Source organism: Cupressus sempervirens, chromosome 1 (assembly GCF_028749045.1).
Source record: "Cupressus sempervirens isolate cs-2001-9-10 chromosome 1, ASM2874904v1, whole genome shotgun sequence".
NCBI lineage: Eukaryota > Viridiplantae > Streptophyta > Pinopsida > Cupressales > Cupressaceae > Cupressus > Cupressus sempervirens.
This window is the reverse complement of record NC_143118.1, coordinates 195959254-196247611: the sequence shown is the minus strand read 5'-3', so window position 1 is coordinate 196247611 and position 288358 is coordinate 195959254. Positions and strand designations below refer to the sequence as shown.

Sequence of the window (288358 nt, the reverse complement as noted above, 5' to 3'; positions counted from 1 at the left end):
TAAATGTTGAAACTTGATAGATGTTCTGTTAACTTTATTAAGCATTTAAAGTGATTAACATGCATGCATAAAGAAATAACATGAACACAAGAGACACCAAATTTAACGTGGAAACCCAATTTGGGAAAAACCACCAAGTAACTAGTTACCAATTTTCACTCTTCTGAAGTGAGCCCTGTTAGGATCCAACCTTGTTAAAGGTTACAAAACACACTATTAGGTGTGACCCTATTAGAGGATTTGATCACCTTGTTAGAAGTGGCCTTGTGAGAGGTCTTTAAAACAATTCAACTGAATTGTCACCTTGTTAGAGGATTTACAAAAATGGCTGTCAAACCAACTCTATTAAGAGATTTTGAATCACTATTACAATTATTAGAAAGCAACAATGAAGTGATCTGAGATATATGCAACTTATCTTTTCTGAATACAAATCTCTGTTCTGCTTATTAAATCCTCACTGATCAAATGCAACTTATCTTTGCTTAATACAGATCTATGTTCTGCTTCATTAAATCCTTACTGATCGAATGCAAATTTGCAGCTTCATAGGGATGAAAAAATTTTCCTCAACATTCACTCATGTATTTGCTCACACTTTTTGCATCCATTCACATCCTTACTTTTGAATTCACAACTTGACTTTTCATATATACCTTATAGATTATCAAGTCAACTTAATTACAAGTTTACAACAACTGGAAAAACATAAATTAGTCGGCTACACAAAACAATTAAACTTAATTCTTTAGAATCATAAAATTCTTTGTTGCCCGACCCAGCTCGGTGACCACTACTTCAAATGGTTTCCCCATGTTAACCAAGTGAAGCTCGATAAGCACTGCAAACCTTGCAACTTCCTTTGGAGACCGAGTTAACTCGATAAATACTAACGTTCCTTTGTTTACCGAGTGAGCTCGGTAAAAGCTAATTTGCCTTTGCTTACCGAGTGAGCTCGATAAAAGCTAACTTGCCTTTTCTTACCGAGTGAGCTCAGTAAAAGCTAACTTGCCTTTGCTTATCGAGTGAGCTCGATAAAAGATAACTTTACTTTGCTTACCGAGTGAGCTCGGTAAAAGCTAACTTGCTTTTGCTTACCAAGTGAGCTCGGTAAAAGCTAACTTACCTTTGTAATGTTCAAGAATGCTTGGTAGTCACTGTAAATTGATATGACATTTGTGTAAAATCAAAGACAATACACAATTAACAATTGTATCCAACAAAAGATGCCCAGTTTGGTCTTCAACCCTTGAATTCTTGGCTAACATTAGTTGACCATGCTTTGTTGAGTTAGTGACTCAGTCGAGTCTAAGACCTTATTTTTTCCAACTGCATCTAATATGTTGATCTATACTTTCTTTCTTGGAAGACTAGAACTGATGTAGAATGTGATTTTGATCATATCTCAAGTGGTCTCCTTTCCTGTTTAAGCAAAGATAATTGAATCACCTAATCCATTGCCTTCGGTGTCACTAATCTCATTTTTTTCACTTGAATTCTCTAGAGATTTCCTCACCCATTACTGCTTCATTTGATTTATGATCTTTTCATCCTTTGATTTATTTTCATCTTCAAATTTACCTCTATTCATGTAGTTCTTTGCTAGATGGTCAAGTTCTTTGCATACATAACATCTTTTGGTAGGATTTTTCTTTCTGAAGTGAGTCATCGTGCAATTAGCTCCTATATATCCAAACTCTCCACATAGATAAATATTTGTACCAAAGTGTTTTAGTCCCAAAAAATATTTCTTTACCAAGTTATTCAATAGGATTCCAATTCTTGGTTCTACACTTTGAAGATTTATGACCTTTTTTGTTGCATGTAAAACATTTTCCATCAAACTTAGTTTTCTTTCTACATTCACTTTCTCTGTGTCCAAGCTTGTTACAACTGTAATATTTTCCATTAAAATTTGACTTTCCATTGATCCAAAAAAAATTTGATGTATGCCCTATCTTTTTACAATGATTTCATGTATGTCTTTTTTTTTTTGAGCTCCTCCTTGTGATGATTATCCTTGTTCAGGGTAGCCCAATAATTTTCCTTTGTGTCTATTCTGAGATAGTTCAGCTAGCTGATCCATGCTTTCTTGTTATCTCATCATTCTTTCATTGGTTTTTCTTTCTACTCTAAGATCATTTATGAGTCTTTCATTTTCAGTCCTTAGATTGATGACTTCTTTATTTGCATTATTCAATTGATTTTCCATATCTATTTGATGTAGTGAAAGCTAGTGGATTTCATTATTCTTTTCTTATAACTTGGTGTTGATTAATCTTCTATCTTCTTCTATCATATTTTTTCATTTTCAACTTGGTTCTTCTATTCCATGACTTTACATATTTTGACTAAATGAATCTCTTGTTATCTTTTCAAATTTTTTACTTCTTCTTGTAGAATAAGGTATCTTCCAAGTAGATCTTCTATGGTTGCATCTGCTTCATCTAAACTTCTCTCTTTGCAAATATCTTCAATTCTTTCTTCCATGTATAGATTATCATTCATCTTTTCTATCTATTATTTTCTTCTTTTTAGGGATTGAGATAGTTGATCCTTCGGTTTCTTGATTTGTTCCATGGACACATGTAGATCCAACTTTTCATTTTCAATGGTTTTCTCTAGCTTGTATACTACCATTGTCTCTGATCTTTGGTCTCAAGTTGTTAAACTTCTGATAAGAGAAACTCCCTCTGATACCAATTGTTGGAAATATAATACAAGCCAGGTGGCTAGGGGGTGAATTAGGAACCACTTAAACTTCTCTTAATCCACTTTTTTATGCTATATAATCTACTTGCATGCATGAAACATAAATTATTAAAGTAATAACACCATAACACAATATTTGGTAACCTAGAAACCCTCCAAGTGGAAGGTAAAATTGGGGTGGGAATGACACCCACAATGCTTCACTACTATAGCAATAAAGTTGGCATGTTAAGGCTTACAATTTATCACTTTTTGTGATCTACTTGTTAAGAGTAATAAGGACTATCAGGTCCACCTCGTAAAAGGATTTATACAATACAATTAAGTATGTACTCTGTTAAGAGTTTCTATAAGGGGTTGTTAGGTCCACCTTGTTAAAGGATTTGGAGTTGATACACCTATTAGGATGAATTAGTGGATTGATCTCTAAAATGAAACTCTTATTTTTGATGAAGATTCTTTGAAGTAAACTGATCACCTGGTTATGATAGATGAGTCTCTTTCTTTCCTTATGTTGCTTGTAGCCTTCTAGATATTTTGCTCTTCCATATTTTCTTATATTTAATGTTCTTCAATTCATGATACAATGATATCTTCAGATAAAAAAACACCTCATACTTATATCCATCTAAATAATTTCACCATTGGTCAACTACAACAAAAATAGCTCCAAAAAAAATTACCAAGTTGGCTTAGTGTTGTAACTCGGCTCCAATGACTTACTCAAGTGATATTGAAGATACTCAACAACATTGTCACCTTGGCTAACTCTGGCACTCAATTAATATTGGATGCATAGTACATACTAATCACTTAGTAGATGCTTCTAGCTTGGTTCACACTACTCTACCAGATTGATCATTATCTTGGAACAAGAATACTCTGTTGACTCAGTTCTCACTGAAGCTTGGTAGAACTGTTAGCTCGGTTGACATTATAGCTCGGTAAGAACTCTCAACTCGGTTGACACTACAACTACATGGTAGGTTAACATTGATATCTTGGTTCCTTTATCAGCTTGGTTAACACTATAGACTAGTAACTCAATTACTACTATCTTTTCATTATGACTAAGTGTTTTGGCACTAATTAACAATATATCTTGCCATGAGATTAACAAAAAGGATTAAGGTGATGACCACTAGTCCATGACCCAACAAGAAACCTAAATTATTAATGACCTATGAAGGAGAGAATAATATAATAGAGAAGGAAAGTACACCAAGAAAATTAAGAGGCCAAATTACACAACCCCAATCACATCCATAGGAAATAGAAAGCACTAAGAGGAAGAGAAAGAGTTGGAAACCTAAAATTGGTCAATTGAATCAAATGATAATTAAGGATGGTAATATAACTCAATTAAAAAAGTATTATGATCTTTATAACCCTTTTTAGAAGATATAACTAGATTAATTTGTGATAAGACATATGGTAGATTTCAAGAAAAGAAGCATAGAATGAAGGAAGAGGATAAGAAAATAAGAGAATGAGTAGTTAGGAAACTTTGTGGCATTCAAATTAAAGAAGAAATGGAATCTATACTGGAAAAGATTAATCCACTAATAAGGAATAAGAAAATGTATATATTAATTATGGGAGGAGAATATGAATCAATGATCAAGGACACAAAGGATGGAGTAATAAAGGTGATGATAGAATTTACTCTAACGGTAGCAACAATAGTAGAGGAAGAACATAATAATACAATCATGAACATAGGAGATGCACCAAGTGAAGAAGATGACACCATGGAAGTAAGGGGAGATACTATCACCATTGATAATAGTGAAGATTCCTTTCCTAATGATCAAATTGACCCCTCTACTAAAAAAAACAAAGAAGAAGTTGGAAATTTGGAGATATTTTACATTCAAGACTATATCAGCTCAAAGGATCAAATTAAAAATAAAATAAAATATGATTCTATTATTGTGCCCATTAAAATAGTACCCATAGAATTATATTTTGTACCTATACCAATGAGTGTAGAGTAGTTTGGCATATACGAGACTGGTATTGCCAAGCTAGTCACTAAATTTCATACACCTAAGGCAGGAAAGAAAAGGAAAAGAAAGGTTGTCAAGGCTAGTAAGAAAGAAAAAGGAGAGGGGTTTAGACAACCCTTAAAGGCCAAGGAAGGAAAAGGAAAAGAGCTTTCAATTGTGAAGCCAAAGGACATGAAATAGAGGAAAGTTGTTATAATTGAACCTAAGGTGTAGGAAGACCTAAAGAAGAACATACAAGAAATGGTGACACCACAAAGGCCAAAGGGCAAGGTGATCATCACCAAAAAGAGGTCAGCACAACCTCCTATCAAGCTATTATGTGGAAGTCCCTCAAAGAAGAGAAAGTAGGTAGATGATCAAGTTAAGTCAAAGAGAAAGTTGATCATTGCACAAGAGGAGGAGGAAGATGAAGAAAAGACCAAGACTGATGAGACTAGAAAACTACAAGTAGTGAACAGAATCCCTATAATGACTATGGATCAAATATGTGTAAAACTCATAGAATTAGAAAGAATTCTAGTATTCATAGATATACAATATGATTCTTTGAACAATGATGATCAAGTTAAGCTTGAATGCACAATGATTGATATGATGATCAAGTTTAGGCACACACCCCTGGAATTGGGAACTAGATTTCTAGTGGGATTATACAAAAGAGTGGATGCCGAGTGGAAATGGGTATTGTCCACTGAAAAATAAATAAGAGAGAGAACATCAGCACAAGTTATGTTAGATTTAGGGAAGACACACATGTTTATAGCCCTTAAATATTTTGTCAAGAAGTTTATGTCAAGGAATAGGGCATTTAAAGTTTTGAAAAAAAAAAAGCTCATGAAGTTGAGAAAGATAGCATTAGAGTATGGAAAAAATCTTTTGGAGTTCTTACTCCGTCAATATAGGTCAGGGAAGGTCAAGATGCTATTGAATTTGAAGATGAATATAAGAAAGAAGTGGCCAAGCTGACAAAGGAGATTCAATAACTTGTTAATGGGTATGAACAAAAAGAACCTATCATAATTGAAGATGACACTGACACCCCTCCATCTAACCCTAATACATTGACTAAAGAAGATATTAAAGGTTTAATTAAGGACTTAAGAAAACTCTGTACTAACCCAATTTTGTTACAGATAGTTGACTATCCAAATCTTTAAGTCAAAAAGATTGATCGTGTTATAGTCACATTAGTAATAGAGGCTACAAGTGTCGAGCAACTTGGTAAGGAATTAATTGTATATACACCACCAATGAATTGTATACCAATTTTGCAAAAGGTTGTAAATTTTGATAAAGATTCATGCACTAACATGGTATAAGTTGAAGAGAAATAGAAAGAGCAAGAGGCAACTCAAGCTCTTATTCAATTATCAAGTGCAAAGGTTGTAGAACCTAAAAATGTGACATTTATGCAACAAGTGATTTCTAGACTAGTGTAGCAACCAAAGGTGAGATCAAGTGAAAAGGGGAAGCAATTGAAACTATCACTACCAAGTGATACACCCTATACATCTCAAGATGTGATTCATGCAGGCAAGGAAGATGATGAGTAAGTGAACCTTGATAAGGTAATTATATTACCTACATATGAATTGAATAATATTATGCTAGAGAAAATGTAAGAATTATAAATCTTGTTGAGTCATAAGGAAAAACAAGAATAGCTAAGAAGGGAGAAGAAGAGAAGATAGGTACTTCATACTATTAAGGATATTTTTACAGATATATTCAGAATCATAGATGATATCAATTCTTTATATATGAAATCGTTGATATAGATTTATTTATGGAAGATAATATACACTTATTAGAGTTATTACATGTGGAATATATAAGAGAAAGTGTTATCACATTGGGAAAGAATGCAAGTTCAAGCTCATCCTCTTACAATGAACTAACATTCAGTCAAAAGAGGTTAGCCAAGTTCATGGCTAGAGATACAGAGATAAGGAACAAGTTGGCATTGATTCAACTTCAATTATTTCTACATATAGAGATAAATTAGAAGGTAATCTCTATTGCTAGAGGTATTTTGAAGAAAGAGACAAATTTTTTAAATATTACAGGATTCATTAATCTAGCTGCTGAGCTAGAAATTCAATTTCAAATGTTGGAATAGGTACAGGAGAGATATAATAAAGGATATGCCCATATTGTGACAAGTCATCAACATTTTTTTGACAAGTATCAGTTAACCCCAAGTTCCATTAGTAACAAAAATAAGGAGGAATGAGAATTATTATGATGGGAATAAAGAAATATGAGGATATGAAAGAATAAGACAAGGAGAGTCAATATGCAGATCAAAGATCAAATATCAAATTTTACAGGATCATATTATGGTCTTAGGGGGAGTACTCATTTTTTGAATGAAATGATTTCATGACAAAGTGTTTTTGCCACTAATATCAAAGGGGGATTTTTTTTAATCTCTAAGCCTATTTTGTTGATTAGTGTCCAAAAACATAGTCATTTACAAGGCAAGATTACAAGGTCATCACTATGACCAAGTTATCGAGTAAAGGTCAAGCATACAATGTTTATACCAAGTGAGATAGTGATTGTCGAGTATTCAGTAGAGACCAAGAAGATATACAAGCTAATAAATATAGTATGAGCTAAGCAATACATAAAATACCAAGCATATTAACAAGTTATCAAGAGCTAAGAATATAGTTATATAGAAGTCAAGTAATAGCATGAAATTTTATGCATGACCGAGCATCAGAGCATTCAAGTGACAAGTAATTCAATTTTTATAGGAGAGTTTGTAATGGCACAAATTCATATATAAACCATTTTGGCCAAATTTTTTATGACATTTAATATTTGAAGAGCTAGCTAAGATGTTGATCACACGTCATTGCAGAAGATAATGATCCCTAGGAAAAAAATTCAACCAATCAAAAAAAGGGATGTAAATAGAAAAAGATGGTGAACTATAAACCATTGATCAAGATCTAGAACCTTCACAAAACATATATTAAGGAGGATTCTAACACTAGAATCAATATACAGAGGAGTTGAGATGTATAAGAGTGTATGCACATGTGAAGGAGTGAAGGAAAAGTTCAGAGGAAGATAAAGCAGAGAGCAATCAGAGTAGTGAAGGATTGAACATATTTATGAGATAAGGAGATTAAATCAAAGGTATAGCAAAGAGGAGACCCAAGATCATCTTGTAGAGAAAATTGAGGTTGGGTATTGAATCAATTATTGCTAAAGGAAATAGGGTAAATCTCTTAACAAAGTAGTCCTAACAGGCCTATGTAAACCTCATAATAGAGTCCTTACTTCATTGTGAGTGTAAAATCCTTTAACAAGGTGAGACCTAATAGTCTCTTAAGATTTTAATAGGGAAGACCCTCACATAGTAGATCTTTATGATCAAACATTGTAACCCTAATAGGTTAACTTTATTGTTTTTGATTTGGAAAATAGGTTTTACAGGGATCTTGAAACCCAAAGTTTTACAGCAATAAACAACTTAAAGCATAAAAAGTCAAAAAAAAAAAATAAACAGCCTCAAAAGGCCAAAATCAAAAAGGCCTGAAGCCAGGGAAACAAAGGCTAGGAAATGAGCCTGGCGGGCAAACTAGTGTCCCTTCTTCTCCATTTCCTGCAGGATTTTTGCAGCGTCGCTTTCCTTTTGGATGGCCTCCTCCTCCTGGGTCGCGGAGGGGAAATGCAACTGATCCCCCTAGCTTTCCTGGATTCCAGTCTCTTTCTGAGGATCCTTCCGGCTAGTTCCATTCTCTGTGCTCTGCTACATGTTCCCCACAAGATTAGTATTGGTTAGATAGTCCCCCAGATTAACAATGTTTTCATTCAATGCGTAGAGGGTGTCCACAATCTGTTTAGTCACAACCTGGTGGATGGAGTCCAGCCTTTGGACCTTCAGCTTGAGCCGGGTGATTCTATCCTCCTGATTGTTGCTGGGGTCCTTGCTTCTATCTTTTTCCTAGCTACCCACCTGGTCTTTACTGCCTCTGGCCTCATGATCCTTGACATCCCTCCTATTGTTGGTCTGGTTGGACCTGTTCTTCAGAGTCTCAATTTCTTGAAAAAGCCACTTGATGGAGTGAAAATTGTCAATCAGGTTGTTCTTTGCATTGTTGAGGAAGTTGAAACCTGTTTCATGGGCATTGTCTGAGAGAACCAAAAGAGTCGGGTCAAGGAGCTCGTCATAGTGGGTACTGCTGTCGAGATCCCCCAACACCTGGATTTTAGCAGGTTCTCTAACAATGCCCATACTAACACTATCCATATTGAAATTTTGCCAGGCTCTTATCTTATTTTTCCTGATGGCCTCCCCTCCCTTTTCAACCATAATTTCTATCATCACTTCTGGGGGAAAAATAGGGATCTCTAGGGGGGAGGTGGGCGTAGTGGGGTTGGGGGGCAAATCAGCGTTATCGCTAAGATGATCATGGGTAGAGGTTTGGTCCAATTTTCTTTTTTTGGGGTTATCCTGGGTTACCAAGGGGGTCACCTCCTTCTTGTCATTATCTTTTTCCTTATCATCTTCCAACTCACTTTCCTTCTCTGCCACTGAATCCACTTCCTCTGACTCCTCACTAGACTCCTTAGGAAGAGGGGTAGGAGGGTTAGGGGGAGGGCACCTGGGGCTCTTCCTGCTAGGGAAGCGAGGAGAGGGTTTGACTTTTGGGGTTTCAGACTTGATAGATTTCACAACACGCACTTCCCTAGATTTTGAGCTAGCAGTGTCCTCCGAGGAGCCACCTGAAGCCCCAATGGGCCTAACTCTTGTTCGGGTTTTCAAAAATTCAAAAATGAGGAGCAGAAGACCTTCATGAAGGGTGAGATTCTTGACAGGACATTTTTTATAACTCTCTATATTCTTAGTCATAAAAGTAAAAATATAGAAAGGAAAGGAGATTTTCACTTTATGTCTAAAATGATTAAGCAGAACAAAATGTTGGGTTCTGACTCTGTCAAACCTGGGCTCCAAAGTGACATACTCTATGATGATCCTTAGAACAAGCCCCCAAAACTTCTTGATGGATCTATGTTGTAGAAGGTGTCAATCTTCACCAGTTTTCTTTTCTCCTTGTCATTCTTGACGAAAGCGTTGACAGCATTGGCGGACATCTTCTTATCCCTGAAGAAGCTAATGCCTTCCTGGGAGAAGCTTGTCAGTTCCGCAATGAGACCCTCTGTGATTTGGTGGGAGACACCATCAATTATGACCTTTCTGTTGTGCCAGGTTTCAACCATTATCTTGGTAACCCCCGTGTTGAAACCATGGAGCCCCTCCATGAAGCTGGTTATGCTGCCCTTCTGGAGTTTTTTCCAAACCTTCCCTTTTTCTTTCCAGCTCTCTGTTTCTCCCCATGGCTCTCTTCTAATCCTTTCTCCCACCATTGCAAAATTATGCCACTCTAACCCTAAACCCTGAATAGAATTGCAGAGCTCAAAGATGGACAAATTTCTAAGGACGAGAGCATTAATGCGCATGTTTTTGGGTTTAACTCTAGCTTTTTTATGCTCGTGTAATCTGTACACGTTATTATGAAATGGTGGGGGTTCCGCATAACTCCTATTGATTCCCTTTTTAAAACAATATTTAGCATGTGTCATCATCATAAAAGGATTTTGAGTTGGTACCTTGAATTTGCTCCTTTCGAATGAGCTCAATAGCCACCATCAGAAAATGAGTATTGTTTCCCCACGTCATCACCGAGTTTAATGTGACCGCTGCGTTTGCGAACCAATCAGCAACCACATTAGCTTCACGATAGACATGGCTGACGTGGTAATTTTTAAATTTGCTCAAGTCCATTTTTAGGTCCTCAATTATGCTTTCAATGGTCCATGATGGTTTGGTAACTCCTAAAATACAATTAATTATATTTAGGGAGTCACCTTCAAGCCACAGTTGTTTGATCCCTGAGTCCAGGGCCAGCTTAACAGTGAGTCTGGTCGTACTAGCTTCAGCCAAATGGTTGGTTTGGTGACCAATAGGGGAGGAGATAGCAATAATGCCCCCTCCCAAGCTATTTCTTATGATTCCATCGCATCCGGCGGGACCTGGGTTGCCCTTAGCCGCTCCATCAAAATTGGCTTTATGCCAATTTTCAGGGGGGAAGGACCGAGAGGCCTGTTGTCTTCTTTTGATCCTGTCTTCTTTCCTGGTCTTAATTTTCCCTTCATCCTTTATGTTTCCATCTCTAGTTGTGGCATAGTTCTCTTTCATGAGGCTATCAATTTTCTCTGCTATTATACCCTCAGGAGCTTCTCTGTCTCTGAATATCCTGTTGTTGCGCTCCTTCTAGATTCCCCAGCAGAAGTGTGGGATAATCCATGAACTAAAAATTTGGGATTCCAGGCCTTTGTGGTTGCTTCTCCACTGAATGAAGAAATTCTAGATGCTGGCTGGCGGGCACCAATAGGAGTTCATATTGGAAGTCAGAAGACTCCACACTCTAGAGGAGAAGGGGCAGTGAATGAAAATGTGATTAACCATTTCTAGGTCAATTTTACAGAGGCAGCATCTGTTGGGAATAATTTGGCCTCTTTTGGCTAAATTATACAGGGTAAGGATCTTGTCTTGCAAGAGGAGCCAAAAGAAAATGTTGATTTTGGGTGTTAATCCAGGGGTCTAGGCCTTGGCCCAAATAGGTTTCTCCCCTGTTCCCACAAGGGAAAGATAGCCTAAGGCTATAGTATAATGGCCTCCAGAAGAGTCTCCCCAGACTAAGGCGTCGCCTATCTGGTTGATGTTAATAGCATTCAAAGAAGCCATCAAAGGCTCGAGATCCTGCAAAAATTCCACCAGATTGTGCCAATCATTCCCATTTCTCTAGTTCCTAACTAGCATGCCATATCTGCTATTGCCTGATCAGCCCATCTGCCAAATGAAGGATGGTTAATGAGAGGTTCCTGAAAAAGCCAGTTGTCCTGCCAGAAAAGGATTTTGTCTCCCATTCCAGCTTTCCATTTGGCCCTGGATTTGGCAAGGGGAAGGGCCTTTAGAATACCTTTCCAAATGTAAGAACCCAATGGTAGCTCGGCCCCCTGGAAAATGGAGGAGAGAGATAGGCCTCCCAGGTACTTCTCAGCCAAAATGTCCCTCCAGACCCCTATGCCTTGGAAGATGCACCAAGGGAGTTTAGCTAAAAGGGATTGATTGAGGTGAGAAATTTTCCTGATTCCAAGACCTCCCTGGCTTTTGGGCAAGCAAACCTAGTCCCAGGCTACCAGGTGGTATCTCTTGTGGTCATCAGTTCCAGTCCAGAGAAAGTCCCTCTGAATCCTCTCCATTATGTCCACGAACTTAGCTGGAATTCCAAAGAGACTGAGGGCATAGGTGGGGAGGTTCTGGAGAATCAAGTTAACCGGGGTGCATTTACCTGCCTGACTGAGGGTGGCCCCTTTCCAGCCAGCAAGTTTCTTGTTGAAGTTGTCAATAAAGCTAGTCCAAAAGTATTCTGAGGGTTTGGAGCCTAGAGGAAGCCCAAGATAAGTCACCGGTAGGGACCCAATGCCACAACCCAGAATTCAAGCAATTTTCCTCTGCCTCTCCAAAGGAGTGTTGAGGAAGAAGATAGATCTTTTTTCTAAGTTAATAGCTTGGCCAGAACCCCAGGTGTAGGAATTAAGGATGCTTTTGAAGGTTCTAGCCTCCCCGACTGAAGCTTCTCCCCCCAAAATAGTGTCATCCACAAATTATTGATGAGTGAAAGAGGATGGACCCGAAGAAGGCCTCAAACCCACTAAACACCTGTCCTTGATCTTCTTCTAAATGAGTCTGCCAAGGCATTCCTCCATGATAACGAACAGAACTAGAGAGATGGGGTCTCCTTGCCTTAGACCTCTAGAGGGGGAGAAAAAAGGAGAAGGGTGGCCATTGACCAAAACTGACAAAGAGGGAGAAGACACAAGCTGAGAGATGAGTTTGCAAACCTGATTGTCGAGGCCAAAGGCACAAAGAATAGCATAGAGAAGCTTCCAATCAACCCTATCATAAGCTTTTGACAGGTCCAGCTTAAGAAGGAATCCTTCCTTTTTACCCGCCTCAAGAGAGTGGATGACCTCATGAATTGAAACAATTGAATCAAGGATCTGCCTATCAGGGACAAAGCTGGTTTGCTAAGGAGAGATAATCAGAGGGAGAACTCTGAGGAGCCTAGAAGTGAGAACCTTGGCAATGATCTTATAGAAGGAATTGCAGAGGCTAATGGGCCTGAATTTATCCAGAGAATCAGCACCCGAGATTTAAGGGATGAGAACCAGAAAGGTAGCATTAAGTTCTTTAAGCAAATTCCTGGCTCCAAAGAAATCTTGAACTGCTTTAACCACATCCAATTTCACCACATTCCAAAAGATCTGAAAGAAGAAAGTAGGGAAGCCATCCAGGCCAGGAGCTTTATCCCCCAGGAGAGAGAAGAGGGTCTGATGGATTTCCTCCAAGGAGGGGATAGCCTTCAGCATGGAATTATGGTAATATTGAAGAATTGGGGGAATGGTTGCAAGGATTTCCTCTTGTTCAGACCCAGAGAGGGAAGGATCAACAGAGAGGAGAGATGAGAAGTAGCAGATAGCTTCCTTCTCAATTTCATCCTCTTTGGTAATCTGAGCCTGGCCCTTTACAATGTTGGTTATTCTATTATTAGCTCGATGCTTAAGGGTGGTCAGGTGAAAAAATTTGGTATTGGGGTCTCCTTCCTTCAACCAACTGACTCTTCATCTCTATTTCCAGAAAAGCTCTTCCTTAGATATGATGTTGTGCAGATCCGAAAGGATGGCCTTTTCTTGTTGGCTATTATGTGCATTATATCCTGAATGTTGGATTTCATCCTGAATAGAAGAGAGTTGATCAGAAACCTCATCTTTCTCCTGGAAAATGTGGCCAAAGTTAGTTTTATTCCAAGATTTGATGTTTCTTTTCACATTTTCCAGCTTCTGGGCAACTCTATACATAGCAGTGCCTTCAACCTCAATGCTCCACCAAAGGGAAATATTGTCTTCCAGCGCAGAGTGTGAGAGCCACATTTTCTCAAAGTGGAAAGGGAAGGCCTTGTTGCTGGAAAGGGGGGAAGCAGAAAGAGAAAGGTTAACTTTATTGTTGTAACAATGAAGATTTTTGGGTTTCATCCTCACCCTAGTTTTACCTTCATCTTGAAGTGTTTCTAAGTAACCAAATCATTGTTTCATGTGTTGAAGTTTTTATGGATGTGATCTATTTTATTTATAATGATATATCTATGAACATGAATTAGGTATGAATGAAGTAAATTGGTATTGAAGATAAAATTCTAAGATCCTGATTGACCCATCGCCGCCCCCTGCCCCCCAAGTATCTTGTTTCCCATATACTTATTCCAACAACATTTTATTTCTAGTAATTGATGTTGAATAGATTTATGCATGAAGTCAAGTGAAGCATAGCATATATTGTCATCAAAGCCAAAGGGGGAGATTATTGGCATAAATGATGATGTGATGACTATGTGAAAAGTTATTGTTTGATTGCATAATGATCAATTTTTTTTTTACATTTGTGTCAACTATTGACCTAGTGTTCCTAATATGTTGCCAAGAATGATTATGGAGAATTCAGTGTTGCGGTAAGGATAAGTGCATTTGATCATCAAGAGATAATTGGGGACATCTCTTGAAGAATATATGTTGATTATTTCTATTAAAGAGAAGAGTAAGATTATCAATGAATACACAATGAAACTACTAGAATAGTTAGTGATAAATTATAGGTGATTTTATCAATTTATCAAATCTATGATGAATGAGGTGAAGTGATTGTAAAATGAGGTTATGAGAGAAAATCATTAGCATTATAGGTAAGCATTTCTAAGATGGAAATGTGATAGCTGAAATAGTTTTATGTTGAATAGATGACCGATGAAGATGTAATAGACAAGTAAAGTTGTAACAGGTAGGTAAAGATGTAGGTACAAACACTAGTTTTAATGTTGATAATAATTAATAAAGCTCATGAGTTGGTTCATCTTGCATTTAATATCAACCTAGGGTCATAGATTGATGAAAGGTATAGTGGCTATCTGCTGAAAGGATGAAGATAGTACACCAAGTGGGGGTGATGTTAGCTCCAGCTGATATTGTAATTGATAGTGGGAGATTGATAGGTGATGATGCTATGAATGTATGTAAAAGAGTCATGTCAGTTGTTTTATTTTCATTGATGTCAAAGTCTTAATTGGCTAGACACTATGCTAACTCAAGAATGTACCATATCATTAGATTGATAAAGAGGATTTGATTGATGAAAAGGTTTTGAAGAGAGTATGATGAAGTTAGAGTTGATATGTAAGGTATTCAATGGGTACTTGAAGGAGATCGACAATGATTATGTAGTATTGGTTTGATTTATTTACAATCAAGTATTGTTGAGAAGTATTGAAGATCACAAGCTTACCTGAGTCACAAGGTTAATGAAGGGAGATTGTATTGATTGAGTGACTATAGTATTTCCCAAGCCATGACAAGGAAGAAAGAAGAATACAAATTTTCCCAAGAAAGTCAAAATTAAGTGATTCCTATGTTTACTGAGTAAATGTAATGTTTACCGAATGATAGCCAGATGAACAAGTTTGGAAATTGGAATCTGAGGCTGAATTTTTATGGAAATTTATAAATTTTGAGAAGATCTAATTCAAGAGTCAAAGTTTGTTGCAAGATCAATGATGGAGAATATTTAAGAAGGATTTGATGAAGGAAATTGAAGAAGGATAAGGATGGACATAAATTTTCATATAAATTTATATTTTCTATGTCTAAATTCATTTTATAAAGAAATTCAGTAGTAAACCTATGATTGATGATTCTGATTAAGTGGCAAAAGATGGAAGGATCTAGAATTTTAGGGTTGTAATTTTTTTCTGTTGCTGATCTAATATTGTTGATCTCATATTGTTGGTTAGAAGGCAATTATGTTGAAGTGTTAAAGTTGCAATAAGTGGGATTGAAGTTGTTGAAGGATAAAAGAGATTGTTGAGCTAGGTGAATTGAGAAGAGCAGTGAGGAGACAAGAAGAAGAATTAGTGAAAGATAGAATCAATAGAGTGAGAAAAAGACAAAGAAAGAGCAAGAATAGATATCTAAAAAAGAAAAGGTAGTTTCTATTCTTAATAGATCACTTTATATTTTTATTATTTGGCTATTATAGCTAGAAAATCTTGAAAGTATCGAGTGGGCCTAACAAGTCTGTGAAACCTATCTAGTAACATCAAATAGTGGTTTTTGTAAGTTCTTTAAATCAAGCCACTCTTTTTAGTCAAGGATAGGGAGTGATAAGGTCTAGATGATCTTTTGGTGAAATTCTCTAACAAGGTCACTTTAGAAAAGTGTATGTAGCCTTTAATAAGGTAATCTCCTAACAGAGATCACTTTAGAAGAGTAGAATTTTTGGGTTGTTGGTCCCAGTTGGTTTTTCCCTTAATAGGGTTTCCACGTTAAAAATCATTGTGTCAAATTATGTGAATGTTATTTTTATTACAAGTTGATTTACATGTTTTAATGGTTTACTAAAGCTCTATAATAACTAAAATATCTTTAGGTAATTACTGGAAATTTACTGGCAGTGATAATGCAAGGAACAATTTGATAATGGTTTGGGAAGAAGTGGATGTATGAGTTAAGTATTAAGTTGGGTGTGTTTGCCAAGTAATTAAAGTTATTTTTTTTATGTTTATGATGCTTTGACAGTGTTGAAATTTTTGAAGGAATTATGAGATAAATGGAAATAACTAATTCACCCCTCCCCCTCTTAGTTATCTAGCAATTTGGTATCAGAGATGAGTGCTTAAAGAAAGAAGTTTAAAGGTACTTGAGCTAAAGATCAAGATGTATAAGAGAGAGCCACCAAAGCTAAACAAGGAAAAAATTTCTCATGGAAAGACCAAATGAAGCTACATCTTTTTAGTATTGGAGATAATGTCACACACTAGTCAAAGAATGAATACATCATGTCTGCTAGTCCCCTGACTATGGAGAAAATGAATGAAAAGAGGAATTATAACATTATGATGACTGATATTGCATCTACTCTTAATGATGTTGAATTTGATGGTGTCAAGAACTATGTCAATGCTAAGAAAATATGGGATAAACTAAAGCTTGTATATGGAGGAGATGACAATGTAAGGAGAGCCAAAGTTTAAATCCTGAGAGCTAATTATGATGACATGAGAATGCAAGAAGGTGAAAATGCTTCACAATATGTGGATTGAATCAAGAATGTTGTGAGCGCAATCAAAGCTATTGGAGGTTCCATTTTGGATTTTGAAATTGAAAGTAAAGTCTTGAGAACTCTTTTTCTTGTTTATGCTATCAAAGTTTTTTCTATTTAAGAAGTAAGAGCTATGTCTGGAAATGATCTGACACTTGATGTCTAGTTGGTCGGTTGACTACATTTGAGTTGAGCAATTATGAAAATAGTATGGTTACAATGGGAAATGGTTTAAAGTATTCACTAACCATTATAAATCCAAAGCAATAGAGGAAAACCAAAGAATAAAGTGAGTCTGAGACTAAAGATGATATGGATGAGATTAAAGCATTGCTTGCAAGAAGGTTATCAAGAAGGTTATCAAGAGGTAAAGGAAAATACAAATGTAAACTGCCCTTGATTTGTTTCAAATGTAATGAGTTTGGTCACTTTGTTACTAAATGTCCTAACTGAGGAAAGTTTGATAGAAATGATAGAAATGGAAAAAAAGATTTCAAGTATGGGAAAAATAGATATTACAAAGACAAAGGAAAGAATTCATGTTAAATTGGTAATCTCCTAACATACACTTTAAAAAAGTGTATGTAACCTTTAATAAGGTAATCTCCTAACAGAGATCACTTCAGAAGAGTGAAATTTTTGGATTGTTGGTCCTAGGTGGTTTTTTCCCTTAATAGGGTTTCCACATTAAAAGTTGTGGTGTCAAATTATGTGAATGTTATTTGTGTTACAAGTTGATTTACATGTTTTAATAGTTTAGTTCAACTCTGTAATAACTAAAATATCACTAGGTAATTACTAGAAATTTATTGACAATTAGTAATGCAAGGAACAGTTTGATAATGGTTTGGGAAGAAGTAGATGTATGAGTTAAGTATTAAGTTGTATGTGTTTTTCGAGTAATCAAAGTTATTTTGTTGATGTTTATGATTCTTTGATGATGTTTAAATGTTTCAAGGGACTATGAGATAAATGGACATAACTAATTCACCCCTCCCCCTCTTAGTTATCTAACAATTTGGTATCGAAGATAAGTGCTTAAAGAAATAATTTTAAAGGTACTTGAGCTAAAGATCAAGATGTATAAGAGATAGCCACCAAAGCTGAACAAGGAAAATTACTCATGGAAAGACCAAATGAAGCTACATCATTTTAGTATTGGAGATGATGTTGCACAGTAGTCAGAGAATGAATATGTCATGTCTGCTAGTCCCCTAACTATGGAGAAAATGAATGAAAAGAAGAATTATAACACTATGATGATTGATAGTGCATCTTCTCTCAATGATGTTTAATTTGATGATGTCAAGAACTGTGCCAATGCTAAGAGAATATGGGATAAACTAAAGCTTGTATATGGAGGAGATGATAATGTAAGGAGAGTTAAAATTTAAATCCTGAGGGGTAATTATGATGACATGAGACTGCAAGAAGGTAAAAATGCTTCACAATATGTGGACTAAATCAAGGATGTTGTGAGAGAAATCAGAGCTATTGGAGGTTCCATTTTGGATTTTGAAATTATAAGTAAAGTCTTGAGAACTCTTTTTCTTATTTATGCTATCAAATTTTTTGCTATTTAAGAAGTAAGAGATATGTCTAGAAATGATCTGACACTTGATGCTCTAGTTGGTCAGTCAACTACATTTGAGTTGAGAAATTATGAAAATAGTATGGTTACAATGGGAAATGCTTTTAAGTCTTCACTAAGCATCAAAAATCCAAAGAAAGAGAAGAAAACCAAAGAAGAAAGTAAGTTTGAGAGTAAAGATGATCTGGATGAGATTGAAGCATTGCTTGCAAGAAGGTTATCAAGAGGTAAAGGTAAATAAAAATGTAAATTGCTCTTGATTTGTTTCAAATGTAATGAGGTTGGTCACTTTGCTACTAAATGTGCTAACCGAGGAAAGTCTAATAGAAATGGAAAGAAAGATTTCAAGTACAGGAAAGATAGATATTACAAGGACAAAGGCAAGAAGTCATGCTACATTGGTAATCTCCTAACATACACTTTAGCAAAGTGTATGTAACCTTTAATAAGGTAATCTCCTGATAGAGATCACTTCAAAAGAGTGAAACCTTTGGGTTGTTGGTCCTAGGAGGTTTTTTCCCTTAATAGGGTTTCTACATTTAAAATCGTGGTGTCAAATTATGTGAAAGTTATTTGTGCTACAAGTTAAATGACATGTTTTAACAGTTTAGCACAACTCTGTAATAACTAAAATATCACTAGGTAATTACTAAAAATTTACTGATAGTTAATAATGTAAGGAACAGTTTGATAATGGTTTGGGAAGAAGTGGATGTATGAGTTAAGTATTAAGTTGGATGTAGTTGTTGAGTAATTAAGGTTTTTTTTTTTTATGTTTATGATGCTTTGATGGTGTTGAAATGCTTGAAGGGACTATGAGATAACTAGAAATTACTAATTCACCCCTCCCCCTCTTAGTTATCTAATAATTTGGTATCAAAGATGAGTGCTTAAAGAAAGAAGTTTAAAGGTACTTGAGCTAAAGATCGGGATGTTTAAGAGAAAGCCACCAAATATGAACAAGGAAAAAAAATTCTCATGGAATGACCAAATAAAGCTACATCTTTTTAGTATTAGAGATAATGTCACACACTAATCAAAGAATGAATATGTCACACCTGCTAGTCCCTTGACTATGGAGAAAATTAATGAAAAGAGGAGTTATAACACTATGATGATTGATATTGCATCTGCTCTCAATTATGTTGCATTTGATGATGTCAAGAACTATGTCAATGCTAAGAAAATATGGGATAAACTAAAGCTTGTATATGGAGGATATGATAATGTAAGGAGAGCCAAAGTTTAAATCCTGAGAGGTAAGTATGATGACATGAGAATTCAAGAAGGTGAAAATGCTTCACAATATGTGGATTGAATTAAGGATGTTTTGAGTGTAATTAGAGCTATTGGAGGTGCCATTTTCGATTTTGAAATTGTAAGTAAAGTCTTGAGAACTCTTTTTCTTGTTTATACTATCAATTTTTTTGCTATTCAAGAATAAGAGCTATGTATGAAATGATCTGACACTTGATGGTCTAGTTGGTCGGTTGACTACATTTGAGCTGAAAAATTATGACAATAGCATGGTTACAATGGAAATGCTTTTAAGTCTTCACTAACCATCATAAATCCAATGAAAGAGAAGAAAACCAAAGAAGAAAGTGATTATGAGACTAAAGATGATCTGGATGAGATTGAAGCATTTCTTGCAAGAAGGTTATCAAGAGGTAAAGGTAAATACAAATGTAAACTACCCTTGATTTGTTCCAAATGTAATGAGGTTGGTCACTTTGCTACTAAATATTCTAATTAGGAAAGTCTAATAGAAATGATAGAAATGGAAATAAATATTTCAAATATAGGAAAAATAGATATTACAAAGACGAAGGAAAGAAGCCATGCTACATTGGTGAAGAAGAGCATACCAAGTCAAGTCTTGATGATGATAAGGAAACAATTGAAAGGGCCTATGTTGCAATCAAGGAAGAGCCAAATGGTGAAAGGTATGAGAATGAAACTTCCCTTATTTCACATGTTACTAAGAATGACTCATAAATTATTTATAGTGGTTTTTCATATCATATGATTGGTGATCTAAGTAATCTTGAAAATTTTGAAGAAATTGATTATGCTAGAACTGTTAAGTTTTGTAGTGATGTTCCATATTTAGTGTAAGATAAAGGATCACTATTGTTGAATGATAAGATTAGATGTAATGATGCATAAGGGGTTCAAGGAATAAAATATAATCCTTTGAGTGTTGCTCAATTGAATAACATAGGTCACAAGTTAGGATTTGAGAAAAGGAAGGTCATGGTCTTTGATGACAAAGGTGATCTAATTGGAATATGAATGCAAACTAAAGATAACTTATTCTACCTCGATCCTATAGTTGAAACTTGTTTATTTTCTAGAATTGAGGATGTTTGGTTATGGCATAAAAGGTTGTGTCATGTAAAATTTGAAAATAGGTGAAAATCAATAGAAAGAAAAGAGTAAGAGGCTTACCAAATCTACAAAAACCTAAAAATGTTGTGTAAAGAATGTCAACTCGGTAAGATGACAAAGTCTAGTTTTTCTAGCAAGGCACACACTTCAAATGATATTTTGGAATTATTGCATACTGATTTATGTGGTCTAATTAGAGTTGATAGTTACTATGGAGATAGATACTATATATTGTTTGTAGATTATTATTTGAGGAAGATGACTATAATGTTCATGAAATAAAATCCCATGCTTTTGATATGTTAAAATGGTACAAAGCAAGAGTTGAAAATGAAATGTTTAAGATCTGATAGTAGTGATGATATTATGTCTGCCAAATTCACTAACTTTTGTGTTGAGAATGGTATCAAAAGATAGTTATCTACATCAAGGACTCTACAATAAAATGACATTGTTGAAAGGAGAAATAGATCTATCATGGATTGTGCAAGGATATTGATGATTGAGAAAGAGGTTTCTCATATACTCTGCAAAGAAAAAAATGAGTACTATTATTTACACTCTCAACTAGTTGAAGAAAAGAACAAATAAGACACCTTATGAACTATGGTATTGTCATTCACCAAATGTAAGTTATTTCAAAATCTTTGGAAGTAGATGTTACATTCAAAAGGATGCTAGGAATGGTAAATTTGATGTTAAAGGAGATGAAGTTATAATCCTGGGATATTCATCTAAGAGCAAAGCTAAAAAATGTTTTAACAAGGCTGCTAGCAAGATGATTGAAAGTGAAAATGTTAGATTTAATGAGTTTGTAGAGAGAAATGATTAGGAAAGAAAGAAAGAGTGTAAAGATTACAAAAAGTATGTGTATGTTTATGAAGATTTACCAGATACCCTATGTAAGTTATAACACAAGCCTACCAAGCATCAAACATTGGCTATTGAATCTCAAATAGTTATACCTGAGCACCAAATAGTACAACCTAAGTAGGAAGTAGAACTTCTACTGAGTGAAAAAATATACTGAGGATCAGAGAACTGGGCCTGTATTAGCCAAACATGTAAGAAAGAACCATTCACCTAAATAAATAATTGGAGATAGAAGTTTTAGAGTACAAACAATGAGAAAAATAAGAGAAGGTACATGTTTAATAGCTAGTTTTGAACCTAGATCAGTTAAAACTACATAGGATGATGAATGTTGGGTTAATTTTATGAATGAGGAGATTAATCAAATTGAGAAGAATAATACCTAGATACTTGTGCCGAGACCTACCAATAAGAATATGATTGGAACAAAGTGGATTTTCATAAACAAGTTGAATAAGAATGAAGTGGTAAGAAATAAGGCTAGATTGGTTTGCAAAGGTTATGCACAAGAAGAAGGAATTGACTATGGTGAAACTTTTGTACCTATTTCAAGATTGGAAGGTGTAAGAACATTGTTGGCTTATGCTACCTACAAGAAATTCAAGGTATATCAAATGGATGTAAAATCTACATTTCTGAAAGGGATACAAGAAGAGGAAGTCTACATTGAACTTTCCAAAGGATTTGTTGAACCTAGAAAGAAGGACATGGTCTGCAAATTGAACAAAGCACTACATGGATATAAACAAACCTTGAGAGCATAGTATGAAAGGTTACACTCTTATTTGATTAAGATTGGATTTACTAGAACAAGTGAAAATAGTAATCTGTATTTGGAAAATGAAACACAAGATATGGTGTTGATTGCTGAAATATTTGTTGATGACATAATATTTGGAGGAAATGATATGTTGAGTAAGTCATTTGCTGATCAAATGAGCACTAAATTTGAAACATCAATGTTTGGAGAAACAAAAATTTCATTGGATTAAAATTTTATCAAACATTGAAAGGTATGTATGCCACTCAATCCAAGTATGTGAAGGAAATATTGAGAACATTTGGGATGGATGAGTCTAAACTAGTCAATACACCTATGGTGACTATAGTAAAATTGTCAAAAGAAGACATTACTAGAGAAGTTGATCAAACACTTTATAGATCTATGATAGGGAAGCTACAATATGTTGTACATAGTATACCAGATATTTCCCTAGCTATCAGAATTGTTGCAAGGTTTTCATCTAATCCAAGAGAAACACATACGACTATTATGAAAAGGATATTCAGATATCTCAAGGAAACTAAAGATTATGGCTTATGGTATAAACAAAAGGATGAATTTAATCTTAAAGTTTATAGCAATGATGATTGGATTGGTAATGTTGATGAAAGAAAAAGCATAAGTGGAGGAGCTTTCTTTTTGGAGAAAGATTGATTACATAGATAAAAGAAACAAAGTTGTATTTCACAATCTACTACTAAAGTTGAATATGTTATTGTTGCAATCAATTGTTTAAATATTGTATGGATCAAATAACTATGGGACAGAATGCAAGAAGAAGTAACCAAGCATTTCACTATTTACTATGATAATACAAGCGCTATAAATATTTCAAAAAACTTGGTAATTCATGCAAAGAAAAAGCACATATCAATCAAGTATCATTATTTGAGGGAGCAAGTACAAGAGAAGCAAGTAAGGCTTGAGTATGTAAAATATAAGGAGCGCATTTATGATATATTTACCAAAGTATTGCCTAAGAATATTTTGAGTATCTCATAAGTAACATGGAGGTTCTGCCCCTATCCAAAATTCACTAGGTGACATTGCATGTTACATCACTTCATGGATGAATTGAAATATCTTTTGGAGTTGATGTAGAAATATTCACACTTTAGGAGTAGTTCCAAAGTTGTGAAGTTGTTTGTGATGAAACTAATGTAATTTATACATGCAAGGTACAAGGGTAACTACAAGGTTTTATAATTTTTATTATGAAATTTATAATGACCTTTGGCATTGTTGTCAAAGGGGGAGAGAACCTGAAGAGAGAAAACTATTGGAATTAAAGATAGAGTAACTGAGAGGGGGGTGAATCAGTTACTCACAAAAATTAATCCAAAAATCCCTTAAATTTCTTAATGATCAAGTTACTACTTTTACTCAGTAAACAATTGTTGTAACGCGGTAAATTAAACTATTACTTTCTTTGCAAGCATTCATGCATGTAACTGAAAATAAAGTGAACACAAGAGACACCAGATTTAATGTGGAAACCCAATATGGGAAAAACCACCAAGTAACTAGTCACCAATTTTTTACTCTTCTGAAGTGAGCCCTATTAGGAGCCAACCCTGTTAAAGGTTACAATACACACTGTTAGGTGTGACCCTGTTAGAGGATTTAATCACCTTATTAGGAGTGGCCTTGCTAGAGGTCTTTAGAACAATTCAACTGAACTATCACCTTGTTAGAGGATTTACAAAATGGTTGTTAAACCAACTCTGTTAAGAGATTTGAAATCACTGCTACAATGGTTAGAAAGAAACAATGAATTGACCTAAACAAGATGCAACTGAATTTTCTGGATACAGGTCTTTATTCAGCATCATTAGATCCTCCTTGATCAAATATGACTCTGCTACTCCTCAATGATCTTTGATCATCCTTCAAATTCGCTTCCACAATAATCAATCTTCATATCACATTAACTTCTCATATCTCCACATCATACTTTTTTTTGAATTCGCAACTTGACTTCTTACTTATACCATTCAGATTGTCAAGTCAGCCCATTTAAATGTTACATTTATCAATAATCCATTTATCATTCGGCTACAGATATTACTCTTAATCAAATAAACGTTATTTCATAAGACAATGAAATCCTTTACTGGCCGACCCTGCTCGGTGAGTACTGCTTCTAGGAATTTCCAAAGTTAACCTTCTTGACTCGGTTAACATTACAATATCCTTAAAATCCTTTGGCTGTCGAGTTCACTTGGTAAGAACTGAATCTTCCAAATTTCCTTTGATGACCGAGTCAACTCAGTAAGAACTGCTTCTTCCAAATTACCTTTGATGACCAAGTGAACTTGGTAAGAACTGTTACTATCATATTTTCTTCGATTATTGAGTGATCTCGGTAAGAACTAAAATTCTTTTATTACCTTGAAAGCTCAGTAAAAACTATCCTTTTCCTTGCTGACCTTCTAAGCTCGCTAGACACTATCCTTTGCCTTGTTGACCTTCTAAGCTCGGTAGACACTATCCTTTGCCTTGCTAACCTTTTGAGCTTAGTAGACACTATCATTTTCCTTGCTGACCTTCTAAGCTTGTTAGACACTATCCTTTGTCTTGCTGACCTTCTAAGCTCAGTAGACACTATCCTTTGCCTTGCTGACCTTCTGAGCTTGGTAGACACTATCCTTTTCCTTGCTGACCTTTTGAACTCAGTAGACACTATCTGATGACTGATGTGACATTTGTGTGACATCAAAGACAACACATAATTGAACAATTGTATCCAACAAAAAACAATGTAGAACAATGAGAAAGGGAGAGAAATAGTAAGAATACATTGGAAAAGGGATAATACATTAGATGGAGAAAAGATAATCAAAATAGTAAAGGGGGAGTTGCTACAAGATGAAGAAGATTGAACCTGAAACAAGATATCATAAACAAAGGGGGAGTAACGTTGAAGAAGTTGAAGAGTTTTTTTGTTGTTGAAGATACAGACTAAGTACCAATTTGAAACACTAGAATTGAAAAGTTGTATTGTTTTCAGTGCATTTGATTATCCTATGTAATGTTTTGTAATGTAAAAGCATATGTTATATGTTGCCATCAATGCTAAAGGGGGAGAATCTTTTCCCCAGCTGATATTGTAATTAGTAGTGGGAGATTGATAGGTGATGATGTTATGAATGTATGTAAAAGGTTCATATTAGTTGTTATATTATCATTGATGTCAAATTCTTAGTTGGATAAACATTATGCTAACTCAGGAAAGTACCATATCATTAAATTGATGAAGAGGCTTTGAAGAAAGTATGATGAAGTCAGAGTTGATATGTATGGTATTCAATGGGTACCTAAATGAGCTAGACAAAGTTTGATTATTTTACATCATGTATTAATGAGAAGTATTGAACATCACAAGATTAACTAAGTCTCAAGGTTAATGAAGGGAGACTTTATTCATTGAGTGACTACAGTATTGTCCAAGCAACTAGAAGGAAGAATGAAGAACGCAATGTTTCCTAAGTGAGATAGTATTAACTAAGTTATATGTGTCCTGGGTAAATGTAATTTTACCAGGTGATAGCCAAATGAACAATTTTGGAAATTGGAATCTGAGGTCAACTTTTGATAGAAGTTTGGAAAGTTTCAGAAGGTCTAATGTGAGAGTCAAATTTTGCTGCAAGATCAATGATGGAGAAAATTCAAGAAGGATTTAAAGAAAGAAATTGAAGAAGGATAAGGATGGACATGAAGTTCTATGTGTCTAAGTTCATTGTATGAATGAATTCATTTGTAAACCTATGATCGACGATTCTAATTAAGTGTCAAAAGATAGAAGGATGTAGAAACATTGAGAAAACCATTTAAGGAAAAGAACAAGATAGTTTAGGTTGTTGATTTCATTATGTTGCTGATCTAATATTGTTGATCTCATGTTGCTAGTTAGAAGGAAATTATGTTGAAGTGTTAAAGTTGTAGTAAGTGTGAACTATTGAAGTTGTTGAAGGATAAAAGAGATTGTTGAACCAGGTGAGCTAGGTAGAGAAGTGTGGAGACAAGAAGAAGAATTTGTGAAAGAAAAAATTAGTCGAGTGAGAAAAAAATAGAGAAAAAGAAAGAATAGAGATATGAATAAGCAAAGGTAGTTGATATTCTTAATAGATCACTTTATATTGTTTGGCCATTATAGCTAGAAAATCTCATAAGTACCAAGTGGACCTAACAAGTCCATGAAACCTATTTGGTAACATCGAATAGTAGTGTTTGTAAGTCCTTTAAATCAAGCCACTCTTTTTAGTCAATGATAGGGAGTGATAAGGTCTAGATGGTCTTTTGAAAAATCCTCTAGCATGGCCACATTAGCAAAGTGTATGCAACCTTTAACAAGGTAGTATCCCAATAGAGATCACTTAAAAAGAGTGAAATTTTTGGGTTTTCGATTCTAGGTGGTTTTTCCCTTAACAAAGTTTCCACATTAAAAATCTTAATGTCAAGTTATGTGAATACTATTTGTGTTGCAAGTTGATTTACATTTTTTAATAGTTTGTTGCAACTCAATTTTAACTAAGACATAACTAGGTAATTACTGGAAATTTACTAACAGTGAATAATGCAAGGAGTAGTTTGATAATAGTTTGAGAAGAAGTTGATGTATGAGTTAATTATTAAGTTGGATGTGTCTACCGAGTAATTAAAGTTATTATTGTTGATGTTTATGATGCTTTGATGGTGCTGAAATGTTTGAATGAATTGTGAGATAATTGGACATAATAGATTCACCCCCCACCCCTAGTTATCTAACAGATGAGTGTAGTTAGAACACATAAAAGGAAACCTACAACACTAAAATAGAACTAGAGATGAGAATTGTCACTTCCTAGAAATGAGAATTGTCACTTCCTAGCAATGAGAATTATCACTTCCTAGCAACAGGAGTTAAACTCATAACTCTTTAAAAAACAAACTGCCCTAGAAAGCATGAAAATTCAATCTAGAATTTAACATTGTAGGAAACAAACCACACAAATCTGAAATCACACTTAAATCTAAACTAAATATCAATTAAAAATATTTTTTATAATTATATAAATTAAAATTAAAAAATTAATCTCATAATTATATGTGTGAAATTGAAATAAAAACACAAAAATAATGAAAACACACATTGAAAACAAATCACCAATATAATTACATAAATTAAAGTATATAAAATATAGACTAATTCATTTTATTTAATCATATGAAAATAGTTACCCACAAGAAAATATAAACTAAATAACCATTCATCCCAAGAAGTGGATCCTACCTCCTTAGCGTGCCTAGTGATGAAATACGAATAGCTTTCTACTCTTTTGCGATTAGAATAATGATATTTTATTTGTCCATAAATAATATAGAATTCAATAAGAATTATACTACATGAAGATCTATGTACAAAAGTCTATTTTTCTAAAATGTATAAATATGCTCTCAAAAGTTATAGTAGAACTGAGATATATAACTCAATATAATAAAAATAGCTAGCTAAAATAAGATGGTTTTGGTTGGCCATCTTAACAATATTATGATGTGCATTTTGATCCTCATATTAAAATATCTCAGTTACAACACGAAGCATGTGGATTTCTATTTCCATAAATGATGCAAGGAGAATCTGAACAACTAGGGCCAGAGGCACACCTAACTATCCAATTACTTGGTTGAGTAAACACAACAGAAGAAAATAACATAGAGAACAAGACCAAGGAGAGGGAGAATAGTAAACACTTTATTGACTTATCAAATTATCATCATACACGCCTAGCTGTAAGGCCTTCTGGGTTACGACCAACTACAAATACAACTTCAAAATACATGATCCACCTTCAAATTCACTCTTTCAGAAACATCTGCTCTAAACTCTCTAAGTGAATGTCTAACCTAAACCAAATACCCCTATTTATACTTGCCAAAATGGCTTAGAGAAGATTCTAGATCATTACACAATAGAAAGGCTGACCTCAAAATGGTATGCACACCTCCCAAGACAAGATATTTACATTAAATTCATTATCCAAATTAAATACATAAGTCAGCTCAAACTAAGAACCAATCATAGATAAACTTGATCAAAGAAAGAACTAAGCATCTTCAAATGCCAGGTTCACTCGATACATGAGGGAACACTCAGAAAATATTGGACAGCTCGGCCAACACTGGAACTCAGCAATAATGGGAACTCAACAGTAACTGGCACTCAGCAATAACAAGTAGAATGAACCAAAATGAGCAGGATAGCAAGGGAACCCACAATGCTCCTACATCAACAAATAAAATAGAAAATTGGCTATGAATTTTGGCATGTGGTCAATGAGTAAGAGAAACTGGTTTACGTGTACCATGCATATTAGAAACAAACTTTGTATGCTTGTAGATTTAAAAGGATGTTTGTTTGTCTTTATATATCTAACCATATCTTAAAATTTTATGTTATAATAGAAGTTTAAATAGGTAATAATTAGTTTTCACCCTGTTAGAATTCTTTAGAATAACTGAGGGGGGGGTGAATCAATTATTCAAGGTCCAAATGCCCTAATAATACTTTTTCTGCACTTTTAATAAATCCATACACTTTTCATCCATCCAAACTCAAATCAACCATATTAATAAGTTACAGTAAATCAATATGCAGAAATAAAGCATTCAGGATCAACACATGACACAATGATTTACGTAGAAACCCAATTTGGAAAAAACCACCAATAACATGCTACTTGATTCTCACTCTTCTAAAGTGATGCCCTGTTAAAAGCCTGCCCTGTTAAAGGCTTACAACACACTGTTAAATGTGACCTTGTTAGAGGATTTCACCAAACTGTTAGGAATGGGCCTGGTTAAAGGACTTTGGAACATTCACTTGGAATGTCACCCTGTTAAAGGATTTATCTCATGGCTATCAAACCAACCTAAGTCCATAGGATTTAAACTAACTATTACAATTGCTAGAAAGTAACAATAATGACCTTTTGATCTGATATAACTTACAACATACTTTGAAGATTTCAGATCACACTTTCAGTTCAATCCTTATGCTTGGCTTCAATCACTTCATCTCTGATTGCTTGTCTTCTTATCAAGCTTTTTCTCCTTGAGTCTTCTTACTAACATGCCAATGCATCCATATTTGGGGTCTTCTTATTGAAACAGAGTAACTATTCTCTCTCTCCTTCTTATCACCTTCTTTAGTATTTTATGCTTTCATGCTTGACCGCCTCACTCTCTCTTACTATCTTTTCCATGAACTTATGTCTCCTTAAATAGAAATCTAATTTTTTCCTTTGTCATACAATTCTCCTTCTCTAATTTTAGGGTTTCAAAATGTATTAGGTAGGATACAATGTATCTACCTCATATCTTATTCTCATCTAGAAACTTCGTCAGTTGTATCCTTAAAATGTTTTACATGGTGTTCTATGCCACCAACTCATCATTTTTATCTTCCATTTAATTTACAAACTTCTAGATAACAACCTTATCGGCTTAGATCTAGCGAATCTTCAATTTTCAAAATAATGCAGCAACTCGGCATTATTGTTTTTATTGGTGCTCAGCATCTCTGTGTTACTCGACACTATTGGTTTTACTGGTGCTCGGCATCTTTGTGTTACTCGGCACCTAATATCACTCGGCACTTGAAGTTTACTTGGCACTTGATATCACTCGGCACTTGAAGTTTACCCGGCACTTGATAACACTCGGCACTTGAAGTTTACTCGGCACTTGATATTGATCTTTCTCGACTTCAACTAGGAATCTGCTTGGCTCCTACTAGCTTGCTCAGCTCCTATTCTCTAATGAAATTTTAGTTAGGCTTTACAGATGTCTTAGCTAAAAACCTTACATCTTTTGATATGTTTTAGTGTGCCCATTCTCTGTGTCTTATAGTATGTCAACAACACACTTTTTCATCAATGGCTTAGCTAATCCTTGTACTTCATTACAACATCATAACTTCAACCTTTCTCTTGGTGTACTAGTTACATCTTATTGATTGCCACCTCCTTGTCAATCAACTAATTGATAGTATTTGGATCACTAAAGCAATTGTCATTCCTGCAAATAGCAAGTTTGACATCAATGACAAAATAATGATTGAGAACATTCTTTACCATTTCCATATATCATTCCAACAACTTTCCTCATGATCTTTTCAATCATTTCCAACAATCTCCCTCTTTGGCATTGATGGCAAACTAAACTGATCAATTGATCAACTTAGTTACCACCAAGATTGTATATGTTATCTGCTACTGAATCTGCTAGCTTCATCTTTACTAGTTGATCTCATATATCTCCCCCTTTCATATATATTTCCCTCTTGCTTTGTATTCATCGGGTTTCACATTTCTCCCTCTTTGACATAAATGCCAAAGATGTAGCATCTTTATTATGCAAAATATGAGCTTTGGCTTCTTGTTGTTTTCTCCCTTTGTCACCATGCTTGTGACTGATTTGGAGTTTTTGCTCCTGCTGTGATCCTCTGCATCATTCTTCTGATATTTCAATGATTCATTGTTTGTGATGCAGGGCAGCTTCCTTGTTGCTTTAAACTACTTGAGTTAGGGGTATTACCCCCAGCTTGCCTCTAAGATATTCATAAGCATCCTTTGGCAACGGTTTGGTGAAGATATCTGCAGTTTGTTCCTTTGTGTGAAATGTATTCCAACTTCACTTGTTTGTCTTCTACCAGTTTTCTAACATAATGATACTTGATTGCGATGTGCTTGGTTTTTACATGCATTACTGGATTTTTAGATATTTTTATAGCACTTGTGTTATCACAATACAATATCATAGGTTTTGTTACCTCTTCTTTCATTCCTTCTAATAGATGTGTGAGCCACACAATGTTTGTGCAATTGACTGTTGCTGCCACATATTCTAACTTTGTAGTGGACTGAGATGTACATGTTTGTTTCTTGCTAGTCCAGGTAACTAGCCTTTTGCCTAGAAATAATGCACCTCCACTTGTGCTTTTTCTATCATCAATGTTGCCTCCCCAATCTGCATCTGTATATGCATTGAGCTCAAATTTTCCAATCTTTTTGTAGTATAGACCAAAGTTATCAGTTCCTTTAAGATATCTCATTATCCTTTTTACTGCTATGAGATGATTTTCTTTAAGATTAGCAGAGAAGCTAGCCACTATTCCAACTGCTAATGCTATGTCTGGTCTACTATGTACAACATATTGTAGTTTTCCAATCATGGATCTATACATTGTTTGATTGACTTCAGCTGATTCATCATTTTTGGACAACTTATTTCTTGTTGCCATTGGTGTGTTGACTAGTTTAGACTCCTCTAATCTGAATGTTTTAAGAATCTCTTTGATGTATTTTGATTGTGTCACAAATATACCATGTTTGAGTTGATGTACTTGCAATCCAACAAAGAATTTGATTTCTCCAAACATAGACATCTCAAATTCATGTTTCATTTTGTCAGTAAAGCCTTTGCAAAGCACTTCCTTCCACCAAACACTATGTCATCCACAAAGATTTCAGATACAATAATGTCTTTACCTTCTTCTGCTTTAATGTACATGTTGTTGTTATCATCAGTTCTTTCAAATCCTATTTGTATTAGATACTTGTGAAGTCTCTCATATCATGCTCTAGGTGCTTGTTTCAAACCATAGAGTGCTTTATGTAGCTTACAAATCATATCCCTATTGTTTTCATCAACAAATCCTTCTGGTTGTTCAATGTAGACTTCTTCTTCTAGTATGCCATTTAAAAAAGTAGATTTTACATCAATCTGATAGACTTTAAAATCTTTATATGCAGCATATGCAAGTAAAGTTCTTACTCCTTCCATTCTAGCAATAGGGGAAAATGTTTCCCCATGGTCTATTCCTTCTTCTTGAGCATAACCCTTGCATACTAGTCTAGCTTTGTTTTTGGTAATCTCACCATTCTCATCTAGCTTGTTTTTGAATACCCACTTGGTGCCAATCACATTCTTGTCAACTAGTCTGGGAACCAGACTCCAAGTTTTGTTCTTCTTTATTTGATCAATCTCTTCTTCCATAGCTTTGTACTAGTCATCATCTTGTAATGCACCATATATTGTCTTAGGTTCGGATTTGCTGATTAGACATGATTCATGTCTTAGTCTATTCCGTGTCATTGGTCTTGCATCTTTGTCACCAATTATCTGTTCAGTAGGGTGATGTCTTTTTACATATTTGGATAATCTTGGTTCTGTCCTTGTTTCCATGTTTGATATTTCTGATTCAGGGTCACTATGTACTGAGTTTTTAGGTTGTTCTATGTCTCCTTTATTTGTACTGATTTCAAAATCAGATTGTGCATTTTCTTCATTCTGCAACTCGGCTTTTGAATGCAACTCGGCATTCACTGGTTGTGAGTCGGCTGAAACTGAAACTTGTTGTTGAGTTTCAATTTGATTGACATCATCCTCATTAGTCATTCCTTCATAAGAATACACAAAAGTTCTGTATTCATCCATTCTTTTTGGTTCGTTAGCTTGGACTTATGTATGTTCATCAAAGTTTACATTTGCACTTTCCACAATTTTATTAGTGTTAGTATTCAAACACTTGTATGCCTTACTTCTAGTGGAATAACCAAAGAATATGCCTTCATCACTTTTTGCATCAAATTTTCCATTTCTAGCATCTTTAAGGATAAAACATTTGCAACCAAATACTTTGAAATGTTTTACATTGGGTGAGTGACCATACCATAATTCAAAAGGTGTAGTATTTGTACCTTTCTTGACTTGTACTCAGTTCAGTGTATGAACAGCTACACTTATAGCTTCTCTCCAGTATTTTAGAGCAACAGTCTTTTCCATCATTAATGTTCTGGCACAGTCAATCATAGATCTATTTCTTCTTTCAGCAATTCCATTCTGTGGGGGAGTTCTTGGAGCTAACATTTGTCTTTTGATTCCTTTATCATTACAAAATATCTCGAATTCATTTGATGTAAATTCACCACCTCTGTCTGATCTTAAGCATTTCAAGCTTTTTCCTGTTTCCTTTTCAACTCTAGCCACATACCACTTAAACATTTGAAAAGCATCAAATTTTTGTTTTAAGAACATAACAGTCATCATCTTGGAATATTCATCAATAAACAACATTATGTATTTATCTCCTCTATAGCTTTGCACTTCCATTGGACCACATAAGTCAGTATGAACTAGTTCAAGTACTTCTTTGGATGTATAGTTTTTTCTTTTGAAACTTGACTTTATCATCTTTCCTAGCTGACATTGTTTGCACATAATATTATCAGGCTTCTTCAATTTTGGTAAACCTCTGAATTTCTTCATTTTACTGATCTTGACCAAATTGTCAAAGTTGACATGACATAATCTTCTATGCCACAACCATTCATCATCAAATTTTGCAATAAAACAAGAAACATCATCCATATCAAGGTAAAACAGATTACTCCTTGTTTGATCTCCTTTTCCTATTAGTTTACCATCAGTATCATAGATTTTTGTAGTTTTGTTTCCAAATTCTACTTTGCATCCTATATTGCCTAACTGTGAGACACTCAGCAAATTATAGTTTAATCCTTCAACATAGTATGCATTATCACATGAAATTTGTTCTATGAGCTTAATGGAACCTTTTCCTTTGATTTTACATGGAGCATCATTACCAAATCTAACACTATTTCTATCATACTGAGTAAAGTTAACAAACTTACTTTTGTCTCCTGTCATGTGATGTGAGCATCCACTGTCTATGATCCACCTGTCATTCTTGTTCATACATGTTACCAATGCTGTGGGCTCTTCTTCATTAGATTGATCCTTCATGGCTACATAAACAACTTCATCATCATTGTCATCAGAATTTTCTTCAACAATATAACACTTCTTACCTTTTTCTTTGTAATCTCTCTTGTCATCATCTCTTCTGAATTTGTTTTTGTTGCCTTCCTTGTAATCCTTTTTCTGTGGACACCTGGCAGCAATATGACCTACTTCATTGCAATTGAAACAAATGATAGGCATCTTACCTTTGAATTTTCCTTTTCCTCTATGAAATCTTCTAGCAAGCAATGCTTCCAATTCCACATCTTCTTCATCAGTGCTACTATCACTGGATACATACTTCATTTTTCTTCCTTTCTTTGATTTCAGTTGTTCAGCATCTTTTAGTGATAACTTAGCCTTAAAGGCAGATTCAGCATTCTCTAGTCTGTAGTTGTCAAAATTAGATAACTCAAAAGCAGTGAGTCTACATATTATACCTTCAAAACTTAGATTGTTTCCTAGTATACATCTTAGTTCTTGTATTGTCGATACTCTAATAGCATAGATAGGAAGCATGGTTCTTAAGAACTTACTATTAACAGTATCTTCATCCAGTTGACCACTTAAGCATCTTATTGCACTTACCACTTCTTTTATTCTTGCGCCATACTGAGCAGCATTCTCATTTTCCTCCATTTTCATATCATCAAACTTTCCTCTGAGACTTTCTCTTTTTGCTCTTTGTACATTCTGATCTCCTCCATAGATGTCTGATAGAGCTTTCCACATTTTGAATGTAGTGTCACATCCTTTGATATCATCAAATTCAACATAGTTGAGTGCAGAGGCAATCTCCAGCATTGTCTGATTGTGATCCTGCTTGTTTTTCATGTCTTCTGTAGTAAGAGTACCAGTTGGATCTACATGTTCAGTGACAATTGAATTTTGGGCATAATCTCCTATGGATCCAAGATGTAGCTTCATCAAACTTTTCCATGCAACAAAGTTGTCTTTGTTGAGCTTGGGAACTTCTCTCTTAGGCATTTTGATCTTTTCTGCTTATAGTTCCTCTAAACTGAATCAGCAGTAAAGCTCTGATACCAATTGTTAGAATTCTTTAGAATAACTGAGAGGGGGGGGTGAATCAGTTATTCAAGGTCCAAATGCCCTAATAATACTTTTTTTGCACTTTTAATAAATCCATACACTTTTCATCCATCCAAACTCAAATCAACCATATTAATAAGTTACAGTAAATCAATATGCAAAAATAAAGCATTCAGGATCAACACATGACACAATGATTTACGTGGAAACCCAATTTGTGAAAAACCACCAGTAACATGATACTTGATTCTCACTCTTCTAAAGTGATGCCCTGTTAAAAGCCTGCCCTATTAAAGGCTTACAACACACTGTTAAATGTGACCTTGTTAGAGGATTTCACCAAACTGTTAGGAATGGGCCTGGTTAAAGAACTTTGGAACATTCACTTGGAATGTCACCCTGTTAAAGGATTTATCTCATGGCTATCAAACCAACCTAAGTCCATAGGATTTAAACTAACTGTTACATTTGCTAGAAAGTAACAATAATGACCTTTTGATCTGATATAACTTACAACATACTTTGAAGATTTTAGATTACACTTTCAATTCAATCCTTATGCTTGGCTTCAATCACTTCAGTTCTGATTGCTTGTCTTCTTATAAAGCTTCGTCTCCTTTAGTCTTCTTACTCATCATGCCAATGCATCCATATCTGGGGTCTTCTTATTGAAACAAAGTAACTATGCTCTCTCTCCTTCTTAGCACCTCCTTTAGCATTTTATGCTTTCATGCTTGACCCCCTCACTCTCTCTTACTATCTTTTCCATGAACTTATGTCTCCTTAAATAGAAATCTGATTTTTGCCTTTGCCGTACAATTCTCCTTCTCTAATTTTAGGGTTTCAAAATGTATTAGGTAGGATACAATGTATCTACCTCATATCTTGTTCTCATCTAGAAACTTCATCAGTTGTATCCTTAAAACGTTTTACATGGTGTTCTATGCCACCAGCTCAACATTTTTATCTTCCATTTAATTTACAAACTTCTAGATAAAAACCTTGTCGGCTTAGATCTGGTGAATCTTCGATTTTCAAAATAATGCAGCAACTTGGCATTATTGTTTTTACTGGTGCTCGACATCTTTGTGTTACTTAGCACTATTGGTTTTACTGGTGCTCGGCATCTCTGTGTTACTCGGCACCTGATATCACTCGGCACTTGAAGTTTACTCGGCACTTGATATCACTCGGCACTTGAAGTTTACTCGGCACTTGAAGTTTACTTAGCACTTGATATTGATCTTGCTCGGCTTCAACTAGGAATCTGCTCAGCTCCTACTAGCTTGCTCGGCTCCTATTCTCTAATGAACTTTTAGTTAGGCTTTACAGATGTCTTAGCTAAAAACCTTACATCTTTTGATATGTTTTAGTGTGCCCATTCTCTGTATCTTATAGTATGTCAACAACACACTTTTTCATCAATGGCTTAGTTGATCCTTGTACTTCATTAAAACATATAACTTCAACCTTTCTCTTGGTGTACTACTTACATCTTATTGATTGCCACCTCCTTGTCAATCAACTAATTGATAGTATTTGGATCACTAAAGGAATTGTCATTCCTGCAAATAGCAAGTTTGACATCAATGACAAAACAATGATTGAGAACATTCTTTACCATTTCTATATATCATTCCAACAACTTTCCTCGTGATCTTTTCAATCATTTCCAACACACCCTTCTCCTTGGTGGATGGAAGTGTTTTCAATCACAATTTATTATGTGAATAGGATAATAATTTGTGTGGTTGATGTTCATAAATCTTGTAATCTTTTCTAATGTGGTAATGGAAAAATAGTTGATATAAATAATTTTCTAATCAACCATTCACATATAGCAATTTTTGTCCAGACTACAACACTAAGTTTTGGTAGGCATCATAAGATATGAGTCTTGTCTGATATGTGACAGGAAGTCTATATGACGACAGGAATATTTGCACCAATAAATCAACATGTTGCAAGCTATGTATACCTTGTCATAAAATAATAAATATTAGTAAAAAAAATCAATGATTACTTTCCACATTTTAATCCCAAAGCTATATTAAATTTTATTTATATATATTAACTCAGATGCAACATAATATGGTAAAATGGGATGGAATGGAATGGAAATAAAATATGGAAGTGAGTATGAAGTTACATGAAATAAATTAAAATATGGCATAAAAATGGGTTATAAATGGCTCTCATCATTCCCACCAATTTAACATTTTGCACATCCTCATGAAGTCTTTTATTTTTGAAAGGGAACCTTGGATTTATAGAGTTTACATTCTTCACTTTTAACTTTTATAGCTCATATTGAATTCATTTCATTTTGCATCTTTCATTTTAACATGTGTACCTCCACAATTTTAGCTTCAGTGTTCTCTCTCTTATTTTTTCATTTTGTGTAGCATTATGTTTCTACAATGGTAGATATATAGGAGGATTTATTAAAAAAATCTCAACACACTTGAGCTTGGTCAGCCTGATTAAAATGGTGGGCGATACAGATGATTAGCAAGAGGGAAAAAATAAGGTTCATGAAGGATGGAATACAAAATACGAAGTAGGAAATAATGAGTTTTAAGATGGAATGAACAAGGATAAAGGGTAATGGGTAAAAATCTATATAATAAGCATGGTGTACCTCCCCCTAACTTAAATGGTTGACCATCCTCAAGAAACGACAAGAGCCTAGGGTGTTGCATAATAATAAATATAATAATCAATATTAATAAAGTTAAGAGAGTAAAAAATAGAAAATAAAATTCATTATTTTACAAACATGCATATCCAAAGAAACCAAGGCTGGAAACCAAAAGATCTTAGCAACTATGGAGCATGAACAAAGAAGGAACCAAAAATGTTGAATGGAATTGTCACTGCATAGAACATCACCATCTAAAGGAAGTAATATATAACACACTAAAGGGAGTTGGATCCATTTTCCACAGCACCTTGATTGAATGTGTAGTACATATTGTGGGTGATCAAAGTCACAGTAATCACCAGAAACTAAAGCACAACCATAGAACAAAATAACATGAAATGTGAGAAACTCTAAGATAGAAAGAGCCATAGAAGGATATGAGTGTCCCTAAAAATGGTAGGCTCACCCAATTATTGCATTTTTTTCTTCTTCTTTTTTCATTTTTCATTTTTCATTTTTTCATTTTTTATAACAAGTGACCATTGGCAAGCCAAATTTCAATCACATAGTATTTAATGGTGTTGTAAAAATAGTTTTCACCACTAAGAACTTATTTTGCAGTTAATATGATCTACTAAAAACTAGTTTTAAATACTGACTAACCACTAATGCTCGAAGTTTTTCATTGTTGGATCTTTTATTCCTTTTTTCTTTCCTTTTTTCTTTTCTTTCTTTTTTTTCTTTTTTTCTTTTTTTTTCTTTTTCTTATTCATTTTTTTCATTTTTGAATAGCTTCATAGAATGACCAAAGGAAAAAAAAAAAAAAAAAACCCTTAGATGGATAATAAAGATTGATACAATCTGAAACCTGAGTCCTTTCTATGTCCCAAAAAAAGGAGTGATTGAAATTGAATTGAATAGTGAACTTGAAATGATGACCAAGAATAACCTAAGCATAATAACACTTTCACAAACAAAAAATTTTGATCCATGTATCTCATGCCACTAAATCTGAAAGTTTCTTGTAGAACTTTGGAATACATACTGACATACTTGGCTAAAAGAATTACTCATAATGATGGAAATCATCAAAAGGACATATTTCTCTATGATGAAAAGTATGGGGACATCACATGAAGCAATGTTATCTTATCCTTTGTAATTATAAGAGATATCTATTGTAAGAGAATATGTAGTTGCAAATAAAACACCTTAATTATCAAAGAATAGGTGGTGGAGTGAAAGACCAATTGTAGTCACCAACATGTTTGTAAAACTTTATGTAGGTGGAGACATAGTACTAGGAAGGAATTTGATGATCTACAATATGTTCAAGATAGTTTTGTTATAAACTAGGGTTGTCATTGTACCAAAAGATTGACTTGTTAATGCTCAATATAACCACTAGACTTATAGGACACAGGAGGTGGTTAAGCCATGTCATGAATCCCGAAGGGGAACATTGGTGGTTAGTCCAACAATCCCCCCCCCCAGTGTTACCCAAGGAGATTTGAACCGATGACCAAGATCTGATACCACTTGTTGCAAACTAGGGTTGTCATTGCACCAAAATATTGACCTATTAATGCTCGATACAACCACTAGACTTATAGAACATATGAGGTGGTTAAGCCATGTCACAAATCCCAAAAGGAAACATTGGCAGTTAGTCCAACAATTTTTGCATGTCCTCACATTATCTTTGGATGTGTAGCTCTAGAAAATAGCACTACAAGATTCATGAATCTCATAGACCAAGTTACAGACCACCCTCTAATACCAAAGAAGAGAAGTCTCATATGTTATTATAGAACATATCAAATATCCCAAAGGATAAATTTTCATGTGATCTTGAATAGTGAAGCGACATAAAAACTAACATGCTCTAGATAGAATGGAAAAGCCAAGGTAGAGTGTTATTCTATGCTTATGCAAAGAAACATCACCAACTAATATCATCTCACCATAATACAAGACTTGTCATCATATTCTCAACACCAAGCATATCAAATATAGTAAAGAAATAGCATCCATTCAATAACTCTTCCATTAAGTAAGCAATTTATAATAATAAAATGGATAAAGACAAATGAATTCTTGTGTACATATAATATCAATGTAAATCAACACATGAACACATACCTTCAGTTGGTTGAGATCTCACATTGGAGGTTATCTAGGACCAATTAAATAATTAATGAACCTTTATTGGAAATCAACCAAGAATTGCAAAATTGGAGGGATTCTCCCCCCAACTTAACTTCATGCTACAAGTTCACGAGAACATTAAGATAATCCAAAGAATTAAAGAAAGTAATTTACACATTTGAGAAAATCATGAGCCTTAATAAATGATTAGTCAACTAAATATTTCAATAATTTTATAGATTTCTCCCTGATGTCATATTAATATATTAGAAAAGAATGAGCATGCAAATCATCCAAGGAATCAACAAAGCAATTTAGCACCTATTATCTATGAATGATCATCTTAAGATACAAGAACTAAGAATGAGAAATATATAGATATTAATTAATACCTTGATTCTTGTTAAATGAATGAATTATCCATAGTTTATTTCATCATCTTAGGATAATGCAAAGAATTAAAAATGAGGAATCATCATCATCCAATTACAACACATTTTATTTTGTCATTAATACATTCAAATCCTTCAAGTTCCTTTTATTCAATTGGACCTAAATCAATAATTTTTTGAGGAATATACATTTTCTTCATAGGTCTTCCAAGATCTATATACTTGAATATAATTTTAAAAAATTAAAGAATAAACCCTGTAAGATATCACTTGGTATCACACACAATTCTTGAATAATAAAGGTACACAATAGATCACATCGTAATACATGATTGATTTCAACACTCATATATATCTTTTCAATGATGAAATAATAATGGTTTGTTTCCTTATATGTGTGAAATATCTAAAAATTTCACAATTCAAAAAGTAGATAAGAAGAACTAAATTGATGGTTGTTGATTTTATCAATATGTTCTCTAATTCTTTTAAATGGATATCATATTCTTTAGCTATGTCACTAATATCATGCATATTAAGAGAATGTAAAAGGATAATTGAACTATCATCATTATATGCAATTTGAACCATCATCATTATATGCAATTTGAACCACCTTATTATGTGAGGTTTCATGAGGAATTGTAATTTCGATTGGTGGATAATTTGGAGTGGATTGTGGGTGAAGTAAACGGAATAAAGATAATGGAAAATGTTGTATTGTATATAGAGTGGGTGGATTTGAGTAGGATGGAAATAACGGAGATGGTATAATATAAGATGGATATATGAATTTTTGTGAGCATGCATGATTACATTCATTGTACATATTAGGTGGAAATTTATGTTTTGAAGAAATGTTTTGTCTTTGCAATGCAAAAGAGTGATTATTCATACCTTAATCTTCTTAATTTGTTCTTTAAAATTGTTCTTTAGTTATACACAATACTTTTTCACTTGAATCCTTAGTGTGGTCAGGTTCATAAAGATCTTTTACTTCATTCATCATGTGTCATTCATTTTTTTGGGCATGTGCATTTATCACCTTGCCTATAACAAATAGAACAAAAAATGGTTAATTTATCATTCTTAAAATCACATTGTTCTAAAAATTCATCAATTATATGCTTTTGTTCAGATATAGAAATAACATTTGGACATACATGTGACAATGAAAGATCAAGATCATTTAAGTTGCATTCATTAGGTAGAAAGTGTATAAAAACATCACTTTTGCTCAGCACAGTTCCCCACCAATTTCTCCTATTGTTTTTAAATTTGAAAGCAAGGGACTAGAGATGGTAATCCTAGTAGGGTCAGGCACATTTTTCTTCTTGTTTTCCCTTCAAAATTTGTATTTTTGAAGTATTTTTCACCAAAAAATGATGTGTGAATTACCTTGAAAATACATTATTTTTAACATTATTTATTTAAATTTCCTCTTTCTTTTCCAAGTACTCACAACAAATAATGATACCATAAAAATGAATCTAACTCCTTAGACCTACTTGCAAACTCTAAAATAATGCATCTATATGATTTAATCAATGTAAATTAGGATTAATTACTTAGGCAAGGCTAGAAATTGTGAAAGATTTCATCTTAAATGCATTGTTCCTAACTTGGCTCACTAGGGCTTCACACTTTTAATACCTTTCCCCAGCAATGGTGCTAAATATATAGGGACAAAATGTAGCTTTACTATTGATAATAATTTATAAATCTTATGAGCCAACTCATCTTGAATTTAATTTCAATCTGGATTCATAGACTGATAAAAGGTATAAATGCTATATGCTTAAGGGATGAAGATAGTACACCAAGTGGGGATGAGCGCATCTAGAACACATAGAAGGAAACCTACAAAAAACCAAAATAGAATTGGCAACAAGAACTATCACTTCCTGGTGATAGGAGCTAAACTCAAAACTCTTTAAAAAATAAAGTAATGTAGAAAGCATGAAAATTTAATCTAGAATTTAACATTGCAACAAACAAACCACATAAATCTAAAATCACACTTAGATCTTAAGAAAATATGAATTAACAATAATTATTTATAGTTACCTAAATGAAAATATAAAAAATAATCTCATAATTCAATGTGTGAAATTGAATAACAACACATGAAAAATAAAAACACACATCTAAATTAAATCAACAATATAATTGCATAATATTAACCTACAATAATTCATTATGTAATCAAATGAAAATAATAACACAAAAAACAACCTAAACTAAATCACTAGCCATCCCAAGAAGTGGATCTTGCCTCCTTAGTATGCTTGGTGATGAAACATGAACAACTTTCTACTCTTTTGCTATCAGAATAATGATATTTTATTCATCCATAAATAATATATAATTCACGTAGAATTTTCCTACAAGAAGATCTATGTACAAAATTCTATTTTTCTAAAATAAAATCTAATATAAATATGCTCTCAAAAGCTCCAATAGAGATGAAAAATATAGCTCAATATTATAACAATAGCTAGCTAAAATAAGATGGTTTTGGTTTGGTCATCTTAATAATATTATGACATGCATTTTGATTCTCATATTAAAATGTCCCAAATACAGTAGCAAGCATGTGGATTTATATTTCCACAAATAAAATAGCAAATTGGCAATGGGATTTGACATGTGGCTAATAAATGAGAGAAACTGATTTACATGAAACATGCATATTAGAACCAAACTTTGTTATGCCTATAGATTGAAAAGGATGTTTGTTTTTCTTTATATAGTTGACCATATATTAAAAGTTTCTATTATAATAGTAGATGAAATTGATAATGGTTAGTTTTCATCCTTCTCAATGGATGGATGTGTTCTGAACCATAATTTATTATGTGAATAGGGTAACGATTTTTGAGTCTGATATCCATAAATCTTGTAATCTTTTCTGATATGGTAATGGAAAAATAATTGATATAAATTATTTACTAATCTGCCATTCACATACAAACAAAAAAATTCTAGACATCAATAGGAAGTTATAGTAGGTGTCAAGAGATCTCAATCTTATTTGACAGGCAATAGGAAGTCTGAGTCCTATCTGACAGGCTACAGGAAGTCTGTGTCCTATTTGATAAGGGACAAGAAGTTTGTATAGAGAGAGGAATATTTGCACTAATGAATCAACATGTTGCAAGCTATGTATGTCATGAAATTAAATAATAAAGATTAGTAAAAATAATCAATAATTAATTCCCACATTTTAATCCCAAAACTTTATTAAATACTACTTATATATATTAAATCACATGCAACATAAAATGGTAAAATGGGATGAAATGAATTGGAAATAAAATTTTGGAAGTGATTATGTAGGCACATGAAATAGATTAAAATATGGCATAAAATGGGTCATATATGGCTCTTGTCAGAAGCTATGACAGACAGGTTAAAGAAGAATGAGTTCTTGAGTGATGATCAATTTACTAGTCATCAATAATAGGTTTGGAGATTTTGATGAATCCATATGAATCATTTTTTATCTAGTGATGTGGATTTAGATGCAAAAGTGATGATATAGCATCATAATGATCAACAGTGGTAGGTGGACAAGATTCTAGAGGAAGCTCATGATAGGTCAAAATATAGTTGACCTCTTGCACATAATTATATGAATTAGTGAGTGTGATCATCTAAAATGGTTTGTAATATAATATATTACATCTTATGGAAGTTAGATATGAGTGTGATATTTGAATTTATAAATAGAAATATTTTTAAGGTTTGGTTAAGTCAGTTGAAGATGAAAATCAGTATAAATAGGTGGAAGAAGGACGGATTTGAAGATATTGATTATGGTCCAATTTGTGTAGGTGAAGAAGTGGAAGGTGTAGTCCAACCAGGAAGATGTAAAGTGAGTTTGATCTTATGTGGATCTAATTAGGAAGAGGTATTTTTTTTCATAGATCAATCTTTGTTTTGTTCCCTAAAAGTTGCAACAGGTGAAATCCCTTAACTGAGTGGATCCTAACATATCCTTATTGTAGATACTTTAACAGAGTGACACTTAAGCTATTTTAAAAAGTCCTTTAATAAGACTACTCCTAATAGGATAAAGCTTCTAATAGGGCTAGAGGTAAATCCCCTAACAAGGTAGCACCTAACAGTGTCTTTGTAACTCTTAACAAGATTAAGCTCCTAATAGAGTGTACTTCAAAAGAGTACAAATTATTTGTAAGTACTAATCCCATTGTAGTTTTTATCCAGGTTGGGATTCCATGTAACCAAAATATATGTGTCAAATGTGTGAATTGTTTCATGTGATGGATGCTTTTATTTGTTGCATTTGAGTTGATTATCAGTTAGAGGTTAAAGAGGTTGAAAAAAAAAATTGGATAATTAATGAGTCACGTCCCTCTCACTAATCTAATCACTTAGGACCAATATATTATGATGTTCTTACCCAAACTAAGACATGATATGTTTTTTTTTTAAGGCAAGAAAAAGAGTGCAAAGAAACCAAAAAATGAACGCAAACATACAATGTTGTCAACTTATAAAATCCAACACTTTGTTGATATAGAAAATGTCGATGTGCATACTGGTATAGCACATGATGATGTGTGGATTTTTATAGAGCCTATTGATTTGTAATATGACTAGCACATTTCAATGTGTAACCTAATGAAAGTTACAAAGAAATTATACTTGAATATGATATCTTGCCTCATAGCTTACATCTACATTTTTTTATGGAATTAGTGGATCAACCACAAATATTGGTAGTGGTTCAACAAAAAACAAAAAAATTATTGTTAAAGAACAAATATTGAGTCGAACTTTATATAGATCTATAGAGAAGAAAGAAAAAGAAAGAATATTAGAAGGGAAGAAGAAATTCTTGATTAAAGTATAAAGAGATGGTGAAACTATTTGGCATAATGTTGCAAGGTGGGTCACTAAGTTGGGTGTAAGATATAGGGCCTATTTTGATATTTGCAATTAAATTTATAGAGAAATAACCATAAAATGTGGGAAATGTTATACCAAAAATGAAAAATGTATTTGACGCTATTTGTTAAGTTTGTAGCTTCAGTCGGATCGATTTGATTATGAGATACATTATTGATGGTAAATCATCATTTAGACAAATATTCTTATATATATTATATATCAAATATATTATATATGTAATATATTATATATATATAAGATTATTTATATTATTTTTAAATTGTTATTATTGTCTAATGATGATTAACTGTAGAGACATGTCTCCTCTTCTCATATTTAGAAGTCTTCAAAATCTGCAATTGGAACACCCCAATATGATGGCAGTGTTATTACATTTGAATAAAACAATCTATAAAGCTCAACATGGTATAGAGAGAGGCTACAAGGCTACAAATGTAAGGTGGTCAGGATTAATTAACATTGGAAAAAAAATTGATCACAGGAAAAATGCGACTGGGCATACACATTTATCAGAGAAATTGGGAAAATATTAACACCGAGGCATTGAACACTGCTCAGGACGTAACTGACGATCCGTGTAAGAAAAGATGCATGGTGGAAGAAATGGAACGTCAGCAAAGGATATTTGATTATGAAGAACAAGACATGGAAGGAAGGCACCTGTAAGACAGAAAAATGCGTCAGAGAACTTCTAAATAGCCATCAACCTATCCTCAATACTGTTGACAATGTCAATGCCAAGGAATAATAGAATTCGACACTACTAGAAGTTCCTCTCCCAAGGAAGACATGTTGGAAACTACGGTGATCCTTGGTCAAAGAATAACAAGCCAGTCATAATTGGAGGGTCAATGTCTACAACACAGAACCGACCCTCTCACACCAGACAACGCTTCCATGGAGGTTTATATCTACTGCTGTTGTAAACATCATTATGAGGTTTATATCTGCTGCTGCTATCAACATCATTATGAGACGTGGGTTTTTATTCCAGCAAAAGGGCGATTCACTGCTACAGTGAAAATGATGGGAGATTTAGAATAGGGTATGGACATCATCCAATCATACTGGAGTTTTGTTTTGAAGATGTAGCTGCAACTACCACACAGCTTCAAAGAAATAAACCCAAAAATTAAAATGTAAAAGATAAATCAAATCACTCTTACCAGAATCTCGATCGAGACCGTAAACAATACTTTTCAATGTTTTAATTAAGTGTCAAAGATTACAACTTCAGAGAGAAGAATACACCAGTTTTCCAAACTTAATATAGATTTAAATTGAAAATATTTATGTTTTTTTTCTTTTCATCAAATCTTATTTCCATCCTTTTTTATTGGTATTTATTATATTATGTGATGTGATAATAAATCCGAGACTTTAAGATAAAAGACTCACAATTTATCATTGTGTTGTACGTTCTTACGTTTATTATTGGTATTATTATTTCTAACATAAAAAATTTGAATATTTTTCAAATAATATTATATATGTGTGTGTGTGTGTATATATGTATATATGTATATATATATATATATATGTATATATATGCATATATATGTATATATATGCATATATATGTATATATATGTGTGTGTGTGTGTGTGTGTGTATATATATATGTACAACTCATACTAGTCATGAAACTTATTGATAAAAATATAATTAATAAATCATTTGCATATTACTATCTAATGAATCAATATTATTATTTTTTAATAACTTCAAGTAATTAATTTGCATTGAAGAATTAGAAAATTATATTGAGAAACATTCAAAATTTTCACATAGTGGAAATATAAAATTATTTGTGTGTCACCTCATATAATTTAAGAATCCAATTGTATTGATAGTTAACTCTCTTTTTATAAAATATTTGAGGGTTCAATATTATTAGTACTTGCCTAACCTAAGCATTGTGATAGTTTTTTGGATTTTATGTCTTAATTATATTCTCAAATTAATACATTATGCATAGTATAGATGCAAGATTTTTAACTTTATTATTTCTAAAAAAATATTTTTCTATTATTTCATTCGATGAATCTAGGACATATTTAAAATTATTTGTTGTAATTAATTATTATTATATGTTAAGCAAAGGTAGATTCGAACCCAAGACCTCCCACATGAGAGGCTCGCAAGTTACCATTGCATTGTAGGCTTTTGTCTTCTTCTTCTTTTTTTATCGATAAGAGGCCGAAGCCAAGATTAATTATTATTATGTGTTGATTAATTATTAAGCTCGAGTAGATTTGAACCTAAGACCTCCCACATAAGAGACTCACAATTTACCATTGTGTTGTAGGCTCTTGCCTATCAAAAAAATTATTATTATTTTAATATTATAATTTATTTATAATATACCAGTATAATATTCTATATACTCAATAGAAAATATATATCAATATTTATATTTACCACTAAAATTAAAATTAAGATTAAATTAATCGTACTTCATAATTAAAAATTAAAAATTATTTATATAATTATAATAATAATAAAATATTACGACAACTATAATTATTGAAAACTATAACTATATGATATTTTTATTAATTAAAATATTTTATATACTATAATAAATTTATTAAAATAAAACTAAAAACTAAAGTCACTTGTTATATTATATTAATAGTAATGATTATAACTTAAACAAAGTCATCATTGAATAGTATTATATTACTACATTTATGCTATATATATATAGCATAAATATATATAGCATAAATGTAGTAATATAATACTATTCAATATATAGCATAAATGTAGTAATATAATGTAGTAATATAATACTATATATTGAATAGTATTATATTACTACATTTATGCTATATATATATAGCATAAATGTAGTAATATAATACTATTCAATGATGACTTTGTTTAAGTTATAATCATTACTATTAATATAATATAACTGAGATGAACCTCCTTATAGCAATATCGTGAGAATGCTTGAAATAACAGAATACAAAGTGATAGCAGAACTCAGAATGAATCTACTGATCGCAGGCCACTTCGAGGGGGTAACCTCCTTTGAGCAAGCTCAATACAATAAATTCGTCCGTGCCCATCAAGGGCCTCAACCTATTCTTATATACTGAGTACGATCTAGAAAAGTAATACTACCTATGCATGTGGGATAATAAAATATACTCACGGGACGACTTACAAAGCATATGCGTCCAACAACACTACTCTAACAAAATAAACAGAAGGAACACACAGGTTCCTAACATCCCCTCTCCCTTAGAAAAAAGCTTTGTCCTCAAAGCTTAAGGTGTGGAAATTGTTGTTGAATCTGAAGAAGGGGTTCCCAGGTAGCATCCTCTGGTTGCATGCCATGCCACTGAATCAAGACCTCAGAGATGGAGCGAGAGCGAAGCTAGCGAGTGCGCTGGTCAATGATTGCCACCGGCTCCAGGATAATGGATCCTTCCGTATCCATTTCAGGGAGAGTAGTTTGTGCTCTGACAGTGGTACCCAGAACTTTCTTTAGACAAGAAACATGAAAGACTGGATGAATGCGGGAAGAAGGAGGAAGTTCCAGTTTATAAGCAACTGAACCAATCTTCTGCAGAACCTTATAAGGCCCATAAAATTTTGGGGCCAGCTTATGACGCCCTTTCAACTTTAGGGAGGATTGTTTGTATGGCTGTAGACGAAGAAAAACCATATCCCCAACTTGAAATGAGCGCTCAGAACGGTGTTGATCTGCTTGCTGTTTCATCCGATTACGAGCCATGTGAAGATTATCCTGTAAGGTACGAAGAATCTGATCCCTGCTGCGGAGAACTATGTCAACTGCCTGGACTGGTGAGCTATTGGGAGTGTAGGGAAGGAGCACTAGAGGTGCCTGACCATAGACTGCTTCATATGGAGTCATTTTAGAGGCAGTGTGGTAAGAGGTATTGTACCACCATTCAGCTAAAGGGAGCCACTTGGCCCACTGATGTTGCTGTTCGGAAGTGAAGCAACGAAGATAAGTTTCCAAGCATTTATTGACAATTTCAGTTTGACCATCAGTTTGTGGGTGATAGCCCGAACTCATCTTCAGTTTGGTGCCAGTTTTCTGAAACAGTTCAGTCCAAAAATGACTGGTAAAAGTTGCATCACGATCAGAGACAATGGAAGAAGGGAGTCCATGAAGACGAAATATCTGGTCCATGAAGATTTGTGCAACAGAGGAGGCAGTATAGGGGTGGCTGAGGGCACAAAAATGACTATATTTCGAGAGACGATCAACCACAACCAAGATCACTGTCTTGCCACCGGATTTAGGAAGCCCTTCAATGAAATCCATAGAAATATCAGTCCAAATCCGTGTAGGGATGGGCAATGGTTCGAGCAAGCCAGGAAGGAGGGTCGTTTCACCCTTGTGGCGTTGGCAAGTATCACATTCAGCCACCATCTGTTGAATCGTCTGTTTCATCCCTTTCCAAAAGAAGTTTCTCCTTGCTCGCTCATAAGTTTTGAGGAAGCCTGAGTGCCCTGCTGAAGGAGAAGCATGGAGTTCATAAAAAATAGCCTGATGTAGAGCTGGGTTCTGAGGAAGCACTAGCCGACCCTTGTATAGAAGAGAAGCACCATCCCAAGAGTAATGTGGTAGAGCAGAAGGATTATTGGCTAGCTGGTGAATGATTTGAGATAAAGAAGAGTCACTGTCATAGCCCTGCTGAACAGACGCTAACCAATTGGGAATGGGCATAGAAATAGCGGAAAGGGAAGCTTGATTATCAAATGTGCGAGAAAGAGCATCTGCCACAATATTCTCCTTACCCTTCTTGTAGGTGATCTCATAATCATACCCCATGAGTTTGCTGACCCATTTCTGTTGTGTAGGAGAGGATACCCGTTGTTCCAGGAAGTATTTCAGACTTTGGTGATCGGTTCTGATGCAAAAATGACTCCCTAAGAGGTATGGCCGCCACTTCTGTACAGCATGCAAAATAGCCATCATTTCTTTTTCATAAGTAGAGAGGGCTAGATTCTTACCAGAGAGGGCTTTGCTAGTGAACGCAATAGGATGGTCATCTTGCAGGAGAACAGCACCCAATCCATTGCCGCAAGCATCACTCTCAATAGTGAAGGGTTTGGAAAAATCTGGCATTGCGAGAACAGGTGTACTGCACATAGCCTGTTTCAGTTGTTCAAATGCAGTCTCAGCAACAGGGGTCCAGGAGAAGGCATCCTTTTTTAACAGAGCTGTCAATGGTGCTGCAATTTTCCCGTAATCTTTGACAAACTTGCGGTAGTAGCCAGTCAACCCCAAAAAACCCCGAAGGCTCTTGAGAGTTTTAGGATGCGGCCAAGTTTTCATGGCATCTATTTTTGTAGGATCCACCCGCACTCCATGGTGTGCAACAATATGCCCGAGATACTCCACTTCCTCCTGGCCAAACACACATTTAGATAGTTTTGCACAGAGTTGATGATCAGAGAGAAGTTGCAAGACAAGCTCCAGATGATGGAGATGCTCAGCCCAAGTTTTGCTATATATGAGGATATCATCAAAGAAGACCAGAATGAATTTCTGGAGGTATGGTCGAAATATGTTATTCATCACTGCCTGAAATGTTGAAGGAGCATTCGTGAGGCCAAAGGGCATGACTAAAAATTCATAGTGACCATCATGTGTGCGGAAGGCAGTTTTAGGTATATCCTCCTCATTAACCCGAATTTGATGATACCCAGAACGAAGATCTAACTTGGAGAAAAAATGAGCCCCATGAAGTTCATCAAGAAGTTCATCAACAACTGGAATGGGAAACTTGTCCTTTATAGTGAGATGATTAAGTGCTCGGAAATCAATGCAGAGTCGCCATGACCCATCTTTTTTGCGAACAAGCAGAACTGGAGAAGAAAAGGAACTGGTACTAGGGCGAATAATACCTTGCTTCAGTAAGTCACGGACAAGTATCTCGATTTCGGTCTTCTGATGAAATGGGTAGCGGTAGGGCCTGATGTTGGGCGGAACACTGCCAGGAAGGAGCTGAATACGGTGGTCCTCTGGACGAGAAGGAGGTAATCCCACAGGTTCAGCAAATACACCAGAATACTTGTCCAAAATGTGTTGGAGATCGGCAGGAGTGCTAGAGACTGCTGATGGCTGCATCTGAATGGAATGGAGCTGAGCGATGACACCATGTGAATTCTTCTTAAGAAGTTTTTCCATACGGTGTGAACTGATGATGCTGAGAGACCCTGGTTGTAAGCCTTTCAAAGTGTGTTGGTGCCCCTCGGCTGAAAACTGCATCCAAAGTTCAGCAAAATCCCAGAGAATGGGGCCAAGAGTGCGTAACCATTGGGCACCCAAAACCACATCACAGCCACCTAAGGGTAAGGCAAACATGTCAGAGCGCATGTTATAATCGCTAATAGAGAGACGCACATTGCGACATTTCCCTTTACAAGGTAAAGTGCCCCCATTGGCAATCATGACTTCAAAGCTAGAGCAGGGATGGATAAAGCAATCAGCCTGTCTGGCTATTCGTGGATCAATGAAGTTATGAGTGCTACCAGAATCAATGAGTATAGTAAGAGGGATCTTCTTGAAGAAACCCTGGACCCGCATGGTTTGTGGAGTAGTGACTCCTGCCAAAGCATGGACAGATATCTCTGGTGGAGCTTCTGGTGAAGGAGGTTCAGGCTGGTGAGGCTCAACCTCATCATCCACTGTTTCCTGAGCATCTACATATTCTTCCAGTTCCGGTGGAGAATCCACATCCAAGAGATAGAGCTTTTGCTGAACACATCTATGGCCCCGAGACCATTTCTCATCACAATTATAACAAAGCCCTTTGTCTCGCCTGACTCGCATCTCTATTTCAGACAAGTGCTTGATCGGAGTAGTTCTGGGAGCTGGTATGACTGGAGGGTTGTGAGAACCTGTATTTCTGAATGGAACAAAATTGGATCTGGAGCGTTGTAGAGCACTAATCTTGTCTTCCGCTAACTTAGCCAACCCAAGGGCTTCCATCATTGTAGTAGGTCGAAACATTTTGACTTCTGAGCGAAGTGCATCCTTCATACCACTGACAAAACAACTACGGAAGAATTCATCAGACAAGCCCTCTGTGTAATTAGCTAATTTTTCAAACTCTGTCTGGTATTCTCTTACAGTGCCTGTTTGACGCAGTTTAGTGAGTGCTCCTGTGAAATCATCAAAGGAACTAGGGCCAAAGCGCGCCAAAATAAGGGTGCACAATTCTCTCCACGTTGGGCCTACATTAGCCTTGATGTACCAACGGAACCATTGAAGAGCTTCATGTTCCAAATGAAAAGATGCAAGGGGGACTTTGTGGTTATCCAAAGTATTATGCAAGCTGAAATACTGCTCTGCCCTATAGATCCATCCAGTCGGATCAGAACCATCGAAGCGTGGAAAATCAAGCTTTGGTCCACGGAAATTGCCAGAAGAGGACCCAGTATCTCCTGAATGGTTTCGGCTCATGGCTGACTGCTGAAAGTTAAGACCCAGAATTTTGTCATCCAGATCTTGAAGTTTGGTTTTGAGGGATGCCATTTCTTCTTCCATGATTTTTGCTCCTGTACGCGTAACAACCATAAAGCAAGGTTTTTTTTTTTTTTTTTTTTTTTTTTTTTTTTGGAATGGGTAGAAGATGAGAAACAAAAACTTTTTTAGTTACGGCAAACTTGGATTTGGGTAAAACTCAGATAGGAAATGGGTGTTCGACGGGTGGTGGGAGATTATCTGGGGACAAGGGAAACAGAAAAATGAGGGTTTCAAGGGTAGGGAGGCGAAATGAGGCGAACAGTCCAAGAGGGATAAGGGAGCAAAATGAGAAATTGAATCTTGTGGCTCAGTTTGGTGGCGATTGGATGAGAGGTGAAAAAGATAGGGCAAACCCTAAAATTAGATAAATGAGGGATTTAGGGCTTTGATATGTAAAATTTGGGGTTGGGTCGCCAAGGAAGGAAGTATGCGAAATGATATTGCAGGCGTTCTGCGGAAGTATGAGCAGAAACAGAAAGCAAACAAGGAAGCTACGACTAAAAAACAGAAAAAATTTTACTCTTTTTTTTTTTTTTTTTTTTGAACAGTCGACTTAGAAAAATTCACTCACAAACAGAACAACTGAAAAGAGTTATTGCAATAACAAGAGATATTAGAAGTGAGAGGAACCTGAAGGCCACGACAGAAAAAAAATTTGATGTAATTTCCACCCAGCGAGCCCAAGAGAGTGCTCTGATACCAGATGAGATGAACCTCCTTATAGCAATATCGTGAGAATGCTCGAAATAACAGAATACAAAGTGATAGCAGAACTCAGAATGAATCTACTGATCGCAGGCCACTTCGAGGGGGTAACCTCCTTTGAGCAAGCTCAATACAATAAATTCGTCCGTGCCCATCAAGGGCCTCAACCTATTCTTATATACTGAGTACGATCTAGAAAAGTAATACTACCTATGCATGTGGGATAATAAAATATACTCACGGGACGACTTACAAAGCATATGCGTCCAACAACACTACTCTAAGAAATTAAGGGATGATTTTATGATTTTATGATTTTATGATTTTCTCAATAAGAAATTAAATCATTTTTCGCATATACAAAATGAACAAATGTAAACCAAGTGAGACAAGTTCTTACAATGTTACGTAATGAAATGTTAACACAAACGTATAGAATTAATTCAATATAACAATATGTCATGTAATGATAGTCAAAGTATTGATCAATATATATTTATAAAAGAAATTCAAAATAATTTAGTGCAGCCTTCCTTCTGCTGGAATAAAAACCCACGTCTCATAATGATGTTGATAGCAGCAGCAGATATAAACCTCATAATGATGTTTACAACAGCAGTAGATATAAACCTCCATGGAAGCGTTGTCTGGTGTGAGAGGGTCGGTTCTGTGTTGTAGACATTGATGTGAAGTCCAATGAAAACATAGGGCCAAGACTTTAGTCCAAGATCCAGATGTGGAAGATCAACGAATAGAACACTTTGGCCCCTTACCATTTGTTTTTGAGATCGGGGACAGAAACAAGGACCTTATTAGAATTCTATTACATACTTGTAACATATAAATAAGGAACAAAATTATTCCATTCTTGCGTAACATCGAATGAATATCAACAAACTGGTTAAACAAGCAGAATCAGTCGAATAACTAATATAAAAGGAGAATACGAATCTATGATCCATAAATCATTTTAAAATGTCAAAACTAAAAGATACCAACGATTAAGATTGGTCAGCAATAGGCTTGTGTATTATCAAATCATCATCAGTTAAGGAAGGATACAGAACAAATAAGGCATACACAACAGTTGTTGCATTATGAATTAAACATGTACGTACAATCGGATTGACCACATTGAAGCACAATACGGGCCAAGCATTAAACAAGTGTGGCAGGCATCTATTCATATGTTCTATTCTATTCATATGTTCGTACATTATCCTCCTTCCCTTCCAATATAATATTTGATAGAATTAGTATAATAAGAAAGATCCAATTGGATTCAACATAAGGATGGAAAGGTGGAAGTTATATATCTCAAATCAGGCAAAGAGGTATATATGGGGCTGACTGCTTAAACATCACACATTAAGCTTCATTCTAATACTAAAAGTGTTAAATAGTCAAAGTTGACTTATTTTTTTCAAGCTTAATTTTCTCCTTAATGTGTGATATTTAAGAATGACCCATATGAAATATATCAAGGATAATATCTTCCCATACATCACAACCTATTCTAAGAAATTCATATACTATTTCATTCATTAATGAATGTTGAATATGACAGTGATCACATAAGGGTGTCGACTTGTTCTTCAATCATGTAAGCAACATCCTTTCTTTTTAGCACGGAAGGCAATATTCTCGGTACCATGAACATAGCAATGCCTATGGTTTCTTTTTGTAATCACATCCTCAACCTATTTTGGAGCTTGGGTAAGTAAACACTCACACAATTCCCGTGGATTACTTTCAAACTCTGTACTTCATTTATTGGTACCAAGTTACATTCAAGTGAGAACCCTATGGTTTGAACTTTGAGATAAATTTATTTTCCTTCAATGGCATGAAGTTATCATAAAATTATAAAGAAGCATGTCTCACACTATCTAAAAGGAAGAAGGGATCTAGATTGAAAAACCAACATCCACATAAGAAATTCTAAACAAAAGATAGAGTTTAGAACCGAAAAATGGAAGAATTGCAATCAATAGAAGTAAAAGATTGAAAGGTCCATATATTATAATGCTAGTAAGAATTGTCCAATAATAGTGAAGGGAACAAGGACAAATTATATATACATTAAAATGAACAGGGATTTATTAGTTCATTACTGTGTTAATCAATAAAGGTCTGTTTAGTTCGTGGGATTTTAAAATCTTGGATTTCTACAAACCTTGATTTAGCCAAATCAAGGTTTTGCATATCTTCATTCTAATTTTTGGGATTTTACTGAAATTTTTTGTTTCACTGGGAAGATGCGTGTGAAGTTCGTAAGCTTGGAGTTGAAGGCAAATTTCAAAAAGTAGTCCAATCTATTGTTTTTACACTCCTTAAAAAACAAAACTAGGTTTTGATTTTCAATTCCTACTTGCTAGTAGGAACTTGGAAAACCTGGTTTTGAGGCAAAATTGGAAGTCTCGTATGCTAATTCCATTTTGCAAATTTTGAAACAAACGCACAAATTTTCAAATCCGAGTTTTGAAAAAGCCAATTTCTGTCATCTTCCAAGAACCAAACAGATCCTAAGCGACAAAGAAAACTTAAATTAATCTCACAATGGATGTTACCAATCTAAGTTCTAACAGGTTGATTTAGAACAGATCAAGAAAGGTCATATTTGAGGACATTACAATGATTCAGGAAGTAATATCATTGAATTAGAATATGAAAATATTTAAAGGATCTCAATTTTGAGGTGGTTGTATGCCTATTCCATTTAGATCATGAAGAAACATATTGTTGTCTCACTGATATTTTGGCATAAGAAGAATTAAATGAGATAATGATAATGATATTCAAGAGTAGAAGCCAACACAAAAATCTTCAAGAGAGTTGGGTGATTCTTACTCTCCTAAGGATTGATGTTAATCCAGTATGCTTGTGGATCCTTAATTAAATATGGCTGCTATAATAGATTCATAAAATGCTATGAATTGATAAATCAAGAAGGTGCATTAAGGAGACTCATTTTATGTGGCGTTTTGTTGGTATCTCTAACCATTTTTGTCTATTAGTGTCAACCACTTAATTTTTTACAAGGCAGAGTCAGATGGTCATCACTGCGACAGAGCTAGTTTATATAGGTTGAGTCATGTACATAAGCAAGTATGTAATGAGCTTTATAGGAGTCGACTATGTTTTTTGGTCACAGAGTATTTTCTATATGATTTGAGCTCATCAGCGACCAAGCAAGTCATCAACGACTAAGAAAATTTCAAGTACACAAGTATTGAGTTAAATAGTGTGTATCAATCACAACACTTGTTGAGCATCAGAAGGGTAATTCAGACTAAGAAACAGCAATGTCAAGCATCAAGAAATAGTAAAGACTGAGCAATGCAAAGTTTACATAAAAGTTAGGAATGGAATAGAGTTTGAGGCAAAATAGATATCAGGCCAATTTGGAAGGAATATTTAAGTTTTGAACAAGTTGTTACAGAACATTTAATACTTACAAAGGTTATTACAGAACATTTACATGACGTGGATCACATATCCCTATGTTGTGTGTTCTACAACCAGGATGGAGAGGCAAAACATGGAACCATCTAGAAAATAGCTTATGAATCACTTTAAATAGTGATGATCTTTAACCTAGATCATAAGTATGTGAAGTAAGAGAAAAGGCAGAGAGGTTAATGTATGCAAACAAGAAGATTTGAGAATAGATCAGAAGTCAATGAAGGGTTTTGTTATCATCTAACAAAGCAAGTGACCTAGTCATGGAAGTGAAGTGAAAAGGAAAGGCAAGTGATATCAGACCAAAGGAGAGGATCGGTTAGCAAGGAGAACACTCAAAATCAGCTTGTAGAGAAAATCAAGAGCCAGGTACTAAATCAATTTTAATATACTTGAATCAGGGTAAATCTCTTAACTGAGTGGTCTTAAGAGATCTATGTAAATCTCCTAATAGAGTCCTTACTTAGTTGTAAGTATCAAATCCTCTAACAAGGTGAGACTTAAGAGTCTCTTAAGACTTTAATAGGGCAGATTTCTCACATTGTAGATCATATTTTATGGTCAAACAGTGTAACCTTAACTAGTTAACTTTATTACAGTAGTGGTGAAGATTTGTGGATGTCATCCCCACCCTAGTTTTACCTTCACCTAGGAGGGTTTCTGGGTAACAAATATTGTGTTATGTATTTTATTTTCATGCATGTGATTGATCATATTTATATGTTACAATAGATTTACATTATAAGTTCTACATGCACAAGTTATTGATAGGTGTGAATGAACTGGTGAAAAGTATAAATTGTTAAAGATTTTGATTCACACCCCCCCCCCCCCAGTATCTCGGTTATCCTATTTACTCCTCCATAAATCAACAATTGGTATCAGAGGACTGGTTCTTTGAGAGAAGCTTAATAACTTGGAGATTGGATCTTGGAGATGGAGGCTTATAAAATGGGTCAAGGTTACTGACAATTAGGTGATCGACATCCAACTCACACTGCAAAAACTTGAGAAGGCAAAACAAGATCTGAAAGATTCCCTAAAAAGGAGAAAGGAATTTGTCATCCAAATAAAACAATTTTCCTATGAAGAAGTTGAGACTGAAGGATTTTTTGAACCAATCAATCCAAATGACAAAGCATCTATTAATCTACTTGACAAGAACAAACTATTGAATGAAGAAGTGAGAGAACTAAAAAGAGAAAATGAAATCCAATCAGTAAGACTATGTGAAGGGACTAAACAAAGAAAGAAAGTTGAAGAAGACAGGACTATGGCTAAAGAAGACAAAATAGTAATGGCTACCAAAATTGAAGAAAGGATATTAGATGTGTAGAAGCTCACTAATACTCAAGTGGACATGATGAATCAACTCATGCTTGCAAATCAGGAATTGAATCACAAGGATGTGGAAATTGCAAATCTCAAATCACAAAAGGACATACTAAAGAATTAAATGAAAGTTGAGAAGGAATCCATGGAAAGATTCAACAAACCAGAGGAGGTAATGAAATACTTTGAAGAACTTATGAAGTCATCAAGTTGGTCCGATGGGTCAAGAAATTCATGTATTGAGAAAGTAGAATCATCCAAGAATGGAGAATTGAGGAATGCAAATTCAAATGAAAAACCAACATGCTATCACTGTGGAAAACTTGGTCATACTGCAAATATTTGTAGAAGCAAACATGGTATGTAAAATTCTAAACCTAAATTTAATATTTATTGTTTTTACTGCAAGAAACAAGGACATCAAATTTAGGAATGCAGGTCAAGACTGAGGAATACATCTAATACACCTAGATTTGAAGGATATTGCTATAACTGTCAAAAATATGGGCATAGAGAATATGAGTGCAAATCATAGACAAAACCCTACTAGAAAAATCAAAGAAATAATTATGTACCTAAGAATGCATGTTCCAAATGTCACAAGTTTGGACATCTAAGAAAAAATTGTAGGACTCAAGTACACTCGGCAAATTAGACAAAGGACAAAGGCAAAGGCAAAGTGGATATTGAGAAAACTAGGAATGAGATGAACCAAAAATGGAAAAGGAAAGTAGAAGATGGAAATAGTGGAGCAAATGGAGCTAAGGTCACCCAATCCAATGGAGAAGGTGATCATGTCATCTCAAACTAAGTAAGAGAGGTATGTATGGAACTGTATACTTAATTGGTATATCATACATTAGTTCCTTACATGTAAATGTAACAAAAGTTCATATCTGCATATATGAAGATGTACAAGACCAAATTTGTGTAAGTTTTTCTAGTATCATTAAAATTTTCTATGTTGACCAAGCATTGCAACATAGATCAAACACTTCAAAAGAGGAATGATAGAGACTGGGTAATATGGAAGATATCGAGCTATAATTCAAAGACCTAGTTGAAAGGCATCAACCTTGACTAAGACAGTTGGCTTCCACCAATCTAAGTACACAACATTAATGGAGACCCTTTAAATTGATCAAAAGGAGGTATATAATGAATTTTGAAGACATTATTTCATACCTTGCATTCAGATTTTTGAGAGCACAAAGTGATTCAACAATTCTACCATCTATCAAATATTTCAAGAGAAATTTGATCAAGAAGCTTGAATGAGTGGTGAATCTGAATTGTGTTGAATATCCAGAGAAGAAAGGAATTCAAACCCTAGTTATGAACATGGCAGCTTCATCAACTACTAGAATAAATGAAGAGGTTAGTAAAATCCAACTGGTAAAGAGTGACACGTATCCTCCACCTAAGTTTCATGTTATTCCAGAGATTATTATGAAAGGAGACTGAATGGGTGCATTATCTTCGATACTACCTAAAGTCATTATGATCCATGATGTCAGAAGATGTTATATGTGCAAAATTGGAGAAGGAGGAGATTATGAAATTAGGGAAGCTTATGAGAAGCTATGTAATGAAGGAATCTTGAAGGACAAATTTCAAATTATTGAGAGGAAAGGGTTAACTCATGCCCTAGAGTTCCCATGAAATTTCAAGATTGAGTGGATTAAGGTTATCTTGAGTAGAATTCATGACATAAAACATCAGCGATAGAATGGACCAGTGGAGATCACAAATAAAATGATACATAGGGTTACATGCTATCCAACCCTAGACAGAAAGAAAACCATGTAATGTTTGAGCTATGAAGAAATTAAGGCTAACACATGAGCCGAGTGGAAAGGACATGGTATGTCCATTGCAAACATCTCTGATCCCTTACTTGAATTTTTAGTGAGAGTCATTTCTGACAAATTCTACCAAGCAATCATATTGAATAGTGTGCCTTGTATGGTTGTGGATCAAGTGTGGAAGATTGTGATGAAAGATCATGAGTATGATCTTGCCGAGCTATAGAAGTTACAACCTGCAGAAATTTTGTCATCAATAAGAAAAGTGAAGAATTTAATGTGTAAGTTTGGATCCCTCACTGTTTGTATTTCCTTTTATATCTAGAAGTAGTTTCCAAGTATTGGTAATGTTGTATGGGAGAAAGATAAACCGGTGATAAAGCATATCAATGATTACATCACTCAATTGGGACAAAATTTTGAAAATGTAATGAATGCTTACATTGATAAATTTAAGCAAAGGATGAAAAGAAGAATGAGGATACCTAAAGAATTGGTCACAATATATTATAGTGACATATTTTTTCTTGTTGATATGGACAACACTTTTGTATAGGCAGTTAAGCCAAGGAAGGCTTGGTTACAAAGTTTTGATTATGAGGTAGATAGTGATATAGCAAGTGCAAATATTGAGGCACTACTGAAGGAAGAGTAAGATGTCGAGGTTGAACCTTTTGGCAGATATGAGGAAGAAAAAGCAAGAACAATTGTTAATATCAAGATAGCTTCCTAGGAGAAGAAAAAGAAGAACATGATTGAAGACCTAGAAGCTAAGTTGGGCACCCTAGGCAAGGGAAAGGAACCATTGTAAATTACACAAGGTCTTGGTGAAGATGAAGAACAAGATAGTGGTGATGAGGAAAAAGAAGAATAAGAAAGTGACAAGGGAAAAGCCCTAGTTGTTTTCATGCCACCGAGCAAGAAGGCTCAAGGAATACAAAAGAAGATGACAGTGATACCTCCACCACTAAACAAGCCAAGGATGAGGGTAGCTGCTAGTATTGAGTAGTCTGCAAAGTAGAAATTAGTAGAGACTATTAGGCCCAATGCCCCCAGAACTAGAAGAAGGAGATTGGTCAGAGGATCACCTATCAAGAAGATAAAAACTATTGATGAGGTATGTGAAAGCTTAAGAAGATATGTAGGTTTATCTAGTTGTACATATGTCAGATATAACACACTAGATAATAATGATAGAATTAAAGTTGAGGAGGCTATGGTAGAAATGATTTCAAATCAAATTCTAGCTCCTAGTGCAATAGAGAAGAAGATACCCAAAGATCTTTATGATATACTAGAGATAAGATGGCAACAGAATGAAGTAGTAGAAATATAGATAAGAACTGACACACTAGTCAGAGTTATACCTGATATGCCACATGATCAATGAGATGCATTTTTGGAATAGTATGGGAGAATATTTTTTCCTAAATATAGAATGTTTTTGGTATTACAAAATAAAGAGGAATTTGTATGATGAAAAAATGAGTTGCTATGGAAGAGAATTTTTGGGTCAATAACAAAGACTGAAGAGATAGACACTATAAACATCAAAGATGATTACAATAGTGGAGAAATTTTAGGTGTGCTAAGTCCACAAGACAACATGTTCCTTATACATCCTAACACCCCTGACACTCTAAAGGTCAAGCAGTCAAGGCTCAAAAACACAGAAGCAGAAGGTGAAGACAGAGAAACAAATGTTAATGATAATATTGTTTCGGCACCTTATATTGAGGAAGACAAAGAATCAAATAAAGTTGAACCGAGTATTATTGTCTTGAGCATAGATGCACAAATAAGACTAAGTGGTGACACCCCCTCACCAATTCCTAAGGCAGTGTCGAGTAATAACATTCATTCACTGAGAAGAAAGAGGAAAGCAATAAAAGATGTTTCACCAGATATTGAGGTTAGTCTAAATGAAATCATTGAGATGCCACAATTGGATCTTGAAAATCTCACCTTAGAGAAAACTATTTTGCTACAAAAAATTTTGATGAAGAAAAAGAGACAAGAAGAGCTTAGAAGAGAGCACAAGCATAAATAAGTACTACATGATGTAAAACATATTTTTGTTGACGCTTTTGATATTCAAAATTTTGAAGAAGATGCACCAATCATAAACCAACTTGTAAATATAGTTGAACAAGTAAATGCTAGAAATATGGAGTCAAATGAGAAGCTCGTGGATTGGTCTGTAAGAAGATTTGAAACCAAAGTTGTGGAAAAAATTTCCATGACTGTTGCCAAGCATAAAGTGCTACTACAAAAGAAAGCACAAGTTATGATTGAATTAATTCAAAGGGTACAACATTTGTACACAATTTTTTCAGATGCGCCAAGATTTACTCACAATATTTAGGCACAAATAAGTTCAATTTAGGCTAAGATGAAGAAATCCAACAACATTATATTAGAGTCAGCATGTTCAAGCATTGCTCACTACAATAATCTATTGAATGCTCAAGGCACATTGGTCAAGCTTCAAGTAGTTGACAACAATATGAGATCCAAAATGATCTCTATTTAGGTGATGATGATACCTCATTTGAAGGTCATATAGAAAAAACTAAAAAATAGCCCAAGATCTTATCATAAAAGATCATAATTTATCAGTGGTTGATAATTTAATTGATTTGGCTGCAAGACTTCACTTGCATAATCAAATTTTGGAGGCAGAAAGAACCACATGGGATTATGCATTATCCATGATTAACAGAGTTCATAAGTAATTCGTTGATACATATGGATTACTTCAATCTATTCAACCCCAGCAATAGTGACATATAGTGTTCAAAAACAAGGGGGAAATAGAGTCATAGAGTCAAAAGAGGGAAATAAAGTTGATGAGGGGAATGTGATGTGAATAAGATTGCTATTCATTTTATTTTTTGCATTGTTTATTCATTGGTATAAGTCATAAGACTTAGGGGGGGAGCTCACTTATCAGATTGTATTGTATAAATGTAAATATACCAAAGTGATGTAAACATGACAAAGTGTTTTTTTCACTAATGTCAAAGGGGGAAATTGTTGGTATCTCTAACCATTATTGTCTATTAGTGTCAACCACTTAGTCATTTACAAGGTAGATTTAGGCAGTCATCACTATGATCAAGCTACTCTATATAGGTTGAGTCATGTACATAAGCGAGTATATAAGGAGCTTTATTGGAGCCGAGTAATTTTTTGGTCACAGAGTATTTTCTATATGAGTCAAGCTCATTAGCAATCAAGAAAGTCATCAAGGATCAATCAAATTCCAAATACACAAGTACCAAGTTATATAGTGTGTTCCGAGCACAACACTTGTCGAGCATCATAAGGGTAATTCACACTGAGCAACAGCAATGTCAAGCATCATGAAATAGTAAAGACCAAGCAATGCAGAGTTTAAATAAAAGCCAGGAATGGAACAAAGTTTGAGGCAAAATGAATATCAAGCTGACTTGGAAGGAATATTTAAGTTTTGAAGAGTTTTTTACTACACATTTAATACTTATAGAGGTTGTTACAAAATATTTACATGATGTGGATCAAAGATCCCTATGTTGTGTGTTCTACAATCATGATGAAGAGGCAAAACATGGAACCATCTAGAAAATAGCTTACAAATCACTTTAAATAGTGATGATCTTAACCTAGATCATAAATATGCAAAGTAAATGCAAAGATAGAGAGGTTAATGCATGTGAACAAGAAGGTTTGAAAACATATTAGGAGTCAGTGAAGGGTTATGTTATCATCTAACAAAGCAAGTGGCATAGTCATGGAAGTGAAGTGAAAAGGAAAGACAAGTGATTGAACTTAGCTAGGTGGATGTTCATGCATGATTAAAAACTCTATAAAATAGAATGTGTGGGAATTTTACATTGTGGCGGGGGGAATAATAACCAATGTTACATTCCCATTGTTTGAAAAATGCTTAGATGGAGACATTATCTTATTTGATGCATATAGAACTTCATCAGAGAAACTTCTATCAAGAATGTTGAGATAAGTATTTATTATATCTAATTATTACATTTATCTACTCATTATAGTCCCTCTTTTATGTGTATTTATATATGTACTATATGAGTTATTTTCCTTGATCTTTTCCTTTGTATTTAAAGATGGTTTTACAAGAAAAGAAGAATGGTGCATTAGGCATATTGTGCAAAACTCAATCTTATGACAATAGTTCCAAAGAAGTTGTGATTAGTTATCTAATGATCACATAGGATAATATGAGGTTCTTAAAGTGAATATCTTTAATGATTGAGATTATGAGTATCCTTCTACATTGAGAGGGATGTAATGCCCTGCCTGGAGATCCTTGGAACAAGGATTCAATATAAACCAAGATATATTTTTTTTAAACATGTATTGGTGCACATGACACTCAACATACGAGGATCACAAAGATCACAATGGAAGACTTAACCACAATCTCGTCAACCAATGAATCTCCAAACACCACTACCAAACTGACATGCTCAAATACAAAATGAAATCCAAAGACAACAATAGAACATAAAATATTAGATCTATCAAAGCATGGAAAATCAAGAAATCTCAAAGGGTACTCAAATCACCAAAAAGCATTCTCTGAAAAATAGTGGAGATACCCCCTATTTTCTATGTGAGATAATCCCAACCTATAGTTTGAGCAAGCAAGTACCCTTCCATGCGAGAAAGTGCAACAAGCCACATGAGGATTTGCCATTTGCATGAAGGAATGCTTGGTCCATAAACTAAAATACACAACACTAGTGCCAAGGTTTGCATGAAGAAGTGTTAGGAAGCATGCAAAGAAGTGCAACATGCCACGTGAGAAAATGCCAATTCTCATGCCAGAGAGAGTATAATCTCATGCAGGAGAGAATACAATTTCGAACGAGAATTCACAACAACAACCAAGGTAAACATAAGACTAACAGATAGGAAAGATAATTTCCTCCACACTGAGGAGTACCAGATCCACAAATCGAGGCATAGACACGCAATTACAATAACTGCAAGATGGGAACTACAACTAACCATCTAAACATAACAGTAATAGCATCATGAGGCCTCAAAGGTCCTAGCCATGCCCTATGCATAACATCCCAAACTACTGACTAGATAGTCAGAGTTGTTTTATGAGGGTGTCACTACTAAAGCATAATAACATCATAAGAACAAAGAAATCTAACATGCTAACAAGTAAAGCAATAGATATTCCAACTAATCAAAGCACATCATCTAAACATATGCTAAACATCATAATATAGGAATGTGTCAATTAAACTAACATCATCTAATCATGATATCCAAGCATTCCAATGAAAGCATAAATCACAAGGAAACATACTTCGGATAAACCAAAATAACAAGTGAACATCAAGCATCAATCACATTGGAACAATAGACCATCTCTATACACTGGTCCCCAATAGTGGTATAGGTAGCTATGCCTCCTAACCACATGAAACTCGTAGGTCCACTCCCGTCGTGTTGATGGAGATAATGATCCAACCAAATACACATAAAGCAAATGTCCATGGCTGACACTCGCGCCTAACAATAAGATGATTATAACCAAGATCATGAGACAATCCAAGTACTATAGGTCCTAGTCAAACACTCAATGGGTAACTATGCAAGGGCTGACAACATGGCTAGATATCGTGCAACTCAACTTCCTAACGAAAAACTCTCACACTATGTCCTCAAATTTAATCAAGTTCTTGCACATTTTATTATCTTAAGTTTTATTGCCACCCAGTATTTTATTTAGTTATCACTTGATTAAAACTCCTTCATGCCAACCCACTAGGAAATGGTCACTAGGCTGCAAGATAGAAGCCCCTCCATGAAGCTACCCTACCCTACCCATACTATTAAAATACTTATCCAACTATTAAAATACTTATCAACCTTATTATCATTTAAGTATGTGAACAATATAATCAGCAACCATAACAAGATACTCATACACAATAACACTAGATATGTTGACTAGGGAAACCCTTGATCAAAGGGAAAACCCAGGTGGGGATGGTACCCACAAAAGATGCACTAATATAAATGTTCTTTGTTAGAGGATGGATCCTCTAAGGATTTAATAAATACATTCAATATATATCAGTCCCTTTTAGGAGACTTTGAATCTCTGTTAGGATATTCCAACCCTATTAAGAGTTGTACCAACCCTATTAGGAGTTGTAGAAGGCAGATGGACCCACTGTCCAAAAAACTTCAGGGATAAGATCATTGAACTCACTATCTAAATGATCTCCATATTATTCCTTGCAGAATAATAGAAATGAATTGTACTTATACTTCCTTTTTCCTTTCAACCAAACTTCTTTTTCTGATCTTGATACCGGATCACTAACTTTGCATCCAATAATCCCTTGGATCGCTACTCCCATTTACCAAATAGTCTGCTCTTCTCCACACACTTTTCACTTCATCCACATCTCATTCACACTTTACCAAAATGAAAATAACCTTCTTTTATACCATGTCCTCAAAATAATTCCTTGGCTCATCCTTGAGGCTTTCCCAATTTATTATAATAGGACCTCTTTAAGATAATTAATTATTTCAAAACTACACAACACTGTCGACTCACAGTATTTACAAATTCTCACATGTGTAACCTTAGACCTTGCCCACTCACTAACATCATCAATAGGTTTTCTATTGTCATTGTCTAACTTTGCATATTATGATTCCATCTTTGTTAGGAGATATAATCCAAACATAAAAAAAAAATCTTCTTAAGTACTTTGTCTACAAACTCATCAGAATACATCGTTGAACACATCCATAATGGCGCTTGACCTTATCATCAATTCTTTGTATGTACAACCTTGTTCTTTATCTACTACTCTATCAGTCTTCACAGAAAGAATACTATGTTGACATCAATGACAAACAGAGTCATGAATGCAACATGTCAATCATAAAAAATCTCACCAATGCTTAGGATACCCCCCCAAAGGAATACCATCAGCATATATGCTAACAATCTCCCCCTTTGTATTGATGGAAACATAGATGAAAAATATCTATGTTCCAAGAATACTAAATCAACACTTTGTTGTAGTTGATGTTCTCTTCTTTTCAAATCATCTTCATCAATAAAATATGAAACTAACAAGAATATTGCTTTGACTACATCTCTTCTTTAAGATCAACATCAGTTTTTCACACTCTAACTCATAGGAACAACTCTTGGTATTTTATGCAATCTCTCCCCCATAACATACATAACATAGGAGATGTATTTCATATATACTTTTATCCCATTAGAGGATCTTCTCCCCCATTCATGGTATTTCTCTCTCCATTCATAAGAGATATTTCCCATGCATACTCTCCCCCATTGACATTAGTGACAAAGGTTTCATTATGTCAATCATCTGCTCCAAGTCTTCAATCAGCTCAAGTGTCCAAAGACACTATTCTATACCAATTTCCAAGAGTCCTAGATGAATCTACTCATCTCATATACTCCCCCATGTAGCAAGCATCATCATTTAGTCCAGTCAAACAATAGTGCTATGTACCACTAGACTAATGTACTCTATGCATCATCTACTCAGAAGTAGGTAGGGGCATAACCCCAAGTATACCTCGTACATACTCAAATGTATCTTTAGGCAAAGGATTTGTAAATATATCTTCAATATTCTCTTTAGTACCTACATACTCCAATCTAGTTTCTTTCTCTCTTAAAACATGATACTTAATAGATATATGCTTAGTCTTAGAATGCAACATAGGATTCTTAGACATACTCATTGTACATGTGGTATCACAATGTATGATAATAGGTTCTTAAAATTCTATCACAATATCCTTTAGCATCTAATTCATCCACATAATCTTATTACAATTATTTGTTGTTGCCACATACTCTGCTTCAGTTGTACTCTGTGAAATATAATCATGTTTCTTGCTTAGCAAAGAAACCAATCTTCCTCCAAGAAAAAATGTTCCACCACTAATGCTTTTTCTATCATCCATACTGCTTACCCAATCTGCATTTGTATAAGCACGTAAACTAAAATCAGTTGATCTACTATACCGTAGTCCAAAATCAGGTGTACCCTTCAGATATCTAAATATCCTCTTTACTATTGTGTAATATGATTCCTTAGGATCAGCTTGAAATATTTACACTATCCCAACTACATTTATTATATCTAGTCTGGTGTGAGTCAGATATTGAAAACCTCCAATCATAGATCATACTTCTTAAGCTCACTGTAGGTGTCTCATCCTTGCTAGATAATGTGTGACCAGTTACCATAGGTGTGCCAACAAGCTTACAACTTTATCAGCTAAATCTTTTCAAAAAGTCTTTCAAATAATTAGCATGTGATATGAAAATACCATCACTATTTTGCACAATTTGTAACCCCAAAAAAAACTCCATCTCACCAATCATACTCATCTCAAATCCATTCTTCACTTCATCAGCAAACTTGTCACTTGCTTCATCATTACCTCCAAAAATTATGTCATCGATAAATATCACAATAATCAACAATCCATTCTCAATTTCTTTCAAATATAAGTTACTATATGTCATACCTTTAGTAATTCCAAGTTTTTTCAAATACTTATCCAACCTTGTATACCAAGTTCTAGGTGCTTGCTTTAGACCATACAATGCTTTCTTCAATCTACATACCATATCATTCTCTTTTGTCAAAGGAAATCCTTCAAGTTGCTCAATGTAGACTTATTCTTCAAGTTCTCCATTCAGAAATGATGACTTTACATCCATCTGATACACTTTAAACTTCTTACTTGCTGCATAATCCAAGAACATTCTCATTACTTACATTCTGGCTATAGGGGCATGTGTTCTTCATAATCTACACTTTCTTGTCATGAATATCCTTTTCATACCAATCTAGCTTTGTTCCTCACAACTTCACCTTGTTCATTCATCTTATTTCCGATACCCATTTTGTTCCTATAACATTCTTAACTTTAGGTCTAGGAACCAACTCCCATGTCTAATTCTTCACAATCTGATATAGTTCTTCATTCATTTCTTGAATCCAATGATCATCTTTGCATGCCTCATTTGCACTTTTAGGTTCAACTTGAGAAATCAAATGTAATTCCTCATGCACTTTATTTCTTGTCATTACTCCTTTGTCTTTGCTTCCAATAATCTATTCAGAAGAGTGATTCTTTGCCAAATTCCTATTTGGTGTAGGAGTTGCTACCTTAACTCTTATCTCTTCTCTTGGTTCAGATCTATGTTCTTCTCTTTGTACATCATTTTGAAAATCATTGTTAGTCTCAAAGAAAACTTCAACATTCTCTCTAACAGATCTAGGATTATCTTCTTCTTTATCTAAATTATAATCCAACATTCTCTCTTTAACTCCAAACTTTTCATCTATCTTTATATTTGCACTTTCAAAAAATTTCTTAGTTCTCTAATTAAAACATTTGTAAGCTTTGTTTTTCAATGAATAACCAAGGAACATACCTTCATTACTTCTTCGATCAAATCTACCAATATTTCCATCTCTCTTTATGTAACATGTGCTTCCAAATATTCTGAAATACTTCACTGATGGTGCATGTCCAAACCATAGTTCATAAGGAGTCTTGTTTGTACTTTTTCTAATCTGCACTATATTCATGGAGTATACTGCTGTATGGACTGCTTCACTCCAAAATGTCTTGGGTACATCATTCTCAAACATCATTGTTCTCGATGCCTCTAATACAGATATATTCCTTCTTTCTATAATTTCATTTTTCTCAAGGGCCTTGGGTGCTGCCAATTGTCTCTTAATTCCATTTTCTTCACAAAATATGTTAAACTCTCTAGAAGTAAACTCTCCACCTCTATCTAGTCTTAAACATATAATCTTTACACTAGATTCATTCTCAACTCTATTCTTAAATAACTTAAACTTTTCAAATGCCTTAGACTTTTCTTTAAGAAATGCTACCCACATCATTCTAGAGAAATCATCAGCAAAAATCATAAAATACCTTTCTCCAAAGAATCCTCTTATTCTAGTAGGACCACTCAAATATGTATGAACAATCTCCAACTTGTTTGCAGTAGTAAACTTCTTGCTGGGAAATGAAACCTTCTTCTTCTTAGCCATGATACATTCTATGCAAATGACATTAGTAGGCTTCATGATCTTAGGTAAATCCCTAACTACAAATGTACTGCTAGCCTTTACAGTATCATCCAACTGTTATCCACTTTCGCACCCAAACAAGTCATCTCAGTAGGATTCAATTAAAACATATTACCTCTAGATCTTTTACCTGTTCCAATCAACTTACCATCCTTATATTTGATGATGCAAGTCTTTTCTGTAAACTATAATTGGTAGCCTTTATCAACCAACTATCCAATACTCAACAAGTTATGCTTTAACCCATCAAAAAAATAAGCATCATCAATGTTAGTCTTTCCATAAAGAGTAATAGATCTTATCCCTATGATGTGACAAGTTGCATTGTTACCTACTTTAACAATTCCTCCATCATGATTTCTACACTTAACAAACTTTCTCATATCAACAATCATATGATGTTCATTTCCATTATCTATAATGCAATCAGATTTCTTTTCAACTTGAGAAACTAAGGCTTTTTCCTTTCTAATTTCTTTTTCAAGATTTTCCTCTTTCATAGCCACAAATCCTAATTTATCATCACTTTCATTTTGAAGTTTTTCCTTAGATTCATCATATTCATTTGCATACAAACAATCTCTAGATCTTCTAGGCTTAAAATTCTTGTTGTACTTTTTCTTTCTTTTAGGATATTATTTTCTGAAGCGACTCATCATTGATCTCCCAAAGTTGTTAATCTTTCTCGTCAAGGATCAATGCTTTAATACCAATTGTTAGAAAGTAACGTCCACCAATATAACTTCGAGGGGGGGGGGGGGTGTGGGGTGAATTGGTTATCCAACTATTTAAAACACTTATCAACCTTATTATCCTTTAAGCATATGAACAATATAACCAACAACCATAATAAGATACTCATGCACAATAACACCAGATATGTTAAATAGGGAAACCCTTGATCAAAGAGAAAACCCTGGTGGGGATGGTACCCACAAAAGATTTACTAATATAAATGTTCCTTATTAGAAGATGGAGCCTATTAGGAGTCAATAAATACATTTAGTACATATTAGTCCTTATTAGGAGACTTTGAATCCTTGTCAGGAGATTCCAAACCTGTTAGGAGTTGTAGAAGGCGGATGGACCCACTATCCAAATAGCTTTAGGGGTAAGATCATTGAACTTACTATCCAACTAATCTATGTATTATTCCTTGAAGAATAATAGAAATGAATTGTACTTGTACTTCCTCTATCTTGTCAATCAGACTTCCTCTTCTGATCTCAATACCAGATCACCAACTTCGCATCCAATAATCCCTTGGATCGCTTACTTTCATTTATCAAATACTATGCTCTTGTTCTCACACTTCACACTTCATCTAAATCCCATTCACACTTTACCAAAAGGAAAATAGCCTTCCTTTATACCATGTTCTCCAAATAATAATTATAATAGGACCTCTTTAAGATAATTATTTATTTTAAAACTACACAACACCGTCAGCTCATAGTCTTTACAACTTCTCACATGTGAGACCTCAGACCTTGTGCACTTGTTGACATCATCAAAAGGTTGTCTAAAGTCAGTGTCTAACTTTACATATCATGATTCTATCTCTGTTAGGAGATACAATCCAAACATCAAAAATTGCTTCTTAGGTACTCTATCTGCAAATTGATCTTTATAAATCTTGAATATTTTCTAGATGTATATCTTCAACTTTCATGATACGCACTTAACCACATCATCAGAACACATTTTCAAACATGTTTGTAACTACACTTGACCTAGTCATCAATTCTTCATTCGTATGACCTTGTTCTCTATATGTTACTCTGCTAGTCTTCACAGAAATAATACTATGTTGACATCAATGACAAACACAGTCATGAATGCAACATGTCAATCATAAATAATCTCTCCAATGCTTAGGATACTCCCCCCAAAGGAACACCATCAGCATTCATGCTAACAATTCTTTTGGTAGGTATCGAGGATTTGATTCCAGTACACATACCAAAAGAATATAAGTATGATGAACATCATATAATTAATATTTCTTGTTGAATCATACTTTAGATTATATTGAAACATAACATCAAAGTTGATGAATATTGATCTTAGAAGAATAACCAAGGAAAATGCCTTCATCACCTTGAGAATCAAAATTCCCATTCCTTTCTTCTTTATGAATGTAACATCTACTTCCAAATATCTTCAAATAAATCACATTAGGTGTATGACCATACTAGAGTTCATACGGTGTTTTGTTTCTTCCTTTCTTCATTTGAACTCAATTGAGAGTGTAGACTTCAATGTTGATGGCTTCTCTCCAAAACATTTTAACAATTCCCTTTTCAATTAGCAATGTCCTTGCACAATCCATGATTGACCTATTCCTTCTTTCAAGAATCACATTTTGTTCTGGTGTCCTCAGTGCTGATAATTTTCTCTTAATTACATGCTCAACACAAAAGTTAGTGAATTCAAGAGACATAAACTAACCACCTCTATCGGATCTTGAACATTTCAATTTTTTACCAGTTTATTTTTCAACTCTAGCTTTGTACCATTTGAACATATCAAAAGTATGAGACTTTAACTTCATAAACATGATCGTCATCGTCCTAGAATAATCATCAACAAATAGTGTGAAATATTTAACAACATAATAACTTTCTACTCTCACTAGTCCACATAAATCTGTATACACTAATTTCATATATAACTTCATTAGAAGTTTGTGTCTTTCTTGAAAAGCTTGACTTTTTCAACTTACTGAGCTGACATTTTTTGTACATATCATTTTTTAGGTTTATGTGAATTCGGTAAGCCTCTAGCTCCTCTCTTTCTACTGACCTTTACCATATTCTCAAAATTGACATTACATAGCCTCTTTTACTACAACCACACATCTTCAACTTTTACAAACATGCATGCATCAACTATTGCATCAAGATAGAATAGATTACCTTTTATTTTCTCTCCAATCCGAATCAAATTTTCATCATCATCATAGATCTTGACTTTCCTATTCTGAAACTCTAGCTTGTGGCTTGTATTATTCAATTGAGAAACACTCAACAGATTATATTTTAGTCCTTGGACTCAATATGCATCATCACATCTGATTTAATCATTTAACATCAATGAACCTCTACCTTTCACTAGATATGGAACATCATTCCCTAGTTTAATAGATCCACCATCATATTCCTCAAGTTTATCAAACTTACTAATGTCTCCAGTCATGTGATATGAACATTCATTATTAATGATCCATGTGTCATTCTTACTAACATGTGAAATAAGAGATTTATCATCCTTGTACCTTTCTTGATTAGGGTTTTCTTTTACAACAACATACACTGCTTCAACTTTTTTTTTTTCTCTTCTTCAGTGTCTAACTTGGTGTGATCTTCTTTAGCAATATAGCATGATTTCTGCCCTTTGTCCTTGTAGTCTTTGTTCTTTTTTTATTTGCTATCCTTCTTATCATTTATGTCAATCCTTCTCTTGTTAGGACAACTTGCAGCAATATGACCTACTTCATTGCATTTGAAACATATCAGAGGTAATATACCTTTGATTTTGCCTTTCTCAGTAGCCTCCTTCCAAGAAGTGCTTTAATTTAATCCATATCATCTTTTGATTCTCACTCACTTTCATCTTTACTACTCTTTTCTTTTTCTGAGCTACCAATGGTTAGTGAAGTCTTGAAAGCATTCCCAATTGTAGCCACACATTATCAAATTGCTTAATTCTAAGGAAGTCAAATGACCAACCAAGCCATCAAGAGTAAGATCATTACTAGGCATAGCTCTAACTTCCTGAATTGCAAATACTTTTAAAGCATATATAGGTAAGAAAATTTTGAGCACTTTACTTACAACTTTAGTATCACTGATGAATCCTTCATCAACTTTAATAACACTCACAAATTTCTTGATTTGGTTCACATACTGCACAAAATTTTCCCTTTCATTCATCCTCATGTCATCATATTTACCTCTCAGACTTTCTACTCTTTCTCTCAATACATTTCTATCATCTCAACCATTCACAAGTGCCAACTTGTCCCACATTTCTTTAGCAATATTAAAATTCTTGACATCATCAAACTTGGCATCATTCATGGTATATGTAATCTCAATCATCATGCTATTATGTTCTCTCTTTTGAGCCATCTCTTCCATAGTACAGGAAGGTAGGAGCAACATACTAATGTTCTAGCCAATGTGTAGCATTGTTTCTAATTTCTAATAAATGTAGCTTCATCCTATTTTTCCATGAGATATTCTCCTTTTTCAACTTTGATGCCTCTCTCTTATATATCTTTGGACCTTTATCTCAAGTTCCTTCAAACTTCTTCTTTTAAGTACTCAACGCTAATACCAATTGTTAGATAACTAAGAGGAGAGGGGAGGGTGGGAGGGGAGTTAGTTATATCCAGTTATCATATCGGCCTTTAAAAAAATTTAATACCAATTCAAACTTCATACACTTTCATATCAATAACTCGATAACCACATCTAAAATCTTACATCAAACTTATAACAACTTCACTTCAATCTATCATCTCCTTGTTTCTTACTTATATCAAGTATTAGAGAAATCACTTAGCTTTTACCGAGTTGTATCATTATGTAATTAACAAAAAATAAACTTGCAACATAATAGAAATCACACATTTGACACATATATTTAACATGGAAACCTTGTAAAGGGAAAAAAACCACCTAGGAAACGACAACCCAAATAATTTCACCTTCTGAAGTGAGCTCTATTAGGAGCCAACCTTGTTACAGGTTACATGAACATTTTTAGTGTGACCTAATTAGAGGATTTTAACCAAAGATCATCTATACCTTATAACTCCTTGACATTTATAAAGAGTGACCTTCTCTAAATGACTTGCAAACATCACTAATGGATGTTACCATATAGGATTTAAAAGACTTGTTAAGTCCACTCAATTAAGAGATTTTATCTACTACAATGGTAAGAAAGTAATAGTCAAGTGATCTATTAGGTTTTAGCACTACCTTGCTTGTTCATATCTCTACTTCACTCTATCTCTTCCTTCTTATCTCTTTTTGGCTAATTTACACACTTTTCCTTTTCACTTAACGCTTCCTTTTCTTGATCTTTTCACTTCAATTGTAATGCCCCACCAAGGAAACTTGAAAGGATAAGAAAAATTGATATGAAAATTAGTGAATAATTTTTTTTCACATATTTTTCTTGCTAAGTTCACTTAATCACAAAAGTATAGTCCTAACAGTTTCCCTAATGTTACCCTTAAACAACATTACTTAATTTCATTTCAAACATTGCATCCTCACTGCTTATGTCTATATATTAGTTTTGTACATCTAGTTATGATTTAATAGATTAGTCATCCTAATATCCCTTTCCAAATTAGGAACTAATGTCCTAGTCCTTACAATCAAATGGATCTACTTAACATGCAATAAAGATACATGAAATAGATTTAAACCATCAACTACACATGTAAACCAAATCATAGATTGTTCATTTGATAACATTATGAAAAGTACATCATTCTTTTATTCATCATATGTTCATTTAAATAAAAAGAAATATACAATGTGATGGCATCATCATAACTTCCTCCATCTTTTGAAATAAAACGGTATGTTCACATTTCCCTTTATTTCTCCTAGAGATGTTATTTACCCTTTTACATAGCTTTTCATTTCATGATATATACATATGAGATTTTACTTTCTTATATAGTTTACATTACAATATTACATAGAATTTTTTCAAGGAGATGCAACATATAGACTTTAAGAAATGATCTTCAACCACTACTCAACAAGGATCCATATAAAGCCATCCATGAACACTCGAATAGTAACTTGAAATATTTTGCCACCCAACCATGTGGAACCATAAATGGTCCACTCCTTCAAGCTAGGAGATAAGACCATGATCAATATAGGTTCTAAGGTAATCTAAGGCTTATACCCCAACATCAAAGTACAAAGCTAACATAAGGCCACATAAAGCATAATTCCCAAAATGAAATCACAAAGAAAATGGACAATCAAAGGCGAAAGCAGAGTAAGGGATTCAACCACATATATGTGAGTATCATCACATACCCCTCAAATGTAGGGATCAACCTCCTAAACCAATATCATCCTGTCGCATCCAAGCCTTATATAGAATGACATATGGTTCTAGTACTCCAACAAGGCATATGCAAACTTATCACACTTTCCTTAAGATTGAAACCTCCTGAACCATTGTTACCATACCGCATGAAGGCCTTATAGAAGATGACATGTAGTCCCAATAATCCAACAAGACAAGTGTGACCCAATATAACTTATATTAATTAATGTGTTAACCCTAACCCCCAATAACCTATTTATTTAATTAATATTTCCACTTGATTACAAACTCGCATGTAGAGCCAACCTACTCAAGACTTTGGTCTCTACTACATAGGATCCTCTAGTGACCACTTTTGGGTCCTAGCACCTATGGTGAGCCACTCACCTAGGGCCTCTACCCTACTCAAAAATCCAAAACCAAAATCATAGAAAATTTAAGGGCACAACATTCATAGGGTCTCAGACCCCTAGTTTAAACAAAACCTTAACACATTATTTATGCATCACATTGTATAAACAATAAAAAAGGAACAAAGACTATAAGAATATGTCTTTACAAGAATATTCAATGTTAAATATAAATGGTATACATGATATCATAATTTTTTATGACTCTAGTGTCTTAAACAACAATTGGGAGCATAAAAACCCAAGTAAGAGATCAAACTGGTTTAAAAGTCCCAAATCAAGCATATATAATTCCAAAGCATATAATAGGAACATGTAGCATGAAAAAGAAACCTTGGATAAGAAAATATGAAAAATATCACAATATAATATTCCATGACTCAAATTACCAACAACCCTCTCACAGAAAATAATATATCTCCAAAAACTAGTGGCTAAATACCATAGGAAAACACATAGCAATTTTCACAAATAGAAACTCAAAACATATAAATAACTCTAGGAATTAAATATAAAATTATATTAATCAAAAGAACATATAAATAGATATATATTTAGTCATATAAATAATGTAACTAATAAATTCAATCCATACCTCAAGTCTTGCGAAGATTCAACGTAAGTAGGAGAAAGGAGACAATAGAGTAAAATAAATCCACTTGAGATACACCACTCAAACCCCCTCCAATTTCACAAATATCCATGGAAGAAAAAGAAATCCCTCTCTCAATCCTTTAGATTCTCATATATAATTCTCTCTTCCAAAAAGGAAAGAAACTTATAAATCCTTAAAGAATTATACTCACAAACTCTCCCTCACATATCATTAATTTTCACCATATAAATATTTTTAAAAAGGACAATCAATCTCTCTTATATCTTTCATCCATCCTCCCCCTTTATATTTTCATTTTACACTACTTATAGATGTTCTTCAATAGTTTGCATACCTCTTTAGGTGAAAAGACACCACCCTTTTAAATAAAAGTAATTCCAAAATCTGAAATTGCCTTTGTTTATGTAATGAACTACCATTTTACAAGTTTTTTAGGTATATAAGGGGTAAATTAAGACTATTTTAAGGGTATATAATGAATAAATGGTCTAAAAATGATGTAAATACCATCTCTAGTGCTCTATAACCCATTTCGTATGCCTATATTTGAATTTATGTTTTGATCTCATATTATTCCACAAGTGTAACACATATTACCTTTTTCTCTTGAATGCGTGTTATTACTCCTCTTCTAAATACATATTATTTTTATTTTACCCCTTTTTAATTTCTTTATTTTTTATATTCTATTAATTTTCCCTTTATTCTAAGTGTATAAATAAATCACTCACATATAATTTATAACATATACAAATACTTAAATACATTAACTATGTAACAATTTATATTTATATAGAAATACATGTGTGCATCCATATATGCTTATATAAATATACCAAACAATGTCATAGAATATTTACATGAAAATACAAATTTCCAAATAATGAACACATAATTCTAAACACTAGAATCTACCAATCAAAGCATCAAAAGAAATCGTAAAAACATAAACCCAAACCTGGTGATTGGCTTCCTATTAAATTTCTAAGGACATAAGGATGCATATATGGATCATGGTTCCAACTCCTTTTTAACAACTAGTTCAAGGGTTTTGAGGCACACTCAAACCTGTGTAGCCAGGTAGAGTCAATGCCTAGCACCTACACACACCTGCATCACCAACCAAGAAGATACAATAATATGTATGTATGTATGTGTGTGTGTGTGTACACACACATACATATACATCTATATATATGTATATATACATATATATGTATGTATGTATGTATGTATGTATGTATGTATGTATGTATGTATGTATGTATGTATATGTGTGTGTGTATGCATATACATATATACATATATATGTGTGTGTGCATGTGCATGTGTGTGTGTGTACACACACATATGTATATACACATACAAACAATGACAATCAAGGAAGGAGGAGTGCCACATCATGTAGATCTCCCAATGAAGTGACTATGACTACCTCCCCTTATCCTAAAGACATGCCAAGTAGAGTAAACACACACACACACACACACACACACACACACACAAGGCACAATGAGCTAGTTGGGTTAGTATGAAACTAGATGATCAAAATATTATAAACAAGGTACTAAAAGAATAATAATTAATTAATAATAGTATACAAATTACTATAGAAATCAACCATTTACCTAATCTCTTAAAAACATTATATAGATCATGCAAACTGATATCTAACATCATGAGCAAGAAGGGATGTATATGATAAGTGTAGAAATATTTCTAAACATATAATAAATACCTAGTTCATTACCAATATCAGAGTAGATAGGTAACATTCTTTTAAGTTAATAATGTTGGATGTTATCTTATAGTTTCACCCATGCATTAATTTGTCAATTTGTTGAATCAAAGAGTACCATAAGTAACCTTATCTCCCAACCTAGTCCAAGTGTTCTTATACCACCTTCAAAACCCTACTAATGTTAGGATAAGAGGGGTATTACATCAATCCACATTTATATTCCTTCTTCTTTAACTAAATCAACAAGACCAGTATCATCAACAATCAGCAACCAAAATAATCTTGTTTGTCTACTTAAATAGGTAACTTTGCCTTTCCAAAATCTTCTAAATTTTGCCACTTAATTATGACTATAGATCTTAAATTCAATGAATTTAGACACTCAACATATACACCTTCTTCTTGAGATTTATTCTCATCTTCATTCTATTAAATCTCCTTCATCAAATCGTCATTTAATTTTTCTAGTCATAGATCTCATAATTAACTTTGACTTTTCCCTTTGAACTTCTTGAACATTCTTGATTTTCAAGAAATGTCAGCCTCAAATTAAATATTTTCTTAACTTGTTCTTTTTTTTGAGGTCTAGTGAACATTACAAATTTACTCAGGCAATGCATAACTTGATTAACAATTAAATTACTCAATTAACTCTAAAACTCAACTCTTCTTTGTCAGGCACTCTGTGACAACTGTAGTAGCTCAATTAATACAGTTTTCCTTCATTCACTGACCAAAATGTCTTGCATATACATGATCTTCATCACTTAATCACAATATTACATGATTGTATAATAATCAAATCAACATTATACTATCAGAGTCCAACTCATTCGAGTACCCATTATACACCATACACTTATCAACTCTTTCATCATCATACTTTCTTCAAATCCTCTTCATCAATCAAATGATATGGAACTCTACTGAATTAGCATAATCTCTTACCAATGAAGGCTTGATGTCACCGATAACATAATAACTGATATGATTCTTTCACATACAATAACATCATTATCAGTTGGGGATAACATATAACATCCCTATCTATAATATTTCTTATGTAGTGGTAGTGAATTTCTATGTGTTTGGATCTATTATGAAAAAACTAGATTTAATGATAGTTTGATGTAGTTTTGATTATCATGGTGTATAACTGTGGGACTAAAGGACTTCCCAAATAGTCCAACCAATAATTTCCTTAACCATACTGCTTCTTGAGCTCCCATAGAGGTGGCTATGTATTATGCCTCAGTGAAACTCTCAACAACTATTAACTATGCCCTATTGAACCAAGAAAATATAGTAGATCCAAGCCTACGGTACTTTTATGTTTGATGAAACTATCAGCCTAGTCTGAATCTGAATACCCTTGAAGTTGGATTTCAACATTATCATATTTTAAACCAAGTCCAATGGTTCCACATAAATATCTCATTATGTGTTTAGTTTCCATAAGATGGATTTTCTTAGGTTCACACATGAACTAACTCAATGCATTTGTTGCATAGCATATATTAGGGTGAGTATTCACCAACTACATTAGAAATTCAATTATTATTTTTTATTATGTGGGATATGCATGTTTAGATTCAGATGCTTTTCTTTTGAGCTTATGAAATTTTTCCTCCATAGCTGTAGACAATGGTTTATAGTCCATCATCCCAAATTTGGTCAAGATGTAAAAAGTATATTTTTTTAATTTAGGAAAATGTGGTTCTCCTTTTTCCATACTTCTAGACCCATGAAATAGTGCAGAAGACCCAGATCATTCATATCAAATTCAACCACAGGATCCTATTTGTATTTTATAATAAGATGATCTTCCCCTGTTATTAGTAAATTATCAACATAAAGAACCAATATTAACATGTCATCATTTGATACTTTGAAGTACATATTAGGATCTGCTTTATTTTTGTAGTATCCTAATTTGGTAAGGTAAATGTCTATCCTTTCATACCATGCCTTGGGGGCCTGTTTAAGGTCATCAAGAGATTTCTTAAGTTTACACACATAGGAGTTTTTTAATGAGTGAAAAATCCTTCTAGTTGTTCTAGATATTCTTGTTCATCAATAACACCATTCAAAAAGGTGTCTTTACATCCATTTAATGTATCTTCCATCCTTTGGATGTTGAAATAGCAATAATTGTTCTTACAGAGGTTATCGAGCATCGGGAGAAAATGTCTCTTCATAGTCAATTTAGGCCTTTTTAGAAAACCCCCTAGCAACAAATCTGGCTTTGTGTTTTTCAATACCACAATTTCATGCATGTTTGATTTTGAATAAATATTTTGAGGAGACAAATAATTTGTGTCCTTAAGTATAGGCACAATATCCCAAATATCATTTTTTAATATAGATTAATATTCCTTAATCATCGCATATTTCCAAGCTCGACATTTTAAGGCCTCTTCAACACTTAATGGTTCATATTTTATGAGTCCAGATATAAGAGAAACATAGCATAAATACTTTCTTTTTTTCTTACTTTCTATAAATATTTCATCCTATATTATTCTCTTCAATCATCTTCCTTGCCCATAGAGACCTTTTCCTGTTGTTAGGGATTTAAATGTTTTTGGTATTAGATCATAAGGATTCATGATCTTCTAAACAACCCTTTATTTAAGTCTTGACTGTAAGGTTTTTATCTAATTCTAAAGTTGGTTGCTCATTTGATTCTTTAATGCTTTTATAAAGTTTATATGCAATATCTTCCAAAAATTTAACATCTCTACTAATTTCAATAGTACTTTGTCTTGAAATATAATCTTCATAACCTTTAGAAGAATCATTATACCTAAAAAATATGCCTTTCTTCCTAGAGGGTTATAGTTTGGACCTATTTTCTTTAGGGGCATGAATGTAAACCGGAAAGCCAAAAATTCTCAAGTGACTTAAATCTAGTTTGCTTCCTATGAAGGTTTCTTTAGGAGTTATATTTTCTAAGATTGAATGGGGACATCTATTTTGGATGTATACTATCATATTTGAGGCTTCATCCCATAATGAGATGTGAATATTTTGATCATGCATCATGGCTTTAGTCGGTTCAATGATAGTTTGGTTTTTCCTTTAGTTGGTTCAATGATAGTTTGGTTTTTCCTTTCTGTCACTCCATTATGTTGTGGATTATAAGGAACTATATACTCCCTCTTAATCCTAACAGAAGAGTAGAATTCTTTAAATTTTTCATTAATATATTCACCCCCATTATCAGATCTTAGTGTCTTAATTTTCTACCCTATTTGATTTTCCACTAAATCCTTCAATTCTTTGAATTTAAGTAATAATTCATTTGATTCTTTTAGGAAGTAAATCCAAGTTTTTCTGGAGTAGGCATCAACAAAAATCACATAGTACAAAAATCCCCCTAATGAGGGTAATGGCATTGGACCACACAAATTAGTGTGAATAAGTTCTAATACAACTTTTTATTTGTGTTCACTATCGGGAAAAGATCCTTTGGAATTCTTTCCTAAGGCACATCCTTTGCAGATTCCAATATGTTTAGATTTTAGATATGGCAATCCTGTCACAATTTTTTCTATAGAGGGTAGGGCATGAAAATGGAGATGACCTAACCTTCTATGCAAAATTTCATTTATTTTGGAAACTTCATGATTGAGTTCTTGGTTTTGAGAATTACAAAGTTTATATAAACTTCCATCTCTAAACCCTATAGAAATTGCATTCTTGATGTTATATATTTTAGGCCAAGCTAAAACTTTATCTTCCTAAAAGGTGGCAAGATATCCTTGGTCTGCTAGGCCAAAAATTGAGACCAAATTTATTTTGATGCCAGGTACAAATAGAATGTCTTTTAATTGCAAGGAAACTTTGATTTTTAATTGAATTAAGAAGGTCTAATTCCTTTAACTAGATATTTTAAATTATCCCCTATAGTGACCTCTTTAGTTGATTTTCTTTCAAAAGTTTCAAACTAGTCTCTAAATTCAATTATGTGTCATAAAGCCTCGATATCAATTATCCAAGTATTCTTGTTTGAGTTTAGTTCACTTGATCAGGCTAAGAAGAAAAGCAAAAAAAAAATTCCTTCATTTCAGCTACGGAGGCTTCGACTTTCTTCCTTTCTAGGTAGTAATTATGAGTGTGTCCAGCCTTATCGCACATATATCATTAAACTTCAGACAAATCTCCATTTTTGTAGTTTTGATTATTCTTCCCTTTTTTCCATCTGAAATTCCTTTCCTTTCCTTTATTGTTTGTGTTTGTATTAAGGGCTTTAATTTCTCTCTCTTTATTCAGACTAATCCCTCTTGTAATTGGTCTAGATTCTTCTTGAGTGTAGTCATTCTTAATCTGGTCAAATTTTGGTAACGTAGACCTTGCACTAATACCTTGAATGAAGGATTCCTGAGTAGTGGGAAACTTGTTAAGAGCCATTAAGGATAACTCTAGGTCATCCACATTATTTCCAATAGTTGAAAGTTGATCTTTCAATTCCCAGATTCTCATAAAAAAGGATGTAATCATTTCTCCTCCATTCATCTTGATATGCAAAAGTTGTTGTTTCAATGTGAGTAGTCTACTTGTATTATTGATCTCATAGGTAATTTGAACAGTCATGAACATCTTATAAGTGGTTATTAATTTTGATAAATGTGAAAGGATATGATCCTTAATATCATTGATGATGATTTCCATGGCCTTATTGTTATGCATTTTCCATATTGTTATATATATATATATATATATATATATATATATAAACTTCTAAGTTGTGACTCCAGATCAAACATATAATTCACAAAAATTGTTGAGATAGATATTACTATCACTAGAGGAGGAAACTGATAACTCACAACGTATTCAATTATGTAGATGTGGAAGAGAGAGGTAATTGCATGTTTTGTTTTTTGATTTTTTTCCAAAGAACACTCACACGATACATATATGAAACCAAGGGTCTCCCCAAGTAGGGGCATGACCCTACGTGGATATTAGTTTGACTAAGGAGCAATAATCTTGATCATAATTAGGTCCCTTTATAAGCATTAACCATAACATAATTCAGGCCTTAAAAATAATTGTAACTACATCAGATTATAATATGGATCAACTTGACATGTTTATAATGATTATTCATATTAGATTATATATATATATATATACAGACATACATGCATACATACATATGTATATGTATACATATATATATACATATACATATATACATACATACATATGTATGTATATGTATATGTGTGTGTGTGTATTATTTATATGTGTATATACATGTATATTATTTATATGTATATATGTATGTGTGTGTGTATATGTATATATATGTGTGTGTGTATATGTGAGTGTGTATATGTGTGTGTGTGTGTAAAATTTATATACACGAACAATCATTATAATTTATAACATAAATCAATTCAACAAATGCTATCACATTAACAATCATTACCTTCAAATTCATCATCAATCACTCCATCAACTTCAATGTAATATTGTGTCTTTTCTTTTCCTTTTCATTGATATTAGGACATCTAGCAATATTTTGACCAATATTTTTACATGGAAAACATTTCAGAGGTAGTTTACCTTTATACATACCAATCCCTATAGGCAACTTCCTTACAAGTAGATCTTTCAACTCATCTTGTCTTCTTTCTTCATGAAGAAATGTATCAACCACTCTGACTTCTTTGCCTTTTCTTCCCAGTGCCAATGATAAGGAGGCCATAAATTTTTCTTTAACCTTGGGAATACTATTGTCATTATTGTTTATCTCAAATATAGTAAACTTTCTAATTAGTCCATTAGTAGAAACTTTATCAAATGTTTTTAACTCATGAATTGGAGAAAATCTTATTGTAGACACCTAAATCCTTTAGAAAATAAAGTATTTTTATTTTTATTTTAAAAATTTGATGACATCATCATTTATTAATTAACTTTTTTTTTTTTTTTTTTTTTTTTTATGCCATTAAATCCCTTTATCTTAATTTAAAATATTTAATTAAGGAATCCCTCCCAAAAATATTTAAATCTTATTTAAACATTATTTCCTTATTTATTAATTATTTAATTAATAAATTGACCAAAAAACCCAAAATAAATTAAAAATTTATTTTTTGCCCAAAACTTGGCCGATTTTCTTAAGACCACTAACCTCTTCCAAAAATCTTCTAATCCTTCTTTAATTTTGATTAAAGGCTAATCCCATCATTTCCTACCCCTAATCCCAACTCAAAATATTTAATTAAGATTAAATATTAATCCTCATGTTTATTAAAAAAGTTTTAATAAATATCTCCTCAACCCAAACCCTTGAAATAAATAAAACTTTATTTATTTCCTAAAAATCTAATTTATCCTCATCCTAAGAAGTTCTAGACTCTTCTAGAAAGTCTTCATCCTCATCCGAGGAAGTTCTAGACTATTCTAGAAAGTCTTTATCCTCATCCAAAGTCTAGACTCTTCTAGAAGATGTCTTTAAACCTAATCCTAATCCCCTCCTAACCTTGTCAAATTCCCTAAAAATGGGTTAAGACTTACTAACCCAAGCCAAAGTTAAAAAATATCTCCTCCTTCACCCACCCTCATTAAATGTCATCCACTTGCCTATCCCTAAGCTAATCCTAAACCATCATAATCCATCCTCTAATCATTTGCACAATCCTAAGCAATCTTAAAACCTTCCTAATCAAGCCCAAGTCGAAATTCCTCTCATATCCCTCAAAATATCCCAACCATAAAACTTTATGAAGCCCACTAGGCCATAAATGACTCTTCCAAGCCCTTTCATTGCTCTTACAAGCCATTATGAGAGTCTTTATGAAGATTTTATCCCTTGAGCCTCCTTTGTTGACTCATCCTTCCTCTTTCCTCCATCCTCTCACCTTGTGACATGTGTCACTTCCTGATTGGCTGTAAGGAAGCACAATCCATGTGCTCTCCTCTCATGCAATCTAAGCCCTCCATGAGCTTTTCCCCATCCTTGCATCTTAGCCCTCAATCCCTCAAGCCTCTTGCCTATAAATTGGATCCTTCCCCTTTGCAAAAGAACACAATCCATGAAGTAAAGTCATAATGCCATTTTAAGAAGCCATTTTACATCAAAACCATACACTCACACCCAAATTCCAACTCCATTTGAAGCCCTTTTTGAAGCATAAGCTTGAGCATACATCCTATCTATTTAGACAAAGCCACTCAACAAGAGAGCTTCTCATTGAGAGAGCCCATTAATGGCTCATATTCTCAATTGAGAGCTCATCTTAGTCTGTCTTGAAGTTTATGAATTTTGTTTAGTTTGTAGAAGCTTTATTTAAATTTGGTTTCTATTAGCATACTAACATTGCTCATATACATTTTGGCATGTCCGGTGGGACCCCGCATGGGTCATCTTCATCAGCTTTTTTAGTCAAGTTTTGTATGTCATTTGCTAATTTTGGCTAATTTTTCTTGTTTTTGTGATTGGTAGGATTGTATAAATTTATTTTGTAGGTCCACATGAGCATGAAGAAGACAAAGGAACTCATAGTCTATCTCATAGTGTTTGCAGATTTTTCAAGCTTATAGGTGGACAAAGCACTTGGAATTCTTCTTCCTCTTCTTGTCTATATTCTTCTTATTCCATCTACGTCTTCTTCTTCTTCTTGTGGGAGATCTTGGCCATTTTTTTTTAAGGAAGCAAAATCATACACGCTTCTTTTTAGTGCTTAAAATGAACCCCTAAATCATACTTAAATCCATTAAAAACTAAAAATTAAAAAAAAAAAAAAATTTAAAAAAAATTAACAAGTGAAACTAAACCAATCCAATCATTTGCATCCTTGCAACATCAAGGTTTTAGATGCATTCATGCAAAGTTAGGAACACTTCATTTTTGGGAATTTAAAAAGAACTTCAAGTTTCCATTTCAAAAAGTTCAAAATCAAAACTAAGTGCACACTAAAATCTAAATCAAACTCAAAGCATCAATCAAGGATAAAATGAACCTCATTTGCAAATATTTTAAAGTTCTTTTAAAAATCTCATGAAAACTAAGAGTCCTAAATGGTTTCCAAAATTGTCCTAAAAGCTTTGTTATTTGTTCCAAACAAATGTCTTGTTGCAAAATCTTGTATGTTTCTTAGGTTTTTCATGCATCAAAACAATCTAGGAATATCATTTTTGGGCTTAAAACATGCAAAATAGAACACAAAATCTTGAATGAAAACTAAAGTCTAAAGAGTCATTTTCACTTTTGAGTCCAAAACAATCTTGAATGATCTAAGGTTAAAACAAAGCACTTCAAATTTCTAAAAACAACACACAAAATTTCAATCTTGAATGCTCAAAGAAAAAAACTTGAATGTTTAACCACTTGTATTTGAATGCATGTTGCTAAAATCACTCTTGAGTTCCATGGATTAAAATCAAGTTTGTTTTTTTATGAATGCATGATTAAAACAACAAATCCAATCTTGAATGCAAAAGGTCAATTAATCATTACAATATCTCACACTTCATCTTTTGGGGCATAAAAAGAATCTACATTTTAGAAACTTTCTAAGTTATAAAAACAAATAAAGACACTTTGAGTGAATTTGTTGTTGGACTCACCCTCTTTAATCACCCATCATTCTAACCATTGGTTGCAATATCAATGCCATATATGGCAATGGGTCTACCTAAGAAGGTGTTAAGTGCTCCACAAAAATCAAATTCCACTCATTTGAGTTTTTATTGGTTTTTCTAAGATAGAAAATTTCTTGAATGCACATTAGTCTCGCTAACACTTCATTTGGGCATAAAAATTGAACAAATCTTGACGTGGAGGGCCTCTGGGTGTGCGCTTGAAATTGAGTTTTACACATCTTTATTTTGGGCTTAAAACAAACTCACACTCAATCTTGAATGCCTTAAAGAAAAATCAATCGATACTTGATGTGGAGGGCCTCTGGGCATGCGAGTTTACTTTTGTTGACACTAAATATTCTTGGTGTATTCATTCTTCGATCGATTTTACTTTTGTTAACACTTCAAGTTGGAATTGAACATTTGCATCCTAAACATGTGTGTTTGCAAGGTCTAGATCAAAAAAACTTAAGCGTCAGTTGGAAAAGAATTCTGTCTTTTAGCCCAAGATCATCCAAGTCTTCTCTCCCCTTGTCGTCTTTCAAGGCCATCTTGGGTGCATAAGATTAGGATCCAAAATCTTGTTTAAATTTTAGGAGGCCTGCTTGGGGATTTCATCACCCCTTGGGACGACCTCAACTCCAGCGTTCCGAAAAAGTATAAAGATCGGGACGTGAATCCAAAGACACCTCTCTTGGGATCAAGATTTTGTCACTCGGGCTAAGCCTCAAGGAACTTTATACCCTTGAGAAGTGAAAGAGGAGAAGTGGGTTACCGCTCCTCTCGGCTGTGTGACATCTTTTTGTTTTCATCTATGGATTTAGGCCTCACATACCTTGGGTATATTGAGGACTCCCTAGCTAAACCAACTGTCAGCCTTGTAGACAACCATTTAGGGTGTTAATGTGTTTGAAGTGATTGATCGAAACATTTGTAAAACATACACACTCCTTGGCGCAAGTATCACATTCTAAGAATCAAAAACTTCTATCTGGTTGTTCCTATCTATTGCTTGATTTTTTACTTGTTGAATGAATGTTTGCCAAACTTGGTCAATCCTAGCTTAGGGCATACTTAGCATAGTCACTGCCTATTCCAAAAGTTGAACGAGTTGAAGCAAAACAACCAAAATCTCTCTAAGCCAAGAAGATTCAGGAATTTATGTCAAAACAACCCAAACCCAAACAGAAATTTCACAAAGCCAAACTCAAGCCATCTCAGGCATACCGAGAAATTGCAACTAAGAAAAAGGAAGTAACACAAAGCCCTTGAATTGCCAAACTCCACAAAGCAGAAGACAAAGCTTCCAACGAAGCCCTTCAAGATTCCTGGTTAGATCGCACTATCAAATTTAGCAAGCATCCAAGAGTTAACCCTGCTTATGCCTTACCAACTAGGCATGATTTCTATGATTAGGCCCCACTGTTCCTCCACATCTTCTTGCATAAGCTCCACTTTAGAGTCATCCTTGTAGGTAAGCCAGCCACCCTTAGTCATCCCCTTAAGAATTTTAGCTCACCCATCTCATTTAGATCTTTGCCTTAGAACCAAACCAATCCCCTCAAACCTAGCTAGCATCCCAAAAGCCTAAACTTCACATCCAAGCCTTCAAAATTGTTGTCACCTTGCCAAAGTCTGCCATTCCTACCATCTTGTAAATCCACCAATCTCACCAAGGTTATCCCTTTGACAGAGCTTTGTCTAGGGTAACCTAGCTTTGTCACTTGTTATCCCTCATCACCTTGAGCTAAAGGTTGGGATCCACAAGTGGTCAATCTCGTATTTTTCCTAAAGGATCATTAGTCTATCCTTAAGTTGACACAATCACCACCAAACTTGCACATAGGAAAGCAGACCTTTCATGATTTGGCGACATATCTTTGAAGTTAGAATCCCCAACCCAATCCTCCTTAGGTTTGTCATATAGCTTTGCCTCAACCCAAGAAATCATTTGCATAGAAAATCCTTCCCCCTTTGCATCCATCAGCATTGTTGCATCTCATCCCTAGGAAAATTTTCATGCCACCCGTCACTCGCTTAGCCAAGAAGAAGAAGGAAACAATGGAGCCCTATCATTTGGATCAAACAGCATCACTCCCCTTGAGCACTCAACCATCCTTCAGCCTAGAGAACACTATACCATCACCTACTGACATTGAAGCTTTCATGAACCAGCCAGGAAATGTAGTATTGGTGAATGTCGTTATAGACAAGAACAAAGAAACAATCATGGCTAACTTTTGAAGGGACAATATAGGAGCCTTTGACTTTGCAAGACCTCCTCCCTTATCAGATCCATCTCACCCATTGTTTGGATAACTACCACTCCCAATAGGCTCTCATGATTCAGATTATCCTCAATATGTGCCAAAAGAAGAGCCTCAAGCCAATCCTTATGATCCAATAGACCCAAACATACCAGCCTCCACTCAAGTTGAAATCTCCCTTCCGCAAGCCAATCCAGCCACCACCACTCCACCATTGGTCCATACCACTCCATCCCAAACCCCCTTTTCCCAAAACACCTCATCATTCACTCCCTTCACTATTGCTGCTACTGCTCTCCAACCCAGCCTTCCAAATCCACCCATCTCCCAAATCAGTGCTAGCATCTTTGGCCAACCTCAGCAATATACAACTGAGATGCCACCCATGGGAACAAGTAATCAACCTTTCATCACCCCCAGCTTGTTTACCTCAGCTCAGAACACAATTCCATCATTTCCACTAGGTCCTTGGAGCTCAATGCCATCAGCCACAAATCCACAAGCTACTACCCTCACTCCACAAAGCTATCAAACCCCACAAGCTACTACCAATGTTCTGCCGAGCTCTCAAGTGACCCAAGCTCCTACCACCACTCTACCAAGCTTTCAAATCTAGCCACCAACCTATCAAACCCCATCAGTTCTGTTGGCACTCAAAATTGCATGGTCAATTTTGAGCACTATTGTGAAATTCAGGCCTATAAATGCTTTGTGAAGCCTACGTACCTCACTGTTGAGTTAATGCATAAATGGTGTTTAATGTTTCTAACACCTTCCATTCAGCCTGTCTACCTATTCCATATGGTCAAATCATCATTCTAAGCTATTCAGCGAAGTCCTGTTTTGAATAATTATCAATCTTGCTTTTTCACCTAAGTGTCAAATAGCGACAGGAGGCTATGTTTGTCTTTGAATATCTCGAAATCAGAAATGTGTCATGACTTTCCACTTTGAGATTATCTAGTGTCCATACCCAAGAACCTATGTTTCAGATTTTGAGTCATTTTGAGTTCGTCTGACTAAGTTTTGAATCCATCGAAGTTGGTCAGTTACTGTTTTCATGTTTTTGCAAAATATTCAAAATTATGGGAAGCCCTGTTTGAGGTGTTGTAACTTTTGACCAATTGACCCAAATGTTGAAATTCCTTTTGCATTGCATTGTAGATGTCAAAGACCTCCTATGTTTCAATTTTTAAGTCTTGACGAATCCATTTGATATGTTTTTGAACTTGATTCCAAACACAATTTGTAACCTTTTACTAGTGTCAGCATTTGCAGATTTTTCAAGACCCCTATTCGTGGCATTATAATTCCTAATCCGTGATTGGTGAGATCAAATGGATTGTACCACTATGTTGTTCTCCAAAAATAATTTAAGTGTGTCAGTTTGCAAGCTTTGACAAACTCATATGCACACTTTTCCAGGTCAATTCCGTTTGCCAAAATCGCCTTTCTGACATTGTTTCCTGTCAACAAATCCAAGTAGCTCACTTTGAACATCTGCCATTTGCGCCCAGTTATTCATCATGAGCCTAAATCAAATATTCATATTTATCTCATGACATAGAATCAATGTCCCAATTTTTGTTTCCCCATGTGCTCATTTGCCTTGTTTTCCAAGCCAAATCCGAATCCAGTTTATTGCTTCTTGACATGTTTTTATGCAGGTAATTCTGAAGAGGCAACTTTGAAGGCGAATATATTTTGACCCTAAATTCATCATAAGACGAGATTTGATAGGATGCAAGTATTCTAAACATAGATTCAATGTGCCAGTTTTCAAAGCTGGGTCAGGTGACTTAGTCAATTTTTAAGGCCAGCCTATAAGCCTTGTAGCTGAAAGTCGCAGTTTACAAATAAGTGGTAAAATGGTTTTTAGTTGATTAATCAATGATCAAATTTGATTTAAATCAATTCCAGATGATCAATTGATCAATCCAGCATTTTAGTCGTTCAAAAATGAAAAAAATTTAGCCGGACCCACTTTGGGGTCCGACTGATTCTACTAGACTAATAAATATGATGATATATTTTTGGATGAAGAGAAAATGAAAGGGGAACTCAAGAAATATGGAAAATTTTGAGAAAGCTCAATTGTTACATAACATTGTCCAAATCAAAAGAAAAGATTATGGATTGTACAAGGTTTTAATTGCTCCGGTGAACTCTTGGAAGAAACAGCCAGAGTTGTGACTACTGATCAAGCAACTTTGGCGAGATCAACAAAATGAAGCCTCCCACCAAATCAAGCAAAGGCCATAGTTTTTGAGAGAAAAGAAAATGACTTTCATGTTTCATCAAAAGGCTGAATGGGAGCAGTCGTCCAAGCATTATAAAAAAGAAGCACTTCCCCCAAATAATAAATCAAGCCAGCAGTATGAAGAGCAACCATGGCATTAAAAGGTTACCCACGTTCGTGGCAGATCTGAAGGGAGCTCTTTGAAGAGCTTGGATCCAAGAATTTGGCTCTTTTCTATAAATACAAGTTTGGAGGTTGTGGCTCTTACAATGTTTTGCAGAAAGTATGAACCCGTCTGGAGGTGAGTGGTGTAGGCCCTCAACATGACATAGCCAGATCTTAATGAGAGAGAGAGAGTGATGCATAGTTGTAAGGCGTGAGAGTAATCAAAGAGTTGCCATGCTAAAAGGAGAAATGTTAAAGGAGAGCTACCCAGTTTAGAGCCTCTTACGTAGTCAAGGGAAAAATGTAGCAACGACCCATGCATTTAGAACAGGTGAATTCATTGTTGCAAGGAAGGATCTAAGGAACAATGAGGAAACATTTTATGAAACCGCATTCAAATAAGCCCATGCCCAATGTGAAGTTAGGCAGCATGCATCAGCAAAAGAAGCAGAGCCCATGCATGAGGAACATGCCAGTGTTAACAAAGAAGTTCGCACAACTTAAGAACCTCCCACGCAAGCATAAAAAATGCATCACAAGCAAGAATGAGCACACACATTAGGAAGGAGCTCCAAAAAGATAGGGGCGACACCAGCAAAGGAACCTCAGGCCACATCAAAGGGAAGAAAACAAACTCCATGCAAAGACCAACTCACGCAGATCAATAAGGAGCAATTTCACAACAGCATCCAAGCTTGAAACCGCAAGCTAGCAGACGCTCCAGCTCTGGGAAAAGGAGTTGAGTTGTATCTGTGTATAACCAACATGAAAGGAGGAGCTCCACAGCTAGCCATTTAATTATATTGATTAAGACACATCATTAAGGAACCAGCCGGAGAAGTCCATGAATGAAAAACAGGAAGGGGTTTTCAATTTTTAAAATCCCATATTGAGTAGGAAATGGGATTCTTAATAGTTTAAATATGAATCTACGTGACATGTTGGTTGTCTTGAGAAAGGAGTCTTTTGTGGATGTGAAAGGCTTCTTGTGGTGGACCCGACCCATTGGTGATGAGATGGATATGACCTTAGAGGGGTCGCATAAAGTGTAAAATTTTGAACAAATATATGCAGTCATAAACCGATGATGTCAGCAGGGATAGGTGCCGGATTATGACGTCAGTAGGGATAGGTGCCAGATAAGTCAATAATCCGACTAGTCACTATGTCGCTAGCCAGAAAATCTAAGAAATTCCAACTAGTGACTTAGCGAATCGCCAAAAAAGTTCAGAAATCCGATGAAAGATGGATGAGTTGAGATGAAAGGGAAGTGCGACACGTGGATAATCCGAGGGTAGTCATTAACTCGCTATGAGGGAGATGCTCACGCGATAGCATAGTGAGTTAATGAGAAAGTGACACGTGGAAATGGGTCCCGTGTTCGATGACATGGCAGATGCAACGAGCGGTCCAATCAGAAGATGCCACATGGCACTGGTCAAACTTAAGGTTGACCATGGATTAAAAGGGTCAGGGAAATATTGAAGAGTTAAAAAGTAATAATATTTTATTATTATTTTTGTTAAAAATGCCCACGTCGAGTTTTAAAATCAAAGGGGCTTTTTAATAGAAGCCTGAACCTTAGATTAATTTAAATTTTTGAAAAAATTTAAAATATCAAAGTTGCAGACCTGAATATTTTCTACAAGGGGAGCATTTTTCAAATTGAGATTCTGGGCATTTCCAGAAGGCTAGATATGCCTTATCATATACCGCTGAAATCGTGAGAATCCAAATTTTCCATTTCTGAAGTCATTTTTTTCACAGGTGCTTCTTGGTTTGAGCTATAGCCAGAAACATGAATTTTGGGGTTTTCTCAATGGAATGGGTAAAAACTAAAAATCCAATTAGAGGATCAGTAAAACTTGGTCAAAATGAGGTTGGAGTTCACTTTTCTTACATTCACTAAATTTAACCCAATTTTTGCCAAGCATTTCAACGGGTTTTCAGATATTTTGATGACTCAACAAGGTTTCATCATTTCAACAGAGATATTTCTCAGATCAATAATAGTAATGATGAAACCAAAATTAGATCAATATGGGAGAAGGAAGGAAGAAGTTTTCAGTTGCCAGAAGATTGATTTTCAGGTGGACACTTGTCAAGTAAAGATCAGTTCCAAGATTTCTTTCATGTCTATATCTTTCTTTCTCTGATACATTGTAAGGTTCCAGTTTTTCGGAAGTTCCAGTTCTTTGGAGAAAATCTGCACATTACTGTGATACCAAGGTCTTGGATCCAGTTCTGGTTGCATTCCCATGACTGTGACACTATTTTCTTTCAGCAATTTCTTCTCATGTGAACAGGAGTAGTGTAAAGTTAATACAAATAGTTCTGATACATTAGGTTGTTTCATGTTTTAATTTCATGCATTTGATTGTATTGTTTCAAGGAAATGAATACATATGAGCAAGCATTTCATTAGTTTCATTCTGGTTCTCGTCTCCTGTCTCAGTAATCTGTAGTCTTATGTGATCCTAGAACGAAGAGCTGAGATCAATTTGCTTCCCCTTAAGGTTGTATGTCTGATATATTTTGTTGTTGGAACAAAGTGCCAAGTAAATGCTTAATGTGTTTGATAGGGTTACTAGTTATGCTGAGAAGGATATTTTGTGAGAATGAGATCTGAGTGAACATTGATGTCTAAATCACAAGGTGATTAGATAGATCTGATGTCTAGGTACACAGAATATGTCCTGATGTCACAGATGTATGTTTTGGATTCATGAAATTACCCAATGGATTAGACACTGATCAGAGATGGGATCATTATGTTTTGCTGCATGTTTGACGATTTGTTGAATATCAACATCAATAATCAACGCTTTTCCCTTTCAAGTTGAAGAGCTATAATAGAATGCCTTCACTCAGCTTATGAGGTTCCTAGATCTACATTTAGCTACTATAGATTGATGTTATTTCATGAGTTATCAGGAGATTTAAGGGTTTTATCTACTTTGAATAGATTCAGTGTATGCTTTCATAACGGGTACCATATAAAGAATCTATAGGTCCACCCACCTAGGTTTTGCAGAGCCTGAAGAAGAAGAAGGGTCATGCCTTACAGTTGGCCTGGTGTCTAAATGGATGTGTTGATAATGGGAGTTAGTTGCCCCTAGATATGTTTTGTTCTCATCGGGTAATTAGAAACGGGTAACGTTTTCAAACGCCAACAAGTTCCATTCCCAAGCTTTCAATTCCCACCACCTCCACCACCAACTAATCCATTACCTCCTATTACTAACTATTTTTCTATGCCACTTCTAGGAGGAAATCCACCACCACCAACCACCAATTACTTGGCCTCCTTTGCCATGATACCCTCCCAAATGGGGGCACAACCCACATATATTGGTCAAACTCCTCAAATCCCAAGTCAAGTTCCACAACCTCCCCGATCCTTTCTCCAAGATTCACAACCATCTTATACCTTACCTCCACAAAGCAATCCATTTATCCCACAGCCAGCCTACGTCCCTCAATCCCTATTCCAAATCCTATATCAGCAACAAGCCTTGCAACACATGCAGCAATATGTGCCTCCTCCACCTCAGCAACCCATCATCCACCATTCAATTGCCCAAGCCATGTACAATCCCTACCAGCCCATACCTCAAAGCCATCCATGTTCCATTGCCCCATCTAGCACATAACTACCTTAGGGCACTCTTACATTGGGTGCACCCTAGCCATCACCCATTAATTTAGAATGGGAAGCCATGAAGATAGCTTTGAAGAACATCCAGGAGGGAAATGATCCAAAAACCTTTTAAGTTTGAGAACGTGTGTCCTTACCCATTTGATAGAGCCATTACCATGACACCATTTCCTAAAAACTTTGAGATACCCAAGTTTGACAAATTTAGAGGAAAAGGAGACCCTGTCACACATATCAAAGAATTTTACATGCACTGCGAAGCAGTGGCATACGGTGACATCTTCCTCTTGTGTCTCTTTCCCAAAAGCTTGGCCGGACTAGCTCTTGAATGGTTTTATAGAATCTCATATGGCACAATTAAAAACTTTGTTGAATTGTTTGAGGCATTTGTAGCCCAATATGCCCATCTTGTTGAAACAGAGCTCTCAGTAATTGATCTTGTCCACACTAAGCAAAAAGGTGGAGAAAGCCTTCCCGAATATCTGCAAAGATGGTAAACCCTTACCACCTGCATATCTTGCACCTTGCCAGAATGCCATTTGGTGAAAATGTTTATTGATAATGCCCATCCCAGCTTGGCTCACCACATGACCATGAACTATTTGCAGACCTACAAAGATATCAAAGAAAAAGGAATGATCCTTGAGCAAGGACTTATTAAAGATGGTGTGGTCAAGATTTACAAGGAAGCCAACCAAAATCAATCACATTCCAATGACAAGTCTAGGTATTGGACAAAAACAAGCACGTTCCAACAGATGGTGTCACTGACACCAGACATGTGAATATTGTTGGTCCTTCCCAAAATTAGTCCAACCCGCCTTATCAACCAAACTATCAACTACCAACACTAGAATCACCAAAGCTATCAAGGCCACAATCCAAGACCCAACTTTCAAGGGTCTAGCAATCAAGCTAATGCCATCAATGTAGCTGCAGGACCAAAGCCCAAGTTCCAACCTGCACCTAGAAATTATACACCCCTTGGTGAGCCATTGGATGTCATTTTTGAGAAATTGACTAAGGAAAACCTCATCAAATTTCCTCCTACCCAGCAAATTGACCCAGGCCAATCCAAAGCTGGATGGTACAAAGACAATGAGTACTGCAAATTTCATAGGGTAAAAGGTCACACCATCCTCAGATGCATGAAACTGAAAGATTATGTGCAGGACCTCATTGATCGGAAAGAAATCACTGTTGGTGCCCAAACCTCTCCCAATGCAAGCTTATAGATCCATCAAAATGCTTTTCCCCCTCACAACAACCAAAATCTTGGAAAAGCACCTATCCAAACCAACAACATGGGAAGAACAATGACCACACTTCATCCTATATAGATTATGGTAGCCTCATAGGTTGTATATCTGAGAAAGAGCCTTCTGTCAATGTTATCAATATCCAAGGACCAAACAATGAGTGTGTAGTCACCACTCGAAGAGCACAATTTAACATCGTAGGCCCACCAATTTCACCAGCTCCATCAAAAAGCCAGTACAATATCTTGGAACACCTTGGGAACATGCCAGCCCAAATCTCCATTTTAGACCTTCTCCTCACTAGTCCTGTGTACAAAAACATCCTTGATAGTGCTCTCATAGAATCTTGTGTCCCTTTAGATATCAATGCTACTGATTTTTGTAATCTCGTTGGACACCTATCCTCCTCATGTGCCCTATCATTCAAACCCACCGACATACCCGTGGTCGAGCCAAATCACACCCTTCCGCTCTACATAGCCATTGTGGTATCCAATTTTGCCGTAAAAAGAGTAATGATAGATAATGGATCAGCCTTGAATATTTGCACCCTAAAATTCATAAAACAAGCTGGGTATATTGAGGCAGATATCATCAGTGAGGTTATCACCATCAAAGCTTACGACAACTTGGAAAGAACCACAGAAGGAACTATTTTGCTGCCAATCAAGGTTGGGCCAATCATCCAAGAAACACTATGCCATGTTATTGATCTAAACCTACTATTTAACATCCTCCTCGGTTGCCCATGGATTCATGCCATGAAAGTCGTTCCATCCACTTACCATTAGTGCATCAAATTTTTGCATCAAGGCACTAAGGTAACCATCCATGTCGATCTAGAACCCTTTGCTTACTGCAATGCGATTGAAGCTTTATATATAAACCATTGCCCTGGAATTGATATCGGCATAGCCATCGCCAGCTCATCCAACACTTGTAATGACCCAAAAAGCATCCTCGCCTCCACCCTATCTACCGTGAAGATCAATAACAAAGGTTGTGGAGAGTATAGTCTGTCAGATGCATTTTCTATTGAGGCACTCCCACTTGATCCACACACCCATAGACAACCAACATATCACAAAGCTAAGGAGATTCCACCTCCTTGATACAAACAGTTTGGCCCAACAACCTTTGTATCCTCGAAAGTCCCTCTTCATGAGTAGCTCACTCTAGATATCAACAATTGGTTACATAAGGATGCACCTCCAAGAAATCAAGCACGCCTTGATCATTTTAGCCAGAAGTATCCCCAAGAACATAAGCTCATCACTAACAAATGGAACTATCAAGGTGGTGGTCTAGGACCAGAGGAAAGAGGCATGCAGTGCCCCATCGAAGCACATAAGTGGGAAATGAAGTCAAGTCTTGGCTTTGGTATACCCACAACTGGGGGCACCAATACGAACGGTCACACTTTTTTTAACATTCACCGTGACCTTGTCAAAATCGAAGACATTCCTGAGAAAGTTGAAAAGAGAGCCTACGACGATATCCCAGACCAAATCTCCCTGGGAGACTCTATTCTCCAAGAACTATCCATCCATTTCATTGACCTACCACTCGCCCATCCACAACTCATAGATTGGGACCAACCAAGTGTCATACATATTGATGAATTCACATCAGAGGAAGTGCTTCTGAGATTCATGGGAGCCAAAACTACTCACAAGAAAACAAAGCCAGATTCTGCCTATATCTATAAGCTCGATCCCAAGGGGTATTTTGGAGAAAATCCCCAACCTAGTTCTGATACACCCAAAACTGGAACTAAGGTGAATCCGGGACTAGCTAAAGCAGCGAAGAGGGCCCCTCAGTAAGAAAATCCAGAGTCACAAGCAAAACATGAGGATTTATCATTACCTCCTCAAGATAATTGACCAGAGGTGTCTTCTATTCTAATTGAGGATACTAGAGAAGTCAACATCGGTTCTTCAGAGATCCCCAGACTTGTTCACATTGTTGCATCCCTATCACAAGACCAAGCTGACCTCCTCTTTGAGGTCTTAAGAGAGAACATTGGCCAATTTGCATGGTCATATCAGGAGATGCCAGGACTTGATCGAAAGCTTGTAGTGCATCATCTTGCAATCGATCCAAAGATCAAGCCCGTTAGACAAAAGCTTAGAAAAATGCACCCCAAGGTGGCATTACTGGTCAAAGTTGAATTAGAAAGAATGTTAGCTGCTAAGGTTAACCGACCTATCGACTACTCAGAGTGGATCTCCAACATGGTCCCCGTCACTAAGCCTTCCGATGACATTAGAATCTGCACCGATTTCAGAGATCTTAACAAAGCTTGTCCAAAAAATTATTTTCTCTTACCCAACATAGATATGATTGTAGACCTTATAGCTGGACATGAAATTCTATCCCTCATGGATGGATTTTTTTGGTATAATCAAATCAAGTTTGCAGAAGAGGATTAGCATAAGACAGCATTCACTACCCCTTGGGGAACCTTTTTCTACAACATGATGCCTTTTGGCCTAAAGAATGTTGGGGCTACCTATCAAAGAGCTATGACAGCCATTTTCCATGATCTTATCCATAGCATTTTGGAGGATTATATGGATGATATCTTGGTTAAATCTCACACCTTCATGGATCATCTTGCTGACCTAGAGAAAGTCTTTGATAGGTTAGCCAAATATCATCTCATGCTGAATCCCAAGAAATGTGTCTTTGGGATCACATTTGGCAAGTTTCTAGGCTTTATAGTTTCTAAACAAGGTATAGAGATCGACCCCAAGAAGGTCAAGGCTATCTTAGACATGCCTCCTCCCCAAACACTGCGATAGCTTCGCACTCTTCAAGGAAAGCTTCAATTTGTTTGACGCTTCATCTCCCAGCTTGCAGATAAGTGTACGCCATTTGCACATTTACTAAAGAAGGATAAAAACTTCAAGTGGGATCCTTTACATCAACACAACTTCGATCATCTCAAGCAATATCTCATCAATCCCCCTATCTTGGTTCCACCAGTTCCTGGTTGTCCCTTGATCTTGTACATATCAACAATGTCTACTGCTCTAGGGGCACTTCTAGCACAGCTCGATGACTACGGCAGAGAAAGAGCCATCTACTACATCAGTATAACCCTAGTTGGTTATGAACTCAATTACACGCCTATGGAAAAAGCTTGTTTGGCAGTTGTTTTCTCAACTCAAAAGCTTCGCCACTACATGCTAAGTCATACCAACCAACTAGTCTCCAAGATCGACCCTCTCAAGTATATGCTCTCCAGAACAGCACTTACAGGCTGTTTGGCCAAATGGGCTATGCTCCTTAGAAAATTTGACATTCAATATGTGGACAGAAAGGAAATCAAAGGGCAAGCTATAGCAAATCACCTAGCTAATGCACCTCTAGTAGATACATATCCTTTGATCACAGAATTTCTAGATGAGCATATCTGTCTAATTGAAGAACTGCCCCCATGGAAACTTTATTTTGATGGCTCATATACGTCTCATGGATCAGTGGCAGGAATATTGTTGGTCACACCTCAAGGAGATTACATTCCAAAAGCCTTCAAGCTACAATTCCCTAGCACCAACAATATAGCTGAATATGAGGCTCTCATAACAGGATTAAAGATAGCTGCAGAATGGAACATCATTGAGTTACAAATCTTTGGCGATTCTCAGCTCATCATCAAGCAAGCCCTAAATGAATATCAAACCAAAGATGAAAATTTATTACCCTACAAAGAGCTAGTTGATCAACTAACCCAACATTTTACAAAGCTTCAGTTTACACAAGTGCCTCGAATGCAAAACAAAGTAGCAGACTCTATGGCTACTATCGACTCGCTCTTGGAAATTCCCCAAGCGGTTACACAGTATGAGTTTTTAGTTGAGCAGCTCCTCACACCTACTTATGTGAATGATGACTCAAACCGTGTTTGTATCTTGGTTGGTCCCCAATCCCCTTGGTACCATGAGATTCATGCTTACCTTAAAGATGGTATCATCTCCCCTCACCTCACACGTACCCAATGCCAAAACCTCATCCAAAAATCATCCCGCTATGTTATCATAGCCAATACCCTATATCGTTAGGGTTATCATGATACTCTCTCTCGATGTTTAGATGAAAATGAGGCCGTGATGGCATTAAAAGAAGTACACTACAGACTTTGCAGTGCCCACACGAGTGGTACTGTCCTTGCACGAAAAATCCTTAGAGCAGGCTACTATTGGCCTACCATTGAAGAAGACTCCTGTGACTTTTTCAAAAAATGTCTCCCATGTCAGTAGCATGCAAATCTTATGCACGCTCTAGCACAGGATCTACAGCCTATTGCACCACCTTGGCCTTTCGCTTGTTGGGGCCTTGATCTAGTTGGAACTATCACATCTCTCATCTGATGGACATAAATGGATAATAATAGCTACAGACTATTTCACTAAATGGGTGGAAGCAGTCCCCCTAGTCTCAGCTACAGGAGTTCAGGTCTCCAAGTTCATCTTGTACCACATTGTTTGTCGCTTCGGCATCCCATCCACCATCTTCATTGACCACGGAGGTAACTTTGAAAATCTCAACATGGAAGAATTATGCACTTCCCTCCGCATCCATCACCACTTTTCTAGCCCATATTTCCCACAAGGTAACGGCCAGGCAGAGGCAACTAACAAAACCCTCCTCAAAATCCTAAAGAAAGTTGTCAATGATTTTGACTATGATTGGCACCTACAAATAAATCCAGCCCTATGGGCCTATCGAACTTCCTTTTGTGCATCCACAGGCACAACTTCATACTCCTTAGTTTATGGTGCCAAAGCAATACTACCCATAGAGGTTGAACTTCCCTCCTTGCGTATATCTTTGCAAGGGTAAATATCAGATGAAGAATACAGAGTAGCTCAGCTCACCCAGCTAGATCTCTTAGATGAGAAGTGACAACAAGCCTATGATCATCTCACACTCTATCAAACTCATCTCAAAAGGAATTTCAACAAGAAGGTGCTTCCACGACACTTTCAACCGGGCAACATGGTCCTCAAAGAAAATATGAAAGTCCAAGCTGATCAAGAAAAGAAAGGCAAGTTTGAACCTACCTGGCTTGGTCCTTATGTTGTTACTGCCTCCTTTGGCTCTAGAGCCTATCAGCTATCTACACCGGAAGGAGAACTCTTGAATGATCCTGCTAACATCATTCATCTCAAGAAGTTCTATGCTTGAAGATCCTTAGTATACCCAGCTTTTGAAACATACAAAAAAATAGTAAAGAGAAATAAGCATCCAATGGTGAAAACTTGGCAATTCAAGCACCTTGGATAGGTACCTTGGTGAAAACCTAGTAATTTAGGCACCTTGTGTACTAAGACTAATACATTATCTATCACTATCCTATCCCTCATCCATCCATTCACAATCCAATAAAACACCTGCTTGTTCCCTTGGTGTTCCGACCAAATATCCAAAATCTAATGAAGCTTGTAAATACCTCCTATACAGCTTGTAAATCTTGTACCTCAGCTTGTGAATCTTTTACCCTAGCTTGTAAATCTTGTATCATCCCTTGTATCATAGCTTGTATATCCAAATCTTGTCCAAAGCTTGTACCATATTCTAGCTTGTATTATATGCCAAATCTTGTATCCTAGCTTGTATCCTATCACATGCACACAAAGAATCCCATTTTCCTTAAGCTTTTCGCAAACCATCTACCTATCCACCTATCAACTATTGCAGACATCCCAACCTTCACGAACGTTTCCATCTCACAAAAACCAAAACATGAACAACCTTGTACATTTGTAACATATCTTGGTCTGTCAGCTTGTACATCCTCTTTAGCTTAGTACCATTGTATCTATCCAGCTTTCATGTTAGTTCCTCCTTGATCAGCATCTTGCACACATCGCACAACCCTTGGTTAGCTATTCCAATGCATCCTTTAGCTAGATTTCCTGTCACCAAAGTGTTATCCTTCTTAGTTCAGCTTTCCAGACGCATCACTCATCCAAAATCCATCAGCTTAGGTGCTCTCTGATAGATCCTCGCAGGATATAGCTTTCCACATGTCTGATCTTGGTCCGTTAGTACCTCATCCTACTCATCTCATTGGCAAACGGTTCTCTTTTGGATTTTCTCTTTCTTTTGATTTGGAATCTTCTCTTTTGGGTCTTGAAGTATCTTTTCCAAGCAATCTCCTTGTTCCCTCCTCAAGGTTGCCACGATCTTCCATATCATGGTATACTGCAAATGGGGCAATCTGAGCATAAGGTCTTGATCAGGTCTTTTGTTTGTTTTTCTTTTCTGCTTGTGGGTTACCCAGTGTCGATTCCATGCTACTTCCTCTGGGATTCATGTGTGATGCTGGGGCAATCCTTGTGTGTTTGTTTTGAGTCAGTCCGTCAGTCCTCTGGACAGTTGGTGACACGGCCTTGATGTTCTTGGTAACCTTGGCAATTAACCAACAGTCCTATAGCAAATCTAGTGCTCAACTACATGGTGGTACTTCTCTTTGAAGTATCCCCCTGCTCAAAAAAAGCTTCAATGGTTTCCCTTCATCTACATTATCCGCCATCCATATCTAGCATCTATCTCTCCTACCCCAACTTATGCATTAGTATCTCTTTGAATAAATCTTCACTTTTAGCTTTAGGGATCCACAATCCTAGTCTTAGGGATCCACCAAGCCTCATCTTTCGAGCTCCACAATCCTAGTCCTAGGGATCTCCGAAACCCATCTTCTGCCAATCTGACTCTTTGAAATCTTGTTGCATCAACTTTATCATCCCATCATCCCTCTCCTTATCCTGGACTCTTTTTTATAGCGCTCCACTCCTTCATCCTTTACAATCCCTAAGATCTTAAGCTTGCTTCCTCTTGTGCCTCTGATTCTCCCTTTATCATTCTCCCATAGTGAGAGTTTGAGCTAACTAAACCTCTTCTCTTAAGCCAATCTGAGTCTCCTTGCTCATCTCGAATTCTTGTACTTTTCAAGAAGCTGTCGAGCCTCGCTTTCTCTCCCCGTCACCTTCTTGAGGGGGCATCTCGCAGTCCATTCTCTCCTCTTCTGCTCTAGCCTTAGGCATCTTATTTTCTTATCTTTGATGCCATGCCACTTGCAGCATCACATCAAAGAGGGGCAAAATGTAGACACCTAAATCCTTTAGAAAATAAAGTATTTTTATTTTCTGAAAAAATTCCTGATGACATCACATTTATTAATTATTTATTTATTTAATTTATTTGTTTATTTTTATGTCATTAAATCCCTTTATCTTAATTTAAAATATTTAATTAAGGAATCTCTCCCAAAAATGTTTAAATCTTATTTAAACATTATTTCCTTATTTATTAATTATTTAATTAATAAATTGACCAAAAAATCCAAAATAAATAAATAAATTATTTTTTGCCCAAAACTTGGCCAATTTCCTTAAGACCACTAACCTCTTCCAAAATCTTCTAATCCTTCTTTAATTTTGATTAAAGGCTAATCCCTTCATTTCCTACCCCTAATCCCAACTCAAAATATTTAATTAAGATTAAATATTAATCCTCATGTTTATTAAAAAAGTTTTAATAAATATCTCCTCAACCCAAACCCTTGAAATAAATAAAACTTTATTTATTTCCTAAAAATCTAATTTATCCTCATCCTAAGAAGTTCTAGACTCTTCTAGAAAGTCTTCATCCTCATCTTAGGAAGTTCTAGACTATTCTAGAAAGTCTTTATCCTCATCCAAAGTCTAGACTCTTCTAGAAGATGTCTTTAAACCTAATTCTAATCCCCTCCTAACCTTGTCACATTCCCTAAAAATGGGTTAAGACTTACTAACCCAAGCCAAAGTTAACAAATATCTCCTCCTTCACCCACCCTCATTAAATGCCATCCACTTGCCTATCCCTAAGCTAATCCTAAACCATCCTAATCCATCCTCTAATCATTTGCACAATCCTAAGCAAGCTTAAAACCTTCCTAATCAAGCCCAAGTCAAAATTCCTCCCATCTCCCTCAAAATATCCCAACCATAAAACTTTATGAAGCCCACTAGGCCATAAATGACTCTTCCAAGCCCTTTCATTGCTCTTACAAGCCATTATGAGGGTCTTTATGAAGATTTTATCCCTTGAGCCTCCTTTGTTGACATCCTTCCCCTTTCCTCCATCCTCTCACCCTGTGACATGTGTCACTCCCTAATTGGTTGTAAGGAAGCACAATCCATGTGCTCTCCTCTCATGCAATCCGAGCCCTCCACGAGATTTTCCCCATCCTTGCATCTTAGCCCTCAATCCCTCAAGCCTCTTGCCTATAAATTGGATCCTTCCCCTTTGCAAAAGAACACAATCCATGAAGTAAAGTCATAATGCCATTTTAAGAAGCCATTTTACATCAAAACCATACACTCACACCCAAATTCCAACTCCATTTGAAGCCCTTTTTGAAGCATAAGCTTGAGCATACATCCTATCTATTTAGACAAAGCCACTCAACAAGAGAGCTTCTCATTGAGAGAGCCCATTAATGGCTCATATTCTCAATTGAGAGCTCATCTTAATCTATCTTGAAGTTTATGAATTTTTTTTAGTTTGTAGAAGCTTTATTTAAATTTGGTTTCTATTAGCATACTAACATTGCTCATATACACTTATAACATAAACATGAAGTAAGGTTCTCATAATTTTACTTACATTATTTCATCACTTATGATCCACTAATAGTTTCAAATGATTAGAGCAACCACATTTTTGACCTATAACCACACTAAGCAATATTTTCACTTTCTATAATTTTAATGTCATCATATTTCCCTTTCAAACTTTAAACCCTAGCTCTTTGAACATATAAATATCCATTATTGATAAACTAAATCTTTTCCCAAGCTTTATCTCTAATAACAAGACCATGAATATCAATAAATTTATCATTAGATAAAGAACTTACAATCGAATCCAAGGCTAGCATGGTTTTTGTCTACACCTTTCAATTGATTAACAATGGGTGTCCCCTTAGTTCTTCAATATTGGTGCTCAACATGTGTCTAATATTGTGGCTCCATTCCTCTAATGTAGATCTCTATCCTATCACATCATATAGAGAATTTTTCCTTATAATACTTTGGACCTTCTTTCTTCATCATCATGATCTTGACCTCAAGATGTTAGGCTTTCCATTAAGAGGACCTATACTATGATACCAATTGTTAATATACTTAAGGTCCAAGATTACTAGGGGGAGGGTGGGGGTAAATTAATAATCTATCAATTTCAAAAACTTCAACTGCTTTAAAAATTAAACATTAACCAAAATTGATCTTAACCATTAAACCATTCATCACATGCATAAAAAGTAAACTTATGAAACTATCAACAAGACAACAAATAAAAAATCCACATAAGTAACACAATAATACCAAGATATTTCATGTGAAAACCCTTACTCATAGGGAAAAACCTTGGTGGGAATTATCACCCACAAGTACTTTGCACTCTTCTCAAATGTGCCTAAATTAGAGCTTAGTCTTGTTAGGAGTAGACCTTTTTAGGAGTCACTCAGTTAAGGTATATTCCTCTAGACCCATTAGGATATTTACCTTGTTAATTGGAGGATTTCTAACTCAAACTAATGAGTCACCCCATCAAGGGGATTACATTTTAGACCTGTTAGGATCCTGCTCACCCTATTAAGAGTGACTTGGTTTGAGGGGTTTATACTTGAGAACCTATTAGAGTTTAATAAAGTAAGTGATTTGGGAATAATACTTCTCAATTTCTTGTATAGATATAATTTATCACATCATCTACATATAATTTCCAAATTTCATTCATGCACACCATTCACGATCATCACACTTGAAACTACAACATTCAGTCATATAAATACATCTAAATATTAATGGTGAACACCACCTTAACCTAAATATTTTATACTTGAAATTAACCTTAGGACCACCTAAAAATATTACTAACTCCTATTTTATCCTTTATCAAATCCACATGATCACCAATTTGAACTACACATCAATTCAAGAAAGAACATCAGGCCTTATACACTTTTTCGATGAATATTCTCAACTTTGAGAAATTCAATCCCAATGACCAATGTGTGACCAATACATCAATACCAATTATTTCCATATAATTTCCACATCATTAGTTAACTTTAAATCTTGAAAGATCTACCAAAGTTGGCCTAGATCCTACCAGCTGAGGGTCAAAGTTAGATTGTTCTATGTATTCTTCCATTTAATCCTGAACAAACTTAAACCAGTCCAAAACCTACCTTCATATAAACCAAATCATACACAAATTTAGCCATGATCACATAACTATTATAGGTCATAAATCCTCAATTTCAACATTTAGATCATTGCAAATTTGATAAAACAATAAAATTATTCAATGTCTATCATAAACTAGTCAACCTGCTAAAACTACCATTCTTCAATTAACCATAACTTTCTGCATATGTGTGTACAATACATGAATTGTGCATACATGATCTAGAGACTTCTCTAAGTCTTCCATATTAATCAAACACTTTACCTCAACACACAAATCAACTGCACACTTGATTCTATCATGCACAATCTAGAACAATACCAATAGCCAACCTTCAAGTTCCTTCAAGTTGACATGAATAACAATACGATAAATGATCAAATGGTCATTAAACATGCAGTATAATATCTCTACAATACAATATGCATCCATTATTCCAACAAGGAACTCTTATATACCATATCTCATGTATGATGTCTTTTCATATTTCTTCTAGTAAAAAACTTTATTAAGTTTATACATTGTTGTATGTATTTCTTATCTACAATAAACCTTTGGTAATCATGTTTCCTTAATCATTGTCCTTGCTAATTTTTAAACAAGTTTATTCATCCTTTCTATTACAACATTATGTTGTAGTGTGCTAGGGGTTGATAACTATCTTTCATGCTATGTTTCTCACAAAAATTGGTAAATCCATCAAAACTAAACTCTCCCCCTCTATTAAACCTTAAACGTTTAATCTTTCTACCATCTTCATTCTCAACTCTTTCTTTAATGTCTTGAATATATCAATGCTTCTATTTTTTTCTCTTAATAATGGAACCCAAGTTAATCTAGAATAATCATCAATAAAAAAACATGAAATATCTCTCACCTTCTAAGCTTCTTATTTTGGTATGACCACATAGGTTAGTGTGCATAAGATACAATAGTTTGGTAGATGAATGATATTTTACTTTGAATGGATCTCTTATCTAATTTCTTTCTTGACATGTTATATAGATGATGCTACCTAATTTACATAGTCTAAGAATTTCTCTTACTATGCAATGAACTTATTCTTACCAAGTTGTCAAAATTGATGTGATACATTCTCCAATACCAAAGCAAATTGTTATCAATTTGGCATAATAAACTCTCTATGTCCCTTTTAGTTGATACATGCTTCCTCCTATTATTTTGTGAACTACACCAATAGTTTTGAATTTCTTTAAAATCTCATAACCATCATCCTAAAATACAATATTGTAGTTGTTTTCACACATCTTTCAAACACTTAGAAGATTATGATATAATCCCTTCACATAGTAAACATTTATAGTGTTATTTTTTTCCATCAAAAGTGATAGAATCAATTCAAACAATATGTGTTGCCTTATCCTCACCAAATCTAACAAGACCTCCATCATATCTATAAAGTTTCTCAAATTTTATTTTATCACAAACACCTGATTTGAACATCCATGATTAAGAAACTATTAATTCTTATTCTTCTACCAAGCAATCTAGTCTCAGTGTTATCATTGAATTCTACCTCCAAATGTTAGAGATATCAAATCTAAGTTTTTCTTGGTTTACCAAATATATACAATCATCTTGATTTGATTAATCATTTGATTTGCTAGCATAATAGACCCTCTTGAAATTTCTTGAAAATCTATCTTGTTCTTTTTTTCTAAATAGTACCTAGTTGCTAAAAGACCTATCTTTCCATATCTAAAACATTTAAGGGGTAACATACATTTGTATTTGTCAATACCCTTCTTCACATTCCTAATAAAATTTGCTTCCAACTCTTCTAAAATGTCATCCTTTCGATCACTCTTTATCTGTTTGGATTTGAAGGTTGTCTTAGATGCATTCTTTTATTTTTAAAATTTTCTTCAATTCAAATGTCAAACAACTATTTTCTAGTAAACTTCTTTGGATCATAAACTTCCTCAATCGCTAAGATCTTGTCACAATAGCTCTCTGATAAAGTTATCAAGATCTTTTCCATAACATTTTTATTAGTCAAAGTGGCACCTTGATTATTCAATTCATTCACAACACTATCAAACTTTTGAAAGTAACTTGCAATTTCTTCAACTTCTTTGATTCTCAAGTTCTCATATTGATGCTTAGTTATGTTGTGGTTTCAGAACACATGCCCCATTTCACCTAGAAATGGGGACCCCCTATTATTTTTTTTAAGCTTTCCAAATCCCTAGTCTGGGGTCTAAGTCTTTTTTAGGGTTTTACCTAGTGTTTTTGCTTAGTCTAGCTCTCTGCTAGAAAACCTAGTGGCCAAAAACTAGAGAATTTAAGAGAAAAGTGAGTTTGCAATCCAAAGGTGTGCACTAGCACACCTAGCGCACCTTGAAAGGTGAAAGGTGTGCTAGTGCACTAAGGGCACTAGTATGGAAGCACTTCCCTTTGGAAGTGCACACATGCGCAGGTGCGCACCTCCAAAGGTGCACTCTATATCAGGCCTGTAAAAGCCCAAGACCCCTTCCCTCCTCCTATCTCATATTGTCTTTGAACTCTTCGACAAGTGCACCTCTACACATTCAAATGTGTGCTTAATTTCCTGTAACCAACACACAAACACATTAAAGCAAACCTAAGAAAAGGTGTGTTTCTTACGCACCTTTTTTTTGCAACCTTTAACAAAAACTTTAATAAAACTTAAAACACAAGCTTTCACCTAAGTGAAAGGTGTGCATGTGCACACCTATCTAAGGTGTGCACATGTGCACCTTTTAAAAGGAAAGTATTCTCCCATATTGCAAAGAGAGTGTGCACATAGCACACCCCACTAGGTGCGCTATGTGCGCACCTCTTTCATTTTACACTTAGCAAAATTTGCATTATAAGGGTGCACCCTAAATGTTGAAGGTATGTTGAAGAGGAAAGGTGCACCTAGTGCACCCTTAAGGTGCTTAGAGGGACTCCATCCATATTTTACTCATTATTTGGATGCATGAGCCCTCTACATGTCAAAAACAAAGAAGAAGTGAGAGAGAAAGTAGGAGGAGGCCATTAAGCAAAGTGGAAGTGCATGGAGGTGTCAAAAATGGAAATTGGCCCTTCACTAGGCATGTGTCAGAGTTAACTTGCCATCAGAATGTGCTCTCGATGCATGGAAAGTGTTATTTTTGGAACTGGCAGTCAACTGTCGGCGCACCTCTAAATTGCAGAGCTGTGGAGCTCAAAAATGTGGACCTGCATAGCTACGGAGCTCTAGACCTATGTAGCTACGAAGCTCAAAAATGTGGAGTTGCAAGAGCTCAAAAATGCAGAGCTGCGGACCTGCATACCTATGGAGTTGCGCACCTCGATAGCTCAAATCACCAAAAAAATCAAAGTTGTTAATTTTGAAAATGGTTTTTGGGTTTTGCTCAAATGGGGTTTTAGATCACTTTTTGTATACATTATTTGCTCATTTTTTATGATTTATACCCTCTTTATAGCCAATCACTTTCATAAACTTGAACTCCTGCTTCTTCGATCTAAAATCCTAAGGCACCTGTGTTGAATCTTGTCATTAATAGCTGCATAAAATGAGGAACCTGTTCTACTTCATGTGTCCAACCTCTACATCTTTGACCTCTGTCTTCTCTACAACTACCCTATCCTTCCCGGAGAGAAACTAAGTGATCCAGATGATCAAATGTTTGAAACTTTTTCATATTTTTTCACAAATTTTTCTAAGCCTTTTTAAATGGATTTTTTGAAGGTATTCTGCTCAAAATTTCAAGTTGAAACTTTCATTGATCTCTAAAATTGGGCAATCGGAGGCTTACTATTTTAGGAATTGAAATTAGATCTTGAGTTCTTCTTTCCAATGGTGTAAGCGATTTTGAATTCCGAGGCCCGAGTCAAAATTTATGACCCCGGCAAGTTGAGGATACCTTTTTTACCTACACAAAGAACCAAATATTAGTCTGTAAAGATGAAAATGCTTAATTAAGACAAACACCTTTGAAAGACAAATTTTGGACCTTGTATTTTATTTATTTGGGCATGCGCACTAGGGGGGCACGTGCGGCACCTTTCATGAGGGGCGCGGTGTGGCGTGCCTCCATTAGTGGCGTGCGGCGCTGCCATGGAGGGCGCGCGCGTGGTGTGCCTCCATGAGGGGTGTGCGCGGCACCGCCATAGAGGGCGCGCACGCGATGCGCCTCCATGAGGGGTGCGCGCAACGCATGGTGCCTCCATGAGAGGCACAAATATATATATATATATTTATTTATTTATTTATTTATTTAACTCTAAAATTCTAACTTCTAACCAAATTTTCTTTTCCCAACTCTCAAACTATGAGTTTGGGAGTCGAAAAAAGAAAAAAGTAGGGGGTCCCCATTCCTAGTGAGGAATGGGGTGTGTGTTGTGGACACCACAACAAATAGGCCCAAAAAAAAGGAAAAAATGACCAAGGCATTTCTTTATCAGCAAACATCCCTCCGATGTGTGTCAAACACCAACCAAACTTCAAACACCTCGAGTGTATTTCGGATGACTTTGCAATCAAAATTTCTGATGTCAAAACGTTCAAGCTCATTGTGTGCATTATGTATTCATTCCCTTTGACGTGTCAGAATGCAATCAATCAAAGTTTTCTGACAACTCAAAACAATCTTCCACTCCTCCTAGCTCATTCATTTGAAATTTCAACGAAGGCTCTTTATCAATCAATTGCTTGACCAAATGAGAGAATCAGTTCAAGGGCTCTTGGCGAGATGCCATGTTCTTTTAATTTTTGGCTTTTTGCATAATTGTTCCATGTCGTTCAACACATTACTTTTGATGAAACAATACTTTTGAATACAAGACACTTTTTTTTGTAACGTATCTTTAGCCATTTCAGATCTCTAGAATCCTTCAGACTTAACACTATCTTTTCTTCTTCTTCTTCTTCTTCTTTTTTAAATTTTGTTTTATATCCTGACTATGCTTAGACTGTGTACCCAGAACATCGATGTCATTTCTTGGATTCGATCTCTTATGAACATCCCTTGCGTTCCCCTTTTAGAACATTTAAGGAAACTCTCATGCCAAACAATGATCTTAATAACCTTTCGAGGAGACCCCTCCTGCTTGAACAAGTTGAAGTTTGGATCATTCCTCATCGTCTTTGACTTCAATTCAACAACACCCAAAATGATCAAATCTTAAAATTTTCAAAGTGTTAAGAGCTTGTTGGTCTAGGCTTTTGATTTCCAAATCGAAAGTCCCCTATTTCCACAAGAAATGTCGGTTGCTTGGTTGGTATAAGACACATAATCGTCCAAATGTTTTGACAAAGAAATACCTCTTCCTAAAATCAGAACCAAAGAGTGGTTAGTAAAATCTTGAGAAACATCTCAAGTACACCTTACCCCCAGGACTAACATGACTTAAAGAGAAAAAGAAACGAAACCCAAACAAAAAGACTCGACTCAAAGCAAACTAAGACCTAACTAGAAAGACTAAAAAGACTAAGAAAAACACAAACAAAAACTTATTTATAGAAAAACTTGAATAATAAGAATGTGGGGTAGTTGTCAGTAGATTTCTCATTATGTGCAATAGTAATGAACCACCCCATATAGTTCTCAAAAATGCTAACTTGTCTTTGTACTCAGAAAAATAAACTCTAGACAATCTTGGTTCAAATTTGGGGCACAAATCACACAAAATCAAAAGTTGTGGTAACTCTTTATGGCCATGATTAATCCACAAACAAATTCTCTTACCTTTAGCATCATATTCAAATTGAAAATCATTAAACTAAGAGGGATAATGGAAAGATATCACCTGATCTAGCAAGTCACCCACCATAGGGGTACACTCACACATTGTAATTTCTCCTTCTGGTGGTCTCATCTCATGGTACACCACTTCACGTGCACATGGAGACACTTTAGGTTCGGCTCTAGGCTTTCTTGGACTAGAAAACTCAATTACCAGCCTCCCTTCTGAATTACAGGAATGATTACTATCATTGACCAAGATGTTTTCTATCTCGTATCCCAAAGAAGCTTGTTCAAAATCATACTTTCCCTCCATTGCAATCTCCCAAGCTAATAAGAAATCAGGGCAACTTTCTTCTGAATGGAACCCAAATGGATGGATTCTACATGACTCAGTTATTGCATGGTTTGATATATGTGTAGAATACCCACAAATAGACATTTCCTCAGTCAAGCTTGAGACCAAATTGAACACTCTATCCATATCTTCTAATAACAAATCTTGTTCTGATGGAGGTATCTTATCTTTATCCAATGGGGAATCAATATCATAGTAGGAAGAATTGGTATCTTCTTCTTGATGACTTTGTGATTCAAAAATCTCACCAACCTCAGGATCTTTTGCATTTCCATCACTTTTTGCAACTTCATGGAGTTTTGGAACTTCAAAATTTCCTGCAGCCTCAAGATTTCTTGGCATATCCACACTTATTGTGACATCAACACTTGGAAGAATTTCTTCATTGAATGGGAACACAAACTTCTCTTGACCATCTTCATCATTTAGTCCTCTTATGGATTTATCACATGATTCAAACACCATTGCACTAAACTATAGGGGTTGTTCCTCCATGATTTGGTGACGCTGATTCGAAACATCATTGTGCCCATACCCATTTTCACTTGGACTCATACCTGTAATATGATTATTCTCATTGTTGACGTTGTTGTAAAGGCCAAAATTTTCACTTTGATTTTGAGAATAATTGTTCTAGGTAGAAAGTTGTCTTGGATGATTGCCTTGGTTTCTTGAAGAATTCAACTTTATTCTCACAAGTTCATTGGATAAAAGAGACATTGTCTCCTTCATGGCCTTAAGCTCTCTAGCCATATTATTTTTTGCTTCAGTGGATGCAACTGCCTTTGGGGACTCATACCCTGAAAATGTGATTGTTGGCATTGGAGTAGTAGTAACTTGATTTGTGAATGTAATAGCCTCTTTGAAGACCTTTTCAATGGTATCAATGTCTCTGGGTGGGAGCCTTCTTAGAAAAATAGAAGTTAATGAATCCATTGTCCCAAAATAGATCTTGATGGCAGCCTCTTGTGGTATAACGTAGGGAAACTCCATTCTTTGATACATCCAATAGAAGCGATGATTAAACTGTGAAATAGTCTCATGGGGATCCCTCTTAATCGAGATGAACTGTGATATAATATAGCTGGATCAATATAGATCTTGAATTGTTCCAGAAAATTTCTCTCAGAAGAGTTCCAATCCCTTATTGATGATGGTGGCAGATTGAGGTACCAGTTGAATGCCATTTCCCCCAAAGTGTAAGGAAAAAGGCGGCATACCACATCCATATGTTGAATCTAGTTTCGATTACAAATCTCTTTGAAAATTTTAAGATGATCCTCTGTTGTTCATGATTCTCCATAGATGAACCGTGGGCAAAAATTTTCAGGATTTTTTGGGCAAGTCATGTAATGGTCCAGTTAGGTTCAAAGGTGAACTTTGTGCATTAAAGAAAGACATGGTGCATAATTATGGAAATGTGTGAAGTGGAATGTAAAGTGAACCATGATGATGAAATGTGTAATGTGAATGGGTGGAGTTCTTGGAATCCCTTTATCAGTGTGATGCTTGTGAAAGTGTGTTTATTCTAGAAAAGTGCACCTCTAGAGAAGCACACTTTCTCAAAATAGTGCACCATGGAATTTTGTACACCTGCGGATTTGTGGACCTGCATACCTACGGAGCTGCAGACCTATGCACCTGAATTTCTAAAAAACTCAAAAAAATTCTGAACTTGTGCGAAGTGCAGATTATTGCAAGAGTGTAAAATTCTGAAACTTTGTCAAATTTCCTTCATTCCAAGGAGTGTAAAATGATTCAAGCCCTCCTTCTAGTGCCACTTCTGTTGGGTGTTCATTTTGCACAAGGTCAATGATAGGAATCCATAGTGTAATTCCTCTCTTGAAAAGCAAATCTTTTAAAGGATCCACTCCAAGGTTTAGTATTTGTCTTGTGATGTACAAAATCCGTTCAATGGAAGATAAATGTGAGTGTTCACAAGGAGGCCTTTGCTAGTTCTAAAACTCTTTTATCTCGAAATTGAAGTAAATATGTCTGCTCTCTCAAAATATCACACCAAAAGAACAATATTTTTGTATTTTTTGTTTTTCAATGAATGCAACTCTAACAATGCAGCTAATATGAGGTCCTATTTTAATAGGGGGTTAGCAAAGCAAATAATGAAACTGAAAGCAAAATAACGTGAAAATTGAAATAACATGAAATTGAAATTCCTAAATGGACATAAGCTATAGGACACAACACGTTGCGAGTTAAACCTTTGAAGAAATCGGTAGGAGACCAATGAAAACAGGAGTAGAGCTTCCTAGAATCCACTGATGCAATCGTCAGTGAGAATCTTTAACAAATCGAATGATGTTTCACTCTTCATCAAATTACAAGGCCACGAAAAGTGCACTCATGCGAGATAAAAAGCTATGTAGACACTATCGGATGATCTCTTCTCAAGCTCATTATGTCAGCGAAATTCATATATCTGTAGCAAACACCAGAACTAAAAGATCGCACAACAAAAACAATGCAATAAACCTTTGGCTAAATCACAATCTCATGAATAAAATCCACAAAACAATGACACATTCAAGAAAGAATAACTAGACTCTGAATGCTAGCACCAAAAGCATAATTTTATTGCATAATAACGGCGGCCCTTCTTACATTTTACAATGGGGTATTTATAAAAAATCGTCTCCTCAATTTGTGTTGAGAGTGAGAAATATCTTGATGCAATAAAATGCTTTTAAAATATTTAAACAAACTAAATATATACAAACTGACAATCTAACTGGTGCCTAGAGGGACTCCATCCATATTTTACTCATTATTTAAATGCATGAGCCCTCTACATGTCAAAAAAAAAGAAGTGAGAGAGAAAGTAGTAGGAGGCCATCAGTCGAAGTGGAAGTGCATGGAGGCGTCAAAAATGGAAATTGGCCCTTCACTAGGCGTGTGTCGGAGTTAATTTGCCATCAAAATGCGCTCTTAATGCATGGAAAGTGTTATTTTTGGAACTGACAGTCAATTTTCGGTGCACGTCTGAATTGCGAAGTTGCGGAGCTCAAAAATGTGGAGCTGCAGACCTGCGTACCGATGGAGCTCAAAAATGCGGAGCTGCAGACCTGTGTACCTGCGGAGCTACGCACCTCGATAGCTCAAATCACCAAAAAAATCAAAGTTGTTAATTTTGAAAATGATTTTTTGGTTTTGCTCAAATGGGATTTTAGATCACTTTTTGTATACATTCTTTGCCCGTCTTTGATGATTTATACCCTCTTTATAGCCAATCACTTTCATAAACTTGAACTCCTTTTGCTTCTTCGATCTAAAATCTTAAGGCACTTGTGTTGAATCTTGTCATTAATATCTGCATAAGATGAGGAACCTGTTCTGCTTCATGTGTCCAACCTCTATATCTTTGACCTCTATCTTCTCTACAACTACCTTATCCTTCCCGGCGAGAAACCAAGTGATCCAGATGATCAAATGTTTGAAACTTTTTCATATTTTTTTGCAAATTTTTCTAAGCATTTTTAAATGTCTTTTTTGGAGGTCTTCTGCTCAAAATTTCAAGTTGAAACTTTCATGGGTCCCTAAAATTGGGCAATCAAAGGCTCACTATTTTAGGGATTGAAATTAGATCTTCAGTTCTTCTTTCCAACGGTGTAAGCGGTTCTGAAATCCAAGGCCTGAGTCAAAAGTTATGACCCCGGCAAGTTGAGGATACCTTTTTTACCTACACAAAGAAGCAAATATTAGTCTGTAGAGATGAAAATGCTTAATTAAGACAAACAGCTCTGAAAGACAAATTTTGGACCTTTTATTTTTTTATTTGGGCGCACGCACTAGGGGGGCACGTCTGACACCTTTCATGAGGGGTGCGGCACAGCACACCTCCATGAGGGGTGCGACACGACACACCTCCATGAGGGGCACGTGTGATGCCTCCATGGAGGGCATGCAAGCAACGTGCCTTCATTGGTGGCGCACAGCACCTCCATGGAGGGTGCACGTGTGGTGCCTTCATGAGAGGCACGTGCAGTGCCGCCATGGAGGGCACGCGTGTGATGCGCCTCCATGAGGGGTGCGCGCCGCATCGCCAAGGAGGGTGCACGTGGTGTGCCTCCATGATGGAGGGCGTGCATGCACACCTCCATGAGAGGCGCAAATTTATATTTATTTTTTGATTTATTTTTTTTTTTTTTTTTTTTTTTTTTTTTTAAATAACTTTTTGATTTTTCAAATTTTTGTTTTGTTTTGTTTTTTGACTCTAAAATTCTAACTTCTAACCAAATTTTCTTCTCTCGACTCTCAAACTATGACTCTGGGAATCAAAAAAAGGGGATCCCCATTCCTAGTGAGGAATGGGGCATGTGTTGTGGACACCACAACAGATCTGAGGCCTAAGAACATCAAGAAAGTTTTCCATCTTCCAAGGGTAGATTAGTATATAAGACTGACATATCATCAAGCAGAAAGGTGGTATAGAAAACATGAAGAAGAAGCATCAGAAATTATCCAATCCTCGTATCTCATTGATAAGACTCCTCTTGTGGAAAAAGTCGACAAAGTAGATATGATGAGAGGTTGTATGAAAGATGATATTGGACATTCTATAGTGCTCCTGAGCATAATCATGGGATTACTAGTAGCAGGACACTTGAATATATGGATGGTACACTTCATTAAAACCATTAGAATGACAAAGATGCTAATTGACCGAGCCTCAATTCTTAGTGAGAATTTAGATGAACAACTGGTGGAAGTCAAAAACAACCGAATGTTCTATATGACATCTTATTTGGTGTACCTATTAGCTGCAAGAGCAACAAATTATTCGGGGTTGTTCAAAAGGGGCAACTTGCAAGATGCTAACGCATGGCCTTTATGTGGTATTTCCCTGGTTGGTGAGAAAAAAGCTTTTAGATCATAGCAAGGAATACATAATAGTGAATTATGCCTTCATTTTTGCAATCATCTGATTTACTGAGGGAGATTATGCAAAAAGGAAGTCAGAAGAGGCAGTGACAAAGATTACAAAGATAGACGCCTATTACATCCAATTCAAGACATTCACTTATTTAAGGGTAGTAGGTACAACTATAAATCCAAAGAAGCTCCCTAGATATTTGTGTGATAGACTTATATTGCTAGAAATTGCAAGACAACTCTCATCTACATATGAGAGAGTAAGGAAGCAACATAAGAAGACTTGGGTATGGCCCATCACTATAGGTCCGTCTAGTGTTAAATAGAAGCAAGATATCACAAATTTTGAGTTAGAATGGGATCAGTATCCCTTGGAGGATTATAATTCCCCTCATCCCTATTTTGATAATATTGGTAGAGTTCAATACTTGGTAGGAAAACAATTCCAACATCAAGATGTCATAGAAGATCATTGGATGAATGTAGTGGATGACTACGAAATCTAAATAAGGAATTATTGTAGGATGACTCTCTATTTGGTAGGTAGTGCCTTGAAAATGAAGGTTCTATTAAAGATCGTGCAACAAGATACTGAAGAGGTCTTAAATTCCTTATACAACCAAGATAGGATAAATGATCGACCTATTATGAATGCAAAGATTGATAGAGAAGAAAACACAGATATCAATCATAGGGCGAAGCATGTCATCCAATTAACCAAGGAATGGATCAAGAGACCATTCAAGCTAGATCTAATTCCAAAAACTATAGTTTTCCAAGCTACAACCCGCCCAGTGAAAGGAAAAGGAGTGAAGGTGGCAGTGCCAACACTCACAGCTCAATCTCTAGTAAGGTCAAAAATGGTGCATCAACTTGATAGAGAAATTGGATACTTCAGGGCACCGAAGGGTAAAAATAAAAGGAAAAGAACCTCCCCTCAGCAAGTTGAGCCTAAAGAAGAGACAACTCAAGCACCAGAGCATCAAGGGGCAGAGAATGTACAAGGGGCAAAGAATGTAGAAGAGGCAGAAAATGTAAAAGTCATCCAAAATCAGGATAATTCGCTAGTGCCACCTCCAGAACAAAGGCAAGGAGTTGAAGCAGAAGCACAGGAATTGTCTCCACCTGCACAAGAGGAAGAAGCATATCCATTGGCTCCCAAGAAAAGAAAGATGAAAACTCCAATTAAAAAGATAAGGAGACAAAAGGTGATAAGAAAGGTTATTCTTTTTCCATCAGTCCTAGAAGTTATTCTAGAAGAAGAAGACAGGATGAAAGAGAAGAAGAGGATAACATTACCTCAAGTCAAAGGACTCATCTTGCTAGGGCTACAGAGGTAGATCAAAAAAGAAGCTCCACTATAACACCACCATCCATTTCTACACAACTTATTCAGGCTACAACTTCGAAGAACAAGTTACAACAATGGATTGATGAGCAAGAGGGTTAGGGGGTGATGTCTTTAAGATATTAGGTTTTGATTTCATGCTTATAGGCACTAAGTTGGTAGGTGACAAGATAAGGGATACCTCAAAAAATCAACCTCCACAAGAAGATTGGAGTCAATTTCCACCTCATCCACAAGGACCTTTAATTGATCCACCATCACCAAATCAAGATTTATCTTGCACGGATAAAGGTTCAATTACTCCTCTCCCTCCAGTTAATGAAGAACAAGTATGAGCTGAATAGGAAGAAGAGCCACAACAAAGACCTATTGATGAAGTATCAGAGGAGGGGAAATATATGGGGAACCTCGATAGAGTTCTCAAGATGCAAAGGTGAGGACAATGGACTCAACAGATGACTCTAGAGAGGAGTGATAAGGGAAAAAGCCTAGTGGTACAAGCCCCCTCTTCATCTAAGGATAAATCTTTGATGGGAGATACTCCAAGATGGTTGAGAAAAGAGCTGATGGTTAGACACAAAAGGAAATTGTATTGTACTAAGGAAGAGGGAATGAGAGAATTAGTTGAAGCTCTCAAGAAACCTGAGCCACCAGTTGGTGATGCACAAACATTGGCCTTTGCTATGAGTGATCAAAATCAAGACTTGTTCATTCATGTTGTTATCCCTCCTCTACTGTATGTAGATTTGACTCCAAAAGATTATCAAATCAAGGAGGTCTTGCTTGGAAAACCCACTATGGATACTGCCAAATTGATGGTTACTACGGGAATCAAAGAAGTGTTTAGGAACTTAGAACAAGGTGAGTCTGAATTGTTAAACCTCCAGAAGCAGAATGAAATCCTAAGAGGTTATTTGAATGAAGTAGTTGGTCCATTGGATCCTGAAATTCCTAAGGAGACTTTAGGTGCAGCACTAGATAAGACGGATAAGGAGACTATACAATTAGATCCATTTTTGAAGGCTTGTCAGCAATGGCAAGAAATTTTTGAAGAAAAAGATGTGCAAATCATACAAGGGAATCTTAAATTGCTACACCACATGCAGAGTAATGTAGATAAATTGGTTGCTATATTGAACTAGGATTTTGGGTTGATGGATGAGGTACATACTTGGGGAAATGACCTTTGAGCATTGCAGTTAATAAAAGGTCAAAGGTATCAGATGTTGATGGATGTATATATGGTAGATGAGTTAGATAAAATAGATGATTGGATAGAGAAGATTGTGAATGGAAATAAAGTAATGGAGACATTACATGTGTATATTCATAAGCTCAAGGATCAAACCCAATAGAAGATTTTGGAAGTAGAGAGACATTACATTGATGCTTGTCTTAACATTTTTGAAGATGAGTCAAGAGATAGACTTATGACCATGTAAGTAGTAGAACAATTCTGGAAGACTTTTGAAGAAGCTCTCACTGATGAGGATATTAGAAAAGCATTTAAAATTGAAGAGGCATTGCTAGAATTAGATGTGAAATTGGGAGATTTTGAAGAGACTCGCATAAAGGTAGGAAATTATTAACAAAAGGTAAAGGATAAATATAAAGCTTTAGATTTTATATGATGTGACCCAAGTGACAAAGATTATAGAGAAATTCAAGAGAAAATACCTAGACATAACTTTGGTATGAAGGGGAACAAAACCCAAAAGCTATAATTTCAGTTTTGAAACTTGGTAAAATTTTGCATTGTTGGACTTGTCTTCCAAGGTGTGCTTCTCCCAAGGTGTGCAAGGTGCATAAGGTGTGCTTCTTCCAAGGTGCACCATAAGTTTTTGAAGAATTCAGAGGTACACTAACAATTAACTACCGATTCCAAATTTAGAGCTTTCCATGCATCGAAAATGCATTTTGATGACAGTTTAACTCCTACAAACATCTAGAGAAGGTGAAGCTTCTATTTTTGGAATGTCTGGAGACTCTTACATCATCTAATGGCTTTCTTCTTCTTATTTTCTCATGCTTTCTTATTTTTAAGACATTTAAAGGTGCATGCACCCATTAAATGACATAAACAAGGGTGGAGTCCTACTTAACACCAGTTAGAGAGTCAGTTTGTACATAAATAAATTTTTTATATTAGTTTAGAAGCATATGTTTACATAAAGAGATCTCTCACTCTCAACAAAAATTGAGGAGAGAATTTCTTATAAATTCAAGAATGTAATATGTATTCCAGGTCATTATTTTGATGCAATAATATATGCTATTAGTGCTCTCATTCAGAGTGTAGTTATTCTTGCCTAAGTGTGTTATATTTTGTGAATATATGTTCATGGAGTGTAATTAAGCCAATAGTTTAATTGTGTTCTTTTGATTGTGTGATCTTTTAGTTTTGGTGTTTGCCACATGTTTATGAATTTTTCTAGCGTACTTAGTTGGAGAAGAGATCACCATATTGTTCCTGCATAGCTTTTTGTCTCGCACAAGCGCACTTTTTGTGGCCTTGTGATCTGATGAAAAGTGAAACATCTTACGGTTACTAAATTCCCATCAATGATTACATCAGTGAGATTGAGGAAGCATTGCTCCTATTTTCATTAGTTACCTACCAATCTTTTCAAAGACTTAACTCGCAAACATGTTGTTTTTGTGGCTTATGTCCATTATAAATTTACCTTTCAAGTCATTTGCTTAAACTTCTTGCTACCCTATCTTCATTATTTTCTTTTACAAACACTTGGTTGATTTAGGGATTCATATAGTTGCATAGTTAAAACTGAATTCATTATAAAAAAATTTAAAAAATACAAAAATTTATTTCTTTTGGTGTGGTTATTTGTTTTGAGATAGCAAGTAGATTCAACATCTTATCTGAAATTGGTCAGAACCAACAAAGGCCTCCCTATGAACAAATACATTTATCTTCTACTGAGTAGATTCCAGTAGGTCACAAGATTGCCCAGAACCTTGGAGTTGATCCTAGATTAGCCTTTCAAGAGAGAAGTTTGAAAGGATTCCTACCATTAAGCATCATGCAAAATGACAGCTCAACAAGTTGTTAATTTCTTAGATATCTTGACTTTATAATTTATTTTGTAGATGTCTTTCATCTTTTCCAAAATTTTATATATAGTATTCAGTAAAATAGCCTTTTTCAACTCAGTTTTTAATAAAGCACTAAAAATTACATATCTTACCTTTTCATTCTCATCATAGGTTAATATTACATTTTTGTAGTAGGGTCAAGTGCAACATATTTTATCTCAACTGCCTTCTAAGTAGTGTAACTAATAGGAATCATCTAACCTTTTATCTATACTTTCTAATATTTGTAATCAGATTCATCAAACATATGAATAATTTTTTTACGTGTCATCAAATCTACCTCAAGTGGTTAAGCTCTGTCCAAGGAACCAAATCTCTTATACCAATTATTGAACAAACCAAAAAATGGAGGGGGGGGGGGTGTGTGGAACAATTGTAAAAAAATAATTTCCTTAACATTTTTCAATCCAATGAAATTTGAAAGAAACATCAAACATAAATAAATATGAACATAAAAGCACAAAACATCATTTACCACAAAAACCAAAATTTACATGGAAAACAAAGATGGGGAAAACAATGAAGAAACTAATTCTCATGAATAAAACATTGGTTAAGGTCATGACACTGAGTTTTACAAAGACTCAAATATATTTTCTCACCATTGGTAAGGCTCACTTCTAGTGTGCTTAATGTTGATTGGGCTAACTACCAAAAGTAATAAGGATCACTGCCATAATATAAGAAATGAAAAAGAATTCACTATTGAAATCACCATTACCAATAGTCAACAACACGTGAATGATATCACATTCATCTACTAACTGCACAAACTCACATCAATGCATAGATATTTCCTCGTTAGATTTATATTCACCTCAAATAATTCTCATATACTTGCATTAAATAGAATCAACACACTCTTATATCATGTCATGACACCAAAAAAAACTAAATCAACCTAATACAATTTGAAATAGGTCATGTTGAAGCCTTCCAATGGTGGTAAGGAATAAAATGTGAACCACATATATTATACTCTCTCAATACAACATGATTTGCACATAAAAACACACTACACATTTACCGTAACATCTAGGACCAAGAAATAGGATTTGTACATTACAAATACAAACACTTGATTCAAAGCATGATGACCACTTTCTAATTCTAACTAGACCCAAAAAAATCAACCATGTTATTCCATATGATGAATGTGATGAACATGTACATGAATAAAGATAGATATGAACACAACATATTATCTGGAACACACTACTGCAAAACACCTAAACATCAAATCCACATCTGAGCATAGGATATGTTGATATCAATGACAACTATTAATGATAACATTAATATCACATTCCAACATGATATATGAATTAATTACATAGATTTCCTTGAGAAAATGTAAAAGGTAAAATAAAAGTGAAGGGGATAGACCTTACTTGCACTAGCTAGTAGATATGAGGAGAAGCCTATAAAAACTATTTTTTCTACTAATCTTCTTAGAGGCTTCATTGTTATTTTTGTATGCTTTTCTGTTTTATGTAACATCAATAAAGGAAGTCCCAACACTACAAAAATTCTCATAATACCACCAATAATGCATAATAAAATTGTGATAGTTTTAGTTCATGATTTTTTTCTTTGACCTTTGTGGAGGAACACTAGTTCTAGTTACAAAAAAAATAGAAAATTACGCTAGGTTCTCATACTGCAATATATAATGGAAGTAATATTGTAGGAAGTAGCATAAATTAATGTAATGAAAATGTAATCTTGTTTGAAACAAATGACTTACTATTATCACCCTTGAATGAGAGTCTTTGTTGTTGGAAGTTACGGTTGTCATTGCACCAAAAGATCAACCCACTAATGCCTGATACAACTACTATACTTATTAAAGACACAAGAGATTGTTAAACCATGTTGCAAATCCCCACAAGGGATATTGGTGTACTAACAAAAATCCCCCTCCCAATGTTACTTGTGATGACTTGAGTGGATTTGAACTTGTGACCAAGCTCTAATACTACTTAAAAGCTTAGGTTGTTGTTGCACCAAAAGGTCAACTCGTTAATGCTTGATACAAATACTAGACTTATAGAAGACACAAGAGGATATTAAACCATGTTGTGAATCCCTATGAAGGATGTTGGAACACTACCAATATTTGTCATCAATATTAATTCTTAACTAGGTTATGGTCGCTCATAATAGACAATGGTTAGAGATAGAGGAGTGGTTAGGTTACATGAGTCTATATTGAAAACCTACAATTTTATGCATCCTTCAATACCAAACCAAACCTTCAACTATTATACAAATGCTTTGAAAAAATGTTGGACCAATCCAAATCTAACCAACAAGCCAAGGTTTTTTATTCTTTTTGATTGTTTGTCTCACAAAACCACTTTGATTAAGTATCCCAATGCTTAACCTAGGCTAAAAACACAACTAGTTTTTTTGCGCATATGAATGCATCAAGTAGATGGAGATAATACGATGAACACCATACATGTGGATCTCAAAATAAAAATTTGAAGCCTTTGCTACTAAAAAACATCGAAAGTTTAAACACAAATAAAAGATAGTCTATCTTGGTCTGAACCAAAAGTTGATACTACAGAAGAAAATTGTAGAATTTTTGTCAAAAATAAGATAACAAAATAATACCACTTTTATTAGTGAAGTGATCAAGAACACTGCCCAAGTAGTTGAAATATAAAATAAAACTAGCAAACCTTGGCCTCAAACACTAGAGAAATGTAAATAGTTAATTAAGCAATTATTTACTAATTCAACCCACTAAGTTTACATTTCTCACCAAAAAGACCTCAAAACCCTAGAATTTGATCTTTAAAAAAAACTTACTTCTTTATTTGAAGAATCCTCAACTATTGTAACTTCTCTTCTTTTTTATACTGTGCCTATGCTAAGCGAGCATGGTAAGAAACTAGATTAGCACACTATAAAGAGTAATGTAAATTTATAGAGAAACTATTATTTATAAAAACATGTTAGGATTCATAGCAATAATTTTAAATTTGAATTCAAAGACAAAGCAAACAATTCACAAATTAACGCAAAGGAAACAAATCTACCCATCATGCTTATTGCAAGATCTATGGGACACTTATCCGTAGCCAAAAAAAAACTAGATGATAAAATCCACAAAAAACAATGCAAAATCAATAATTTTAACATTATCCGCACAAGATGTAAGAATCCTTGCTGAGTATGAAGACTTCGAATGCATTCTTTGCAATATGTCAAAGTAATCACACAAAATGAGTAAATGATAGACAAACCATCTAGTGTGAACATGCTTTACATTAATAATATTCACCAAAGCACTCAATAATAGTGTTTTTTTTTTTTTTTTTTTTGTGATTTATATTTGAAAAATGAACTTTCAAGCCATACATGGTAATGAATCTTGGAAAATCTTGGTTAGAAATAATATGTGCAGATCTACTTATAAGAACAGGATACAATGGGAAAATATTCCTTTATGAGACATCATTATTGGGGAATTCAATGTGAATACTGTCAGATCCAAGGTGTTTACATCTTTGTGGAGTGCTTGGGATTAGGTAAGAAATTTGTTATGTTTTAAGAGCTTCATTGGAGCTCCTCCAACTTATTACATATCATTGATAGATCCATTTTGTGGGGAATTTATCTTAATAATAAACCACTCACTTTAACTCAAAGTTGTTCTTCCAAGTTGTGGAATGCTAAAGGTATTTCACTGGTGGGAGATATCCTAATTGATAACTAGATAGGGACTTGGGATGAAATTAAGGAAAAGTTTGATATTCCCACCTTTCAAAATAAGATGTGTACTCTAATCATTATAACTACTAGTAGTTTCATTCTTGGAAAAATATATGACAATAATTAATTTATGTTGCAATTGAAATGGTTTGATGGTAATACATTAATTGATGCACCAACTAAACAAATCTACAATATGTTAAAATAGTAACAATTAGAGTTTGACCAATAGATGCCAACCATTGATTGATCCAATTGCAAATAGAAGAGTCATATGGTTTTGGCACTTCCCATTGGAACAAAAAAAAAAAATCATGTTTTCGTTGCATGTTGCTTTTGGAAAAACTTGTTATTGTCTATGCACTTTCATTTATTGACCTCAAACCATTATATTATTCTGTTTCTAATTGTCTTGAAACTTTTGAATCTCTTTTTCTTTGAATGCAATTTTGCTACTAATGTTGGTCTCTTATCTTGAGTAACCTTGTCTTGTGGAATAGTAAACCTAACCTATCACAGCATAAGGTGTTAGCTGGTTTTTTTGACAATTTTGATTTCAAGTTGAATAAATTTTGGTTTGTGTTTTCTACTATTATTCTATGGTTTCTATGGAATTAGATGAATAATAATTTTTTTCAAGACATAAAGAGAGATCTTATTGAGTTTAATTTTAAACTCACCCATTTCCACATCATGTATCATATTTATTTTCTATATTGGAGGTCCCTAAAGATAGATTCATGATACTATTATGTGAAGGTGCCATGATCCCATACAAATATGACATTCGATGAACACATTACTTTGACACTTATTCTCACATATTGAATGAGCAGGAGTTGAAACACCATAAGTAGTATGCTAAAGATAAAAACATTGACATTAAAATAGAAAATGCACAACAACAACAAAAAAGAGAAAAGTCGACCAACATAGGAAGATACTACCAACATACCCCTTGTGGTGGATCCTCCTATTGGTGCATTTGACTGTGATAAGGTAGAGTGCAACAATAATATTATTGGATAATGCAATATTGAAATAGTCTATTATGTTTCATTTTTTGTTGCATATATAAAATGATATGCTATGTAAATTCTCTAATGGTCTCATAGGATTAAACCACTGACAGAAATAACAATTACATGCAAATATAACCAATAACAGAAAATAATAGATCACACAAAAAAGAACACAAGGCACCAAGATTTAACGTGGTTCACCCAATCCTTGGGCTACGTCCACCAAATAGCAAGTCCAATATTTTTATGATCTAGTGATTACAACCTTATTACAATCCACAATCCCTTATAGCTCAATACCGCTGCAAGAACCAATTTTGCATCACACCTTATAAAACAATCCCTAACCCTAAGCCCTTTTATACAAGTATTTTAACCACTTTAGGGTTATAATTAACAAAGAATTTATCAAGTATGTACAATACTTTCCTGATCAGTCACCACAATCTAACATGGTCAATTTTGTATAATGGTAGATACATGCATAAGATAGTCACAATTTTGATATTACTACTTTGATACAAACTTGATGGTGTTATTTCTCAGCTCTACAAATTATTAGGAATAAGTTGTCTGAACCTTGGATAGTTCCTATTCTTATTATTTGTTTTGTAAATGTATTTTTTGCAAATAATGTAATTAAGTGTGAGTGTACATGTCTAGTTGGCATGTTGATGTTTCACTCCACTTGTATGTGTTGGCATCTTGAATTGTGTGTAAGGAGATCATGGCTGAAATGGTTTTGATGGATTCCTATGATGCATAAGAGCTATCTCTAGAAGATTCGACGATGGGTGAAGACATGAAGACACGTGGCAATTGATCATTGAGTACTGTACGTAAATTTTTTTGGGTTCCTACTTTTTTGGAGAATGGTAAAACCCTAATACAATTGTTCTTTGGAAGTTGCCCTAAAAATGGAAAGCGCATGATATAAGTGTTTTTAGGGTTACAGATAGGATTGAAAAAAAGTGTATTGTTGGTATGATATGTTGATATTAGGTTTGTCTTTTGTGTCCTGAAAGAACTTGCATTACAAGAGTCTTGTAACCTTTGTGTTGAAGATAATACATTGTGCAAGTTTTGGAGGGGTGGGGTTGTTTTACCAAAAGGTTTTTCCCCACCAACATATCTTTGTGTTTATGTGTTTTCTTTTTCTATCTATTTTTTGGATTCATGGTTGACTATAATATTATTGTTTACATAATATCGAATCTGAAATTGTAAGGATTTAATAGGCACAATACTTTCCTTAAGGGATTAGTGTAGGAAGTTGTTTTTGCACCTGAGTTTCCTTACAAATGGTATCGGAGCTTGATCAACTTTTGATCCTAGTTGTTGGGTAGGGTTTTTTGAGCTAATCTCAAGTTGAGTGGGAGTTTTGTATAGAGCATTCTGAATCTTATTTGTAGTTTGAGATGGCTAGTTCATCATATGGAAAAAAATGGAGGTGGAGAAATTTAATGGCAGTAATTTTGAGTTGCAAAAACTCAAGATGGAAGACTTGCTTGAAGATCATGATCTATGGGAGGCAGCTTCACTTGATGTGAGACCCGTAGATTAAAAAGCTAAGGGTCTCATTAGACTTTGTCTAGCTGATTCAGTTCTCCTAAATGTTCTTGATGAGAAGACCACAAATAGTTTGTGGACATGGCTTGGGTGTATGTATCTTGCCAAATCTCTGGTGAAAAAGTTATTCTTGAGGAAGAAGTTGTATTATCTAAGAATGGAGGAAGGAGGATCTGTTATAGATCATCTAAATGCTTTTAATTTCCTAATTGCATAGTTGACATCATCTGGTGTCAAGATAGAGGAGGAGGATCGATGTATGACCCTATTATGTTCCTTTCCAAATTCATGGGACCATCTTCTGATGGCTATTGGAAGTACTTTATTCACTTTCAGAATGGATGATGTGGTGTCTTCACTATTATTTGAGGAGATATGGAGAAAGTCTTCAGATTCAACTAAGGAAGCTCTTGTTCATGGTAGATCCAATGACAAAGGGAAGCAAAATGATAAAAAGCCTGGAAAGGGTAGATCCAAATCCCATGAAAAATCAAAGATTCCTGGAAAGTCCAAGGCAAAATGTTGGAGCTGTGATAAGACATGGCACTTCCATAAAGACTGTAAAGAGCCAAAGAAGAAGAAGAAGGCCTCAGATTTAGGTTCAGAAAAATCTCAAGAAGATGGCAATGCTTTCATTGCAGCCTTGGCAATACGTGCATCTGATGATGTGTGGTTGATAGACTTGGGTGCTTCTTTCCACATGACCTCTCATCAAAGCTAGTTCTCAAAGTATGAAGTTTTTGATGGTGGAAAGGTGTACTTGGGTGATGGTTCTCACCTAAAGATAGTTGGACGAGGAGGATTCACTATCAAATTCCCTAATGGATGAGTAAAAGGGATCAATGGGGTAATGCACATCCCTAGTTTGGCACGAAACCTATTATCTATAAGTATGTTGAATGATGTAGGTGTGCAAGTTTTTTTTTCTAAAGATGGATGCAAGATGATGAGAGGAGTTATGGTGCTTGCTAAGGGTACTAGGAGAGGTACTATGTTTCATCTTGATGCATGCATTTCTCAGTGCAATAGTTCTTCTATTTCAAAGAAGAGAGAAGCTATCACTTCATCCCCACCATTTGAATGAGCAGTAAAGAAGACTACAATTATTGGTTCCGATGGTAGTGTAACATGTGTACCTAAGGGTGCAAACACATTGGAAGGCAACCTTCTTGCAAAAAAGACAATGTTGTGGCATATGAGATTTGGCCACATTGGTGAGAAGGGTCTCAAAACCCTAAAAAACAAGAACCTCATTGAGGGGTTAAATGATTGTAATCTTGAGTCTGACTTTTGCGAACATTGTGTCTATGGTAAAAAAAATCGTGTTCAATTTTACTCTAGTTCTCACAAATCTTCTGATGTTTTGGATCTTATTCATTTTGATGTATTTGGTCCTGTAAAAGTTCCTTCAAGCTCCAAGTCTATATTTTTTAGATCTTTCATAGATGATTATAGTAGAAGGACATGGATTTATTTCCTAAAAAGTAAGACACAAATCTTTAGTTGGTTCAAGGAATTTAAAGCCCTTGTGGAGAATTAGACTAGTAAGAAGATTAAGTGTGTGAGAACTGACAATGGTGGTGAGTTTTGCTTAGCAGAATTTGAACAGTTCTATAAAGAATGAGGTATCAAGATGCATAAGACAATTGCTTATACCCCACAACAAAATGGAGTTATAGAAAGAATGAATAGGACACTAATGGAGAAGGCTAGGATTATTCTTAGTGGAGCTAGCCTTGAACAAAGGTTTTGGGTTGAAGTTGTGGCCACTGCTTGCTATCTGGTTAATAGATCTCCTACATCAGCCCTTGTTAGTAAGACACCCACGGAGGTGTGGTCTGGTAAGAAGCCTTCAATTAGACATCTTTGTGTCTTTGGTTGTGAAGCTTATGCACATGTTCCAAAGGAGAAAATATCTAAGTTGGAAAACTTGGAGTGAAGGGATACAAGCTTTGGGACCCTATGACTAGTAAGGTGTTGTATAATAGAAATGTTATTTTTAGAGAGCTAACATCTTCTCCTATTGTGCTACAACTAGATGAAAAAGAAAACAAAGAAGATATTGTTTAGTTGCCTCCTACCCTTAAGAAGATTGAACAAAAAGACCATGTTGGGTCTAATGATGAGGAGAGATCTAGTAGCTCTGATAGTTTAGAAGAAGAGGAAGAACAACCTCAACCTTAGCCCTTGAGGAGATCCATGAGAGTAAGAAAGTAGCCAAAAAGGTTTGGTTATTCTATGTTAGATTCCAGTTGTGCTTTCACTTTGATTACTAACACTGATGAGCCTAGATCTGTGAAAGAGGCTTTGGATATGGAAGATGCAAGTTCGTGGATTGAGGCCTTGGATGATGAGATGGCTTCATTGGATAAAAACAAAATTTGGGAACTTGTAACTTTGCCTAAAGGATGGAAACCTATTGATAACAAACGGGTGTTCAAGAAGAAATTCTATGCAGATGGCAGTGTTGAAAGGTCCAAAGCTAGATTGGTTGCAAAGGGGTACTCACAGGAAGAGGGAATATATTATGGTGAAATATTCTCTCTTGTTGAAAAGTTGACATCCATTATATTTTTGTTATCTCTTGATGCATCATATGATTTAGAGATAGAACAGATGGATGTGAAGACTGTATATGAGCAATGTTAGTATGGTAATAGAAACCAAATTTAAATAAAGCTTCTACAAACTAAACAAAATTCACAAACTTCAAGATAGACTAAGATGAGCTCTTAATTGAGAATATGAGCCATTAATGGGCTCTCTCAATGAGAAGCTCTCTTGTTGAGTAGCTTTGTCTAAATAGATAGGATGTATGCTCAAGTTTTATGCTTCAAAAAGGGCTTCAAATGGAGTTGGAATTTGGGTGTGAGTGTATGGTTTTGATGTAAAATGGCTTCTTAAAATGGCATTATGACTTTACTTCATGGATTGTGTTGTTTTGCAAAGGGGAAGGATCCAATTTATAGGCAAGAGGCTTGAGGGTTTGAGGGCTAAGATGCAAGGATGGGGAAAAGCTCATGGAGGGCTCAGATTGCATGAGAAGAGAGCACATGGATTGTGCTTCCTTACAGCCAATCAGGGAGTGACACATGTCACAGGGTGAGAGGATGGAGAAAAGGGGAAGGATGAGTCAACAAAGGAGGCTCAAGGGATAAAATCTTCATAAAGACCCTCATAATGACTTGTAAGAGCAATAAAGGGGCTTGGAAGAGTCATTTATGGCCTAGTGGGCTTCATAAAGTTTTATGGTTGAGATATTTTGAAGGAGATGAGAGCAATTTCGACTTGGGCTTGATTAGGAGGGTTTTAAGCTTGCTTAGGATTGTGCAAATGATTAGATAATGGATTAGGGTGGTTTAGGATTAGCTTAGGGATAGGCAAGTGGATGGCATTTAATGAGGGTGGGTGAAGGAGGAGATATTTGTTAACTTTGGCTTGGGTTAGTAAGTCTTAACCCATGTTTAGAGAATGTGACAAGGTTAGGAGGGGATTAGGATTAGGTTTAAAGACATCTTCTAGAAGAGTCTAGACTTTGGATGAGGATAAAGACTTTCTAGAATAGTCTAGAACTTCCTAGGATGAGGATGAAGACTTTCTAGAAGAGTCTAGAACTTCTTAGGATGAGGATAAATTAGATTTTTAGGAAATAAATAAAGTTTTATTTATTTCAAGGGTTTGGGTTGAGGAGATATTTATTAAAACTTTTTTAATAAACATGAGGATTAATATTTAATCTTAATTAAATATTTTGACTTGGGATTAGAGGTAAGAAATGATGGGATTAGCCTTTAAGCAAAATTAAAGAAGGATTAGAAGATTTTGGAAGAGGTTAGTGGTCTTAAGGAAATTGGCCAAGCTTTGGGCAAAAAATAATTTATTTATTTATTTTGGGTTTTTTGGTCAATTTATTAATTAAATAATTAATAAATAAGGAAATAATATTTAAATAAGATTTAAACATTTTTGGGAGAGGTTCCTTAATTAAATATTTTTAATTAAGATAAAGGGATTTAATGGCATAAAAATTAATTAATTAATTAAATAAATAATTAATTAATTAATAAATGATGATGTCATCAAGAATTTTTTAGAAAATAAAAATATTTTATTTTCTAAAGGTTTTTATGTGTCTACATTTTGCCCCTCTTTGATGTGATGCCGCAAGTGGCATGGCATCAAAGATAAGAAAATAAGATGCCCAAGGCTAGAGCAGAAGAGGAGAGAATGGACTGCAAGATGCCCCCTCAAGAAGGCGACGAGGAGAGAAAGCGAGGCTCGATAACTTCTTGAAAAGTACAAGAATTCGAGATGAGCAAGAAGACTCAGATTGGCTTAAGAGAAGCGGCTTAGTTAGCTCAAACTCTCACTACGGGAGAATGATAAAGGGAGAATCAGAGGCACAAGAGGAAGCAAGCTTAAGATCTTAGGGATTGTAGAGGATGAAGGAGCGGAACGCTATAAAAGGAATCCAGGATGGGGAGATGGATGAGGGGATTAAAAAGTTGATGCAATAGGATTTCAAAGAGTCATATTGGCAGAAGATGGGTTTCAGAGATCCCTAGGACTAGGATTGTGGATCTCGAAAGATGAGGCTTGGTGGATCCCTAAGACTAGGATTGTGGATCCCTAAAGCTAAAGGTGAGGAGTGATTCAAAGAGATACTGATGCATAAGCTAGGGTAGGAGAGACGGATGTTGGATATGGATGGGGGATAATGGAGATGAAGGAAAACCATTGAAGCTTTTTGAGCGAGGGGGATACTTCAAAGAGAAGTACCACCATGTAGTTGAGCACTAGATTTGCTATAGGACTATTGGTTAATTGCCAAGGTTACCAAGAACATCAAGGCCTTTTCACCAACTGTCCAGAGGACTGACGGACTGACTCAAAACAAACACATAAGGATTGCCCCAGCATCACACATGAATCTCGAAAGAATCAGAGTGGAACCGACACTGGGTAACCCACAAGCAGAAAAGAAAAACAATCAAAAGACTTGATCAAGACCTTACGCCCAGATTGCCCCATTGGTATATGGAAGATCATGGCAACTTTGAGGAGGGAACAAAAAGATTGTTTGGAAAAGATACTTCAAGACCCAAAAGGGAAGATTCCAAATCAAAAGAAAATGAAAATCCAAAAGAGAAACATTTGCCAACGAGATCAGTAGGATGAGGTACTAACGGACCAAGATCAAACATGAGGAAAGCTATATCCTACAAGGATCTATCGGAGAGCACCTAAGCTGGTGGATCTGGATGAGTGATGCGTCTGGCAAGCTGAACTAAGAAGGATAACACTTTGGTGATAGGAGATCTAGCTAAAGGATGCATTGGAATAGCTAACCAAGATGTGATATGTGTGCAAGATGTTGATCAAGGAGGAACTCACACAAAAGCTGGATAGATACAATGGTACTAAGCTAAAGAGGATGTACAAGCTGACAGACCAAGATATTTACAAGCTGAAGCTAACCAAGATAGTTACAAGCAGGCAAAAGCTCAGGATGATAGGATAGTGGGATGGTTCGATGTTGTGCAAGATGCGAAAGCTAAGGGTGGGGTGATAGCAAAAGATATGGATTTGGCAGGATGCATCCAATGATGATGATAGCTTTTGTGACCAAGGATAGCTAGAGGAGCAGGATGAGATGGCTAGATAGGATGGTAGATAGCTAGGATTATGATGGATATAAAGAGATGACATTGGGTTTGCATGAGGATAGCCTAGAGCTAGATACCAATGACAAGGGAGGATGGACAAGACAAGATCTCCAAGGAATATAGTGCCCCCAATTAGAAGATAACATGCGGAAGGAGGTCTTATGATGGATGTGATAGGATTGAAGCTAGGATGGAAAAAGCTGAAGGGGCTAGGGAGATGGATGATAGCTGGGATGGTTGGCTGAAGCTGCAGGAGATAAGTGGATGGTGTGAGATGGAAGATGGAGGGTGGAGGATAGGTGGATAGATTGGAAGATGGAGTTGGATGTCAAGAGATGACCAAAAGCATGAGGGTGATAGGCTAAGCTGGGGATGGCGGGATTACACATGACGCTTGTTTGCCAAGTTTTCATCATGGTACTTGTCCAAGGCGCTTGAATTGCCAAGTTTTCACCAGTGGATGCTTTATTTTTCTTTATTATATTTTTTTTAACTTTTTGACTTTGGACTTAGCTGGAATGATTTTGGCTTTCTTCAGCTGTTTTTGGCTAATAGATGTTGGTAGGATGGATGAAAAAGGATTGGATTGAACAAGTGGAATGGTGGGTGGGAGTTTGATAGATAATGGATGCGAAGACATAAGGCTTGTGGGTAAAAGGATGAGGAAAATGGAAAGATCATCATTGGCACACACCTTGAGAGGTGATAAAGTAGTGGGAAAGATGGTTTTGAGAGGTTGAGGATAAAATGGAGGAAGAGAAAGATAAGAACTAAAAGTAGAGTTGGAAGATGGAGGATGGGAAATTTAGGATAAGAAGTATATGGACTAAAAGTGGATTGGGGGGATGAAGGATGCTTATATGGGGATTTGGATGAAGGATGGATGGATGAGGCTTTTTGAGTAGCATGAATGGATGCCAATTGAGATTTTTCTTTGAGATGCATTTCTTTTATGAGCATCTTGGGTATCCACATGATTTTTGACTTTTTTAGCTTGGGCTTTTGTGGCCTCTTGACTTTTTCTTTGATTGGGATTAAATGCTTCTTGTTTTGAACATGTATTTTAGAAGGGACATGTTGAGACTTGGATTTTTGTGGATTTTTGGATTTATGCTTTTGTATTTTGGCATCCAATATGCTTCTATTAGCCATGGGATGGGAACAAGAGCATGGAGGAGATGGAGGGATAATTGATGGAGTGATAGGGTTTAAAGGTTGGAAGGGATTCAAGGGTTGGTGCCTTTGATGATCTAGCTGGTGGATTTGAGGGGATGGAAGGATAGATTGAAACATAGGATATGGATGGATATAATTGCCTAAAATGGATGGAGGGAAGGAAGGATATGGGCCCAAAATAGATGGAAACGGGGAAGGTGTAGGTCCCAAAATAGATGGAGGGGATAAAGGATTCATATTAGGTATGTACGGACCCAAAATGGATGGAAAGGGTGTGGGATTTTGATAAGGGATATATGGACCCAAAATGGAGGGTTGGAGATAAGGAGTAGGATGAGGGCCCAAAATAGATGCGGAATAAGATGGATGGGAACTTTGGGGTGGAGATGGAAGGACTTGGGACCATGCAGGAATAGCGGGGATACCAACATCTAGAAATACATTTTCATTTCTTTTTTCAATATGATGTTGATTATTTGGAACACAAGATGTGAGTCCATTACTAGCTGAAGGAGTTGGAGCTTCAGAAATGATAATTAGTTCTTTTTTGATGGATCTATCATCATGGATTATGGGAGATGTATGATCATGAAGCAGAGGAGATGGGAGGATAGGATCTTGAGTTGGGTGGGCTGAGGGAAAAGGATCTTGAGATGGAGTAAGTAAGATGGTAGGATTTAGATATGGAGGGGATGGTAAAAGTGGATCATGTAGGGGAATAAGTGGGATGGCGAGATCTGTTGTTCTATCGGAGGATATTTCAACATGCTTTTGGACAAGATCTTGATAGGAATGGATGGGAGTGGATGCATGAGGTTCATTATATGGGATTTGGATAATGCTTGGAGGAGGAGATGTGGATGGGATTTGGAGTGATTCGATGGGTGGTGGGAATTTGATGCTTGCGGGAAGTGGAAGGATTTTAAGCAACTTGATGGATGGTATGGGGATGATAGCTATGGGAGATGGGGGTGATATTATAGATGGGGAAGCTTCACCACTAACTACTTCACATGGTTGGATAGATGACATGGCTTATCGACTGTTGGAGGCGGCTTTTCTTGTATTTCCTCTAGGAGATTCCTTGGAGACTCGTGTGTCAGAGGTGGAGGTGGTGGATTGATAGGAATAGCTGGTGTGATGACGGTGGAAGATTGGAAGCTTGGTTGATTGGGTGATGAAGGAGAAGCTGGGATATTAGATGGCACGACTAGATAGTTTGGAATAACTCTTGGATTTTGGGGGATGGTTGGTGGAAGGCCTCTGAGGCTCTCAAGATACCCATCATAGTCAACAAGATTTTCATCATCATTGGAATAGGAGGTGGCGGGAGCAAGGACAATACGACCGAACACATCATGATAGGTTTGGGATTTCATGTTTTGATGATGAGTTGGATGGGGATGGGGTCTTGCGTATGGATGAACACGGAAGCTCATGGTTGGATTTGGATTAAGTGCAAATTTTGGATTGGTTGATGAAGGATTTCCTAGGGAGAGTCAAAGCTATATGACAGACCTAAGGAGGATTGGCTGGTGATTTTTTTCTTTCCTGTGGATGGAAGACTTCAAGGGCATGCTATCAAAAAGTGAGAGTTTTGCTTTCCTATGCACTGGATTGGTGGAGATTGTGTCAACTTAAGGATAGACTAATGATCCTATGGGCATGACAGGAGATTGACCACTTGTGGATCCCAACCTTTAGCTCAAGGTGATGAGGGATAACAAGTGACAAAGCTAGATTACCCTAGACAAAGCTCTGTCAAAGGGATAACCTTGGTGAGGCTGGTGGATTGGTCGGATTGATTGGATAGCAAATTCTAGCAGAATGACAACAACTCTCTAAAGGCTTGGGTGTGATTTTGGATTGGGTTGCTAGCTGGCTGGGGGGATGATTTGGAGAGAGTTTGGATTTGGGATTGTTCTAAAGCAAGGAACTAGATAGATTCGGTTGCAGTGAGGGAGCTTGGATGATTTTCTAATGAGGCAGTGACTACGCTAAGTATGCCTTGAGCTGGGAGATTTCTGCTTTTTTTTGGAATTTTGACCAAAGTTGACAAACATTTATTCAAAAGCTATGAACAAACAAGCAGACAAAATTTTGGAGCAAGCACGTCAAACACACCAACATCCTAGGAAGCTTTCTACAAGGATGAAATTTGTTATAGCTAGGGAGTTCTCAATATACGCAAGGTATGTGAGGCCCAAATCCGTAGATAAAACCAAAAAGATGTCACACAGTCGAGAGGAGCGGTAACCCACTTCTCCTCTTTCACTTCTCAAGGGTATAAAGTTCCTTGAGGCTTAGCCCGAGTGACAAAATCTTGATTCCAAGAGAGGTGTCTTTGGATTCACCTCCCGATTTTTATACTCCGTCGGAACGCTGGAGTTGAGGTCGTCCCAAGGGGTGATGAAATCCCCAAGCAAGCCTCCTAAAAAGTGTAAAACAAGACCACATACATGATCTTGGGCTTTAAAAGACACGTGTTCATTCCAATTGATGATTTAGATTTTGTAAGCTATGATTGAAGACACTTGTGATTATGGCATACAATGTTCATTCCAATTTGACAGCATCGTCAGCATAATGAAAGTCGAGAGATCGTCAACATAAGAAATGCGAGCGTCATTGAAAATGCGTCCAAACCATGTAATGTTCATTGATTGTTAGGCATTCAAGATTGAGTGTGAGTTTGTTTTAAGCCTAAAACAAAGATGTGTGAAACTCGATTGCCAAGCGCGCACCCGGAGGCCCTCCACATCAAGATTTGTCCAATTTTTATGCCCAAATGAAGTGTTAGCGAGACTAATGCGCATTCAAGGAATTTTCTAACTTAGAAAAACCACTAAAAACCCAAGTGAGTGGAGTTTGATTTGCGTGGAGCACTTAACACCCTCTTAGGTAGACCCATCCCCATAGATGGCACTGAAATTGCAACCAATGGTTAAATTGATGGGTGATTAAAGAGGGTGAGTCCAACTACAAACTTACTCAAAGTGTCTTTATTAGTTTTTATAACTTAGAAGATTTCAAAAATGTGGGTTCTTTTTATGCTCCAAAAAATGATTATTTGATCTATGGCATTCAAGATTGGATTTGTTGTTTTAATCATGCATTCATAAAAAAAATAAACTTGATTTTAATCCATGGCACTCAAGAGTGATTTTAGCAACATGCATGCAAAGACAAGTGATTAAACATTCAAGTTTTTTCCTTTGAGCATTCAAGATTGAGATTTTGTGTGTTGTTTTAAGAACTTTGAAGTGCTTTGTTTTAACCTTAGATCATTCAAGATTGTTTTGGACTCAAAAGTGAAAATGACTCTTTGGACTTTGGTTTTCATTCAAAATTTTGTCTTCTAGTTTGCATATTTTAAGCCCAAAAATGATATTCCTAGATTGTTTTGATGCATGAAAAACCTAAGAAACATTCAAGATTTTGCAACAAGACATTTGTTTGGAACAAATAACAAAGCTTTTAGGACAATTTTGGGCAACCATTTAGGACTCTTAGTTTTCATGAGATTTTTAAAAGAACTTTAAAATATTTGCAAATGAGGTTCATTTTATCCTTGATTGATGCTTTGAGTTTGATTTGGATTTTAGTGTGCACTTAGTGTTGATTTTGAACCTTTTGAAATGGAAACTTGAAGTTCTTTTTAAATTTCCAAAAATGAAGTGTTCCTAACTTTGCATGAATGCATCTAAAACCTTGATGTTGCAAGGATGCAAATGATTGAATTGGTTTAGTTTCACTTGTTAAAAGGCTTTTTTTTTTTTTTTTTTTTTTTCGCAAATTTTTAGTTTTTTATGGATTTAAGTATGATTTAGGGGTTCATTTTAAGCACTAAAAAGAAGTGTGTATGATTTTGCTTCCTTCAAAAAAAAAGGCCAAGATCTCCCACAAGAAGAAGAAGAAGAAGAAGTAGATGGAATAAGAAGAATATAGACAAGAAGAGGAAGAAGAATTCCAAGTGCTTTGTCCACCTATAAGCTTGAAAAATCTGCAAACACTATGAGATAGATTATGAGTTCCTTTGTCTTTTTCATGCTCATGTGGACCTACAAAACCAATTTATACAATCCTACCAATCACAAAAACAAACAAAATTAGCCAAAATTAGCAAATGACATACAAAAGTTTACTAAAAAAGCTAATGAAGATGACCCATGCGGGGTCCCACTAGGTGTGCCAAAATGTATATGAGCAATGTTAGTATGCTAATAGAAACCAAATTTAAATAAAGCTTCTACAAACTAAACAAAATTCACAAACTTCAAGATAGACTAAGATGAGCTCTTAATTGAGAATATGAGTCATTAATGGGCTCTCTTAATGAGAAGCTCTCTTGTTGAGTAGCTTTGTCTAAATAGATAGGATGTATGCTCAAGCTTTATGCTTCAAAAAGGGTTTCAAATGGAGTTGGAATTTGGGTGTGAGTGTATGGTTTTGATGTAAAATGGCTTCTTAAAATGGCATTATGACTTTACTTCATGGATTGTGTTGTTTTGCAAAGGGGAAGGATCCAATTTATAGGCAAGAGGCTTGAGGGTTTGAGGGCTAAGATGCAAGGATGAGAAAAAGATCATGGAGGGCTTAGATTGCATGAGAAGAGAGCACATGGATTGTGCTTCTTTATAGCCAATCAGGGAGTGACAAATGTCACAGGGTGAGAGGATGGAGGAAAGGGGAAGGATGAGTCAACAAAGGAGGCTCAAGGGATAAAATCTTCATAAAGACCCTCATAATGATTTGTAAGAGCAATAAAAGGGCTTGGAAGAGTCATTTATGGCCTAGTGGGCTTCATAAAGTTTTATGATTGAGATATTTTGAGGGAGATAAGAGCAATTTCGACTTGAGCTTGATTAGGAGGGTTTTAAGCTTGCTTAAGATTGTGCAAATGATTAGAGGATGGATTAGGATGGTTTACGATTAGCTTAGGGATAGGCAAGTGGATGGCATTTAATGAGGGTGGGTGAAGGAGGAGATATTTGTTAACTTTGGCTTGGGTTAGTAAGTCTTAACCCATGTTTAGAGAATGTGACAAGGTTAGGAGGGGATTAGGATTAGGTTTAAAGACATCTTCTAGAAGAGTCTAGACTTTGGATGAGGATAAAGACTTTCTAGAATAGTCTAGAACTTCCTAAGATGAGGATGAAGACTTTCTAGAAGAGTCTAGAACTTATTAGGATGAGGATAAATTAGATTTTTAGGAAATAAATAAAGTTTTATTTATTTCAAGGGTTTGGGTTGAGGAGATATTTATTAAAACTTTTTTAATAAACATGAGGATTAATATTTAATCTTAATTAAATATTTTGAGTTGAGATTAGGGGTAAGAAATGATGGAATTAGCCTTTAATCAAATTTAAAGAAGGATTAGAAGATTTTGGAAGAGGTTAGTGGTCTTAAGAAAATTGGCCAAGCTTTGGGCAAAAAATAATTTTTTTATTTATTTTGGGTTTTTTGGTCAATTTATTAATTAAATAATTAATAAATAAGGAAATAATATTTAAATAAGATTTAAACATTTTTGGGAGAGGTTCCTTAATTAAATATTTTTAATTACGATAAAGGGATTTAATGGCATAAAAATTAATTAATTAATTAATTAATTAATAAATGATGATGTCATTAAGAATTTTTTAGAAATTAAAAATACTTTATTTTCTAAAGGTTTTTAGGTGTCTACAAAGACAACTTTCCTTCATGGTGATTTGGAGGAAGAGATTTATGTGTCACAGCTTGAGCACTACATTGTTAAAGGCAAAGAATCTTTGGTTTGCAGATTAAAGAAGTCTCTGTATGGTTTGAAACAATCTCTTACGATGTGGTACCTTAAGTTTGATGCCTTTGTGTTGTTAATTGGATTTGTAAGATCGAAATCAAATCATTGTGTTTATTTTAGAGTTGAAAATTATCACCTTCTTATTGTTGCATTATATGTTGATGATATGTTGTTGTTTGGGAAGGGTAAGGGTATGATATCTAATTTTAAATCTTAGTTGTTAGCATAGTTTGAGATGAAAGATCTTGGGGCAGCAAGGTACATCTTGGGTATGAAAATTAGTAGAGATAGGTCCAATAGAAAACTTTGGTCGAGTCAGAGTAAGTATGTAAAGTCTATGTTGGGCAGGTTCAACATAGGAGATTGTAGATCATTGTGTGTTCTTGTTTCTATGGGAACAAAGTTATATGTAGATAATTGTCCAAAATCTCCTAGTGAGGTGATGGACATGAGTAGAGTACCTTATGCTAGTGCAATTGGCAGTCTTATGTATGCTATGGTCTGTACTAGACCAGACATTGCCCAAGCAGTGGGAGTTTTGAGCCAGTTTATGGCTAATCTTGGATAGGTACATTGGGATGTAATTAAGCGAGTATTCAGATATTTGAGAGGTACATCAGATTACTCCATTAGTTATCATGGTAACTCTTTTGGAGCTTCGCATTTAGTTTGTATTCGTGGGTTTGTGGATTCAAATTGGGCAAGTGATATTGATAGTAGGAGATCCACTAGCGCTTATGTGTTCATATGTTTGGTGGTGCCATCAGTTGGATGAGTAAGTGACAACCTGTGGTTTATTTGTCCACTACAAAAGTTGAGTACATGCTGCTACTCATGCTTGTAAGGAAGCCAGTTGGCTTAGGAGATTGTGTTTTGATATTGGTGTTGATGTAGGAAAAATTACTATTTGGTACGACAATTAGAGTGTTATTTGCCTTGCAAAGAATCCAACTTTCCATGCCAGAACGAAGCACATTGATGTGCAATTTCATTTTGTGAGAGATATGGTGGAAGATGGAAAGGTAAATTTGGAGAAGGCAGATACTATAAAGAATGTTGCAGATGCATTGACAAAACTAGTGGGCATAGAGAAGTTCAGATGGTGTTGGAAGTCTATGGGCCTTTTGGCCTATAGATGTTAGTTCTTGTTATGTTCTTGTTGCTCTAACAAGGTGTTTGACAAGTAGGAGAATGTTAGGAATAAGGTGTCTCAACCTTGGATAATTCCTATTCTTATTATTTGTTTTGTAAATGTACTTTTTGCAAATAATGTAATTAAGTGTGAGTGTACATGTCTAGTTGGCATGTTGATATGTCACTCCACTTGTATGTGTTAGCATCTTGAATTATGTGTAAGGAGATCATGGTTGAAATGATTATGACAGATTCCTATGATGTGTAAGAACTATCTCTGGAAGATTTGATGATGGGTGAAGATGTGAAGACATGTGGCAATTGATCATTGAGTATTGTACATAAATTTTTTTTGGGTTTCTACTTTTCTGGAGAATGGTAAAACCCTAATACAATTGTTCTTTGGAAGTTGCCCTAAAAATGGAAAGCACATGATATAAGCATTTTTAGGGTTGCAGATAGGAGTGAGAAAAAGTGTATTGTTGGTATGATATGTTGCTATTGGATTTGTCTTCTATGTCCTGAAAGAACTTGCATTGCAAGTGTGTTGTAACCTCTGTGTCGAAGATAATACATTGTGCAAGTTTTGGAGGGTTGGGGTTGTTTTATCGAAAGGTTTTTCCCCACCGACATATCTTTTTGTTTATGTGTTTTCTTTCTCTATCTATTTTATGTATTCATGGTTGACTACAATATTATTGTTTACATAATGTCGAATTTGAAATTGTAAGAATTTAATAAGAATTTGCACAATACTTTCCTTAAGGGATTAGTGTAGGAAGTTGTTTCTACACCTGAGTTTCCTTACACAAACTCTCTCTCTCTCTCTCTCTCTCTCTCTCTCTCTATATATATATATATATATGTATGTATGTATGTATGGTTGACTACAATATTATTGTTTACATAATGTTGAATTTGAAATTGTAAGAATTTAATAGGAATTTGCATAATACTTTCTTTGAGGGATTAGTGTAGGAAGTTGTTTCTGCACCTGAGTTTCCTTACACAAACTACATATGTGTGTGTGTGTGTGTGTGTGTGTGTGTGTACATATATATATATATATATATATATATATATATATATATATATATATATATATATATATATATATATATATATATATATATATATATATATATATATATATATATATACATATTTACATATATACATATAATATAATATATATATATTATATTCATATATCTATATACACATATGTGTATATACATATATATATATGTATGTATGTATATACACATATTGTATATACATATATACATATATGTATATATATATGTATATACACATGTGTATATACATATATACATGTATACATGTATATACACATATATATAAATACATATATATGTATATATGTGTGTGTGTGTATATACATGTGTGTGTGTGTGTGTGTGTGTAAGGTATTTTCTCCCTATTTCTTTGATCATAGCTAATAAGAACTCAAATAAATAATTTTTTATTTTATTTTTAAAATATGCCAAACATTATAAACTATGTAATAGATTTTAGAAATAAAAAAATTATAAAATCCTTAAAGCAGACATGGATGTTGCATGTGGAAGGAACTACTAAGGCAAGGGTCTCATGCAGGAGGCTTGAGCTCTATTTTTGTGGAGCAAAAGTTCCCATGATATTTTTTTTGGATGGCTAAAGAAGTAATTAGAATCCTTTCATACAAAATAGGAGCTCTAACTTTTTATTCCTTTCAATTTGAGTGGTGGAAAGGGATGGGGAGAAATAGCCCCACCAAATTAGATTTTTTTTCACCACATGTCAAGAATCGCTCATTACTTTTCCCCAAAAATTTTGACAACAAATTTAAAATATTTTGCTATCTTCCCTCTAAAATTTATGGGGCCACTAGCTTCCTTAAATTTAAGAGCAAAATTTTAAAGCTCAAACAAATTTAAAAAATCATAAGATTGCTCACCATTAAATATTCTAAAAAGCCTCACCGGCCACCAACTCTATTTTGAAGGAAGCACCCCTCCATAAGACCTAGTGGAATAGAAATACACATTATATAATCACAAACCAACTTTAGGCTCTTTCCATTAGTCAAATAAAGTTTATTTTGGTGTCATTCATGATAACTACTAAAAGGGGATACACTTTGTTGGGGTTTTGCATATTGTACGACTTTTTGCTCTGAATTAATCTTTGGTTCTGCACTCGTCATACCGCATTTATTGCGGGAACATTAGGGGTTTTTATTATGGCTCTGACCAACTCTGGCCTAGTAGTTCATACTAGTGTTGGAGTTACAAAGACGAATGCTCATGACACCTCCAATGAACAAACACCCTCGCAGGTTTGACCCAAAAGTATTCCACGAGGTAAGTCCCTTGATATTATTCTCAACATTCAGGACTTTGATAATGTTTGGGAATGATTAGAAAAGCACACTCTGATAGTGTATTTTGTGGGTAGAACTCCTCCTGAAAGCATGCTCAAAGAATGGGTGGCTAAGGCTTGGAATCCTCATGGGGTTTGCCTAGAGGGCGTTCAAAGCCTCACCAAAAGCTTAGTTTGCTAAGCCTTCCCAAACCGACATAATTTTAACCACGAGCTTTGGATGGTTAGATCCTTATTGATGGTTTTCCAACATTGGCCTTGCGACTTCTTTATCTATGATGACAAGAAGTTGAAGGGGTAAAAGCACAAACCTGTGTCACCTTTTATAAACAAACGGGATATCAGAATGTGACAGTTCAACATTAATGACATAAAAAAATGGTATTTTTGTTTAAAATATGAAGATGATGTGAACTGATGAATTGTGTAAAATTGGATGAATTTTATGCCTATCATTTTTATAATTTTTTTGAGTAAGAATTTATTCATTTTATTTTATTTTGAAGTTCATTTTTGAACCGTAAAAAATATAGGGTGTAGTTCCCGTCAACCAAGTATATGCAAATCATCTTTTTTTGTTCTGATTTGAAAATATCTTAAAGATGACATGTATAGCTAGTGAACAAAAAAAGAAATAACTATTTTTTATGTATATTTTCTTTGTTATGAGTACTCAAGTTCGACCTTATCAGAATCCAACAGTTTTTTCCTCCTGTCAAAACTTCCCTATCAAATATATACTTTCTTGAAAAAAAATTACATATTTGTGAAGAGGATTCTCTCCTCTAGAGATGAATATAATTTTAATTTTTTTTGATATGATTTACTATTTTTTTCTTTTCTTTTTTGAGGCGAATCTTCTGAAATGTTGAAATATCTACTTATAATATTTTGAGATTATAACATATTATAACTAATCAAAACACTCAAAAATTTATATAATGATGATATTGAATCTGAGATCTATAAAAGGATATTTTTAATTTTTGAAAAAAAAATATGTTTTGATAGAGAAATGAGATTTGACCAAAACCTTTGGTATCATAAACAGTGACACAAATTTGTGATTTTACCTGAAGGTGTCTAGATCAAGTTTTTGGGTCTCCCTATGCCTTGTTGGTCGTTTATCCAAGCCATTTTTCAAACCCTAGGTAATGTTGTTTGCATGGAACCTAAAAAAATTTTCAACACTCATCCCTAGAGAAGGGTTTGCATTGAAGTCAACATTTCTTGTGACCTTAAAGAAATTGTTGATATTCAGGCTAGGGCTCATACCTTCACCTAGAAGGTGCTTTATTTGAACCTGTTAAACACTTGCTATAGGTGTCAATTAGTTGATCACAAAATCAAGGGTTGCTCATTGTCGGTGCCTCACAAGCCAACCCCTAGCAAGGACACACAGGCCAAGCCTATTAAGAATGGAAAGAATGAGGAATGGACAACTATTTTTCACAAGGGAAAAACCTTCTTGTCGTCAAAGCAACCAATGTCTTCCTTTTCTCAACCTTCACTAGAAATTGTACCTATTACTATTGTTGCTACACCTGTCATGCCAGTGGTGCCACTGCCTATTTGAAATCCTATTTCATAGGAAACTGAAGCATCTATGGGTGCTTTTCATTCTGCTTGGGTCCACACTCCACAAACAACCTCCATGATAGTTTCCTAGCCCTTGAGGAGATCTTGTAGCCTAGATGGTCATGGAGATGAGCTTGACAGTGGTTCTAAGAAGCAAATGATCATCTCTGGCAGAGATTCCTCTCCCACTCTCACCACCAGTTCTTTCTTGCACAATAGTTTCTCCTCTCTTGAGGACGAGGATGACATGCAAGAATTGTTATCATGAATTTTCTCTCATGGAATGTGCACGATCTCATAGGCCTTCCTCACAAATATTATGTGTGAGACATTAGATGTCAGCTTGGTTGCTTGGATATTTTGTGCCTGTAGGAAGTTAAAATTTTAGGGTTTTTGCTTAATGTTGCTTGTTGTGTTATTTGGCCAGGTAGTACTATTTTTTCTTCTTAGCATGAAGTTGGCCAAGGTGGTGTAGTTACTCTTCCTTCACCTTGTTTAATTCCTTCTTTTATTTCCCATGGTTTTGACCCCATGCACATGATTGTTTGGATTTTGTTGTCTTTTAATAATCACTCCTTTGGCATAGTTAATATTTATGCTCCTAATGATGTTGTGGAAAGATCACAACTATGGCATTGGATGGCGGATTTTTTGCCACCTACCACTTGGGTCATCTGCAGGACTTCAATATGGTTGAGATGGCCTCTGAAAAAGATGGCATTCTGCCTTTTTGATGGACATTTGGGGAAAGATAAGCTTGGTACTATGAGCATAATAATAGGATTTTTTGGTCCCAATGCACATTGCCACCATTCTGGTGGGATTTAACATACTTGGTCTAATTTTAGAGTTGGATCTAATAGGATTTTTAAAAGGCTTGATTGTGTGATGCATACTGCATAATCTTTTTTCTCCTTTTCTAAAGATAGGGAATTACTTGTCATTCCTATGCAGGATATGACCTTTCCAAACCACTATTCCATTCTTTTCACTATTACCTGGCAAACAACTTAAAAACATCATTCTAAAACATATTTTTTTCTCAACATGTCATTTTTGAGTCATAAGCCCACTATTGCTCACATTTTGCATGTTTGGAATTTAGAGCCTCGACACCACACTCACATTGGGTGGATTAAATACAAGATTTCTTCGCATTTACAGTGGACAACTTGCTCTAAATCACAAACATTCCTATGAAGCTACCACCAAAGATCTTTGTGCGACTTCTATGGCCCTAGCCTTGAATATGTTTGATTTAGACCTACAACTTCACCTTGCCAATCTTTGCCATCAGAAGCAAGTTACTAACAACTATGTTGCCAGAGGTGCCCAAATCAAGGCCCATCTTCACTGGCTTAAGATTGGAGACCAATTCTCAAAGGAATTTTTTCATGCTCTCAAAGCTCAATACAACTTGACAAGGATAAATAAGATCAAGGAAGGTTAACATATCTTCTCAAAATTGCCTAACATTATTCAAGCCTTTATCTGACATTATGAAAAGGTTTTCTCTTCACAGGGTAATTATGTTGAGAGGGACTAGGCTTTGAAGGAATGCACTGTTGTTACTCCTAACCAACTTGCAGTTGAGAAATGTGCTTTCTGTGATCAAATGCTCACCCTTAGTGACCTCAAGGAAGTTGTCTTTTGTATGGCTAATGACAAGGCCCCTAGGTGTGGTGGCTTCCCCTGTGAATTTTACAAAGCTTTGGGGGACTCCATTAGGCTTGACCTACACAAGGTTTACCTTGAAGTGTTCTATTATGAATCCTTAAGCAACCTTATTAACAAAGGTAACATCAAATTCATACCTAAAAGTGGTGATCCTAAGGATATTTGCAATTGGAGGCCCATTACTTTGCTAAATGTCTCCTACAAGATCATTGCTAAAGCCCTGGCTCCCAAGATTCGTCATCTATTACCTTTGATTGTTTGACTCGAACAAATTGGTTTCATAAAATCCAAATACATTCTCGACAACATCATTGTTGTCTGGGAGGGTATGCAATGGGCTTGTCGATCCAAGAAGCAAGCCCTCTTTCTCAAGATTGACTTTATGAAGGCTTATGATCATATAGAATGGCCTTTCATTCTTGCTATGCTCCATACCTTAGGATTTGGTCCAATTTTCCTTCATTCTATGAAGATGTTGTTTGGGGATGCTTTTGCTTGCATCACAATCAATGGTTGACAGTCTAAGGCCTTTGAGCTTTTTAAATTCATTTGCCCAAGGATGTTCGTTGGCTCCAACTTTGTATGTTCTTGCTACTAAAGGATTTGGGTACCCGCTTACCAATGCCATCTCCTATGGCCATGTTAGAGGCATTACCCTGTCTGAGTCTCCTACTGAACTTGTCAATGGGCATTTTGCTTATGATTATCTTCCTCACTCTCATTGAGGATGAGGATAAGGTCTTGAATGCTCTTCAATGCTTGGACATTTTTTGTTTGGCTTCTAGGTCTTCCATTCAATGGCACAAAACTCTATGCTATAGGTAGTCTTTTCTCCCTACTCTACCTTGGCTTTTGCAATACCAGTGGAAGTGGATTCAACATGGTGAAATATTCCATTTTTTAGGCATCCCCTTTGCCTTCCAAGCCTCTATTGTTGACCTTTGGAACACTGTGCTTGCTAAGATTTCCAAAGGGTTGGATTACTGGCTCACCAAACCCATTTTGTTAGTTGGCAAATTGTAGATTTGTTACAAGGTTTTGGCTACCATCCATGTGTATAATTCTTCCTATTGGGTTCCCTCAAAGGCCTCTTATGTTAAGCTTGAAAAGATCCTTAGAGATATTCACTAGGCATCAGATTCTGAGTATCATGGCTTTCACAGAGTCACTTGGGAGTATTGTTGTCTTCCTAAGGAGTCTGGAGGTCTTGGTCTCATTTTCACTTAGAAAACAAGGTATAATGTTGTGTGCTACATGAGTTATTTGTGCCCTCACTGGAGATGAGGTTTGGAAAATTCTTCTCAGGCATTGCATCTTCTCTGGATTCCCAATCAACAGACTGATGTGGAAGCGGGTTGGCTTTCAAACCCTTCTCATAACTTTAGAACTTGTGCAAATCCAGGGGTCATTTGTTATCAAAAGCATCAAGAGAGATTGGGAGGCTATCAAGCCTTGACTTTGTTGGGTGGGAGACAACTTCAAAGAAGGTCTCTCCATTAATCAACATAATATTTGATGGTCACCCCTGTTTGCCATTCAAGATGTGCCTTTGCCCAAGATTTAGGGTGCCAGTGCCTTGCACTTTTTAAAACACAACATCTGTGTTGAAAATATTCAAGACTATGCTAAGTTATTGAGAGTGGAGGGGTGAATTAGTAACTTCTAAGACTTTAACAATTTCAATTCTTAATCCAATAATTCAATGAGCACTTAATTCATCACATCTGATCTAATTGCATGCATGAGAAGCTAAAACATGAAAGCATTCAAAACACTTTGACACAAAGATTTGGTGACCCAAAAACCTTCCAAATGAAAAGTAAAACTAGGGTGGGGATGATAGCCACAAACTTTAGTTTTGCAACATAAAGTTGGCCTGTTAAGGTTTACATTGATCACTTCTGATGATTTGTCCTGTTAAGAGCAATTAGGATTGCTAGGTCCACCTTGTGAGAGGATTTACAAACATACAATGAAGTATGCACTCGGTAAAGAGATTTATGAAAGATTGTTAGGTCTATCTTGTTAAAGGATTTTGACTAGTTCACCTATTAGGATGAAGCAGTAAAAGATCTCTGATTTGCAACTGGATTTGCTGAAAGAGATTCCTTTATGTATTGATCACCTTTCTATGATAGATATGTCTCTGCTGCTCCTTATGCTGTTATGGCCTTTATAATTTGCTCTTTTTCTATTGCATAACTAATTTTTTTTCGCATCCACATTCACATCATATCCATTCTTTCACACTGATATGGTACAATACATTACATATATATACCAATCCAAATTACATAATTACAAAGTCGACCGTGATACAAGTTAACACAAATGTTACAAAGTTGGCCCACATGAAGACACTCAAGTTTTGAAGACAGACTCGGTGAAGTTCTGATACACGACATCCACTGTTAACGTTTGACATTGTCATGCACTTAGTAGACGTAGAAGCTCGGTTCATGCTGATCACTTTCAAGTAGTCTTGAACTCGGTATGCACTGGTGACTCGATAGATATTGTGCAACTCGACAAACACTGAATCACTTGGTTAGCATAAAGTAGCTCGGTTAACACTGGCTTCGTATCACCTGAACTATGAACTCGGTAGACATTGCAATGCTCAGTAACCACTGATAAACTCGGCATATACTAAAATGCACAGTTTAAACCGCTGGACTTCACACTAACTGAATATGCTTGGTAGCCACTGGAATTTGTCCAAAGGACTTGGTAGCAACTGAAGAACATGACAAACACTGAAAACTATTCAACAAGATCGATAGCTATACACAATCTGAATAAGTGTGTGTCACTAATAACAAACTTGACTGATATGTCAACAATTTGGACTCAAAAAGATCTCTTTTCTAGAGTTACTATGAGTATTAGAACTTGGGAGGACATGCACGTTTAGTTTCATCTAACTCGTCCAAATTGACAAACTATTGATTTACTGCTCTCTGCTTTAGCTCCTCATATGCTTCACAAGCTGGGCATTTAGGCCGTCAAGCCTTGGTGGAAAGATTGGAAGTGGTATCTATGTACTCTTGTTAATTACAAGCCCAAGATGGGATACCTTTGGCTGGTGCCTCATTTGCCCATGGTTGAGACTCTTAACCAGCACTGACACCTCTAGTCCTCACAACATAATTGGAGATACAAGTTTAATACTATTTGGAATGCCATCACTAAGCTGAAGATTGTACACTTTGCTTGGTGTGTCCTCTTCCAAGGTTTGCCCTTGGGCCCTTTGCTCAATCACTTGGGTGTTCCTGACCCTTGTTGTCCTTTTTGTGGGCAACCAGAGTCTCTCCTACACATCTTTTGGTTTTGTCAAAGAGCTTAATAGTATTGGCTCTAGATATAAGCCTTTCAAGCTAGAGCCTTTTTCCTAGCATATGGTTCTTCTGGGTGATTCTCCTAGAATCCCTTTCAAGTTTTCCCAGATTTGACATGCTTTGAGGATGGAGATTCTTTTTCACTCTTTGACATGATCGAAATGCAGTTTTATTCACTCCCAACTTTCTTGATATAAATGTTTCCATGTATACTAATGCTTGTATATGTAATAATGTAATGATGCAAATTCAAGTACAAGCTAACAAGGTGGCCCACCTGTAGTAGCTTCTCAATCACTGGGGCATTGCACCTTTTACTGTTGCACGGGTTCCACTAGAGTCTGCCTTGGCGGATCAGGTGTCACCTCGTGGCCACTGCTAGGGCCACAGTTCTTTGGCCCACCGCTCGCAAATGCCACGTTCCCAGTTCCCTCACCGCTCTCCTAGTGATGATTGGGATGTTCGCCGCTACCATTCTACCTCTCCACGATAGGGCTGTGGTTGGTCCCCAGTTACTCCTGGTTAGCTTGCTATTGGTTCTGATCCTAAGTGGTCATTCCCTTGTCTATATTTGACAAATTCACCGCCTAGGGCGGAGGGAGAGGAAAAAGAGAAAGAAGCTGTTGTTGATGACATGTGGGTTCATTCTAAGCTACCCTCCATTCCCCACTGATGCTTGGAGATTTCATGATCATCAGGATCCTCCCCCCTAGGCTGGCGCTGCTTTAGCCGCTTGAAATTTTTTTATAATGAATAGTTGTACACTTTCCAGCTCTGTCATGTAACCCAACCCTTTTTTTTGTGAATATATAACTTTAATATTTTTTTTTAATAATAGAAAAGAGACTATTCAATTAAAAAAATAGTTCATTTTCCTTTACATCTACATCGATATACCATAAAGTTTAATTGATCAAACGATTGTATTCACAGACAAGCTTGCGTAGGACAAAATGGAACTGGATTGCAGTTTGGCATTTGTTTAAATTTTGAAGTTCGCAATTGGGCAATTGGAACAGGGGAGGCGATCGTGCGCGATACAAAAAATAGCCGTGCAAGAGAGATAGGGGCCAGTATGTGGGAGGCGATCGTTCTAACTGTGGCTGCGACATCGGGCAACAGCATCGGGAAAGTTTTGCAGAAAAAAGGCACCGTTGGCCTTCCTCCGTTGGCTCTCAATTTCAAGGTACGAAAAAATAAAAAAAATAAAAAATAAAAATCGTTAATGATATGTATTACCTGCGGTAATTTCTGTTGCGTTCAATGAGTTTACGCTCTTCAAAATCCACCAATAATGGTTTAAGAGCTTTTAATGGCTTCCATTGTGGTTAGTGGCTGTTTCTAGGGTTGTCTTTCTCTTTTCTTTTCAATGCTTCCACGGCGATTCGATCTTCACACATCTAATTAAGGTAAAGTCCATGACTGCGAATTGGTTGATTTTATTGGCGCTGAAAGAAAATTGTTTGATTTTAAAGGTCGTTTGCACACCCCAGTTTAACCAGAAAACTTTGCGTATAAGTATGTCATGTGGAAGCTGGAAAAAAAATCTAGTAATTTGTTTACAAGGACAAAAAACAATTGAATCAATGCCAGAATGCTTGTAATTTGCCTACCACTGTGAGATTTATAATCATAAGTTGAAATCCTCAGGCTTGCATAGGGATAAAGTGCTTTGAAGTTTACTAAGACTGCTTTAAGAAGATTGTTTGGATTTGAGAGCCATAATAAACCAATAAAATTGAACATGGTGTTTTTTCATAAGACAGATAATTGCTTGAAGCAAGATCCATAAAACAAGGTAACCATAGAGGCCAGTCGAGACTGGAGAATGGCTGAAGGTTGCTGATTATCGACAATGTAAGTGTTTGTGTATGTATAGGTTGTGTTAAGAATGCCACTGGTGCTCTTGTGCAGGGTTGAGTCACGATTGAACCGATCCACTGTTGTCTTGTCTATCTGGAGGTCGAGTCTATACTTTGCATTTGCCAAAATGTCCTCACTTTGTTGTGATATCGGCTCTCAATGCAACGACCTGTTGAAGTCTCTGACATCTATTGTTTTGGCGGTTTGACTAGGTGTGTTCCCAAAATCACTTTTGCTTTCTGGAAAAAATGGTCTCTTGTGGTACTCACAGTATGGACATGATCCCAGTGATAATTCAGGCAGCAGATTTTGTTGTCAGTCTAGAGGGATATTGACATTTCTATTATGAATTCTAGATCCACAAGCAGCCTCCAAATTATATGGCACACGCATATTGCCTAAATGGACTGAGAAAGACTAGTCCTTTGGCAGCAAGAAATCTTCAGTCTGGTCATCGGCAGGATTGCTGCGTTAAGATTGCATTATACACATTTGAACTTTCTTAATTTCCTTGAATCCATGTCATTCCCTAGAGAAAAAATGGAACCAGAGAAACAAGGCAATTCCACATTGTAGAGCAGTTGAGGTTAACAATGAGAAATGGGAATTTAACAATGATGATGGACACAATGAAGCCTTTTCACTCTGTGGACCAGGATGGCAATATCCTCCCAGTCACAGATGGTAATTTACATGTTCAAGTTATTAAATTTAAAGGAACCATAAACTAATGTAGCATTAAAATCCATGCCGACTTCATCTTATGGTACCGCATGATCACGGGTTTAAATAACTCCCTAGATCGATCATTATTTATAAGCATGCTATGATTGTTGTAAGCTGTTGCCGAATTGGCCTAATGCAGGCTTAAAACATCCATTTTAAATGTTAGCAGGGGGAGAAAAGTGTAGTTGTCAACTGTTTGGTACTTCTAGGTTTTGAGTTCCTCTTTGATCTGAGGGTACACAGTGTTCTTTCTTCCTAGTGCTGTCCATTTTCAGTCTGCATATTATTTGCAACCACCATTCTGCCATTAGATCTTAGCCTAATTTTAGATTGTTTAAAGCTGGAAAATTATGTTGCTGGGCATCTGTCATCTTAGATGCCGCAACTGGGGTATATATCCTGTCAAATTCACCCTGGACTTGCGCCTGATGTCATTTGTTGGGTTACAACACTCCCAGAATTGGATGTCATATTTGTTACACAATAAAACATTCAACATCTTCATTAAAGCATGTAGCTAGTATCCCAGGGAGTTGAACAGGAGTGTATGCTATGAAAACCTTGATGATTTACCATTTGAAATCATCACATTTGACCAAAGTATACATTATTAATTATTCTTAGCAAATAATTTACTAGCACATTTATGCTGTTTACTTTCATTTTCTGTCACGTGAAGTAGTCATCACATTTTACTACAATAGTTTGTGTGAAATTTAGCAATGTAGGGACTTAAAGTCCATACATCTTTTGAGGTAGCTTCTGCTGTCCTTGTTGTCATGAAATCTCCCTTCCTTGTTAGATCAAGGAGGGTGTCTTGAGTCTTCCATTTAAACTGGATAGTCCTGTAAATCTATTGAATCATGTATTATTCAACGATGACTTATATATTACGTAAATTAGCATGGGTTATCTCTTTCCAGATAGTTGTCTTGAGTACACAAGTTTTGCAATAAAAACAGTTTCAAATTTTATACTATATACTGTATGCTATATGCTATACATATGGTACTTAAATGCTAGTTATGAAAATATGTATAAGACTCTTAACAAGTAAAATAAGAAAATTGCAAATGCCAAATACTAAATAGTAAATATGTTAACATTAGACAATGGATATTGATGTTTTGAATATTGAATTACTAATTAGAAATTAGAATATTCAATACTAAATAAATTATAAATTTTTAAATTATTGAAGCAGGTAATGGTAGGTTTCTATTATATAAAAAATATAATGAAGATGATTACAATGGGTAGCATGGTAGTGAAGAAAGGCCTCTAATCATCCCATAGGAGGTCAGACCTCAAGATAAACTCCTCATCACCAAAACTACTGTACTACTCAAGATCAAGATCCGCCAAAGGAACACCAACCAACCCTACATCTGAAGCTGCTGCATCCTCATCCTCAAGTTGTGATGGCTCTGCTGTCTCTACAGATGCAAAAAAGTGGCCATTGATGGGGGATGCCTAGACATCTCCTAGATGCTCAACGGATGCTTAGGTGTTCCCTTTAATGTCCCGAGGATGTCAGGATGTCCCTGCGTCCCAATAGTGAAGTATGATTGATAGGTGGTGCAGTTGGGGAGGTCCATGTTTTGGGAACGGTAGGGTTTGGGGGGGATGCTTCACCATGGAACATTGATCACAAGCATTGCCTACAAGCATTAAATGCGGACCAATGAGAAAATTACATTGCTTTTGAATACATATCCTCTTGAGGATGAATCAATGAGAAAATTCAATAGGGGTGAAATATTAAATGCATTCCTAATGCCACTTGGAATATCTTGATTGAATGATCTTGGACTTGTGGGTGAGAATCCTCTTCTTCATTCTCCTTGTTTTGGAAATCTTCTCATTGAGATGTTCATGAAACTGCTCTTGTCTTGATATCTTGATGTCTTGGCCTTGATCTTTCCCCTTGAACTAGCCAATCTACATTTTCTTTTGTAATTGCTTTGTGTTTAAACTTGGTTTGCATCTTGACCTTCCTCATTTGATGAGATTTGTGATCATCAGCCTTGGTTGAGGTTTCCATTGAATTTGGATATACAACATTGGTCATCGTGTCAATGATGCCTTCTTTATGTAATGTTGAATCATTTCGCAAGGCATTTTAAGCACGACATCTCATTATCCTTTTTCTTGTAAATTATTGCATTTGCGCCTACATTTTCAGTTTCCAATCCCTGCCTTATTGCTAGCTTGATGAATCACAACCAAATGCTTGTTGATGCTCGTATGTCAGTCTTGGTGTTGGAATCATCCTTGTACATGAAGAAGTTCGATCTTGAACAACCTTGTGCTTGTCATCTTCATGTTGTACTTGCATTGTTGAAGTCATGAACATTTCTACTTTGCATTTCCATTTCCATCTTTCGCTATCATCTTCCTTCATTTCACCCACTTGCTACACCTTGATCCTTGCATCAAACCTGAAAAGAAAGAGCAATCTTAAATCAAAGTTATGAATATAAATGAATGTAAGTACAACATCTCATAATCCTTGCCCTTGTTGATTGCATTTGCACCTCTATTTTCTGTTTCCAATTCCTGCCTTCTTGCTAGCTTTATGAACGACTTACAAATGTTTTGTTAATGCTTTTATGTCAATCTTGGTGTTGGAATCATCCTTTGCACATGAAGAAGTTCAATCTTGAAGATCCTCATGCTTGTCATCTTCAGTTGTACTTGCATTGTTCTTGAACATTTGTACTTTGCATTTCCATTTCCATCTTTCGCTACCATCTTCCTTCATTCCACCCACCTGCTTCACCATGATCCTTGCATCAAACCTGAAAAGAAAGAGCAATCTTGGATCAATGTTATGAACATAAATGAAATGAAAATTAATAATTTTTGAAGAACTTAAACATCTTCATGATAAAAGTTACTAGATCTTCAATTGTGTCAAATCTGGAAAATGTTTTAATTTCAATCTGGGAAATGCTAATTGTGCATTATGAAACACTTTATTTTCAAATTCTGATTATTTTAATTTCCAGTCAGTTTAATTCCCAATTGGATGCCAAAGATTGTTTGATCTCTAATCACCTTTCTGATTTTCACATTTCTAGGTCTGCTTTGCTTTTATAATTAATGTTTTAAATTACATTGATGACTTGGAATGAAGAATTAGATCTTTCCTCTATAAGCTTTTTATCCCAATGGTCATGTCTATTGAAGAATTCACATGGGCTGACCAGACTAGGAATTCGTTTAGTTTATAACTTAATAATATTTTCCAATGGCCAATTAAAATTGCAATTCAAATTTCTTGGGTGATTGAACTTGCATTTTCTTTTATTTCTAACTTGTCGATCTTTTCCAAAAGAACAATTCCTGATCACAACATCATCCATATAAATATTCACACTGCAAGGAGTATTATACAATTATAACATTTAAGTATATGTTCATATACTTTAATTTATATTTGTATAAATACTGTTAGGATGTTTGAGATATGTTTGAACCTCATAGGAGTTAAGATGCAAAATCTAATTTTGGGTTTTTCCAATAAATTCTTGCCTCAACGAAATTCCAAGATTCAACATGACTTCAAAAGTTCAATGCTCTACCTCCCCTTAACTTTTCCTGGCTTTCTAAGGTCAAACTGAAGCTAGAACAAGGATTATCTAAAGATTTTAAGTTTTTAATTCATTTCATCCAAAATCCCTTTGGTTTCAATTCCATATTCATGACAGACTTAGATACAATTTCCATGTTACCTATATGATGGATTTATTATTTATGTTCCTTGTTTATGCATCTGATGAAATTAAATTCTATTTGATGATGTTGTAGTGTCTTTAAGTTTTATTCAACAAAGGATGCATGAAACAAGTTTTAAATTGTTAAAAATTGTAATGTCCCCATCTTTTTAGCATATCGGTGGAGTTCTTAGCCTTTACATTCTCCGAAGGCTAAGTGGAGAAATAAGGAGAAATTGATTAAATTAATTTCTTACAAAGTCAAAAGTCAAAAGTAAAAAAGAAAAGAAAAGTGACTTTATATTTAATTAATTTAATTTATTGGTGAATGCATTAATTATTGGAAGGGGAAAGCTTCTAGTAATTTAATTTTCTAGAAGCACAATTAATTATTGTATTGCAAGGGAGAAGCTTCTAGCAAGTGCATTAATAATTGGGAGGGGGAAACTTCTAGAGAATGCAATTATTAAATATTTTATTTAATTATTGTATTGCAAGAGAGAAGCTTCTAGCAAGTGCATTAATTATTGGAAGGGGGAAACTTCTAGAGAATGCAATTATTAAATATTTTATTTCCTTCTATGAGGGTCAAGGAAAAGTATAAAAAGAGGTGATAGCTTCATTGTTTATCATCCGATTTTGTGAATTGCATTTGATATCAAGTTGGGAGAAGAAACTAAGGTTTCCGATTTCAGCCAGCCATTGGTGAACGTCAACTCTTCAATGTTGCAACCATTTGAAGTGGTGAAATATCCGTTGAATTTGGTATTTGGGAGAGCTTCAATTCAGGAATTCTATTTTGTGCTTAAATTGGAGAATAAATTTTGATTGCTATAGTATGTATGTAGGATGCCGCGCTACAGTGTCTATGCTTGATTCATTTCCATTCTCAGGCATCACTATTATTATTGTACTTCATCAGCATATGATTTTGTTGTAATAATTCAGAACAAATTTTTTTGGCATCATTGTTACATCTCGTTTCCATGTATTTGCACTAATAATACCAAAAGAATTGCATTTGAATATTAGTTCCTTGAGGGGTTACTACAGTGGTATCAGAGCTTGCCTGCAAAGTGTTTGACAAAATGTCAAACAACTGAAGTATAAAGGTTTTTTTTTGGTGTTTGAAGAAGTTATAACCTGTTGGGGTTACTACAAAAATCTCTAAATTTCAAGGTTTTTTTTCTCATTTTGCTGAGTTGTAGCTGAGTTGTTGTCGAATCATAGCTGAGTCATGAGTCAAGTTGGCCTTGTCAAATCTGAGCCGAGTCTAAGTTTGGGAACTATGTAACTTATTACACGCCATCATTAAATCGACACTTATAGTTGTTGGGAATCCCAGAGCTTGAAGTAACTTCATTTCAGCTAATTTTTGGATTTTGGGGTTCTTGTTAGGATTTCTCACCCTTCCCCAAATTTATATGAATCATGATACCACAATTTTGTATCTCTTGCTTCAAAGAGCACACATTCCAAACCATTAACATGATCATACCCTAAATGTTTAAACTAAATAATGACATTCAATTCCAGTTAAATTCACAGACACTTATGTGTCTTCCTCCGATTATAGACCAAATCGAACAATATATGGCAGAGTAACTTATTGCTTTGATGTCGCCATTGCACGAAGAATTTTATGCTCTAGTTTTTTCATTATTGCTGTCCTTTATTGTAATTCATTGCAAAATTAAAATTTCTGATCATAAAGGAAGTCATCAAAGCCAGTCATTCAAGCATCTAATGTTCATACTTGCCTCTATTGATCCTTCCCTTGGTGACATTAGCCAAGATTTTTCGACAAAGTTCAAATGATACCTCTATTTAGACTAGTGGGCTCCACTTCACGTTTTATAATTTCTCTTTAGATGATATTCTTGTTCCTTCTCTTATGGTTTTAGAATATCCGCTTTTGGTAAGTGAAGCAAGTTCTTGAACTGCTTGTCAACATCAGAGAGGTCTTATACAGGTGTCAAATATCCCTCATCAGGCTCTAACAATACCTTTGGAACTATCCTTTGAATAGTAGTTTTATGTTTTTTCTAGCCTTGAGAAGACTTCTTGATGAATCCTCGGTGAACGTAACTGCTTCTAGAACTGACTGTTGGGCTGAAAGTGCTGGATAGGAAGTTCTCAAACTTCTTTTGAGTTCCAGTAGTGCCTTTTGAACTCAAACAATCTTCTTTTAACTCTCAACTCCATTTCTGCAGTTTGAAGTTATCATTCCACCTTTGGCTTCAAACTCTGGTGGAAGTTTCTAAGCTAATATTGGTTGGCAACATTCCATTTCGAATTAAGCTTTGAACACTTCATGAAAAATTGGAAGTGCCATTTGTGTTGTTTTGGACCGACAAAGAAAAGGATGAATAAAACTTAGGCTGGTGGACATCTAGTACACATTTGAAAGATTGAGGCTTAGACTATTCCAAATGAGTTGTTGGCATCCAAAAAACATTTGCTCTACCATCCTAACAAAGTATATGCAAATGCGAAGTCTTTAAATCAAGATTTGTATGAAACAATTGCAAATTAGCCCCTGTTTTAGCTCTGCATTGCAGTGATTATTGGAGCTTGCCTTGATTTTGTGCATGTACGGTATGGTTGGTATGAGAGCTGGAGTCAGTGAGGAGAAGATTTTGGAATAACAAGTGCAGTGGTTAATCTAGTTAAGAAGAGCTGAAGTTAAGCTATGCTATTAAGTCTTCCTGAGAACAGTGTCAAATTGCACGCTCTGTTGATTCGATATGGATACAGCTTGGATGTGGCTGGATATGCTATTATGTATACTGACACAACATTGCTGTATCCTGGTCATAACCAGTTATGTTATAGTGTATATGTGACATACCAGGACACAGTTGGAAAAGTGGCCAAATTTTCTTTACTAACCTGATCCAACCCACCTCAAACTCAATGCAAAGATAGGACAAAAGAACAAAAAAATAAGATGCTCTCATGCTTCTCTCCATTGTTTGCTGAAATTATGCTTCACCTATATCTATAATTGTATATTGGTGATCCTAAATTGCAAGATCTAGCGGTGCTTAAATTCATGGATAGGATTTAGTTGTGCTTGAAGTCATGAAGTGAATGCCAACTTTCTATTGATTTTGTAGCTTCTAGTGAGTAGGAAATGGTATCTGTAGCAATCTGTCTTCACAGAGGTATTTCTTGGTTTCAGAGTTTCTACTGAACATGTATACAGTTACATATCCCAATTGGGAAAATTTCAAATGAGATGGAGTTCAGAACAGGTGTAGAGGCTCCCGATCTTTAATTTCAGATCAATTTAGAAAAAATGATTAAAATTTTTATTTATTAAAAATAAATAGGGCATGTGATGCAAGTGTTGTTTTCTGTCTTTCCAACTGCCTCTCTTGCTCACACATAACTCTTGCTCACACATAAACACACACCCACCCACAAGTTTCATTTCTGGTAAATAATCATCCGCCCTCTTCAATTTAGCTATCTCATTTTCCTTTGATCTTATTTGCTTCCTTTTCTATAATCTAAGTTGTTGGCTCTTCCATATGATAGCAATTAGCAACTTCTATCTGACATATTGCCATTCTGGTTGATATCAGGTAATGCGGGCGTATGGACTCAGTAAAACATGGGTGGCAGGTTTTTGTATTGACATTCTTGGTGCCTTGTTGATGCTAAGGGCTGTCTCCCTAGCACCAGTAAGAATATTGTTATTTCATATGTCCCAAATTTTTAAATTCTATTCCATCATGCAATCTTTTCTTCATATAACAATATTGTTATTTAGCTTACCATTACTTATTATGCTTCATAAAATGCAACTGAGGTTGCAAGAGCTTATATTTATATTCAAAAATTACATCAAGATCTTACATCAGGAATCCGACTGCAGTTTGGCTTGAACAACAATACATGAAGAATGACATTCACAGTGACAAACAGAAAAGCATCCAATCTCATGGAAACAAACACACTTGAGATACCGAGACATGTGATTCCCTTGAACCAAGTCCAGAAAGAAATAATTCCAATATGCTTACAGGGACGAGACAAAAGAAGCCTCAAGTAGCTGCATACGAAAGAAGCCAATGCTCAAATTGACCAAGGCTCCCCACATAAACAGAACCAGAGAAAATAGAAGCAGAGTAGGTAGCCAAAACAAAAAAATTACGAACCGATGAATCATTACACTTCCCTGTGGAATTTGTCAGAGCTCACCACAAGCGAATCTCTCCGATCACAACAGATTGCCATCACGGTCTACTCCCACCACCTATCAATGGAATTCTCCACCTAAAGTCACCCACCATTGATGTCTCGCAAGCTCTCACACGTCCAGATTCAGGCTGAAGGGCTGCCTGTTAACTAACACACCAGATTACAACAATTTAGGAATGGACCCTGGACATGTAATTCCCACCATGGTCTCAACTCTCAACAAACACCAATATCAATGCCATCCAACAAGAATTTCAGCCTGAAGACCTCACAAAGCAGAACCAAAGATTGAATCTTGGGCTTTATATAGTTGCCAAGAATTCTGTTTCACTGTTGTTCCACTAGGAAATGTGGTTTTGAAGAGTTTCAAGCTCAGATTATTAAACCTCTCCAATCTCTAATGATACAATAAGCTCCTGAAGAGCCCAGTTCTGTTGCCGTGCCATTAGGCAATTTGTCAGCCTCTCCGTTGCCTCTCTCTATATATGATTAATGATAGATTAGAATATTATTATTTTATTACTTTAACGGTCAATTATGTAATATATTTAATTATTTGTAGATAAGATGGATTACCTGATCTTCTTAAGTTTCTTATTAGAAACTTACTATTTTGTACATTTGTAATTTTTTAATAATGATCGTCTTGATGATGGTTCAAAATATCGTTCTCTGCCACTTATCGATGAAGCAAAAAATAAAGTTCTCGGCAAAAAATAAATCAGCAACTTCTCGGGAAAATATGGGGAATTTAAAAAATGATGTAAATTTAATTAGAAATGCATTTTTTTGCAAACTTCAATAAGGATATGCATCTATGAGTCAGTAAATGAGTAAACACACTAAACAAGCTGATCTAGATATATATAAATTCAATATGTAACAAAGTTGCATCCTCATGTGGAATGTCGATGATTGGCAACCATATTCAGTGACTCTGAACTTTAAAGAAAACTAGAAATAGAAAATTGTCTTTGTAAAAAGATAAGCTAATACAAAATGTCAAGTGAAATATGAAACTAATCTACATCTTCCTCTTCCCCTTCCCACTAAAAAGAAAAGGAGTTTAGAAAACTTACTTGTGAATCTGGAATCTGCTTTGAATCCACTTGTGATCTATCTACAAGGCTTTTGAAAACTATTTCTCTCTTGAAGCTCTTCTCTCCTCCAATAACTTAAAATTGCAACACAAATAATGAATGGGCAAGTTGTTGGGTGTCCTAGTTTTACTGGTGTCGCCCAAGAGAAGTAGTGAAGTTATTGCAAGAAGTTCACAATTCATCACAGAGAAGTGGCCAAGTGATCGGTGAGAATTTGAGGTCTTCTCAGCTTGAATTTCTCACCAGAAAACCTTAAGTTTTCTCGTTTTGGAAAAGTTCTCATGAGAAGTAGAGATATCTGCCACTTCTCAGAGAGATTTTAATCTATAGTCTTGACAATTGGTTAATACATCAAATATTTTCCCAATTACTATGTGTAATATGGTATCAAAGCTTGAAAATGTTTTTCGAATTTTTTTAAAATTTTGGAAAAACTTTTCTGAGCTGTTTTTTCTTTGCTGCAGGATTGGTAGAATTTTTTGGCAGAGACAGATATTTTTTTCTGTGCAAATCGTCAGCTAATTCTGAAAAACCCGACTAGGGTTTTCATGGCCTTACTTTCTCAGCCCGTGACTACTCTTTCCGTCAATATTTGGCATTTTTTTTGGTTTGCAAGACCTGTGTGGCTGTCTTTTGTTCCTTTTACTGCCATTATTGCTCGTGTTTTGGTGTTTGGCACCATTTTTTCTCTCACGAGATCATTTCCTTCAAACAACGGGCCGTTTTCTTGGCCTCTGTAGTCTCAAAAGATTTTTTTTTGAGGTTTCTGACCAAATCTGTGGTTGTTTCTTCTTCTGATGGCCTTCTCCACCACTTTTAACCTCCTCAAGGTCATCTCTGCAAAAAATGACTGCCATTTTTGCTGCTTTTTGCCATTTTTGAGAGTTTTTTCCAACTAATTGCAGATTCTGGATGGGTTTTTTAGGATCTCAAGTGGGTTGATTGCAATTTTTTTGGGTACCTCAATTTTTGTGCTAGCAGATTTGAATTTTGTCTTCAAATTCTTTCTCGATTTTTGTGAGGATTTCTAAGTTGACTTTAGATTTTTTGGGTCAGTCAATTTTTTTAAAAAATCCGTGCTAGTTGTACTTTATAATTTTTTGAAGTCTGTACCTACATTTGCCTCTGTTTTTTGCATTGGGATTCATGTTTTTGAATCTATGCTATTGCCTCTTCTTTATTTCTTAGTTTTCGTGCATTGGGAAATATGCAAGATGAAACCATTGACCAACTTAATGTTTGGAGGGCAATCAAAGATTCAAGACAAGAATTATAACACTGGAAGCAACACATGTTCACAATCTTTGAATATGACCATCTTGATATAATTGTTTTGGGTACAAAGATCCAACATACCACAGTCCAAGCAGATATGGACAAGTTTGATGATTGGAATGGAGAGGTCGTTATGTTGCTTAAGCTCTCTGTCATAGATGATCGGTTGCAAGCATCTGAAGGCGTTGTAAGAGACATCTGACAAAAGTCGAGTGGTCTTTCTAAAGAACCAATTTTTCTCCTTCATGATGGATGAACACAAGTCCTTGCAGGAGCATCTCATGAAGATTTAGGACATTCGAGATCAACTTGAAGCTATTGATTAGAAAATGGAGGAAGAAGATTTAGTCATCACCTTGAAGAGTCTACCACAATCTTATGAGCACTTTATGGAGACCCTCAACATTACTTCTACTAATGTTGATCTGAAATTTCCAGAGTTGTGCACCAAACTTTTGCAATAGGATCGTTGGAAACCATAGTTTGGCACAAATGCCACCTCATCCTCCTCAAAACAAGCCTTTTCAGCCAAATCCTTTGACAGGGATAAAGACAAGTCTCAACACTCTCAAACATCTTAGCCAACAGGCTCTAATCAGTTGGAGGATGCTTCAAAGAAGAAGGTGCAATGTAACTACTATTACAAATATGGTCATTTGCCCAAGGATTTTTGCATTCGATTGGCTTCTGAACAACGAAAGGAAGGGTCTTAGCCTAAAACCAATGTTGTTGAGCACACAGAGAAGAAAGAGTCTACTTTTTACACCTTCATGGCTAAATGACCTGCAAACCATGTGAAATCTCTTGCTTGGTATATAGATTTTGGCACTTTATGGCATTTTACTCACAGGTGTGATTCGTTTACATATTTTTCTCCCTCTATTGATTCAATTATATTTGGAGGAGGTGAAGAGTATACCATTGTTGGCAAGGGCAACATATAGATATAATTTGGTTGGAGGAATATCATTTTGCTTAATGTAGACCACATTCTTGGCATGGAACTAAATCTTCTCTCAATGAGTCAGATCATGCAGCATTCTCCTTAGTTTGACGTAGTATCCAGTACACATAAGTGCTCAATTGTTGATCATGTCAGTTTCGAAAGCAACATAGGACACCGTTCAAGGATGATGACTCATGACGAGCTTCTAAGGCACTACAATTGGTCCATGCTGATGTATATGGTCCAATGAATACTCTTGCTATTGGGTGCAGGTATTTCTTACTTTTTGTTGACGATTTCAATAAAAAAATTTGGGTGTTTTTTCTTAAATAGAAATCGCATGCATTTAATGTATTTAAAAAATATACGGCCTCAGTAGAAAAAGAGTTTGAGTGTTCAATTATATTTCTTAGGTCGGACAATGGGGGGGGGGGGGGGGAGTTTTGTTCAACTACTTTATCCACTTTTCTAGTGATACACATGGCATTAAACGTCAATTAACTAGTCCATACACCCCTCAACAAAATGACGTAGTAGAGCATTGCAACTGCACCATTACAAAGATGGCCAGGTCTATGATGGAACACAAGAATGTTCCTAAGAAATATTAGGTAGAAGCAATGTTTACTATGGTCTATCTTCTTGATAGGTCTCCCACACATGTTGTTAAGGGGAAGACTCTTGAGGAATGTTGGACTATTTGCAAACCTAGGATCAACCATCTAAAAGTTTTTGGCCCTTTAGCATATGTTTGGATTACAAATGCCCAACATGCCAAGTTGGATTCGAAGAGTTAGAAGCTTATGTTTACATGTTACAATGACAATCATAATGCTTATTGACTGATTGATGTAGACAATGATCGTCTTATCTTTGATCGTGATGTTGTCTTTGATGAAAAATAAGGACCATTTCTCTCTTCCTTGCAGAATTTTGAGCATCAACCATTCAAGGCCTTTGATTTGGGTGTTAGTTTTCTGTTAAGTCCAACGGATGGGAGGGATGATACATAATCTGAATTTTATGATGCACTACCTAACTTTTCTCCAGATGATGCTAATCTTGCTCCTCTAGTTATTTCTCTTGATGTTGGCATGTCTATTCTATGGCCTAAATGGTGGGCTAAGACTATTAGTGATCTTCGTCCTAATGAGCTCATCGAGAGTGGATCTTCTAGAAATAAGGGCAAGTAGCCAGGTATAGTTAACTTTGCTCTCATGGCCAACCTTTATAGTATTTATGAGTCTTAGACTTTTAAAGAAGCAAAAGTGATTCCAGAGTTGGAAAAGGCTATGGATGCAGAGTACTAGAGTCTTATGAAGAATCACACCCGAGTTCTCTTTGATCTTCCTCTAGGGAAGAAAACCAATTAGCTGCAAATGGGTCTATAAGGTCAAGTATCATGTAGATGGTACTTTAGATAAAAACAAGGCCAAATTAGGTGCTCGAGCGTTTACACAACAAGAGGCTATTGACTATGAGGAGACTTTTCCAACTACTGCTAAGATGCATAATATTTGTCTTCTTCTCGCCATTACAGCTCAATTTGGATGGAAAATCCATTAGATGGATGTTAAGAGTGCCTTCCTCAATGGTGAGTTGTAGGAAGAAGTCTACATGATGAAACCAAGACCTCTTGGTTTCAAGGTTGCTAACAAAGAACACCAAGTTTGTAGACTCAGGAAAACACTTATAGACTCAATTAGGCCCCTCAAGCGTGGTACATCAAAATTGATCAGTACTTGGTTGCTCATGGTTTTTGGCGTTGTCCTTCTAGCACTAATCTGTATATCGAACGCTCTAGTGATGATATTCTCCTTGTTGTCTATGTGGGTGATTTGATCATTACTGAAAGTTCAACGCACTTGATTGTAGAAATCAAACAAGATCAATGCAAGGATTTTGATATAATAGATTTAGGGCTTCTCCATTATTGTTCAGGTGTGGATGGAGGCTTGGCAGATTAATGGTAGCATCTTTATTTCTCTGTCTAAGTATGCCAGGAACTTGCATGACAGGTTTCATATATAGGATTGTAACTTGCTTCCACACCTATGGAGAAAGGACTAAACTTGTCAGCCAAGTCCTATTCTCCTCCTATTGATAAAACCACTTATGGGCAACTAGTGCACAATCATCTACCTCATAGCCACTAAATTGGGAACTTGATTGTAGAAATCAAACAATATCTATGTAAGGATTTTGATATAATAGATTTAGGGCTTCTCCATTATGGTTCAGGTGTTGAGGCTTGGCAGATTAATGGTAGCATCTTTTTTTCTCAATTTAACTATGCCGGGAACTTGTGTGATAGGTTTCATATATAGGATTCTAAGCTTGCTTCCACACCTATGGAGAAAGGACTAAAGTTGTTAGCCAAGTCTGATTCTCCTCCTATTAATGAAACCACTTATAAGCAACTAATGGACAATCATCTACCTCATTGCCACTAAACCTAATCTTAGTTTTTGTAGTTAGTTACATTTCATGCATTATGACAAACCCCAAGGCTGATCAGTGGGTAGTAGCGAAGCCTGTGCTTGGCTATGTGAAGGGCACCTCTGATTATGGACTTCTTTACACTAGGAGTCACAATTCCAGACAAAGTGGGTTCATAGATTTAGATTGGGCAGGTTCGGTGGATGATAAGACATCAACTTTTAGATATGTGTTCAGTTTGGGGTTTGGTGCAGTCAATGGACTAGTAAGAATCAGTATGTTGTCTCACTCTCCTCCACAGAAGTAGACTATCGAGGAGTGGTTAAGGCAGTTTGTGAGGTAGGTTGGCTCCGTTAGATGCTTGTAGATATGCATTTGCCTCAAGTAGGTCCGACTCCCACGCTCTTTGATAACCAAAGAGTGTTCAAACTTGCCAAGAACTTGGTCTTGCAATATGTTCCAACAACGGATTGGATTGCAAACATTCTCACCAAGCCTCTTGGTCTAGATAAGTTTGTAAATTCAGCTGACAACTTGGTGTTGTGGATAAATTGACCAATTAGGGAGGGTATTAGAATATTATTATTTTATTACTTTAATGGTGAATTGTGTAATATATTTAATTATTTGTAGATAAGATTGATAACTTGATCTTCTTAAGTTTCTTTAGAAACTTTCTATTTTGTACGTTTGTAAAATTCTTCATAATAATCGTCTTGATCATTTGTTAATACATTAAATAGTTTACCAATTACTTTGCGTAATATGATATACATTTTAAAATTTTGTAGAAGTCCACAATCCTACTCCAAAAATGGCCGCTATTTCCAATTCAGCATGGATCTTGAACAAAGGGTGTGTTAAAGTTATAATTCTGTTGGATAAATTATATTATATATGAGAGATATATAATATATGACAAATATTATACATGGAATAATTAACTTATATTAAGAGTGATATATATATATATATATATATATATATATCTTGTTATAAAACTATTACAATATATTGAAGATATATATTACTTGTGTTATAACTATAACTAATGTAAGTTAATATGTCAAAGGGACATGTCTCTTCAAGAGACATGCCTCTTTATTTGCTATATATATTTGTTTGTATAGTAACTTGGAAAACACATAAAAGATTCATAAGTGCTATTACAAGTTACAAATAGATGAATGATCCTATTTCACTAACATGGTATCAGAGCAGGTTCCCTACCTGCCTGTGAGACTTGAGATTTAATGAAAATAAAGAGTTAGTATAAATGAATAAACTGTATTTGCAGATGATGTCATCGATCCTTAACCTCAGGTTGAGATAAAGTGGATGGAAAATAGGAAATTTCCTTATGTAGGGTATGGCATTGCAATTTTTTGTTTGAAGATAAGAAAGTAAATTCCTCTGGATCGTGCGCAAACAATCCAATATTGGCGAGTCTGTGGCTATTTATCAATAGCTTAAATATGTATTTGGTGGATGGTTTACGCTGAGGCATTCATTTACTCGTGCCTTACATAGACTTCATAGCTCGGGCTTCTATGTTCTACGTTTGCAGATTGACAATTGCTAAGGAGGGCTAAGTGAGAGTGCAATATTGGAGTTTGTGTGGCTTGCAATATGAACAAATTGAGAGATAGGGAAAGTTACCGCGTGGAAGTTCCTGTTATGGACTGTTCTAATAAATTCAGATCTAAGGAATCCAAAGAACATGTGATTGGTCTACAAGATGTAGAGGATAGATGTGAAATCTCCATGACATTGGTCGTCTAATTATATAACTATTTAGAACGATCTAAATAATGAAGATGATGGCAACGATATCCTTGAGATTGTGATCAATAAAGTTCTTAGAGTTCTGCAACTGATGAATGTTGATAGCCTTTTATAGTTGACTACGTGTGCAGATCTTGATTTGGTAACTTCAATCCCTTGAAGCGAGTGTAATGCAGAGATATGGCAGTAGATGGAGATTGTCGTGTGTTATAGTCACTAATACACAATCGATCAGAGGAATACACTATAAAGGCAAGGTACAATTGTTGACATTGGATGAAGTTGGACACGAAGGCTATTATGGGTGTCATGACCGAATCTTTTAGTTGAAATTGCTTATTCCATGAAATATAATACTGTTGCCAAGCATTGTAACAGAACTGAGAACAACCAACGTAAAGGGCAACGAACGAGGACATAAGGATTAAATGGGATGCAATTTGTGATAAGGTTAGTCACTCTGTACTATACATGTACAAAACCACCAGCAGAAGAAGAGGACGTGGATGCTACTATACATGGAACATCAAGATATATGGAATTATAATCTATGTAATTAGAATCGTGAAGCTGCCAGACTGTAGGCTTGATTTAGATCACATATGCAATATGGTTTTTGATAATCTTGACCTCTATCCATGTCGACACTTCTAGTAACAGAATTGTCTCTGAATGTTCTTGTTGTGGATGACAGTATCGCATATCGAAAGCTTATTGAGAAGCTTCACAAGAAGAGCTCTAAAATTCCTGGAAATGAGAGAAACAATACTGTGCAAACCATTAAATTGAAGGTTGACATAGATAATCATCGACTATAGTATGCCAGGAATGACTGGCTACGAATTGCTCAAGTATATAAAGCCTCTCCCTGGACACAGGAAACTCCACGGAGGCAGCAACTTCAATGTTACATCTAAATACAGTGAATGGAAAGTGAAACTAAAATAAAATAAAAATAAACTCATCACTGAAGTAAGCTAAACATGGTTGAACATTATGTGACATACATTGAAGGTTGATGGTAAAATAAATGCTTGGAGACCAAGTCAAATCATACTTTGCATTTGATGGTGATAAAGGAGGGACCACCTTATTGTATGTGATTGAACCATGCTAAATCAGGGAAAGAAAATAACATCCATACTACAACTGTGAAGGGACACAAGCATTATAATTACTCCACTGCAGGGGATACCTCAACACCTTTAGGAGGAATGAGACTTGCCAACACGTATAGTGAAGGTTAACACAAAGGTACCAGGTGTTGGGGCCAACACATAATGAGGTAAGTTAAGGAAAGGTATATCTAAAGCTTCCCTTGCATTATTGAAGTAAATAAAATATAATCTGAAGTTACATTTCTTGATAAGGAGTGTTGAAATTAAAATTAATGAGAAGACTTATGAAAATCTCATGTACACCATTATTAATTGAGACTTATGGTGAGTGTGTAAGATCTATATATAAAGAGATGTACGAGTGGTTTAAAAAGATGACGTGAAAATAAGTCCCACTTCTAAAGGGATTCATTATTTTGGCATCTTCCTTTAACTATAAGAGTCTAGGAACATTAAAAGATGCAATATCATATTAATTTATTGGGTGTGGTTATAAATTAAAGATGATGTGTATCACAACAAAACTTATTATCATTATTGACTTGGGAGAAAGTTCGAGTATTTTGATCGCCTTCAGCATATATGCGATGGTTGCCTCTACCAGTAACAATTATATTCTTTATTCAATGATGATAAAGCTAAAGGTTAAATGTCAAAGTGATCAAAGAGAATATAAATCCTTTGAGTGGAATATCATTCTCTTCTGAGTGCTAATCCATATATGAAGTAGAAATGAGTAAGTAAACAAAATAGTCATTGCTATCGGGTACATAAACAACATATTAAGCTCTTACATGACCAAAGGGTGAATGGATGATACACAAAGGCAATCAAACAATAGAGCATGTACAATGCGACACGTATGAGTGTGTCCCACCACCAAACAAGAGGAGCACATGGGCATGGGACACATTGCGAAAGCCATACCAATGTGGCTTGAGCTACAAGGAGATAGGTTGTGTGTCCAAATATAGGCAACTTTGTTGGCGTACCTATATGTTCAATAATATAAGAGTGGGAATCTAACATTGTAAGGGGGAATGATAACCAATGTTCTTTTCCCATTTGAACTGTCCTTATATGAGAGCAGAAAAGATGTACTCAAATTGTTTGACAAATTCTTACATGGAGACATTTCTTGATTTGATGCATATGGACATTCATTGGAGCACAGATAAGTATTTATTATCCTCGAGTATTGCATTTATCTACTCTTTGTAGTCTCTCTCTTATTTTGTATTTCTATAATTACTATAAAGAGCTATTTGCCTTGATCTTTTCCTTTGTCTTTGAGGATGTTCTTGCAGGAAAAGAAGATTGGTACATTAGGCATGCTACCAAATATTGTGTAGACTCAATCTTATGATAGTAGCTCCAAAGAAGCTGTGATTTAGGATTCACGAATCATCTGATGATTAGGTTGGATAATATGAGTTTCTTGAAGCAAATATCCTTGATGATTGAAATTATGAGAGGGAGTTTGACAGTTCATTAGAGGCAACCTTGGAGAAAGAGAGGGAGCAGAAAATAAAAATGCTTCAATCCACTTTTGATGATATTGATTTAGAAGGAGTAGACCTTGTTGATGGATTCAACGCTAATTAGAAACTATAACAGCTAAAGGACTATGATTCATGGGATAAAGTCTCATGTATGTAGGCTGGAAGGCCTTTATGCTATCAGGATACCCATTGAACTAGGGAAGCATGAAACGACTTGCTTCCAAGAGGATAGAAGGATGATAACAGATTCATAGGAAGTCTGATACTTCATTGGAGAGAACCTTGAGCTAAGAGGTCAGAAAAGTTGATATCAAACTAAGAGGGAGAAACCTTATTCTCTGATATGTTTTATGGTGAATGTTGTGACACCACCACATGACAGTATTCATGGAGACTTCATGCGAACCTTTGATGCCATACATGTATGAGCATGTCCCCTGTGTACATCATGAAGAAGTGACGAATTCTAAATGATTATCACTTGTATTAGGAGAAGTTGTTGTAAAGTGACGTGTTGATGTGTGTTTTATGACTCACCAGACAGTAGAACAAAATACCGAAATATCTTATCCTTTCTTGAATAAAGTCTTGTGTATGCTAAGATTGCTCAAAGATCATACAATGACTTCAAGGTTCCTTTAATGCCAAGTCTTGACTGTGGATAAGATCGGTGGTTGATGTGATTTGCTGATGATCCCAAGGGGCCTTACGTGTTTATTCATATTCATTTCAAGCCATACTGGATGTGGGAGCTATCTTAAGGTTTTGCAATGGAGCGCTTTTTTTGGATTTTTCACAGAATATGTAGAAATTAAATAGGATGGGGTTCAGGAATTCTATTCTAATCCTAAGGGTAGTGATAACAACAAATAGTATTCTAGTGGACAAATTCCTCAATTTACTGAATTCTGCTTCACCAAGTTATACTACAACTAAGCATGAACCAGTGCAATCTTCAAGGGTTATGCCAAAGATTTTCATATCACCGCATACAACATCATAAAGAACAATGTATACAAATGATAGAAGTTGAGCATATGCATGAAAGGAGTTCAGGCTAACTTTACACAACGAATTAGAATCACTAAAACGTCAAAAATATGAACCAAAGGAATTCATCAATACACTATCATATTCTCCATTGTAATCACCACACATTGACTATGCTAAACTTAATCTACTTGAAGAAATTTAGGAGAACAAGCAAGAACTAAGATATGTCAAGTATTCACCAAACTCCAATGAAAACTCTATTATCTCAGTAACTCATAGCAACAATCTCATAAAAATCTCCCCTTACAAATGAGAAATGAGGCCTTTATATAGGTCCTCGATTACAACGGGTGGCCTGGATGATCACAATAAACGATGGCCAAGATCATGCCACATCAACCCTAATTAGGGTTAGGGCAATGGAAAGAAATCTTCATTAATGCCATAAGGAATCCACTACCATAGTGGGTAATAAATGCCCACTATGCATGCTCGTTTATGGAGTGGGGTGTAATAAATGATCCCTATGCACACCCACTATGCATTTAATGCATCTATCCTTGATTTCTTCGCCTGAAAGATCGAAATCGATCTAACATTGTACTGATGCTTGGTGCAGATTCTTGTTTGAATTCTAGAACTGCAATTGCTCTTTCTGCTTTTCCCAAGCTTTCATCCCAATCTGGTAGTAAATCCTTAGTAGTGTGCATTGTATTTGAGAAGATGGAGAAGTTCTCAAAATCATCTCTTCCATATACATTTAGCTGAAAGAATTCCTCTAACTTGACTTTTAGATTATCAGTTGTCATTTCTTCTTCCCCCAATCTTTGTGATAACAAGGATGCAACTGCATTTGATATTCCTTGCTTGATGTTATCAACAATCTTTTTCCATCGACTGGATTCCCTGGTAAAGCTCTCAAACATTTCCTTAGTTGTGATCACCGCACTGTACCATCGAATAAAATCATAGACATCCCTCTTGCTGATAACTTGACCATCAGTCAATTCTTGCTTTGGGGTATCCATCAGACTCTGAATGTCGGTAATCACCTCTTCTTGGTAAATATGCTCATCCACGCATGATTCCTCCATGCATTGGATCCTAGAGATTGCAGCCAATGCCCTATTGTGCACTTGCACTAATTCTTCTGCATGTTTGAAGGCCACCTCCTGAATTCCTTCAATCCAAGTCTTTGCACCTTGAGCAATCCGCTTGATTCTGTCAATATCACCTACCACTTCACTGGAAACACTTGTTGGAGGGGCAAATGATGGAGCTTCCTCTCTTACTGGATGCGGTAAGTTATTGATGTACTGACATAAGACCCGAATTTCTCTTTTCTGCGTTTCATACCCTTCTTCTACTTTCTTCAGCCTATCCTTCAAAGCCTGTGTGGAGTCATCAAATTCTTCCAATATTTGCTCTCGGGAGGCCTGACCAAGATTTACTTCTGTAACATGATATTCATCTAGAGCAATCTGATTTTTCCCTTTGTCAACTGTGGGAGTCGCAATCTGCAAGATTCTAGACCCTGATTCTCCTCTAATGAATTTAGTGTATCTTTTTGCTTTCCCTTGTTCTTCTGATCGGTTTGATCGGTCCAAAATTTCCTGTAATTCAATTGCTGGATCAACCTCCCTTTGTTGATGCAAATGAATTCGTTGCCTCAACCATTCTGGAATGGGTATACTTTGGTCCCCTGGAATTACCAATTGTTCTTTCCTTTGGACCACTTGAATGTCAATCTCTTCTTCCCCTCCCGGACTATCCATCGTAATCGCAGGAACTATGGCCTCAGTATTGGAAGATGTATTGCTACTCCTGGAGTTTCTTTTTCTAGTGGACCATCTCCATCATTAATCATTTCTCGCTCTAAGATTGTAGCAAGACTCTCTTCTGTAGCAATATCTTAATCTCTCCCTCTTTCTTGCATGGATTTTTCATAAGCATTTATACTCAACCTATCATGAATTGGCCTATCCAAATTCTCTTCTTGCTCAAATCTCCTTATACTTGTCCCTACATCCTGCCTTTCAAAAGTTTCTATCTTTTGGACACTTGGAGTTCGACTCGGAGAAGAGGGAGCATCTCCATGTTTCTGCTTCTTATTTTGAGGTTCCTGGATGACTTCCTCAATCCTAGGACACTTTTCTCGAGGTACCTCCTTCCCTTTCTTGGTTCCTACATCTTCGGATGGAGTTCCCCTTTCTTCAACAGTCCCTTTAGATATTTGTCTTGATCTTTCATCCCTAAGTGGTCTGTGGCCAAGCAACCTATATGTGAATCCATTAGCTGGTGCAACTAATTTTTCAAGCGTATGCTCGATCCACCACTTTGTAAAATCTAAGACTGATTTTAAAAGTGCTTCGAGATCTGTAATTTCTTTCTTCTTCCAATCAAATGGTTGAGCTGTCATTTCTGGATTGAATCTTTTTCGCATCACATTTGGGTCCTTCTCCATTTGATCAGGAACCTTGAATATGTTGCATGCTCTAATAATGTTCAATGGTAGTCTTGAATGCAATCTTTTTCTAATCTTGTTCTCGTTTGCTGCATTTGCCCAAAAGTCTTCAAGGTGAACCTTGTGTTGGTACTTTGATCCTCTTGCTGATGAGATCTTGTTGTAAGGATCAAAATCATTCCTCTTTGGATAAAGCGGAAGGCGGAAGAAGTGGAGCTCATCTGATGATTTTTCTGCGGCTTTTAGACATGGGCATACTTCAGTTTTCCTTTCTCCTATGGAAATTGGAAACTGCAATCCCAACTTCTTCCCTTTTTGAATCTTGTTATAGGCAGTAAGTTGTCGAGTAAGCTCTAACAAGACCATCTTATCCGTTGGATACCTGGGAAGTTTGTATGGCTCCGTGGAGAATCATTGAACTCGGATGTATGAAAAGGTAGGAAACTGAATGAACCAGGCGCCATATTCCTCAATCAACTTCATTGCACCCATTGACATTCTTATATGTGGCCTCTTTTGTAATGTTCTTACTATGCGCATGGCAAATATATCATTAACCCTCATGTAATCATCCTTTGAATACAAATGCAACTGCGGGTAACATTTATGGACTTTGAGGTGTTGGCTTCCGCTTCCAATTGGTCCTTTGCATCGTAGTCTATCATAATTTGTCCTCCATGCTAGCATGTAGATGACATAGGAGCTCATGTAAAATCTCCTTGTATGCTCTAGATTCATCAACTGCTCATTTAGGTTATCACTTATGAGCCCAACCCAATCTATTCTGTCACCTTCCTCCATTACCTGCTCAACAAAATACCACATCCAAGATTCAAACCTATAAGAATAAGGCATGCCAAATATGCGACTCAACATCATGACCATATCACTATATTCCCTCTGCAAGTCGAGCCATACTATTTCTTTAGGAATCTTGGAATGATGCGGTCTATTCTTTTTCAACCATCTTTTGTTGATTATTTCTTCACAAAAATTGATTCCAGATGTATAGATTCTCAGTGCTTGCTCTTGTGTTTTTGTGACCATCCTTGGATTTGAAGGAATTCCAAATGCTTCAGAAATGGATACCGGAGAAAAATTTGTAAGAATATTTCGTTTAGAATCCCGGATGGTTCTGTCTCTAGGACTGTAGTGCTTGGTACATTCCACGATTAACTCTGGATGCTGAAAAGGAGGGAAACCAGCTGCAGCAAAAATTCCACTTCTCACAATTTTTGTAGCCAGGTGTGTTGGGTGATAGTCGTTATATCCGAGCATTCTCTAGTTAAAATCTTTCAAATCAAGGCCGCCAAGACTTGTATCTCCAATTTCTGCCCACTTTGACACAATTTTGGATTCAGGATAGAATCCTCTCCTTTCATTCTTTATCAGTTGTCCTCGCGTTTCTCCTGTTCCCTTGGGCTCTGCCATTCTCCTCTCCTGCAAAATAGAAAATGTACACACATAAGACTATGCAAGGAAAGTTTTTTGAAAACAACGAATACAACTTGTCCATAAGATGAAGATTTTTTGGATTTTCGCCAAAATTTCCATACTCCTTTCAAGATTCACTTTTTATGTAATAACCCCAATAGGTTATAACTCCTTCAAACACCAAAAATCTTTATACTTCAGTTGTTTGACATTTCGTCAAACACTTTGCAAGTAAACTTTGATACCACAGTAATGGTCCTGCTCAATTCCGACCTTAAAATGCTGATTGAAGGCTCGAAAATTTTTGTCGAACACTTTGCATACAAGGGGCCATATGACTGATATAACTTTTCAGATTGCTGCAATGACTCTTGTTTCGATTTGCATCAAAGAGAATGCTTACAAAAAGACTCCAGATTGTCTAAACAATGACCTAACATGAATGTGCAACTAATTTTGACAATATTCAATACAAATATGTGACTTAAACTACTTGCAATATGCAGCTACAGCAACTAGTAATTAGGACAAATACTTTGGATGCAACCTAAGATGGCATTAATGCACTTACAACCAAGTGGCATTAATATAAACACTTAGTATGCAAAATTATAACATTATTTATGCCAAAAAGAGAACTTATAGCCAATTGATATTTTGTCAAACAATTGGAATGCAAACTAATAAGCTGATCATCAACTCTAGGGTTGCAATATAGATAGTCTAAAAATTACAACGCTCTTTCAATTGCAAAATCCTAGCCTTCCTTTGATACCAATAATGCCAAATGGCAAACAAAGACAAGTACAATGTAAAATAATGAAGTGCTGAAGCTATATTTTGTACTCAGCTGAAAACCTACATTTCTCAGAAAATATCCAAATGAGAAGTGAAGAACCTGATTGTGGATGGCTGTAATATTTTCCTTCATTGCTGCCCCTTCTGCTTGCTTTTTTTTTTTCCGATCTGTTTTTTCCACTTGCTTGTGTCAGATTTGCTTTTTCGAACTGCTTTTTCAGATTGCTTTTTTCGGAGCTGCTTTTTCAGACTGCCTTTTTTTCGGTTTTGCTTTTTCGGCCTGCTTTTTTCGGACTGCTTTTTCAGCCTGCGGACCTGCTAGAAATGACCTCCAATAATTTTGGCCCTGCTAAAATTGCCTCCTGAAATGCTGAAATGCTAAAAATGGCCTTAGACCCAATGATGCCCTAGCTGAAGTGACTGAAGTATCACCTCCAATTGTGCAACCCTTCAGAAGATATTTCACTTCCTCAGTTATGTTAATCCAAGAGAGTTTTCGTTCCCAAAGATCAACTGACTATCTGAAACCACTTGGCTCCACAATAGACTATGTGACTGAATCACAATTTGATGTCAAGAGAGAAATAAACAACTGGATGATTAGAATGAAGCCCGGGGTGCCTATTTATTCTTTTTCTCCACTTTCTCCAGATACTTCTAGAACATTATTTTATTTTATCTATTAGTGACTTTATAAAATATTTTATAATTCAAGTCACTTTATTAAATTAATTAAATATAAAGTTACCTTTTAATATTTATTTATTTGATAACTTTATAAATAATTAACTTAATACCACTTATTTATTTAATTAAAATAATTAATTAGTCATCCTCATAAAATATTCATTATTTTGGACAACCTAATTAATTAAATTAATTAGTTCAAATTGCCTCCAAAATGAGGACATAACAATCCGCCCTTCCTGAAATTGCTTGTCCCCAAGCAATGGCTGAACAATAAACCAATCAATCCGCCTGGATCCCAAATGTAGTCATGAACTATACTACTGTCAATTAACACAGGCTCCTGCAATATCCTCTGCAATATATCCAAGAGGAATCCATAATCAAACCGACAATTACAACTCAACCAAACTCCAAAATCACAACTGCCATAGTCAGAAACCCACGAGACACAATCTCTTAGAACATCAAAACCCAAGTAAAGTGGACAAATCAAATTGCCAACACAATAAATACCATCAACGCATCCCACTAGCCTATACGGAATGTACAATCCAACTCTGCAACAATGGTGGATGCTCCCGAATGAAACTGTACCAAGTATGGAGAATCCACACACTGTACAACTCCTGCAGTCAACACAACTCGGCAGATCACCGGCCACTGTCTCATAACCATAACTCCCATGCACTGCTGATGGTGAAAAGACATCACAAGATAAACAGCAAGAAATGGAACCCAAACCAAATTTTCCTGCCATCAACTCCTCAACACAAGGATCAAATACTAACTAATGTACATACCCTACAGTATAATGCTGATAAAAAGAACCAACCTTAGTCAACACCTCACCATGAACAAGTGATACAACCCACTGTGACTGATCACCAGCTAAGTCAGGAGATGTCATAGCCAAAGGAGTAGAATCAATAACAACAACCACTGAAGCATCACTCCCAAACTCCTGCTCTAAGTCATGTATTATCAAGCTGTCAACCGCAGAACCTATCGCCATGTCATGCCCATCACAACTCTCATCCCGAGGCGTCAAACTGTCCCATAACTGATGACGAGCACTATGAACCAAACTACATCTCTGTATCATCATTTCATGGTCATCAAAGGTAAATTGATGAGCATACCTCATAGTGTAATGCCGATAGAATGCGCCAATCTCAGTCAGTGGCTCAGATTGCAATCCAGATGAAACTAACTGCAATCGATCATTAACCATGTTGGAACTGACTACTACCTCCGAAGACATCACCAAGGGAGTAGTATTACTAGCAAGAACCATGCAAACTACCGGCTCACCAACATCACACATGATCTTTGATACATCTCTAGTCTCTGTTCCATCAGTACTAGAGGCCACCACCATATCAGGCATACCACAACAATCTGCTACAACACCCAACTCAACTGAGCCCGATATGCCAATGTTAGTATCAAGGATGGATGCATCCCCATCTCCACTGTCTCTGACAATCTCGACCATAGACATCCTCGGATCACCAGACACCACAGCTTGTGACTGTACAGAATCTGGTAAAGACTGCAGTCGCTCTAACTCCACGGTCACCTTAGCCAAATGAAATTATGACTCCTCGAAAGCCAACTGTGTATTTTCAAGAATCTCAGAAGTCACCTCGAGCTGTTGAGTAAGCTCACTCACCTCAACTTCCTTGGCCAACAATGCATCGTATGCTGTACTCCCCCACTCCATAAGATAATCTCTGTCGGCTACCAACTGCATATAATTCTGTCTCAGAATCCGAATAGCCTCCCATAAAGAGTGGATCTCTATCAAGGAAAGATAACTGCCTCCCTGCTCATCACTAGTAGGAGAACCCCATCCATAAACTGCTAACAATTGACGAGCAACATCGAAATGCTGGCAAGCGATAGCAATGTCTCGCTCACTAACTCCCAACTGACTAGACACATGATGACATTGGCTAGAGACCTCCTCTGACGCACTATCTAAAGGAGTATCCTCAAAGTTACTGGTCTCTAGAGTATTACCAACCATATCCTGCGAATCAACTCCAAAGCTCATGTCAACATACAGAGTATCAAAATCTATAGCACTGCTATCCAACTCCTCTGTACCAAAAGAAACTGCCAAGGAAACTAAGTCTTCAAAACTGCCCACTGCATCCTCTTGGATGTCATCAATGCCAATATGATCCAGGGACTCATCTGTACACATTGCCAAATATGAAAGATCATCAACACATTCCAGCAATAATGGTCGACTGGATATATGAACAATGCCCAACACCGGTGAATAAAAACTAATACCAACATCAGACAAGTTGTTGGCACAAGGAAAGACAACACCGTGCAATCTGCTAATCAAATCCATGATAGCATCCAAACAATCACTGCTACCAAAAAGTGTTAAAGATCTCCAGTCAACTGAATCCCAAACGCCAATATAACAATCTCGAGTCCATATCCGTAGACTAGAATCAGTTGGTACCTCAAGCAAACTCCTCACCTGAGTAATATGACCAATACCAACTAACTCCACATACCTGTCTGACATTGTCCCTGTATCCTGGATGTGAATGCAAGATGAACTCACAACATTATCAATGACCACATATGATTTACGTGCTGCAGAAAGTTGAGTATCAGGAGTGCAAGATGAAACTAAACTCAACTCCATGCCATGCTTATCCTCGTGTCTTTCCCAGTCCTGTAATGCCAATGGAGTATTCACCAAAGAAGCTTGAGTGTCCTCAAGCTCGCGAGAAAGCTTGTCAACTTCCTCCTCCTTCCTCCTCAAGGCATCTGAATAGTCTCCGACAAGGCTAAGAAGATGGTCACGATCTGATAGAAGATGTAAATAACTCAACTTCATCGTTCCCATTCCTTCCCTACTCCCCTGTAAGTCGACACAAGAAGACTTTGCGCGAACTCCCTTATGTCTACCTTGTAACTGAATCATCCGGATGTGATCCTCTATCATATCTCGCATCTTGTCATGATGAGATAATGAAGTCACAATACTATCTTCGCTCACCTTGAGCTGGCTGGACAAATCATGTGAAGTACTACCAGCCTCAACTTCATGTGACGAAGCATCTAACTGTGCCTGGTACTCTCTCTCAGCAAAGTCATGAATGCTCAATGTCTGCTCATCTCTACCAGGTATCTCACCATCATGCACAACAACATCCTCATAATCATCATCTGAACCCACTACGCTGTAGTCACTGCCTATTGGAACCAAACCATCCTGAGTACCAGAGACATCACCCTTTGGCAACCTGTATACAACTGTCCCAACTTGAGTATCAAGTTGACAGTTACTATCCATCAGCGTAATATCCTTCACCATTTCTTCCTGTGGCTGAACTGAAACCTCTGCCTGGTTGCAAGCTTGTTTCTCAAACTCCTCATTAAGGTTCATTCGGTGCTTTGCGAGAAGATCTGCCAAATAGAAATCCAGTCAACTTATCCACCTTAGTTGGGTCGGACAACATGCCATTCATTATACGGTGGTGCTTAACCAACAGTTTAGACATGTTATGGCTTATTTTCCTAAGTTCATCTCGAATGTCTAAATAACCATCCTTTCTACTATTCTGACTTTGGATACTGTGTCTATCAATTATCCAAGATCGTGCCCTCTGAGACTCTGTACTATACCTGTCCATTTTGGATAAAGTAGAGTGCTGATCACTCATGTAATTCGGTTGTCACCCAACAGGATGGCAAGAAAACCGCTCTGATACCATTGTAATAACCCCAATAGGTTATAACTCCTTCAAACACCAAAAATCTTTATACTTCAGTTGTTTGACATTTCGTCAAACACTTTGCAAGCAAACTCTGATACCACTGTAGTGGTCCTGCTCAATTCCGACCTTAAAATGCTGATTGAAGGCTCGAAATTTTTTGTCAAACACTTTGCATACAAGGGGTCATATGATTGATATAACTTTTCAGATTGCTGCAATGGCTCTTGTTTCGATTTGCATCAAAGAGAATGCTTACAAAAAGACTCCAGATTGTCTAAACAATGACCTAACATGAATGTGCAACTAATTTTGACAATATTCAATACAAATATGTGACTTAAACTACTTGGAATATGCAGCTACAGCAACTAGTAATTAAGACAAATACTTTGGATGCAACCTAAGATGGCATTAATGCACTTGCAACCAAGTGGCATTAATATAAACACTTAGTATGCAAAATTATAACATTATTTATGCCAAAAAGAGAACTTACAGCCAATTGATATTTTGTCAAACAATTGGAATGCAAACTAATAAGCTGATCATCAACTCTAGGGTTGCAATATAGATAGTCTAAAAATTACAACGCTCTTTCAATTGCAAAATCCTAGCCTTCCTTTGATACCAATAATGCCAAATGGCAAACAAAGACAAGTACAATGTAAAATAATGAAGTGCTGAAGCTATATTTTGTACTCAGCTGAAAACCTACATTTCTTAGAAAATATGCCAAATGAGAAGTGAAGAACCTGATTGTGGATGGCTGTAATATTTTCCTTCAATGCTGCCTCTTCTGCTTGCTTTTTTTTTTCCGATCTGCTTTTTCCACTTGCTTTTTTCAGATTTGCTTTTTTCGTTTTGCTTTTTTGAGCTGCTTTTTCGGATTGCTTTTTTTCGGAGCTGCTTTTTCGGACTGCCTTTTTTTTGGTTTTGCTTTTTCGGCCTGCTTTTTTCGGACTGCTTTTTTAGCTTGCGGACCTGCTAGAAATGACTTCCAATAATTTCGGCCCTGCTAAAATTGCCTCCTGAAATGCTGAAATGCTGAAAATGGCCTTAGGCCCAATGATGCCCTAGCTGAAGTGACTGAAGTATCACCTCCAATTGTGCAACCCTTCAGAAGATATTTCACTTCCTCAGTTATGCTAATCCAAAGGAGTTTTCGTTCCCAACGATCAACTGACTATCTGAAACCACTTGGCTCCATAATAGACTATGTGACTTAATCACAATTTGATGTCAAGAGAGAAATAAACAACTGGATAATTAGAATGAAGCCCGGGGTGCCTATTTATTCTTTTTCTCCACTTTCTCCAGATACTTCTAGAACATTATTTTATTTTATCTATTAGTGACTTTATAAAATATTTTATAATTCAAGTCACTTTATTAAATTAATTAAATATAAAGTTACCTTTTAATATTTATTTATTTGATAACTTTATAAATAATTAACTTAATACCACTTATTTATTTAATTAAAATAATTAATTAGTCATCCTCATAAAATATTCATTATTTTGGACAACCTAATTAATTAAATTAATTAAATCAAATTGCCTTCAAAATGGGGACATAACATTTTAACACTTCCGCCAGAAATATGAAATTTCACAACTCACTGCAATGGAAATTCCTTTTTGATAGGATTCAAAATCTTTTGTCGTGAATTCCCAAAAAACTCCTCAACAATTTCAGAAGAGTTCCCAAAAAATCTGCTTGCTTGAACTCCTCGAATCTTACTCCTATTCTCAATTTGCTCTTCAAATTTCTGTGTGAGCCTAAATGAATGAGAAGTTATCTTATATAAATCATTCTTCAAAAAGATGCCTTTAAAGCTGTAGACTAAAATTGGGCAGTTGCTTTACTTAACCATCAAGGTTTTCATTTTTTTTATGCCACTTGTCACTTTTTTGCTACGTGATTCAAAAAGTTGCTATCTTTAATGCTCTTAACTTCATGGTGAAGCTAAGTATTTTTATTTTGATTTTTTATTTTAGTTTTATTAATTAAATATCAATTAAAAAATCAATATTTAATTAATTTTTATATTTAAATGAAAAAAATCAAATTCATTTGCAACTTTTTTCATTTTTATTTTTTGGATTATTATTCAAAAAAATCAAATTAAATATTAGTAACTAATATTTAATTTTTTAATGTAAATCCAAAAAATACTTTTCTTTGAAGCAACATTGCTTTTTCGCTTTTCTCTTAGCCCAATTTTTCACTCCTCAAGGAATTTCACCCTCTTCCTCTAAATTTTGGATTTTTTCTCAAAATTTTCAATTTTCCTGCTTTTCACCTTTTTTAACAAATTCTTGTGCTCCAATCAATTTACGGGAGCGGGCTTTTTCCAGAATAGAGGATTTTTTTTTCTTTGCATAATATTTCCTTCATTATGCAAAAATTTTGCTTCACGCTTTACAAGGTTGGGGTTTTCATGGAATGAAAGATTTAATCTTTTTTTTCTTCCACTGATTTAAAACTGCGCTCTTCACTTTTATGGAAAGTGGAATTTTGAAGGAATGAAGGAATTTGTCTTTTCCGTGACTCCTTCAGACTTGCGCTCTGGAATTTTAGAGAGCAAGCTTTTTCTGAACTGGCGGATTTTTCTTCTTTTCAAAACATTTCGTGACTCCTTCAAACTTTGTCTCTATCAATCCCAATAAGATATATTACCCATGTTATGTGGATGAATATTGAAGACCACTTTGCTTTAGAATTGCTACGTCAAATCTTCATCTTTGGCTTCCATGCCTTCAGACTTTGCGGCTTCCACGCCTTCATGCAATAATCCAATTTCTTTTGAAACTAGCAGTGAGAACAGGAAAATGGACTTCGATTTGAAGAAGATTGACACCCATCCCATATGAAATCAGACAATACCATAGTGTGCGAGTAGACAGAGAGGGATACTCGGCAAGGTTATTCTGGTGGATAGCATACTGTTTCAATCCATGCTTGAAACTGAAGCTTATACATTGTGTTGGTCCGCTTCTCCATGTAGGGATATACATTTTTAACAATTATTTATCACCCTCTATTTGAGTTATCCACTACGGGCAGAGGTTTAGGTTCTGATGTTGTATACGGCCTCTAGCAATTTAGTGTGATATACTCTGTATTTCATATGAATGGGCAGACACATATTGCATAAAGACACTGCTAATGAAGATGGGCATTATGTATCTTCCATATTTTTATATGATTGAATTGAGCTTCTTTAACACAACATCAAGTACAGACTTAATTGGCATGTCCATCTTACTGCATTGGGGAAGCATTTTGTTCAAAGCATTCAAGAGTTTAATCTACGAGCTCTCCACAAATTAATTACTATGCGCGGTACTTGGTGTCGTTGACCTTCAATATTTTTGTGCCTTCTATTGAGAAAACCCGATGCCACTCCAAGAGGCTGAGTACAGATAATGAGGTGAAAATCGGATTTCACCACCAAACTCTTTGTGTCCAATCTCTTCCCATTGAGGGTATTCGCATGGAGTGGCTCGCGAGAGTATCTTCGACAGCATGCAGGACGCGGATGACAGTTCATATTGTTTTATGGAAAGCGGGATTTCTTTGGAGTGAAGGATTTTATTTTCTAGCGCAATATTTCCTGACTCCTTACTTGCGCTCCACATTTAGCGGGATCGGACTTTTCATGGAATGAAGGATTTTATCCTTTTCCGTTACTAATTTAAAACTGCGTTCAAACGCTTTTATGGAAAGCGGAATTTTGAAGGAATGAAGGAATTTGTCTTTTCCATGATTCCTTTGGACTTGTGCTCCGGAATTTTAGGGAGTGGACTTTTCATGGAATGAAGGATTTTGGTTTTTTCCGTGACTTCTTCAGTCTTGCGCTTCGTAGAAGAAGGAAACAGTTGGCAAAAATTTAAAAAAAACGGAAGGGGGTCCCAGGCATGGGCGTGGTGTGACAGGCGGTCACAACATGACGTCCTTACAATAACTTGTAGCATTATTCATTTTTGCGAAATTGATTCATGTAAAGGCTTTATCTTATAAATCAACAACTAGGCGGTTGATATCATTAATTTGATTATCTACAAATTGCTTGTATAGATATATTTTCGGTACTTGGTGTATATCTTGCATTGATATTCTGATAGGCCATTACCACATTGAGTACTTGGTGGATATCATTTAGTTGATGTTCTGATAGGCCATTACTCAGAGTATTTGGTGAATATCATATGATTGATATTCTGATAGGCCAATGCTCATGTTACCAAATATGATATCAAATAGTAATTGGTGAATATCATATGTTGATATTCTGATAGGCCAATACTTATATCATATCATATTCTAGAAATCTTCTGATCAAAGATTTCCTATATGTATTATTTTTAAAATATTACCTATGGTGCAATATCTATGTGTTTTATCCTTCTTCATTAAGAGGGAGTGTTAATGTTATAATTCTGTCGGATAAATTATATTATATATATGAGATATATAATATATGACAAATATTATACATGGAATAATTAACTTATATTAAGAGTGATACATATATATCTATCTTGTTACAAAACTATTACAATATATTGAAGATATATATTACTTGTGTTATAACTATAACTAATGTAAGTTAATATGTCAAAGGGACATGTCTCTTCAAGAGACATGCCTCTTTATTTCCTATACATATTTGTTTGTATAGTAACTTGGAAAACACATAAAAGATCCATAAGTGCTATTACAAGTTACAGATAGATGAATGATCCTATTTCACTAATAGGGTGTTTTTCAGCAAAGATGAATCACTTTCAAGTTTGCTCTTCCTAATAGCTAAGTCCTCACATAAGATGAGACCATGTATAACTGTAAAGAATTTTGCCTCATTGTTTGTTCAACTAGGAAGGGGTTTTGAAGAGCTTAAGTAATTAAACCCTTGTGATCTCTAATGATACAATGAGCTTTTGAGGGGCTCAGGCTGCTTCTCGAGAACTCATCAAAATTCAGCTTCAACCAACTGTGCTAAGGCGGAGACCACACCACTTGATTCCTGGATGAACAAGAAACTGAACTCCCAGTCTCAACCCATGAGTGGGTCCTCAACCATTGCCACTTAACCCTCTTTTTCACATCTCAATCTGTGAAGTTTGAATGCTTTGGAGCGAATTGAAAAGATTTCCATTTTCTACTTCCACAATTGCCACCTCAATCTTGGTCTGCAGCAACTGAGGACGAATTCCCTTATCTTGAAAAATCTTTCTATTTCTCTCCTTTCATAATTCCCATAAGAAGATGGAAGCAGTGGTAATCCAGAGGCTACCAAATGAGGTAGAACTTTTGATGATAAATCGTGATTAGAAACAAAGGATGTCACTTGGGAGGGCACTAGACCACCCCATCTTAGCCTGGAGCCACTGCCAAACTTCTTGGGAGAAAGGGCACCCCACAATAGATGATCTACATATTCTTGATGAGCTTTACACGAAACACACTTGGATGGTCCTTGAAACCCAGCCTCCTATATTTTTCAGATATTAGAATCTTCCTTTGGACAGCAGCCAGAGTGAATGTGATTGCCTATGGGAGAAAATTTCCTCCAACAAAGGTGTAGGGGAATGTCAATCCCATTTTGCTCTAAAACTTGGCTAGCTAAATGTACCCATCCTTAACATTATATTGTCCTATTTTAGATTCACATCAAATCAAAACATCCTTCTTGTGCTTGAATACAAACTTTATTTTTAAGGACAGCAGTGAAACCACTCTAAGAGGTGGGGTGTGAATCAGAGGGATGTAATTTTTTACCAAGAATGGAAAGTGAATAACTTTCGTTCACCTTCTCAAGAGATGAATAAACTGAATGCTTAAAGAAATTAACAATGGGACATCAAGTAAACTGAGGACAAAGTTAACTGAATGTTAACTTTTGACAGTTTTAACAAAGCATATAAATCATCATTTGATTATGAATGACATCAAATTCACTTTTCTGTTTTTAACATGAGTGAGACAGGAATTACAATGCATGAACATTTAAATCAGAAGTACAATTAAGAGAAACAAAAACAATGCTAAGGTATTGGAGTACTTTACTGAAACAGAATGAGACACAAATGACATCACATAACACATGTATTTGCTGAGTGGGAACGCCTCACAGGGAAGGAAAACCACTCCAAGCTTGTAACTTTATTGGTTCAATGAGCACCAATTCAGAACATATATGTTTAGCAACACCAACTGGAAGGAGCACCATCCCCTGTATCTCAATGGATCACCAACTGCAAGGAGCACCAACCTTTGTATCTCAATGGATCACCAACTGCAAGGAGCACCAACCCCTGTATCTCAATGGATCAAGTATGTTTGATCACAATAACTAATAACTTTACAATGCATTATAGATTTGCTGTTATAAGGTTACTAGTTGTTGAGTGATGCAAAATGATATTCAAAGAATCCAAATACGAGATAACTCCTTTACATGCATACATAAACACACACTCTATGTCTGTGTGCATGTCTACATATCTATATAAAGAATAAAGCTTTAACTTCTGAGATCAAAATTAATTTTCTGTATCATGCAACTGTCTTCATTTGATTTTTAACTTCTGAGACCAAATCAGTTTTAGAACCAATCAATTGTCTTCATATGATTACAACAATTCACTTCATTTGATTGTGGGCTTCTGAGATCGAATCAGTTTTAGAACCAAACAACTGCCTTCATATGATTAGCCTCAAAGTAGGGTAACAAATAGTAGTATAGGGTTAATGAGAAATATATTTACATTTCATTTTCCCCATTCATTCCACAACATCAGATGAAATAATAAGGTAAGATAAATTTATTAATGTCCAACAAGAGACCATGAGGGTCTAAGGGACTGCCGAGATACAACAAAAGAGACCAGCAAACAGCAGGAGCACCAAACAGTGTCCAGGGAAAGCAGAATAATAAGAAAAGAACAACAGGAGGTAGGGGCAACAACAAGCCACATACTAGCTGTCCCCACTGCATAGAAGAAACCAACAACCGAAGGATAAGGCACAGGCCGAGAGGAGGTCCTCTGTCGCCTCTAAGAGCCACTAGGGGAGCCCCGGTTAGGAGAGACCACAGAGAGACCGACACTCCCTGAACGGGCAACAAAAGAAACTGTTAAAGACTTTTTATAAAACCATGATCTTGATAACATTAGAGATAACTGTCATCAATAAAGCCTTTGTAGTAGAGTTTCTAACTCTTAACAATGATTAACAGTAAACAAAAATTGTTTCTATTTTCCAGTTTGAAAACAAAACCAAAACTATTCTGAACCTTTCATAAAGAAACAAACAAATTTCTCAACTGCTTTTTCAAACTGAAAATTGAACCAAAAACCCACATCTTTTGAAGAAGAAGAGAGAAACATAATACCTGTGTATCCCATAACAAAATAATTAAATTAGCTGTCATTCAAATGCTTACACCATGCCATGCAATATATTCAAGACCCACAACCTGTATGTACTTCAAAGTGCCACTGAACCAGATTCAACACTCTTCATGTCGGTCTGCTCATCATAGGGTTTGAACAAATTAACCAAACATAATGATAATACCCTAATCATACCATTCCCAAATAATATTGAAATGTCTTTTGAAACCTGGGCATTAAACTCAAGCCACTGGCACAATGAGTGAGCTGAATGTGGGTTGAGTCAGCTGTTATCATAACAGCTGTGTGTGCACTTAGCACATTAAACTTCTTTTACATCAAACAATAAGTATCGATTGCCACTTTAAATCTTTATCACTTTGAAGCCGATAAGCACAAAATGTGCTTTATAATAACAATGTGCTTTATTCTTTATAAACCTGATAGCCTTGGGCTATTTAGAAGATGTGAATCAAGTGCTTTGTTAGCACTTTCAACCACTAATGATATCCTTTTCATCATAATGCAGGCACATTTAAATGTGCTTTAGTAACATCAATTTGAACTTAGTAAATTGACATCAAATATAGATTAGAGCATCAATATGTGATGTGAAATAAAATGCTCAATCAAATGTGTCAAAAGAACCATATACCTGACCTCTTGCATATGGGAGCTATAAGCTCTAATCACCTGTACCTGTGAGCTTTACAGGAATAACATGAATCATCTATAAATATCAAACTGAATGTAAATCTGCTCATGTCACCAATGATAAACATCAACTGAGTTGATGCCAGAGTATTGTCTTTTTGTAATCAAGGACAAATACATAAGGAGGGTAACACCACCTCCAATCTAATGTCTCATCATGCTCCTCCTATTGAACCTGCTTGTCTCTCTTGCATTTGACAACTCCATCATACTAAACCCTGTATCATGATGACTGAGTCACATACACAGTTCCTTCAATCCCCACCTTAGTGTTAAAATCTCATCTCTCAAAACTGAAGTAAAGTGTCGTATATACGCATTCATGCCAGACCAAGCAGAAACAACCTATATGCTTTCACCAAACTGGAGATGCAGCACTGTCTCTTTTGTATCAGAATATCAACAATCGTTCTCCACAATACAAAAAAAGTAATATCTCCATCAGGTGTTGTCAAAAACAGACAAAATAGTATACAGAGTTATACACTTCAAATTGAAGTCCAATATATTCTAAGGCTGTCCACTATTTTCTAAAAAGTAATATATACCACAGTTTCCCAGGATTGAATACCCGTATCTCATTACTACACACTCAGAATAGCATGTGCATGATTCATGATCAAAATGTATTAATTTCTTTGAAATGACACCAAAACTTCACACACGAAAAGGTGGATGGCTGAAGTCTGAAGACAAAGTCAAATATATTATTCCACATCATAAACACATTAATCTGCTCTCAAATTCACTCCTGTCTCAAGAATAGCACTTCCCAATCTGGCAAGGATAATTATAGCACATGATTCTTTCATGAAAAATATCTCCACATTTAAAAGTTCAACAATTTATAAATTCATTCTATAGAAACTTGACTACAATGTTTAGAGTATTCAATAGCTCTAAAACATATATTTTCAAATGCTCCACTTTAGAAGAACCAACCTTTAGGAGTATTCAATGACGACATGGCATATAAATCTGACCAAGCAGCTGACAAGTAGACAAGAAACCAGCTTAAGCAGTTCAAGCACGTCAAGCACCTCAAATGGCTCAAGTAGTTCAAGCACTTCAAACAGCACAAGCAACTCAAGCACATCAAGCAGCTGAAGCACATCAAGCAAGCATTTATGTAGCTCAAACCAAATTTCTATTACTTCGAGTAATCCTCTGTAATATGCATAATGGAGGCAATTGGATATCTCATGTAGATTGCAAGACTCAAAACACTAGATCACAGCTAGACCTGATTTTCCAAGGCAATCCACTAATAGAGTGACCGAAAATAGGAGCCCAGTGAAATTAACCTAACAAGGTCATAGAGAAATTAACCAAACAAGGTCACTAAGTTTGCTAAGCATTTTTTTGTTTGTTTAAAAATTGTACAACAACAATGAAATAGTGCAGAAGCAATACAATGATAACAAGTTACATATACAGAAGTACATTAACACAAATTACATTCCTCGAAGACTCCATAATGAAGAATCACATGTTAATTATCATAGCATAATGAAGAAGGTATTTCCTACTATTCCAAGTACACCTATACATGTAATATCGAAAAGGATTACAAGGATACAAGATACATGAGTCAATACAACTATGAGAATGGGAACATTTCTCCAAGAATGATAATCATGAAAGTACATCAAGAAATCTTCTAGCACTGGTACAAACTGTTGGAAACTCATATGGTAGGAAGATCTAGTACTACATGACCATGTGGAACCTAAATGGCCTGCTCCCACCATGTTGAGGAGATAACTTTAGTCTCACTCGGATATCAATCCACAAAACACATTAAGGAAATCTAAGCAAGGGGATACGGATAGTTCTCTAACACAATGGGTATTATATGCACAAAAGAAAGTAGACATAATTTCTAGAGGCAACAACACATGCATGAAACCTAGATGTATATGGGGAAGTGTCATCACATGAGCCAACTCTAAGGTTACATTGGTAGTCTCTCTGGACCTTGGTCCCCTAGTGACTCTCTATGGCATTAGTAACCTCTCGTACAGACAAGGTTTACTAACTATGCAAGACCTCAATCATGTATCTTCTTCCATTCCCATCCTAGCCTATATAGGTGCTCAAGGCATGGGCGAGGCACATTTATCTTTTTAGTTCATATTAACCCCTTTAATGTTTTGTGTTTTATACTTGGTTATTTAACTTACAATGAGTTACCCTGGTAGCCAATTAGGGCCCCGACCCCCATCTTATGTCACTTCCCACTCTACACACCTAGATCACCTACCCTAGGCTCATGAATCAAATAAAATCTCATAAAACTGTAATGATCACAGCGGGTTCTATAACAGATAATTGGAACACAATTTCAAGGTCCTCAAACCAAACATCATGACAAGATCCCCAAATATTCACATGATATAATCTTCCCACTTATGGTTGGGATCAAAGATCAACTACATCACAATGCATGTAGCAAACGTACACTCACAAATAGTAAACCACATATCATGAACTAAACAATTGGATTAAGCAACAATGATCAAGACATGATAATCATCAAAGTACACATATTAGTTATACAACACCAACCACAAAGAACATACTCGAACCTCTGGATACACATTCCTAAGTGGTCAACTAAACCCACAGTAGTCCCCACAAGAAAGGCAACAAGATACACATGGGTAATTAAAACACCCAATTTTTGACTATATTTTCTTTTTTTTATTCTTCTTCATAAATTAAATAGAAGCTATACCTGGTTTATGTTCCTCTTTGATTGTTTTGTTTTTGATTTACTGCCATGGATTTTTCCTATAGAAATTTTCAATCAACCTAGTGTTCTTTTAGTTGTGGATCCAAAGCAGCATATGGTTCATAGGTTTTCAAACTAGGCATTTGTTTTTCCAAGAAATTTCCCACAAAGAAAATGAAGGGATTCTTTATCAGAAATTGCTCATAAACACTAAGATCTCAAAAACTTATTCCTTTCCTTTGATTCACAACAACCTATGTGTGTAATCTTAACATCAATCACATTCCAAATGGTAAACACATGTGAAAACAATTCTATCTTGAAAGAGGGATTTGCAAGATTGAAAAATACAAAACCTACCTCATGTCCTTAGCTAGAAAATTGATGTGAAAATTTGAGAAGAGCCAAGCAAGCCTCTTGAATCAGGTGCTCCTACTAAGATTGAGACTTCTTCTAAGTCACCAAGACGAGCTTTCCAAAAACCTGTAAAACTTTCTTCAAATTCTCTGTGCCAAATTCTCTTAAAAAGACTCTCCAAAATTATCTCAAGAATGTCTCCCAAAATGCCTCCAAATCTCTCTAAAAACATCTTATGCAAAAATGGCTAAAAATGTTCTAATATAGACAACTTACTCTTCTAGGGTTTTTGAAAAGATAAAACCCTAATTAAGGCAACTTGTCACAAAAATAATTTAAAATTATAATAATTATCCCTTTTTAGTTGTTATCTCTTAATCAAAATCAAATTTGATGATATTGACATTTCTAGAAAATCTAATTTAAGAATATGAGCTTTTAGAAGATCTAATTTGATGTTTGATGTTTAGAAAGATCTAATTTCTGATAAGATATTTATTTACCTTTTTTTTGATTAAATGTGCATATAACTTAAAATTACATAATTACTATTTTAGTAACTATTTAATAGTTGTAATAGCAATTGGATAAACACAATATATTCCTATTAAAGTGATTGGATATTTAAATCATAATTTCCTATTATCAAATAATATCTTAATTTCCATAATTAGGCACCATAATCAAATCTTTTAATCAACCATAAATATTTGATTAACTCCCTAATGCATATCACCTTATATTTATGTGCTCTATACCCTCGAACATAATAACTAATTTTTTAATTAACATTATTTATTTTCCTTAACTATTTAATATTTACAATTCCATAATAAATCACATAACATACCATCAGTGAGAAAACTGACTAGAACCAATATTGCAAAACCATGCTCAAGGAAGGGTTACTGAATTCATGTCACCTGACAAACTTGGCCGGGTAGTCAAAAATAATACTTGTTAACTATGTTGGGACAATAAGGGGCTTAGGTTGGGGTTTGGTCCTGAATATTATCTCCCCTTCCTTACCATAGGGTTATTGCAATAGGGCACACTAATCCTGCAATTCAGGGAAGTTGATGCGCGGTACTTACAATCCTGCATAAGAGACAAGCATGTACATACATATTGATATATAATAGAAATGTTATCTTGCTTTCCTTACCTTAGTGTTATTGCGATAGGGCACACTCATCCTGCAATTCAGGGAGTTTGATGCCTAGTACTTGCAATCCTGCATAAGAGACAAACATTTACGTACATATCCATATATAACAGACAATGGCAGGGAGTGGTCTATTGGGTAGATCCCGCATGTAGGTGACTACGAGCCTCTCCCTCAACCATACAAACACATCAGACAAAAATGTAAAACATATAAGATAACCTTACACATGCAAGTATGGGTTTAATACCTATAAGTCCATTACATACATGATAACATATCAATCCATCATCATGATAATTCTGTAATTACTAACTGAAGCATATAAAGTAACTACACCATGAGCACAATCATAGAAATCAATAGAAAACATGTAATTTACAACGCCATGAGAGTAATCGTAACAATCAACTAAAGTCTAAAACATATAATGTCAAAGCAATGTCTCAAGACAAACATAACCATAATGTAGTGTCACACAAACAACTCCTCCAAGTATCACTGAGTGAACTAAAACATATATGAAAAACTAGCCTAAAAGTGTTCAACAACATGAACTGAAAGGTTAAACTACTGGTGGGCAGTACAATAGTATTAGGAACCAATGTAAGAACCCATGTAAAGTTGTAAACCTGTAATTATCCTTGATCTTTAGCCTTTGAAATCAGTGACAACACATTCAACAATTAGTAATATGCATAGTGGAGGCAACCGGATATCTCACATAGATTGCAATACTCAAAACACAAGATCACAGCTAGACCTGATTTTCCAAGGCAATCCACAAATAGAGTGACCACAGTATTAGGAACCAATGTAAGCACCCATGTAAACCTGTAATTTTCTTCATCCATAACACTAGATATAGTTTTATCATGGATCTACATACCACAGATTTTGGTTAACATGCAAAATCTGGAAACCATTTTTGTAGATCTGAAATTCACTTAAACATCCAGACATTTCCATCAAACATGTCATTAAAGCAATGAAATGTGCGGTAGATCTACATACTCACAATTTTTGAAACAAAATAACCTGCAACACCTACTTGAGAACCTAGTTGTCCACAAAGAAACAGAGGAACTAGCTTGTCCGGGTGTTTGCTAAATATACCAACTCCACAATGCGCAAGAGATTAGGGGATTATATTCCGGTGCTTTCATATAAACAAGGGATAACACCATGAATCCAGCATAAGCACTCCATTACTCAGTTCAAATAGCAAGTGTTTTTCCATGTGACCAAGATCTTAAAAGTAACCATCCAACATGAACACCATTTCATTGCACAAGTCTGCAAGGGAAGGAAACAAAATCACCAAACAGGAGGATGCTCACATATTGCCAAACAAAAACTCCAGGTCATCATTGTGCAAGAAACATGCCCATCTCCATGAAGACCTACAGTTATGAGCTTCCAATGCCCAACTATGGACGTTGCATACCTAAAAATTGGAAATATCTTAGATTAAGTATATATTGGGATAACCAATTTTTTATCATTAACTTTCAGCCTTTCTTTGTATATATATAGAATTTTCTTGCTTGGAAAATAAAACATGTTACTAAGAAGATTGATTTTCATTGGAAAATAAAATATAATAGTTAGAGTGCTAGTTAACAAGGTGTGTGGGTTTCTTCCATAATATCAAATACTTGGCAGATTAAAATTGCGAAGTTGTTTCTGTTTACTTATCTGTGATTAATTCATAATCTACTAGGGGGGCATTTAAGTTTTTTTCCTAAATTTGTTTTCTCTAGGGCATAGGTCAGCTTCATAGATAACTTTTTTTCTTAAATGAGTCAGTATTAAGCTCCTGGGAATTCCTATATATGTCTATTGATAAACAGTCAACTTTACCTATATATTACAAAGTTGCATGGATATGGATACGGATACGAGCGCCCAAGGAAGGACAGAGGAATTTCCGGCAACTCCGATATATTACAAATCTAATGTCTCTCAAGGCCTAACATTTCTACCCAATGAAACAAACCTTCATTGACTTTACATTGTATTAATCTTGAGTAACTCTGTGTCTAATGATCACGTACCAACCATGGGCATTCTTTCTACAGTATGCGGCCCATCACCTACTTTACATGAAACTAATATGCTTGATATTCAGATAAATCTGGCTCTATAGCAATGACATTAGTTGACAATATACTGATTATATTCTTTTTTAAATTCAATGGCTGAAATGCAAATAGATCTTCTTCTAATAACTAACATCTTACTATTTTTATTTATCATATTACTGTTTGAAGCACAGTATAAATTGACACCTGGTGTTTTATTTTGTGGTAGGTTTCAGTTATACAGCCAGTTTCTGGGTGTGGCTTAGCAGTGCTCTCTATGTTCTCCCATTTCTATTTAAAGGAGACAATGAACCCACTAGATTGGCTAGGCATTACTATGGCTGGCATTGGCACGATAGGCAAGTTGACTTATTTTACTTTCATGATTTGACCAAGCTTGGTTTGGTTTATGGTAGCAATTTGAAATGCTTATACATAGATATATAGATATGTATGTATGTATGTGTGAAAAGCATAAGTCTCTAACTATACTGATTATACGTTAATTTGAAGCTCAGCCTACAGTTGTTTTCATTCAGAAGTAATATTTATGGTCCAATGTGCCTTTGAATATTTTACTGTCATGTTTAGCCCAGTTTTAACTCTTTGTTGCCTAATTTTGTTATCCTTGTCTCAAAATTACTTATAATTGCTAGAATTCACTGTCATGATTGAAATCAAAATGGTTATTCAAATCCTTCAAATTCAAAGAATGTAATTCACTACCCTATGAAAAAATAATGTGCAGGTGTGAGAAAATTTGAAAAAATCAAAAGGCTGCCCCACTGGCAGAAGCATAGGTGCAAGGAAAATTGATTCACAAGAGCATAGGATAAGATATATTAATAAGTAGGAGATATCAGATACATGCTCTTTTGGTTACATGGCCTCTTCTGTATGTACGAAGGCTGTAGGGAGATGTACCAAGTCTGTAGGGAGACATGTCTCCCACCCCTTCGGATGAGTCTTTCATACTGGATACATATACAGAGATGCTTCTAGTTACAAGGGACCTGCCTGTGTCTCCACAGATCTCCTTTCAAAAAATTGTCAGCTACAAACTGGAGTTTCTAATCTTTTGAATCAGTTTGTCTATTTCTTCCGTGTATGTTGCCTCTTGTGAATCATTGAATTGTCATCTGGTTGTGCATTTAGGTTTGACATTTATGTTTATGTTGCTCAACAAACTCACGATACGTTTAGGTTTTGCCTATTGTATGATAAAAAAATAAAAAAAAAATACTGAAAACATTAGTAATGTTAAATGAAAAGAAAACAATGAAAATGTTCAGATATTTGAGCAGCTTTAGCGAATGCCTTGTTTTGTAATATCATATGCCTCCTGTGCATGCCATGCTTTTGGTTTGACATCTAAGATTTTTATTTTGGTATTAAATATTGTAAAACAAAAAGGAAGTAAATAATCAACTGTAACTATATATATATATCTATATGTATGTATGTATGTATGTATGTATATTAAAGACCACCCGGAAGGCATTACAGAATGGAGGTTTAAAAAAAGACTAGTGATTGTGTCTGACTACATCCTGCAGAATTGAAATTTGCAACACCATTGCCAAACAATTTCAATTGATGCCTTTGAAGTGAAAAGTGCAGAAGCCAGGAACCCCAGCAATAATCCTCATGACTAGATGAACAGAACGCCAGCTAAACAAACTTGAATCCTGTACCCCCAATAATCCAGCATTTGCCTAAATAGCTGTTTCCTCCACCTCAAGCACATTCTTACCATTGACCCTGAATTTTCAGTTGAGTGATGAAAATTGAACATCAACAATAGGGTTGACTCTTTGCTTTGGGTGGTTCACCAATTTACCATAGAAAACCGGAATGGTGCAGTCACTAGTGACCTCCAAATATCCCTGGAACATGTTTTGAATGAAATCTTGCCTGACCATGCCCTTAGACCCAGGAGGTCTTTGTAAACCCAAACTGAAAATACAAGCTAGTCTATCCCTTTTGGCACCATACACAAAACCAACCCGTTGAGCTTCTCTATCACAAACCACCAAATATGCATAGCATTATATCATTACAGGCACAAACACCTGCTTCATATATGCCAGATTATTAGAAATATCTACACCATACAAGAAAATCAATCACAAGGAAATAAAGTCTTTCTAAATGATATAAAAATTAGCATAAATGTGAGTCAGTGACACTGAAAGATTTTTAGGACAGAAAATCTCACATTGACAAATCGAGCCACTATAGATCCTTGGGCAATCCAACCATCTGGTGAGTAGAATGCAGATCTGTTTGATGCTAAAGGAGACCTAAGGTCCATAAAACAAGATAAATTTTACCACTTAAATACATTTCATCTTCAGAATTTTTTCTAAGCTTTCCTAAGAAGTGGGACAATGGCTATAAAGCACTATAATGGATTCTTTATCAACTCCAACATTAGCCATGAAATTTGATACAGTTCTCATCTACAATATTGGAATCTAACATTAGGGAAATTCAACTCAGTAGTCAAGGTCTCTTCTGCATAACTACTTAATCAGTAGTTTGGACAAGTTCCTTTAGTAAGGCATCTATAACTAACATAGAATCATGTTCGACCATAATTTCTTCTATCCCTTTTGAGATTGCTGCTACCATTCCTTCTATTATTACTTCCTATTTGACCTAATTGTTGGATTTGACTCCATGAAGAGAGATTCCCTCAACACAAAATCATCTTTTGAGATCCTTAGAACAAATCTAGCACCTCTATTTTCTGAGTTGCCTTGAGAAGCTCCATCAAAGTTCACTTTCACATAATTGTTTTTGTTGGTACGAAATGTATTAACTATTTTGACCACTGTAAAATACAAGGTTGCATGGGGACGGGGGTACTTAGGGTACCGGTACGGGAACGGGTACAGCTATTTTTCATAATAGGGGATGGGAGTACTTGGGTATGTGAAACTTTATTTTTAATTATGCTTTTATATTTATAGAAAATCTGAAATTATGAGTCATGGCAATGGTTTTTCAAAAAAATAACAGTGATAAAGTGTGCAAATGTAATGTATTGTTTTCAGTTTCAGATTTTCTATATGTTTATAATAATAATGTATCTTAAATGTTTAGATGCATAACAAGAACAGTGATAATGTTTGCAAATGTAATGTATTGTTTTCAGTTTCAGATTAGCTATATGTTTGTAATAATAATATATGATAAATGTTTACATGCATGATAGAGAAGGCAGACTGTAAACATGAACAAGAAGATCATAAATCATATGACAATGAATGACATATTGCAAATGATAAACTTCTGACTTGAACAGTGATAAAGTTTATTGTTAATCAATATTGTATAAAAGTTTCAAACTGATTAGGTATTGAATTAAGCTTGGTAAACAAGAAGCTGATACGCAAATAAAAAACTTAAAAAATAAAAATAAAAAATATTAATCAAAGTCCTTAGCTATGTGATGCAGAGCCCTCTGTATTTATTTTCAAGGAATCTTAGTGCAACTCAAGAGATTCACAATAGGCTGGTACACCCTCAAGGAACCAAGAACATCTCAAAGATTTCAACAAAGAACCCTGACATTATACACCGATAAAGACAACATCTTCACTCACACAATCAGATTGCTATGTCTGATTCCATTGTTCATAACTCCAGTTCTAAATATCTTATTGAAAAAGCCTTTGGAGGAATTGTTCTAAATTAGTAATTATAAAACATATCTAAAGATGAGATCAATCCAATAAGCAGATTATAAATTATGTACTCTGAACCAAGACCCATATTCTCTGTCATAAATCAGGAGCCAAACCATTAACCCTTCTTAGGGAATCAAATAACTTTCTCAAAATAAATTTAAATAATACCAAACCAATTTTTTAGTATCCATTCCTAAGTCTAGTTTCCAAATATATAAGTTATTTTCTTTTCTCATTCATAAATCATTGTATAATATCAAATCTTTTTCTGCAACACCATTGAAGGCATTTAAAAACCAGTTTTTACTCAAATCTTCATAACTTTTCCAAATCTAAATGAAAATGATTCAAACCAGTTGGAAATGAAAAGTAGTTCACATATCTTTCCAATGAATATAATTAGAGATCCTGAGTCTCCAAAATATGTCCACACCACACACTGCAATATGACTATATTCAACGAATCTCAAATCTGCAAACATCCACTTTCACCAAAATACCCATAACTTATTCATTTATTCATAAAATTGAACCAAACAAAAAGCATGAGAAGAAGGATTCATCATACTATATATCCATTACTATATTACATGGTTTCCAGGCTGTACATGGCCGTACAATGCCTGGAAACTACTCTAAAACTTAAAAAAAAACCAATCAAAACCACAACAATAAAATGCACCAAAAATGTATCAAAGTATTTCCTCTTCTCCAAAATTGATTTGGTTCGACCATACAATGGTTTTTATATCCATTTGACAGTTATAAACCTTCCTAACTACCCCCAAGACCAACCATATACCTTTTTACATCATTTTTCTATTATTAACAACTTTCTCAAAGTTGCATTTTACAACTTTTTACCCAACTTTTACATTTTTAACAAAAAATGGCTTCATAGCCTTTACAACTTGACCCAAATACAATAAAAATGACTCAAATGACTTTAGATGGATGTCAATAGATCCATTCACCAATTAAATAAACATTTTTACCTCCTTTGACAACTTATTACAAATGGCTTCTCTAGCTTTTATATCTTTGTCTTCTTGAAATTTAGGTTCCTCTGCACCACTATGATGCTTTCCACTGAGTACCCGGTATTTGGGATACGTGTACCCAGTCCTTGGGTACGTGGGTATGAGTACTAGGGGTGTGGGTATGAGTATCCATGCAACCTTGATAAAATGCAATGTCCATGCTCACGTGTAGCTGCTGACCACAGTTTCACGCATACCAGTGTAGGATCTTCCAAACTCCATGCTACACCTTCCCGATTGTTTAAAAGTCTGCCTTGAAAGCCCAGCCAGTTAAAAATATTGCATAGGATGCCTACTGTTTACCCAAGCTCTCAATAAGCCTCTTTCAATGTCACCCCCCAGAAACTAGCAATTAGCCTCTTGCTGCTACAATTTCTAATGCATTATCGATTTCCTCCAAAGGTGAAATCAATTTCTTTTGGTCATGCTTATATTTCCCTCTAAAATTTTGTGCTTCCCTTTTTCATAACAAATTCATATACTGGGAGTCCAGGATTTCAAGAAATGCATGGAAGAGGATTGCAAGTTCCCCCTTGAATCTTACAATGTAGTCACATCACCTTACAAGACTCACAATGTATGGCTACATCGGAAATGTTTGGAACATTTAAGAGCTATGTTGAATCTGCAGAATTGCTTTTGAGTTTTAATCCTTAATACCAAACTTCAATTTTCATTTGCTTGAGATTTGGTATGGCACTATTTGACTTGAAACAACATTCATATGGCTTTCTTGTCAAATTGATGCAACACGTTTTGCAGGGACAAATACTTGCTTCACATATGCTAGATTGGATTGTAGCACGTTTTGACTTTTCTGTCAATTTGATGCGTGATTGGATTGTATTGTCATTGCAATTTGGAGATTGTTTACAACTTGTTTGGAGGACTTGTAAGGAGGGAAGTCATCATGAATTGTTAAGTTGGTGGGAAACCATAATTAAGGGAATATATTAACAACCATTTATGGATGAAAGATGTGTGTGTAAAGATAAATTGTGTGTGTGGTAGTGACAGATTGAGATTCACAGAGTGTGATTCAGGATAAGAGTCTGTTCTCTTGTAAAGAGGGAGTGTGAGCCAAAGTATTGGTGCTATTTGCTAGATCACGCTACTTGTTCTTTCCTAACAGTTACAGCTTTGAAGGTTAAATTCATTAACAGGGTGACACATTTACTTGTGTTGTAAATCTCTTAGGAGAATAGTCTTTAACAAGACTTTTTAGCTTCTAATAGGGCCAATATACTTCCAAAAAGGTATGCCTTTAACAAGGTGATTGTAATTGGTCCTAATAGGCCATATTTCATAGAGCTTAGTGAAACGTTGTGTGTTCCATCCCCATCGTGGTTTTTCCCTCTGACTAGGGTTTCTACGGTAGCAAATTCTTAGTGTCTTGTGTCAAATTGCGTGGATGTTGTAGTGTTCTATATTATTTTCAGTTTTACATGTTGGTTATTTTGAAAGTTTAATTTCAGCTATAAGAATTATTGTTGCACTAAATCACCCCCCAGTGCCATTCAACCTAACAATTAGAAATTACTCAAACTGAAAGGAAAGACGACATATTGTGTAAAGATTGAAAAGATTCAATGGGAGAATATTAACCTATTAAGAATAATGATGTGGAAGGCTGTCTTTAGATGGTTCAAGATGCCAAATTTGACTGTGTAAAACAACTTTTGAAAGAGAAATTACTCAATCTGAAAGGAAAGCCATAACATATTGTGTAAAGATTGAAAAGATTCAATGGGAGAATATTAACCTATTAAGAATAATGATGTGGAAGGCTATCTTTAGATGGTTGAGGATGCCAAATTTGACCGTGTAAAACAACTTTTGAACGAGACCAAAAACAATACATTCACAAGCTTGGACAAAAGTTGCAAAATTAGAAAGTCATGGTAAGGAGTGAGATGGATGAAAGTCAAATAGTTTAGGAATTAATGGAACTGAGATTAGTTTTGGGATCGCAAAAGAGAAATCAAGCACAACATTATTTGGAAAGCCATGGAAAGTATTATATAATGGCTCATGATATGAAAGACTGTATCTGATACAGAAGCCAAAGGCTATCATTGAACCTCGTTTGCAATAGACGTCAATCTTAATAGAGAGGACTGAAATGCTTTACCTGGTGAGTATATCCACATACATTGAGAAAATATTGTGGAGCCAACATATCCATCGTGAGATCAGCTCCGTGCACAAGAAAGGAAGAAATGTGGTTAGGTCATCGCATTAAAATTCCATCCATATAGAAACTTATAAATGACTAGAAACCAAAAGAAATCCCGACAGAGTCGAGATGCTCTTAGAGCATGGTTTCAAGCGTTCAAAGGATGTATTTGAAAAGAAAAAATCTTTGTTGAGGAAATATTATGAAGTGTAAAAATTGGAAATGTGCCTAGATTTACACTCATAGCGCAAATTTGCATTGGCCAAGAAATACTTATGCAAGGAATGAGTCCACATTTGATTCCCATAAGCACTCAGAGTGCAAAAACACATGGAAGAGGGAAACAATCGAACAAATTAAAATCCTCTACTATAGCCTAATTGTGCTCATAATGCGAGTCATACACACCCAAGGAAAAATAAAATGTCTGAAATTCCACAAGGTGGTAAAAAAAATAAGTCATTTACCAAGGGGAATATGACCTCAAAGTGCAAATGTTGTATGGGCATGAAGTGTTTAAAAATTAAAATTTCCTCCATACGTACTGTTAGCACACAAAATTTCATTTTGTTTTGCTCTACATGTAGATTGATTTTGATCTCATGTTTTGAATGAATTTGCCTCGTTAGGCACACTCATTACGATCTTAGATACTTGCAAATTTAAGTGAAACATCATTTGCCCATTCCATAAGAATAGATACTATTGGTTTTCCATGTGTAGGATTGGATTTAATAAACACGTGTTGAGCAAAGACTCTGTGTGATGTGGCCTTAAAAGCTCAACCCATCAGAGTGACTTATAAGAATTGGCATGAAAACTAGGCAAAGGGAATCCTAAACGTTGGCTTTCAAATTAGGTCATTTGGATATCGTAGGAGTTATTTTGGTGGAATTTTATCTTATCGACAAGAGTTATCTTGATGAGGAGTTAGACAACCTAAGGAAAAGATGGCATCAGAATAATGTATATTGATGAATAGCATAAGGACAATAATACAAAGTTGTATCGACCAGAGACATATCGATGGTGTAATATACAAAGGAAAGAAACATATGATACCAGACTAACTTATAATGACAAATGCCATTGGCAAGATGAAAGACATCGGTGAAAGCTCATTAAAGTTACATTGACCCCCAATAATAATATTGGCAAAACATATGCTGATAGAATAATTATAGAGAAGGGGGCATAGATAGAACTAACACCAATGGATTCCATTGGATAAACTATTAGCATCGGAGAAAGCATTGTTGAATTACACCAATCCCCGATTGGTCTATCAGGATACCTTATACCAATAGAAAAGCAAATGCAATAAAGTGTAAACATCGGACAAGGTCTTCATGATGAAACTTATCAGGATAAAATATGTAATCAACAAAAGGAATTTGATTCTCCCTAATACCCGATAAGCTTATTGCGATAACATATGGCGATGAAGGGTATTAAGAACAAAATTACTGTGAAGAGATCAAAGCAAGTTATAGCCATCAAATGTTATGAACACATCAGGAAAGCATATAGCAATGAACCTATAAGAGGGACTTTACACAGTTGAGGAACGACCATTTCAAATTCTCTCCTTTGCATTTTCCCACACAATTGCAACAGTCATGCTTCAAAAGAATAATGAGGGTCATGAACAACCTGTGGCATTCTTTAGCAAGACTCTACAAGCAACAAAATTGAATTATGACATCAATGAGAAACAAGCATATGCATTGGGTACATGTCGGTTGGGGCAAGTGTGGTAGCATATGTACCCAATGTAGTTGTTAAAGATATATTAAGATAGTCAAAGACTACTGGTCAAAGGTGTAGATGGATAAACCAAGTTCAAGAGTAAAATATAGACATTCAAATTACTAAATTAGTGAGGGGTCAAGGTTTAGAAAAGCTCATGGCTGACTCATATTTAGAAGTTGTCCAAGTACATCATGTTGAATTAGAAAAGATTGTGGTGATTATAGAGCAATGGCCATGGTACAAGGATGTTGTATATTACTTGAGGCATATGATGTACCAAGAGGCATTAACTAAGAGTCAGATGAGGACAATAAATTGCCAAGCATCTAGAGATATATTGATTCAAGTTGACCTATATTGGAAGAATAGGGATGATGTCTTATTGTTTTGTTTGGATATTGACCAAGCAAAGCAGATTCTTAAGGAATTACATGAAGGAGTTTGAAGAGGACATTTCTTAGCTAAGACTGCATCTCACAAGATTTTACATGTTGGTTACAATTGGCCACATATTTTCAAAGATTGTCATACTTGTGTTAGAAACTAGTAGCCTTGTCAGAAGTTTTTAGGGAAATTGAAATATGATGGAGCTTTAGCTCATAGACCTATGCATACATGTGAGCCTTTCCAAATGTGGGGAATTGATTTTATAGGTGAAATTATTGATAAGTCAAGCGGAGGAAACAATTGGATTCTTATGACAACAAACTACTTCATCAAATGAGTTGAGGCTATACCAACCTAACAAGCAACAAGCAAAGTAGTAATGTAATTCCTAATGGAGAACATTTTAACTAGATTTGGAGTCTCCTATAAGCTTGTTGCTGACAATGGAATGTGCTTAAGATCTAAAGAGTTTTTAGATTTCTACAAGCTATATGGATCACTTTATCTTACTTATCGCCATATCACCCACAAGGGAATGACCAAGCAGAATCTAGGAACAAGAACATCTTAAAAATAATCGAAGGGATAGAAACATGGAAAATTTGAAGCAATATGGCTAGGACTTTATATTATTGTGGACAAAGGAGGAGAGAATTCCTATTTCTTATGGAATACTGAAAGAGAAGTTCAAGAATTTTGAGTGCATGTCCAATACCTTTAAGAATTTCTTCTCTTATAAGGAGTGGGGAGTATCTCTTAAAACAAGATGTTTAATTATTTTGTTTTTCTTATTGTTTGCTATTATTCTTCTTGTTTAGTCTTTTGGTCTACTCTTTAGAGATAACTAAGATCTCACTATGTCCATGTATGAAAATATGCCCCCAAAAAGAGCCACTGTTAGGACCCAAATTTTCATTTTGTTTCTCTCTACATATAGATTGATTTTGATCTCATGTCTTGAATGAATTCAGCTCATTAGCCATGCTCATTATGATCTTAGGTACTTGCAAATTTAAGTGAATATCATTTGTCCATTCTATAAAAATATTTACTGTTGGTTTTCCATGTGTAGGATTGAATTCAATAAATAGGTGTCAAGATAAGATTCATTTTCCCAGTAACAAGAGTATTTATCAAACCACATACATCAACATGGACCAATTATAGTACCATAGAGGCTTGCCATGAGTCATTATCCTTGAACGACGTCCTATGCTTCTTTCCAGCCTAACAAGCTCCACAAATTCACTGATTCTGAGTTTGAATTTCAGGTAGGCCTCGTAGTAAATCATCTTGAACAAGTTGAGCAAAATAGTAAATGTGTAGGTGACCATATCGCTAATGCTAGAGATTGCTGATAAAAGATGATTTTGCTGGGAAGGCATGTTCAAAAAAAAATTCCTGTATCTACAAGTCTGTATATCATGATCCTCAATGCCTACAACTACAGTAGTGTGTGTTGTATGATCAACAATCGAACACTTGTGTGTGCTGAATACCACATCAAGTTGAGGAGAATGCCATATGCTGTGACTAATTGAGAGTAGGTTTAGCTCCATGCCAGGAACATAATATACATTGAGGAAAATGAGATTCCTTCCAGCAGACTATGTCTAATTGTTTCCCTTGCTGACAACGGTGTACTCTACACCCCCTCTAAATATAACTGAATCAATAAAGGGAGAAGAATCTATAAACGAATCATGCCTGTTAGTGAGATGCTGTGAAGCACTAGAATTTATCTATTGGGCAAAAGATTTAACATGGTGTATAGGTCTTTTAGCCATGAAGGCATAAAAGGAAGACTCTTTTTGCTTTGAGTGCTTGACAACATTGGCTTTACGCTGAGATCCTCCTTGCTTCCGTTGTTCATAAGGCAATCGATTGGGATAATCCTTGTGCAAATGGCCATATTTTTTATAGTAGTTACACTGCACCACCTTCTTTGAACCATCCTAAGATTGGCTAGAACCCCTTCTGTTGAGAGTTGAGACGATTGAGAGTGCTGAGATTTGTCTTTATGCTTGTGAAAGGCTTTGTCCGAAAAGACTTGCTCTAAGGAGGATGAGGTGGCAGTGCTACCAAACTGTTGTTTCCAACAATCTTGCTTCAAAAGTTTTGTGCACAACTCTCGATAATTCAAATCAACATTAGTGCGAGTAATGTTGAGAGTCTATAAAGTGCTCATAAGGTTTAGGTAGACTCTTCACAGTGATGGTTACCATGTCTTTTTCCCTCATTTTTCAACCAATAGCTTAGAGCTGATCTCAAATGTCCTTAATCTTTGTGAGATGCTTCGTAAGGAAAACAACTGGTTCATCCATCATGATTCTTTCATGATGGATGAATCCTCATACATTCATCCATCATGATGGAAAACAACTGGTTCTTTAGAAAGAACCCTCGACTCTTGTCTGATGTCTCATGCAACTCCTTTAGATGTTGCTAGATGTTTGTTTACTTGCCAGAAGGAATATGAGGCAATTGATCATTTGTGATACAGAGCTTGAGAAGCATAACAACTTTTGGATTTTGATCATCAAACTTGTCCTGGTCTGCTTGGACTTTGGAAGGACTAGTCTCTGTTCCCAAAACAAGGGCAACAAGGAGCTGATATTTAAAGGTTGCCAACATGGGCTGCTCCTAAATGTTATAATTTTTGCCATTGAATCTCTAATTGCCCTCCAACATTAAGTTGGTCAGTGACGCCATCTTGCACGTTTCCGAATGCAAAGAAAACAAAAATCAAATAACATGCGAGGGCACACAATTTTAAACACAAATCTCGATGCAAAAAACATAGGCAAATGCAAGTAGAAACTTTAAAAATAATGAAGTACGATTGACACATTTCAATAAAAAAATTTGTTGACCCAAAAAATCCAATGTTACCCTGACGCGGGGGTGCGGCGATGCGGGGGGATGTCGGGACGAGTTTTGGGTGTAGGAAAAACATAACCTCAATTTGGGGACAGCAGGGGGACGGTGGGGGAGCGAGGAGGGGGGTTCGTTGTGGGGGGGGGGGGAGGAGGGGGAGTGGGGGAAGGGGGTTGCATAGTATATATATAATATTATTAATATATATGACTGAAAATGCTAATTATGAAATGATATTTCAATATATTATATAACAATGTAACATTTACATACCAAATATAGTTGACTACAATGAATAGAGAAAATTGAAATGCGATTCGCAAACCATAAGTTCAAACTTGAAACTTGAAACTTCATAACCATTACTAATGACCATTTGACAAATTAACTTAGTTCAAGATGCAAGATTCAAAATTCATTTTTCAAATATGATTCTACGAATATCATATATCATAAAGATGTTCATGATGACAATGAGCCGAATAGCATGAAACAGTGAAATAATAATAATGTATCATAACCATATCAAAGTGAGTACAATCAACAAAATGACAAAATGCCAATAATGAGAATGTAACCATCTCAAGTGCTCTCTAATTATCCCCTATGCCGAAGTCCTCATCACTGGAACTACTAGACTCCTCGTGGGTAAGATCCTGATCCTCTAAAGGAACACCAACTAGCCCTACATTGGCATCCTCATCAATCTAAGCTGGATCCTTTGGCTCCACATCCCATCCTGCTGTAGGGCTCTCCTTGTACTCACGTGTCTTACGATCTTTGAGCCGTAAGTAACCATGTACAACAACCAACTTCTCTACTCTCTTAGAGGTAAGTCTGTTCCTCTTAACAGAGTGAATGAAGCTATAGGTGGACCAATTCCTCTCTGCAGCTGAGGAGCTAGACACCTGAGATAACAAAGTTAAAAGTTACAACTTACAAGTTACAAACAAATTTTCATACAATTTGTAACAAATGATAAATGGTAAATCGATGATTAATAATTATTGAATCAATGAATCATAAATTAAAATCAATAAAGTAAAACTCTTCAAGTTAAGATTATAAAGGGTTGGGATTAGTTATTAGTATTACAAACCTGAGAAAGTAGTCGGATGGCTAGTGAGTTGATCTTTAACTTCTGTGACCCATGACATTTCCACCACAAAATGAGAGTCTTTTGTGCCATGGTTTTGAGATCCACCTTTGCAATATCCGAGTATCCTACAAGTTACAAGTTTTAAAGTTTACAACATATATTAAAATAAAATAACTTAAATAAAGTTATAAGTAAAGTAACAATTAATTATTAAAAGAACTTATAATTATAAAGAGTTTAGAGCACTGAATTAAGATTTAAGGATTACCTGAAAGACTAGCAAATTCGGACCACTCGGTGCGAATCTCACTAGCAGTCTCAATATCATACATTTTGGCAATGCATTGAAAGAACCCATTCTTCCCCTCATCATCCTGAAGTGGTGTGACTCTACCAGGCCTAGGTATGTACCACTTCAGGTTCAATGCATAGGCAGCCATGTGCAAAGGAGTGTTCAACTTCTCCCACCTGCGGTGAATTATAGGCTCAATGTGCTCCGTATAGAATGCTAGAGTGGGGTCTCTTTCACGCACAACAACCCTCATCTGCCCAAGCATGGAATCAATGCACTCATAAACCTCTCCAAGGCGAGGTGAATTTGCATCTCCATAACTGATCACCTGAAACACTAGAGTAACAACCATGTGCAAATGAGCGTTCAACTTCTCCCACCTGCGGTGAATGATAGGCTCAATGTGCTCCGTATAGAATGCTAGAGTGGGGTCTCTCTCACGCACAACAACCCTCATTTGCCCAAGCATGGAATCAATGCACTCATATACCTCTCCAAGGCTTGGTAAATCTGCATCTCCATATCTGATCACCTGAAACATTGGAGTAATGATGGAGACTATGTATTTTGTGTCACTCCAAAATTGATCACTCTTCACTGTCTCCTTTACCCTCTTCCCCTGCTCTATTCTGGACTCAGGCCATCGATTCCATTCATGTCATAACCATGAGTTGCAATGGCTCTTGCAACTCAATCATTCTCTCCAAGAGAATATAATATGATGCATACTTGGTATCAACTGGTTTCAGGAATTGCATTTTTGCGAAGCTCCTGAAAAATGCATGTGATGTATGGTGATTGCAGATAAACATCTGCACTTCTCTCTTACATTAACCACCTTTCTAATCCACTCTATTTTCCCCATGTCTTTGAGTGCATTGTTCATGTCATGCACACAACATGGAGTCCACCAAATATGCCTATAAGCTGCCTCAACAGACCTCCCTGCAGCTTTGCACACATGTGCTGCATCTGTCACAACTTGGATCACATTTTGTGGTCCAACCTCCTCAATGGCTTCCCTAAGCACATGAAACTGAAAATCAGCATCTTTACGATGCCTTGAACAATCAACTGCCATCAAAAAGTATGGGCCCTCGGTGTATGTAACCATAATGTTGATGAGTGGACGATGACTAATGTCCGTCCACATGATAATTCTGTAGCTTGACTCCATCCAACGTGCTTTCATTTGCTCCATCAAGATCCCAACCTTGTCATAGGCTCTATCCTACACTGTAATCCTCAGCTTGCGGTCACTTGGTGGCACATATGATGGCTCTCCCTCGTTCACTGCCATGGTCATCATCCTCACAAAATAGGGAGATCGAGCCATGTGTAGAGATGCCATTGGCAAAGAAGAAATCACCAATAGCATCATCTAACCAGTCCCTTGCATGCATGTTAAATAAATGAGCAATGGGGTTACTACCACTATGACTTGTAGTTGCTTTCCGTTTCCCCCTACTGTGTCCCCTGCTGAACTGTGTGTAGGTGAAAAAAATGATGGTGTAGGTGACATAGTCCTTGCTCTCTGATGCAAGATACGAGTAGATGTATCTCGCTGCCCCTGTAACTGCTGTATATTCTGTACCTGTTGCCTAGCAGACAAAGATCTAGGCATTGGAACATCACTATCATCAGGAATGCCCCATAGTTTATTCACTTCAATTCTGTATTTGACATTCTCAGGATTTGACAAGAATATGCATGGGTTTACACCATAGCCACTCCAAAAAAGGCGTGAATTAACTCTTGTAATGCTGCCAAACCATTCTACTCCACATATATTGCACTTCCATTTATGTGTGCCACCACCTAAAGGTGTAGGGCGTGTAATTTTGGTAGCAAACTGTTTAAGAGGGGACTTTGGATCATAAGGACCCCTAGCATACTTTGTCAAAATCTCTAAAGGGCAATCAGTAGAAGGTACCCTTGGTGCAACATAAGGAGGCTCTTCCTCAGGCTCAGATTGACCACCTACATCAGCTCCATGATCACTTCCTTCAGGCTCAGGTTCAGGCTCATAATCAGATGCACTTGCCTCATTAAATTCCATGTCTTCTGCACTTTGGCCGGGTCTAGAAGCCATTTATAAAACTGCATTTCACAAAATGAAAATAAAATTATAAAAATGATCATGATACATTTTAGCCCAAGTAAAAATAATTTAAAACTAAAAACTTTACTATTTAATTTTAGCATTTACTATTTAAAAATTTAAAGTATTAAAAAATGAAGCTAAATACTAAAAGTAAATACTAAATACGTTTCAGCATATGCCATATTCCCATATTTTTATTTTAAGAACAATGAAAAAAATTAAAAATTAATATAGATAATAAAAATCATAGAACTAAGAACTATCAACTATCAACAAGATTCAAGAATGAAACTTGAAAGTAACTTAGTAAAACTAAGTAGTAAATACTAAATTTAAAAATTATAAATTGATTTTTAAAACCAAAAAAACTAAGTAAAATAAAAAAACCTTACCTTGAAGGCTTGAACTTGAGGAGACACTTGCCAAATCAAACCTTCTTTCTCCTCTTGCTCCTCTTGATCTTGCAAGCCCTTGGAAAACCACCCACTAATCGCTCACAAACTCCTCCAAACTCTCTTTCTCACTTAGCTCCTTGCTGCTCTAAAACAATGAAATGAAATGGTGAAATGAAAATGAGGTCTATTGGTCTTATTAAGCCTTCAAATAGACCACATGGGACCCACACCCAATTAGGGTTAGCATGCCTAAAAAACAAAAACAAAAATAAATGCAAAAACACTTGTTTTTTAATACTTTTTTCGGCCTCTTCTCGGAGCACCCTGCGAGCACCTAGGAAGCACCCCTCGAGCACTCGGGAAGCACCCGAGCACCACGTCCCACCCGGGTGCTCAACCAGTGCGGCGGCAAAAAAGTTGTTGGCGGGGGTACTTGGGTACGTGATGCACCCGCACCAGGTGCTTACGCGCACCGGGTGCGCCAGGGTTTTGACCTGGGTGTGCGCACCCGAGTTGCATTGAAAAATCTAACAAAGACCTAGGAGAGATCTCGAAAAACCCAAAAGGAAACGAGAATAAATCGAGGTACCCACAAAATTCTGATGATGACCTAGTTGAGATCCCAAAAAACCCTCAAGGATTCTGTAATCAAAATAATCTTTCAACTTGAAATGGATAGTTGAAACCCTAGTTGAAAATAAAGAAAACCCTAGGCAGCCATTAATGAACCAAAAAACTTGTTTGGAGGAAAAAATAGTCAAACTGTGGGATGGAAAAGGCAGGATAGGCATGCCACAAGCAGCAAAATGGTGTATAGGAAAGAAAGAGTGATGTGATTAGCAGCAAAAAAAACAAAACAAGTGTTGTTTTTAGAAGAGAATGATCAGAGGATTTGCAGAGAAAAGATGTTGCGAAATGCAGGGAAATGATTGTTACAAATGTAAATGGCGGAAAATTTGAATGAATTAATCAGAGATCAAACTGATCTATATATACAAAGAGGAGAGCCGAATAGAATAGAAACATTCTATTCTAGACTATACTAAATATTAGAAACATTCTAATATTTACAGAGATATAATAAGATACAATAGTGAGCATTAAAAGGAAACATGAAGGTTATTTTAATACCCCCCCTTAATGCTCAATCTATTTACTACACCAATAGATCCCCTGAATTTAACAAACTTGTCAGGACCAAGGGGTTTAGTGAAAATATCTGCTGATTGCTTTGAGGTAGGAACATAGCTTAACTGAATAGATCCATCTTCTACTAATTGTCGGATGTAATGGCAATGAAGCTCGATGTGCTTGGTTCGTTCATGAAACACTGGGTTCTTGGCAAGTTTGAGTACGCCCTAATTGTCTGAAAACAAAGAAGTCGGACCTACTTGAGGAATATGCATATCTGCAAGCATCTGCCGGAGCCAAATTGCTTCACAAGCTGCCTTGACAACTCCTCTATATTTTGCTTCTGTAGAGGAGAGTGCATGTGCCTGTTGCTTCTTACTGGTCCAACTAACTGCTGCAGATCCGATACTAAACATATAGCCAGAAGTAGATTTCCTATCATCAACTGAGTCGGCCCAATCGGAATCAGTGAATCCACTGAGCTGAGGAGTAGTACTCCTTGTGTAAAGAAGACCATAATCTGAAGTACCATGTACATAGCGTAACACACGTTTCGCTGCAATCCAATGATCAGTCTTGGGGTTTGTCATGAACCGTGAGATGTAGCTGACTGCAAAACTGAGATTAGGTCTAGTAGTAGTAAGGTAGATGAGACTACCTACTAGCTGCCTGAAGAGTGTTTCATCTACAGGAGGAGAAACAGATTGTGCGGACAATTTCAGACCAGTCTCCATAGGAGTGGAGGCAGATTTGCAATCCTGCATTCGAAACCTATCAAGCAAACTTCTGGCATACTTGGACTGAGACAAAAAAATGCTGTTGTCAGTCTGCCAAACCTCAATACCTAAACAATAATGAAGCAATCCGAGATTTGTCATATCAAAAGTTCTGCATAGATCCTGTTTGATTTCTGAAGTCAAATGTTCTGAATTTCCAGTAATGATCAAATCATCCACATAGACAACAAGAAAAAGAATATCATTACCAGAGTGTTTAATATACAGATTACTGTCTGACGGACTACGCTGAAATCCTTGAGTAACCAAGTAATGATCAATCTTTATGTACCAAGCCCTAGGGGCCTGTTTAAGACCATAGAGGGCCTTCTGGAGTCTACATACTTTTTGTTTTGAACCAGCAACCTTAAAACCTGGGGGTTGCGTCATGTAGACTTCTTCCTGTAATTCACCATTGAGAAAGGCGCTCTTCACATCCATCTGATGAACTTTCCAACCATACTGAGCTGCAATTGCAAGAAGAATGCGAATAGTGCTCATTTTGGCTGTCGGTGCAAATGTCTCCTCATAATCAATGCCTTCGCGCTGGGTGAATCCTCGAGCAACAAGTCTAGCTTTGTATTTGTCCAAGGTACCATCTGCATGGTACTTGACCTTATAGACCCATTTACAGCTAATGGGTTTCTTCCCAGGAGGAAGATCTGAAAGAACCCAAGTGTGGTTCTTTTGAAGACTCTGAAGCTCAGAATCCATTGCTTGTTCCCATTCTGGAATTCCTTTGGCCTCTGCATGTATCTGGGGCTCAGGGATACTGTGGATGTTGGCCATAAGAGCTATATTAACTGTGTTGCGCTGAAGGCTCTTATTTCTGGAGGTTCTACCCTCAATGAGTTCATCAGGACGAAGATCACTAAGCGTTTGAGCCCACCATTTTGGCTGAAGAGTCGAGGAGCTAATATCAGATGCTGTCGGAATAGCTGGAGGAGAAGCAGGAGCAGGAGTTGTATTATCTGGAAGTGACTGAGGTGGTGTATCAGTAGCATCAGATGACTCATATAAAATAGAAGAACCTAAGTCAGAGATTGCTGAAGACTGAATCTCAGAATGTGGTGGGGAGTCAGAGAGCGGAAATGGTCCAAATTCCTCATCAAACACAACATCACGACTGAAGATTAAACGATCAGTATTTACATCAATCAGTCTGTAGGCCTTATGTGTGTTACTGTATTCTGTAAACATAAGTTTCTGGCTTTTGGAATCCAACTTAGTGCGTTTGGCATCAGGAATCCATACATATGCCAGAGAGCCAAAAACTTTCAAATGGTTGATCCTAGGTTTGCGACCAGACCAGGCTTCCTCAGGAGTCTTATGATTAACTGCAAGGGTGGGTGATCGGTTAAGGAGGTAGACAGCTGTGGATACCGCTTCTGCCCAATATTTTCTAGGAACATTTCTATGTTCTAGCATAGCCCTAGCCATTTCTGTGATGGTACGGTTTCGACGCTCTACAACACCATTTTGCTGAGGGGTGTGAGGTGTGGTGAACTGACGTCTAATGCCATGAGTAGTACAGAAGGCAGAGAAAGCAGAAGAACAGAATTCCCCCCCATTATCAGTCCTAAGAGTACGGATGGAGGAACCGGACTCTTTTTCTACTAGAGCTTTAAACTGCTGAAATACAAGAAAGGCATTTGATTTTTGCTTAAGAAAATATACCCACATTTTGCGACTGAAATCATCCACAAAGAGTAAAAAATACCTGTTCCCAGTAATAGAAGGAGTATTCATAGGACCACATACATCAGCATGGACTAGCTGGAGTACTCTGTATGCCCGCCATGTTTCACCATTCTTAAATGGTGTCCTATGTTGCTTCCCTGCTTGGCAAGCTCCGCAAACGCGATGGTTCTGGGTCTGAATATTAGGTAGGCCATGGACTACATTATCTCGAGCAAGTTGTGCTAGATATTGAATGTTCAGATGACCGTATCGCTGATGCCAGAGACTACTGAGAGCGGATGATTCGGCGATGAAGGCATGCTTAAGGGAATCGCCTGAATCTACAAGCCTATAAATACCATGATCCTCAAGACCGGAAGCAAGGGTAGTGCAAGAAGCACGATCAATAATCGAACACTTATTTCCACTGAAAACAACATCCAACTGAGGGGAGTGCTTTATAATCTGACTAACAGACAGAAGATTATGTTTCATGCCAGGAACATAACATACATTGAGAAACATGAGTTTTCTTCCTCCAGTCTGAATCTGAACATTGCCCTTGCCGACAATATTGTATTCTTCACCGCCTCCAAAGATTACTGAGTCAGAATAGCTCGTGAATTCAACAAACCAATCACACCTATGAGTGAAATGTCGGGAGGCACCAGAATCGATGTACCAGGCAGAAGATTTCACATGATTTGCAGGTATGCTGGCCATAAAGGCATGGTAGATAGATTCTTTCTGCTCTGAGTGTTGGGTAGCATTGGCGTACTGTTTAATTGAGGCTGACTTCTGATGCTGCTGATACAGATGCTTATAATATGTGAATATTTCAAATGGCACAAACTTCGAGGTGAGAAAATGAAAGACCCAGAAAAATTGGAGTACCCAGAAAAGAGCTCGAAAAACCCAAAAATAAAGTGTTGTCGAAATTCGGATCCGCTGGCTCGAAAATCGAGGCACAAAAACCGAGGCACCCACAAAAATTTGATGAAAACCCATTTGAGATTTCAAAAAACCCACCAAGAATATGTGATCAAAAAATTTTTGGAGGTCAAAAAACTAGGGTTTCGAGCAAAAACCTAGTCGGCAGCTTCGAAGGTCAGATTTGCAGGAAAAATGGCAGATATAGGCAGATTTTGGAACAAGTGGATTTGAGATAGACGGATCCAAGCAGATAAGGGCAGATTGAACACGTTTTCACTCACACAAAATGCCGAGTTGCAAAAAAACGGCGAGTTGCAGAAAAACGACGGTAGAAACCCGCGATTTGTAGAAGATCAGACGTGAGCCAAAGAAACCTGCGATTTAAAAAACGTGAACTCGGGATTTGCAGAATGAATTTCAGATTTCTCAGAACAGAAACCCTAGACGGGTTGTAGAGAAAATGGCAGAAATAATTTCGAAATTTAGAGTAGATAATTTCGAAAGAAATTATAAACTATTCAAAACCATTTGAAGCAATAGCTCTGATACCATGTTACAAATGTAAATGGTGGAAAATTTGAATGAATTAATCAGAGATCAAACTGATCTATATATACAAAGAGGAGAGTCGAATAGAATAGAAACATTCTATTCTAGACTATACTAAATATTAGAAACATTCTAATATTTACAGAGATATAATAAGATACAATAGTGAGCATTAAAAGGAAACATGAAGGTTATTTTAATAATGATGTCATGAGTTGCAGAGACAATGTACAGTTGATGACCAACAACAAAATAAATGCCCAACAACAAAATAAACGCCCAATAGAAAAAATGATGACTAGGTATTTTTAGCTCACGATTTAAAGAGATGCAATGGCAATGAAAAACCCTAGTTGAGTACTGCAAAACATTCCTGCCAAAATTGTATGAACATATCCCAAGCAATATTTTCAAATTTTTTTAGACAATTTCTTTTAAGAAAATTATAATTTTTTCGAAAAAAGGATAAGTTCTTATACCACATTACGTAAATAATTGGTAAATTACTTGTATTAACAAATGATTGAAGAGATCATTATAAATAATTTACAATCGGTACAAAATAGAAAGTTTCCAATAAGAAATTGAAGAAGATTATAGAAATGATCTTATCTACCTAATTTACATAACATATAAAAGATGACCATTAAAATAATATAATAATATTCTAATAGACCATGATGGTCTCAATAGCTGCAATAATTTCTCTGTCATGTCTTCTATTGGCTTTGATCAAGAAATGATAAAACATACTGTAGATCAGGTCATGATATTCCCATTCTATCAAAACATTACTCAATCTGATTTTTGCAAAAAAATTTAATATAGCAACCCTATGTGAATAACCAATCTTGTTGATGTCAGCAAGGTCCTGTAAACTATCCACAAGTATATTCAATACCTCCTGCATTGTATCCTCATCACTGGGAACTTGAGGTGCCAAAATACTCATAATCTCACTCAAACAATAAGCATCCATTACTCTTGTACCATCAATTGAATGGCTCAACCTTTTATGCTTAGGGAAGTCAGCATTTGAACAAGAGAGTTGTAACAGATTTGAAGGTTACTGCTCCACTATGGTCAAGCATCCATCTAATTCACTCTGAGGTGATGAAAACCACATCTTTGGTTGATGAGTATTGAGCTTTATACTTGCATCTTGTAGAACGTTCACCAACCAATGTCTCTCAGTTGACCCCATGTGTAGATCAGGAATTTTCCCCAACAGGTTGACATGAACTTTAGCTCTGATAACACTATAAGAACACCCCCTAGTCTTGATCAATTTTTTGGCCTTTTCACCCTGTATAATTTTGTCAAACAGTTTTCGTGCAAGCTATCTTTCTGTTTCCGTTTGGTCTCAGTTTGCTGATGTAATGGATTGTTAAATGCTGTTTACTAAAATAGGACACAACATACATGCAAGCAGAACTTGATTCCAGAACTAATTAAATTGAAAACTATTTAGTAGATTGATACAATGATATCTCAGTTGATAACTTTAAACAATGTGTATAAATCTGTGCAAACATTAACAACAATGAATACATTCACTTTCAGTGCAGTTTGGCATACCAAATGACTGCTCCAAAAGGACTATGTGAATTGAAAAAAATAACTGCAGATTCAATCCCCAGCTTTGGATGACACCCTTTATCTTTGTACAGCCTGTTTGGGCAGCTATGGACAACAATACCACTTCCAACTCCCACATCAGCTGCTAGAGAAATCACAGACCTTGAACAATACTATTAATCAGCAATGATGAGTTTTTAATAAATATCCAGACCTGCATGCCTCTGCTCTTAATGTCTTAGACCTGTATGCAATTCCCATGGCAGTCCAACCTTGTACAACAGCTTTAGATATTCTTCCAGTCTGAAACAACTTCCTCCAGGTTTGGAGTGGCTCCCTAAACCACCTAGACTAAGTCTGATTGGGACAGCCAGCAAGGAGTAATATGCAACAACGATAATACATGAAAATCTACCTACACCACTCAGATCGAATCCTTCATCAACAATAAACCTTGGTAAATATTTAACCTGTAAGCAACCTTCAATCTTCCGATTTACTTTGAAGCACGACCAAATCCTTCTGACTATATCTTGCAACAACGAGAAGAATGCTATTCATGAAGGTTTACGTCCTTGCAAAATCTTGAAGAGAACTTCTCCACAATTTCACCAATTTAATGTATTCTCCAAGCATTCTGAAAGAGAGCTCTTCATTCCTTTTGAATGTTGTTTTCGCATGAGCCCACACACTTGTTTTGTCAACGTGGGATAAAAACGCAATACTTTTGCCATCCCCTATTTTTTTTCATCCTATTTTTTTGCAGCGACAGTTTTCTCGTGGCTCTTATTTTTTCGCTAGTGCCTTTTCCCATTAATCTCTCTGATGCCATTAAAATTATTTTTATTAAGTCAAGTCCCCAACACCCTTTTATATCTCCAATTTATTATATAAATAAGAGGAACTTATTTTAATTAAATATTTCCAACTGCTATAAACTTAACATTAATAAAGTTAAATATTTAAATATAACTCGATAAACTAACTTTATCAATGCATGATAAATCATATTAATGATAAATAAACAAGTTTGCTCAAGTACACATACCCAGACCCCTGGTACATGTATCGGGTATTGGTACACGCATCCTGTACCGGGTACTTGCTTGGGTACGTACCCTGGAGCTGGAAACGCCTTGTCAGCTCACAAACTTTCCCCCCTTAATGTTAAAAAAACTGCCACATAGATTAAGATGTCTGATTTTTGTTTCAGTTTTTCATTTCCATATCAGCTTGTTGTTTATCAAGCTTGATTCAATATGTAATCAGTTTGAAACTTTTATAAAATATTGATTAATAGTAAACTAGTAAACTACTAGACTTTTTCTGATTTTCACTGTCCAAGTTAGAACTAGAATTTTATCATTTGCAATATGTCGTTATATGATTTATGACCTTCTTGTTCATATTTAAAGTTGATGTCAGTTTTGTACCACTACATAACATATAGCAATTGAATACTTGATATGGGATATCAAACACACAATTCCTCTCTTGAAAAGTTAATACTCATGAAGACATGAGAAAAACTCTAATGTTCTTTACACTTGTGGATACTAACTCAGTTATATCGATGTGATTTGCTGGTAATCATGTAGGCGGCCTTATGTTGTTCATTCAAGGATAACTTGGACTTTTGGTGTGATGGTGATGATGTCTGGGTTTGGTAAAGTATATGAGTGCCAAATGATGTTGATGGTGGTGATGATGGGGGTGTGTCTACCAATATCTTATGCCTTCCAAACTTTCTTAGAATGAAATCCGACTAATCAACTACTTGCTACTCTACTCCTACTCCTATGAATGGAAAGATTAGCAAATGGACGGGGATTGAATCTGATGAAAGCTAACCAGTTGCTCTACCTCCATAGATGCAATGATTCAAGGAAAAGACTAGTTTACCATGCAAGGCTTCCCAACAAGCCGCTAGGATGCTAGTGGCCTAGTTATAGATCCCTATCAAACATCCGCTAATAACACCATGCAACTATCCATCTACCCTTACTAACTTTCTTGAAATAAATTCTACCTTAACAACTTCAAAGGAAATCTAATTCTAACTATTGGAAGTAGAGACCATGCAATAACACCAAATGCTCTTAATCACCATGCAAGTCAGAACAATGATAAAGAGAAGCAATTTTGGTATTATCTTAGCAACAATTTTCTTCAACCCTTTACAAATGAGAGCGAATGGCCTTATATAGAGGCCAGAGGCAAAATCAACGATCTAGATTGGATCCTAGAAGCTCTAATTATTGTTGCCAACCCATCGGCCAATGAGAAGATGCCACCTTATCAATGGATCAATAAAAAAGAAAAGAAAAAGTGGCAACCAATGAGAAGGCACCAAAATGGTAGCCAATTAGAATCAGACGCCTATCCTACCCAAGAAGAAGGAGAATTTGCCACTTGGGCTTACATCAAATGATCTTCTAATATAGTTCTACCCCTTTCTTTCATCTTTTTAGCCAAAGTGATGAACTTGGCTAGCATGTCGTTGACTTCCTTCATGGGAGGGCAAAGCCTGTGGTTCATCTTGAGCTTAGCCGAATTCATCATGTTGCTTGCTGCTTGTAGTGTCTTCTTATGATCGTTCTCATATTCTTTTGCATATCCGATAAAGGCATTGAGGGAGGCAAGGGTGCCCAAATGTTTCTTTTTGATGGCAACCTTCCCCAACTCGTCCAATTTTGATCCACATTTTGTCTCATTGATGTTCTCCTCTTGTCCATTTGAATTATTCCTTTGGTCTCTAGCCTCAAATATTTTCAAATCACTTCCTCCAAATTTGGTCTTCCTTGAAATTCACTCTTCCTTGAGATTCACTTTTCAATTTTCACCACCTCTAATTCAAATAAAAGAGGTAGGACCCCATATAGAATTGCTTTTGATTTTGCACGGTCCTAAGTTGCAACTCTAAGTTCTCGTTTATAATCCTAGCCCAATCAAATCTTCTCTTTCCATTTTCAATTTCATCAATAAAATAATACATCCAGTTTTCGAATTGCATACCTTGAGCTAAGCCCATGATCCGATTGAGAAGCACAATGAGATCGCCATACTTTGATTTGAAATCTGACTTGGTGAGCTCTGATGACCTGGTAACTCCCTTCTTGCCTTCGTGTAACCAATTTTGCTTTAGATGAATGAAGTAAGCCTCTTGATTATCTTGAAATAACTTAGCGGCCTGATCCATCGTTACCACTGTCATGCTTTTATATTGGGGAATATTAAATGCTTCTTCGATCACTTGTCCGCCGATGTTGCCCAACACTCTCTTCCCTTCATAAAAAATGATAGACTTGGTAACAATATCAAACCGGGATGCACACTCCATTACCAATTCCGGAGAAGGAAAGGTAGGAGGGAAAGTCGTTGCATGTACAATTTCGCTCTTGTAGATCTTCTTTACCATAGGGGATTGTCCTTCCTTCAATCTGCCTTTTAACTGTATCATGTTCATTGTACCGATATTGGTATCACTTATTCACCTCACTTTCGAGAAGAAGGTGGTCTTAGGCATCATGTCTTCCTTGTCTTTTTTGGTATTCGTCCCCTTTGGGTTCTTGCTTGCACTAACATCTACCATCCTAAACACTTATTTTTGCCCCTTTGTTCTAAATGATATGGACTACACTTATTGATCTCCAACCTTCTTTCTATCGATGGAATCTAGCTTATTTTTGCTTCGCCAAGTCCTATCTCTACATTTATCAATCTCCAACCTTCAACCTAGGGGTGGGACTACCACTTATTTCTGCCTCTTCGTTACCTTAAGATGGACTACACTTATATCTCCCAACTTCAACCTAGGGTGGTCTAGTATATTTCTGCCTCGCTAAGTGTCCTATCATGAAATCTACACTTATCCCTCCAAACTTCAACCTATCAATGGAATGATGAAGTGGTGGATGATGAGTGCAAGAAGAATATAAGGGAAATGAACCAAGCAAGAACAAGGAGTGGAATCCGCCTTTAAACCAATCTTCACTTCTAAAATGAATAGAATTTTACTTTGATTTTGTCTTTACCAATAATTGGGCCTTTTTCGAATTTGGATTAGATCTCGAAAATTTCAAGCCTCCTTGCAAATAATGATGCCCTAGCAAAAATCAAAACTTTGACCTCCTTGAAATTTTTCACATTTGCCAAAATCAAACCCTTGGATCATATAGCCTCCTTTACCAAATAAAATCACCCAAATCTAGGGTAGAAATTCATAGCCTTTGGAATAAAATCAAGCCGCACAAAATTGTCCAAGCAAGAGAAAAATTTCAAATCTGCTCCCAAATCGCCTATGGCAGGAATTCGCCCATGATGGAAGAAGAGAAAATGCCGCCAAGAAGGAGAAATCTGCTTCAAGAAGAAAATCGCCTAGGCTGGAAATTGCCTTTTCAAGAAAAATCGTCCAACAAATGAGGAGGAGGAAGGTGGAATGAGGGAATGAGAGGGGGGAGCCCCTCTTATACCAATTTTTCATATCTCTCCAAGTTGGCCAACTTGCCTTGGGGGAGAACAAAATGAAATTAGCATCTTTATTAATGGCCCAGATTTAAATGCCATGCTAAATTTACTTAGCTCAAAGTGAAATTAACCAATTTAATTGCCGGTTGCAATAAAAAATTGCAAAAATAAAACAAGGAAAGCCTAGGAGATGCCAAAACTTTCATTTAACAACGTTCTGGCAATTAAAATATCATTAAAATCAAATTTGGCAAGCCAAAATCAATTTTCAATTCCAATTACCAATCTCTTTCAACATTTAAAAATCTTCTAGGCAATATTTCAACCAATTTAATGAGATTTTGCAATTTAATCCACTTTCAATTTTGCAACGCAATTTTAATTTTAAACCAAAATAAATCATTTTTCTAGCATCCAAAATCGATTTTCCAATTTTAATTTCACTATCAAATTTTTTTTCTCTTCACCAAAAAAAATCAAGATTTTCCAAAACAATTAAATCTAAAAAAAATTATTTTGAAAATGCTCAAGCTTATACAATTATATCAAATTTCCAAAATCCGTCTAAGTCCAAAATTTTGCAAATTTATCCTGTCGAATAATGTTATAACCATTAAAAAATGTTGTTCTTGAAATCGTTTGGCCTAAGGATAAAATTACATGTTCCAAAAATTCAAGTTTCGCATCGGGTGAAAAAATAAATCCAACCACATCCCTCCTGGCCTGAAGGTGTCCAAAGTGTAAAATTTTCAAATCGAAAACCCTTGGACAACTCTGAAAAATTTGCCAAGGCAACCAAAAAAAAGGGGGTCCCCAAAAATTTTGGGGCGATGGTGTAAAAACCTCACAACAAAAGTTTGCCTTCATTGTTATGCATCCAAATCTTAAACATTCAGCATATATATTATGACTCATGACTCAAGTTCAATGTTGACTCGTGACTCATTTTCAGATTTTCCTCTAAAATATCAAAATTATATCAAAGAAAAAATTTAGGCATACCCACGTACCCCCTGTACCCATGCAACCTTGTAAATAAATCTTTTGTCAATATTAAACGTTTACTTAAACATTTACCATCGACATGTCGCTGCCATTGGAGGTCCACTTTTGTCCTTATAAATAGTAAGTGTGCCCAAAACTGCCTTAAAACCTAAGTTGCCCTTTTAGATTCTGGCATGGATGTGGGTTTGAAAATTGCCCAAATTGTTTTTGAGTTGGGCTTGGATTTGTTATGGGGTTGTCTGTACAAGGTTTTTTAATATATATGTATGTATATATATATGCAGCAGCAAATAACTTCATACACCACTATGGTAATATTAAAGCAATATAGCAAAATATACCACCATATATATTAATGTTTCAGTCCAAATGAGATAGCAAAATGCCAAAATACACCACCATATCTCTGTTATCTCTGGTATTTCCCATATAAAGGCTCCAGCTCACAATAAACTCACAGTTACTTGCCCAAGCTTGGAAGTTGGAAGCAAAATCAACTTGCAGTGAGTTTTCAACAGTGAAATATCCAACTACAACACCTGGCATAGATAATTTCATGCACCACAATAAGAAAGCTACACCCAGAAATGTTCAAATAAAACCTCATAAAACTGCCCAAGATTCATGAACTACCTTTGCATTCCACAAATGACATATTAAATGGGGAAAAAACTTTATAGACAAGTTATTTTAGGTTTGGAAGGTTGAATAGACCTAAAACAGCCAAGAAAAACTTCATTTAAAAGTCAACAAAAACTTGCTTGGACCCAAATTCAGCAGATTTTGTCTCTGGCTTGCATGTTAGAAAGCAAAGTTGCTCACATTCTTCCAAAATTTGTCCAGCATTCCACACAGCAATTTTGGAGTGAATTCCTCAGTAAACAAGTTTCTAATTCACCATTATCGAAAGAAAAAAATGACACGATCTATGAAGATAAAACTGCGTACTTATGCCACATGGAGCTTTCATTTTCAAACTGTTTCTTTTTGAGAAATGGCTCCTATAAGAGCACTAGAAGCATTAGAGAAATAAATTTGAATGGACAGAAAAAATTGGTGGATAAATGAGCCCCAATAAGTTGAATATTGTTTGTTAAATCTCATTCTAACATTTGATCTGATTTTTGTGTCAGATATTCCGAAATGAATTTCGTGCAATACAAACTACATTCGACTTCCATGCGAGCCGAATTGCGAATTTGGGGTTTGCGGAATGAATGTTGTAACGTATCTTAAAACACCTCAGAATTAACTGCAACCAAAATGACCTAGGCTAGAAGGCCTCTATGTCCCTTTTATGTTTTGGTTAGGCTATGACAGCATGGGGACATAGGCTAACGACACACTCATAACGACACACACATACAACTTGTGCTAGAATGTGGACATTAGAATATTAGGGTTCTTTCATTGCAAAGTATGTGTTTTAATGTAATCAATCTTGTATGCATTGTATCATTTTTGGCAAATATTGCATACTTATTGTTGCTCGTGTATGGAAGCTAATTCATGCTATTGGTGATCCTCTGGTCACTCTCATTAATTTCTTTCTCATTACCTTGACGATATCTGGTGTCAACAGCGTGTAAACCTTTAATGAGGGATTTTGATATTTTATATTATTGTGTATATGACTTTGTTACCGTTAAAAATTTAAAAATGTCAACTTCTAATTCAATAAACTAGTTATAATTTTATTTTTTTAATAATTCTACTTTGGTTGAATTTTTCTTAGAGTTCTGCTCAAGTTTATTCATGTCTCCAAGTCGAAAGTATCTGTTTCCTATTGAGAAAAAAATATGGACCGATACTGGTACCTGTCTCTCAGACCAGGACTATTAGCAATTGATTAGCAACTGTGTAATATTCTGATTTGAAATTTGCTTGATGAGTTTTTAATATACCAACTTCAAATTCTGGAGATCCTTGAGTTTAGACTGAACCTGCTTTTGCTATTTTGTTTACGCATCCCCTGTGTGGCAATTTTGGTGATTGATCTCGTGCATGCATCGTTTTCAATCAAGTAAGCTCAGCACTGGTGCAATTTTGGTATATACCTAGTTCTTTTTTGTTATGAAGTATTACAATTAACTTTTTCTACAGAGAAGAGACACAATTATTAAGTACTTTAGGAAAGTTTATACTAGAAATATTTCAGCCTGTCATCTATCATGTTGACATCCTAAATTCCTAATACATATAATTATGCTTCAACAGCTTCACCAGATACCAATGTTTCTTTCTCTTTGGACAATCTATATTATCTGTAAAGTTTATATTGCTCTTAATCTAATATATTGGTTAAACATAGATTTAATCACCTGACCAGATGCTCTGTAGGCACTCTGATGTTCAACTAGTATCTGAGCTTCTATTGACAACTTTTGTTGCTATCTATTCATCTGATGTGTAAGGCAACTACATCTCAACAAAATGGCCATTTTAATTTATAGTTGTGACATGGATGCTCATCTGTTTTTTCTGTTGCAGGTGTGGGTATTATAGGAGAGGAGCAGGAAACATCAACAATCTCTTTTCTACATCTTGCGTGGCTTATTATTTCAATTATTTTTTTGTTTGTAGGTATCAGACATCATGCCCTACTTAACTTATTGATGATTAATTTTTAAATCTTAAAATTGCCTTTGTTGTCTAATGGGGCAGACATTTATTTATATTTGTCAGCACTTGCGTATGGAAGTCCTTGTGTATTTCTATGCATTAGAGCTATTACTTAAAATGAAAAAAGGAGAGCTTAGAGATAAGTGGTCATGCTTATAAATAGCATGTTTGAGAAGTTAGTTGCCTGTTCGGATTCGGGTTCTGACTTAGGTCCAAGAAACCAGTTTGCTAGTACAGCGAACTTGTGAAATGGAATTTTGGGTATGCTGGAAAAAAAAACAATGTAAAATTGATATCTATATATGCAGCCAAGAAGCATGAATTAAGATTAGAATGCTGCATAGTATCATATAAACAACTTTGATTATCACATCTTAATATCTTATCAACTAGTATCACAACTTTGGTTAAAATTTAAAACGTAGTCTCGATTTTCGTAATGGACCCTGGCCAGACCCGCAGGTATGCTGCACCAGGACTGGTACCGGGTTTGAACTGGTCTGCTGCCAGGGGCGGATGGTTTATTTCCTACAACTTAGTTGAGAACCAATAGAGAAAACACAGTAAATTGATTTCTCAGACATGTTAGCATCATGTTAGTTTAGACATGTCATCTTCAAAATAAGATGGGTTGTTGTCTGAAAATGAATTGCATACTCATTTGGTATTAGAGATTGTGGATGTAGCCATTTGCATGCACTTTTTATGCTGTTTCCTTTGTCCTCGTTCATCCTCTAATAGTGATGTTGTCTCTATGCATTTTTGTCAGAATTTATTTTCATTAGGCATGCTATCCTATATTTTGTGTTCTGGACATTTTAAATATTTTTAAAAATTTTAAGAACTTTCATAATGGCCTGATATTTTAAAGATAGTTTTGGGCATGGTGTCTACCATTCTGGTTCCTACTTTTCAAAAATATAATGCAAAAGTTTCTACCTTAATTTATAATTATCTTGCATATGCACTGTGCCTTCTGTTGCATGTAAAGCAATTATCTCATTCCTTCTAAATTTTTATGGAACTTTATTGTTATTTAGGGATATTGAGATTCTGCATCCAAATGTGTGAAATGAAGATGTCCATTACCACTCTTTCTTTGGATTGTAGTGACATGTTTTGTAGGATCTTGTTTCCAAGCTCAAATGAATATAACGAGGTGGATTGTATCTGAGATTCATCTAGTTAATCATTTTTTGTAGATGACACAATTTTACCATCTCAACTCACTGTAGGTTTTTGAAAGCAAGGCAACCAGTTACTCTTTTTTTACTTGAGCTGCATATAGTTTAACCTTGGAAGCATGTGAGTCGTGGCATTCAATGTGTCCTATGAGAAAGCATAAAAAACAAGGTTTTGGGGAGATGGGGATGTCTCCGGTACTTGTACTGGTACCAGGATGACTATTTTTCAATTATAGGAGATGGGGTACTTGGAGATGGCAATTTTATTTTAGTTTAAATAGTCTAATACTAGATACAGAATAGTAAAACTGTAAAACTAAAAGACTAAAGTAAATACTAATAATAATGTCACATTGGTATAGAGTCAAATAGTTCAAAACTCACATAATCACATTACTTTATCTCATAGTCATATCTGATTTCTGAATATCGCATATGATCATCATCATATCAGATTAATAATAGCTGAGATTATCATTACATAGTCAAATTTTTAAATTAAAAAAAGTAGTTTGATGCCAAATTGCTGATATGCAAACAAAAATGACAAAACTTAGTACTGTAAACAAATATCAGAAATCTACTCCACATGGTTGCAATCATCCATCTCAAGATCTTCAACTATCATGCTCTCCAAAAAATCATCTCTCCATGTTGGATTCCATGTTATTATCTAAATAAAATTTTAAATATTTCTAATTATTGCTAGTAGAGTTGGATTCTAGAATTTAAAAAAAATTAAGTGTGTTTCTAACATTTTTTAAGTTATTAAATAAAATATTAAAATGATGATTAAATCATTAAAATTGTCAATGGTTTTAATTTTTGCATTAAAAAACGTTGAAATGAGGGCCAAAATACATAAAATAATTAAATATTATATTTTACATTCTTATTTTTATTAGGAGACTCTGGGTGGACTTCACATTTTGGATTCGGAAACTCAAAGACTCTAGGAGACTTTATCATGAAGTCTCCAACCTTATGCAAAAACCTATCTTAGATATTTGGGAGACCTAGTTGAGGTGGTATCTTGTTACAATTTTACCACTAGAGTTTTTTGTGCATGGGAGTTTGGATGCATATATTAGTCGGGTCATAGCCACATCAAGGGAATCCTTATTATTATTTTGATGAAACATGCCTGATGAAAACTGCCAACTGCATCATATCATATGAACCGAAATTTTTTAATATCTAGGCTGGTTTTTTTGTGTTGAATATGTCGTTGAAAAATTGTAAATCAGCATGAAATGCCTTAGAAAAATCTTTTAAGTGGCCAATTAACTTGTGGTAACAATCAAGAGCCTCACACTTTGCTTTTATGTTTTTTTTAACTTAGTTATCGATTTGAGTATTCAATTTTTTTGCTTGGGCAGTGGTGCAAAGACATACTATGCAAGCAATTGGTAAAACATTGAATGAATGATCAACTGACTGTTTATAGAGGTACAAGATTGATGTTTCTATTAAGAAACAATCGATAGCTGAAGTAAATTTGGAAATATCTAGTATTTACAATATTGACCATTAAATAAGGAATAATAAAGATATTATTGTAATACCCTCCCTTAATGGCCAATCTATTAACTATACCAAGGTGCCCCCTGAATTTGACATACTCATTCGGGGCAGAGAATTGGTGAGAATGTGTTTTTTTTGATCCGCTGTTGGAGCATTCAGCAACTAAACTGATCCATCTTCAACTAATTGCCAAATGAAATGAAAATGATGGTCAACATGCCTAATTCTCTTGTCAAAGACTAGATTATTGGGCAGTTTGGGAACTTCTTGATTATCACAGTAAAGGGGAGTAGGATTTCCTCCAGACATCTACAGTTTGAAAGCATCATCCGAAAACAAACTGCCTCACAAGCTGCCTTAACTGTTCCTCGATACTCGGGTTCTGTCGAGGAAAGAGCCACCTCCTACTATTTTGTGCTAGTCCATGTGACTGCACCAAATCCCAAACTGAAAACATACCTAATTGTTGATTTTATGTCATCAATGGAATCTCCCCAATCTGAATTTATAAAATCAAGAAGTCCAGGATCGTGACTTTTGCTGCACAAAAGACCAAAATCAGAATTGCTCTTCATATAATGCAACACACACTTTGCTGCTACCCAATTATTAGCCCTAGGGGCTGTCATGAAGTGTGAAATGTAGCTCATTGCAAAATGGAGATTAGTCCAAGTAACAGTAAGGTAGATGAGACTGCCCACCGATTGCTTCAGTGCTGATTCATTCACCACAGGTGAATCTGGTTTTGCTGTCAGTTTCAACCCTTTGAACATTGATGTGGATGCAGGTTTGCAGTCTTGTATCAAAAACTAGTCCAACAATTGCTCAAAATAATTCCTTTTAGCATCATGCTTGCCCTGCTTATGCACAAAAACTTTAGAATTGGGCACCAGCCAAGTTAGCTTCAGAAGCAGATCAGAATACCTACACTTCCATTAGTGAGCAACTGGAAACCTGCAGACCCGTCTTTCTTCATAAAAATGGATTTTACCTTCGAAACTTGATTAAAGACCTGCTTAGCTTTGATCTATACTTTCTTGGATCTTTTAATCATGAGACGATCAAGTATACAGCTTGTTGAAACCTTTGCGACTTTGTTCCTCGGATACATGCTTGACGAACTTCGCCAAAGGGGAAAACCAGCTCGATTGTTCAGGATCCGAAAGAAATGGGAATGCTGAAGCGAGATAGCAGATACGGAAACAAGAATAGCTTAGTTGTCATTGGGAGGATGCTCGAAACACATCCCATCCCAACCTAAATCACCTAGACCCCGAACGCATTTGAATAGCAAGAAACCCGCATGAAAGAATAGGTAAAGGCAAGGCAAAGAAGATTCGGAAAAGATTCAAAGTGAGAGCCTTGGGAATAGATGAGAAGTAAGTTACCTATATGCTACTTAGACATGCAATTTTGAACAGAAACTGAATGAATAACAACTATAACTTGACAAGGGGGAACCTGAAAAGTTGGCAACAGAATGCAAACTAATGATCACTTTGCTAAAATTGTCAAAGTTGCACTTTGACAACTTTTCAACATCTTAGAGCACTGTGAGCAATTTGATCTTCCAATTAGCTCAAAGCCCTTATTATCATATAAAATGACATCCTAGGACCCTACGGTCCTTTAGCCAAGTTATGGCATGGTTTGACCAATGTTGACCATCATTGCCCAATTAGGTACAATGAGGACATTACAATGAGTTAGGTCATAAACCATGACAAGAACTTGAAAAATGCCTTATTACAATGCAAAGAAGTAAAGCAAGAGTTGATCCTTGATCAACCATGCTAAGAGAGGGTGCTCCTACACCACTGAAAAACCAAAAATTGACACATTGAATGCTAACTTGCTGATGCGCATCGTTGTTCCACTTAGTACCCTCTAGTGATGCTTGTGCTCCACGAGTGGTTCTGTGCACAAAAAAGCCATCTATAGAAGATGTGTGCGATGGTGGTCTATTAGAGCCAGCGGAAATGGAAGTCACAGGGATCATAGATTTGTGAATCCGTGGGCCATGTTGGGAGCCCACTATGCCCTCAAGTGCTTCTTCATCAAAGTTGGCTGGCATACCTAGTCACAATCCACATTATTTCATAATGAAATGATCATAGTTATAGAAAAATCTAGATTCTAAACAAATGATGGTGATTGTAAAATCATTGCTTAAGCAAAATCATAGTCTTTAGATACCTTGTGATTTAGAAATGGCTGCCCTCATGGTCAATTTTGCCGATTCCCTTTGGAACTATTCCTTGTCTTGGCCACATAGCAAGGCATTCATCTCTCTCTCTATTTCATCCGTGGTGATTAGACAAACCCTTGTGTCAGGCTATTCTATCCCTCTGAGGTGGTATTTCAAACAAGATATGCCTCTAGTAATAACTTTTTCACATTTTATGCATATCACAATATAATAGTTGGGTCCTTCAAAACATGTTTCCATCCTTCGTCTCTAGCTCCTTTAGGGCACCTTCCTACATATCTTGACAAACCCAGTTGTAGAGGCCTCTGGATTCACCATTTTGATGAAGAACCAACCTACACGTCACATACAAATTGAGGGTGCAAATTTAGAAATTAAATTAAGAAATTTAGAAAAAAACAAAGTTAGCTTAAAACTTTAGATAAGTTTAAACATAGCTGAAACTTAAAAGAAAAAAATCAAAAAAAGTGTTAGGTTATGAAGTTTTTAAGTAAAGTATAATTTTTTTGAGAAAACTATAAAAAAATTGCAAAAATTGCTAAGAAATGGTGTTAGATCTTATGCATTACCTTCTGAAAGGAGTTGGAGTAGATTGGAAATGGTATGATAGAGTTTGTGTAAACTTGGATGCATTTAATACAAGACAAAATGGTTTTAAAACAAAAGAGAGAGAATCTTGACAACTTACTTGTGAATCCGACTTTTTTGAAAAAGCTCTTTGAATCCGCTCCAAATCCACAACAAATCAATCTAGATGGCTGCTAACACTGGTCTTTCTCCGCCCAAACCTTTTTGCCCTCTCCAAATTCGCTTTGCCAATGAAAAAAAATGAATATGGCCACTTGCTGGGCCATCACAGTCTCTTAAACTGGCATGGGTGATATAATTAGTGATATTTCACAACATACTTGTAACAAGTTTTTGGCGATACCTTGATGTGATTTATCGCAATAGATAACTTCTTAGGATAAGATAACTAATTGCTGAGAAGTCGTTGACAAGTCTATGTATGAATCACACCTTTCTTATTTACATGCCTTGTCTTTATTTCAAGGGAGTCGGCCTTAGGCAAAAATACATTTACTTTGATTGAAATGCCAACAGGTCAACCCTTCTCTTGATGGGTTTATTGTTGTCTGCATTGTGGGGGCATGACATTACACAAACTCATTTTACCTTTTTGTGAATGTACAATGCAAAAGTCATTCATTCTTGCTGAATTTTTAGATAAAGACTATCTTCAGCAGTGGGTTTGTTGAAGTCTGCATGGTGGAGGCAAGGCATAAGGCAAATTCATATTACCTCATTGTGAATGCAAGATACCAAAATTGTTCATTCTTGCTGAACTTTCTGATAAAGATGATCTACTTGAGAAGCCATATGACATTGATTTTTATTATTATCCTTATATTGAACAACAAATATTTATATTGACATTTGAGTTTCACTAATTTGTATTGAGTTGGTATCATGCTATGAGGTACTCAAAATTTATTTCCTACTTCTAGGCTGCAAATATGCATATATTTATGATTTGGATATGATTTTTGCATAGGCAAACCCAAAAGCTAACCCTACCCTTATTTCTTTGGAGCCAAATCTGCATATTGAACCACTATACCTGAACCTGAATTATTAACATTGCTTACATATAAGTATGTTTGTTTCATACTTAGTGGCTAGCAACCTAGTATTATGTTTTTTCTTTCCTATGTGGTATGGTATAACATAAATGAGTGTTGGTTATTTACAATTGTTAATTATAGAATTTGAATATAATCTGCATACAAAAATGAATGTTGGTTATTGAAAATTGCTAATAATAGAATCGTGCATACAAAATTGCTATTTGTTATTGACAATTATTAATAATAGCCTTGAATATGTAGGGGTTGCTTAATGGATGGCTTAGCCTTCATAGACGTAAACGTCGAGCTCAAGAATTGGTTGGTTCTTTCAAAACATCATTGCTTAATTTTTGTTGCTCTCTTTCTAGATCCATCTTCTACTTATTATAGTAAATTGGCTAGGTGCTGATAAATATAAGTTTTTCACCAGACACAGACAGAGGTGGTGGAAGAAATAATTGCTGGACTAGAAGCAGGCATCTTGTTTGGGTCAGTTTTTGATTCCCGAACGATTCTCACTTAGTCTTTGCTTATTTCATTTACAAAAGTACAATGATATGTTTTGATGGGGATTTGGTGGCTGTGGAAACCTGCATAAATTAGTTTGTATACTTTAGGAGTTTTAAATGTTAATGCTCACGAGAAGGTATTATGAACAATTAATAAATAAGTAGAAAGGTTTAGGAAGAGAAAATTCTAAAGAGGCCCAAAAAGGGGAAGGAACAAAAGAAAGGATACAATACAGCTGTGGACCTTAACCATATGTGGTTGAAAGACCAATACAAATAGCCAAGTAGGGGAACAGTATCTCCAAAGATTACAAGCTGAGGACTACTCAATAGCAACTTGAACTAAATTCTTTCATTGTTATCTTGGGTAATCCTGCATGTGTGATATGTTGTTAGTAGCGGCATTATTTCCAAGAGCTGAGGCAAAAGTTGTTACCCCCAGAAAACATATTGCAACGGTTTTATACTTGTGAAAATACGAGATAACAGACGTGCAATTTGATATATGAATGATCTGGTTCTCTTCTCTGGATGAAAAACACAATGAAAAGGAAAGATTCTTAAATATTCTCTCAAGGCTACCTGCTATGGAATATCCTGCTTCATATACGAAAAAACAACCAACCCACTCCTCTAGTTCACCAAAATACTCAATAAAACATCGAGACCTATGAGGGTAAGCCTAATATGCTGACAGAGTAGGGAAAATCGAAAAATCAACTGTGAAACCTCAAGCCTGTCTAAACTATGTTTTGACAGCCTAAAAATCATATTTTCATATTCATACACGCTTTCCTGTAATACAGTTAAACCCCATAATGGAGTATTGGCTTGCATGTGTATATGAAAGAGAGTTGTTTTGATGTGCCCGTTTTGGGATGTTCTTGACTCTTGCCTTCATACAATACTATACACTCAAGTATGATAATGGTTTTATCAAAGATTTAAGAGTTTGTGGTAATCTTCAGAATAATAAATTATATCACAATACACAAAATTAATTAAATTGTGAATTCTCTGGAAATACTTACATATCTGTTGAATTAGAGGTTTTCGTTCCTAACTCAACAGTAACAATACCAAGGGTTTTTGTCCTTAGCTTGCTAAAGAGCATGATATGGCTTTTGTCCTCCTTGACTAAGATTTGGGTTTTTGTCCAAATATGATAAGAATGGATTCGTGCTTCTGATTTACAAGACAATACCTAGAATTTAAAACTAATAACTTGATGATTGCTGATTAATATTTCTTGATGGATTGACAGGTAAACATTTGAATAATACCCAAATGCCTTTTATCAATTATTCTTGATTTGATTGACAGTTGAATATTCATTTCTGAATTGAAATATTGCAGAATCAAATTCGTGTTGGTGTTTTAAAAGGAACTTCTTATCCATGCTTGAATGAATTGATGTTTTAATGATTCATTGATTTGGTTGATTGCTGAATCGTTTGTTTTCTTGATCCGGAGATGAATCGAGATGCAGTTTTGATGATTGTTGAGTTGATCTTTGGTGATTGATTGTCTGCTTGGTTTCTTGAGGGATTGATGAATGCGTGAATGATACTTCTATGATTGTTATCCCCTTTACACTAGCTTTCACAAGAATTGAGTCACTACCTTTGCTTGCTACCTTTGAGAATAATAATGCATTTCTGAAGTGGTTTTATCATCCGCAATTTATGATTTATTGTTTTCTTGCATGATGATCTCCTCCCAAGGAAACAATCTCCCTATTATATCCATAATTTCTTCTTTTTAGAATAATCATTTGTTTCCAAATTGATTGATTCCTTGATGTCCACTTCTCACAGAACCTATAATGCCTTGCCAAGGAACCCTTGGAACATAATTGTAACACGTACATATAATTTTTCTGAAACATCATGAACATAAGTGCATCATCATAAGAACATTGCATAAGCAAAAAATGAAACATAAAATGATTGTTACACAATTGTGTACAAGCAGAAGTCTTACAATCATAAAGCATAATCACTAAAACATAAGCACAAAGGATAGAGATCAGTAATTTTTTAATGGCGAATCTTTGCCAATTGGCAATTCTATCTTTTCTGGAAATCACAATTTGGTGAATAAAACCTATATATGGGGTCAAATAGGTTGCGAAGATATTAAATAATTTCGGTCCAAATCCCAGGCTAATTGCCCATTAGTTTACACATAATTGGTCTCAAACCCTGGTCCAATCGTCAATGTAGTCTACATTGAGGACACAGTTATTTTAAAATATTCACCAGCCTTTACCTATTGTCTTCTTATTGGACAATGTCATTTCGCCCTTAAAATAAAATACTATTTTCCCTGGGCCTGAGTGTTGCCTACCATTTTACCGACGTGTGTCTCCAACTACCCCCGTTTAGCCAACTATTTTATATTTTGGACTTTGGGACACGTGACTTGATTTTGGTAAGAATTAGAATTTATGTTATAACGCTTAAAATTAGGCTTGAAATAGAGTTAAGGCCATTGATCTATCATACATCGACGGTCTACATCAATTCCTTTCACGATAACAATGATAACATGCAAAGTGACGACGGCCAAGTTGGCAACAAGAAAGGACACATTATTAATTGATTCTTAATGGATTGAGAGACTACAAGTACACTGTACATTGTACACTTGGCATATGGGCCATGGCCCCACCTGTGACTATAAATTCAATTAAAAAATTAAATAATCTCTTTGTAGCAACTGACAAATTAGCCAACTATATTAATATTTTGCGCTATATAAAACAATTAATTCGCCTCTTACATTACAAAATGTTTATGACCAACAAAAAAAATTGCCTACATTTATTTGCATAGCAAAAAGAATAAATTTAATTCGTCACAATTATTATTAAATTTTGATATAGAAAGGAAAATTTCGCCAATAGAAAATAATTATCTCCCTTGCCTCAAACAAAAAAATCGCCCTCGATGAGAAATTTTTCCTACACATTTTATGTTGAATTTGCCAGCATTTTACATATTCTTCTTGGGAGGGGTTTCTTAAAGTTATCCTTGATAGAGATGAGCATGTCATGCTCAGTGCTACACCATTGGAAGTAGTTCACCTTTAGTACGTCAGTCTCCAAAAATGACATGCAATGCCACCCAACCATGTGGTAACCTCAGTGCACCCCACTACGCTTGTAGAGATACTCACATGACCTAAGGACACATAATGCACATACAAGAAATGGGTTCTCACACACACCATACAAGTGTGTATAATCAAGGGGATGGCACATCAACCTTGAATGCAATCACTCAAGTAGTAGATGCTAAGATGCATGTATATGAAGGTAATTAATCATGCGTAGACAAGGTAAAGTGGCGAGACTTAAGAATGGAATGTCATCGCATGACACATGAAGGAGCCCAAGACTTTGAGCATTCCTTTGCTCATCAAGGAGGTTTTACTATGTCGGCTCATTGATTACTTTGACCGCCATGCTTATGCTGACTCAATGTTACTCAGAGGACCATAACTGTACCGACTCAATATTGCTTAGACGACCACAATACTAATGTTAGCTTAGCTGCTTATTAATTTTTGGCCCATTTATTATTAAGGTTATTAGTTCATATTAAGAACTTTACTAATTGTTACTATGGAGCTATTAATGTTATTTTAGCTAACATTAATGCTGACATAGATAACATTAAGGTTGTGAAGATATAACTATTGTGATTTAATAATTATATTGATAATATGATTATTATATTATTATTTGTTAATGTTTGGTAGCTTCAGTTGGAAGACATGATTGGATACATAGCATAAAGGTGATATGTGCATACCTCACAATGATATCTTATGTGGGCAGATGGCATGGCAAGGATAAACAACTCGCAATACCATTATTATTATCGCGAAGAGAGAGATAAGAGAGTGCATTTTTTGTTACAAGATTCAAGAATCGGCAGATTAACGGATTTTCGGATGATTGATTGATTAACAGAGGAACAAATGTGTTCCTTATAAAGAATTACAAGGACGTTGTTTCTAAAAGAAACAATGTAGATTGAAGACGAAATTAGAAACAAAACTGAAGATAGGATAGGAAACATTCCTATCTAGACTGAAAGACGGACTACAGACAAGTAGTTGACCATTATAGAAAGTATTTACTAAGGAGATAATATCTTAATACCCTCCCTTAATGGTCAACGTACAAATGTCGGAACACTCTGGGATAACTGAGACCCACCTTGGATCTACAGAATGCTGAAACCAAGAAGCTTTGCCAGAAGAGTGCTATGACTCAAAACAAATTGCAATTACAAAACTTTGTTTTTGTGGAAAAACCGGTAAAACCCAGAATCTCACGCAACCTTGCTTATTACAGACAACATGAAATGATTTTTAAGGAGAAAATCAACAAACCAAAAAAAAATAGAAATAGATTCAGAAGGCAAAAAATGTAGCTTTGCCTTGATTGGGAAGCTCGATAACTTGTGCTGTTGGCTGGAAAGCATTTTGCCTTGCTTGGGCAGCCAGATGTTTCCGATACTCGAACTTCATATGGCCAAACTTGTGACAGCAATTACATTGTACATTTTGCTTCGTAGAGCCATCCAAGGATTGAGCAAAAGGTTGATGCTGAAAGGCTGAGAAGACTGATGGTTACCGATGTTTTGTTAAAAGGATTTTGCAGCAAATGCCTGCTCTGAGGAGGCTGTAGAAGCACTGCTGCCAAATTGTTGTTTCCAATGATCCTGCTGCAGAAGTTTGGTGCATAATTTTGGAAACTTTAGATCAACATTAGTTGATGTAATGTTGAGTGTTTCTATGAAGTGCTCATAGGACAATGGTAAACTTTTCAGAGTGATGACTACCATATCCTCTTCCTCCATTTTTCGACCAATAGCTTCGGGCTGATCGTGGATGTCCTTCAGATATTTTTAGATTTCTGCTTTGATACCATGTTACAAGATTCAAGAATTGGCAGATTAACGTATTTCCAGATGATTGATTGATTAACAGAGGAACAAATGTGTTCCTTATAAAGAATTACAAGGACGTTGTTTCTAAAAGAAACAACGTAGACTGAAGACGAAATTAGAAACAAAACTGAAGACAGGATTGGAAACATTCCTATCTAGATTGAAAGACAGACGACAAACAAGTAGTTGACCATTATAGAAAGTATTTAACTAAGGAGATAATATCTTAATATTTTTAAAGGTCAACTAATCATAACACCTTCCCCCCTATCGGCATGAATGTAAATATTGATCGATTACACCTTATAAAAGATGATGACGTGTCATCTCCCACGTGGATGCCTACTAGTGGGACTCGAAGGGGCAATTACGCCTTGGGCTATAATAAACTAATGACCCACAATAAAGATTTCCATATATATGATCTCATTTATAAACACAAACTACAAATTGAAAATAATAAAATTGATATGGATAATTATTAAAGGATAATTTCCAATATCATTATAAGTGTCAGAATACAATAAATTCTATTACGAGTTTATAAATAATATAAGAGTAATAAAGTCAAATGAAGAAAGAGTTATCATCTTTAGAGACATCGATTTTAGCGGAAAAAAAGAAGAGAGTTAAATTGAAGAGAAAGTTGAATTGGATTGGGAAATAATACATTGGAAAATTGATAAAATAATTGAAGTATTAAAGAATATTTATCCTATGTATATGACATTCTCACACAAGAAGTTGTCAAATACTATTAGAGAATATTTAAGAGAAATATTATAAGTATCCTTGTAAGCAAAATCTAAAACATGAGATATTGGTATTTACAAGTGAAGTCAAGGAGTCCAATAAGAGGGGACATTACTAAAGTATCAAGGATACATAGATAAGTATTATACATTTTTGGATTTGATGCATATGAAGTCAATTTATGAATTGATACATGAGATTAAGTAGCTATTGTTATTGAGTATTATATTTGTCAACTCATTATTTTTTGTTCTATATATACTATAAAAATTATTTGCCTTGATATTTTCCTTTGAGAATGTTCTTCCAGGAAAAAGAGGGAGATTGAGATTCAGAGGAGATTGACATTTCAGGCAACTTTGAAAGAGAGGGAGCAAATAGAAGTTATGATTTAGTCAATCTTCGGTGATCTCAATCATATTGATTCAGAGGGAGTAAACCATGTTGTGATGGATTCTCTAGTGATCAATAAATTGTTGTAGTCAAGAGGACTATGATTGATAAATATACCTCGTGACTACTACCCCATGTGTACATCATGAGAAAATGATGACTTCCAAATGATGTCACTTGTATTTGCAGAAGTTATTGAAAGGTGACGATTTTGCAATAACTTAATTTTCTATTATGATGGATATCTTTGGATATCTATTATAAATTATACTTTGCATGTTGGATGTTTGTATGGTAAGCATTATGAGAATGTGTGTGCACATACCTTATAAACATTTGTTTGAGTACATGGTGAATGTTATGCAAATTGATGTTCTAGATGGCCATTGTAGAGTACTTGGTGAATATCATGTGACTTGATGTTCTGGAAGGCCATTACTCACAGTACTTGGTGAATATCTTGCATCTCAACATTTTGGAAGGCCATTACTCAAAGAGTATTTCGTGAATATCATGTATTCTGGGAGATTCAATACTCATGATATCAGATGTCATATCAAACATTTGTGAGTAATTGGTGAATATTATGTATTCTGGGAGACCAATACTCATGATATTAGATGTGATATCAATTTTTTTTGAGTAGTTGCTGAATATCAAATGTCGATATTCCGGGAGACCAATACTCATAATATCAGATGTGATATCAAACCTTATTAGAATACTTGGTGAATATCATGTGTTGATATTTTGGAAGACCAATACTCTTGATATCAAATGTGATATCAAAATGGTGGATATCTTCTTTGATCAAAGATACACTTAAAATTTGTCATTCCTAATATTACCAATGGTGTAATATCAATCTTCTGTTTATCCTCCCTAGCTAAGAGGGAGTGTTCATTTTTGGTAGCTTTAGTTAGATAAACTCATGATACTAAACTGAAGTTATATATATATATATATATATTTGTGTGTGTAGATAAATAATATTGTAATGATGAAATTGTAATGTTTAAAAAGTCAATTAAGTAAATGATGAATTAAGTCACTTACAAACTAGAAGTTACTTTTAGTTAGATTGTACATATAAACATAACCCATAAATTGGAAACTAAGTGATCTTGATAAAGAACAATTTTAGGGAACCTATTAGGACTTTTGCCGCTTGCATCTAGAATTAGGTAAACAAAAAAGTAAAAGAAATTCAAAAAAACTTATTCACTAAACGTATTATTATTTAGTCTTGTCCTTTTGGGTTCCTTGGCGGGGTGTTATAGTTCTTTCCATATACCTTTTAGCAGTAGTTAATGATCATCAAATTTCAAGTTTGCTTCATCAAAAACTCAGTAATTTGTTGCAAATATAAAAAGTCATCCACTCTTGGAAGATGGTAACGTTTTATTTGATTGTTAGGTTTTTTGAAGGTTGATAATCATTGCACATTACCCATGCCCCTTTCTTTGTTGGCATGAATGGAAAACCACATGAAGATATAGTTGGGTGTATGATACTCTATTTGAATAATTTTGCTTCTTCATTTCAGTTGCCTCTGAAGTGACCAATGTTTGGAAGTGCAAGTAATAATTGGATTTGATTTGCTTCACTGTTAGGTTGTGTATCGTCAGGCTCTTAAAAATCCCCTTATATAACTGTTGGGTGGATATTTTGCAACTGACAGTTTTGGGTAAAAATCCAGTTGCAAAATAGGATGACTAGCCATAGCGTGTGAGACAGAGTCTCTCCTACATTAAAGGGAAGGCTCCCCCTTCTCACCATTCCTTGGATCAACTCAAGGTAAGCAAGAAGTCAAGAGATCTCGTAAACAGGGTGTTACTAATATCCTTTCTTCTTAACTTTCAAGAAAGGATCCACTTACTCGTAGAATGAATAATGGGCAAGGTAAATCTCTAACTACACTTATATCAAGAGCTGGAAACAGTGATACTGATAAATCTTCACTAACTCAAAGGCTAGCTAAAAACGTATCGGTTTGGCTCTAAGTCCGGTCTTTACTTCTATATGAAAAGCTTTACAATTAGAGCACAAAGACTCCTAAAAGTAAGAATACTTAACGATTTTGCGAATTAAGAAGAAAATATAAGCTACAGACAAAGCTTCTAGCTATACACATTCACAATTGCTCTTGGTCAAAGCTCTGGCTTCAATTGTTTCTTAACTCTTTTCTATTCAATTACGAGATACAATTACCAATAACACAAGATAATATGAATCAAAGACAACTTGGATGAATTATAGACAAAGCTTACAATCCACACAAATAACAATTTCACTTAATCAAAGTTAAGTCTCAATTGCTCATTTGTATTCACCCTCTCAAAATAGTGCTTTACACAAAGAAAGTTATGCTAGCACAATTTCTCCAGAGTTTTCTTGCATAAAGATAATGATGATTTTACAATGAGGGGGCACTCCTTTATATAGGCAAAGGAGTTAAGAAAAAAGGGGAGGAAAACATTGGAGCATCTTAACCAACTTTGACCAAGTCTAACTTCAGAAACAAAAGGGTTACATGCAACTGCACATGCAACTCGCATTACATCTTTTGTATACATGCAATTTGCATTACATGCAATTACACTTTTTCATGTAATGCATTCTAAACAACTATGAAATAGAAACTATACAACAATCTTAGAGATTGCTTCTTAAGGCTTTGAATTTTATAATGACGTCACACATTGTGGAAAGATCAACAATCTCCACAGTCTTTGATATAGCGTCAATTCTCATTGCATTTTCATATGCTGATTGCACAACTTGGGAAGGATTTGTACAAAACAAACTTGTTCATTGTGTGCGAACCAAAATCCTTGGAATCTACATCAGCATTGATCCTGATTGTATATTCTAAATTCACTCTTTCTGCTACCAAAAGATTACCAAGATTATCATTAACACGACATCCCAATTGCTCCAAATCACAAGTAAGGTTTGTTTCAACTGCTTGACAATCTTCAAGAGCCACTTGCAATTTTGTGATCAACTTTCTTAATGTCTCTTCCTTGTAACCAATGAGTCCTTGAAATCTGAAGAACATTTCACATGATGAAAGAATGTCACATGAGACCATAGCATTCAGATCAAATTTTATCATTTCATCCCAATCCTCAAGAATTTCCTTTAGGTTATCTGCTTCTTGAGTCAAAGAAGAAATTAAGCTTAGTTCGATTTTGTTCATCTCTTTGACACGCCTTAGAACTGCAAGTGTTTCTATGATAGCTCGAACTCCTTCAACAATGATTTCCTGTATCCAAGAGTTAGCAGCTTCAATTAGCCTTCTCTTTAGATGTTTGTGATGTAACAATAACATTCTGAGAAGATTGGTTCTGAATGACCTCATTTAAACGAGATATCTCCTGTTTCAACTGATTCTTCTTTTCCCAAAGCTCATGATTGCTTTTTGATACATTTGTCAATGCATCTTGAGCATCCTGTAAACAACTCAAACGAGTTGCTTTCCAACTTCAACCTTAGTAAACTTGTAGTTAGAACGGGTAAGCTCTTCAACAGGTTTATCCACCAATGGCTCAACAACTTCAACATATTTGGTTTTGTCGGAATCAACCAAAATTTTGGAAACAATCTTATCTTTCAAAGATTTAGATTTAGTCTTCTTCACAGGGAGATTGTTAGGAGGAACAACAACATTCCTTCTTTTTGTTGTTATTCTACCCAACCATGCAGGCAGGCAGAAACTTTCATCTGTAGAAGCAGGCACAGTGGAGACCATTGACATTGATCCAGATTGTATATCTGTAGTAACTGAGCATGATTCAGTCTGTACTGCTGAAGACATAGGAACATGTTGAGAAGACTCCGTCATGAAGAGTTCAAATCCTATCAAAGATGTATCAAGTTGAGAAACTTGACCACTGGTAAGAGTTGGAAAATCTTCAAACACATTTGCTAAGTGTTCATATTGTTCATGTGCAGGAACATGAGGAGTAGCTGATGAAATAGGAAGAGCCGTGATGCTAACCTTCGAGACTGGAATGGAATGAGTGAAAACAGTAGAAAATGAATTTACATCATCATCAACCTCATGCAAAAATGACTCTTCATGTAGAGAAGACGTGCAGGCTCGTGTAGGCTTTGGAGGAGATGTGATGATAATTTCTCCTTCATCTGAATCTTCTTTCTCGGATTCTGTTTTCAATTCTTTTTTTGATTCTGCCGTTGATTCTTGAATTGGTTCAGGAACTTGAGATGATTTAGTTCCTTTTCCCCCCTTTAATTTGAATTTGAGGGTATTCTTGGCATTTGAAGATGAGGCACCATCTTTCCTTGTAATTTCCAATTGTGATTTCCTACCAGGAGGACCAAAACTTCCACAATCCAGGCCCATCTTAGGATTTACTCTTTTAAGGCCTTTACTTTTCAACCATTTGTTAGTGTTTACTAGGATAGATTGAAATCTGTCCATGATAGATGTACCTTCCTTTTGTTGCCATTGAATAGGGAAAGGGTCCTTCTTATCAAAATCGGTTTGATGAAATTCGGGATCAAGGATGTCGCTATCATCTTCAACTTGGAAATCTGGAGGGATTTCCAAAATATTAAGATCGATTATTTTTTGCAAGGTTAACCTGCAATAATCCATCTTCATAATGTCAAGTTCTATTCTCATGTCAATCCAAATATCTTCAATGTGATGAACATGAGTGTAGGCCCTTTTTATCTGAGAATTCATCTCTCGATAGTCAAAATCAAATCTAGCCTTGAACTTCTTCAATGTAATCAACTGCAACTCTGATTCCATATTCTTTGCTTTAGGCATAGAAACAATTGAATAATTGCCAATAGATAAAGGCCTAGTTGAGGTAATGCCAAATCCGGGCCTATGTGAAGCATGATGATCACTCTACACATCCATGAGTTGTCTGGCTAACTCAATTAGAATGATTTGATCTGTAGCATACCTAGGTAAGGTATACAACTCTCCTTTGAAATATCCAACTCTCAAATATGTGAAAGTGGGAAATTAAAGAAAAATGCAGCCATACTAGTTTACCTTTTCCCATGCTACATCAGATACTCTTTTGATATACAACTGTTTATCGAATAGACACCTGTAATGTCCAAAGAAACCATCTTGGACTCTTTTGTAATGGAATTTACTGTTAGCCAAAGTGATTTGGTCATAGTATTCCCAAACAGGTACTTGAAGACGATCACCTTTGGTGGAAAGACTCAAAAAAGATCCCATGGCAGCAATAATGTAAACTAGATAAGAATTCATATAAAAAGCTACTGATGTTCCTACATTGCCTATCTACTGATAGAGTGCAGTACTGATAAGCTCTCCCCAAAAGATGTGTTCTTTGTTCTCTATAATTTGAAACATAAATTTGTACATCCATGGCTCAAAATCGGAAGAATCCTTAAGACCACAGATCCTGCTAAGAAGGATGATGAGATCTTTGTATTCCTGTTTAAAATTTGACAATGAAGAGTCTTTAGCCATCAGGAAAAAATGCTTCTTTTGTTGTCTAACCAGTAAAGGTTGACATACTTTTGATAATTGCTCTTTTGCTCATTCCAACAAGCGAATGACGATTCTTTGGTCAAATCAGCACATTCTGATTTGTGAGGAACTTTGAAGATTTGCTCAATAAATTCAGGGTCAAGGCTAATGATAACCTTGCCATCAACATCTTTGATAGTTCTTGTTTTAGGAGTGAACTATCGAGCGTATCCATAAACAAAATCAGGTTCTATGGCTGCCATGGGAAATGTAGAAACCAAATGGATGTTGCTTCTTTTAATACGTTTCATCTCATGAGTAGTTGGAGCTTTAATCCTTTCTAGAAAATCAGCTACGTCTACATGACCAATCTTCATGTCCAACATGTTGTCCAAGACAGATGTAACTGAAGAAGGAGATGCATGAGCCAATTCCTTATCATATTGATATTTCATTTTGCCCTTGGATTTGGATGGCGAGGACATATCTGGTGCTTGTGCTACAACACAAAAATCTCAAAACATAAATACATCATCAGAAGGAATCTCCATGCAAGTGAATTCCAGAGCAGTAGTGAAGATTCGAAAAAGGAGTGACTTTCAAAGAGAAGGCATATGTATATATAATGGAATGGAAAGTGAAATGAAATGAACGGAATGTGGAATCAAATGATATGAAAGTGTGAAAATGGAAAATGGAAAGAAATGGAATGGAATGAAAATGCGCGAAGGTGAAATGCATGGGAATGCATGTAAAGTGAAAGTTGCTGATTTCAAAAGTGACTTAATGTTTTCAAAGCTTTATTGTATAAAACATGCGTATATGCAAATGCAATATGTAATAGAAGGTGAAAGGTGAAATGAAATGCAAGTACGAATGAAAGGTACACTTTACGTGTATATGCGGATGGAGGATAGCATGTAAAGTATGTAATGAGGTGGAAACATATACTTATTCATGTAAGCGCGAATGTGTATGAGAAGATGGAAATGAAAAATGGAGGTAAGGTAATGAGTTATATAGTCACTTTTGGAGGAAAGAAGTCAAAATACACGGAAAGCGAAAATGACATCTCTTTGTCTTTTCAAAATATGACTTTTGATCAAAATCGGACCTTTTGGATGTAATTACACGTAAGATATTTCGTATAATGGTGTCATGCGAATGAAAGCGAAAAGTGAGATGGATGAAAATGGAAACGGAAAATGAGATTACATGTATGTGCAGATGGCAAATGAGATGAAAAACATGTAACTGCATTTGTTGAATGAGATGTAAGATGTAATGACATGAAAATGGAATGTGAAAAATGATAATGCTTTCGCATGTAATGAAGGAAAAACAAGTTTTTGGGAAAAAACTTGCAACTTCTCCAAATGGAGAAAAAATCGACAAACAAGCACACAAAACCAAAAAAAAAGAAAAAAACATACCTTTGAAAACAACTCAAAACATGCCAAGATGCAATGCACTTCAAAGATAAAATCCGAATTTAGAACTTGGGGAAGAACCAAAAACATCAAAATGAAGGAGAACTTCATATTTAAAGGAAAAATGCACATTCTAAAGCAAAGATTTTTACAAATGGCATCCATTCAATGATTTCATGCATAAAATCAGCAAAGATAAGCATGAATTAAAATGCAAGAAAGAAGAGGTCCACTTAGATGAAGAATAAGTGTCAAAAATGAAAGAAAAAATGTTCTTTGTTTGAAATCTTCTTCAAAAATGGTGAGAACTTTTCAAATCTTGCAAATTCGAATGATGAAGGGCAGAAAACAAGGAGATTATTGTGCAAGATGCCAAAACATGCCCTAGATTGTCTCCTTTTTGCAACGTTTTGAAGATTTCAATCCCTTAAGACATTTTTGCAAAAACGTGATCCAAATTTGAAGATTTATGGAGTTTTTTGCAAACTCGTGCCCTAGATTGGGAGATTTAAACACGTTTTTGGACTCAATAAACTGATTTTTTATGGGGGCAAAATGATCACCAACCCAAAATGCCTTGAACGCAAGAGATTTCATTCAAATCCATGGAGATTATCTCTAGTTATGATCAAAATTGGAGTTTTATGGAGCAAGAACATATTTTCTTCACAAAAAAGAACATTTTCATATTCATTACATATATTAAAACATGTTGGAAGGCAAAATCGGACCTTTTAGAGTCTATTGCATGTTTTAAAATATGTCTTTATGCATGATCTCACTTTTTGAAGCTCATTGCATATTTTAAAATGTGTTCGACTCCAAAATCGGACCTTTTGGAGTCACTTTACATGTTTTAAAAACATGTCTCATCTTTTTTATGCATAAGCACAAAAAGGTCCACTTTTACAAGCTTTTGATGTAATGGCATGAAAAGTATCCTCAAAATGAGTTTTTATATGCAATAGCATGAAAAGTTTCCACTTTTCATAGTTTTTTTACATGCATTTGTACATTAAAAGTCCACTTTGAGGCATTTAAGTTATGTATTTCACTTAATTTTATAAAAATGTCATCAATATGGGTCAAAAATAACATTTATGCATCATATTAATCAATATAATACATAAACATTATATTAAAGTGACATTTATATAAGTATTTGATTTAAAAATAAAAAATTTAAAAAGTAACTATATAGTTCTATAGTCACTTTAAGTGAAAAATTTAAATGAAAAGTAACTTCAAAACATAACACAAAGTGAGTAAATGTTATATTTTTGAAAAAGTGAATGTCAAAATAAAAATATAACATCATTTTTTAAATTCATGCTGTTGCACTTTAAATGTCCACCTTTTGAGGCACTAAAATGACCATATCTCTTGACTGAAAACTCCGATCAACCTCTAGGTTAGACTAAATCGAAGGGGAAAACGAAAGGCATGACATGAGCAAATCCAAAGGACTAAAATCAAGCAAACGAAAACTCAAAAGCAAAGAATGGATTGTGAAGGCTTCAAAAATCAAGCAAAGACTCGACAAAAAGCAAAATGAAGACTACTTGACAAAGGCCTTAAGTAAAACAATTTGATATTCAAATTGAAATGGATTGATTGATCAACATTAAGCAATTGAATATCAAATTCAAGCTTAGAGAAACGCAAAACTAGCTTGAAAATTTTTCGTGCTGTTACCAACATTTTGTGGTGACAAAATGCAGGACAACAATAACTACTCTAACTCTTCCATTCATTGTTGTTTTTTGTGATGCATAATTGGATAAACTTCACATTTAAGTACATTTTCATTCTCAACTTGTAAAAAAGGAAAACAAATTATGCACATGCATTCCCAATTTCTAGGTTTGATTGACACTTGTTAAATATATTTTAACTTCCCCTCATATGCATCAGTCGTAGCTATCTTTGCTATTAATGCATGGACCATTTAAATTTGTATCTTAGGATTGTATTAAATTATTAATAGTTGATTTTGGTGCTCCTTTTTTTTTATATCGAGATTCTAACTTCATGTTCTTTATCCTATCTACAGGTTAGCAGCTGCAATTTCTAAAATGGGATTTATGCTCTCGGAACAAGGCTTTTCAAAAATGTCTATACCTGTTGGAATTGCTGTTAGTATATGCTGCAGTGGTAGTGGCTTCTTTTATCAGGTTCTCTATTTGTCGTCAAGACACAATGTCATAAATTTTAGTAAATGTTCTTTTATTTGTTGATTCACTTTTATAGGTGTCAATGACATGTGAAATAATGTTTACGATATAATATTTTGAGCACCTTTGGAGATGACAAGGTTATTGATTTCTCTAGAATTTACAGAGCTTTTTTCAAAGTTTCTTATTGACATAAGATATCTTATGTTGGAAAAAGAGTTTGAAATTTAAGGTTGTATTTATGCATTTGAACTTCAAAGTCTGCTTAGATTCAATCTGTACAACTAAATAGTCTGGAATCTGGATATAGTTGTAGACTAAGTCACAAGGTTTGAATTTGAATTTGAGCGGAAACAAACTGGATGAAGTTGAAGATTTGGAAAAAAAAAAATCAATAATCACCTTTTGAACTCCCTTGCTGCTGTTAAAATTCCCCCAAAATTGGAATAGCAGGTCCCTTGGAGGTACAACAGTCTTGAAATGTTCGTAAAGCAGCGTGGCCACACCGGTACATGAAATGGCTTTAAGCATTCATAAGAATTGAATCAAGGTAGAAGGACTCAGCAGATAAAATATTTAACTTTATTTCTTTTCTTATGGCAACCATGTTACCTCTCCTTTTTGAAATAGGATTTGACAATAAATAATAATTAAATAAAATTTAAACATAAAAATATAATATGATATAATATAATATTATTAAAGTTTAATTAGTTTAATGTATGGTCTTGAAGCATAAAATAAGGGAGTGATGGAGCAAGTGAATCAATGAAGGATTAATGGAAGAAGAAAGGAATGCAAGAAATAAGGAAGTGACTCTTTCAAATGGCATAAATTATTATGGGTTGTACTCTCTCAAAGAGTGGTAACTGTGAATGGTTCTGCTTTTTGCAAAGGTGAGACATGATGAAGAGGTATGGCTTCTCCTTCACATTGGAAATTATAAAGGAAATAAGTTTTCAATGCGAAGGACATGCAAGAGAGATCAATTTGTAAAATTATTTATGATTCTCAAAGAGGCAACAGCAAAAGGTGGTCATGCAAATTCTTATGTGAAGTGGTGGCTCTTTCACAAATAAAGGAGAAATCATTTAAGCATTCAAGGACCACTTGTCAATCATCTCTCACTGACGCATCAAATCAGCACTCATGAATCCATCAAAGCAATCATCAATTATTGAATCAGCCAAACAATCAATCAACAAAGTTTGTTTATTAAAGGGTACATGAAACAAGTTTAGTTTTCAATCTTTGAAAACATCTCTATGTTATAGTTTTTATTAGTATTACTCCAAGTTTTTGGGATCAGTACAACAGGAGACAGGGGACTAGTTTGCAAGAGGACAAATTTTTTGCCAATTTTGGGGACGGCCAGGGGATGGTTTTATAACAATAGGGAAAAAATTAATGTAGAGAAATATAAAATATTCATAATAGAATCTTAAAATATAAGAATTGGTAGAATTCATATGCTATTTTTTTATTAATTTGAGAGTCAAAGTCAAACTTCTTAAAATCAAAGTTAATTTCCTAGGTGCCTCCTCTACCCAAGATGACTTCATGACAGGGACAACTAGAAAAAATATTGGGAATGTGTCACTGGATAACACTAGTTTTTATAGATTCTGGGTCTTTGCCAAGTTTGATTTTGAGAAAAAAATCAGCATGCTGAATTTGAGGCGTGTCTGAGTCTTCTAACACTAGTTTCTAGGCAATCCATGGAGATTGAATACCCATCCGAAGGACAAATCTGCACTTGTGGTGCCTTATATTTTGATGATGACAAAGAAATGTGCATGCTTAGTCAGTCTGTATACCGCCACACAGATGCAGTCTCTAAAAATATTGGGCATGTGTCACTGGATAACACTAGTTTTTATAGATTCTGGGTCTTTGCCAAGTTTGATTTTGAGATAAAAATCAGCATGCTGAATTTGAGGTGTGTCTGAGTCTTCTAACACTAGTTTCTAGGCAATCCATGGAGATTGAATACCCATCCGAAGGACAAATCTGCACTTGTGGTGCCTTATATTTTGATGATGACAAAGAAATGTGCATGCTTAGTCAGTTTGTATACCACCACACAGATGCAATCTCTAACCTGCACCTTACGAAGCCCTATGATGAAATACATTGATACTCACTCCCTATTCTTATCAGGGATAGACAGGGCTGCAATGAACCTAGGGAAACAGCATGCTCAGATTTATTTTGCTAGCAAACAACACACATTTGAATGTGCATGAGATCATCCTTCAACCCCTTCCAAACAAATCTCTCTCCCTTATGAGTTTTAAAGCATTCTTGATTGCCTGTTAGTGGAGTACCATAAACAGTCCGAGGACCTTTTTTTATTCAAGAACCAGATTGCTTCTGTTTTTAATATTTATACTTGATAATGTCATCAAATTACCTTATATTTATCATCTGTAATCTTCCAATCCATAATTTCTCACATGCCAAAGTGTTCTTAGAGTTCTCAACTAAAATTGGGGACTTCTGATTTTCTGTAATCTCGAATGTAGCACACAAAGTGGATTTTCAGTTACTGAAAAGATGGTAGAGTGCAATACTGCTGCACCTCCACTCCCATATATATATATATATATATATATATATATATAGTTAGTTAGTTAGATAGAATATTAAAATCAGATAATTGAATAATAATAAAATAAATGATTTTTAAAGACAAAAAACTTAACCAAACTGATACCAATAAATCAATGTTTATATTAGACATCAATATAATTAAATAACTAAAGTGGAATAACTAGATAACTAATTGTTAATGAATGAATATCAATTTACAGTAATTAACTACATCCTAGTAAATATATTAACTAAATAATAATATATTGAACATTAACAATATAACCAATCCAATCTACATAAAACTAATCGGTCAAACCACCCATGCCAAATGAAATGGCCATGGGTTATATCACTACATATTTATACCCCATCTAATGTGGTAGGAAAGCATTGAACAACACATGAATAAATAAAGGTACAGACATTCATGCAAAAATGAAAGGAATTGAAAAGTATATTATTAGGGAGAGCGATAAGCAAATAAAGGCTATGAATCAAATTAAATAGTAAAGACCAAGTAAAATTCAAAAATCCAAAATTTTAGGGGACAAGGTCAATGACATCTTGGGATGTGTAAGGAATTTGTAAATGGACAAAAAAATAAAGAGGTATGACCTAATATTAAGCGGTGTTCACCAAAGGACATTGAACCTTGCATTGGTTAAAGGCATTAATCAAATGTATGTGATTATAGGTATTTTATAATTTCCTTTTTAAATTATTTTGCTCTTTGTTTCTTTAAAATAAATAGATATTGTAATTGGATTATATATATATATATATATATATATATATATATATATATATATATATATATATATATATTATAACTATAAAGCATTTGATAGTACATATAGAAGATTTATATCTATAAAATATATTTGATATTTTATGATGGATTAATAATAAGTCATGGTGAAAATAATATGATCTCAAGCTTTTTGTATAAGTATCATAGATGGGTGAAGTTCCCATTTGGCTAACACAATAGAGATGTAATTGAAACTCCTAGTGTCAGTATCAAATATGGGTGAGATTTCCATTTGGCTAACACAATCGAAGTGGAATAAAAACTAATTACCCATTTGGCTAACATGATATAGATGGATATTTAGTGTCAGTATTAGAGATGGGCGTAATTCCCATTTGGCTAACATGATATAGATGGATATTTAGTGTCAGTGTTAGTATCAGTCTATCAGAGATGGGTGTAATTCCCATTTGGTTGACCAACATGCTTGAGATTGATATAATGGTCAAAATATTATGAGGATGTCAACATATGCATATGTGAACCCTGAGGGGTGCATTCCAGAGAAGACAGTCGAATAACTAAGGGGTAGGAAACTTGATCTGGAGACGTCCTTAAGGTTTGGGGTTAGGATAGAAGGTAGAACATATAGTTAGACATGTTATTGTTTTAATTTGACATTTATTTTGTAGGTTTTATTTGTTCCAAACCAACCCTAATAGTAGGGATATTATAGAGAGAGTAGGAGAGAATTGTGCAAGACGACTATGTGCCCTACTGTGGCCCAACCTACAAAAGTTTCAATTTAGATATAAAGACAAAAAAAAAAAAAATTTGTTGGGGGCTCAGAAAGAGTCCCCCTTGCACCCCTTTATGACAACCCTAAATCTAACTTACGAGATGTTCTTGCTTGAGCCTAGATCTGGATGTGGAGGTGGAACCCCGAGCATCCAAGCACATTTGGACCACCAGGAAAGAAAAAATGACAAGTAATTAAAAATTAAAACAAATCACTTAAAACATGTGCTATATTCACTTTTTTATCATTGTATTTTCCTTTAAACCCTAAAATGATTCTAATAGAGGCCATTTATTATTTTAGCATTTCATTTTGTTTTCTATTTTTCTCTCTTCTTATTTGGTCTCCATTTTGATGTTTGAAGAGGATTGTTCGTGGGGTGCCAAATAGCTTCCACAAAGGAGATTTAAGCGTATAAGGTAAGCATTTGATCCTATTCTTGAGTCTTTTGATGGATTTTTTCAAGTTCGGGATAAAAATTTCAAAGTTGCTTTATTCTTTTCTTTTCAAAGAAATAAAGAAACAAGTCTGGTTCTTTGTTTTAATGTTATTGTATGTTTTTTGCACTTGAATTTCTTAGCTTTTTTCTAATTTAAATTTAATCAATTCCTTGTAATAGCAAGAAATCAGATTGCAATAATACTTGATAGTGAAAGATAAGTGGGAGGGCAAGGAGCTGATTATTTCAAAATTGATATAAGGTCTCCGTTATGGAGACATGCCACTAGAATGTCATAGGTTGCAAGAGGTGGGTTATATAAATGGAAGTGCAATAGACGTGATTGTAAGCCATTCAATAACTCATATTCTCGAGGTAGTATTCACTATATGGGCCTTGCTGGTAAAGGAATGGGAATGTGCAAAGGCAAAGAGAGGAAGGAGATGTCTACTTGCACAAATAGTAGGATATGTAAAAGAACAAGAATAAGCTAATAGATTGGTTAAGAGATCAAAGCATACTTCTTATGTTGGTCCATTCGGAAAGAAAAAAATGGAGTTCCCCATTGAAATAGTTGCAGCCTCCAAGCATCCATTCAAAAGTGGAAGATGAAGAAGTAGAAATTGATACAACAAAAGAGATCCATTGTACCTAGTGTTTAAAATGTAGGCAAGAGACATTGTTGATCAAGCCATTGGATGTTGCCTCTATGCCAATGGTCTTCCTTTCAACTTGGTGACTCACCATATTGGAAGGAGATGGTGGCAGCTATCAGTAGTGCATCGGCTGGTTACATAAGTCATAGGTATGCAAAGGTGCGTACCACCATATTACAAAAAGAGAGTTACCCAAGCAATGGTGTGTACGGAAAGCTTTGCATTCAGAAAGGGCTGAAAAGGTCAAGACATTGGTCTTGAATGATGATGGGCTCATGTGCAATATTTATTGGATTTTACTGAGTCTATCATGACTATGATGGCATGGACACAATGGTAGAGAAGGTAAAAATTGCAATATACAAAAGGTGAAATTTAATCATTCATCATCACTGGAAAAAGATGACCACTCCATTGCACCTCCTTGCATATGCCCCATCTTTGAGGTACTATAGCAAGGAAATACTTTCTATGCTAGGGAGAGCAGCACCGCATATAGATGAAGAGGTTGCTGATGGGTATCAAAAAACTTTTGAAAGACTCTTCCTAGATGAAGTGCAAAAAAATGTTAGGATAGAATTTGGCTTCTTTGCCTCAGGAAGAAATCATAGTCCAATAACTATTAATGCCCAAAACAAAATAGAAGCTATTTCGTGGCAGTACCTCTATGGGCAACCATTTAAGTATCTATATGGAAGCTATTTCATGGTAGTACCACTTGCAGTCAACAATTTAGTACATAACATTCTTTAATTTACTTTGCATTTATTTATTTATTTTGTGAATACTGCCCAGGTTGCAAGTTCCTCTATCACTGAATGGAATTGGAGCACATACTCGTTTATCCAATCAGTGAAGTGTGACCGATTGGGCTCAAAAAAGCCGAGGACTTGGTTTATATTCATTGCAACTTATGTCTTATGTCATGTAAGGATCCAAACTACAAGGATGTGACAACAAAAATTTGGGATGTAGACCTTGAGTGTGCCGACTTGGATGCAACTGTTGTGGATCTTACTAGACTCACTACATTACATAGTGTGATTGTTGGTGTACTTTAGGTCTCCCCAATTTTGACCTCCTAAGTGAATGGTAATCCAATGCAGCATATGTCAAGTCTAGACTGCCATTAGGATGGCATTTCTTCTCATCTACCCCTGTGAGCCTACCCATGTGGGAAATGGAGCAAGTCAAGCACTATTAGTCAGCTAGGTGATTCTAGGATGGGTGGGCAAGTGTCAAGCTTTTCCTAAGATTAGAAGAAAGACAAATGAGCTCTATCGATACATCTATCCATGCTCAGACCCTGCTTGAAATGAAGAACCAGTTTTGTGTACATCAAAGGAAAAGATTCCACGAAGATCTAGAGCTAGAGTGATGAAGAAGCAACTAGTTGAACGATGACATCATGGAAAGCATAAAAAAAATTGTCAATGCATTTTGGGTCATTGATGTGATTAGAGCAAAGGTCCAGGTCAAATCGTGATCAGCCACGTCGAGAGGAAGAAAAGTCAAATGTCATAAAGTTCCACGTGGCAGCAAACCCATAGCGAACCAAGTGAAGTGGTTAAGTGATTGAATCCAATGGCCCTTGCTCTACCACTTTAGCCATATGCAAACTCTTTGATCTTCAGGGCATAGCGGGAGCCATAGATCTTCCACCTAGTAAGTTGCAGGCCTAGATCATCAATTCATCTTGATCGTCCAACAAAGCTAAGATCAACGACTCTAAATGAATTTCAGGCCAATTTTTGGCAACAATCAACTTGTATTCACATATTCCCTGGAAAGAGGACATGTGGCATATTCGACGTAATATCTATTATGGCATCGACATCGTTAACAAGTGTTACACACCATTCGATCAACAAGGATTGAATGGCCCTAGTCATGCTTTAGGCCTAAATGTTGAAGGACAAAAAGTTTTGGAGAAAGTCTCTAGAATAATGACATCTGTCCACACTCAAATCCATTTCGGGCCAAAAATTAAAAGGATCAAAATTGACTTGTAAACGACAACCATAGATTCAAATTATAAAGGCAAAGAGCTTGCATGATTGTGGTCGTAGATTTTGAGGAAATCAATAGCGGTCACGAAAAAGTTGAAAAGATAAATGCGTGGACCCAGAGAAAATAGAGTAATGCCACATGGGGGTGCGGACCCAACTTATTAACATGCAGTTTCCATTCAAAGTGCGAAGACTCAATCGTGATCGTTGACCTAGATTAATTATGGCTGCCCATTTTTCTTAGTGAAGGATAATGTTAAAGGCCCAGTCAAAGCACAAAGACTAATTTTGATTGTTGATTTGGTAACTAAAGATGGTACATCGACGACAGAGATTTAAACTCAGAGAAACGACTAGAAATGTGAAATGGAAAAGGTGGCGCAAAGGGTTTTGCTGAACCAGGATGGGAAAATGAAGTGTTTCGAGCGTATTTCAGAATGACAGTGAATTGCAGAAGCCATGGAGGATGCTAGAGGTTAATAAGGAATATCAGGCTGTCAAATCTAGAGTCAGGAAAGTTACCAAAACCATGTAATGATGCCAAATTGTTAGGGTTTTGAGGGTTTCTGACCATTTTTGCTTTCTTTATCTAATGTATTGAATTGTAATTGATGACTGATGATTCATGAGCGATTCAAGTGCTTCGTGTGGTAATCATGAAATGTAATTGGCTAGTTCTAAAGGGCCTATAAATGTAACATTTTGAGAAGTAGATAAGGTCGGTAGTTTTCTGTGCAATCTTCTCGTGGTAGCTGGGACTACTGAGTGAGACTCGAAGTTGTAGAGAGAGGGTTGATTGATGAAAGGGTTGGGAATTGTCTAAGTCTTGATAGCTTATTGGGGTAAGCAATGCTCGTGATTGATTGTCACTTTGATTCTTTCATTGTCACCTTACTGCCTAGCTAGGCCTGTTAGTTAGTTTGAGGATTGGAATGTGAACTAGTTGGGAAGTCATTGATAGTGGTTTTCACATGGACTGTGATCCATTTATGTCGGGAACCATTCCAATTTTCATTGTGTTTGCATTTAGTTAGTTTAGATGCATGTAGAAGTAGATAGTAGTTTAGAGATAGTCCTAAATTTTAGTCATCATCCTTCATCCATCAATTATTAACCTCTCAAGAAATCAATCATCAAATCGACATCGATCATCACTTTTTCTTGGGATCAAGAAAACATACAATTTCACAATTAAGCATCACTCTATCAAATCAACCTTCAATCAATCATTATCCACCAATATATCAAATTAGCTAACATTCTATCATCATTGTCAAATCATCTCATCATGAATATATACATATACACACATGCATTTACATTGATTATATGCAATTAAGAAATAGTTGGATTTAATATATATGTTTTCTTCAATATTAAATTTTGGCTATAATCATTCTTGTTGAGGGATTAGAGTGCAAGAAGGGGGAATAGTGAAACTAGGTATGACACCACATAAAGATGGTTATGGATTTGTTGTGATCTATTCACATATTGCCCTTTAAACATGGAACCCTTATCTTTTGTCTACTTGGCTTTTTCGATTTTGTTTTTTGTCGACTCCGATTTCAATCTCTTGCATTCCTAGTTCCGTATGTTTCAAGTGATAAATTTTGCTAAGTCTATGATCAAAGAGTTGTGTCCTGCCTCATGTTTTTGGTTTTGAAGTATTTCCTTAAAAAGAATTATGAAATACACAAGGTTGAATTCTATAACCTTTGGTAATACCTTTATGTTCATCCACAATGGACAATTTGGAACACGATATTAAGTTATTAATATTCATTAGAGCTTGATTAGTAGGGGTTTTGTCTTATTTTATAGTTGGAAATTCGATATGAGAAAATGGCCAGCTTTCGAAACTTCCCTTATAATTGGATATTCATTTAAACTCTAAATCAGTGGATTTCTTTTGCACACAAAGCTTGAGATGTAAAGATCGTTTTCAAGGTGAGGAGACCTACCTCCAAGTATTGAGTGGCACCCAAGAACATTGAAAATTTGCTAGAGGCTCTACCATGAAAATCATGAAGAATCTTAGGGATTGCAAAGTCCACTACCTAGTTGTTTGGTAACTTAAAGATGAATCATTTAGGGTCCCACAGGTTCAAAGCAACACGTGTTGATATTCTAAGTACCATAGTGATAGCACATAATGAAGGAATGTGCTGTTTTTTTTAATGGAAAAGTTCTTTACGATGCTACTGGAAGCTCCACTATCAGTCTTTGAGGAGTTAATTGGAAATGAGAAAGCCTCTGTTGCATTCAAAGCCTAAATATGGAATTTGTGGACCAATTTTTTTTCACAATGAACATCCATATTCAGCGCAAACCTCTAGTGGAAGAGAAATGTCACTACACCAAAAAATCCTGGTAGTTTTCAATAGTTTCTCTTGGAGGCTTTGGATAGTTTATAGACAAATGACAAAATGCAGCGAGAGGAGGAAAATCATCCATCAGTGTCTATAAGCGACATCTCTTAATATCCACTCAGTAGAAGAGCCCATAATGAAAATCCAAAGGCATGCTCTGGGCGTGAAAGACACATACTCAAGGAAAGAGACAAGGACAAAATTTTGTGATCACCTTTAACGTGCTCAGAGTGCACATATGACATGGTCAAGGAAAGGTATGAAGTCCGCATGAGCCTTCTATGTGCACCTAACACGATTTAGGCATGGATGTGGAATGTAAAGAAGTAACAAATGCGTCATGGAGGCCCGTTCACCCATGGAGCGAAAAGTATACATAGCCAAATGATTTAGCAAAACCTAATGCCTGTTGCAATTCCTAAACATGTTGGTAGTGCATATTGAAGGGTCAGCTGATTTTGACAAGTAGCAAATCCACGTGAAGGTCAATATGCACGTAGAGTGCAATTTCAATAGGGTTGAGGAATTTGATTTAATAGTGATTCACCAATGGGATCAATATTCGCTCACTAATTTTCGATTTTAAAATTTGCCCATTGTTAGAAAATTTAACAACTCTGAAACCACAAGGTCAGGAGAAATGGTTAGGTGCAAATGTTCAACGATGAATAATCTTGACCCATGATGGAATGGTTAAATGGTGATGGACATTCAAGCTAAGTATGGAATTTAAATGAAAATTATCAAAATATTGAATTTTTTATTTAATATTTATTATTTAATTAATAAATTAAAAAATCCAAAAAATCTTAAAATCCAATTTGTTCATGCATGTACACATGGACAAAGCTTCACAATGAAGTTAAAGTGCCCAAAACGGTATCTTCCAAAAAAAAAAAAAAAAAATTGTGACAAATGGTACTTTTTGTAACCAAAATCTTCTCCCGAATGGAAACTTGGAAGAGAAGTAAAAACAATTGCCCAAAATTAGCCTACAAACAACATGACAATTTTTGCGATTGAATGTCTATATGAGAGAGCTATTCCTATTTGTTCTATCATTTGAGAGTTGGAGAACAAGATGAAGAGAAGATTTTGAGAAGTGTGGTGAATTTGTGAAGAATTTTTGAATAAGCATTGTGATAATTCTTGGAGAGAGAAAAATCTTTGGAGAGAAAATCATTTCTAAAAAGAGGCAAAGTCCTTTTGAGTTGAGAAAATCAGAAAGGGGCTGTGAAATTCAAAGGAGGGAAATTCTGTAGTAAGTTTGAAAAATTAAAAAACATCTCTTTCTAGGAAGAGTGGAGAGTTTTTAAATGAATTTTCACAATTTCCTTCTCCGGGGACAAGTTTATATGCGAGGAAGAAATTTGGTTTGCTTTAATGTTTCTTGCATGCTCTTACGTTGTTTAACTTTTGTTTTACAGGGAGGAGGAAATAGAAGAACCAAGAGGAACAGGCTTCTCCACAAACCAACTAATCAAGAACAAGTAGAGGGGATTTTATCTTGAATCCAAGCTTGTGTCAAAGTGGGCGAATATTGGTGACCTGAATCTTGGAGGTCTAGACGTGAACAAATTCAATAGGGGGTTGTGAAATTTAAAGGAGGGAAATCCTGTAGTAAGTTTGAAAAATTAGAAAAGATCTCTTTCTAGGGAGAGTGGAGAGTTTTTAAATGAATTTTCACAATTTTCTTCTCCAAGGACAAGTTTATATGCGAGGAAGAAATTTGGTTTGCTTTTTTGTTTCTTGCATGCTCTTACGTTTAAATTTTGTTTTACAGGGAGAAGGAAATAGAAGAACTAAGAGGAACATGCTCTCCAGAAATCAACTAATCAAGAATGAGTAGAGGGGATTTTATCTTGAATCCAAGATTGTGTCAAAGTGGTTGAATATTGGTGACCTGAATCTTGGAGGTCTAGACATGAACAAATTCAATAGGAGGATGTTCAAGTACAAAAAACATGACTTGATATAATTAGCTACTCAAATTATCAAAAGCAAGATTGTGGTAGTTGATTTTCTTTCATCTTTCCAATATGTAGAATTTGATTGTACAACACTGAAGTCATTCTAATTCAGAATATAGAACAATCAAAAACTCAGATGGAAAAGTTTTAGCTGATCTCTCTACGCCAGTCATTTCAGAGGCCTTTGGAATCCCAACTAATAGGACAATAGTGGTGAAATTGAAGGAGCAAACACATAGTTTACACCACTGGGGTTGATCACTGTGATGACACGATTAACCATAACTAACTGGTTTGGCTTGATCTCCAACGAAAATATAGAGATTTGGTCATGATGCTAAGCATAATATTTGGGATTCCAGGTATTTCATTGAGTGGACGGTCGAAGGACTAAATAACATGGATTGGGCTGGGATGATTAGCGGCAATCTGATTGTCCAAATTGTAAATTTGGAACAATCAGGATAGTTCTACATGAGCTCCTATGTCATTTACATGTTGCCTCAGATGACAAAATATGACGAATTAAGGTGCAAACAAGCAATAGGAAGTTGTGCCCACTACTTGAAAGTACATGAATGCTATCCTTAGTTGCAATTGTATGCTAAGGATGATATTCTCAAAGTAAATAATACTTTTGCAATGCGCATTATCAAGACACTGCAAAAATGATTGCACATGAGACTCTCAGTGAGGGCGATGGAATTAGTTGAGAAGTATGGAGCATGGTTCATCTAGTTCCATATTGTCTCCTACATTAGAGTTCAAGGATTTTCTTCACATCCATATAAACTCCTGTGACATCTGATTGACAAGATAGTCCTATTGGAGGTCAACTAGGCAATTGACAAGATTCAGAATAGGAAGAAGAAATTAGGAGTTGAATTCCCAATCTCCATAGGAAAAGAAGAAGTTGAGATGTGTCCCTATTTGAATGCAGCTGAAAAATCATCAGAAGAACTACATTTCTATTGACTAGCACTTTTTTGGGTAAGGTTGTATTTATATCCCTATAACAAAATTAGAGTGGTGTTGGGTGTGAAATATTAACAGAAGATGCACTAAGAGGATTTTTGGGCCAATATTGTAGATGAGAATAAAATTAAAAAGAGGTTATATATCAAATTGCTGCTAAATATGATCAGAGCATACAAGATCGTCCAAGTACCTGATCAAGTAGAGGAGGATATGAACATGATCTAGGTCGGATATGATCTAGAAAAGAAAAGTACCATCCATCCACATATTTGGTCCAAGAAAGAAGTTCTAGATCTTGATTCCTTGTCTCCATCAACTATGAAGTTCATGAAATAGTGGGTTGAGTGTCAGATTAGTAGACTTAAGGTAGCTAAGGATAGCCTTAATCTATAACATGATGAGACATCAACCACAATGGGATGAGAGACCAAGGCAATCATCCTGAGTTAGAAGTGAAGAAGGAGAAATTCTTCTTAGGAGTACTCAACAAGGGAAAGGAAAGAGTGTTGCTCAAGAAGTAGGCTTGACCTTCACATTGAAGAACCCCAATAGAAGGGAAAAATTCAGAGATTTCTCCATCATCACCTAGTCGGACCTCGAGTTTGCGAGAGATTGACCCCTTTACCAACAAAAAGGTAGAAACAAGGAGGATACAATAGGAAGATCAAATGACTAGGCCGATGCAAGACAAAGCGTTAATGTTTATCAGGAGTTTGTGCAAGAAAGAAGCAAAGAGCAAGATGTTTCCATTGAGGAAAGTCTGGGCATTATTTTAGATTAAGAAATGATGGAGACAAAAGCACTTGCAATAGAGGCAAAGATTCCTACTGCAAGAGTTGTGGTTCTTGACACAACAATAGAAAGCCTTGTTGTGGAGGAAGAGAGGGCAGTGCAAAGACAAGAGCAATTGTTGGTTTGTGAACAAAATGTTGGCATTCCCAATTGGTTAAGGCAAAGGCTGCAAAGATGTTAGCAGAAACAAATTGATTTGGAATTAGAACTGCAAGAAGTGTTGAACCGAGTCAAAAGACTAGAGGAGAAAGGTAAGGCCAAGAAGATTGGAAAGGTCATCAGAGGCGACTTGTGATTTGGAGTACCTGTAGACGATAAAGCAATTGACTAGATTACTCTTGATGAATACCATGTGGTATAGTTCGATATAACACATGCCTCTTGAGAATAGGTTATTGAAGAGTTTGAGGATTTTGCACAAGCAATGAAGGAAAATATGAGGAAACTAGAAGGGAAGTACTAGAAGATGAAAGGCGAGAACAAGGCTTTGTGTGTAAATGTGAATAGTTTATCTCATCTAATGAGGGAAGAGGGTATTGAAAGAATTAGGCGGATTTCTCATGATGTAGATTGTAGAAGCTTGGTTAGAAGGCATTGAGAGTGAGGCATACAAATTTGTTGAGGACTTTGTGCAAATTCATGAAAAGGCATTGATCGTCCTTTGTAGAGTATATTGCATGGATGAGTTGTGGGAGAATGAACATGTTTTTCAAGATAAAGTAATCTCACACTTGCAAGATTTTAATGGAGACTACCAAATAGATGTTGGTTGACAATGGTGTGGTCAGGAAGGAGAGGTGTATGACTTTGCTCGATGGTATAACACAGTAATCATGGCAAAGGAAATGTTTGAGCATTTCAACAAGGAGTCTAGTCAATTTAAGAAGGTGGCCAAAAATATCTAGCAAGGGGTCTCTAACACAGTTGCAACATTGTTATCATTGAGATTGGCCAAGAATGAAATAATTGTGGACAACCTAAAAAGAAAATTGGAGGAGTTCTTTGATTGAACTACATTACAAAGGATGACATTGAAACTCCATTTTTCTCAAATGCCACGCCCACAACCTAGGACTTGTCAGATTGGCAGAGTAGTTTGAACAAATCTGAGCGAAGGATGACAATCTTAGAATTCCAGTGGGAATCAACACCAAGTATTAGCATGGATGAGTGATGCAGGAGCATCCAGAGGTATAAGGGCAATCCTGTGTCACCCAAAAAACTGTACTTAGACTTAGGTTCTGTTTCATGTCTTTTCATTTTTGGATACCCATTTGGGTCAAATAAAGGTTCCAACTCTCACAGTTCAGATATCAGTGTGCTAAAAAATCCCGAAAAAATAGGAGCATGCAATTTGGCCATCATTTTGGTGCCCTAGAAGGTGTGAATTGGCCAGATGAATGTAATTTTGATTTAGAGCATTCCAGAAAAAGAATCAGGTCAAAAGGCCCCACGGTTTGAAAGTTATTGCAGTTTTTCGGGTTTTGGAGACCTCCTAAGAATGCTTCAAAGTCAGGTTAGGGGCATTAAATGACCTCGAAAAGGGCCAAAAAATGGGGGATGAGCGAAGCTTGTCCATAAGGCTATAGAGCGCTTCGAGAGCTTTCCAAAAATGTAACGGTTCGTCAATCGGAGCTACGGTTCAAAAGTTATGCCTCTCGGAAGTTCAGTTAACGTTTTTGGATTCTTCTAGATTTGCACCGACTTCTAACGCAGCTTCTGGAGCCTTCTATTTTGTCGGTGGATGCCTACTAGCACTTTCTAGAATGTACTCCTAGTCCTTAACCCTTCGGGGTCTATTTAAGGAGATTTCTGGCATTGTAAAAGGCAGTTCGGAGTGGAATTTGAGAGGAGGTACTGAAAGGAGAAATTATCTCCAGATTTATGCTATTGTAAGCCCTTAGGGCATGTCTTGAAGTTTATTTTCTCTGTACTGTTTGTACTAGCTTATTTTCTCAGTTAATACAATTTCCCTTTTCTGTTGTGTCCATTCTGTTCTTGGGTTGTGTCACCATCAAGTGGTATCAGAGCGGGTTTTCTTGAGTGTGTAGAGAGAACGCCGACTGTGAGGCAATTTGCACCAGGACTGTGTGGTTGTGGGTTCGAGTTAGAAGATGCCTCCACGAAGAGAGCGTGGTGGAAGGGCCAGAGCTATTAATCCTGAGGAGGTTAGAGCCCTCCAAAGGCAGGTGCAGGCATTGCAAGAGGAGCTTCGTAGAGGAGCAAATTTTGCCGCAGGTGACAACAGTGAGGATGACAATGAAGAAGAAGTAATGGGACCAAAAGAGGAATTTGACGGGGAAGTTCTGAATCATGCAGAGGAAAGGCTTTTTAGGGCCATTACTAAGTTTGGGAAAAGACCTACAATTGAAGTGGGTGTATTTTCAGGAAATCTGAAACCGGATGAGTTGATCGATTGTATCAATGAACTAGAAGAATACTTTGAGTATGAGGATATCAGGGACCCAGATAGGGTTAAGTTTGCAAAGGCCAAACTGAAAGGCCATGCCAAAATTTGGTGGCAAGAGGTTCAATTGGAAAGAAATAGAAGAGGAAAGGAGAAGATCACAAGATGGGATCGCATGGTGGACAAATTGAAGAAGCAGTTCATTCCTGTGGACTACGAGCTTGATTTGTTTAAGAAGATGCATGGGTTAAAGCAAGCAGGAAGATCAGTCCAAGAATATACAGAGGAATTTTACCGACTCTTGATTAGAGCGGGGCATGCAGAAGCAAATAAGGAGAAGGTTGCTCGTTATATCAGTGGGTTGCGACCTAGCATCCAGGAGGAATTAAGTCTGGTAAGAATGACCAACATTGAAGAGGCATACCAGTTTGCCCTACGAGTTGAAGAGAAGCTGAATAAAAGGTTTGAAGGAAGACAAAGAGGGCGCGGTCAAGGAGGAAGGGGAAGCGGTAGATCATCTGGAGGCCGTAATGAAACCCAAAAGAAAAATGAAGATGAGGGTACTAGCAGGAACCAAAGGAATGAGGGTTTCAACCGCTCCCGTGACCAAGACTTTGGAAATTAGAGAGGAAGAGGTAGAGGACGTGGACAAGGAAGAGGAGGCTTCCGTGGTACCTGTTTCCATTGCAATGAAGAAGGTCATCGTGCCTTTGAATACCCTCAACGACAAGGAAGGACAGATAGGAGAGCTGAGGGCCAAGCTAGGGTTGCTCATGTGGATGAGGATGCACAATCATCACATTCAGAGGATGCAGAAAGAGGAGAGACTTTCGTAAATGAAAGAGTCCTACTAAGTGGTGAGATTGAACCAGGACAACGAAGGAGTTTGTTCCGTACCAGATGCAAGTGTGAGGATAAATGTTGTGATGTGATCATTGATGGTGGTAGTACTGATAACTTGGTATCAGAAGAGATGGTCTCTAAGCTGAAGCTCAAGAGGGAGAAACATTCCCAGCCCTATTGGATTGCTTGGGTAAAAGATGATCATAAGGTCCTGGTAAGTGAACAATGTTTAGTAAAATTCAAAATTGAAAGTTACCATGATGAAGTTCTCCGTGATGTTATTTCGATGAATGTTTGCCATCTATTGTTGGGTAGACCATGGCAGTTTGATAGACATGCAGTGCATGATGGACATGCAAACACATACTCTCTGACAAAGGATGGAGTTCGCCACAAATTGAAGCCCATGAAAAAGGAAGGTGAAAAGGTATGTAGCAGTGCTAGGATTTGTCTTGTTGATGGAAGGAAGTTTTTAGATGGCATGAAACATCAGCATATGTGCTATGCTTTGATTCCTAGGAAAGATAAAGAAGGTAGTAGTGAAATACCACTTGAAGTTTTAGATTTACTAGGGCAGTTTGGAGATATTATCTCTGATAATGTTCCAGATGGATTGCCACCAATAAGGCAAATCGGTCATCAGATAGATCTGATTCCAGGAGCTAGTTTGCCTAACAAGGCTGCTCACAGGATGACTCCTACTGAAACAGAGGAGCTAAATAGACAGGTTCAGGAGCTATTGAGGAAGGGCTTGATTCGAGAGAGCCCGAGTCCATGTGCAGTACCTGCAGTACTTGCACCAAAGAAGGATGGAGAGTGGAGGATGTGTATAGATTCTCGAGCTATAAATAGGATAACCATCAAGTACCGGTTTCCTTTGCCAAGGATGGATGATCTTATGGACTGCTTGAGTGGAGCTCAGTACTTCACAAAAATAGATCTGAAGAGTGGTTATCATCAGATACGGATTCGAGAAGGAGATGAGTGGAAAACAGCCTTCAAGACCAAGGAGGGTCTTTATGAGTGGTTAGTCATGCCCTTTGGATTGACGAACGCCCCAAGCACTTTCATGCGGCTCATGAATGAGGTACTTAAGAAGTTCTTGAGAAAATTTGTTATTGTCTATTTGGATGATATTTTAATTTTCAGCAAGATTTTGGAAGAACATTTACTGCATATTCGTAGTGTCCTTGAAAGGCTAAGGGAAGAGAAACTATTAATTAATATGAAGAAATGTATCTTTGCAAAAAGGGAGTTAGTCTATTTGGGGTTTGTTATATCACCTGAAGGTCTCAAAATGGATTCGGAGAAGGTAAAAGCCATCTTGGAATGGCCTACTCCAAGGTCTGCTACGGAGGTAAGATCATTTCATGGTCTGGTTAGTTTTTACAGGAAGTTTATTAAGAATTTCAGTGGCATATGTGCACCCCTAACTGATGCAATAAGAGGGGATAGAAAAGAGTTCAAATGGATTGCAGCAGCTGCGAGAAGTTTTGAATTGCTGAAGAAGAAGGTAACAGAACAGCCTGTGTTGGCACTTCCAGATTTTAGAAAGGTTTTCCAGGTGGATTGTGATGCTAGTGGCAGCGCTATTGGGGCTGTATTAAGCCAAGAAGGTAAGCCTATTGCATATTTTAGTGAAAAATTGAATGATGCAAAGAAGAAGTATTCTGTTTATGATCAAGAGTTCTATGCAATAGTTCAGGCCTTAAAGAAATGGAGGCATTATTTATTGCCAAAGGAATTTGTTTTGTATACTGATCATCAGGCATTACAGTACCTAAATAGCCAAGGTAAATTGAATCAGAGGCATATGAAGTGGGTAGAGTTCTTGCAGAGCTATACATTTGTGTTGAAGCATAGAAGTGGAAAATCTAACAAGGTTGCAGATGCACTAAGTAGGAGACAGTTGCTGCTTACAGTAATGCAGGTTGAAGTAGTTGGGTTTGATGAACTCAAGAATTTGTACCCTGAGGATCCTGATTTTGCTGAAGCATGGAAAGCTTGTAAAGAACCTGTTGTTGTAGATAGAACCAAGTGGTTAGACTATTTGATTCAGGATGGCATGTTGTTCAAGGGTAGTCAATTGTGCATTCCAAGGAGTTCCATGAGGGAAAATCTGATTAAGGAGAAACATAGTGGAGGGATGGCAGGACATTTTGGTCGAGATAGGACCATTGGCATTCTTAGAGAACATTATTTTTGGCCTCAAATTTCACAGGATGTGAAGAAGTTTGTATAGAGTTGCCAGGTTTGTCAAGTTGCCAAGGGGTTTAGTCACAATACTGGCCTATATCAGCCATTGCCTGTTCCATCAAGGCCATGGGAGGACATAAGTATGGATTTTGTTCTTGGATTGCCAAGGACACAAAGGGGTAATGACTCAGTATTCGTGGTGGTTGATAGGTTCTCCAAAATGGCACATTTCATTCCATGCCACAAAACTCATGATGCTGTCCATATTGCAGACTTATTTTTCAAAGAGGTGGTAAGACTACATGGTCTTCGAAGGAGTATAGTTTCTGACAGAGATACTAAATTTGTGGGGTATTTTTGGAGGACATTTTGGAAAAAGTTGAGAACAGACTTGAAATTCAATTCCACGCATCACCCACAGACTGATGGCCAAACAGAAGTGGTAAACAGAAGTTTGGGCAATTTGCTGAGATGTTTAGTTGGGGATAAGCCCAAGGGATGGGATTTGATTCTACCACAGGCAGAGTTTGCTTATAACAACTCTGTAAATAGGAGTACTGGAAAATCACCATTCCAAATTGTATATGGGAGTAACCCAAGGACTGCACCAGAGCTGAGGAAGATAGAACAAGGGGAGAGGACAAGTGCTGAAGCTGAGGAATTTGTTGAACATATCAAGCGTCTACATGAGGAGGTTCAAGCACACATTACCAAGATGAATCAAGAGTATAAAGCTAGGGCTGATCAAAGGAGAAGACATAAGGAATTCCAAGCAGGAGATTTAGTCATGGTGCACTTACGAAAAGAAAGATTTCCAGCCGGTACTTACAACAAGCTGAAAATGAAGAAATTTGGCCCCTGCAAAATTTTGAAGAAACATGACTCAGGAAATGCATATGAAGTGGAGCTGCCAGATGGTATTCAGATTTCTCCCATTTTCAACATTGCAGATTTAACAGAGTATCATGATGATGGTGTAGATGAGGTGTTAGAGCCATGTCCAATTCCTGCTTCTAAGAAGGAGGAGATAGAAGACATTCTAGATCATCGTGTGGGTAGGAGTACTAGAAACCGACAGTATGAAGAGTATTTGGTCAAATGGAAAGGACGACCAATCGAGGACTCAACTTGGATTTCAGTAGCTGAGGTTTCCCATTTGGGATTTCCTCTACCATTCATAAAGTGACAGGGTCACTTTTCAATCTACCCTGGGTGTCTGATGCAGGAGCATCCAGAGGTATAAGGGCAATCCTGTGTCACCCAAAAAAATGTACTTAGACTTAGGTTCTCTTTCATGTCTTTTCATTTTTGGATACCCATTTGGGTCAAATAAAGGTTCCAACTCTCACAGTTCAGCTATCAGTGTGCTAAAAAATCCCGAAAAAATAGGAGCATGCAATTTGGCCATCATTTTGGTGACCTAGAAGGTGTGAATTGGCCAGATGAATGTAATTTTGATTTAGAGCATTCCAGAAAAAGAATCAGGTCAAAAGGCCCCATGGTTTGAAAGTTATTGCAGTTTTTCGGGTTTTGGAGACCTCCTAAGAATGCTTCAAAGTCAGGTTAGGGGCATTAAATGACCTCGAAAAGGGCCGAAAAATGGGGGACGAGCAAAGCTTGTCTGTAGAGCTATAGAGCGCTTCGAGAGCTTTCCGAAAATGTAAGCGGTTCGTCAATCGGAGCTACGGTTCAAAAGTTATGCCTCCCGGAAGTTCAGTTACTGTTTCTGGATTCTTCTAGATTTGCACCGACTTCTAACGCAGCTTCTGGAACCTTCTATTTGGTCGGTGGATGCCTACTAGCACTTTCTAGAATGTACTCCTAGTCCTTAACCCTCCGGGGTCTATTTAAGGAGATTTTTGGCATTGTAAAAGGCAGTTCGGAGTGGAATTTGAGAGGAGGTACTGAAAGGAGAAATTATCTCCAGATTTATGCTATTGTAAGCCCTTAGGGCATGTCTTGAAGTTTATTTTCTCTGTACTGTTTATACTAGCTTATTTTCTCAATTAATACAATTTCCCTTTTCTGTTGTGTCCATTCTGTTCTTGGGTTGTGTCCCCATCAATGAGTTGGAGATAGCGGTGACCAAATTTCAAGCTTTCAAAGGGCAAAGTCAAACATAGGCTATTCTTGGTAAATAAATATTTAATGCATAGTGGGCATTCATGTCGCTCCACTCTCTAGCTCAATCAACATGCATGGTGGACATTTATTAGCCACTAAGATGGTGGTCTTCCTTTTGCTTGGTCCATGTCGACCCTCTTATTAATTGTAGATTCTCTCTTCTTGCCCTAACCTTGATTAGGGTTGTGGTGGTACGATCCAAGCATTTAATCTTATCTTAATTTGGGCCAGTCATTGTAATCAAAGACCTATATAAAGGCCTCATTTTAATTTGTAAAGGACGAAATTTGGAGATTGTTGCTATGAGCTATTGAGATAATAAAGTTTTCATTGAAGTTTGGTGATTTCTTGATGGGTCTTAGTGCTTGCATGTTCTCTTTGTTTTTTCATTTAGTTTAGTTTTGCTTTCAAGTATTTGGGTGAATCTGAAGGATAATAATATTGTTGTGGTGAAGTCGCTTTGCTCATACTTTTTGTTCTTAAGTGATTCTTAAGTCTAGTGTAAGATTAGATTTGAGCCTCTTATGTTGAAACTTTACTGCTATCTTAGAATTTGGCAAAACAAAGTTTGGTAGACTTCATCTTAGCAATGTTTATCTTTTATAGAAGCATAGTAGATTCCCTAAACCCTATACTCTTTAGTGAAAACCAAAAAAAGTACTAAATTACAATATCTTTTGAAAGCTCCCAAATCCATTATCATTCAAAGGGAACAATACAAACATAAGGCCCCTCGTAATAAACATCATAATTTACCATGGAGCTTATGCATATTCAAGAACTGACATAAAAAGGAACCTTGGAATCCATTGTACAATCCTTTGCAATCTTAACATACAAATGGTTTTGATCAAGAGAGGATATGATATCTCAATATTTTGTTCTATTGTTGGTAGGTTATAAAACACCAACAACAGGACCACATAAGGACAAGGAGGATAAAGTCCTAACCTTGGGCCTAGGGTTGTGGATCAAGGGCTCCCTATTGCAGCTCCCCTACTAACTCTACATTGATAAGTTGTCGAAGAGAATTAATCATAAGAGGTGAGAGGTTGATATGATGAAGGGTAAGGGTTTAAACCCTTACTAGGTACACCACCTCATGATGATGGTTAAGGACCACATGAGGCCATAGAAGATAAGGTCCTGTTATTGGGCCTAGGGTAGAGGATAGTTGAGACACCTCATGTCTCCCAACATAACCTTGTTATGGTCGAGTTCCCATGTAATCATTGAAATCTGTATATGTGTGTGTGTGTGTGTGTGTGTGTGTGTGTGTGTCTATTTCCTAACCATACAATTGGATGTATTTCATGGGTTATATCTACATTATTGTCTAATCTGGTTGCAAGTTTCCAAAATAGGCTTATCTCATCCTATTCTTGAGTAAGTATTATATCTCTAACTACATTTTCCTCTTTGTTTTGTTTTGGATTTGTGAATTTAGGGCAATATATAAGTGGGCCAAGAAAGGGACTCTACAAAAAACCTTGTAGGAGAAAACCATGACAAAGTATTGCTTTTTTATTAAAATGTTTGACATATTTCATATGCATCAACCCACACGAGGCATGAATCCCCTCTAGATGATTCATAGGCACCAACCCACTGGAGACATCAGTCCCCATCATTGAGTACTGACTCAACAGGAGATTCTAAGCTCTTTAAAGACAAGGTGACATCCTCCAAAAGAATAAATTGATTAGTGATGGATCTCCTCGAATCACATCCGAAGCACCTCCATAAACTTAAGAATTTTCCCCTGTTCCTCAACAATTTCTGCTTGTAGATCTGCAATAGTTTTCCGTCAAAGTCTGCAATAATTCACTTTCATGTTTGCAACAATTCACCTTCAAGGTCTGCCCCATTTCTCAACAAAATCTACTTACTCATAAGGTCTGAAATAAATCTTCTCGTAAACTGTGAAGACAATCTTAATTTTATTTTGCTCCAAGTCTACAATAATCTGATTGCCTTGAATAGGAAATAATATTAAATGAAAGACTTGTTTAATATCCTCTAAACAAACTATTATTTATACCAACTAACGCGCCCTTTCACCAAATGGTGGCATCACACCAAGGTCGGCGAATAAAGAGCATAAGAATTTTATTTTATCTAATAGTTTAAATACCCATGAAAAGCCACAAGTTCGGCCCAATGATAAATCTTTTAAAATAATTTTTTAGAACACCTCATATCATGGGTGCCAAAATGAGGGGTTGGCACAATGCATAATTAAATTATTTTATTTTAAATGAGCAACGTTGGCCCAAAGAAATTTTAATCAAATGCAAATTATAACCTTTGGTTTAGGTGCCAATGTATGAAGATGTCGCTAAAGCCGCATGCGTAAAATAAGAACATTATTTAATATATTTTAGGCACATGGATAGAATATATCTTGTCTTTGATTTTCTTCAGCAACTATCTACCGTGATCTCGACTAATGATTATATTGTGGGCATTTCCACTCTTGTTGAGCATGCTTTTCTTCCCCCGCTTAAATTGCCAATTGCTTCATTTCCTTGACTTCAAGTTCTAGGGGTTCCAAGTTCCCATCTAGAAGTTGTGGTAATGATAATGATGGGGTGGTTGATGATACGTCAATCCTTGTCGTTCCAAATCCCTTTGAAGAACTTGGTTGTGTCACTTCGGTGACAATAACCAGTGATGTTGCAATAGAAATGCGTTAGTCAATACAAGAGTATGGTTGGCGAGAGTGTGGCCGACAATAGTATTGTTACCAAGAATGAATTGCGCTTGCAAGTGTGAGTTGCACATTGGCAGTGAATTGTTCGTTGAAAGTGGATTATCGCCTTAAGAGTGAAAAAGTCAATGAAGAGCAAATTGTGGGTCGGGAGTGAATTGTCGATTGAGAGTGAATTGCCCACTAAAAGTGAACTGCCAACCAAGAGTGAGGTGCCTACTAAGAGTATAGTGTTTGTTAAGAGTAAATGCTTGGATTCTGTATACAAATAAGAATGTCAAGTCGTACCAGGTGATGTATTAATTGAGTGTCTAGCTCTACAAACTCACTAAAGGAATGTCATACAGATTGAAAATCTAATTATAATGCTATTGTATGTTGAGCTTTTGAAGGGGTCATATGGCAAGCTCATGCACAAGGTATACAATGTAGATAAGTTGCCAAGGTTGTTTGATAAAATTGTGTAAATGTCATACAATGTGAACAAAACGGTGCTATTCAGGTGGAGCAAAGAAATGTCGTACAAGATGAGAAGGATGTTGTAAGGATGAAAATACTAGTGTAGAGGGAAGAAGCTTTTGTAGCCAGACAAAACGAAGGAAATACTATATGGAAATTAAATGTCATTGTGCAGCTTGAAGAACTTGTGTGGTGCTACCTAGAGGTGGTACAATGTGAAGCTTTGCTCCTACAAAATGTTTTTGTACCCTTGTTGCAGAGTGTAAAGTTTTTGCTGAGAGTAAAATATTCACCAAGTAAAGCACTCGTTGAGAATAAAGTATTGGCCAAGAGTGAAGTATAATGCCTTTGTCGTTGAGAATGCGAGATATAATTTGGCTAAGAGTAAGAGATAAATATGCCAAGGGTGTGAAATACAATATTGTTGAGAGTGAAAATATCTTACCACTTTACAAATTTTAAATTTTCACCTTTATGTTTTGGGCTTTTAATCGTTTCTTTATTTTATGCCTTAATATTATATTTTAGTTTGCTGCCAGTAATTAGCATCCTCAACTCTAATAAATTTACCCTCACACTATATAATATTCTCTTGCTTCAATACTTTAATAAAAAAATTATTTTTTATTCACTTGCTATTCTTTTTAATTTTTTCTACCAGCTTCATTTTTCTACTCATTGTCTAATCCTTCTATAGTTTTGTATCATACCTACATTTACATGTATTCTGTGGCCATTTAAAACATTCATCTTCACAACAAATACCAATGGTTTCAAGATCAAATTTTGTATCTACCACCATAACTTTTTCAAGGTTGTAGTGTTGTCATCAATCGTTATTATTGTCAGGTTGTCTTCATCACCCAAGTTTACCTTCACACTCAACTCCTCATACTTTATTATCTTGCCTGTTTAAAAATGATGAGATGGTGTATCATCCACTCATGCTACTCCCTCCTTATTTTCTTTGTACTTTGGAGGGAATGAATTACTCTCAACACCTAGGTCGCTTTCATCAATTTCTCCAATCTTTAGCATGTTGAATTCATCGTTGAAGACTTTGTAGTCTTCCATTTGCAAATCAAATAGTCCATTTATGAAGCTTGTCTCATCTTTGGAATATATTTTTAGCTTGAGCACACCGTCATTTGATTCCACGTCTTTGCTTCATCCACACCTTACCCTCCATCATTAGACTCTAATTCAGAGAATGTGGAATCCTCATTCACCACTTGATTCTCAAGTCGATGTAATTCCTTCCATTACTTTCAATTAACCATCCCCTCCTAAGGAGTGTTGTATGCCTTCTTTTGTAGCGGGATGACTATAGAGTCTAAGAGAAATTGTTGTCATTACTCTTTGTGCTCAATCGCTTGATGTTGTGCTAGTCAACACCTACCATGTGGAAGGTCAATGACCAAAACATTTGCCTTACAATGTATTTCCAAGTGTCATATGTAAACAAATTAACTATATTCATCTCAAGCACTAATTGTATTGGAATATTGGCAGCTTCATTGGAGGTTCTCTCATTGCCATTGCTCGTTCCATGCTTGTTTACAAGGGTCTGACTATAGCTTTTTAATTTGGTGATCATATGGACTATCTCATTGGATCCTCCACAACCATCATATTCACCCTTTTCTACTTTGAAGGGGTAGCATCTTTGTAATTCCAATCCACCACTTGCACAATATTACTGAGTTATTTTGACTACTTTGGAACTCCCAAGAAAATTGACATCATTCGTTGCACTTCCGATATTGAATCCTTCATCTTCCTTTTATCCTACTTCTTGGGCCATTTGTGTTATTGTTGTTGTTTATATATTCCTGCACCAACTATAGTACTTGCTAGATGATGCATTGGAGTTGGCAGGTGCTTTTGGTGGTGTAGTGGGTGGGGTTGTGATATCCCCACATTGAGATATGATTTAATAATAGACAACTATTACATATACAATTAATATGATTAGAAGGACATAATATTTATAGAAATATATTAAGATGAAAATATAAATTATAATATATTTTATATATCACAATAATATAAATATTATCATATCAATATAGACATTTACATATTAATATTATATTGAAATGATAATACTATCAAATAAAAATAAAAATTATATATATATATATATATATATATATATATATATATATATATATATATATATATATATATATATATATATATATATATATATATATATATATATATATATATCATATAATATTAAATTATAATAATAATATATAAATTGAAATTTAGAATCTTATATGATTTACATATACTATAAATATGATAGTATTCTAATATTAAATAATTTAATATTTGTATTAGTAATATTTATAAATAATAAACATAATAACAACATTTATATAATAAAAATCTAATATGAAAGGATACATCCTTCCTTGCACCAAGATATATAAAGGAAAATTTACACCGAGAAGAGACATTCAGGGAAATTACCAAGAAAATCATTTTAAATTTTAGGAGATATTTGAAATAATCAAGATGTCAGAAGGGGGACATCACAGGGGTTGATTGTTCCCCCTAAGCAAGGATCACTTGTGTGTTTTGTGTTCTTATGTTGTGTGAGCATTCCTTGATGGAATGCCCCTATACTTGACAAATGTCTCAAAACAATTTTTTTGAACAGACTGTTTTTATGTGGCTTTCACAGTTAGTGCACCACATTATTTTGGCTGAATTCTCCTTATTGGCCATCAGCCGTATCATGCACATCATATCTTGCTGTAGGGATTGGATGGTTTTGGATTCATCGCCCCTATTGTCTTCAAACTCTTGTCATCATTAGTTTTTATGGTTTCCTCAAGAAGATGTTTTAATGTCTCTTGATATCCATTTCCCAATTGTACGCATCGGTGTACAATGACATGGGTAGTACCTTCATTTTCTTGCATGGTGAGGGGATCAATCCCTCGATGAACCACCTTGTCTTTAGACCTTCAACTGGCTGATTCTACCATTTGACTTGTAACTCCTTGAGCCCACAACTATAAACTCGTACATTTTTATCCTTCCCTTTTTTGGTATTATAAATTTTGGCCACGATTTCATTATCATCTCTTCAGAATTTGAACTTTTCATTAAATGCCTTCTTCATGCTTCCCAGGAGTATAGATTTCTCATCCAGCTCTATGAACTAGTCAATAGCTATTCCTCATAAAGTTGCAGGAAATGCACTTCCCCAATAATCCTTTCCCATCTGACCATTTACCCAAATTGTTTTGCATGTTTTGCAATGTTGTAATGGGTCATCTGATGTAATCTGTGTGAACTTGGTAAGTTTTTGCCTATCAACATTTTGGCTTGCTAGGGGAGTTGCAATCTTTCTTGGTGTGTATCTACCTTGTGCTTTGGACCTGATTGGATTGTATTCCTTTCATATTTCAGGTGCTTTCGCGGCCACACGAGTCCTCTACATGCCCACCCTCAACACCCCTCGCACTCCAATTACCTTCCTCCTCATTCCTGATCTCTCTTCTCCCCAAAGTCTTCGCCATAGTTACCTCATTCTTGGTTCCTCTAATGTGAATAGTTGTTCGGTATGATGTGCGTTACTCTCCAGTTTCACAAACTCAATCTTAGGGTTATCTTTTTCATACTTTTTGTCCAATATTGATTGTATGGATGGGTTGCCTACTTGATCAACAAGATCTTTGAATGCTTGTTGGTGATAGGTAGGTGTCTGGTGAGTTCTACCCACTCCCTCTTTGTCTGTCCACCATCAGTCAGATTATTCCCCTTCCGACAACAGCTGTAAATGAGGCTTCAACTTGTGCTTCTCGGCGTTCTTGGGAGTTTTGCCTCAATGATTTTTCTCAGCCATCGTTGTCACTCACTTTGTTCTATTAATCAAAGGGGTCTTCGCACCGATCCTTCTGTGATTTTTGATTGCCTTGTGTGTGTCTTTTATCCTTGTTAAGCTACATGAGCATTCATTTGTGGAGGTACATCTTCTAGCAATGTCACGTTCTTCTTCCTCCCTCTGTTTTTTTTCTTTATACTGCTGTATTATTTGTTAACTTTGTTGCTTTCAGTCCCTTTCCTCCCAAAGGTCATGAAAGTAGTGAAGTTGCATGCGAGAAACCTTGGCAATCCTACAAAGAGATGATTGACTTTGTCATTCTTTGAATGAACGAGTTTACAGTCACTTCCCACATGTACACCAAGTCTTGATTCAGTTTGTTGTTTGTCATGTATTCCTCTGGTTTCAGTTACTTCCAGTTCTTCCATGAGTAGGCTAATTACACCATCATCTTGCTTGTCAGTGACTTTCCAAGCTTTGCATTGGCAACGGCATCAAATGCTTATTCCAATAGGGTTAAATTATTTAATGCATAGAGTAAACAAGAATGTGAAACGCATAAGATATCAATACAGAACATAAAGTATTAATTATGAATCCCACGTTCAAAAAGATAGAGCATTTATTCCACTTAGTTTGATATGCATCATGTAAATGACAAAAACACAGATGGTCTTTGATACATACAAAATGAGTACATATATAACAGTCCTCAATTGGTTAAGATTATCAACTGTCAACTAACCAACCACTTGTTGAAGATTACCAACTGTCAATCACAAACATAGTTAACTCAACATTTTTGGCTGACTACAAAAGACATAGCGGCAATAGATCTGGCTGGTAAAATTCTGTCATTTTGCAGTTATAAGCCTTTCGGCCTTCTCAAATTTTTTTTTTTTTCATTTTTCTGTGTGTGCATTGGTAATGAAAACAAACAGCTAGTTAATATGGTTATATAATGAATATGGTGAATGTCTTATCATTTGCATATTTGAAATATCCTATATTTTGTATTGCCATCCTATAAAAATTGTCCCCCTAAAAAAGCTATCCTAGAAATGCATCCCTCTCGACTCCTACAATCTCCATCCTAGAAACCTGGTTAAACATAGATAAAATAACAAACATATATATAGTTGCATCAAAAAACAAGAATTAAGTTCTAAAATACCACGTAGCAATATTAGAAACAAAGCTACCACAAAAAAAATACCACTTCAATGTCAATTTGTTAAACTCAAGTGTCATGATAAAATATTTGTTGTTCAATATTAAACAAGTAAAATCAGCAATCAGTGTTAATCGGGTCCTCAACAAGGTCATCATTAACATTAAATGATGTAGGTAGATTAAAAGAAGCACAAGTGCCAACGATACTCACACTAAAAGTACGTGCTTGCTATAGGACTCGTCTAGAAATTAAGAATGTTTGAAATTGGAAGCATACACATTAGCACTTTCTGCCTCAATATTTGACTCCTGAAGATAAGTTTAGTTTAGTGTTTCAAATGCTTTAGATGGCATTTTTAGTGTTAGGGATTATGCTTATTACCCGTTGTCACCAAGGTTCATCCCGGCTGGACCCAGCCCTGTTTAACAGGACCACGGATGGCCCTCCAGGTTGATCAGTCTATTGCCTGGACTGGGTTTGCATTTCACCTGAAGCAGAGCCCCTATGCTGACAAATCAGTAACATAGATTTGTGTTTTATTTTTCATTTTATTCATAAGCCCTGGGCTTAACTACGGTTATGTATCATTATGGGTCGGTTCAACATTTATGTCAACATGATCCAACTAATGTCAGTGATGCTTACATTTATCAAGATCAACATCAGTTGTTATTCCCCATCTTTCTGAATAACAGGAGTTTTATCCTGCCACTTATACACATTAAATTGGGTTTATAAAATGGACTGTGTAATAATAATATTTGTTTCCTGATTTCACCTTGAGCAAACGACTACCATCTGCATTCTTTCTTGTGAGAAATGCTTGTAATTGTATGTTAAATATATATTTGACATATTGTTATACATTTTGGGTATCTACAGCTTTTTGCTTTTCAACTTCGTTTCTGTTTTCTGACAGACAAAAGGCTTAAAGCATGGAAGGGCAATCGTAGTATCCACATGTGCAGCAGTTTCATCTATCGTGACTGGCGTGGTTGTGGGCATGTTTGCCCTTGGTGAAATGTTGCCTGTTGCTCCATTTGCGCGGATCATACTTGTTCTTGGATGGTATGTGCTCTCTTGCTTTCTCTTCGAGTCCATATTTGTGATTTAGTTTCTGCCTTTTCATCATCCAATTTTGTCAAATGAGGAAAATGTACCATCAAGCCGTCACGTGGTTCCCTATGTGGAGCTTAAAGACATTAAGGATATTAGTGAATGGTAAAATTGTTTGTTTTCTGACATTTATTCTTTACTGCATGGCTATATGCAAGTAAATCTTCTTTTTTAGTTGACGTTAAATGTTTGCCTTACAGAGATGCAAACGGGTTGTGCATTTCATTCAGTGTCCTATTAAATTATGGATGAAGTTATATCCATCTTAATCCAAGAAGCATTGGACCAGTGGAATAAAGTGAATGATACCGTGTTAATACTTGTGACATATGTGCTTTGGACTCTAGAACACACTTCCCCTCGCTAATTTCCCACGCTAGCTAGGTAGCATTTTTTGTTCTTATTTATCGGTGTTAATCATTCTCTAACAATTTACCGTTTTCGCTCTAAATGCAGGTCATTGATTATCGTTGGTGTTGTGGTGCTTATGAGCTCTCACAGATTAACCTCGCTTTTACCACGACCATTCAGACGACCCATGCATGGAAAGCAAAATGTGCATAAAACTTCCAACCTTCCAAGATCTGGATCATCAAGACTTTGGGAGTCAAATCCTAGTACTTTTATATCAATGAGCCCCATGCGTCTGCATCCTCAAGCATCTCCAGGAAAAGTGAAGACTTAAATGCTGTGATAATTGAAGTCATATTACTGGATTACCGTCAAATTCCAAGTAGAAAGTATTGACAACATATCTGATTGTGAAATCTCTCCTCGTAAATGTTTGGAAGGTCATCAAAGTTGACTTTTTATCAGTAGATGGCCATGTTATTGGCAGCGGTGAGTGTCAATTATTCTACTGCACGTGCGTGGAAGCCTCATCAATGTTCAAAAAGGAAATGTTATTTTAGGGCTATTTTCCAGTTCTGCTATTTCTTCGAGGGTAGTTTAATTCTCCGAGTTACGTGACAGCTTAAACCAGATGCCTTGCCTAGAGGTTTGAAACTTTTTAATTTTTTTTCTGCCCTTTAAGCTTTTTACTAATGGCATAATTCGTATTCAATGCATTGAATTTGATATTGTGGGTAGCAGTTTATGTTTTTCTTCGATTCAAGGGTTACCTATGATACAACACTGATAAAACACATTCATAAATAAAAAAAGCTTCGATTTCATACAGATGACGGAAGTCATGGATTAGTGGAGGAAGCTATACACATATATTCTAGTGATAAGTCGAAAGCAATTAGCAGTGGACTTACCAATGAAGTAATATTTTTATGTGCATCCATATTAAATGCATTGAGTTTTATATTTTCGGGTATGAGATTATAACCTGAAGGCAGTTAATTTTGAACTTACCAATATGCCAACTAAAAACTGATTATCTGCATTGTGGAGTACATTTGATAGGGACAGGTTAATCTCCAAACAAAATCCACTAAAGACAAAATAAAGTCAAAATGTTTTTTTTCCTCAAATTCATGAAAGCGTAGTGATTTTTTTCCAAATTATTTGTTGTTTCGACTAAATACTGAATTTTTTGAAAAAATCTATAATGTTCTCGATTTTTTGGAAATTGGTCAACTGTATAGTTTGTAGGGATGCATTTGATATTGTTAGGGTTCATTAGTTGAGTGGGTTGATCATGTCTTATTATACATTTTTACCATATATTGTAATTAAATAATCTATATGTAAATAAAAAAATTCAAATGTCAATAAAAAATAGACAAGTATTTGTACACATGAGAACTTATAAATGTTATAATAAGTAAATAAATAAATTCATTAACAAGTGAAATAAATATTTTTTGTCTCAAATAAAATACCATAGTTATCTATTATATGCATGTCACTTAAATAAAAAGGACGCAAAGTGTCTAGTTCCCATTGATAGAAGAAAATAATACGCATTTTATGTAATAATAAAATGTATAAGGTTTCGAAAATAATATGCATAAAATGCATTAAATGCTATAGTTTCCTACAACACAATTATAAAAAGTGAATACCAATAAGTGTTGTATTTTTTAATGAAACATGTGAGATTGTCAAACAATTTTAGTGTTCAACTAGTGGTACATTTGTGTTGTATTTTATATAATAATGCATTATTTTTATAATAACAATTTTTTTTTTTTTAATGTTGAAGTATTTGTCGTTTGTGTTTGATGTAAAAGTAATATATAAAAAATATTTATGATTAATAATAACCATTTGATCCATTTAAGTTGTAAATATGTTATATTTCATGTAGTTATACAATATTATAATAATAACAAATAATATTTTTTAATTTAATATCTAAAGATTTTTAGATTAAGTTTTGACTGAATCTTTTAAGACTCATTTTTTGGACCCATTTTACTAGGTGTGTTATTTTAACAATTTATGTGATGAGACACTCCTTCAAACTTTAGTTATAGGTAGTTAAATGTACAGTTTACTTTCTTTAAAAATAAAGGTCTAACAATATGCCCAACAATGGCTACATATTGACAAAGTCAGCCCTCACAAAACTAGGTTAGCCCTTATGACTGTTGATCCCTCTCCCCTATCATCATTACAATCTATATGCAATCTTTTAAGTTTTATTAAATTAAAAATAAACATTAACATTTTCATTACACATAGTAAAACAAAAAATAATAACACACTGTGAAATGATGTAAGTAAAATAGCCAATAGTGGCATGTTGTGATGGTTAAGTTGTTGTGTTGTTATCCTTGCCATCAAGGTTCAAATCTCATGGGGATGAGGTCCTCCGTTTGTGGCCTCACTGGTTTATAGATCTAGGTCAAAGCGTTTACCCCTCTTAAAAAAAAAAAAAAAAGTAAAATAATTGTGAATAAAATTTTGGCAAGTCAATAAAATGAATAAAAATAAAAGTTTTAAACTCATTGCAATGATTGTATTTAACATTTGATTTTACAATTGATTTTAAAATAAAAATATATGTAGATATTTAAAATTGATGATCATGCAAGAGCACACAACACCCATCGGGGAGGTCTTGGATTCAAATCTACTTGACATTAACACATAATAATAATTAATCTCTTGGGTTTTTTGTTGAAAATTTTGTTGGTGTTGTAAGTGGCATTTTGACATAGTGTAACGTGGTGGAAGTGGTGTGTCCTAGTGGCATGGCTTGGGGATTCTAATTGTGCATGCATAAATTATTTTTCAATTAAGGTTGTTTGCTTGTGTCAAGGTGGAGGTTTTTTCAATAGTTTGGTGCATAGATGTGTGTAAGAGTAGTAGTTTAAAATGTAAAACATTAAGAAATTCTCTAACAAATTGCTTCAAACCTAGTGCAAGTTTGTCTGCCACTATTTGTTTTATTAAATCATTCTTTTTACAAATTAATATTAAATATCAAATTTGAACCTATAGTTTGTAATTTAAACTAGAAAACCCAAATTCAGATATAGATATAGTTTGTTTTTTCTAAGTTGATCTTTCGCTCTAAACTAAATTCAATAGACAATGTGTATGTTTTAGGGATAACATTTCTTTAATGTTTTTCTTGATAAGTAGGAGGTATTTTTCCACAAGTCAGATTGTGATATTGCTATCAGGATTTGAATGTGTAGTTTTTGAGTCAAACACATTGACTTATGTATCATGAGTACTGATTCACATATGAATCCATCTCTCATGAGAATAAATAGAACACTCAACACTGATCATGGGACTTTTCGGGAGGTCATCCAGTTAAATCCTGATAACAATATTATAATGTTTATCGTACTTTTCCATATTATACTCCCTAATCTATAATCGGTCAAAAAAAATAAAGCAACATGAACTAATATATCTTTGAGATTTTGCATTCGTTCACGAGGTGTTTCAATGCCTCGTGATTTGGATCTCTGCAAATAGCAATAAATCCAAATGCTATCAGTCTCCATATCTTTTTAAAACATCAAATGGCCCTCTATTATAATAATTTATTGAAAACCTAAATCCATCATATTCTAACATTGTAGAGCTATGATGAAGTAGTGAAATTTTAGATTTTATTTTCAAACCTTATTTACTACATAGACCTTCTATCTATACTCTTGCTTGTCCAAAAGAAAAAACCCTAATCCCTCACACGTATTAGCACACCTATTATTGCTCGCAGAGTGATTAACTAGCTTTTCTGGAATCGTCCCACGCCCAACTTAAAAAACACATTTTCAGATTTCTAAGCATTAATTTTTCAAAAAATTGTTCCTTGGTAGTTAGAGTATAAATTATAAAATAAAGCTATTGTATTTCAATAAACATTTCAGTGCATGAGATTCAAAACCTCTCAATTCTAAGGAAATCTTATGGTATTCTGAATTGCACCATCTGACCACATCACACTACCACTGTCATTAATATGCTTTCAATAGAAGAGAGTTAAAAATATGCGCTTAACACTACCTTGTTACTCAACGGTAAAATCATTAATGCAGAACTGTTCAATTTTTGAATTGACAACCTACAACATTTACTTCAATGCTGAAATTCTACAACAACACTGTAGAATTTGTTGTTTCACTTTCAAAATAAAAACTACTACTGAAATGTTGACCATGAGACCGCTCCAAGTGTACTCAAGACTTTAGTTTTGCGAGGAACCAACATTAGCAAATGTAAGTAGTAAATAACCATCCATACTTAAATGCTATTTGTTTGAATGAAAACATTGGGAGCTAACTGTGCAACTGTATATCACCTCTCTCACTTTGCTGTAAAATTTAATCTTCATTTTTAAATGACAGAGAGGAGATGCAAATCAACAAATGTAAGACATTCAAATCCATATAGATACTAGAATTTATTCCTACTTCTTTATTAAATAATTGTCTATAAAATAATGGATTGGGTTTTTTCTAGAAGAATATGCTTATTCATTTTGGCGCAGAATGGAGATTATGACTCTAGCAGTTACTTTGAGGTCCCTTAGACCTCCAGACTGCCAATCCAATGAAGTCTGAAAAAGCATTGTCTCTGTAGATTGGTAGATTCAAAGAAATACGTAACTCAAGGTCGATACTCAATTGCTCGTAAACTGTAAAAAAACTTTGTAGGTTAAATTTTATTATTATATGACATTTTTGCAAATTTGTATTTTAGTATATCAGTTGTGGGCTTCCTCTACAAACATTTGAGATGTCTCTTAGCTTTCATTGCGTCTTGTGCAATATTTCTCGCGTCATTTATGACCGTCATTTGTGACCCTTCTTTTGCTTTCATTTCTTGCCACATTCTTATTGCTTGCATCTCCATTTCTTTCCTCAGGTTCTCTTTGTCTTTTGTAACATACAACTTTATCCACACTCATGGTCATAGATGGGCCCATTCTAGGGCTAAAATTGTTCAAATCTTGGACAAATATCAAATGCTTTTAAATACAATGGGAGTCATGCTCTACAAAGCTTATTTGTTTCATCCACTTTACAACATTTTTCTTTTCTTAAAGTTGGTGAACTATAGTTGCAATTAGTTATTTTATTGTCAATATGTTTGATGATGATCGTACTTGTTTCCAAAGACCATTTTCCTATTTTGAAAAAAAAAAAATCATGATCACATGTCCCTATTCATCTAGCATGATGTTTGAGCATTCTTCAAAGTCTTAGTTCTTAGTTCAGTTATGTGAGATTTTGATATTGACTATTTTTATGTAGTCATTTAATGTGGTCAACATGGGAAAATTATGGACTTTTTTCTTTTGATTCACTTGCTACATTGTGAAATATTCTTTTTGTTTTGATCCATTTTCTACAATTTGTAATCATTTTCTTTTGTGCTATTTGTTGTCATGTGTTGCAATTAGTCTAACTGAACTCAATTATTAGTAGTTGGAAATTAAGGGGGCATTTCTAGAGTATCTAGGTTATTCTTCCAATCCTTTTTCATTGGCCAAGGACTCCAGTTGCAGCAGTGCAACCCTTGTTTATTTAATTTTTTCTCTTAATCTTCACATAATCCAATCCTTCATCATATACACAAGTGGGTATAATCCTTTCCCCATGTGCAGTTCTCCTATCTATTCTTTTTCTTTTTTGAAAAAGACTTGAGAAAAAGGAACTTTGAATTCTTGTTTATTGTCCCTTTGGGTATCAAAACAAATCTTGCATTTATGACATCATCTATGTTACTTAATGATACCCTTATTCCTCTCACTTGTCATGCATGTCCTACTTGGCACCATTTTATGGTTTGAAGGATCATTTTTTTATCTACAACCTTGATCTCATGATCTAAACCCAACATTCCATTCATAACTCTTCCAAAACTATATAGCATTGCAACACTTGTAACTTTCATCGATTTTTTCATGACGTGTGTATTTGTTGTAAGATTTTTGAGTGATCACACATTGAATTTGATCATATAGGCGAATCTCACAAAAAAGGGAATCTCACATAGTTTGTTTTTGTAAAATTCAATTTTTGTTATGGCTTTATTTCTCCTTAAATGAGTGTTTCTTTGATTGTGTGTTTGTATGATTTAATTGCTTTAATATTTCACCTTAACACAATTTCATGCACATAATGTCAAATTTGAAATTTATATCATATTGAGAATTTTATAAAGAAGGTTGCGATAAAAAAGTAGAGTGGAAAAAGTATCTTTATTTTTCATCTTGTGATGGTTAAAAAACTCAAAATGGAAAGTCCTCAAGTTGTGTTCTCTCCAACTACTACCAAGATGGGGTCAATAATGAAGGCTCCACTAACAAATTTTTTTTTTTTGAGGACTTGTCTAGTTTATTATTTTTTGATATACGCTAAAATCTCTCTACCTTAAACATTTGGGTTTGGGGTTTTTTTGTGGGTGTGCTAGGTGCTAATACACCTCTTGGCAATTTGAGGGTTGTTCCTAGCATTATTGGTGGAAGGGTTTTTCTCGAAGTCTCCCTAGGTAGTCTTCTTAGAGACTTGGTATTGGATTTGCTAAGATGGTGAATGTGAGGGTTTACCTAAAGCTTCCCTTTGTTGAAGTTTGATGAGGTTTCGCTCGTGTAGTCAAATCAACTATAGTTGTTATCGGTGTTCCCTCGAAAGAGAAATCTTGACTGCTTGCTTGTGCCAAGATATCCCTCGTGGTGGTGGTGTAGATATGGTGGATAATGTTGATTTCTGCCAATAGTTTAGGTTGGTTTGTAGAGTCATTGATTTCCTTCTCTTTTGAATCTTCATTATTGTGTGATGGAGTTTTAGAGATCTTTATTCTCAAGTAACATTGAGTGTTATGTTACTAGTTCTTTTTTATTGTTGTTTTCTCTTCTTCTAGGGATTTGGATTTGGATAATCCCCTTTAATCCTCTTAATCACTTAATGTGCATCTATTATGTGGTTTGTCTCCCTAGTCAAAGCCCTTTAATTTTTTGGAAGTCTTGTTTTGAGGCCATTAACATCTATATTGGTTATTTCTTAAAGGTGGATAAGGCTTTGGTTGCTATGGGTCTCTCTACCTTCGCTTCCATTTTGGTTGACATTTGCATCTCTATATCCCTTTTGAAGGACGTGATTCTTATTGTAGAGGATAGGGATGGACTTAATTTTTGGATTATGAGGGCATCCCTTTTTATGTCATGGGTGCTTCTCTATCTATTATTTTTTTGTAGATTATTCTCTATTATGACGTAAATACATTGCTACTTGGCGGAAGGATTTCAATGATGAATGTTTGACTGTCTTGGTCTTTAATTTTCCTCTGAGGA

General features: G+C 35.6%; 1 protein-coding gene across 4 annotated transcripts; it reads left to right on the top strand.

Moving 5' to 3' along the window:
- Nucleotides 1-153216: 153216 nt before the first annotated feature.
- On the top strand, nucleotides 153217-281823 carry LOC149576782 (magnesium transporter, putative (DUF803)). 4 transcript variants are annotated; one of them, XM_089819886.1, is made up of 9 exons: nucleotides 153217-153515; nucleotides 162228-162326; nucleotides 197826-197955; nucleotides 228038-228111; nucleotides 234961-235017; nucleotides 235130-235188; nucleotides 250290-250410; nucleotides 280448-280596; nucleotides 281101-281823. In XM_089819886.1, the coding sequence occupies exons 1-9, from the start codon at nucleotides 153405-153407 to the stop codon at nucleotides 281327-281329; spliced, it is 1029 nt and encodes a 342-aa protein (XP_089676012.1). In that variant the 5' UTR covers nucleotides 153217-153404; the 3' UTR covers nucleotides 281330-281823. The 4 variants fall into 4 exon arrangements, with proteins under 4 accessions (XP_089676012.1, XP_089676013.1, XP_089676005.1 ...); XM_089819879.1 differs by having other exon boundaries at nucleotides 153221-153515; nucleotides 228023-228111; XM_089819891.1 differs by lacking the exon at nucleotides 153217-153515 and adding an exon at nucleotides 153588-153738 and having other exon boundaries at nucleotides 228023-228111.
- The last annotated feature ends 6535 nt before the right edge of the window (nucleotides 281824-288358 follow it).

What these genes read in the sequence shown, in the direction of transcription:
- LOC149576782 (XM_089819879.1), top strand. Translation starts at nt 153,405, where the DNA reads ATGTGGGAGGCGATCGTTCTAACTGTGGCTGCGACATCGGGCAACAGC. An exon ending in TTTCAATTATTTTTTTGTTT is followed by an intron (nt 228,112 to 234,960) that starts GTAGGTATCAGA and finishes TTGAATATGTAG; the next exon opens with GGGTTGCTTAATGGATGGCT. An exon ending in AACGTCGAGCTCAAGAATTG is followed by an intron (nt 235,018 to 235,129) that starts GTTGGTTCTTTC and finishes GTTTTTCACCAG; the next exon opens with ACACAGACAGAGGTGGTGGA.